The sequence below is a fragment of the Musa acuminata genome, chromosome BXJ2-8 (genome assembly GCF_036884655.1).
Source record: "Musa acuminata AAA Group cultivar baxijiao chromosome BXJ2-8, Cavendish_Baxijiao_AAA, whole genome shotgun sequence".
NCBI lineage: Eukaryota > Viridiplantae > Streptophyta > Magnoliopsida > Zingiberales > Musaceae > Musa > Musa acuminata.
The window spans coordinates 123,140-384,422 of NC_088345.1; the positions used below are offsets into that span (position 1 = coordinate 123,140).

A 261,283-nucleotide genomic window follows, 5' to 3' on the forward strand; every position below is an offset into this window, starting at 1 on the left:
ACAACACACATTACACACACACAACATACACAACACATACTAAGACACAATACACATACACACACACAATAAACATGCACATATAACACAAACAACTCAACAACAAACTACACACACAACTCAACGCACACTATACATACACAACACACACTAGACACACATACACAAGTATAATATACACAATACACATCCAACACATTACACATACAACTCATAACACACACAAACAACATACACTACACACACATAACACACACAGTACACAAACAACATACACACATAACATACACAACACACACATAATACATACTACACATAAACACAAACAACACAATACACATGCACATATAACAACAAACACTAAGACACAATACACATACACACACAACATAACACACACACACAATACACATGCATATATAACACACAACTCAACAACACACTACACACACAACATACACTAGACACACATACACACGTATAATATACACAATACACATACAACTCATAATACACACAAACAACATACACTACACACACATAACACACACAGCACACAAACAACATACACACGTAACATACACAACACACACATAATACATACTACGCATAAACACAAACACATAACACACACACACATACACAACACACACTACACACAACATACACAACACACACACACACAATACACATACACATATAACACACAACACATACATAAAACATATACAATACACATGTACACAACACATATACAACACACAAAACTCAACAACACACACTACACACACATAACATACACAACATACAACTAACTAATAAACAACACACACAACTCATAACACACGCTATACATACACAACTCATAACATACAAAACACACACAACTCACACTACACACACAAACTACACACTACACACATAACACACACTACACACAAACATCACACACTACACACACATAACACACACTGCACACAAACAAGAAACACATACATAACATACACAACATACAATTAATAACACAACACACACTATACACACACAACTCAGAACATACAAAACACACACAACTCACACTACACACATAAATAACACATACTACATAATATACACAATACACATAACACACACTACACACAAACATAAACACACAACTCATAACACACACACACATACACACAATACACACACAACACACATAACATATACAATACAATACACACACAACACGCTCACACTCTTAACAATACACATTACACACAATACACACACAACTCATAACAACACACACTACACACACATCTCATAACAACACACACTACACACATTACACACAATATACACATAACTCATAACAATACACACAACACACACATACACAACTCACAAACACGCACAACATACACACAATACACAACAAATATACATAACACACACATACACTCGAAACTCATTACAATACACACTACATACAACACACACACAATATACACAACACACACATATATACACAACTTATAACAATATACACACATATAACACATACAATACACACACACATACACATAACTCATAACAAACATACAAACAACACACACATAACATACACAGACAACATACAATACACAAAGACACACACATAACATATACAACACACACTACACATAACGCACAAATACATATACACACAACTCATAATAACACACACACCTAACATACACAACACATATACACATAACTCAAAACACACACACACATACATACACAACACACACACACATATACACACTACTCATAACATACATACAAACATACACACACACAACTCAACATACACAGCACACACACATATCATACACAAAACACACACATAAATAATATACACTAAACAAACACACATAACATACACAACACAAACACAAAATATATACAACACACACACAACTCATAACTACACACATTACACACACAACACATATAACATACCCAACACACACAACTCATAATAACACACTACACACACACACAACATATACAACTCATTACATATACAACACACACACATACACACATAACTCATAACATACATACATACACAAACAAACGATACACACAAACAATACACACTATACACACAACTAATAACACAATACGCACACACATACACACACATAATATATGTAATAATGCAGCCTTATATTAAATGCTACAATCTATGGCAGGTCAGTATACAATGGTGATTTTATAAATTAACATTAAATATTTGGTATTTGCTGTTTTTGGATCCTTGTCCAGGGTGTCATTCACAAGTTTTACTGGATCACAAGATTAAAGTTTTTCAAGCATGTTTTGAAATGGATCTGATGATATCCATGTTACATTATATTTTCACCTCTAAATCTTAGCCTGGTTTAGTTAGACAGCTTAAATATGATAAAGCAAATGCTCCTACCTATATCCTATCATACCAAGGTGAAGTATCAAGAAATTAGCCAAATAGAGAAAGAAGACTAAGTATCATTAGCAACAATAAAATTTAACTAGGAACAGAAATGAATTTGATTAAAGTGTTGTGAGAAAATATTGAACTACATGCAGTCTGATCAAAATGCAGAATAAAGTGAATATCATTGTTTTTTTAAATTAGCAAGACTTTGTTAGATTTTTATGAATGGCCATATGGAGGTTTAGAATGTATACATACAAGTCATACAATTTGTCATATTCCATATCCATGTGAGTCATTTGTTCTTGTTTATATATTATATTTACACCTCGGCACAATGGTCCTATCAAATTGTACTAAGATATACCAGATGGTGGTCCATATTTGTATATATCTTTTGCTTCCAAAGTGTTCTGTTTTGTGTTTTGCTATTTCGAAATTTTCTCTGTACTCATGTACATGTGTATAATGCCTTTCATATATATCTGTTATTCTGTCCAACAAAATGACATTGTAAATATATACTTGCATTACAATAGTTGGATGGCCGGCCTATGAGTGGAGACATTGGTAGAGGTGCAACAAAAGAGGCGTAGACTTTGCCGTTCATTTGGCTGCTGCAAGTAACAAGCCTCATGGTAAATATGTAGGATAACACATATGGATTAGGTAAATAGTGATCGACATAAACCTTTGGATCAAAAATTTTACCAAATTTGGCTTCGTGAGGGTTTTATCAGCTGGCTGGTGGAACTAATGCTTTCACCATCAAGAGCTTAAAGAAACAAGGGCTCTTCCGGACAATGACCATTGATGGTACGCTCCTTTGTACTACACACACAACATACTACACACACACAACACACATAACATATACAACACAATACACACACAACACATCCCATTCCTATGTCAAAAGATATCTCTTTCGGCTTCCTAGCTCCTGCAGGTCAAAGATGTGACATTGAACTCTCAGACCACAGAATAGTAACAAATACAAAAACGTGGAATTTAATGGAAAAACTTAATTGAAGAAGATGCAAAGTTAAAACTTTAGATTAAAACCTAAATCTGGTGCTGAAAAATTGGCATACACCAGCAATGGAGGAACCTGGTAGTCAAGAACTACCAGCAATGCAGGAGCTAAGACATTCACTCGATGTGGATGACTCACCTTCTTTACCTAATTCTTTTCTCTAATGTAGCCTTTAATTCCCATGCCTGCAGAAGGATTCCTCCATATTTGAATTAAGAAAAAAAAAGACTAAAGACATAATATAATTGACTATATCTGTGAAGCAAAAAGACCTCGGTCACTAAATATACATGGAAATAAAACTTATGGATGCCCTATGAAACGTAAGAGAGAAATGGTGGAAGAAACATCAAGCATCTCTATCCAAACCCCAGTTTTCCTTTGTATCCGGTAAATATTCTTTATTGTGACTCTCTTCTTTGCTCTCCTTTGGAGTTTGAGAGACTATCATGATGACGAAGTTTCGGGGAAGAGACTCGTGGGCATGCTTCATAAAAAGGTGAGTTCTTAGAGAGTTTTGAGACTCCTTCCTTTTTGTTCTAGCATGAACCAAACGTCGAACAATTAGCCTACAACTACACTTAAGAACTCAAAGAGGACTCGACATCCCACGCGTACCTGCGGTCGCATCCAACGAGCGGACGCCAGCCCCTCCATTGATCCCCTCCGTCATCTTCGAATCAGGAGAGGCCACCTTTTCTCTTCTATTCTCCTCCCCCTCCTCTGTCCTTTCTTTCCCCTTCCTCTTCTTTCGGCGACACCTCGAGAAGAATACCGTACCACCCATTCCGAGCCCCGTCTGTTCGCCACCGCCGTCGGTGGACCGCTTCTGGAACGGAAGAGCCATCTGGGGAGGAACTTCCGCCGGAAAACAGCCCAAGAGGAAAGAGCACAAAGGTCTCGCGTTTGCGGAGCAAAACCGCCCATTTCGCCGTCCAGTACGTGAGGACAGTGAAGGAAATCCAGGATCCACGTCTTCCCCGCCTTCGCTGCCACCAGCACTCGTGGAACGTCACCGGGCGCGAGGCTTCGGCCTCGGGGACTCCACCATGGTCTCGAGTCGGCAGGGCACTCCAAAGGCGGGGAAGCCTTCATCGGAGTACTTATACGTGACAGCGGGCGATGGAGTAGAGCAGAGCATGACAATAAGGAGAGAGAAATGAACGATGGAACGATGGCGCGCACCGTAACAGCGATCCTGACCGTCTATTATTGGGTCTGCGTTCTGATGATGGAATTTGATGATTTTGAAATAGTATTAGGACACACATACACATAACACACAAACAATACACAAACAATACACAAATACACACAACACACATTAAAATAACACATAAAAATAACACAAATACAAACAATACACATATAAACAATACATAACACACACTACACAAACAATACACATACACATAAGACACAATACACTACACCCCACATACAACACATACAAAAATAATACAACAATAAAAACAACACACACAATACAAAATACACACAACACATACTACACGCACTACATACATGCACAATATAAATACACACAACACTTACTACACACACTACATATACACAACACATACTACACACACTACATACACACAACACATACTACACACACTACATATACACAACACATACTACACACACAACACACACACAATATAAATACACACAACACATACTATACACACTACATACACACAACACAATACACATACACACAACAAAACACTACACACACATAACAAAATACACATATACACAACACAGACATATAATATACACACAATAAACAACACATACAAAAATAACACAAACAATACACACAATACATATATACAAACAACACATAACACACATTACACATCCACAATACACATACACAATAAACAATACACACAAAAATAACACAAACCACACACACAATACATATATATACATATAACACATAATACACAATACACACAACACTACAACACACTACACAAACAAATACAATACAACATAAACAACACACATACAATACACATACACACAACACATACTACACACACACTAGTACATACACAAATAGTATACACAACACAAATACAAACACATACACACACAAGTTATAACAATACACACATACATAACATACACAACACACACAATATATATACACACAACAGACACACACAATAAACAACACATACGAAAATAACACAAACAATACACATAACACATAACACACACGACACATACACAATATACAAACACACAACACACAACAAACACTCACAATAAACAACACACACGAAAATTACATAAATAACAAACACAATACATATGCACACACAACACATAACATACACTACATACAAACAATACACATACATACTACACACTACAAACTACACACACAAAAATAATACAATAACATAGACAACACAAACACAATACACATACACACAACACATACTACACACACACATAACATACATAATACAAACACATACACACACAACTTGTAACAACACACACATAATAAACACAACACACACATATACACACAACTCATAACACAAAACATACACAACACACAACTTGTAACAACACACATAACATGCACAACACAAACATATACACACAACTCATAACAACATACTACACACAAACACACACACACACACACAACTCATAACAACATACTACACACAATACACACACACACACACACACACACACACACACACACACACACACACACACACACACACACACACACACACACACACACACACACACACACACACACACACACACACACACACACACACACACACACACACACACACACACAAGCACGCACGCACAACACACACAACTCACAACACACTTTACACAACATATACACACAACACACATATAACTCATATACAACTCACAACACACTTTACACAACATATACACACAACACACATATAACTCATATACAATACACACACATACACACGCATAATACACACAACTCATAACAACACACTTTACACAACATATACACACAACACACATACAACTCATACACATATAACATACACAATACATACACATGCACATACAACTCATAAAAATACACACAGGCATATCGTACACAACACATATACATATAACTCATAACATGCACAACACACACACACGACTGATAACACAAACACATATACCCACATAACTCATAACATGCACAACACACACACACACGACTGATAACACAAACACACATACACACATAACTCATAATATGCACACGTACACACAACTCATAATATATATACAGATGACACAAACATAACACAAACAACTCATAACAAAAAACACTACACACACATAATATACACAATACATACGCATAAGCACACAACACATAACAATACACATACACACAATATACACAACAAACACACATACACAACAAACATGCACACATACTCAAACAACTCATAAAACACACACAAACAACACACATTACATACACACATATAACATACACAATACACACAACTCATAACACATACACAAACAACACACACACACATACAATATATAAACACACACATAACATACACAAAAACCAACACACAACACAAAAGATACACACACACACAACTCATAACAACACATACTACACACAACAAACACACATACACACAGAACTTAAAATAATACACACTATACACATAACATACACAATAAAACAAAACACAACACAAACAACACAAAACACAAAAAAAGCACGACACTTAAAAAGACACAACATACACACATAAAACACAACACACACATAACATACACAATATACACACACTACACACACAACATATGACATACATAACACACATACACACACAACTCTTAACATACACAACACACACACACACAACATACACACACATATACATACACATCTGATATCACACATAACACACGTACATATACACACAATTGATAAAAACACATACTACACACAACACACACAAAACATACACAATACACGTATACACACACGACTCATAACAATGCACACTACATACACACATAACATACACAACACACACACAAATCACACAAAACAAATACGCACATACAAAAAATAAACATACACACACGTAAATGGTACAAATCTACACACACAACTTACAAAACAAACAAACACACATATCACACGACAAACACACACAATACACTCACTTAGAATAAACACACATATACATAACACACACACAACATAGACAACACACACAAGCACAACATACAAAATTAACAAAACGCACACACCACACAGCACACACACACAATATAGAAGATGAAACAAACACAATACAACACACACATACACAACACATAACACAAAACACACACACACAACACAACACACATAATACACATAGACAATACAAACACACACTTCACACACACAACACATGATATACAACATACATAAACACACACATACACACATAACACACAAAAACATACACACACATAAATACAAAACACACACCACACACACACATCACATACTAAATAGAACACACACCCACACTATACATAACACACACGACACACAACTCATAACAACACACACTAAACATATAAACATAACAACACACACACAATACAAATACACATATAACACACACAACACACACACACAACTAATAACAACACACACTACACACACACAACATACACGACACATAACTAATAATAACACACTATACACACACAACTTGTAACATATGCATATATACATACAACTCATAGCATACAAAATACACACATAATATACACAACACACACACAACACAACATATATAACTCATAATATACACTACACACACATAACACACACGGCGCACAAACAACACACTACACACACGTAATATACGCAACACACACTGCACACAAACATAAACATACAACTCATACAAAACACACACACACATACACGTAACATACACAACACAAAATGTCTCAAAAATTCATTCTGAAAACTATAATTTGCAAGTTCCTCTCGCTTCAAAAACTTCATAGCCAACTACCGTAATTAATCCATTACAAAGATTGCAACTAAAATATTGTGGTAATGAATCCATCACCAAAAGGCCGTAATGAAGCCTATTGAATCAAAAAATTCAACAAGGACCTAAACTGTAGCAGTCACGAGGAAGTTTATTCGAGTGGAAACTGAACTTGACACAAGTAGTGGTTAGTAGCTCGGAAAAAAGTATGAAACATCTCAGAAGGATAACTTGGATAATAAAGCTTTAACAAGAGTCTGCCCATAGCTAAATCTGAAACTCCACTCTCCATGGATTTACTAATTAAATGTAAAAAAGTAATTTGAAAGTCTACAAACAGTATTTGTGCTTGGCCAGACATTGAGAATAAGGACCTTCTAGTGCACCACAGCTAAATCTCAAACTGTACATGGATTTACTGATGAAATTACAAGTAACGAGTAATTTGGAAGTCGGACTATTATAATCTACAAATGGTACTTGTGCTTGGCCAGAGGTATTGAAACTTAGGACCACTCAACGACTAGTAGATTCTATTGCACTAGTAAATCTAAAACCTCATCTTACCCATAAATAATTACTTGAATCTGTATCTCGACCTTAGTCTACAATTTTTTATTTCATTAATGTTTGAACATTTTACCTCTTGTTTCAAGACAAATGACATTTCCCATTATAAATGATCAGAAATCTTAATAGTGCAATGCTGCAATGAAACTTGTGAAAAAAAAAAAAAAAAAAGGTTAATCACTGAGCAGTTGACTAACGCAATCAATCAAAGTTGGGTAATCACATTTTTGTCTGTGTTGACTAACACAATAAGAAAAAAAGATGGGTAATCACATTTTTTATCATCTGATTAAAGTTGATTCACCTTTGCAGATTCATATCATCTGATTAAAACTTGCTGCTGTTAGATTGGATGAACAGGGTAATGAAACATCTGATAGTAGTGGTGCTTTCGATAAACTGTGGAAGGTACGCATTATGTTCATGTTCTTTGTGTTTGATCTCTGATATTTGCTGTTAACCATCTTATCGCTGATCAGTACTTAAATATCTTTACAATTAGGGTGTTATCTAGGTTAATTCAGTTCACTTTGTTTCCTTCCTGCAATTAAAATGAATGATTCAGTTTAGATTGATGCATGAAATAAGAAAATGTCTGGATTATGTTGAAGCATCAGATACACAAAATCATTGAATATTTTATAAACATGTTTACATGCTAAAAATGAACTAGCATTATTAGATCTAATCTAATAAAAATCCCAACGATCATTATGAATGAAGTCCACTCGAGAAAATAGAGAAAGCTACCCTAGAAGGAGAAAGAAATGAGAAGGGTTGAAACCAACATGAGCTGTAGGGGTTGCCACTCTTTGTACGCTTGAGCGAATTCTATTGATGAATGGTGGGATGCTGGTGGGAAAGTCGAGGTCTGATAATCAATGGTAGGATATATTCCGATGAAAGGGGAGCTAAGGTGAACATGTCCTTCCATTATAAAAAAATAGTTATTAGTAATGAATTAAAGTTATTTTCAAAAGTTAAAAATTATCATTGATTTTTAATATATTAATAATTTATTATAAGTTAATGTCACGTAAATAGATTTTGACGAGAGGTTTATATGTTATGTTTTAAAAAGTATAAAAATTATTTTAGATACGAGTAAATCATAACGGAAGGGCTTAAGTGGTCTATAATTAAAATCATAAGGTATAAAATAAATCTTAATTTTTTAAAAAAATTTAAATTATATATAATTATATTAATAATTTATTATGAATCGGTTTGTGATTTAAGTAAATCATAATAATTTATTATGAATTATCCATAATTAAAATCATATTAGGTAAAATATATTTTAACCCTATAAGTAATTATATATATTTGGATTTGGTTGAAATTGATAGGTACTTGTTTGGTCATTTTTAAACAAAAATTTAGTAAACCATTCTCATTGTAAGTAATAATAAATATCATAATGTTTTAATCATTTGGATATGACAATAATTATTTTTAAAAAAATTAAAAAATAATTTGATATGTTTTGAGACATAATTAGGTGGTTGGGGTTGGAAATAAAATCTGACCATTTCAAAAGGATTAGAACAAAGTAAGTTGACCTTATCAACTACGTTGGATTCAGAGGACTTTTAGGGGTGGTTAAAGGAAAATCTATGTCATAATGTCTTAATTTTTCATCCATCATTGTGTGGAAGTCGAAATTGTGTTCGATCGGAAGATATGCTACCAAAACTAACCCGAGTTTAACCCACATGATTAAATTCGTTTTAATCTCTTAACAAAAACAATTTACCAAACTGATGGGAAGGTCACGACTAGTGTCGAGATAGGGGATTGAATAGAAATTTATAGCAAATCTCGTATAATTTTACCATGACTTAATGTACCTTATTTGGATCATCCTAATGTAGTCTATATTTATGCAGATCTAAAATAATTGACATAGGAAGGTCACACGTCAAATGTTTTACCCAAATTGCATGCAAAAAGACCTACTGGTTCAGAAGATCATCTTCTGCATCGGATGGATCTATTGGATGGGGACAAGTTGTGGTTCCTCCGCCCCCCTCCACCCACCAACACATCAATTAAGATATTTTCTTTTGGGAATATTGTTTCTTTTGGTTTGGTTTGGTTTTGTCTTGTCTTTCTGTAGCATACCCAACCTGTTGACAAGTGCACTGTAAAATCTCATTGCATCTCTCTTAGCTTAAACTGTTGAAATCTGAAATATTATTTCATGAGCTGGCGTCTGTGCCCACAGTTGTCGAGACCTCATTATATCCCACGCCTGGAAACCTCAGGATTTTCGTGAGTGCGTATTATCAGTAACCACTTAACGAGCTTCCTTGTGATGGCAATATTCACTTCACGGCTGCAACATGCTGCTCTCCTGTTCGTGGAAGACTAAATAACAGGAGAGAGGACACCATTTTTAGTCAACTGTACGTGTACTGTGTACGTGTTCAATACACATCACTATAATACTGATAATAATAATATTATTATTATTACACAATTTTTTAGCGAAATGTACTCACGTGAGTTGCAGCGTAATTTTTTGATACGAGATACGACGAGCGATACTTTCCTCGTACCAGTCTTATGTGTCCGCTACGTGTCCAATGATTGGCGGTGATAGCAGCGGTTGCTTCCAATCACGACGAACGCAACTGACGGCGGTTTAGAGGGCGACAATGACCCACGTAGAAAGAATAATTTTGATAAGGCGGGTCGTTGTGCTACCGACCGTAAGAAATAGCACATACGTCGCGTTGTAGCATCATACCGTCCCCCGTCTACGGTAGGACACCGCGGGGCCCAGTCACTTTGTGGGAAGTCGAAGCTGTTTCCTCACTTGTCACGCGCACCGGATCTCCGCCTACCTGCAGTCACCCGAGGTTTTTGGTCGAAGCAGCGCGACTGCGGTTCTGCGAAGAGAGAGAAAAGAGGGGAGCTCACTCACTCTCTCTTGACCGTCTCTCTTCGGATCCCCATCCTAGTATCTTCAAGCTCTTTGTTCTTTGTTCTTCTCTTCCAGATCCAATCGCGACCCTCCGATCATCCATCTCCCTCGGTATCCACGCCTCCGTGACTTCTTTTCCGTGTTTCTTTCTTTCTTTCTTTCTTTCTTTATTCGTGCGATTCCTTTTTTTGTGTTTCTTTTGCATTTTATGAGTCTGATTTCGCTAGGGTTTTGGTCGGGAATGTGATCCTCTTTATCAATCTGGCCCGATTCATGATGGGAGGATTATTTGGCTTGTGGTTGTGGGGATCAGGTTCCACTACTGTTGGATTCGGTGAAATCGGTCCTCAAGTCTGATCATTACTTTGGGTTTCTTGTGCTCTGGGTTCGCGTCAACGTGAGGATTGAATGGACCAGGTGAGCGCTGTTGTGCCGCTCGTAGATGATGGTTTTGAATGGTTTTTCGGTTGGTAAAATGAGAGGCTTTTGGTTGCAGTACGAGAAGGTGGAGAAAATTGGAGAAGGAACTTATGGGGTTGTGTACAAGGCCCGGGATCGTCTCACCAATGAGACGATAGCTCTGAAGAAGATCCGGCTGGAGAATGAGGACGAGGGGGTTCCGAGCACTGCCATCAGAGAGATCTCTCTCCTGAAGGAAATGCAGCACAACAACATTGTCAGGTCGCTGCCTCTGTTCCTTCCTTTCTTCTCCTTTCCCATTTTGTTAAGTTTATTTTGTTTCTGAATCGTGCCAATGTAACATCGCTTACTTTTGCCTTTTGTGTATACGCTCCCAGTGTGTCGAAAAGAACGAATTCGTTTATAATTTTGCAGTTTTGGATGTATCGCTTTTTTTCACGGTTCGTCATTATCATATCATATTGCTTAGATACTAAGAAGTGCTTAAAATTTATCAGCACTTATTATTCCACGGCAATGTTGTCGAAGACAAGTACATGGGCTTGGAGGAACTATCTTAATATTAACCATGGAATCAGATCTTTCTAAAATGCCACCAAAGTTTGCAGATATTTGTCCACAATCAGGCTAAAATCAGTGAGATCGACTGCAATCTTGTATCATGAGATTGGCCAATTTCATATGGTCCTGGTGCCGCGAACCAGATTAGCATAAAGCATTTGGGATAATTGAAACCGAGAGCATTGATTCCACAAAACGTGCACCAAGATATAAGTTTATAATAAAAAATAACATTTAATGTTCAGCTTGGATATGGTTTTTTAAAAGGATGGTTTTGAGCAAGATTTTAAATACCGTACCGTGCCAGTGTACCGATCAGCTGTCAGTACAGTATGTATCAAATTGTATCGAGCATATCGACACACAGGACACTAAAGTGTACCGATATACCGCCCGTACCGAGTTGTCATAGACTTAGCTATAATTGTATAAGTCGTGAAACACCCTTGCGTCAAAGTCACAGACTTAGCTAGAGTTACCCAAGTCGTAAAGCACCTTTACGTTAACTTCTCGGGCTTAGCTGGGATTAACTAAGTCATGACGTGCCCTTGCGATATGCGTCCGCAAATGGTCAACCAATTTGCAACCTCGCTCAAGTCCTGTAAGACCTGTAAAAAGAGCAAGTTGATTAATTCGAAAGCGAGCAGTGGACAAGTTCCGACGTCTCGCGAAAAGGGAAGCTTTACAAGCAATTCAGCAAACACTTTGCGTGCAAGAGAGAAAAGAGAGGAAGGAGAAAATAAGGACTTTAGAAGGAAATACGAACAGTCGCAAGTCCACAAACAACTGCTCACCAGGTGTCGGGCGCGATGGCAAGTTTCCGTCAAGTTAACGTTCGAACTTGTGTATATCGATCAACGCCCAACACTACCCCGAAGCCTCATCCACCCCTGTGCCATCCATGGATTTTCAAAGGTATGAGATGGCTGATGTTTTGCGTGCGGCTATGGTCTACAAAAAACAGGTTGTGGCACGTGAAAATAGAGCCATTTTAGAGCAGTTTTGCCCAGCATGGTGAGCAGTGCTGCGAACTGTTCTTGCTTATTACATTTTTTCAACAAAAACACATAAAACCAGGGCAAAATATGCTGCCAAGCATCTGTACAAGCATGCAAAAGCGATGAATGGTTCGTTGAGCAAAAATATTGCGGGTGCACAATGACCATTCATGACAGAGCGGTATGGTATGGTATTACAAACCATGGTTTTGAGTCTTTTGACTGCTATTACAAATGATGTATGGGCATATGATAAGGGAAGAATTCTTTGTTTGTTGTTGCATTATCTGATTTTGGTTGTGTCTTTGTCAATGCTGTAATTGTAACTGCTTAAACTTTCATGCAAGTATTGTCCTAATCACTTGATTTTACAGACTAACTATTTAAAGGCACTAAATCTTTGGCATATGCTACTGTTTAAATTATGCACTTATGAAGGCCTGTATTAAAGCTTGAAAATAAACCTTTGTATATAAGAACAATTTGTTGTTTTTACTTCTGTTGCTTCTTCTTACCTGTGATTATGATGATAAAAAGCTTTTTGTAATTGTTCCTGGCATTGAATTCAAAATAGCTTCAGTGTTTGGTGATTTTAATCGTTCTATTTGCATAACAGGTTGCAGGATGTAGTCCACAGTGAGAAAAGGATTTATTTAGTATTCGAATATCTTGACTTAGACTTGAAGAAGCACATGGATTCTTGTCCTGAACTTGTTAAAGATCCACGACTAGTTAAAGTGAGCTAGTTTTTTCTCTATATTATCTTAGTTTGTGTCATCTGTTACCTGTAAGAGTACATGCTTTCAAAGAGGTATCGCGATGGACATTAGTTGTACAAAAGCATATTGGTGAAAGTTAGATGAATCTAATTTTGCTGAAAAAAATCAAGGTTTTGTCTTAGTACTAATGCAGAATATGGTAATCTTGTGGATTGGTTTTTTTGGAGTTTGTCTCCTAACATAGGAATGTCTTCTGCACTCAGTAAATTCTGGATGCAGAAAAGAATATTGACTCGGCCTTCATTTACTACTGCCATTCTGGAAATAAGTGTTTTATCTTTTGGGGTATCATATTTTTAAAAATTGTAGTTACGATGCAGAAAAAGTTCTTCGCTGTTTGCAGTCTCATACTGCCTAGTTGCTTTTGATGATGGTGTTATACTGGGGATATTAGAAATGTGTTTCTGATTTATGATAGTTGTATCTTGGAAACTTATCTCTCGCTTTCTTTTGCGTTTTCAGACGTACTTATATCAGATACTTCGTGGCATTGCCTATTGTCATTCTCATAGGGTTCTTCATCGAGATCTAAAGCCTCAAAATCTGTTGATTGATCGGCAAACTAATGTGCTGAAGCTTGCAGACTTTGGGCTTGCTAGAGCTTTTGGCATTCCTGTTCGGACATTTACACATGAGGTGCTACTATGAGTTATATCAAATTTAACATGACATTTCGATATATAGTCAAAACTTATGTGTATAAGCTATTGATGTGTTGATTACAAATTTCTTTTGAAGAAATCAAGCTCATTTAGATCAAAATTTATCATAGTGTACTAGGTATTGTTATTACTTCAAAGCTATCTGGTAGTTCTTTTACATGTGGCCATTGCTGTCATAAAGAGTTCAGCTTCTTCCCACAAACATTCTTTTAGATATTTGTACTAAATCAGATAATTTTCAGACTAAGGCAAGCCTTATAGTGCTGCCAAGCACCCCTATTCTGATTGGTGGCTGGTATACTACATGCCACCAGTGCAGCATAACTAAATGCCATGCTGTCATACTGGTGCCATCTGCTGGATAGAGGCACCAGGTGCTTTGTTTCCTGCCTTTCTCTTGAGTGCGATTATGCATGGTGAAGTGCGACTGGAAAGCATTAATAATTCCAGGGGTTTAAAGCTTTTCAAGCCTTAGAACATATGCTCCAACCCATCTTAGAAGAGTAATCTGAACCAAATTTTACCCTGATATGGGCCAGCTCAAGTCAGACCTAAGATTATGGCAGAAAATGATATGTATAGTTTAGTGCAAACCACTGCTAGACCACTCTTATTGGTCTCAGAACCTTGTGCTGGCTCTAGTAGTTTTGGGCTTTACTTAACTTGCCGATACTCAAATCTCCTACAACTAAAGAACTTTCAAACTCTCATCTGTCTCTCCTGTGATTTTATCTAATACCTCAGGTAGTCACACTCTGGTATAGAGCACCAGAAATCCTCCTCGGATCCCGACATTACTCTACTCCTGTTGATGTGTGGTCCATCGGCTGTATTTTTGCTGAAATGGTGAATCAGCGACCATTGTTCCCTGGAGACTCTGAGATTGATGAATTATTTAAGATATTCAGGTTTGTTTGTTTCATGAGTGCTGAAAATGCTTTCCTTGTATTTGGTAGTTGTAACTTGAGCCTAATTTCTATGAAACTATTTTATCTTCAGAGTCTTGGGTACCCCAAATGAAGAAACTTGGCCTGGAGTTACTTCCTTACCTGACTTCAAATCTGCTTTCCCCAAGTGGCTTCCCAAGGTATGAGTGAAGAATAAATTTATTTGCTTTCACACATTGGTTGTGGGAAGGCTGTATGAAAAAGTTCAATTATACGGTTGACTTAAATGCATATAGAACTTCCTGAACCCAATTTTTAGTACAAATGAGAAGAACGAAAGTTGTTTGATTGTCACAATGATTTTCGCAAGTCCATTATTAGGATGCTGGACTCATCAATGAGGTGTTCTCTGTATTGTTGCGACACCTGTGTTATGTGATAAAGGATTCTTTCCCCTCTTTCCCCTGTTCTCCTTTTACCTGTGCAAGGCATATGGCACTATCTTTTGGATATTCATTCAAAATGCTAACAACCCCACATATTTGAGGGCTCAGATTTTTTTCTGCCTTTGTGACACAATTGGCTGTTCTTCCCCACTTTATCTCTCTAATTCCTTTGGTTCTCTCTTGAAGGTCTGTAATTGGATTTCTGTTGTGCAGGATCTGGCAACAGCAGTTCCAAATCTTGAAGCTACAGGAATTGATCTTCTCTCTGTAAGTGCCAATAATTTTGATATATGCATATGTGAAAGAAAACATTGCTTTTATAATGTGAAATTCAAGACAAGCTCAATAGTTTTGTTATTTGAATTATACTTTTATGAAAAAAAAAAAATCTACAAACACGCTGGACACTATATGCAACAATGTGCATTTCACTTGGATCGCAGTATGATAGCACCCCAGTTATCTCTAGTTCTGAAAGCTACTTTTCTGATTTTTCTAGTTGTTGGACCATTTTGAGAACATAATTATTTAGCCCTTAAATGATGAAATATCCATGATCATAGCTACAATTTGCATGGAAAAAAATAAATGTTATGTTTCAGCAAAATGGATTACATTTCTTTCACTGCTTATCCTGGCCAAATGGCCAATTAAAGTCCCTTGTCGCTAATTGTCCAATTAAAACATTGGTTATCAGAAAATGCTCCGCTTGGACCCTAGTAAAAGAGTCACCGCTCGACAGGCTCTGGAGCACGAGTATTTCAAGGATTTCAGATTGGTGCCATGACTATTATTCTCATGACACTTTCTGGATCATTTGCTAGTATAACAAAGTGTAGCAGCTCATCTCTGTGTCTCTGCTACCGCTATTACTTCTGTCACGGTTGCCTTCATTATGATCAGATGTTGCTTTACTTGGATTTCATTGACATTCATGTCGACAGGATCTGAATCCTGAGTGCTGAAGGATCTTGGTACTCGCAGTTCACCTATATCAGGCAGTACAAAGAGTGTCACAACTCCTATGTTTGTACGTGTGAGACTAGTTTTCCTTCTTTTGAACCCATATCTGGCAATATGGTTTACTTCTATAGGTAGCATTAAGTATCATGTGTATGGTTGAGATATTTGTATTGCTGTTTAGGTTGCAAGAATCTTCCAGGTATTCATTGCAACGACGAAGGATGGTTCCTTTGTGAAAATTACCTGCTAGATTTTCTCTTCTGCTGGTGCTGAACCCAAGGCATTGCTTATTCCATCTAGTTGTAGTCACATTTATTGTGGGGCAATTTGTTGACGGTGTTTAAAGCAAAAGCATTGTTTGACGAAAATGTTTTCTCATTATGGCCTTGATTTAGTGGGTAATACTTAACTTTGTTTTAGTGTTCAAATGCTGCAACCTACGTATTAGTAACCAGGTCAGATCATTTAGCATGGTCCAAGTGCCTATGGGATCTTATTGGTCTAAGGTGCCACATCAGTTGGTCCCTCCAATGGGGAAAGATATATTCCATTGCTAGATCTTGCAATAACAATAAGTTGGAATGTCTCAATTATTTAACTCGGGTAAACTAAGAGAATCTTTGGGTTTTCAAGTATTTAATCATTGCATACACATGCATTCTTTATCTTCTCTTTCCGAATGCCCTGCAATAGCAGTCCGTTAAATACCAGTTTTCTCTCTTTGTTGACTCGAGACTGCGATCGACAGGCCCTAACGATCAGCTCAGAGGCGCTTGGTTCATATGGGTGGCCCGGACAGCTCAACTTTCATCAATTTTGTATATAAGGTGGAAAAAAAGATAGACGTCAAATATATTATTCATGAACATAATATAAGATTAATAATAATTTCAATTACATTTCATTTGATCTGTTATAAATGAGCATATAGTCCTTTATCTAAGAATCTATAGATTTTCAATGATCCAATCTAAATTAAGTCAAATTCAACTGAAATTGTAACTGAAAGAAACAAAATTCAATAATAAAATAATCATGTCTTAAACCATGGCTATAACACCACAAGTAAACAGTTGAATTCATGTACAAATAAAATACCATGGTACACAACATAAATCTCATGATATTTATACTTAGTAGATTTCATAAAATAGAGTTTAATTGAAAAAAACATATACTTTTAACAGATTTTTAGGAAATCTAAATTTCCTGAAAGATAACTCAAATAGATAAAATCCTGATATTTCCCCCTTACTTATTTACTTTGACTTATGTTATTGATAGAAATATCATATTCTAATCTATGCGTTGAGAGAGGATAAGATTCTGAATTTGTAGTGTTATAAAGGATGTCTTCAATTAGGATATCGATTCAGAGGTGATACATATCCATTATGAAGACGTACTTATCCAAGAGTCATACCTTTGATCATTAATAGATATGACAATTCAAAATAAATTTATTTTTCTCATTAACCAATAAGATTTAAATTATTTATTAAATCATCATTAATATCACAGGAATAAAAAAGTCATATGGCCCACATTAATTTTAACATTCCAAGGCTGGTTGGAGTAGGATCCATAATGGTATATTCTTAAGCGGAATTCTATTCGATGGTATGAAGACAGAGTAGATTCAGATGTTGGATACTGCTAGTTGATTATCATTTAATTAATTGTTTAGTTAAAAAAAAATATTTATAAAATATATTATAGAATGTATTTATAGAGAAGACAGAGATGGTTGTACAATACAATGTATTAAACATATTTTGTATTTAATTATAGTTTAATATAATATATTTTATGGTGATGTTGATCATTTACCGAGAAGGAAAAGTAAGAGTCCAACTCATACCAGTCCTTTTTAAATTTTTGCTTCGTGAGGAGGAATAATGAATGGCATGAATGTTTGATGGCCACCAAGGAAGTTGAGCAGTCATCAGAGAAATTGGCCAACTGGGTATCCTCCTTGTAGTAAAGCTTATTTATATCATCTCATTACTCTCGGTTCAACTGCAGCAGCAGCAGCAGCACATGTCAAAGGTTTAGGTGTGAAGCACTAAATATTCACCTTCCTCTCTCCTCTCTCCTCTCTGTCTCGGTAATGAATTTACTACACCAGTATTCTTCATGGTGCCAAAACCAAAAGAAGCAGTTTGATGTGATGTTGAGCGATTCCTAGTTTTGCTAATTCTTGGTCCCATTGCTTGCGGCATTTCCACAGAGTTCAAGAGCTAAATCTTTATATGACCATGGTCTTCACGGGGTGGTTGAATAAAATTAATTAGGAAGCATCGACCTGCGAGATCTCGGAGCCCATCTTTGCACTTCTTCAGTGATTTCGTCGGAGAAGCTGACACCTCAACTGTGTAGATTAAAGATAAAGATACAAGCACAACTATATATATGATATGAATACATTGACACTGAATTCTCTTCGCTTCTGTTGCGTTTCTTCTCCTCTCGGTCTGTACATGCATGCATGGCTTTTGGCCATAGGCGATCATTGCTACCGGTCTTCTTTCTCTGCTGCCTTCGAATCTGCTACACGGAGCATGGTAACTCCCACCCAGTCTGATCTTTATATGTTAAGGCATAGAGCAAGACTATGATGTGAACTGTTATCAATCCTCAGCATCAACCTACACCTTCGTGAAGCACGCAGTGCAGGCACCGCCGGTGTCGTACTATGACTACATCATAGTCGGCGGTGGGACGGCAGGCTGCCCACTGGCCGCAACCCTGTCGGAGAAGCACAGCGTGCTGCTGCTGGAGAGAGGTGGCTCGCCTTACGGAAACAGAAACATAACAGAGCTGGCATACTTCAGTCAGAACCTGGCCGACACCTCGCCGGCCTCGCCCTCCCAACGCTTCCTCTCCGAGGACGGGGTCATCAACGCGCGCGCTCGGGTACTCGGGGGAGGGAGCTGCCTCAACGCAGGGTTCTACACGCGCGCCAGCCCCGAGTACGTGAGGGACGTCGGCTGGGACGGGGCGTTGGTGAACCAGTCCTACCAGTGGGTGGAGAAGATGGTAGCCTTCGAGCCGCCGATGCTTCAGTGGCAGTCGGCGGTCAGGGACGGGCTTCTGGAGGCTGGCATTACGCCCTACAACGGCTTCACGTACGACCACATGTACGGGACAAAGATCGGGGGAACCATTTTTGACAGAGACGGGCACCGGCACACCGCTGCCGATCTGCTCCAGTACGCGAATCCCGACGGACTGATGGTTCTTCTGCATGCCACGGTAGGAAGGATCTTGTTCCGGCAAACAGGTAATGGTGAAACATGGTGAGGAAGGAAAGAAATTAGAATGTGTGAAACGAAGAAGAGAAAGAAAGGAAAGCTGGAATAAATCTTGCTTCGTACGTAAGTGCAGGAGGAGCGGCAAGACCGGTAGCTCATGGAGTTGTGTTCCACGACGCGGCGGGCGTGAGGCACAGGGCGTACTTGAACAATGGTGCGAAGAATGAGATCGTAGTGTGCGCGGGGGCAGTGGGGAGCCCTCAGCTACTCATGCTGAGTGGCGTCGGCCCGAGGGATCACCTCGAGTCACTGGCCATCGACGTCGTGGTGGACCAGCCCATGGTGGGGCAGAGCATGTCGGACAATCCAATGAACGCCATCTTTGTTCCTTCTCCAACGCCGGTGGAGGTCTCCCTCATACAAGTCGTCGGCATCACCAGGTTTGGGAGCTTCATCGAGGGGGCCAGCGGATCCAACTTCGCTTCACACTACTCCCAAATCACTCACGAACTCAGATTTGGCATGTTTTCTGCTCAGGTACCTACTTAAAGCTGATCTGAAACTTGTACGTGCGTACCAGTACATCAGTCTCAGATGATGTACGAACACATTGAGCATATGTTTCCGCTGCAGACTGGCCAAATATTCACGATCAATGACATGAACGACCTTCCTGCTGCGTCGTCCTCCATGAGAGGAGGGTTCATACTAGAGAAGATCATGGGCCCCCTCTCCACAGGTCATCTTGATCTAAAGAACAAGAACCCGGATGACAACCCCTCTGTCACCTTCAACTACTTCAAGGAACCCGAGGATCTACAAAGGTGCGTCAAAGGCATAGAGACGATCGAGAAGGTGATACAGTCGAAAGCCTTCTCTAGGTTCAGGTTCCAGTATATATCGACGGAAGAGCTACTCAGAATGGCCTTAAACTTCCCCATGAACTTACTGCCGAAGCATGACAACGCCTCCAAGTCCTTGGAGCAGTTCTGCAAGGACACAGTGATGACCATATGGCACTACCATGGAGGTTGCCAAGTCGGCCAAGTGGTCGACAAGGATTACAAAGTTGTCGGCGTGGATGCACTCCGAGTAGTGGATGGATCCACGTTCAACTTCTCCCCTGGCACAAATCCTCAGGCCACAGTCATGATGCTTGGCAGGTTTTTAATCTTACTTCCATGCTTGAGAATTATTATTTTAATTTTTAATCTTACATATGATCTCAGTGAAGAATTAATATTACCAAGAAAATTTTGATCGTCCTCCTTGCCATCCCTTTCTTTATATGTTTCTGTGATATATATATATATATATATATATATATATATATATATATATATATATATATATATATATATAATCAGAAAATAATTTCGGCGGAGTTTAATAACCCGTATGTCATATTCTCAAAATGTCCCATCTGCAAACAAACACTAAAATGCGTAGAGGTCATTTGATTGCTTGACGTGTTGAATTTTGTTTTTTTCTATTACATGCATATAGGTACATGGGGATCAAAATCCAAACTGAGAGACGGGAAACAGATGATGAAGTACGGAGGAAATCCTGATGTGTGGACCAGGGAAAGCAGGGGGTGTTCGTGTAACTGTGCTGTTCATTTTGCCTTAATCCATTATCATCATTTAATGAATGCATCCAAAATATGCCCATTTTCCCACCTTGCAGTAGAAAAGGATAGAATTTTCAAATGTTTCCCCTGATGTTAAAAAGTAGCGGGGTCCACAGATGGGTCCCACGCTGGGAGCCAGACCCGACGGACGAAAAAATCCGGTGGAAGTTGCTCCAAACGATCTCGAGATTCGTGAATTTCCATCTCGAATCAACGGGAAAGCACGTGTCCATTCTCTTACGGTCAGCCCCAGCTGTTCCAACTTCTAACAATTTGGTGGTCTCGCTCCCTGTTGTCTCCAGCTGGCGCAACCCGGTCGGACATCTAATTAATAAACATCACCTTTTACCTCTTTCTGTTTACCCAGCTTGCGTGTCGTTGAGGCTATTGGAGAAGCTTCGTAGGCCCACGTCACATGTCAGTATGCTAAAGAACTTCAAGGTACGTGAAGGCGGGTGGACACACAATTAATAGGTACCTTCCCGCTCAAATTTAGAATTGCACAATTACCCATCCTAAAGTGGGTCCGGGTTCTGTGCCGCTGCGTGACCAACCAATATCCTAGGCTTCACATTTTCAGAAAAGAAAAGAAAATAAAATAAAATCCAACGAACGACCGAAACGTTTACACCAGTGTCGTTGGGCTCCACGCCTTGTCACCACACCTCCACCCATCGGCATGATGCTTAGTGTGGGGACCACGACGGCTGGGGCTGCGTACCCATCGCGACGAACCGACGCCACTAACGCACCGACGAGACCACTTGCCTGCGTTGCGGGGCCCGAGAGTTTGGCCGCCAACCGAGAACAACCACCCACGTGGGTACCACTCCCCCACGCCGGAGGGCCGCCCCACTGGGTTGGTTCCCCATCACGTCCCCCTTATCCGAGTTCGTTTTCGCTACGGAAGCATCCAGGACCCACGTCGTGTAGTGGTGAGCCCCGCCTACAAGTAAAGTGACTTGACAAAGGGGAGAACGCCAAGTAACATGGACCCTACAGTTGGTGCCCTACTTTGGTGTGCCATAAAAGAATGAGAAAATACGGGTGTATCCTCGCAGGAAAAGTTCGAGGAAGTTTCTCTTGGTAGAGCAAAAGTACTCTAGTCATGCGTCAATGAATTACGCCACGACGTACCTCATCTTTATTGGGAGTTATCGGTGGAGCCCACAAGTGTCCCGTATCCGAAACTAGCTAAGTGAGTTGGATGAGTCCGACGCGGGTAGGAATAGATGGGTATCGCGGCATGGGAGTCTTTGTCCGCACGCCGACCCCGGCTTTGGCTTCCGAAAATTAATCAGGATACCGGGGTTCACCAAATTCCCCGAATCAACCCTCTCTGTCACCCTTAATCTTGACCAAAGTGGACCCGTCCAATTCGACCCCTGTCTTACCCTTGGTCGTGACCCCGGTGGACCCTACTCGGCATCCGACGGCTGGTACAGCGTGGACAAGGGTCCCACTTTAGAACAACGGTCGACGTGCCGTAGGATGAAGATAAAAGAACAGGGGTTGAGCTTTTAGGGTTTCGATCCATCTCGTCTTTTGGTGCGTGGGAAGTGTGGGTGCGATCTCTTATTTTTGAGGGAAAGAGAAAAGTTGTGAGCTTTTTCGAAGAAGCGAAGGCGGAGACATGGAATCCCAGACGCACGGCGACGAGGACCGACGGCGGAAGACTGACCTAGGAGCAGGAGGGGGAGGAGGAGCTGTCCCGACGCCCGCGGTCATACCGGTCCACCGATTCATCGTCCCCAAACCAGAGCCGATGGAGATGTTGGGGATGAGGGCATTCCAGATAATGCGGAGGCCAGCGAGCCGAACCAAGGATCGGCACACGAAGGTGGAAGGCCGAGGAAGGAGGATCCGAATGCCGGCGGCGTGCGCCGCCCGCATCTTCCAGCTCACGCGTGAGCTTGGCCATAAGTCGGATGGCGAGACCATACAGTGGCTTCTGGAGCACGCCGAACCAGCGATAATTGCCGCCACAGGCACCGGGACCGTCCCCGCCATCGCTACTAACATCGGCGGTACCCTCAAGATTCCCACCGAGGCCCCGACATCCGCTCCGGTAACCTCCACATCCACCCCCTCGGCCGCGGACGACGCAGCGTCGGCTGACGATGAAGGAGCGGGCAAGAAACGGAGGAAGAAGCTCCAGCCGTCGCGGACAGGCGGCGGCACAGTGATCGCCGGTTACTACCCCGTCCAAGACCCGTTACTTCCGGTGGGGGGTGCGATCTCCATGTCCTCGGGCCTGGCGCCGACCGCGGGAGGGGCGCAGGGAATGGTCCCTGTGTGGGCGCTCGGAGGCGGCGCAGCTGCGGCTAGCGTAATACCGCCGGGGGCGCTGTGGGTACTGCCGCCGCCGTCCGCCACGGCGGGCACGTCGAGCCAGTCCCAGGCTTGGACGTTTCCTCAGGCGCCCCAAATCGTCAATCTTGCGACGTCCCGACCGATCTCCACCGACGCGCTATTCTCCGGCGGAGCACCCGGCGTCAACGTTGCCACCACGGCAGGAGGGAAGCATGAGCTGCAACTGATGTCTGCTTCCGGTGAGCCACTACGCGGTCAAGCACATGAGCTAGACGTGGACGACGAAGACGAGGAGATCGAAGAGGACAGCAGCGAAGAAGATTAAAATTGGATGTAGGATTTTTACGAGGAGAGGGCTTCTTCTCCCTCCTCTACTTTTTCCGTACTTTTTTTTTTTTTCTTTTCTTTTCCATCTCTTGTTCCCTCATGTTTCTACCTCCTCGTCCCCATCCATTTGTTGCTGGTACTCGATGTATCGTTCCATTCAGTTGCATAACAAAGCACAGTCGCCTGCAGCCATGATAAACCATTCTTCGTGCGAGTGTAGTGCTGCTTCGATGCAGGTGGCGGCGAGGGACCGGGTCCGTTGCAGGGGAGGAGACGACGTGGTGCGAGGCTGCGCCTCTAGGTAGGACGCGGGACCCACTCCTCCTTTTTCTCTTCCTTATCCAAAACCGTGGACGGGGCACTGTTCCGCACGCGCGCACTGGCGTGGGATCACCACGCATTTTTGTTTGGTGCCTTCCGTTCCGCCGACCAATTAAACTAGGCAGGATGGGGGCCATTCAAGGTGGGCGGGGGCATCCATCACTTTGTCGCCTTCAGATTTGCACCACATGTGGTGGTTACGTTAACCGGATCTTCCCGTGAAATCAACTACCAGCCGGCCGTATTGTGAGTTAAGCTTTTGTCTTGTTTGTTCTGTAACCTGCTTATCGTCGAGTCGACGGGCATCCATGGATTCGTCCCTGCAGCAGGATCTGGATTATCCCCACCCAGTTACTGATATGGTATCTAACGCTGAGTGGAATTACAGCAAATTGCAAAAGTTTTATTTGGATCTTTCCCATGCAATAGGATGACGAGGAGGGTTCCACGCACTGAGGACAGACACTTGGGGTTTGGGAGGCATGATGAACGTGATAGAGCAACTGCGAGGTCAGTTTACAGGCTCCTTCTCCTCGATCTTTATTTAGTTTGAAATGGGTGATAATGTCTTTGATAGTTTTAATCACACCTATAATGAAGTTGTTGGGTTTGTAAGTTGCTACGCTGCCATCTTTCAACTTTTGACTGCTTGAAAAAAGGCTAGGGATGTATAATAAAAAAAAGATGTGGCTCTTCTTATTATTATCTTGGGACAAAGTTGCTTTTCCGTGTGACCTCTCTACTAAGTTTTGGAGGCTTATTCAAGATCGAATGAATATTAAATTTTAATTCTTTATATACCAACGTAGGGATGCTTAGGTTAAAGAGGGCTCTGATGTGTTCTTGTTACAGCTATTGATTGTCGTAGGCTTCTTGGGTCGTCTGCTCATATGACAAGTGATGGGATGAAGATGTCTTTTAAATACAATCCTAACCCTAATGCAGGTGCTAGAAGAGAGGACAAAAAATAGTTGTTATAAGCTATGGAGAAAATTAGAGGACTTCATACGAGAAGAAAAAAGGTTCGATGATTGGATAGTCTCGATTTGTATATTGGTTAAGAACATGTTGAGTTGATATGAAAAGATAAAACCAATATGATTGAGTTTATAAATGACTTTCAAGATCTTCTGAATTAGTTGAAATTAAAACTTTATTGATAGATGAGTTGGTGGATTTGTATTCTCCTTGGCACCTTTGCTTGATAGTTGGAGAATTTTAATAGGAGCTCTTGATAATTATAATCTTAATAATAAGTTTTCTATGAGTGCAATGAAAAAACATAAGAAAAGAGTTGTTATAGAAAGGAGTAAGAGACACTATGAGAAGCCCTAAAAATTTTAAAATCATGATATATCAAGATGAAGGCTCAAATCCAAATCAAAAATGAAATATATCATTATGTAAATTAAGCTCAATGAATCTACCGGTGATATGGTCTAGTGAGATAATAAACCTACTAACTTTGTTAAGCTTGAACCAATAGTATAAAATTCTTAAGCCTATATTAGTAGATATATACATGTTAGACTCTAAGTCGATGGAATAATCTTAAAATATCAATGTTTTAATTAGCTATGAATATCTTGTTTTGTTCATTAGAAAAATATGAATTTAAGAAAATCTCAACTTATGATAACTACACGTGAAAATGAGTTCAAGTAGCTACAACTATGAATCATTTATTTTATTTGTTTTATAAAGAAAATAAATTTAAAAAAATATGTTTATGAGACTAAATATAAAATATGAGAGACATTTAGACTCACACATAGAATGCTACTTCTCATTATACCTTTTACTATGTTAACTCTCATACCAGTTATTAGCGTCAATGGATTAAAATTATTTAATAAAAATTACTCTATAATTGAATTGACAAGTAAAATCACTTACAAAAAGTTGGGATCTAGAAATGATTATAATTCAATAAGTCAAAGATATAAGTGATCTTACACTTGAAGAACTCAAAAGAGCTATTGATATTATCCATCGGACCCATATAAATCAGTCCAAATTCTTATTCGCTTTTGATGTAAGACTAAATGGGAGTGTTACATGTATATTAAATTTATAGATATTATCAATGGATTAAAATTGTTTGATAAAAATTACTCTATCATTGAATTGGCAAGGAAAGCCACTTACAAAATATTAGGATCTAGAGATGATTGCAATTTAGGAAGTAGTTAAAGATACAAGTGATCTTCCAATTGAAAAACTCAGAGTTATTGATGACGAAGAAGAAGAAAGCTTACTCAATTAAAAGAAGAAAGGGACATTTAAGGCAATATGAAATAAATCTAGTGAATCAAAAGTAGAAGAATGATCCATTAGATTAGTGACAAAGTACCTTTATAACCTTTGAAAATAAGATAAGTGACCAATCTGAAATTTCTTTATCACATACAAGCATTTTATAAAATATATAATGAGCTAAAAATAGTTTGTTTAAAAATATAGTCATGATAAATAAACTCTAGACCTTGATAAATCTAAGTCTACATATTGTAAACATGCATTAATTATCTTTGATACCTTTTTGTTTTACTTGATTGGCTTATTGTTCACTTTAAGAGTCTATTAACCATCTCTATCAACTCGACTACCTTAAAACCAAGTCTTGTTTATATAATTAACAAATTATTAAGGTGAAAAGAATTATAATAAGTAAAAAATGATAGTAAGAAAAGAGAAAAAAGAAAGAAAAAAAGAGGTGACTTACCATCATCTAGTGCCTCAAGACGATGTTGGATCCCAAGTTCTTGATCTTGAGTATTTTCTTTGGAAGCACTCATTAATCTATTGAGTATCTTCATAAGATAAGATTGAAAAATAAATTAAATCAATTCTATTAGAAATAGGAAAGATACTACAAGGTAAACTTAAATTACTTGAACCAACCAAGCCTCATCCATTCCTTGAATTATCGAGAAAATTTTTAGAATTTTAACAAGCTTCTCAACTTGCTCATAGTTGATTAGCCCTGTAGCTCTTTAAGGAGTATAGAGGCTATCAATATTGTCTATGGGTGAGTCCTAACATGTTTGAGAATGCACTTTTTTTTTTTAACTTTTATAATGCTTAAGGCTCCTCGAAGCCTAAAATAAGATAGAGCCATGACCAACTAAATCTTGGTTGACTAGCACATTTTCTAATAGTATTAAAAGATAGTATAAAAAAAATGACACACCTAAATAGGAATTTGATGCAAACTAAATAGGCGCTATTCATGAATAATGAAGCATTTCACCCTAAAAGGAATGTGTAAAAGTCAAAACCCGATATTAAATATATTCAAGGCTATATTGGCTCATATGCATGTTGCTTGACAAGAGAGCTACTAACTAGTATATGAGAGTAATTAGATACTTCTCTTGGTAGGTGTTTGTATCAACCTCCTAAATCTTGGAGCCTTAAATCGTCCCATCTTATAAATGTACATGTTGATCTTCTCTATGCCTATATTTTATAGAGAAAACGAAGTTACAACATCTTAGTCTTTTGACATGGAGGACAGTTAACACCTTTGAGCGGGATAATTCAAATCCGACTCTTTTAGGTGAAGTTATGAGGATCAATGTCCTAAACCCTTAGATATATAAGACATTAGAATTTCGTAAAGATAGACTCATACTAAAGTAGCCAATGCTTTTACAGTTTAGCTTCTCATTGATAATAGACTTTGCTAGCATAGTAAAATCATTACAAGGTCACGATTCAAAGGATACAAAACTATTTTGATACCATATCACTCTCAAATCATAATTGCATGTTCGATATCAAAATAAAAAATATTCTTTATAATCATATAGATTCAAGGGCTCTTTTATAATGATATATTATCCTTTTCATTTGCTTTTCTTTGATATGTTATTATTCTCTTCACACTACATAAAATTCTCTCCTTATAAAGGGAGATAAAGATAAGTTTGTACTATCCTATATTTAAGACTTAAGAATCGAAGAAGAATTACTCGAGAAGCTTCTACTAGCTTTTGTTTTATAATTTCTCTTGTATTATATGATGCTCATTTTCTTTTACATTATGCCAATAACCCTAGATAAGATCCTATCGTAACTTGTTTGGTGGTGTCCATTGATACACTTGAGAAAATGAATAAGGTTGATTCCACTAATGCTCCATTGGATGAATAATCAAATTTTGACTATATCAATTGAGTTATATCAGCTCCGATTCAATCTATCCGTTGAAAACTAGATGAGTGGACAAAGGATGGGAAGATCAAACCACTATAAATTAATTTGCATTCATTCTCTTGCTTGTGACTTTTATTTATGATTGTTTATTTATTATTTACTTTACTGGTATTTTTTACTCGCACTCAATATTTGGATAATTGTGTTGTTAATACAAATTTTTTGATCAAGTATTAAAGTTAGTTAAAATTTACTATAATACTAATTCACCCCCTTGCCCCCTTAGTGTTATTAAGATCTTAACAATAAAAACTTAAACAAGAGCTCAAACAACCCCTGCCTTAGATGCTCAATCTACAAAGAAGAGCTCAAACAAGACTTTAAACTATCCCTACTTCATAAACTCTATCTATAAGAATAAGAGCTCGAACAAGAGCAAAAAGACCTAAACTTTGTTGAGAAGTGGAATATAAATGGTTGAAGTTTTATTGATCATTTCATATATTTTATAATGAGTTCTACATCATGGTCTATAAGGAAAATAGAATTGTTGACATTAAAGAATGTACATTAAGACATGATAATGTTGGCTCTATTTTTCTATTTCATTTAGAATCTAGATATCTCATGTATTTTGGAGTGTTCTATGAGCATGTTTTTTTGTTTGCCCCAATTTCTCCAAATGCTTATTCATGCTTGTTTTGATGGGCTTTTCATTCATATCATATAGAGAATAAGATGTTATTAAAGATACTCTTGACAATGTTGTGCACTTTATTCAACTTTATGTGTTTATAACCTTGTGTCATAGATTATTGTTCAATTGTATGATGGATGAGAAGGCTACAAGTGTTGATGTTGATGAGACTATGATTGTAGATGAGAATGAGATAGTGAAAATGGGCAATTTTAGAGGTCGATAGGATTGTAGGTATTGTCTATTGAGGAATGTGTGTACAGACTATGATAAAAAGGCTCACCATATAACTTAATTTATATTATTAATAGAGAATTAGGGCTATAAAAGTATATAATATAGATAACCAACAAATAATATTATTATTTTTAATAAAGTCCCATGGTCAAAGGACGATTGATCCCACCATAAGAAGAAAAAATCTTATGGCTTCAACAATAAAATAGTTATATCAAAGTCCCTATCTTCTAACGAAAAGAAAGTAGAATATAGTTGGAAAAAAAAAACAACAAAAAGACCAATAGTATTGATGAGTAACAATATGATAAGAACAATAAATGATGCAATTAGATAAATTGATAATATGGATGAAGAAGACTAGCTACGGCTTGATAAAGCCAAGAGAGATGCGATAGTGAAGTATACCGACATATATATTTGTATATGTTTCTTTTATTTCGTATGCAACTTATTAATAGATGCTTCTCTTCAAATATACAAGAAGAACGAGGCTATTAAAGATAAGGAAGCCATCAACAATAATAAGGTCATAAATCTTAATTATTTGGAATCGACTACATGATTTTTTTTTGTTGCCATTAAGATATGTAAAAAGTCATACGGTTAAAAATGAGAAAGCTATGAATATAATATTCAATATGAAGTATTTATCATGAGTTTCATTTTTAAAGTTTTTTGAGTTATTTGTGATTGCCACGTATTCTAGCATCATTGCATCAAAGGTTGCCAAGTCTAATGCATCAATTATTTTTAGCATTATTATGTACACATATTTTTGGGTAATATCTTTTTATTGCCTGATATTAAATTATATATTTCTAATATTATTTAACTAATTTAATTATTATATTTCAATATAAAAATATTATCATTAAGTAGGGACTTCGATATTCAACCTAAACTATCAAATAAAGTATGATGGACAGTCAATTTTATGTTCATGCCCTTGAACACATATTTCCATTGGCACCTCATGGCTTAAAAAAAAAAGTATTATAATTCATCTTGGATTATAAAAAAGTATCGAATGACATTTAAGGCAATGGTAAATGAACTTTTCATGTGTTGTGGGTGAAATTTTATTTTTTTAGCTTCTGACTTTAATATTGTGATGCTAATAGAAAAAACTATCACAGAGACTGCTATGGATCAATTAGGGTGTCTCAATAAGTATATTGCTGAACATCAACTACAGAGATAAAATATCCAAAGTGAGTCTTTATAACTTTTATTTAAACTATGTATGTTTCATATCACTAAGATGATTTATTATCTTATTTTGTAGCAATGATAATAGTATTTTTGTTATCGAGTTCAACAATGCCCTGATCTATAATTGACCCTTGGATATGTGATAAGTAAACATATGCCGATATCGATTGGATATTGTGCAATTAACTATTGAAGATGATGGCAGCGAAATTAATTTCTCTCTATCATGATATACTTTATTGTTGGGAACATAGGTTGTTAATTTCATAAAAGAAGCTTTGATATAAATTTTCTTAGGATGAATTATCGGTGATGTGGTTGTTTATGGCTATGATGGTTTTTGAGTTGCATTGGAATTGATTTATAGTGTTTTAGAATATGCGGTACAATGTTTCAATCATTTGTACAGTTATGTTAGGTTATAGTATTATAGTTTTTATTATATGTGTTAAAGAGTTTGGTTGCTATATGTGATAGATTTTTGATAAATTATGACAGTTGTCTTTTATAGTGTTTTAGTATATGTGATATACTAGTATGTTAAATGTATGTTTTGGATAGTGAGCTTCTATAGTGTTTTAGTATATGTGATATAGTATTTTGTTAAATGAGTGTTCTCAATAGTAAGCTTGTACAGTGATTTTAATATATGTGATATGGTGTTTTGTTAAATGTATGTTTTGGACAGTAAACTTTTATAGTGTTTTATGATATCATTATAATATTTTATTAAATCAATGATATGAACAAAACCACGGTAAGGTTTTAGGATTGAATCAACACTAAGAGGGAGAGGTGAATTAGTGTTATTAGAAAACTTTCGATGATTCAAAAGATTTTATTCGATAAAAATTGATATCTAGTGAGCTTGACTTAAAATACGTGTAAAGTGGAGTGAGCAATAAAATCAGTAAACAATAAATATAAACAGTAAAGGAAAAGAGCACACCGAATTTATAGTTGTTCGATCGTCGTGACATACGTTCCCTCTCGATTCCTCTTCACTCGAGGTCATCGGTTTTTATTACTGATCTTCTTTCAATAGACGAAGATCAACTACCCTATTACAATTATTTTTTCTTTCCATATGCTCAGAAGAGAACCTTTACACTCCTGTTTTACAAGTATTCCCTTACACACCTCCCTTAGGACTATTTCTAAACTTTAAGAGGAGAGACACTAAACTTTAAAAGAGATTATAATTTTTTTTCTTAAGGATTCTTTCCCTCTTACTATTTAGTTTCTCTTATAAACCGAGCAGGGATGAGTAAGGTATTTATGGGCCCCAAATGGATTCAAATTTGGAGTCAAAACAGTCTCATCTCGGGTTTTCAGGGTACTGGCGATACCATCGCTTACCAATTTGACATTGGGTGGTACCACCGCCTAGTCTGGCGGTATCACTGCTTGACACACTAACACTAGGCGGTACCATCGCTCAGTCTGGTGGTACCACTGCCTGACAGTCTCAGAGATTAGACTTTTGACTTTTTCAACTCATAGGCGATTCCACTGTCAGTTTAGTGGTGTCACCGCCTGACCCAACTTTTGGATTAATAAATGGGCCTTCCTCCATCCAAAACAGCCCCAACTCTGGCCTAGTGGGCCTCTATTTGAGTTATCTTAGTTACACCCAAAACTAACTCAATTAGACCTAAACTAGCTCGATCTAGATATAATTGATTACAAGCATGAATCCTATATTGTTCGGCATGTCATTGGTTCATCCAGTGCTTCGTTTGATCCTTCAGTGCTTCATCCAATCTTTCAACGTATTATTCAATCGGCATATTGACCTTATGCAATTTTCGATATCCTTAGTGCAATATCTGATCCTTCGGCCCGATGCCCGAACTCATGGTACTAAGTCTTTTTGTCATGTCGACCATTCCTCTAGCCCGACGTCCAATCTTCTGACATATTTTACTTCGGCCCAACATCTGATTCTTCCTACTTTAATCGAATTATCTTTCCTTGATCGAGGTTAGTTCTGCGTTACTCAAACACATATTAGATTATAATTTCATCGATTGATTTCATCGTTAAAATTCGATATTCAAGGCTACTATAAAAACACTATATCCAAAGGAACTCAATTGATGCTTGTCATTTTGTTTCAAAAAAACTACATTGACAGTTGGCAGGTTATTGGTCACATTTAAATTGATTTGTTGTACTTGGTGATATTAATCAACCTTACACGATATGTCTTAGTATTACCTTATACTACGATACCAGCCAACAAATAGTGTAATGTGAATCGACAATGGTATCTACAAAATTACATATCCTAAAGCATCACAATTTCTTTAATCCGGCAACAATACGTAAGAATGATGAGAGCCTAACTGTTTGCATACTAACATATCTTTTTTAACTCATGCCTTTTGTTGTTGATGAAAGAAGAGAAGTTGTGACTTATGCATCAACAGCAACAGGAAGAATTATGATTTCTTGCTTATAAACTTTTTTGTTATTATATTACACATATTTGATTCATAAAAATGATTAATTTACTGGTATCTTTTGATTGACATTATACATTGATAATGGTTGAAATTTGAAACTTTGAAATGATTATGATTATAAATTGAAATTTAAAACTTAATTGAACAATGATTTTTAGGCTTAAATGATTGAATTATAATATTGACAAGATCAAATTTCTTTTAACTTAAATTCAATATAAGCATATAAAAAATATATGATCATTTGAGTTCAAGTTTTGTCATAACTTATTATGACATATAGACAAGAAGTCTTATTAAAATCCTATCATCAATTGGTTATCACCATCAATAAGGGAGAGATTATTAAATCTTGAATCTTAATGATGAAATCAATTGATGAGTTTATTAAACTATTATACTTTTGAAATAAGTGACATAGAAAATATTTCGATCATGAACATAAACCACCGAAGGATCAACTATCGAGTATGAGAGTTGGACATTGCGCTGACAAATTTTCATGTCAAAAATTGAATGTCAAGCTAAAAGATTAGTCGACGTGTCAAAGATGAGAATTATTGCTATAGATTCGAGCATTATGCTGGAAGAATTAGATATTATGTTAGAAGATTGGATATCGTAAAAAATTCGACATGCTAGTAGAATGGGCGATATGTAGAAGGAATGGGCAATATGCTAAGGATTCAAACAAAGTGCTAAAAAATTGAATGATATATCGGAAGAGCGTATAATGTAACAAAAGCTTTATAAATATATCGAATATAGTTGATTTATCAAAGTCATTATTGAGATCATTTTGAGTCAACTTGAGTTGGTATTGGATTGAAACAATGCCAACTTATCAAGAAATCATTAGGTTTGAAAGTGGGCTAAATTGGTCCTGTTAAAAGTCAAAACTGATGGCCTAAACTATGCCTAGGTGGTGGTACCGTTAGCCCTAGGCGATATTACCGCTTGAGTCAACCAATAAGCATTATTTGTGCTTGTTAGTTTTTCCAGTGGTAGTACTACCTAAGGCAATGATAATACCACCTAGAACTAAACTTTACGGTCGTAGTACCATTGAAGTCTAGAATTACGATGTCAAAAGTTATGGTGGTGATACCACCTAATGCCAATGGTAGTATAGTTTGTACTCAAAATTTTAGATATTTAAATTTTGTCTCAATTCTTAAAGCCTTTGGGGGCCTATAAATACCCGACTTAGGCTTGGTTGATAGAGCATTCATTCTTGAGTTTGTGAAGTGTTATATTCCTCTCTTTGAGAATTGTTTGATGCTCTTACTCCCTCTTGAATTTAGTCATGATACTAAGTTGTAGGAGGTGCAAGATCTATTATAAAAATGTGTATGAAGGTTTTCTTCTTATAAAAAGGAGAAGAGTTATAGCAAAGGTAGTTGATCTTTGTCCAATAGAAAGAAGATTTGTAGTGAAAGTCGATAACCTCAAGGGAAGAAGAATCATAAGTGGATGCAGGTCGGAAAGATCGAACCACTATAAATTAGGTTCTCTTGCTTATGACTTTTATTTGTGATTGCTTACTTATTATTTACTTTACTGGCATTCCTTACTCGTACTTAATATTTGATTAATCATATTTTCAATATAAATTCTTTGATCAAACTTTAAAATTGATTAAAATTTATTATAATACTAATTCATCCCCCTAGTACCATTAAGATCCTAAAAATAAGAACTTAAACAAGAGCTCAAATAACCCTCGCCTTATATGCTCCATCTATAAGAATAAGAGCTCAAGCAAAAGTTAAAAGACCTTCTGAGTTTTTTCATTCATGTAGAAATGGAATATAAATGGTCAAAGTTTTATCGATCATTTCATATATTTTATAAGAAATTATACATCACAAGGAAAATAGAGTTATTGACATTAAAGAATGCACATTAAGATATGATAAAATTGACTCTATTTTTCTATTTTATTTAGATATTAGATATCTTATTCTCCCATAGTATATTTACATGTATTATGGACTGTTGGGATTACGAGAAGGTATTTATTATTAATGAGATTTATCTGAGATTATGATGTCACCTTATTGATGTAGCCTACCCAACGAGGGAGAAATATTAAATTTGAAGACAGAGTCATCGAGGTACATATATGATAAGTAATTTTCAAGGCAACCACCTACTAGGAATTGGCTACATACTGTCAAGGACATTGATTTAATAAATGGTTTTTTATCATTTGTATATTTTATATTTTTTTGTATTTATTTTGTCAATCTAATTATGTCTTGCATTATTCATTGTTTAGTAATATATATATATATATATATATATATGTGTGTGTGTGTGTGTGTGTGTGTGTGCGCGCGCGCGTGTGTGTGCGCGCGTGTGTGCGCGCGCGCGTGCGCGTGCTATTGACTTCTTGGTTTGAGCATGTTTTTTTGTTTTCCTCAAATTTTTCAAATGGTTGTTTACGCATGTTTGAATGGGTTATTCATTCATGTCATATAGGGACTATCAATAAGATATTATTAAAGGTGCTCTTGACAGATGTAAGGATTATTGATTAATTTTTTTTTTACACTTTATTTGTTTGTAACCTTGTGTCATAGATTATTATTCAATGGATGGGAAGGCTACAAGTGTTGATGTTGATGAGACTATGATTATAGATGAGAATGAGATTTTAATATTGTCTACAAGTGTTTGGGTAATATCTTTTTATTGTCTCATATTAAATTATATAATTTTAATATTGGTTAACTAATTCAATTATTATATTTAAATGTAAAAATATTATCAGCAAGTAAGGACTTTGCTATCAAATAAATTATGATGGACCAGTCGATTTTATGTTCATACAAGCGAACATATATTTTCATTGACACCTCATGGTGTTAGACTTTAAGAAAAATATTTTTATGTATTATAATTCATTTCGGATAATGAAGTATATGATGACATATAAATGAACTTTTCATGTGTTGTAAGAGAAATTTTAATTTTTCAGCTCCTAACTTTAATATTGTGATGCTAATAGAAAAAAACGATAACAGATATTACTATGGATCAACTAGGGTGCTTCAACAAGTATATCGTCAAACATCACCCATTTGTCAGATGGAAAATAAAAGAGTTAAAATATCCAAAGCAATATGTATAGTGAGTCTTTACGGTTTTTGTTTAAACTACTTTGCATGTTTTGTATCACTGAGATGATCTCTAGTCTTATTTGGTAGGAATAATTATAGTGTTTTTGTTATTGAATTCATCAATGCCCTGATCTATGATTGGCCTTTGGATGTGTGATAAGTAGACATATGCCAATATCGACAGGATATTGTGCAATCAACTATTGAAGATGATGGCAGCTAAGTTCCTTTCTCTCTATCATGATCTACTTTATTATTGGGGTACATACATTGTTAATTTAATAGAAGAAGCACTGGTATAAATTTTCTTAGAATGAATTATTGGTGATGTGGTTGTTTATGACTATGATGGTTTTTATGTTGGATTGGAATTGATTTATAGTGTTTTAGAATATGTGATACAATGTTTCAATCATTTGTGCAATTATGTTAGGTTATAGTATTATAGTTTTTATTATGTGTTAAAGAGTTTGGTTGCTATATGTGATATAGATTTTCGATAAATTATGATAGTTGTCTTTTTACAGTGTTTTAGTATATGTGATATACTAGTTTGTTAAATGTGTGTTTTGGATAGTGAGCTTTTATAGTGTTTTAGTATATGTGATAAATGAGTGTTCTCGATAGTAAAATGAGTGTTTTTAATATATGTGTGATATGGTGTTTTGTGAAATGTGTGTTTTGGACAGTAAACTTTTATAGTGTTTTATGATATCATTATAATGTTTTGTTAAATCAGTGATATGGACAAACACATTGTAAGGCTACTTCAAAAATAATATTATCTAGAGGAACTCAATCGATGCTTGTCATTTTATTCCGACAACCCACATTGATAGTTGGGAGGTTATTGGTCACATTTAAATTGATTTGCTAGACTAAAGGATATGGATCAACCTTACAAAATATGTCTTATTGATATTACCTTATACTACAATACAAGCCACGAGTTTTCTTCTTATCATCTCTATTAACAAATATATCGGTAAACTACAAATAATCTTAAGCATGGAATTTATACTTTTCGATCCATTCATAGTCAACATTGAATATCTACGTCCTAGGAAATAAGCATTAGCTCACCTCTCATTTTCAATTTAGTGAATCCAAAGATAACTATTAATGTGATATTCTCTTCCTTTGTATATATTCATTAAATTTATAAATGTTTGTAGCTCTGTTGTTAGCCCAAAATAATTTTGCCACTTCATGATCCCAAATGTCACTCATAAAATTCTTTGACATATGTACCATCAATATCCAGATGATTTTCTGAGAATTTTCTAGTCAAATAATGATAAATAATGATTCAACTATCCTGATACAACTTCATAATTCTACTAGAAACCATTATTAAGAATCTTTATTTTCAATCTCAATCATATCAAATGCAAATGAGAATAGTTTGTTTGCACCATCCACTTGTTGTAGCCATCAATCAATAAAGCACCAAAGATAGGTCTTCTATTAATCCTAAAATTCTTAATACAAATAAGTGATTAGAGCATATAGTTATGGTGCTTTTATAAAGTTTCAGTCTTCTTCATTTGTATTTCTAAACCACTATAAAGATAATATAAAAAAAAATATTGTAAAGGATACATTTTTATAATTCTTTTATTTATTACATCATATTCCATATACACAATTGCACTAGGGCATCATTTTCATCATAAAGTCCAAAAAATAAATCAAAAGATAGCATCTCATTGTTTTTATGAAGTGTTTATAATGTTTTCATTCGTATTTATAAAATAACATAAAAACACTGTAAATGATATATTTTAGTAATTCTTCCATTCATTACAGTACATTATATATACACAATTATACTAGGACATCATTTGTATCATGAAATCAAAACAAGTGATGAAAATATATCATTTCAGTGTTTTTATGAAGTATTTACAATATTTTCACTCATATTTTTAAAACACTGTAACATAACATAAAAAAAACTATAAAGGTAACATTTTCATAATTCTTTCATTTATTACATCATATACCTATAAATAATTGAACTAGGATTTCATTTGCTAATATTATGGAGTCCAAAAAAAGGGCATAAGATATCACTATAGTGTTTTTAGGAAATGTTTATAGTATTTTCATTCATATTTATAAAATATTATAAATATACCATAAATACATTGTAAAGATAATATTTTCATAATTCTTCTAATAATTACTGTTAGGATCATAATTACACTACTACGGGATGAATTAGTATTTTCAAAATAAAATTTTGATTTAAAAGTTTGATCGAAAATACGTTTAAACTCCACAAATTTAAGACCAGGAACCTTAGTCCATCGATACAAGCTAATTGCCTTCACGTCACTATTAATAACGTACCAACGACATTTTCAAATGACATTACTATAATTTTAGTTCCAATGTCTACAATTTTTCTTTAGATCCGAACCCAATTCCAACCAATCAAGTGGATATCCTTCAAAATTTTCTATATTCCCATCTGAATGATTCGAGCTGATCAAAGAAGCATTTTGATGAACTCGAATGTGTTTCATAACTAGCAAATTCAAGATCGATCGATCGATCGATCGATCGATCATTTAAATATATACGATGCGGAGACTTAATTACTTCAATTCAGACTGAATTCGATTTAAAGATATATCAAGCAAATCAAATATTGCGTATTATTGAGAGAGAGAGAGAGAGAGAGAGAGAGAGAGAGAGAGTAAAAGAGAGGGTCGAGCCGACAAAGCGCGGTATCCCGGGTGATGGCGCTCACGTGATGAGCATCCGACGATCGCCAAATCAACGTCCGGTCGTGGACGACAGGCGCATCAACGGCCAAGATCGGCCCCACGCAAACCGGAGCGCGGGCCTCATCAAGGCCAAATGATTGGGGTTGGCCTTCGTAGCTTTGACTGATACAAGCAACCCAAACCGAATGCTAAATAAAGAACGAGAGAGAAGACAAAAGAGAAGCGAGGCGGAGGAAAGAAAAAGAGAGGGAGGACAAGAAAAAAGAAAAAGCGAGAGGAGGGGGGGAGAAGAAAGGAAGCAATTGTCGACATCGTCGGCGTTGCAATCCGTTCGTTTTCCCGATCCGATCCGATCCAACCTTCTCCTTCCCGTCCTTCTCTCTCCTCTCTTCTTCGTGGTGCCGCTGCGCTGGAAGGCAAGAGAGGGGGGAGGGTTTCTCTTTGAGGGAGGCCGATAGATTAAGACAGAGAAGGGAAGAGCGGGGGAGGGAACAATGCATATGATGCGGCGGCTGAAGAGCATTACGTCGGGGCGGCCATCGTCCTCGGACCCTGTGAGCTTTAATCCCTTTCTCATCCTCCCCTTTCATGTGGAATTCTCATGGAGCGAAGCGTTCTTTTTCTTTCCTCGTTGTTGTTTCTCTTGCATGTTCTAGTTTAACGGTGCTTTTGATTGGTATTGCCGGCGGCTTAGGAAGTTCTAATTTTCTGATTTATGGAAGGTAGTGCGGTGTGGTCTTTAATTAGCAAAATAATTCAGATTAGCTAAAGGATTTGATGCGATGTAGGCTGTTTGTTTGTAGTAACAAGTGTACTATGGTAGAGTTGCTTAATTTGTTGCGAATTTCTCTCTAAAACAAAACAAAACAATTCTTTTCTCAACTTTGGAGCAAGTTATGGAAAGGAAACTGTATATTTGTTTCAGGAAAATATCATGACGTGATGGCCATGATGATTAAATAGCTGCGTTGCCAACGTTGAATGTTTTTATGCATGTGGCTTTACCCGGTCAAGGACAAGTATCTGTTTCTGGGCTAAATTGGAACACGTTGGTTGGGTTCAATGTGACATTTTGAAATCCTTAATTGTAACTCAAGACCTTCTGTTTGTCAAGATTGGCAGAGTGAATGCAAATGTTTCTGTTGTTGAGGTGGTTTCCTCTGCTTATTGATGTTGGGTTAGTTATTCCTCTATCACATTGATTGTGTGATTCTTATAAAGCATGAAGTGATAATTATGATGACTTTCTTGTCAGTTTCTTCCACTTGAAAGGCTTTATTTTCTGGCTGGCATTAAGGATCTACTTCTTGGGCATTAGTGCAAAATCAGTCCCCCTTGTAAAAGCATACGTGGTGACGTACAAATACAAATTCTACACAGCATTGCGAAGAAAGAAAAAGGGAAGATTGTTATGAAGGTTTCTTGATATCTGTTTATGAACCCCCAAGTGGAAGGCTGGGTATACAATTGTGTGGTTGTATATATAATGACTTAGCTAATATACAAAATGGAAGTCATATAGAAGAATAGATCTAAATGATCAGTTAAAGCTGATGAGTAGTGATACAACTTGCACGAATTTTGTCAATTTTTAGACAAAGTACTGATAGAAATACTGCCCTCTGTGTATATATAAATTGTCAATTGTAAGGAAAGAGCTATTACTGTTTAGGCTTTTCTGTGGGAAGTGCAAATAGAGAGAATCTGTTTTACTTTCTCTAGGACCTCTTATGGGAAGGTTGCGGTCCCTCTCTTATTGGCATTGATTTTTTTAATTTTAATTTGATCAAAGAAAGATCAAGCTTCACCGATAATATAGAGTCCACCATTATTAACGATATAGAAAGGAAAGAGGATGAATTTTTAGGACAATATAGCAAGCTGGAAGTTATAATTAATTGCAGTTTTCATTATGATCATGGACTCAAGTACTGCTCTACACTGACCACACTGACTAGTATTTACTGATCTGACACCATACCAATGTGCTGTATCCAACCGTTCAAAATATACTGAAGCTAGAAAGCATTCCTTTAATATTTTTCCCAGCAGTATGAGTAGGATATACCTTTCTGGACCAACACTGTACTTGTACATGACCAGATCAGTATTAATATATTTATAAATCATATTTTTATATATTTTGACTCTCGTTGTGTTATTCACTTTTTGTCTTAATGGACATTTTGCACCTTCACTAAGGGCGGGGACTATGGAACCAAAAAGACAAAGGTTGATCAAGATGGAGGAGGCAAAATCCTCGTGGAACCACATATGAGTGAAAAAAAATCTATTGAATTAGATCATTGTTCAGCTTTGAATCAAATGAATTTTGATGCAAGCTCATCGAGTTCTGATCCTCCTGTGAAAATTCAAGAAGCAACTGTTGATCAGCTCCCAAAGGAAATGAATGATATGACAATCAAAGTTGATAAAGTTAATGACCATGATGAGAAGGTTTGTCATCTTGTTTTGGTTTCTATCTCCATTATCTAAGAATTATCTGTCCATTTTACTGTTTCTTATTATAGACCTCAACTCATGATGGTGGATTTTACAGGAAAATGATGGGATTATGGTAAATGGAAATGGAACTGAGACTGGTCAGACAATTGTAATAACAATTGGTGGTCGAAATGGTCAGCCAAAACAGGTAAATATTATTTTCCTGAAATCTGAATCTTTTACATCGTTACAGATTAAGAACTGCTCTTTCACATGCACTGTTCTCTGAGCTTATGGGTTTGTTGGCATTGAACTTATCTTTTTGTTGTTTATTTGGTCAGAGACACTAAGGATATGTGGTGTTGTCTAAGATTATCAGCGGATTTTGACCTTAGTTAGCCAAATGCCTGAAGGGATCTATTTGTGTGACCCAAAATTAGTTGTGAAGACTTGTCATTGATGTTGTTTGTATAAGTTTAGGGCTGATATTTAACTTTGGAAGTTGTCGTTTTTTTTCTATAGGGTGGGCTTGGTAACATGGTAAGTTCTCATTTTTGCAATTCAGGTGACCAAGGTTCTGCGATTGGAATAGAACCTCTCCTTGCAGCAGCAAGGCTGCACATCTTGACTTCTTAGACTAGAAGCCTTTCCCAATGGGGTGTTCTTTTCTTTTGGCATTCTTGTTCTACCTGTAACATTGGTTTTCTTGGATCTAATTATACATAATTGTAAATTGAAAATATTAGTTCACTTGTTCTAATCTTGGGTTGCTATTCATTTATTTTATAAGTTTGCCTCAGTTTTTGGATATGCAATGAATAATCCATTAAATAGGAACCAAGAACCCAGATAATTATTTTTTTGCCATTTTGATGCCAGACAATATCATACATGGCAGAGCGTGTGGTTGGCACTGGTTCGTTTGGTATGGTTTTTCAGGTACCTAAAACTAATTCCCTCTTGGTAGACCTCGGATTTATTTACAGTGCCATATCATGATTGATGGAAGTCCAATAGTGCTTTTTCTTGCATCAGGCTAAGCTTGTGGAAACAGGGGAAGCAGTTGCAATTAAGAAGGTTCTACAGGATAAAAGATACAAGAACAGGGAACTCCAAATTATGCAAATACTTAAACATCCAAATGTAGTTGAGCTGAAGCACCATTTCTTTTCAACCACTGACAAAGATGAGCTATACCTCAACCTTGTACTTGAATATGTTCCTGAAACAGTTTATCGTGTTGCAAAGTATTATAGCCGGATGAACCATCATATGCCTCTTATTTTTGTTCAATTGTATACCTACCAGGTGAACAGAGAGAAAAGCAATATGTTTTATTTCTTTTGGCTGTCTGCAATAATATTTTTATTTCAAAAGTTCTGTATCTTTAATCTTTTCTTGACCAAGTATTAAGGATTGCATGTTTATTGGTGTAGATTTGTCGTGCTCTTTCTTATATCCATCGTGTCCTAGCGGTGTGCCATCGTGACATAAAGCCACAAAATATACTGGTAAGAATGAGATATATATACTTTGGTCTGGTGAGGTCCTATCAAATTTCATTTGTTTCCTTAGCCAGATTTATCTTTTGTTTTTCTTCTTGAACTTCTGATTGGAGATCAAAATTATTGCTCTCTGTTGTCAAACCTGATGAATTCTATATATTAAAAGTGTCATGTTAAATGCATTTTCCAAATAACCTGTTTTCTATTTTGGATAATTTTGCAGGTGAATCCTCATACTCATCAAGTAAAGCTTTGTGATTTTGGTAGTGCCAAGAAGTTGGTATGTTGGCTAGCTTGTGTTTTGTAATGCAATCTTTTTGTTTTCCTCATAATGTTTTTGTAGCTTTGGTAACCAAACATCTGATTTCAGGTTCCAGGGGAGCCTAACATATCTTACATTTGTTCACGGTACTATAGAGCTCCCGAGCTTATTTTTGGAGCTACAGAATACACCACTGCTATTGACATGTGGTCTACTGGTTGTGTTTTAGCCGAGTTTCTCATAGGGAAGGTAAATGTTTTTATTAGTTGATACACTCGTGCAATCTTTTAAAGTATCCTGTATTAGATGCTTCAGTTGATTTCTTCTAGTCTTCAATGCCATATGATTTTAGCTAGAGTACAATCTTGAAATTCCTTTTTTGTGATGATTTGAATGGTGCAATATGCATCTTCACTTACTGATGTTTTTAAAGCACTAACATCTTTCAGACGTCTGATTTATATACTTCTAATCAAATGATATCTGCAACTTTCCTTTTCTTACTCAATAACTCTGATTTTCTATGTCCTGAGCTATACATTTAGAGAAAATAGTGACTGCATTGGAATGGACCACAAATTCTCCTTTTTTTTGTCTCATTTTTCCTTATTTGCCAATGAAAGAGTATCAAGAATAAAAAAATATGTTAACATCCAATATGGAGCACAACTTTGTGTTTCAACGGTGACAATAGCACCCATCATGGCTGTGGCTGGCAGCCTGCATGGTGCTTCATGACTGCCATGGCAACTACTATGATTCTGATGCTTTAAGTCATCATAGCCCATAGATTATTGATTACTAATCCGAGTCTCAAAATGAGGCTCCATGCTCCTGCCCTGGCCTTCATCAGAATATAGTCAATTATGCTATTCCTCAATTTATATTTTAACGAGATTTTTATGTTCATTGGAGACGTGGTATGTCAATGAAGTATATTTACTATGAAGGCATAAACTAATTGTTACACCTTGGAAACAGTTGAAATGTGTTTGCATATGAAAAGTTGCCAACCAAAATTTCCAACCTGATCTATATAAATGTAGTCCTAAAAATCGTCACATATCATGCTATAAGTTTGTTAGTACCTTTTGACTTCGAACAATTTGCATAAGTTCTCCCAAAAATATTGGTAATTGGAATTGAGATCTTTCTTTCCCAAGATCTTGGGATAATATTTGACTTACAATTGGCAATTACTGGCTTCTAAGTAAAACTTTCTGTTTTGTACATATCATGGGATGCTAAATCCCTAATAACCACCTTTCACATGTAACTAAACCAGCCAAGAGATGCCATTCTAGTTTTACATTATTTAGACTGGAACAGTCTGCAGAAAGTTTTATATCAATATGTTACAACTTACGAGAACTTGAATGTTCAGCAATTATGCTTCCGATTGTGCCTCCATTTTGGTATTTAGAATGTTTATGAAAAGACTACAATCATTTTAATCTATTATAACCCCATGTGCCAACAAGCTTTTAGGGGATTCTTCGTGGCTTGACATACTTAAGTTTTGGTAAAATTTTAGTTCTTTTAAGGTTCCAAATTCTTATTGATTAGTGTAAGTTAAATGGAGTTACCGGTGATTCTTGAACATCACTGACATTAGAAGATATATAGGCTCTCTTTTAGTGAGGGCAAAATGAAAGGGAGAAGGGGAGCTATGATGCAGCTTTTTTTTTTTTAATCAAAATTACTATATGACATATAGCAATTAATTACCACAAGTGAGAATTGGCTCTTTAATTTGTTATATTTCATGTTCATCTCATTTTTCCTCTTTGATATTGCCTTATCAAGTTACAACATCACTTTGGTATAAAATTGCCACATTTGTTTTCTCCACTTTCGATTTTATCTCTGCAGCTTTGTGCTACTCAATTTTTTTACTTCAACAAGAACTTATTTTTGCAGCCTCTGTTTCCTGGGGAAAGCGGTGCCAATCAACTTGTGGAGATTCTCAAGGTTTTATATTCTGGATTCCCTGGTTGATATGTGTGCATGTTTGATCTATCAGAGATTATTCTTTCAGCGATCTCATCTTTAACATGTTGTTATATAGGTATTAGGTACCCCGACACGAGAAGAAATTAAGTGCATGAATCCAAGTTATACTGAGTTTAAATTTCCCCAGATAAAAGCCCATCCATGGCACAAGGTCAGTAGATGGATCTTCTTATAATGAAGTGAACAATTGGTTCTTGATGGTTAAATGATTGAGTTCATATGCAGCTTTTTCATAAACGAATGCCCCCTGAAGCTGTTGATCTTGTGTCAAGGTTACTCCAGTATTCACCAAATTTGCGCTGCACTGCTGTAAGATAATCTTAACCAGTTGCCTGTGCTGATTGAATCTCTTTTGTCGTATCAATTACAGCTTTTATGTTCTTTTTCTATATATGATTGTTGTATCATCTAACATCACCTGAACATCGATTTGGCATAACTTTTTTCACTTTTATGAAGCTATTTCCTGTAAAGCTGTTCTTCCTCACCTGACAAGTGGTTTTAGGTGGCATAGGCATGCCTGATTGTTTGTTGTTGAAGTTGCTTGAATCTTATTAAAAGTGTTGTGCTATGGTAAACTATGTATATTTTTTACTTCCTAAGGGTAAAAAAGGGGATTTTCTGTGTTACGGTAAACTGACAAGACTTTTAACAGAAAGCTGAATGTAACATTTGCTTAGCTATCTAGGTTAGAACAGCATGGTCTATGGATACCTTTGCAATCTTATGTTGGTCCATATTCTTGTGTTATTTTCATCTTGGTGCACACATACTCTGTTTTCCACTGAACAACTCAGGGAAGGCCTTTGCCTAACAGTTGATCCTTTTTTTGTGCTGTGACCTCAATTAACTCCCTTCACACTTATGTCAAGAGAAGATCTACACGTTTTATCTGTGTTTGCTATCTGTAAAACTTGGATTTTGTTTCTTCTGGTGAACAGCTGTGTCAGATTCCATGTTTTCTCTCTATATCATCCTTGGCTTGGTTAAACATGGACTGGATCAAAAACAATTCTTTCAATTAGCTTGATTCTTATTGGAATTATGCATAGGAATATGAAAATAATATTTATCTGGTCAGTCATCAGTTGTTGAGATGTATGTTTCAAATCATCTCATGGAATTAAGAATGCACTTTCTTTTATATGAGAAACAAATGTAAAAGATGTTTATTTCCATGGATTATGCAGTTGGAGGCATGTGCCCACCCATTTTTTGATGAGTTGAGGGACCCTAATGCACGTCTGCCAAATGGGCAGCCGCTTCCTCCTCTGTTTAATTTCACAGCTCAAGGTTATACGGCATAGCTGATTTTTTTATGGATCATCTACAAAGTTGTGTACAACTCATTTGGATGTGTTTGATGCAGAGATTGAAGGTGTTTCTCCTGAACTAATTCACCGCCTCCTCCCTGTGCACATCAAGAGAATGATGTAGACTGGAAGCTAAGTCTTGTAGACGTTAAGCATTTGTACAAGAAAAAGGGCATAGTTGAAGAGAAATCAAGAAATTTGGTAGTGAATATCAAAATGGCTTCAATGACAAGAATTTTGTATTCTCTATTGTACATCAAATGTTTCATATGGAAGCCACGCATCAGCCCGTTCTGGCTTATCGTCATACAAGGTTTCTTTTGATGCTAGTCTGCAGTTGAAAATTTGTTTGTATGTAGTAGCAAATAATTCTCATGATGATTTCTCAAGTAAAGATCATTTTTTTCCTACTCTCTTGATTGTCAAATGGAATGATGAGACACATGATGATGGCAATTAAAAAAAAAAAAAAAAAGTAGGGAAAGTTCATTCATTTACCTTTAATGAAATGAAGGTAATTAACATTCAAAATTGGAGTGGCATTTTCCTAATTGTGATATTCAATGCTATCATAGGTATTTAGGGTGTCTTTTTTGGAAATTTTTTTTGGGTGTCTAAATCCTTGCTCATTATAATAACGCTAATAAAGCCTGTGATAATGGATTTTTGTAAGTCTAAAAAATATTACTTGATGTGAGCAAATAAACTGATTTCCGAATAAATTGCCAGATGTGAATGAAGTCAAGAAGTAGGCAGGATGTTAACTTGACAGTGTCTATTATAGTTCATCATGTCATCACCAAATAGAAATGAAAAAAGTCTGTATCAAAACAGAATAATTTTCTATAAATTATCGATTTCGGAATAATTTTTCCCTAGTAGTTCCGTTGTTATAGTTTCTTTGAAATCGAATTCTGGTTTGCACACACCGCCAGTAGCACAAACAAGGACAAATCAGTAAGTTCAGTGCATTCCTCGGTTAATTTGTGAGCACATGGTGGCTATTAGGAGTTCTCTTCGGTTGGGATAGCACAAATATCTGATCAAATTGTTCGAAGAGAATGGGATAGCACAACCAGAGGAACTTGTGACAGGACGTCACCGGCCAAGAAATTTGTCTCCCAGATCAGGATCCCCTCTCTGCATTCATACGCATGAACGATGAATGCATATCTATGATGCAGTGTAACATCCCCTTCCAATCCCCTTTAATTCTTTATCTCCAGGTAAAAAATCGGTACAAAAGATATGATTATTTAATGTGACATAATTCGATCCGATATCTATTATACGTTTTTATTTGTCAGGGACGAGAAAAAAAATTAAAACAAAAAAAAATTCATAGATTAATAATAAAATATATTAAAATATTAATATAAACTTAATATTTTATATTAATTTTCATAGAAAAATAATAAAATTTTTATCATGTAAAAACTAGGACAGAATAACAAAATTTTCATTTGTTATTCTCAGCCACCCATAATTCTGCTATTATATCCGTTGGTTAATTTTTTTTAACATGTGTATACAATGTAATATATCATGAGTCATTCAATAGGCGTTATGAGTATCTCAATGTAATATATTATTCTTAGACAATGCTTTTCACATCCTTAGTATCTCAATGACCTGGGTCCGCCACCCGAGGGTGATGTGAAAGGCATAAGCATTTTTATAGATCACGAACACAATGCAAAAGGATGTCACTAGCGTCGAATCAAAAGACTCATACAAGGAGATACTTGTGAAGGCCTTTCCGGGGTCGATCCCCCTTGCCCCTACGAACCAACGAAAGGGTGGATCGATGTCATCGTCTAGGGCCCTACCATGGAAATGAAGAACATCCCAACATATGCAATGTTAAGAGAAAAGCACTCGAGAATGAAGGGGATGTTTGTCATAGGTATCCTATAAGCCAATTACATAAGTAATGACATGATATACACTCTTTTTATTTATTATTTATTTATTTTTTGATATTTTTCTCACTTTATATTACTCGTTATATATATATATATATATATATATATATATATATATATATATATATATATATATATATATATATATATATATATATATTGTGATGTCAATGGATTTGTGTAGTGAAAATTGGATCATGATGAGATCATGATAATGAGACCAATTCGCTATTAAACATAGACCTCAAATAATTTCGATCGTAGGTTACTCGAGATAATTAGATAATACACTAGTATACTATATACCCATCCATATGATGGAGACGATTGGTCTCATAGTTGCTCGTGTGGGAACACTAAGAATACAGATGCTTATTGGATAATGAATTCACTTATGATCCGCTCACGAAATGTTGGATAATTGATGATATCCTATTATCAAACAATAATTTTATTATCCCAATAGTTATCTAGTCCTTAGACTTGAGACACTAAGGATGTCATGTATGAGTACTTCATTCTTTGATATCAGACTTATAGGCATGAAAATTCCAAATCTAGTACAATCGGTCATCGGGAGTGACAACCAACCTTACAAGAAAAATTGAGTATTGATAGAGGATTATCCTCTCTCAGTGTGTCATGAAAGAAATATCCAATATGTTGTTGCTCAAGCAAATCCCTAGAAATTCATATCCATTTGGTTAAAATGAATGGAATTCGTGAGGGCGGGATCAAGAAGCAGCTGGTTGATGGGAAAGTTGCAATGCTAAGATCATTGTATCAAACAAGTCATGAATTGATGGAAATTTTACCCTCGGGGAATCTGCCAAATCAATCATGTTGGAATCTGCACTTTCTTTCATGTTCTTCTCTTGGATGTGAATTTTTAAAGCTTCACAAATTAGATTCTGGTGAAGTTTTGTGTTTATACTCGTACATTACGCCAAACTGCCCTGATATAATTGAACTAATTTGGATTGTGTAGGAATCCCATCTGGGATAAATAACCAGATGTTTTCTATTGCGTTTATTATTGATTATTGATGATCATCTATAAATTTGTATTAAGATTATTTGGAGTACATCAGAGTTGACCTCAGATTGATGTTTTCCTAAGAGTTACTACACCAGAGTTGTGTGCTGCACTTATTATGTCTTTGCACTTTGAAAACTGTATCTGAATGAAGCACTTGACATCATGCTTTTGTCGTTTTGAATTTGCAAGGAGTTGACGACTTTATTCATATTCCGATGTTTGGTGCCAAGTGATCACTGCTTCGATGCTTGGATGCTTATACTGAAGCTCTTTTAACAGTCTAAGCAATTTATCTTCTACACACATCAGCTCTCTTTATGTTTAGCGAAAAATTCAATTGCTACAAGAACTTCTCCAGGCCATAGATCAAGTTCTGCAACAAAGACCTTGTGGTTAGATAGATGATCCATCTGTGTGCTCATATAAGCTATAGAGTTGCTTTTTCCCAAATACCTTCAAGCGAACCACCTTTCTGATGGCCAAGATGAGGCCTGGCATAAGACACTGAACATTTGTGATATCATGTCTCACAGAGTAAACCTGCAGAAACCATTTGGATTTCTTTTGCTGCTGATACACTATAAAAGAAATTTGTGTGTGGAAAGAACACCAGCATACCTCCCCAGGACCCGAGAAGTGTACTGTTGTGGTAGAAGTTAGACCCGGTAAAACCATGCTGTGGACACGCACTCCATCTTCACCCAGAACCTGACCCCTTGCCTTATTAACAGAAATCACACTTGAGATTCGTCAGAGCATTTCTCTGTGCAAGACACGAAAACTATGTACATCTGTTGATATGAATGCCATGCCTGCTATGAGTACTCACATTTGATTCCACGGTAGTTATCAGAACTCCATCTTTGCTGGTGTTATCTTAATTCCTCCATATGTTTTCAGTTATAATTTGGAAGCCCAGTTTGGGAGAACAACAAGAACTTGAGCATTTATTCTTTTTAACTTGTTTGTCAGATTCCACAGAGCAAAAGAAGGTTGCTGTGTTAATATTAGGTTTTTGGTGAATGATATACTATTGCGTCGACAGGATGAGCTAAGAATTACCGATGCATAATAAAAATTAAAGAGTTCCATAATGCTCAAGCGGAATCAATATATTGTCGGTACTTACTGGATTGTCTGTTGAGATGTCTTCCCGATTGTATCTTTGGCCAAGATCTGTGAGATTATTAGCAATTTGGACTGCTTCTGTTGATGGTAGATCCTGTCCAAATCAAGCAAGTCAATGCAGATGCTTATCGAGTAGCCCAAAGATGTTACGATTCAAACAACTTTGGTTAACTTAGATGGACAGAAAACTTTGTTTGGTTTGACAATGGGGCGACTAACTTTTATATGCAGAGGGTCACAATCGATTTGTTGAACTCAAGACCGTGTGAATTCGCAGCTATCACTTGTAATATTAGACAGAAATGAATCGTTTGATGTGTCTCATAATATTATTTATTGGTCGATTGAGCACTGCGTTGCTATATATGTTGCAGTAAAGTTGCTTACGGATGGATCAGGTCTCGATTCAACAATCTCTACATTGTTGTAGTGGAAGGAAGCTTGGAGTGCTGCTTGCTGGAGGAGAAGAGAGCCGATGGACAGTGTTGGAGCAACAAGACAACCCTCGTAAGAATAACAGGAGACAGACATGTCAGAACCCTCCCTCCGGTAATCTTAAGAAGCATCAAACTGGCGAATGCTAGCTACTACGTAAGATTACTACTTCATGCTGTACGAGCTCACCATGCTAGCCTTGTCGCAGAATACAGAGAGTGCAGTTACCGTCTCTAATTCTATATTTGGGACGTATACAACGCTCCTCAAGCCGAAGGCTGCTGCCTGCAGTTACCGGGAAGACAACTCGAGGGTGGCCATTCCAAGTGTCAGAACAAGATTCCAGGTTAATACTGTTTGTAGGTGATGGATTACCTGTTTGACATTGTCGTAGACGCTTCCAGGGTGTGTGAAATCGACAACGACTCCATTTGCCTTGGTCTAAAAAGCAAATGAAATGAAAGGGTACTACTCTATCAGAGAAGAAGAAAGATGATTTGAAGACAAATGCAGATGATGAGATACCATCACAGAGATAAAAGAAGTAAATACCTGGGCAATGGACCCTGAAATCATGGTCAGATCATTAAGAATTGGAATCTCCAAAGGCTCTTCCATGCCACATAACTGAAACAACTATCCATTGTAATCAAGGGGAAGACAGAGCACAACACCAGTACTCAAGAGAGAGAGAGAGAGAGAGAGAGAGCACCTTTCCTGCATCGTGTCCTACTAAATTGGTATCCACGGCACCGGCAATCTCCATTCCTCTGGCTTTCGTCACGGCGACGATGGCAGCTTTCCCAATCTCCTTTGTCGCACCATTGATCACCACCTGTTCCCATCAAACACGAGCTCTTAATTTGCTGCAAACTTGGCCGAGACTGAGGCTGGAGGACAACAACAGAGGGACATGGGTACCTTTATGTTGTTGGTGGAGGGCTGCATCGAGCAACAGAAGGTGGCGGCCGCATTAATGATTCTTGAGGTCTTGTTACAGCTTCTTGGATAGACCGGATGCTTCAAGGCGGTCATCTTCGCTGCAGCTGAACAATAGCGGGTGGGATGGTCGCTGTGCTTTCTTCCCATCCACTTTAGATAACGTGTGCCGCGGATGCCTCATCTTCTCGAGCAGGTGGGCCTAACGTTGCCAAATGTGTGGACTCCCACCATTTTCACACGCTTTCTGCTGCACGTGTGTCCACTGGGGCTTTGCGATTTAGATTGACCAGACGAAACCAGAGTGCACCAAGTATCTGTCATCTTCTCTGATGAACTAATAATGCTCTTGCATTTAAATATCTCTCAAGTAGGCAGCACCCAAGACGGAGTCCACGAGTCCAAATCCGAACTAGAATTCCCCCCAGAGATACTACTACAGATCACATCATGATTTGAGCTGCAGAGCTTTGCAGCTGGATCCTGTGCATCGCACGCTCCCTCTCGCCCTCAGTCGAACACGCTACCGCTTCCCGAGCTCACCTCACCTCACACCACAACACAACACAACACAACACAACATACTGCTCAGCAGTGGCGGCAGCAGCAGCAGCAGCAGCCGGAGGAGGCGATGGACCGGGAATGGAGGAGGGCTTTAGCATCGACTTGTAGGAGTCGACGTTGGTCCGGCGGTCGGCGGTGTTGGAGATCTCCTTGGCGACGGTGTCATCGGCACCGCCTAAACTGCATGAGGAGCGCACCAAGTACAGTACCACGAGGTGTAAAGGGGGTGAGGCATTGTTGAGAAATGATTCATCGCTATGGATTAAAATACGGATGGATGTCAAATAAGCAGCCTTTTTCTTATGTGCCAAGACGAACAGCATTTTTAGGGTTTCCAAGCACGCATATGACTTTTAATGTCAACTTGAATAAGTTTAGTCACAAGACGACCTAACCATATCTCAGACGGTTTGCATGATAGATATATAGTCTTGTTCAGCAGAAACTGAGGTTTCAGCTACTCGGAACACACACACACTTGGGGAAGAACGTAGATAGAAGAGGTGTTGGTTGACTTTTAATGTCAACACCTTCTTCTTGGTCAACAGTAGCACAAGTCAGTGACAATTTGTCTTGTTCAACAATACCAGAACGTGGTAACGATTTCCATTTTCCATAAAAAAAAAATTGGTGGCTGTTTTTGTTTAGTTCGATGCCAGTGGGAACTTATCGTTGCTACAATTTCCGAGGCAAACTATTATAAGCTAAAACAAAAGAAAAACATTCCTTTGCAAAATTCAACTTATGAAAACAATTCAAACTGTAGAAGATCAACATCTTTCATGTGCAATCTCTTTTTTCAGAGACTTAGACCAGAATGGCTTCACATTTACTAGCGACTGAAATTAAAAAGTATCAAGGGAGACGAATAAGAGGGAGGAGAAAATGCATTTTCTTTTGCATTTACAATGCAGAATATTAGCAAGCTCACTAATAATGATTTACATTCCTCAAGCTCAAACCCACTCTATCTTTCCACACAGGAAAACTGAAGCAGAAAAAACTAAAAGTAAAAAATGGACAACAAACGACTTCGCTTTGTATCCAGACCCTCCAATATTTTTTGGGGCTAAAAATAAAATTTACTGACATTTACAAATTAATAGATTAAGTTAGAACTTTGTCATCGCTTTGACTTGGCTCAAATTCAGAAGCAAATATTATTTTAGTCAATCTTAATCAGATCTTTTACTATTTCCGACACTTGGGGCGGACCTGTTAACCGTTCGCACACTGTATTGCTCATATACCCTAGCCCGGTTCTCAGCCCACCATTGTTCTGCTTGCTTCTCACTGAACCGCTTGCGACTGTATAAGAAGCAATGCGAAAATGCTTTTAAAACCATCAAAAGTTGTAACTGGATTTGTACATAATTGTTTATAACAGTAATATATGAAGCAAAGTCTCTAACAAGCATTTGTAAGCCACACTTTTGACCAATGAAAGATAATTGATGTCACATTGGTTATTGGCAAGCATGTAGACATATATCTTAAATGCTCTGTTCTGATGTCATACTTGCAACTTAGCATCTGCAAGAAGAACTTAACTAATGCCAACTTGCAATTGTTTGGGCTTGTCACTACACCAACAGTAGCAAACTCTATGTCCTTCAGATGTAGTGAGAGATTTTTAGTATTATCTGCTTTTGACAGAAATTGAAAAGACAAGATAGACATACCTAAACCGAACCCGTTTTAGGTCTCTCGCACCTTCAGGCAAAGAAGTAAGGGTGATGTAGACACCTGGCTCATCTTGCTCAACCCATTCTGTTTCATGATTGGGATCAGCATCGATCACTTTACTTCCATTCCTTGATACTGGGGTACCTAGATTATTGTGACTACCAATGGTACTTTGTCCATTGGAACCTAGCACTTCACTGGAACCATTTGCATCTTTTTCACGAGAGGTCAACAGGCTGCTTAATTTCTCAGCAGTTGCATCTGAAAAACTACTTGAGTCGAGACTAGTGTTGAAGGATGCCGAGGAAGAAAGTTCACTGTTTTCAGCTGCTCCCACTGGCAATCTTTCAGCCATGTCCTTTAACTATTGCAAACATGTCAGAAACAGATGGAAGATGTAAGACCATAATCAAACAGTGCAAGATGCAAATGACTAGAATTACTAAATGACATTCCTGTGGACAAAATTTCCAGAATCAGTCATGTAATCTCTTCAATAGTGTGAATTATATTACAGAATATTTATTTGGTCAGGAAATGCAACGAGTATAAAAAACTTATGGATGCTGGCATCACAATTACATTGTTTCGCAGCTAGTTCTCAATCATCATAGTGAAACGGATGCCTGTTGTAAGAAACCATTTGGATGTCACTCTATGAGCTGCGCGTAATAGCTCAAGACAGCCGTATCATCCTCTACTGGAAACCTAACTTAAAACCTCTTTTGATGATTGAATGTTTGGCATGTGGTTTTTAGATGAATCCAAGAAAGACTTGCATATAATTTTTACAGATTTACAAACAAGCTATAATAGCTCTTCAATAGATTTATTATGGTAGATCTTCGAAAAGAAAGTTTGTAACTACTAACTATATTGATGTTATAAAAGATAAATATGATAGTACGGTTATTAGTATAAATTAACCTTAGGGAGTCCTTATCTTGTTTCTTTTTTTGGTAAAGAACAAACTTAATAGTTATATACAAAGTTCGCCTTACCGGTCCATACCGATATACTATGCGTTGGTATAGCAAGGCATACCGATGACACAAAAAATGACCAAAAATAGCTCCAAAAATTTCTAAAAAATACAAAAACAAGTTAGATTAGGGTTTCTAAGTTAGAAATAAATATAATTTATATATAATTTTAGTAAAAATAATTTAAATTAGGAAAGATTAGTGGCACATATATTTTTCAGGCTTTGAGGAGTAGCTTTGTGGTATGTTTCGGATTGTCCTTCCGTTAATATTGAATTATCCAAAAAGAAATTATTTGAATTGTTAGATTATTTGTTAAACAACTTAAATATTAAGGTTCAAATGAATCAGGTAATCGATTGATAAATATACTTGGTTCTACCACCAAAAAGAATGATGAGACTCTCTGGGCGATGGATCGAGGTCCTCGATATTATGTATCTGTATTTCAATTTAATATGTTTGTCGGACCTAATCCTGAAATTGATCCCATGACATATTATACTGATATACCGTATGTTATTCATGCATCAATATGGTGATAATCGTAGTTTGATCGTTGTGAACCACATGTGTCCGATGCGGCTCCTAAGGTAAGTACGATTATGATATATATTGGTGTAGAGGTTGGAGAATGCCAGAACTTCTACTTTTGCCATTGATTTGGTCCTCCATATCATAAGATCGATCACCGTATTGCTATTAGTCGTAAGATTCTTCATAATATGATAACGGTGAAAACGACAAGCTTTGCTAAGTGTCTACGTCGTGTAGGCTATATCGTATCTGCTCAAAATCCTCCACTGTCATCCCCTTCCCCTTCCGTATATAAACTTGACCAGTACCTCGTTTAACTCCATGATATGAATCTTGGATGGCATGCATAAAATACTACTCCTCGATCCATGCACCACCCTCAAATTGTGTAGACGGGACTATCGACTCCCCAACGTCGCCGCCATCATTGGTCGAGGCACTGCTGTCCATGTTGCTGCCATGTCTCCGGACCGAGCGGGTTACTAAATGCAATTGAGAAGATGTCTCGTTGCCTTATTCGATTCTTTCCAACGGTGTAACTGATGCTACTTTCTTTCCCTTTGCCTTTGCCTTTACACACTGGGCGAACGACTGTGATAGTTAGGTGTCTCTAGTTCGTCGAGTAGTCTAACTCAATGTGAGTGAGACTACTTAAGCTTTGTAGAGTTCAAGAGAGTGCAAATGAGAGTATGAGAGAAATATGTGAATGAGAAAGTAATTGAGAGAGTAGATGAGTTAGAGAAAGTGAAATGGGAAAAATGAGGGGGAAGAAAGGGTTTAAAAACCCTTATATTTAGTTCAAATGATCAAATGGATCGTTTGAATTCAATAAATCCCAACCATTGATCAATATCAATCGAAATCCGATTGTTACTGATTGGTACAGGTTAGGAACAATCGGATTTCGATCATTCTGACCAGTACAAACCTCGTATCGAGCGATATAGGGTCCCTAGTTATTGGCAGCCTGGTACAAGGTGGTCCACGTGCTGGTCTCCTATCGGACTAGTACATATCGCCCAATATAGGTCAGCATAGCAAATCTTCATGATGTATTTTATTTGCTAATAATTTATTTTAATTAATAAGAATTTAAATAAAATTCATTCTACCTAATCTAATTCTAAACTAAAGGTTTTAAATATGTAAAATTAAGGTTGAGTATATGAGATATAATTTTAGTAATATTAAGGGAAGAACTAAGGATGGAAAAGATGTTTCAATAAGTTTTAGGTACCTTTAGATCTATTACTAAAGATTGGGAGATAGATATTGTTAATAGAGTTAAAACTTAGTGGTTAAAGTAAAGAGAGATGTTATAAGTTTTATATAATTGTCAAAATACCTTTAAGACCAAAAAATAAATATAAAAGATAATTGTTAGACTAATGTGCTTCATGGACTTGACTTATGGGTGGTTAGCAAGCAACTTATATCAAAAGTTTCTATCACCGAGATAAATTATTTTTGAATACTTAAGTATGTATCCAAATAAAATGAGGAAGAATCGCTTAAAACGATATAGACATGAGGGAAACATCAAAAAAATTTACTAGAAACTATAAATAAAAATATAAATTAATTCATTTAGGGATATTGCTTTATATAGAACTTTTTTAAGCTCTGCATGATATTTCTGCAAATCAATTCTGTACTAAAATAATAATTTAAGTACATGTTTGCCATTCAAAGCAAGTACCCTTACTTGAGCAGTGAGTGACTTGACTACTTCTTTGGCCGCTTTGCATTTTGCAGCTTCTTCTCCAGCAACTGAAATAGCTTCCTTCAATTGTTTAGTTGTTCTCTCTAACTCAACCTCTTGAAGCTGAGCTTTATAAGTAAGATTTGCCACCTACAAATATGTTGCTAGAGATGAATGAACTACAACCGCTATGTTTATATAACCATATAGAAATCATTCTTTGACTAGCTCTGTGAGAAACTACAGTTACCTCATGATATCTCTACCTGATATAAGAACCTATAGATAACTAAACAAGATACTCAACAGCAGATTTAATTTCTTTATCCAGTTGGCAGCATTCACCCACATGAAAAAAAAACAATTTCCAAATGCAAAATACCATGTTTAAACCAAGAAATTTTCAGCATGTTAAAATAGCATACTTTATCAGTCCTATTATTGGCATGCAGGTAAAGTCGCCATATGAAACAAGTTAAAATTGAAATCAGTTTGACTTTCATAAAGTAATTTTTTGAGTGATTACTTGTGTGTTCAGTATTTAAATGCACCATTCATGTTAATTGGCAAGAGATCTGGTTCAATGGACAGTCAAATTAGAGTTTAATGGTTCTATCTCTCTGATGATGTCAGAATGGCATCTTCCCTTAGCAATCACTTCAGTAACCACCACAAGTCCCTGCGACATTAACTAGGCATCTTTAATTGGATGTTCTCAGCACAGAAGCTATCTATACCATCTGAATTAACTGGAAGCTGAGTTTCTTGAAGGAAATAGGCATTGCATCTTGAACTGGAAGTAATCCCTGGACCTTTGGTTTCTGTTACGCTCTTCTTAAAAATTACAGGTTCTGTTTTTTATCTTTAACAATTTCCACTCTGGATCTCTCAAATTCCAACGCATAGTAGTGTTGTCTAATTAACAAATCGGAGGTTGTGAATAAACTAATTCCTTAATGCAGGATATTTTGATTTATTTTTCTTTTAAATACATCTTGTTAGTTTAGGGGTTGCAAATTTCAGAAGTCAAATAGCACTTCTTCTATGATCTCACATTACTTACCTATACTGCCTAGGGTAAAAAAAAGGAAATTTAAAAAAGATAAATTTAGTGATTAATTGATCATTTCAGGGCTAATTTGGAAATCTCATCTCAATAAGAAAGTTTAGGTTTGATTGGAGGAAAATACCAATCAAATATATTGTGAAAAGGAAAGAATATCTTCTAAAACAAATTTGGAAGGATATCTTCCCTAAAGAAAAATTAGTATGATAATTGATAAGTCTTGTATAAATAGATGAAATTTTCTTTTCTTTTGTAATTTTTCATTTTTCCTTGTACTTGGGGTCTATAAAGAGGGAAGAGTGTTGTAATCTTAATGATGGCTAGATGAATAGAATTTTTTGCATACAACATGTACGATTGGTGTGTGATAATATTTTAAGCGTACTTTGTATTTTCGCCCGAACTATCGACCGATATTTATTGGTCTGAGCGTGAATCATTACATGGACCATCCCTTTTTGGGTGGTCCCATCCAATCTAATTAAAAATCTAGGTTGCTGGTTCAATTAGGGCTCATGATCACGAGCCCTCTTCTCCATCTCGTGCGAAGCGTTATGCCTGCTATCATCCTCTTCTACCTATCCACTTGCTGCCCTATCACGGATTTAGCTGGTTTTGCCTAAGTTGTGTGGCACCCTTGCGTGTCTATCCTCAAGGGATCAGCCTCCCCAAAACCTTTTATGGTCCCTTAAGGACCTACAAAAGAAAAGATGAGTTACAAAAAGTGTTTAACTCGAGATCCACAAGCAGTCATTTCAGCAAACACTTGATAGACAATACAAGTTACAAACATGGACTTCGCAAGCTCTGAATGGTCGCACGACAAAGGGTCTAAGGTGGTCCGCCACAGCCCCACAAGTGCCCATATGACACTACTACAAAACAAGGTAGTAAATCAACCCTAAACACTACCCCAAATGCCCATCCAGCCATGTGTCACCTGAGTAACTCCTAGGTGTTGTATTGGTTGATACTCGGCGCTACTCTACGGAGCAAGAAAACCTCCAAAATGATTGCTTAGATGACCATTTTCTAGGCAGTTTTGCCTCTGCATGATGACTATACAACCTACGTTTACAAGCCTGAAATGACCACCAAAGCCAACTAAAATGAAGCTGTCAAACGTATTACAAGCCCTCTACATGTTGTGCAAAGTATGAACAAAACCAAAAGACACGAACATACATGAGCATTACATTAAACATCCCGTTTATAGCTTTGTTCATGACATTCTCTCCCATTTATCCCTTCGACATCCTCGTCGAAGCCTTTACAAACGCTGTATCTCCTCGCCTTTGTTGAATCTTCAATCTTCTGCTCTAGCTGCAACGCGTCTCTTGGCTCCCAGTTGCACTCCACCACTATTTTTGAGTAGTCGAACTTTAATCCGCCACACTGCTTCAACTCGTAAATGACTATGAATTTGGTGTAGGGTCAATCGAGTTGTGTTGATCCTTGTTGGTTCCTACGGATACTTCAGATGAAGGAAAAAACGTTCCTTGTTATGCGTCAATCTCTCAAACATCTCATGTTGCTTGAACTAAGTGGATTCTATTGAAGCTTTAACGAACATGACCTTGTAGACTTTGAAGTTTTTTGGGTCTTTTCTCCCGCAATATTTGCCCATCGATTTCTATTCTACTCAATTGTTGTCTCCAAGTAGGTTCACATCATTTTTACTTTCAATTGGTATTCTATTGGGAAATAAAACGGACAATCTACTCTCGATAGCACCGATCACCATTAGTAAGGATTTGACAACTATTGTCTTCTACTAAGTTTCTTTGAGAGGTCTTTGAACCTGTGCAAAACTCCTTTGCTGGATAAATAAGAGAACTGGGGTACTCAGTTTCACCCATTCTCTTAAAAGTTTATAAGACAAAGGTTATTCGACTTCGCCCGCCTCCTTAAGGATTGTGCTCCATGCATCGAGCTAGTTACTAGTCTTCACCTATTCTTTGCTCACACTTCCGAAGCACCCGAAGTGTTTGTACTCCTTGCGTTGAGTTAGCTATTGTGATTAGCCTTCTCATTGCAATTGAACTTTTGGACTGCAAGAAGTTTTGCCCGTAAAGAGTAAAATTTCACCCTGACTTGAAGCAAGTCTTCAATAGTTTTGATCGTCTTTGGGATTGTATCGTCTTCTCCATCATCTCTGCAGCCTACTCCTCTGAGTAGAAAAAGTACAACACCACGTACTGCCTATTTCATTCCTTAATCAAGCACTCCTACATCAGCCCGAAGTTCTCCACTTTCGGTTATTTTGATGAGAAGCCCATTAACACCGATCTTACAAAGTTCCCTAGTCTCTACCCTTCAGCCTTGTTTGCCCTTCAGCCTTATCTCGATACTTGGAGTTTGCCTCTGCATTCTCTACCTCCTCGGACCCCTTTCACGACCACACGCTCTCCGTCCATGAGTGCAAGGGATCGATGACTCCATGGAAGTCCCGCCTCTACGATACCATAGCGTTGTCATGCCTATGGCTATACTATCTGTTGTCTCGTATCAGTGTCCCTTTCTTCGTGATCGATAGATCCACCTCTACGACATTATGAAACTCCTCCGAGTCCACCTCCTCTCTAACCGACGCTCAATTTTGGGTAGCTGAGTTCCTTTGGACTCGTCGTCACTTCCTCGCCCCTTTTGAACCTCTGCTTTAACACCTCTATGTTCTCTTAGCAATTCCCCTTGGTCGATGGAAAGACAGACTACAACTCTCATACATGGCCCCCGCCATCATGTTACAGGGCCCACATTGATTATGTTCTCCTTAGCTTCCTTAGTTGCAATGTTTGCTTATTCGGCCTTGTCCTCTAACTTGTCGGACTCCCTTAAGCGAATATAAGATCTAGAGCAGTCTGACTCTCCAGCCGCTTTGATCATACCTTTGTATGATCAAGTCCCCCTCATGGGACTCACTAGTACATGCACTTGGAATTCCCTCTCGGTGGTACATAACCCCCATATGCTGATGATCAAGGCTTTTATCCGATGCAAAATTCAATGCACGCACAAAAGACCTACCTCTACGATACCATGACATTCACTCCTTGAATCCATAACCCTTCTTGTTGTCATGTTGTTCACCAAAGTGGAGCTCCCAGTAGCTCCCGATCATACCTCTGCATGATCAAGTCCCTTGCAGGACTTCTCCCGTGTGTGTCGCATCGCGTCGAACTATTCACCACGATCCGTTGCACCATGTCATCTCCTAATGATATCTCCATTACATTCTGATCTTTATGGGATGAACTCAGACTGTGATCTCCCTATGTGTGACCTCTACTAGCATATTGCAAGGCCTCCACCACCTTCAATTGTGTTCACTCCTTTGGCAATCGACCTTCGTCCACCCGCTCTCGGGCCACACCCAAACGAAGCACAGCTCTAGGACAGTCCATCATGTGCCTAGCAACTCCTGAAGTCTACCGACTTCGTTGAAGTTGGTGCGCCATTGTCTAGATCCTGGGCCTTTGCCCCCCAACACAATCTCCGCTACGCATCGTTTCCTTCGCGACAACTCAAAAGGCAGCATTGCGGTATATTCTTCAAGAGTACTCGCCTTCGTGTCCTCTTACCTCGTTCCAAGGCCTTTTGACCCCAACTTTGCCTCCGTAAATTAAGTCGTCTTAGTTCCTCTGTCAACTTCTTCACCAAGATAAGGTGTATGTGTCTTAAAGCTCTCTTCAACTTTAGCACCATGCAAGTTGAGTCCGATCTTCATATTGACTCTACGTGTGCCTTCGTTTAGTGTTGCCTTGAGTCGCTCCGCCCCTTGATCTCGCAATGTGTCTACCAACACATTATCTCATGTGAGATCATGCGATGACTCCTCGTTGCTCGCTCAGTCCATTGAGCTTTGTGGAGTTATTATCTTAAGGTACACTTCAACATATGCAATCCGTTGCACATGATTCTCCCTCTGGAGAACTAGGACTTATCTCTCCTGGATATCTGTCCCGTTGGAGAAACTTCTCTCTTCGCATTCTTCCCTTTGGAAGTTTCGGAGACCATCATTCTCTTGGACTATTCCGCCTTACTGAATAAACTATGCACTATTCAATGCACTTGCTATATTATGACTCTTCACCAATACAACCCTTAGTGTGCCCCTCAAGGCCTAGCAATATGCTGAACTCGCTGCACACTTCAATCTCCTACAGATATTTTCTTCCCATGTCGAAAAGAAAGTTATAATGCTTCATGGCATTGAGTTTCGGTCTTCTTGGGATGGCCATGGGTAACCCATCGTCCGCATACAAGCCCTTGCATGAGTACCAAATGCTGAAGTAGGTGTGGAAGTACTCAGTAGTTCAAACATACCCAGTGTAATTGGACGCTGGATCAGAAAGCAACATAAATATATCCTTACGGATGCTTGACATTGTAAATTTACCTGAGCCCTTAACTTCAGAACCTCTTGGCTTATGCTGGCAGTTGCACTCTTTGAACTATCAAGAATGGTTCTCAGAGAAGTAAGTCCCTGAAGAGTTGGGTTTGGTGTGGTAGAACGAGGGGGACTGGCCCTTCTAGAAACAGGTGATGTTGCTCTGGAAACAATTCTTGAGCCAGGAACAGAAGCTGAAAAGAACTTTTTCGATGTTCCAGATGCTGGATTAAAAGATTTTGAAATGTTAAGGACACCCCACCATGCAGTTCCATTTGGGATTGGAGAAATGCGACTGCTAATAAATTCAAATTTCTTGTTCCTTTTAGAAAATCCACTTTCCATTTGCTTAAAGGACTCCATTGAAGAAAATCTATGGATTTGCACATTTGATCTTGGATTCAATTTATCCTCCTCGATCATGTCACTGAACCCCTGAATCATATTTCCTCGTTTACTAGCTGCAGAATGAGATGATGAGTCAGTTTCCAAGGGCTTGCTTAACTTGATAAAGCAGTTGTCACATACACGATATGGTTTATGAGGATTTGGTGCCATAGAAGCCCTAAGAGATTTCTTATTGCTGCACGAATGGCAAAAAACAAGTGCACAATTATAGCAGTTATGACGCTTTCTCTTAAAATTAAAAGGCAGACGGCAGCCAGAGCACATAGACTGATCAACTCCAGACACCCATTTATGGATACAAATTGCCGCAGTAAAATTAGTGCCACAAACTACATTTCTAACTTGTTTATCCTTTAAAGCTTCAACTAACGTAGGGGAATTTCGGTCATCAGTATCACGATGTCCTAATCGACCATTTGCTCCTTTACCCCATGTGTAAACTTCAGTTCTTGAAGTTAAGACAGCAACATGATAAGCACCACATGAAATCTCCTCGACAAAGTTCTTAAGGAGCTTCCCTTCAACACGCACAGGGAGCTTTCCATCTGATTGAGGGTTTCCAAGTTGACCATAAACTGCACTGCCCATTGTGTAAACATGGCCTGAGGTAGTAAGTGACACTGTTAGGCTATGCCCACAAGCAACTTGACAAAAGTTTGGTTCAACCAACGCAGCTACACATGTAGGCACTAGTCTATTTTCTTTGTCACCATGTCCAAGTCGTCCTTTGTCACCATCCCCCCATGTAAATAGCTTCCCAGAAGAACAGTTGCTAGAACTTGAATTTCCAGAAATAACTTCTACAACCGCAGCAGTATGCCAAACACCACAAGCAGCTCGAACTGTGCGCAATCCCCTAAGGGATCCTACTTCCCGAGGTACTGAAATACTTCTGCGATCTCCATGACCTAGGACACCAAACGTTCCATCTCCAAAGGTGAACAGTTGCCCTGAAGAGGTTACAACAGCTGTATGCCAAGGTCCACAAGAAACTGATGAAACATGTATACCCTCCAAGGGTCCACTAACCATTTTTGGAAGCCAGTGGCTCATTTCATTTCCATTCCCAAGGAGCCCTAGTGTAGAAGTACCATCACCCCAGGTGTAAAGGTCACCAGACAATGTAACAGCACATGTATGATGCTCTCCACAGGCTACAAGTTCAATATTCATATTTACAAGAGCATCAACTAATCTTGGTTGAGAGACATCGGTCTTTACTCCATGCCCAAGCCTACCTCCTGACTCCTCGCCCCAAGTATAAATCTCTCCTTGCTTGGTGACAAGAGCAGCATGTTTCCCACCACAAGATACATTTTGCACATCTAGTATTACAGCAGATTCTAAGGCTTTTGGCACAAGAGAGTCCATTTTAATAACTGAATAGCTACCAAGTCCCAGATTTCCACCACCTAGAAACCCATTTCCGGTCCCTTCACCCCATATGAATACATCCCCTAATGCGTCTCCATCATCATGACCTGAACCTTGACTGGATGAGCTTACAGCACTTGACAGACTGACCCTAAATACATCTGTCGCAATAACCCTTGTATGCCCATTTATACTGTCTGAGCATCCAGAAGATAATGAGTGGAGTGACTCAGTAACAGAATCTGAAGGAAAGAAAGACTTTGGAGGTACTTCATATGAAACAACCTCAGAAAATGACTTGTCCAACCCATTTTTTGTGGGGCTTTCATATGGACTTCGAAGTCGAAGAGTATCACTGCCATCCTGGATTAAATATGACTCAGCAATTTTCTTACATAATAGCAAAGTTAGAGAAGATAAAATGATGAACATAGAGGACCTTCTGCATGCTATAACTGCCACCAAAGGGAGAGTTTAAAGGAGAACTTCTACGGGTGTATGTTCTTGGACTATTTGTACCAGATGACACTCCATCACTTCTGGATTCTGTTCTCCATCTTCGATAATGGCTGCGTGATATCAATGTTTTTAGACCAGAAAACCAGACTTCAGCTTCATCTTTATCCTTACATATCTTGCATAGAGAAAATTGAAAATAGAAAAAGCAACATGGATGCTTAAATGTTAAGAATTACTAAAGGACAAGTTAAGAAAATTATCAAAGTCTTGACTACACTTACAAGATCTAGTGATCTCTCATTATATATGAGAGAAAATGACTGGCGCTCCTTCTCAGGTTGCCGGTATCTCTGAAAAATTGCCTGACAAACAGAAATGTATTAGGAGTCGATCTTTCTAGAAAAATACTTTTTTTTTTTCTTTCAGTGGATTATTCATTTTCACTTCCATTTGGTTAAGTCATTAAGAAATTACTATTCAAGACTATTTGCTTCAAAATATTACCACTTCACACCTGTCTTTGTCAGATCACCTTGTTGTCTCATCCATTTTTGCCAGCATAATATCTCATTAACTGATTAGGCAGGGTCCTAGATTCATCAGACCATCATGCATTGGTGGGAGCATAGAGCACTGGGTTCACCTTTTCTTTGGATCTTCTGGTTTTTTTCATTGTTTGACATACAATTAGTCCATGACATGATCAAACCTTTATTGGGGATTAGGTTTGTAGTGAAAATTTATCAGCTTGCTAGTTTTTAGTGGTTATTCCACAGTCTGCATAGTGAAAAATTAATTCTCTAAGAAAAATAAGATTTGATGGGTGTATTTTAGAATCTAGATAAAACAAATAGAGAGATAAAGTGGATTCTAATAACTAATCATAAAGAAATAGGGAACTCTGAAATTGCAAAAATTTATTATAGCAAAACATATTTTAGGAGAAGTTCAGTGTAATCTGTAATGTAAGGTAAATCTCAATAAGTGATCAAGAAACAATGTAGGAACAATAGATACATAGGGCTTTCAAAAGGGTCTCTAATTAAGAAATAGAATATAAATAAATAAACATAATACATATAGGTAAATAATTCAGGAATTGCTAATAAGGCCCAAGAATCAAATAAATAAACATAATACAACCAGGATGGCATTCCTCAGCATGTTAATGGCTTTTCATGATGAGAAACAGAAACTACCTATGATATTTTTCATAATATTCTACTTCTGTTTACATAAATGAATGGATAAACATCCATTGATATCCAAAAGTTATATAAAGTGGAAATGAGAAGCATCAAATTTTCGCTTTAAGGATTTAAACAATAATAGAACTCCAACAGGACAAATGAACCACCCCTATGAAATACCCTTATGATGAACTAGAGTTCCAACCTTTTACGTTTTGTTGTACGTTCATGATGAACAGAATCCAATACCTTTAATGATACAAGTACCATGTGAGGTGATCCATTGACAAAGAAAGAAGACATGGTAGGTGAAAAGACAACAGTGACAACTATACAGCAGATATGTTACTGGTACCACAGTGAACAGACAGTATAAAAAAGGTGGTCAGGAAACAGCAGAAAGGGTCCTTTCTAAAACAGAATAGTTTTTATACTGATATTCTGTTACTATCAGTAAAATAGCTATAAATCAATGATCTTCAAGAATGAAGAATGATAAAAGAGAAAAAAAGTAATGAAAGAAAGGAGTTTTATGGCTAGAAGAATATTCAAAGTCTACTAGTTGCAAATTTCACCAATTCTCAAAAATAGTAGGATAGGTCATGCATATGCATAAACATGTATTGGCTTCCCCTAAGATTCCTTGGTCTCTAAAACATATGCACAAACCTGTTAGAAAAAGATTCAGCAGACAAACATAGTAAGAAGCAGTTATCCATGGTGACACTTGAGATGGGAGTAACTGGCGAAAACATATTACTTCCAAGGATGACATTCTGTCAGCAAAATAAGATATAAAGTGGATGATGTTGGCATCCATCCACTGACTTGATATATGCATAGGATTAGAAGAAGACACATTTGGTTTCAAGAGTAGATATTTTGACATACAACAACTGAACAAAGTGACAAGTTCAATCAATTTCTGAAATAATCTAGCTAAACAAATATCTCTGGCAAGATTCGTCGTACCGTACCGCACCGGCGTTTCGACCCGGGCTTGGTACGGTACGGTACCGGTGTATCGGGCGGTACATCAGGCGTACCGAGCGGTACACCCTGGTGTACCGAATAATTTTATACCTTTCATACTGTAGCAGTGCTATAGTATAGTATTGTAGCACTGTAGCGATACCGGGCGGTCCGCGTACCGATAACCTGTCGGACTAGTACGTACCGCCCGATATGGGCGGTACGCTTCGGTATGGCAGACCTTAATCTCTGGAAGGTAGCAGCATATTTTGCTGTCTCCTTATGAAATATGTATCATCCAGAAATGCAATGTCAACTTTTTTGCGACTAAAGCTTATTTATAGTTTCAAGAATGAGACTATTTAATGTGATCAAATGGATTTTCACCTTGGCTCCAAGTATACTTCTCAAAAGAATAGTAACTCATATTTTTGCAAAAGAAAAAAGTTATTAGTCCATAACTTATGCAACAATTCTTAATTGGTGAAACTTCGAGGCTCTGAAGGCTTGTGCTATCACAAAAAAGGAACTTACAGTGCGTTGTCCAGGCATGATTCTGGCTACATTGCTTAGTTTGACATGTTTCTCCTCTTTGCCCGAGAACCATATTAGTACAGACTCATCCTGAAAATACCAAAAATTCCATAAATGAACAACCAATCAATAAACAGTAATAAACAATACATGCTGACAGCTGACAGTAGTATCAAACAAGTAATTTCCAAGAACTCTTTATAGGTGCACATGTTCATCTACCAAATATTTTCTCAAATTCAAGGAAGATAGGAGGTCCCTAAAAAAGAGCAAAGAGGAAAACTGTTATTGCGTTTACGGGTTAAAAATAATAACAAAACTCAAGCATAACCTCATGGGCTTATACCCCTTATAATGTAGTTACGAAGCATCATGGAAGAAAGCTTTTCTTTCTTCACAACTCCTCATCCTCAAAATTCATCTGAACATATCCCTCGAACTCTTCAAATACAGCTCCTATGGCTTAATTTCCCTATCCTATTCAATGTCAGCCACAGTAGGTCTCATATCTTTAGAGCAAATGCGGGAGTATATAAATTTCCTAAAATTTCTACTAAGATTAGCAATGAAAACAGTGTTGTCATGAGGTGTTGAAGTGCTCATCTAGACGCTCAGGGAAGGCGAGGTGAGGCCACGGCACCTGAAGAGAACCTAGGCAAGGCACCTTCAACTAGGCACCATCTAGGCAAGGGCCTTCAACCAGCCATCATGTAGGCAAGAGCCTTAGTTGAGGCATTGGGTGACTAGGAGCTTGCCTAATACTAACCTAAGCTTCTGACCCAATAAGCTTTTACCCTGCCTCCCACACACAATTTGTTTTGTATGTTCCATATATACCACTTTGATCTTGAATTCATGCAACAAATTTATATAAAGAAGATAAACCAGCTGAAATATCAAACATTATATAATCTAGTGTAGATTAAGTACAAAGTAAGCACTTTAAGACACATCTTGATTTGTGGAATGTCATTGATCCTATTTCTCTAAATAAAATTGATGATTTAAATGAATGATTAGTTGAGAGATAGATGCTAACACGTCAAATGCAGAAGATGATTTAGTTTTTAATTATCACACTTTGACATGATGTGATATACCAAGGGCAGCTGTGGTTAGGAGAACAAGGACATCTGAAAGACAACAAGCAACAACATAGACGAGAGAAACAACATCAAGTTAAAGATAGTACATGTTGAAAAGAAGGAACTTGATTATGATAAAATAGAGGAATGATTGAATGATAAAAAATAAGTGGTAAAATAGATAAGCACATGGATGATATCGATGATGATGATGTGGTGGACCTTGATGATCATTAGAATTCTCGAATTAATAGATATTTGACTTTTGTGTTTTCTATTTAGACATGAAGTAATTTAGTTACCATTTTGATGATCAAATACTCTCTACTTATGTAATTTGGTGCTTTAATAATAATGGTCTTAAAAAGAAGTTAGGTGAGGATGATGTGGTGCAACACTATTTATCAGATATTTCTTCTATTAGTGAGGTTCAAATCCTATCTCAAGCCATACTTGATTGACGTGTTATGACACGTTATAGATATCCTGTCACTAAGGTGCTTGTTCAATGAGCCAACTTACCAATTGAAGATGCTACTCAGCCTTAAGGACAAGGCTGTTTTGGAGAGGTGGGAAATGTTAAGATTCCTTAGATTTAGGAGTCCTTAATTTTAGGGATTTGATATTAATCTTTATTTTCCTATTTAGTTTTTCCTAAATCCTAATTATGGTAGGAATTTTTGAGTTTTTCCTATTATGTTAGGAGTCCTTTAATGTAGCAAATTAGGAATTGCTATTTTTATTTTTGTTAGAAATCCTAGTCCTAGTTGACTAAGGATTAAATAACTCTATATATATGTAATGTCTTTGGTTATTTTTCTCAAATAATCAAATAAAACTCAAAGCCTTTGACCAACTTGGAGGTTGATCCCCTCGAAGAGATCGAAAGGAGATTAATCCCCTTGAAGTGACCAAATCCCTATATATTTTCTTAGATAAAGCCCTAGGGTTTTATCACATGAGTATCAGTGTCAAAGGATTCAAATAATTAAAAGAAGAGTATACACCCCCATTACTTATTCCATATTCACCATGGCAAGATGTGAGTTCAAAGATTTTTTTTCCTTGTATCTCCCAAAACAGCCCGTGGCCATGACTCTATTCTGGTTATGTTGTTAATCGATTTTCAAAAATGACTCATTTTATCCCATGTAACAAGACCAACAATGCTTCACACATTGCTAAATTGTTTTTTCGATAAATGGTTAAGTCACACAGTTTACCCTCAACTATGATATTTAATAGGGATGTGAAAATTGTTTGGCACAACATTGAAGTTCTCTTTAGCCTTTCACCCTCAAAAAGATGGTCAAATTGAGATTATTAATCATTCCTTGGGAAATCTTCTTAGATATTTAGTTTGGGAGAAACTAGGAAATTTGGTCTTAACAATACCCATGATAGAGTTTGCATACTATAACTCAGTCAACCGCTCCACTGAAAAAAGTCTATTTGAAGTTGTCCTCGACCATACTCCTCGTACACGCATTGACCTTGCACCACTTATATTTGACTATCGTGCCTCAGAACCAGCTCACTTTTTCGCTCAACATATTCATGATTTGCATGCTGGGATTCGACATAAACTTGCCCTAAGTAATAAAAGTTACAAACTTCTTACTAATGCACATCGTATAAGTCAAGAGTTTCAAGTTGATGATTATGTCTTTATTCGCATTTGCCTTGAGAGATTCCCCAAAAACTCATTCAAGAAGTTGTATGCCCAAGCCATTGGTCCTTTTCCCATTATCCAAAAATTTGGATCTAAAGCATATATACTGGATTTGCCTTCTGACTTAAATATTAATCCGGATTTAACTCCATATCATGATACTTTTGAGCAAGGATTTTAATTTCGAATGATACCATCTGTACCGGGCGATACGTACCAGTCCGCCAGCAAACCGGTACGCGGACCGCCCGCTACCGGATGGTACGATCGATTGGGGTTGTTTTCGCCCTAATCGGTCGGTAATGGTCGATTTTGACCATTGTCGCCCGCTACCGGGCAGTATTAGCCGAGAGAGAAGGAAGAAGAGGGAGAAGGAAAGGGAGAACTGGAGATCCGGCGTCGCTCTCCCTCGACGATCCCGATCCGTCGCCGCCCTCCCTCGTCGGACGCCGCAGATGAGATGTCGCCTCCTCCTCGTCTAAGGCGACGATGCCTCGACGTCGTAGGTGACTTCTCCTCATCTGCGCGAGAAGCAGAAGCCTCGGTGGGGAGAAGAAACCGTTCCCCATATGGGGAGAAGAAACCATGCGTGGGAGAAAAAACCGCCTCTTTCGCCCCGCGGTTTCTTCTCCGTACGTGAGGAGAAGAAACGAGACGACGTCGCCTCTTTTTTTTTTAACTTATATATATATATATATATATATATATATATATATATATATATATATATATATATATATATATATATATATATATATATATATATCTCGAGCGGTACGCTTGTACCGTACCATACCGAGCTGAGATCAAAACTCTGGTACGGTACGAAATTGCAATCCTTGCTTTTGAGTCTCCTTATATGGCTACTAGTGTCCCTCCAAGTGACAATCCTACCAAAGCACCTACTCTCTCACAGCACAGGGTTGACTTAACATCATTCTTGATAACCACCTTCTTATGTCTGATACTAACATCACTTTATACTTTCTTATCAAGTGTCATGATCGTCCAGTTTCCGATGCTACTTAAATTACTTTTGAGGAACTTCATGACTTTACACCAGACTTAATGGACCATACCTTACAAATCACTCTCCGGGGTCGAATTCTTTCACTAGGGGAGAATGATGGGGCATCATCTAGCTTTATAAAGAATTTGAAAAAAGTTTATTCTAGACAGAAATCAGCAAAAAGTCATCAATTAGTTAGCCTAGAAACTCTTAAGAGTTTTATGAAAAATTGTAAGTGCTAACCTTAGGACTCTACTTTTATATTAAATGCACTCTTTTATTAAGTGCACGAAGTTGTTTCAAAACTGTTTGGGTCTCATAGAATTCACATTTTGGGTTTCTAAAAGACAAACAAATTCCCTAGGAGGGAATCATTGCCTACATTGATTGTCGTTAGACTCCTAAACCCCTATAAATAGTAAGGCATGTCAATGGATGAAACACTTCATATTTGAATAAAAAGAATTACATCTTCTCTTCTAGTATCTTACACTCCTCTCTATTCTCACACTTTTCTTTCTCTCTTTCCCTCTCTTTTTCTCTACTTTTCTACTTTATTTTATATCACCCATTCCTCCTCTTCTTCTCTTTCTCCTCTTTTCCTCCTCCCCTCTTCTTTCTCTCTCTTTGGCATCGTTTAAAAATCTTAGATACCAAACCAGTACTAGTTGCTGGCCAGACCAGTATGGATCTAGTATGTACTTTATGTATCAACACACAGTATGCTAGCATACCAGTCACATCAAGAAGGATGGAAAAGGAGGAGGAGGAGGAGAAGAGGAGGCAAGGGGCAGAGTAAGAGGATGAGAAAGAAGAGAGGAGAAGAAAAAGAAGAGGAAAAGAAGTATTGGGTGACGAGTAGTGGGCGATACTTGCGCTAAGGATAAAGACTCTCCTAATTCAAGAGAGAGACAAAATAAATACAACCAAATATATGAAAAAAAGGAACCCGTGTTAGCTTACTACCTAGTTCAAGCATGTTATCAGGCCTAAACTAGGAGGTAAGTCCGATACTAGAGGTTACCGAGAGGTGAACTGAACCCAAACCATCCAAATTGGACTAATCTGCATCTTGATTCACTGTTGGATTGACATCCATCTAGTATATAAAGGTTTCAGTGGTTTAGATAGATCATGCTCTTTGGTCTAGGTGATACCAGCTGATATCGACCCATACCAAATGTCAGTACATCACCTCATACAAGTACCATAATGATCTGGTCATTGGTCTGCATCGGTACTAGAACCAACTTTTAATTCATCAAGCTCAATATTGCTTGGCATATGATTTTTTTTCCAATTTTACTAAATGGTGCTAGTCACTAGATTCCTTGATACCTTGGTTATATATGTCTGATAATTACCAAAATTGGCTTCTATCCATTAATCAGGTATCACGATCAATCTCAATCCTAATATCTAGAGTCAACGGTCAACAGAACTTGATCCAAGTCCTTTAAATCTTGGATTAAATGAGGTGATGTGAGCTCCACTTGTTAAGGCTCTCACGAATAATTTTCTTACAGGCAAACAAGATTAAACATGAGATATCATAATTGAACCATTCACATGTAAAAAAATCAATATCAATTACCAACTATTATATAAAGTGAATACAGTGTGTTTTTTTTCTCGGGCAAATAAAAGACCATATGCAAAAGCTTTCATAAAAAATGATCATATATTGTATAGTCTTTAGCTGTCAGCAAAACAGAATTGCACAGTAACTAAGGATATTGTTTTTTATTTACATGACATAAAGGCAAAAGAGAAAAGACAAACAAAGACTTGTAAGTAAAACTGGAAAATATATTAGCAATCTTGAAATGTGAGAATCTGAATTCCTGGACAAATATACAAAGCTTACATTGGATAATCTAAATGGGCAAAACTTGGGTTTTCCTCTGCATCCATACTTTAGCAAGTATGCTCCTTTCTTCAGAGCAGTAATAGCCTGTGAGAGATGAAAAAGAAAATCATGTTGTTTGTTCTGCAAGACAAGTTCGACTGTTCTGAAACATAGCCAGATTAGAGCATGTCCACTAGGAAAACAATGAAGTTTAGGCATATTATTATTTAGATAATATTTGTCCACAGAAAAGATAAGAGAATGTCCATTAAGATAAACAGCATAGTTTAGGCATATTACTATGTAGATAATATCTGTGCATAAAAATGGTAAGAGAATATGGCCAATAAGATATTACCATTTGAAGTTTCAAAAAAGTTGTAGTATTTTTCAATTGGCTGCTGAGGTCAGTGTCCACTCTCTAATAAAATTGACTCTAGTACCACTGCAAAATGTTTTCTTTGCTTTTTACTAAAAATTTATTTATTGAAATCCCATGACAGCCTTTCAATTTTTAACTAAAACATTAAGTTGGGGGTTACTAGAATCCGTAGTCTGGCTCTAGAAACAGTCCAACAGAGCATCAGCAAACTGAAAGTTTAAATTTGAATCATATATATTTAATATCTCAGACATTTCCTCAGGAAAAAAAAAATCTCAGCCATAATATGACACAGAAAACAGAAAATTATCATGAAAATTAGACATATGCTTAAGACATATTTCAATGGAAAACAACTGGCACCAAGCAACAAAAATTATCCAACAAAAAAGCTAAGTATATGTATTTCTTTTTCTGACTTGTTATATTTTTATCTATTAGCTCTCTGTATATATAATTTGCTTAACATTTAACACTGCATATTTGACTAAAATGTATGGAACAAGAAAAAGGAGGCAGCAAATAGACAAAATAACATAACGGACAAACTTTTGGACTCTTAAAACCATATATATATATATATATATATATATATATATATATATATATGTGTGTGTGTGTGTGTGTGTGTGTGTGTGTGTGTGTGTGTGTGTGTGAGTGTGTGTGTGTGTGTATACCATGGATAGAATACCATTATGGTAAAAAAGGGAGACCAGAAGGAACTTATCAAGGATAAAGTTCAAAGTGAACTTCATCTTATTACTTTAGAGGGACGTAATCTAGATAAACAGCCGACCAGAATCTATATCTTCTATTATAAAGGCCTGTCATGGTCAGAATTCAGCAGTAATGCACAACTGAAAGATAATAGATGGTGGGCCAAGATATCAGAAGAGAAGATCTGGGTTATTTAGAATTTTAGAGTGCCTAAAAACAGAAGAATAGCAGCTTATTTTATTGAAGAGAGAAAGCATGTTCATAGTAGAGATAACAGAGAGGAAAAGGTACAAAAGTAGTGAAAAATACAGGAAAACAGATGAGAAGAGAGATAAGGGCCTTTCAAACCCTGAGAAAGCTTTGGTATATCAAGGACCAGCTGAACAACAATATCATATTCTCTCACCAACTAGGACTCATGAATATGTATAAAACTGAAGCTACCAGGCAGCCAAATTTTTTTTCCATGTCAGCTAAATTGAATATAATAGAACTATAAAAAGAAATATTTATTGGCTTATGTAAAAACCAGTTGTGTCCCTTCTAGGAGGCACTCCAATTCAATAGGACTCTGAACATATTTCTCTTGTTTGAGGATAAAAATAGTTAAAATCCTGAAAATATTGACCTAAAGTAGACCTAATGACCTATGATACAACATACACATAGGCTTCACCCAAATTGATCCTAAGATAAAATATTGGGCACACCAAGAGAATAATTCCAAAATAGGCACAATATGCCAACAACAAGACTAGGGAAATTAAAACAAAAGTAAGGCTTAAGGGGCTCTGTAGATGCCACACTATGATACATCATGACCAATCTGTTTGATAAATGCAGATTTTATATTTTTAAGAAATAAATGAAGCTAAATTCTCCAACTATATAAACAGTAATAGAACCAAAATAAGTTTTCAGTTGTATCACAGACCTAACATGTTCAGTGGAGCAATGTTTATATAGTGCTGCGGCCATTTCCTCCTCTGGTCAAATCAACGAAGATAAATATATGGCTAATAAGTTGAAGCTAAATTCTCCAACTATGTGAACAGTAATGGGACCAAGATCAGTTTTCAGCTGTATTGCAGAAATCAGTTTCCTCCTTTACCCAAGTGTTGTCCACCCAAATCACCAAATACATACCATATGATAGGTAGTCAAGAAATTTAAGGACTTGCTAGTGAGTTTTATTGGCACCGTCTGAAACAATTAATAGGCCTCCTCTCCCTCTCCAAATGAAAAACAAGGACTCTTCATGTGATCATACCAAACTCTGAAAACCAAACGATAGAAAACTAAAAACACCAAACAGAAGTTATGGACACTGCTCCACACGAAATTGGATGAAAGAGAACCAAAACCCATAAAAGCAGCATCACTTTTTCGTTCTTGTCAGGATAAAAATTGGTTAGGGAAAAATCTTATAAAATGCACAATTTCTAGAATGGCCTAGTTACCTTCATAAAGGGTTCTTATTAGATAAGAATATTTACACTTTGCATTTATGCTTTAACAATATAAATGCCTGGAACAACTCTCTCACGACCTCAGCCAGTGGTTCTTTAGTGCAAAGAAAACTTAGCAATAAGACATAACCTACTGCAGTAATCAATGAGAAGAGGAAAGCAATATTGACATGCACATAGCAGTTTTAGATGTATATTTCATGCGCATGTAGCTGAACAAATATAAGAAATTCTCACTCCTACTTCTTTTGGTTCATCTGATTTTCTACCTAGTCTTTCTAGTCTTATGTTTTTTATTCAATGATAGGAATCTCACTGTCCTCTGTTTTCCCCCTAACGTCCCTTAAGTACTCACCAGAAAAGCAAACTCATCAGGAATGAGTAAGTTAGGGAGCAACTAACACAAATAGCAGTCAACATTCTGGTTAGGGCTTCAAAAATACCATAAACACTTATGAATCTAAGAGTGGTCGACTGTCGTTACAAGAATTTAATCACTTTCCAGAGGAGCATTTAGTTTTTAATGTACCCTCGTAAAAATAAAAAATAAAACAAAGTTCAATTTGCAAAAAACTGTGAGAATACTTCAACTAATATATATGGGAGCTGTAACCGAAAACTGAATACTCCAACCCTGAGACTAGTACGACAGCTAGTAATTTGTACTAGGACACACACCAAAGTCTACAAATGCAAGCAAAACTAGCATTTTAGAGAATAACAACGAAAGCTAGCAATATGGACGACTGTGATCGCCGTGGCAACAACAACAGCAATATGGACTCCCAACTTTTTTCCAGTTCAATTACACAAACCAAAGAAAAATATTTCACGGGGTATCCGTAAACTTTACCTGCTCGATGTCCCTCTCCACGTGGCCCGCCCTGCCGCGATCCGCCGCCGCCATAACCGCAGCCGCAACCGACCATCAAGCTTCAATCTTTCTGCTCCTCACAAGAGAAATCAAAACCCCCCCGCGGCTGTGTCACAAACGAGGCCTCCAAATCGTTAATCCAATGAAAATCACTTCGAAATGCTCCAAATGCATCCTTGATCCATCAAAACCCAGCCTCGATTCCGATTAGTAGAAAAAAATCCTGTTTCGGAGCACTTGTCCGGATCTTAACAGAGGGAAGAGGAAAGAGATGGGATTTGAAAAGCGCTCCCCTTGCTGGCTTCGCTTAGCTGTAATTTTTCCTTGTAGCTATTGATCTAGCAAGTTGATCCATTTAGGAAATCTGATTCACGATTAGGACCTCGTACAAAAGATATTTATGAACAGAGATGACTGCTCCCCGCCCCCCCCTTCCCCCTTCCTCGCTTGGCTTGATTTTTTGATTATAGGTTTTAGGAAGTCCATTTTTACGAATAGTTGCTAATACGAATACAAAATTAAAAATTAATATGACCCTCAATTAATCAAAGCTTCGCTCTTATTCTTACAGAAACAAACAGTCCATCGCGTCTAACTCGTGCGGTCAGTTATCAACTTTTACTTGCGCAATAGTCCCATAACTTTAATCTGTTTCAGAAAGAGCCCTCGCGTCTAACTTGTGTGGTTCGGTCCTCCGCTTCGATGCAGGGTCATCTCACCGTCGGTGTGACGGTGATCGCTTGGGATTTGGTGGTGGCCAGAAGCTTACGATAATAATAATGGCGTTGTTCTTTTTAAGCGTGAGTTGGCGAGGGACGTGGGCCCGGTTGATAACTAGCAGTCAAGGGATGGGTGTTGTAAATAAAGATAGTAATCATTGCTTTGCCATAAGGTTTAATGGTAAATTAATTATTCAGGGCCTCCATGGAGGGAGGAATGTATGTCATCACGACCGAACGAAAGTACTTTTTTTTTCTCAAATTATTAGCTTCCATTACTCGAAAATTTGAGTTTCCATTATTAGCGTCGATGTCAAGTAAGCATTTAAAGAATCAGTATTTGTGAGGTCTTCTAACGGGCAGATGATTTAAAGAATCAGTATTTTTGAGGTCGTGTAAATTATAGTGACCACACTATAGACTATAGATTATAATATTATTGAAAATAATAAATGATAAGAATAATTATTGAATAAATTTTATTGAAGTAACTTTAACTTTAATATATTAACATGTTCCTTTCCTATTTATACAGAGATTTCCTCGTATAGTTGAGAAAATCTTATTTCTATCAAATATAGGATAGAAGATTGAATATTAAAAGATGAGACATGATACTATAGTGGTGGGTCTTCTGACAGAACTTGTGCTTTGGAGGGGGTAGCATAATTTTGGTCGTAAATGAAGTATGAATGATCCCAAAACGTAACCAAATCTATCAGATAAGTGCTCTACAAAAGCATAACCCAACTCATGTTTGAGCAAGACTTCTATACTCTTGAAGTGTAACGGTGATAGAGTGAATTTAAGTGAATCCAATCAAAGTAACCCAACTCTTTATCAGCTCTGCATCAATTGAGAGTCCTTTTAAAGTACTTAAAATTCAGCAACCAACAACTTCTCACCTTTGGGTGATCGACTACATAAGAAATAGTAGTATGTCAATACACTATCCTCTCATCAAGTTACCTTAGCAATGGGAGATAATGTGGACCTACTTGGAGGAGAGGGTGAAGGATTAGAAGATGAAGGGGCAAACTTCACGAGAGAAGGCCACATACTCTCCAAATTTTATAACATGGCACTGTAAAAAGCTCCAATCAATAATAATCAAACTCTTGTAAGGTGACACCTTATAACCTATTGCAACGTAGGATGCTACAATATTATGAAAATATAAAACAAAAGTTCTAAAAAAAAAAAATCCTTACCGTGAATAAAATATAAAAAGAACATCTAAGATGATTTCAACATATCAAAAGGATACTGTTATTCTAATTGATTTAAACATACCACAAACATTTATATAATGTAGTGATCTAATACAAAACTGAAATATGATTCATATTCCATATCAAAAGAGAGCAAAATCAACTTAAACCCATAAAATAAAAAAAAAAGTAGAGAATAGTAAGACGTAGGGGGAAAAAACGGAAAAAGAGAACATTGATTACACATTATAAGATGCAATGTAATGACACTCAAAACTACATAATTATAATAACACCCTGGATAGAGCTTAATGCTAGAAATGGTTCCGTCTGGCTCACAATATCCAAGTCCAAGATTGTTGTGCTTTTAGGTGTCTGTACATGTACCATACTTGCAGCCTTGCGTTACTGCTGATGATGCAGCACCTCGAGAGGTAACTTTTTTAACCATCTTACCCATAAACAGTATCCACCGAATACTTGTCAAGACATAGATCTCATGCAACTCTCCACATACATCTCTTATTCGTTAGCATACATTATAGCAATTAACATTTACAGTCTGCTTCATGAGTCCGCACTGCCTACCAGTGCAAGCAAGAAACTCTTGTAATATCCAGAAGTGTCACCGATAACATCATCATTCAGAGTGGTTCGGTATCTCTTCTTATACTCCTCTTTTATCTTTTTCATATCGATCTCAGCTCGACTTACTATAGATCTTGTAAGAGAGGCCTCATCTGTTCCAAGTCCTAAGATTGAAGATCTTATCACCTAGAACAACAAGTATTTTAAATAACAAAACAATATAGAAAAACACATTTTTGTTACAGTTCTTGTGATATTACCTCCGCAAAGTGTCTCTCAGGGGAAGTCAGGCACCAAACAATAGCCTTAAGCATTGAGAACAATTGGCTGCTGCCTTGATTGCTGATGTCCTGTTCGAATTATTAAGAATGTTGACTATGAATCTTTTAGCTCACTAAACATCGAGAAACATTTGAAAGAGAGAATAACAGCAAACAATTCAACCGAATACTTGAAGCAAGCAGAAGTTTTTGGATGTTGTTTTTAGGTTTCAGCATAATTGTCACCTATAGAACTACTAATCTGGATCTTATTTGTTGAAATCTATTATTCATGAATTTCTAAACCTAGATAGAAAATCAGATGGTTAGAAATGAAAAATATAGCTTTGTGTATTTTGTAATTCCTTTTCTCATTGCTCTAAGCACCTCATCAATGGCTTTTCCAAAATTTTGCTCATAATGCTTGAAAGTTTCTTTGAGTTGAACTTTGTTCCTTGTGCTTAGTATGCGAATAACTTCCGCATGGCAGGGTTGGCTTTTTCTAATGGCATCATGGAGCTCAGCTGCCTCAGATTTTGCTATCTCCTCGTCCACATGCTCGCCATCATACCTATATGAGCTCACTAGTTGAACCAACAACTGCGCAGAAGCGAAATGGCATGAACTGTTCCTGTCAAATACTCCACCAGCTTGCGATATTAAAGTAAGCGAGTACATATATATTAAAATTATGCATCTCAACTACCTGTCTGAGAGGGTTTGTTTCAGAGAACTTGAAAGCTACGTCTTCTTCAATAGATGATAAGAAAAGGGAATGATATGCCTTTCTGACAGCCATCAGATGATCTGAACATGATGCACAGGCAACTTCTATGATCACCCAAACATGACGATCATCTTTCTTTTTCAATGCTTTGTGTGCAAGCTTGGCATCTCGTTCTGCAGGGTCTGCCGTCCACAACATCACGGCACCCTATACCACAAGACAAATACATTCTGGGTTTACTTCAAGATGTAAGAAAATATGAGATGGCTTTCTTATTACCAGATTTGGTCCAACAACAAATAACTGTAAGCTCAGACTTGCCATCCAATACCTGTACGTTTGTTAAATGTGTCCTGTAACTGGTGATACCCAAGAACAAATATCCTACTCAAAATTGATAACCTTCAATGCTGAACTTGTCCTGCATGACTTTTACAATTTGTATATATTGAAACAATCATAGTCCGTGACCACTAAATCAGCAATTGATACTTTCCTGTAGCTAAGTTTTTCATCTATGCACTTTCTTTAATCATGAGAATTAGGAACAGCACTAGAGTTCACAACTGAACAGAGAAACAAAAGAACTTGTCAGTTCCTAAAACATCGGTTACATTTTTCTTTTTCAACTGATCCAAGTTATAGCACATCAGAATGAAGTTCCCAAATGCGAATCTAGAGAAAGAAAAAAATTGATGTCACAGAACTGCCAAACAATTTTCCAGAGTAGAACTGGACATCTTGAAACTTTGAGTAAAGAGAAAGATCAGAGGCTCCAAGAAGTTGAAACAATGAAATTTGATTTCTTCTCCACCTTCATTCTTCAATTTGATTGATCCGGATGGTCATATAGCATTCTAATTCTCCTAGCAACCACATACTTTATCAATAAAGAAAGCCCAAACTCCAGCGAAAAGCAAAAGCATCTCCGACTACTAATGTGCAAAGGCTTAAACACCACAATTTCCACAAATCTCACATGATGATGTAACATTAAAACTACATGTTCACGCAGATCATGGTATAAATTATTGTTTCTTCCGACCATAAGTTAATAGATTATGAACATTGTAGTGGTCAAGGTTCTCGATAGTTATTGAAGATAATAATGTCACCGCGCTCCTCCAAAGCCACCTAATTTATCCTATACAATACTGAATTCAACTCCAATCTTGAAACAGTATTGGAGTTTATAAAATAGTTCTAAATAATATTAAATAAAAAAATGCACAAGCAAGTGAATTGCCCCATACGGTACATAGTAAAAAAAAATATAAAAATCCAGTCCAAAATTGCAATCAAGACCACAAAAGATTCACAATTCTTCAAGTTGGAAGGCATAACTAGAAATTACCCTGAAGTCGCCGGAGAGCTCCGAGTGGAGGCGTCGGAGGAGTGATTCATTGTACAAGCGATCATAAGTCTCAGAGATCGCAGCACGCTGCGCCGCTTTCCGGTGGCACAAAATCCCGATGATGGCCTGCTCGTCCGTTCCCCACCCTTGGCATACATCGTGTAAGATCTGTGTCAGTGGCCTTAAGAATAATGATACACGCCGCCCAACATCAAGCTGTAGTACATCGCATGGTTACCTTGGAAGGCTTTCCTTAGATTCTGGGCGTCTTGCTCGGGAGATGGAAGGGGGTTTGGGACTGTGATGGACGCCATGATCCCCTCCTCTGCCGGTGCGAACAGGTGGAAGACTTTAGGCTTCCACCTCTTGTGTGACAGCTGTGGAATAATTGAAAGGCAGTTGGATGAAAATGACATTTCCCTTTTAATCTGGGGTGTCTTTGGGCCCACATGAGCACCTAACGGTTTAATGTAATCGCGTGGATCACATGTCGCAACGCAACTATTTCAGGTTCTGCTTGCGGGTATTACTGGCTCGCGTTACCGTTTAATTTAACTAGCATTTGAATGCACCAAATAAGAATTAATAAATATTATTAACAAAAGTTTGAATATAATGAAGATGTCATTCACGTATAATATCAATCAAGAAAGTAATAACACTCTCACTTACTTTCTTACGCACAAGGTTTATTTTCATTTTTAACAAAGTCATAAAATCTGATATCTCATAAAATCTTATATTCTAATTTTGAAAAGTTTGCTTTAATCTATATATAAACCTAAAAAATCTACGTATCTTATTTGGACTCTCCTTGATACGAATCTCTTAGGTTATATCATATACACCTCTTCCTAGGAGTTACCATTAAGGAACACGATTTTCACGTCTATTTATCAAATCTCATAATCATAATATACTATAATAGCCAATAAAATTTGGATAGATTTTATCATGGCTACAGTTGAGAATGTTTCATCATAGTCAACATTTTGTTTTTGACGATACGCATTAGCCATTAACCTTGCTTTATAAGTCTCCACCTTTCATCTACCCCAATCTTCTTTTGAAGATTCATTTGCAACCAATGGGTACGATACTCTCATGTGCATCAACTAGGTATCAAGATCTCTTTTATTTTTTGAGTTTGTTAAGAGTCGAATAAGAGCTTATTTGATATTTATTTATTTATTAGGAGTCCAAGTATTAATGGACTCGGGGGTGGAACTCTATAAATATAGATACATCTATTTCTTTTCATCATCTACGAAATATTATTCTAGTATTTCAGTAAATCCTAAGAGGTCGATCCTCTCAAAGTGATCATCTGTTCCCATTGTAATTCCTTACATCACATTTCCACCGCAAACATCATCAAATCTTTTCCTCAAAACAGCAACTAGCATCAGCGCCACATTCCGCTCAAGCGAGAAACGACTACCATTGCAAGTCCACTACTGACCACCCTCATGCCAATCATCGTTGTTTCCCAACTGTGGTCCTCGGCATCTCTACAGTGACTCCTCTTCTTTTGCAATTCCTCATCCCTCGCAGCGATAGAAATAGGGCAACTTCCTCCATATCTCATCCCACCTTCCACTGTAGCCGTCGATCACCATTGTTTCCTTCTTCTTCACCACCGACATCGATAGCAGCAGCCTCAACCCTCGACTGCTCACGACCCCTCGGTGCTGCTAGCGTCTCATTCCATACAGTGACAGAAATAGGGCAACCCCCCACGCCTTATCCCACCTTCCGTCGTAGCCGCTGATCGCCACTGTTTCCTTCTTCTTCACCACTAGCATCGACAACAACAATTGTCGGCTCAACCCTTAGTCGCTCATGACCCCTCAGTGCCGCCAATGTCTCATTCCATGTGGCAACAAAAATAGGACAACCCCCCCATGCCTCATTCCACCTTCCGCCATAGCCACCTTTTGTTGTTGTTTCCTTCTTCTTTGCCACTAGCATCAATAGCAGCAATCATGGCCTCAACCCTTGGTCATGTGCAATCCCTCAGCATCACCAGCGTCTCATCCCACAGTGCGATAGAAATAGAGCAATCCCATGTCAATCGTCGTTGTTTCCCAACCCTTAGCGATGATGTTCCCAGTCGAGTCACCATTGATGCCTCCCAGCCACACCCTCAATGCTGCCTCAAGCCGATGTCAGCCTCCCAGCCTTGGCAGCAGCCCTTGATAAAGATGTTCTCAGTCGCAACACCCTCCAGCCTTGCCCTCAACGTTGCCTAAGGCCGACGTCACTAAAAGTTGTACTAAATAGGGCAATGTTAATGTCCTTGACTAGACATCAGAAATAAGAATGGAGATTATAAATCTGTAATCTTATGCAATAACTACCGATAACTCAATGAAAGCCTAATTAGAAGTCTTGGAAACCAAAATTGAGAACCGACTACAAGAAACCCTTAACGATTTCAAAAAAGCCTATTGGAGAACTTTAGCAAGTTTCAACAATATGAAAATTCAAATCCTACATTAAACCGATCTAGAGATACAGGAAAAGGGCCTCAAGAACATAATACAAGCTACCCATGCATGAAGGTGAAATTTGTAAGATAGAAAGATGGGGATCCGACCAATTGGGAGAAAGACGTGTATAAGAAATATTAGTGTGCAAAAACATACGAAATTAAAAACTACGCGTATAAGAAAGATATGTTACCTAAGGAGATCATATAACCCTGAAAACCTACAGGTCTATGGGAGAGGATGAAGGAGGTCAACTGTCCTCCTCTCTAGTAGTGATCCACATGATAGGGGCTGTGAAGACGCTCCTCAAATCATTGTCTAAATCTTTTCCTCGCGCGTACCACACAATCAAGAAGGGGCTGCCCCTTCTTGCTATCCATGTTGAATCTTGAATTTTGATGATAAAATCAATTGATGAAGTTATGATCTAATTAGCATTTGAGTGATGTAGGACTAACTTCGATCATGGAAAGACAAATTGATTGAAGCAAGAGAATCAAAAGTTAGGCCGGAGAGCATCATTTCATAAGATTAGGCGTCGGTTCGGAGGACTGGTTGACATGTTGGCAGAAGGACTTTATGCCATGAGTTCGGGCATCAGGCCAGAAGGATCGAACATTGCTCCAAAAAGATCAAATATTGTGGGAGGTCAACATGTCGATGGTTGGGCAATATATTGAAGGAGAGAATGATGTGCCAAAGATTCGAACGAAGCACCAGATGAACCAATGACATTCTGGACAATATAGGATTAGTTTTTGTAATCGATCGTGTCTTTATCGAAGTAGGTTAGATCATAATTAAGTTAGTTTTGGGTATAACCATGCTAACTCAATTAGGGGTCCATTAAGCCTGATCTAGTGCTGAGTTGGGCTCATTGGGATGCTTATTCAGTGCCCCAAAGTTAGGTCAAGAAGTGCCACCACCAAAATAGGCGATGGAACTACTTGTGAGCTAGAAAAGTATGAAATATACTTCTTCCAAAAAATCCGGTAGTGGTACCGCCTAGTGTCAGTGTTGCAAGCAGTGGTACCACCCAACAAAGACGGTGATATCACCAGTATCCTAGAGACCCGGGATGAGACTTTTTTTTACTCTATTTTTGAAGTTATTTGGGGTCTATAAATATCCCACTAATTCCTGCTCGGGTAAACAAGAAAGAGAGTAGAAATAGGAAAGAATACTTGAGTAAAAAGATGTTATAATCTCTCTTGAAGTATAGAGTCTCTTCCTCCTAGTGTTTAGAAGTATTTCTAAGGGAGGAGTGAGGTCTTAGTATAAAAGAGATATGTAAAAGTTCTCTTCTGAGCATCTGAAAAAGAGAAAGAGTTATAAAAAGGCTAGTTGATCTTCGCTCATTAAAAGAATATCAAAAGAGGAATTGAGAGTGGACATAGGTCGAGATGATCGAACCACTATAAAATTAGTTTATATTTCTATCCCCGCGCACCTCCCCTCCCACCCCACCCCCCCCCCCCCTCCTCTCCCTTAGTGTCGTTTACGGTCCTAACAGTCCACATGCCCTAAATAGAGGCTATTGGTTGAGGATGAGAGAGAGAGAGAAGAATATGAAGTGGCAGCAAAAAATCCTAGCTCATTGCCCTTTGATTCCCTCCTATTTATAGAGGCCCTCTATCAACTTAACCCTAATAGATCTTATCATATTGGGTAATGGATCTTCATCCAACTACTCAAGCTTCTTAGATAAGTGGGTCTCTACTTAATAATCTCTCATTGGCTCTTATTGGATCTCATCTATATGATCCAATAATTCAATGACTTATTGGATATCGAATAAGATATGAGCTCCCGCGGATATCTCATATTCAAACATCTACTCGTCGTAACTCCTATCATATGTATGACTCTCTAGGCCCAATATCAAGTTGGTCATGAGTTATACTTATTAGAACTCCTTCTGGCTCAGTGGATTATTATCTATATAATTCACTTGACTCATCGATTACGGACATACTATGCCACTACGCCGTAGTCCCCAAATGATATAGGGGAATTCAATCCATTAGACATGTCTATCCTCAGTTATCATGTATCTATAATCCCTTGTCTGTCTAATACCCTAGAGACCATATACCGAGCATGGTGCTATCAGGCCCATACGGTTTCTACTCAAGTCTCACTCTAATCAGATTCTCCTATAGAACTCTTTCTCTCTCAATCCAAATAACCTTGGTTAGGGATTTGCTGAAGCAAAAATATATAGGATATTCCTCTCATAACACCAAAATGAATGATCCTCTATCGACACTCAGTAGCCCTCGTAAGGTTGGTTGCCACTCTTGATTACCAATTGTGCTAAATTTGGAAGTTCCAGACTTATAAGTCCAGTATCAAAGAGTGGAGTATTCATATAGAACATCATTGGTGTCTCAAGTCTAAGAACCAGATATACTATTGGGACGATGGAATCGCTATTGACAATAAGGCATCATCAACTATCCAGCATTCCGTGAGCGGATTAATCAGTGAACTCATTCTCCAATGAGCACATGCATCGTATCCCTAGTGTCCCCACACGAGCAACTAAGAGACTAATCGTCTCCATCATATGGACATGTGTACAATATACTAGTATATCCAGTCATCTCGATGTCCCTCTCGAGTGACTTATGACCAGGATTATTTATGATCTATGTTTAAAGGCGAATCGATCTTATTATCATGCTCTCATCACGATCTGATTCTCATTGCACAGAATCACGAACATCACAATATATGCAGCATGTAAGATAAAGTGATAAAATATAAAATAATATAATAAGTAAAAAAGAATGTGTATCATGTCACACGTGTCATCATTTATATGATTGGCTTGCAAGACATCTATGACTAGTAATCTCTCACTTGACCTAAAGTCAATCATATACGTGTCTGATCTCAATCAGACCCTTGTGACGTTTAAAAAAAATCTAAGATATTATCTTCAGATGACTTTGTCGATGGATCTACGATGTTATCATCGAATGAAACTCTTTCCGTCACAATATCTCCTCGAAACCACGTAAAGCAATCACCTCGTTCAAATACAAGCGAATCAACCCCTCGTGACACCTCAAAACCACTCGCCCACGGTAACACGTACGTAGGCCATCGAGCGCCGCTTGCCCACCAAAAGAAACCCTCGAGACCTCTAACGATCCAACATACAAACAAGTCTTGTTTAATTAGCTTGACTGATGTCTGGGAATGAATTAATTAGTTACTCACGTGCACAGCAAAGCACACACCCATTCAAAGGTCAAAATAAAAGAATGTAAAATTTAAATGTATATCCTTATATGTATACAATTAATCTCTACCTATTGACTAGTGGAAATAATAATAAAATTAAAAATCAGATTTATGTTGATATTTTATTTTTTAAAAATATCAAATAATTATAGCACTAGTAATAAAAATAAGTTTTTTAGTAGCAGGAATATTTCTTAGTTATTAATCAGAGTATTTATATGTGAACGATTTAAGGATTTGAAGGGATATACATGAGAAATGTAAAATTTTTGGAAACACATATATAATATTCAAATATAAAGAGGAAATATGTTATGTCGATGTAGATAAAACATCAAAGAACACCATTATTTCACATCAATGCCATTGAAAAGCATGCCAAATCAATGCGACAATTCCAACGACGAAGCTTCCTCGAAGCTCACTGCCGTCTCCCACTCTTCTCTCTCCTCATCCCTGTTTTAACTCTTTCCTCTCCCCTTCTCTACCTTCCCCACCCAAATCTCTCTCTCTCTCTCTCTCTTCCTTCTTCTTCTTCTTCGTGTTCTTCTTCTTCTTCCACGCCTCGAAATGAAGCTAAGTGTGGATTCCTTCTTGAGCTCTTTCAAGAAGTACGCCGCCGCCGCAAAGAACAAGAAGGGCAGGCGCGCCATCGCTCGAGCCGACGCTTTGAACGCGTCTTCTTCTTCTTCTTCCGCTTCTTCTTATTCGGAAGAGTACTCGACGGCAACTGGCCTCCAAACAACGCCGAGATCCGTCCTCCAAGCGGCCCACGGAAAGGCGCCGCTTTTTCTCTTCACTGATGAGGTCTCCTTGCTTGACCTGTTCAACATGTTCGACTGCGACGGGGACGGCAAGATCACGAAGCGGGAGCTGGAGGCGGTGCTGCGGCGGCTCGTCCCGGACGCGCCCACCGCAGAGGAGGTGGCGTCCATGGTGGCGGAGATGGACCGCGACGGCGACGGGTGTCTCAGCCTGGACGAGTTCGCCGCCCTCGGACCCGCGCTGGCCGCCAGCTCCGGCGGCGGAGAGTCCGAGCTCCGTGAGGCGTTCGCGGTATTTGACGCTGACGGGGACGGCAAGATCTCGGCGGAGGAGTTGCTGGGCGTGTTCGCTACGCTGGGCGACTGCGGGTGCACGCTCGAGGACTGCCGCCGTATGATCGGCGGCGTCGACGCCGACGGCGACGGCTTCGTGGGCTTCGAGGACTTCGTGCGCATGATGGACGGCCAGATACGTCGATGACCAAAATGGATGGCGGTGATGGGCGGAAGGATGGTTTTGTGAAACGAAATGTGAAAAAGACCAAAGGGTTGGGTGCGGATCAATCAACCCGATGGAATCAAAGAAAAACGTTAGGTTTGTGGCTTCTTCGTGTACAAATATCTTTAAGAATTACTCAGAGGTTTGTTTCTTGGCTTTATTTCTCCATCAGTTGTTATTGGTATGATGAGCAAATATGGAGAAGGAACAGCCATGTTGAACGAATATGACGAGGATGATGATGGCTCACACAAGGTTTTAGCCTTCAAGTTTCCACATTGGGCCCATACTTATCATTATCCAAAGTGATAATGATGAGGGTTAATATTATCACTTGTAATTAATTATCATTAGCATCTCGTTCCTTATATTTTTAAAAATTATATTGGGATCTCTATATTTATGAAAGTAAAATATTTAATTTTATTTCTCCTCATCGACTTTACTGATAAAAAAATTATACGTGGTAAACCAAGGTAAAGCAAAGTCATCACGTGCTCAGTGATCAATTTTGTTGTAGTATTTTGATCAACAGAATCGATGACGTAAGGAAAAACAAGATTAAATGCTTCACTTTATAAGTATAGAGATCATAATTTAACTTATGTAGATGCAAACTTAGACATGCATCAAATGAAAATGCAAGAAATATATCTGTTTTTTTTTATATTGGCTATAAGAAAAGATTTAATGTTGTATATTTCTTATCACTTATTTGTTTGTAACAAATGCCAATTTCATAAGTATTAGTTATTTTAGATACTTTTGTTAAATTATTTATTGTATTAATAATGTAATTCTGTCACTTTTTATACAAAAATAATTGTAAGATCTTCGTAATTAACACATGGATGCATTTTAATAAAGCCATATGTTGGCAAATAAACGAGTCTTCATGTATTAATCATTCATGTGTGTCAGACGTGGTATTCATGCGTGCTAACAATTGATGTTTGAAATATCGATACTTTGATATTGTTCATGATACTCTCTATCAATCTTGTGTTGTTTGATTTGGTGTATGACTTATGTTACCCAGATGTTAGTGTAAACAACTTTAAGCTGTGGCCTCAAGGCTGACGCGACTTGGTTCGGGTCCGAATAAAGGGGATTTTTCTGGGACGACCCTTGAGACCGCTAAGGTGGCCGACTGCGGTGGTCCGATCACGAAAGGGTCATCGTTTCCTCCGGGAGAGGGCTCCTCGCTTGGGCGTTTAGTGGGAGGCCTCCGTCTTCGCACCTGCACATAGGTCGGGTCGGGAGAGCTCAGCCCGACCCCTCCGACAATCAAGTTAGTTGATAGTCACAGGGGGTTTTTGTCTTTCTTTTCCCCTTTTTTCTACTCTGATAAACGCGAGGGTATTTATACGGGAGGTTACCGTTGCCTGATGTGCCCGCTTGTAGGGGGCAGGATCGTACTCCTGGTAGCGTCTGACACCAGTTGACGTGGCGTGTAGGACCGGACTCGCGCAAGATGTTAATGTGCCTCGGTCGACGTTCCGATCCGTGTTGACCAGGTGTTATCAGGTTAACAGAGTCGCATATTTCTAGGGCAGCTGTCGTCAACCCGAGTCTAATCGTCATTATTACCCTCATCACCGTATGTTGTATATCTAGCACCCTCATCACCATATGTTGTATATCTAGCAAGATATGATGACTCTTTACAACCAGGTATCATCAGTGTAATAGAGTGCAATACTTAATCCAATGAGAAGTTAGCCATCGTGGAGCCTTTCCACGATATATACTCCAAAGGGGAAGGGTCAATTTACATGCCTTGTCACTGGGAGGAAGCTAATATCTTAGCAGATCGATAAGACTTTTATGCTTCCTACTGCAACACGACACGCATTGATCCTCTTTCGTATTACTATAATGGAAGTACAACTGGTGGAAAGCGACAACTCCCTCCACACAATATCCCGAGTTCATGACCGACAAAGGATCAGAAGCTTAAATAGCCAAAAACCTGGAAGGATTATTTACACTGCTGCACTTCGGTGCAAATTTTGCAGCATTTCCCAACGTTCTTAGTGCAGGTTTTAATTTCGCACCCCAAAAAATAAGAGGAGACAGCAAAAATAAAATCACTACGACTCTTGAGCACCTTTAATTTCAGTATACAATGTCTCTGTACATAGCCAGTTCCATGTAATATGGAGACCGGCAAATGCCGGACTGATCCTCCTGGCATGTGTAGATAACTCCGCACTGCTTCCCCATAGCTTCAGAACACTGAGCAATGTCCGCTGGAGCTTAGCATTGCTTTTCCAACTCGGACAAGTAGAGAGCCAGGTCTGGTTGCACTAAATTTTTCCCATCATTGTGCTTTCAGAAACCTTAGGCTGCCCAAGAGATCTCATAAGATGGTTTAGGTCCTCCTCTTTAACTCTTATGCAACCGGAGCTTGAGATGGCAAGGCATCCTGTGAACCAGACCCGTAGACACCAGATTTATAGTCATATGAAGTCGGCTGGTCTTCGGAAGAGTTCATAATGGGCATGTTGTCTGCAGAGTTGAATGCAGGTTCAAGATTCTCATTGATGCTCTTTGTTGGCCTTCTTAATCTTTTTGACCTTTCTTGGACAATATGATCTTCCTCATACCCACTTGGACTGGGTTCATCAGTTTCAAGTAGCAGATCCATGTCCTCTGCAGTTCTCTGAGGGTTCTGCAACTGTAAAGGATTATCCTTCTGGGATTTTGCTTTCCTCTGCACAACGGATGTAAAGATCCATCAAAACCAAAGTAAAGACAAATAAATCTACAACAATTTTATTGGATGATCAAAGTGCAGATGACCATCTGCTTGTGTTAGTTCTTAAAGGAGAACTGTAACAAATGACTATTTCCATGCATACTCACTAAATATAAAATCCTCTGAATTTCTCAAAAGAAAATTTGAGTTATTTTCTCTAACCAATTATCATCCAAAATTACACTAAATTAAATTAAAATAAACTAGCAGTTCATTGATTTAAGATTTAATTTGAAAAATATTCACCAGCTAACTAAAGATATAATTAAGAATTCAAATAAATAACACTATGCATTTGAAGTTCTGAAGGCATAGGTGCTGCTCTGCGGCTGTTGAATTTTTAATAAATCCATTCTACATGAAAATATACCCATGTTCATACACTCCAAAATTTTTGTCACCATCAAATAATTTTTCTAGTTCTATCAACTCAAGAGTGTTTTTTAAAAATCGGTAAGTCGATGCAGTTTGTCCAAATTCAACGTATTTGTCACTAGCCAATTGTTGAGAACGGTGAACTTATGACAGTCAACATTAGAAATTAGGCATCACTTAACAAATAGCATGATAACACGAGAATAAGAAAAAATTTGCATCCAGATGTAACAAAAGAAAATATTTGATGTAAGTGCAAAAGAAAACACCATAATCCATTATTTAAAATTTTCATCATAAAATTCAGTTATGCAAATTATGAACCGTGAAGCAACTTTATTTTAGCCAAGAATACCTTTTTCCTATGTGCATTCTCTTTCTCCAACTCGTTTTCTGCAGAACCACTGTTTGTGAAGTCCTCCAGAGATACATCCCCCTCCTCATCTACTCGTATTCCCTTTAACCGCTTTTTCTTCTGTCGATCCTTTGGCTGCTAAAGAAAGATGACGGTAACTATAATCAGCCATAAGTGAAGTAGAACTTAAATTGTTTGATATATTTAACAAGAAACTCCAATTATCATAACTACATAAACATTGTTCTACGCTGCAAAACCAGATAAAAGATATTCATCCAAAATACTAAATTATGAAACTCAGAGCTATTTTGACCAAGGTTTTAAATATCAATCCTTTACCAATTTTGGTAATCTATCAGACCATGTATGCCAAAATACTATTCAATACACACCATATGAATTGATATTTGGAACCATGACTCTGACATACCATGGTGAGACAAACCATATCTAGATAACCACTATAGCTTCGGAGGTTGAGTGGAAAACAAAGAAATGTTGGGTGTTAAGGGATAGCCACCTGTAACGGTATTTCTCTCAATTTCTGCTCCAACTGAGCATCATCAAGGAGTAAAGAAACAACATCCTCAGGCTTCAAGAGATCACCCTGAACATGACCACCTGTCATGACAAGCTGCTGCACGGTATTCTTCTGGCTTGCCCGTTGCAAAATCTTTTCTTCAACTGTTTCTTTGCAAATGAGTCTATAAACGGTAACCTGAAGAGTAATATGACATATCATCAATGAAGGCATCTCAGTACACATCAATACACTGAAGTTGAATTAAAAATAAAGGTTGCAAATGCAACAGTTTCTGTCTATGTCAGGCAGACAGACAGAAACTGTCCAACCGGAAAAAGAAAAATGCAGACATCCAGGCATATCTATGACGTGCATAAACCAGTGGTATTTTTTCCACATGGGCTTTAAGTTCTCTTACAAGTTTGAATTAGATCCAACTGGATAAGTCCATACAACCTTGCACGAAAAATGAAGTGCTATTTAAAAAGGTAAAAAAAGATGTTACAGAAGTTCATTCATGATTTTCAAGTTCAGCTACAGATGATGTGAATATGAACTGATAATTCCATGGAAAGACTCTCTAGAATTACTCCTTTTGCTAAAATGGAAATAGTTTCTCTTTTAAGAAATTAATGAAGGTTATTATTTGCTGTAGAAAGACAGGAATAAGCAACAATTCTTAATATCCATATAAAAAAAACTATACTAGGTCATTCCATAAGGAAAATGTTGTCTGAGATGCTTCAAATTCACATTAATAAATGTTAAATATGGTACAGTAATCACAAATATGAGAAAGGATTATAGTTGTTCCAGGTTATGAAAATTTCAAAACAAGTGATATAAAGAAAATATACACAAAAAAGAAATCCAAATATGCTAAGAAACAAGAATTTAATATAAAACTATTCATGAAAAATCTATTTATTTTTACTCTGTAATCCATGCAATGATAGAACAAATTACAAGTTCTAAAATCAACCATCCATCTTGCCCAACATACACAGTCAATTGAAGAAGGGCTTGCTGCATGGTCCAAGGGCTAGAAACCTAAATCCTAAAACTGACCCCACTTCCCCATGCCTCCTGCAATCCCACCCCCTGCAATTCTCACAGATGCCCTGCATGCTGCCACTCACCTCCCACCACACAGTGGTACTCCTATCCTCATCCTCCTCCTCAGCCACCAACTTATCCTCCTCAACCGCCACCGACTTATCCTCCTCCCCTCTTCTTCTCCACCTCCTCACCCTTCCCTCCTCTTCTTCCTCCATATGTTGGTATGCAGGAACGGACTGGACCCATAAGTTCTGACCAAGAACCCACATGAATCCAGTAGTCAAAATTGAGAACCTTACTTAAATACACTTCAAAAGTTCACAGAAGCCTACAGAAGGCTGATCACATGCTTTGAGTTTCAAAAAGCAAAGGGGGACCACAAAGTTTTTTCTTCGCAGGTCTCTCCATTCTAACAGAATTTCAATTGCATCAACCATTTTGCCAGAAAATATTGCTCACCATTCGCAACAAAATTCATATATTCTCCTTTACATGGTAATAATTTATAAAAAAAAATGTATCAAGAGAACATGGCTCCGGTGATGTCAAAGATTAAATTGCCCAGTATCTCATGCCAGGCTATGCAAATAGAAACCAGCATCGGTTACAAATACTTCAATGAATATATAATTGGTTGTTTAATTATTATGTACATTACACTACGTCAGAATTAGAATAATAGGTGATTATAACAATAACTAAGCAATGTATACCCTTGTGCAAATATAAGGTAGACGTCTTTACACCCGTAAGTATAGTTTCGTTATTTAATTATTATGTTCATTACACTTCCTCACAATCAGAATATAGGTGATTATAACAATAACTAAGCAATGTGCAAATATAAGGTAGACATCTTTACACCCTCAAGTATTGTTTCATAGATTTAGACAGCAAGACTATTAAAAACCTTGGAGTATGCAAAACTTGACAATGTTTGCATGTGATCTAAACTGAACATTATTAATTTCACTGACCTCCTTTGTCTGACCCAATCGATGTGCCCTATCCATTGCCTGTAAGTCTAAAGTTGGATTCCAGTCACTCTCATAGAAGATGACAGTATCAGCAGCAGTCAAATTAATACCAAGCCCTCCAGCTCTTGTACTCAGCAAGAAAACAAAAATATCATTCCTGCACAGAAACAAAATCCTAGGTCAACTAAAGCAAAGTATTAAATAGCTTAATCATCAAATATCTTAGTTATAGGACCCCTGTACCAATTTAATTCACATACTTCTAAGATATTACTATAAAGAAGACTGCTTACCTGCGCTGGAAGTCTCTGACCATGTCACGACGGTCCATAATAGTAGATGATCCATCTAGTCGAAAATACTTGTACTTCCTATAGTTCATATAGTCCTGCAAAATATTTTAGTGTTCTCATCTGGAAGAAGTTGCTAGTTCGTAGTAAAAAAAGTATGTCACTACCATTGATAGATATAAATACATCACAATGGAACCTCTGAATACTGAAGGAAAAGAAAACTTGTTTCCTTTGAACCAAGGTAACAAAATAGAGGCATGGGCTTTTAAGTTCTAAATGTTAAGAAACTGTCCTTTCTGTTAAATCCTTTTATATGTCTAATATCATCGAAGAAATGAAGCCCTTTCAGCATGAGGATTCGTACCCATCAAAAACAAACTGCAATTCCCTAACAGACAGCAAACTTTTTAAGGTTAATTTAAGTTAAGAAAAGTTGCAGAAACTAGCCATGCTATTCAAGAACTAGAATTCCATAACCAATAACACTCTTTAATGCAAGAATCTAAGAACATCATTAGACTTCTGTACTCCATGTTCACTAGAAATCCTCTCCATCAAAGTGGAGGCTATCAGATAATCAGAGCCACGTTTCTTACTAGATAATAGTAGCTAACACCACAGTTAAACACTACACAATCTTTTCCAGGAAAATAAAAAAATGTTATCTGATAAGATGATCCAGCATATGTTAGCACGTATGTTGTTTCAGACTAGATGATCCAGAGCATTCTAAAGTAGAAGTCTGTTAAATCATTGTTGAAGCTTAAAAGACAGACCAACACTCTAAACTGGAACACAGTAAACTTTTCATTTACTATCCCACTCTTAGCAATTAAATTTTTTGAAGAAACTAATTGACCCACACTCTAAAGCCAAGTTCTCATCACTTAGTTGACATTGCTGAGAAGTTTTGAGGGGAAAAAAGATATAAAGGCTGTCAGTAGAAATTACAAATACCTCAAGAATATTCAACATTTTTGTCATCTGTGCAAATAAAAGCACACGATGATTTTCAGCCCGGAGACGTTTCAGTAGTATATCCAGTGTTTTAAGCTTCCCAGAATCCTACAAAAAAGATTTGCAGATTAGTGGCTACATCCAATGACAATTTAACAGCATCACACCTAAAATAGCTGAAAAAGCATGACCACCAACAGATTCCACAGAATAGCCTGGAGGTTATCTCACATTTCAATTGTTCTATAAATCAAAAATCAGTACCGTGAGCATTTTAGCAGGATCAAAGCTTTGCATGGGTGGTGAAGAACCAAAAATCCTGTATGGAAGCTGAAAAATGGGCTCAATCGCATATGACTGAGAAATCTCTTCGATCAAGTGATGATGATGCATAGGCCTTCTAGGACCATTAAACTCAGAGGTGCGTGCAAATCCAAGAAACAATTTCTTCATCCAAGGATGATGAAGTTCCTCATTTATTTGGTAGGCAAAGCTCCTGTCAGGACACTGAGCATGTATCTGTGAACCAGAATATAAAAATTAATGCCAAAAAGAGATTGCCTGAGTATAATTCAAAACCATTGATAATTGTGCAAATAAGTAGGGTTTGTCGTACCGAGCCGTACCGCCCGATACGGGCGGTACGTACCGGTCCGACAAGTTGTCGGTACGCGGACCGCCCTGTACCGGTCCGCACTGTAGCAGTGCTACAGTGCTCGGTACACCCATACCGTACCGTACCGAGCACGAGTCGAAACGCCGGTACGGTACGGTACGGCGAACCTTATAAATAACACACTGAGCTACATTTTTGAAAAGACTATCTTCTCTGTATATAGCAAGTGAAAATCTGATATCAGCAATAGTGAAAGAAAGATAAACAATTGAACTTACTGGTGGAGCTCTGGCTCGTGGAATGAATGCATACATTGCACGCAAAAGCCTGATGTTCGATGTATACCTATCATTATGAGAGGTAACCAAAGCCTCATATGGGGCATCACCAAGACCAGTTGCAAGCCTTCTTCTAAGCAAGCTTGCTTCAGACCTTGTTGGCAACAGCAACATCCGTGCAATAGTTCTAGTAGTTTGTCTATCCAAATGACTGTTTTCAAGATCATCACCTTCTGTCTCCATAAACAGGTCCAAGGTTTCATCAATGAGTTGTCTATTCCACCTTAAGACAGAAAAGAACAGCCTCTCAAGTAGCACACACTTGGCTAAAAATGAGACTTCTATAGGTGATAAATCCATCAGACGAGTAAATCCAAATGTTCCACTAACTTCAGAAGAGTTTACTAGGCATTTATACTTTGGCAATTCAGACTCATAAATGTTGCCTGGTGAAAATATATCAAAAAGCCTCTCAAAATATTCACAGTGAACACCACGTCGAGGAACAGAAAAAGGTACTTCAGTGCTTCGAATAATTTCTTGATGGATCAGCTTTGGCACCTGAAATTTGAAAAAAAAATACTACAATAAAGGAAAAGAAGAAATTCATGGACATAGTAAACTGAAAGGCCAATCCCATGGAAGCGCATAATCAATTGATAAATGAAAAGGGAATATGGAAAAAGCACCTTATATGTTATTGGATTCCTATTTCCTGCATAATTAACATCTACTCCCTCCAATGGAGATGGAAGAAGAGAATTTGGGATCTCCGCAAAGTAAAAATATGAGCTTCCTTCATTACGCTCAAACAACTCTGGATGATTGCACACCTAAAATATAAAGAAACATTCTCAGATAATAGACCTCACCATTAGAATATCACACATTTACAAGATAACCTAGAGTGTACTGAATATACTACAGGATGAACAAGGATTAAAAGTATTTATAAAGACTACAATTTTTAAAGTTTACATAAAAAGGTGTACCTTCCTTAATTGTATGACAATATTCATCAAGTTAACTATTTTCTTCTCATTCATATGGCCACGGCTACCATCAAAAAGCTCGGCAAGGGATATCTTGTTCTTTATAGCACGATAAAAAGCCTGCTGTCGAGAACTCAAGTTACAATGAACTGTGATTTCTGTTTTCCCTGTCATCTCTGATATGACATCTTTCTTAACTCGCCTCAGCATGAAAGGCTTCAATACTGCATGCTACAAGAATAAGAAGAAAATCACATACCCCTAGAATGAAACACCTATCCTTATATAATTAACAACTCGAATATGACCTTTGGGATTGGCATAACATATATAGATAACATTTTCTTTACTCATGACAATAGAATTATGGATCCTTAATCAGATATAGGCACTTGATCAATCCAAATCATCATGTAGTGATACTTCAAGAACAGTTCAGTATAGCAATGATAGAGGAAAGAGAAGATTATTCTCAGAGAAGAGACAGTAGCTGGGAGACCAAAGTTGTCATATAGATAAGGTGACCTATGCAATAAACTTGTCATAGAGCCCATCGAATATCTTAGGCACCTCACCGATAATCCAGCTAACAAGCTTTAGAAAAGGTCAATTCATTCTTTTCTTTTCCATTATATAGATACCATTACTGGAAAGTTAACTAGCAAAGACCTTAAAATACTTATCAATACATGAAAATGCATAACCTGTTGCAAAGAAAATAGACTACGAAAAGGAATATGCTAATGAGTATTTATGAATATTATCTCAAGTAAAAAAATCTATAAAGTGAATATGTTGCTTATATATCGTATATGATTTTGTACATACATGTCCTGTGGTCTATTTACCCTTGACCACATCAAGTCAGGTTAAGTTTTTCCTCTCTATTCCAAGTAAATATTTCAAGAAAGAAGATGTGATGCAATGTTGGCAAACTATGCTTTTCATTTTCAGTCAAGCAGAGAGCTATCAGATATAGTTAATGTACTCATGCCACATAACAATTACACTCACCAGTCTATTGAGCTGATGTTCATTTAAGGTGCCTCCATGTTCTGCATGACTCTCAATACTGACAATAAAAAAGGAATTTAGCAAGAAATGCATTGAAACAAAACTTGAACAAGAAAGAATCCTACAAAGCCATACCCTTTGGAAAACCACTCATCAAACTGCTCATGACTGTCAAACAAGGTTGGCATAATAAAATGAAGAAGGGCCCACAACTCGGCCATATTGTTTTGTATTGGAGTTCCAGTCAGAAGCAAGCGATTTCTACAGTTAAAGCTGAGCAACGTCTTCCATCGTATACTACAATATATAAATAAAACAGGCTGCACATGTGAGTTATAAAGAAAAGCATCCTTCTATAACAAGGATGTTAGTTGAGATGGAGACCTATATATTGGCTGCAAAGTAGCTTTAAGAAATTCAGAATAAATAAAGTTTTTTAAAGTTTCTATCAATAAATATGTAAAAAAATCACAGAATAAAACAACCACCTGCTTGAACTTTTTATAGCTTGGGCTTCGTCTAAAACCATATATTGCCATTTTAGCCGTCGTAAGTACTTCTCGTCAGTCACAATCAACTGGTAGCTTGTAATTAGTATGTGAAATCTAGCATCCCTATAAAGAAAGAAGCTATTAGTGATCACAACAATACAAAATGGGAGTTACAGTTTACCAATACAAGATCAAAAGAAGAATAGCATGTTCATAGCCACACACAACTTACCTTTTATAAAGACGCTTTGCATTAATGTTTTTCCTGAGTACTGTTCTTTCATTTAACCCACCCCAGTATGGAAGTGTTCTGAAATCAGGGCAGAACCGACTGACTTCATCAGCCCAATTATTCAAGACAGAAGATGGTGCAACAACCAGAAATGGACCCCAAATATTCTTTTCCTGCTCACATAATTATCAAATGTAAAGGAACATGCAAGAGTTGTAGTTGTTGAAAGCTGAAACAGATCTTTAAAAACTTGGTATGCCAAACTGTAAACCGAAAATAGCTCTAATCCACCAACAAAAACATAAAATGTGAACTAAATTCTAGACAAGAACATTCGTGGTGGTCAACATAACTGGACTAAATTACATAATTTGCTAACTTTAAACAAGTTTTTTCTTGCTTATCTAGCTAACTATGTAATCTGGACCAACAAGAAAATCAATTGCAAATGTTATATTAACCCACCCTTTAGGTGGGTTGCTTTATCTTGGGTTATTCAGTCAGAACTCTTTTGAATGGTAATTTGATCATTCTCAACTCTAACCAGTTTATCAAAATGCCTGAACCAGAGATAACCTAAGTCACAACAGATATATGGAAACTAACATGTGGCATTCAAACACAGTTCTGAAGATCACTTAATAATCAGTCACCAACCTCAGCCAAATGAGCCAAGAAGGCCATAGCTTGGATTGTCTTTCCAAGGCCCATTTCATCAGCAAGAATTCCATTCAAACCCTGTACAAAAACAGAAGTGAAAAAAGAAGTAAACCAAGAAGCCCCAAGAAAGGCTTGAAAAGCCGAGTGATATCCAATTGTGGCAAGAATTTTTGCAAAGAGAATCCAAATGATTACCTGTTCATAACAGTTAACTAGCCATTGTAATCCTTTCAGCTGATATTCTTTAAGATGCCCTTTAAACATCTCCGGTGTTTGTACAGTTGATGTTACAGGCATTGTGGAGCTGAAGATACATATCATGATATAGTTAACGTTAGACTATAACAAGCAATAGCTATTCCTTTCTTGTTTTGGTCAATGGATGGTGCTTAGTATGAGTAAACTTACGGGTTTAGAAGGTCTATGTCATTTGACCCTCCAGCTGAGTCATTTGCCTGATCCTTGGTTTCAGCTACTTGTCGCAGCTTTAAACATGCATAATCAAATTCATTTGTAATCTTTTTCTGCTGAGAAACAGCTTGTTTGGCGGCCCTGTGAGCTTCCTTCTTAAGTTCAACTTCTTCTGGATCCTCTTCATCCTCTGATTTAGAATCAAGAGGCAATGATTCCTCTTCTGGAAGTTTAGCTTCACCTTCTACCACCAATAAGTTCTCCACAGGTTGTGCTGAAGACTTGTTCCCCATGAAATGACTGTACAGCTCCGTCTGTGATATGAGAAAGTTAAGTCTCTGCTGTTGTCTCTTAGCTTCACGTAATTCTTCCTCACGCTTCAAAGCTTCAGCTGCATCCCTTTCTTCTTTCTTCCTCAGTTCAGCCTAAAACCACATTTTCAGTTCTTTCAAATAGCATATACTCACTTAAGGATGCTTCAAGAAGAAATTGATATTCCCAATTGATTTACCAATGTCCTGGAATATATATTTAAGAACCAAAAAATGTATAGAGACAAAATAGCTTTTTTGATAAAGCAATAAGCAAACACCGTCAGAACTTATTTTATCCAATTCACCAGTTTTTAAGTTAAAGATCACAATTACAGAAAATTCCTTGCATGGACCATATGATATATTGTAAAAGCTACAAAGAATACTGAGGAATGTTTATTTCACACATCTACCACTTTTCAAACTGTTCTACATGCTTTAAGGTACAATATTTAAAGATTGATATTGAATCAAAATCCATGTTTCACCACATGATCCAATACATTTCAAGAAGGGAAATAATTTCTGCAGCAAAGAATCCAGCTCTAAAAAAGACCTATTGCTTAGTCAATTTATCACATTTTATTCTGGAGCTATTGGAACTGCTCCACTAGCACCTTAAATCAAGGATTAGGGTGCTTGATACCGATCCAATTGCAATTCAACGCCAATCTAACATATTAAAGTTCTATGCAGTTCCATACTGCCACAATCTCAAATGTGCACCACTAGACATATGGAATTACATGAAAAATACGTGGCAAAAACTCCAACATATACAACAATGAGCTTTATAGCTATTTCATAGCATTTTACTCATTTTATGACCAAATTTTAGCTTCTGCAGATGGCAAACCTTCCAATCTTTAGTGCATGAGGACTTGGGATTTCTAGATGCCTAGAAATGATAAAAGAAATAAAAAACTTCATTATGAAGTTTCTTGTGTTCTTGCATGGAATGATGTGCAGCGGATGGATATATCCTAACATATCCAAAGAACATATATAAACTATTTTTAAAAAGTTGTCAATCTTCAAGCCTCTATTTAAACCGGGAAGAAAAAAATACATGACAGGATTAAACACAAAGAAAGAGAAGGTACTACAAACAGTTCCTCTTGCTAACAATTTTTTCAACTATTTAACAGAAGAAAACATGGTTCTCATCTCATCCATGGTTATGCATACCAACAGAATTTTCATATGAAGAATGTGACCAAAACATGTAGCAAGTTGAATGTTAGTGAAATAACTTTGTCAGAACAACATTATTGAACTGCAAGACTGCATATGAAAAAATAGAGTAACATGGAAAGAAAGTGAATCCAACCACTCTGCAAAAATAGTTATAACACCATAGTCAAATGGAAATAACTAAAACATTTATAGTGTGGAAAAGAAAAGCTCAACTACCTGCTCCTTGTCTACTTTCTTCCAGAATATCAACATGTCTCTAGCTAGCCTTCTAGTTCGAACCGCAGCACTTCTCATCAGTCTTAGTGACCTACTCACCTTCAACTTTACCTGCAAATTTTATGTATATATACAATCAACTAGAATGGAAACAGAAAAATATAATCAACAATCAAATCTCGCCAAGTAGCAGTATGATGCATTCCAGAAACATGGTTAATACCTCTCTTTGACAAGTCTCCGAAAAACGTTTAGCATCTGTGAGTTGTTTCTTGTGAAAGTTAGTAAATATCTTATGATGCTTCGGAATATCCCTTCTTACAATATTAAACCAGACTTTCCCTATCTTCTCTATCTCTTCCTTCTCAATCTCAGAAGGATCTTTCTTCACTATTTGCTTCTTTGGTAAGCTCCGTTCAATAATCTGTAATCAAATCAAAGATAATTCAAATTAAAAGGGCCAAATAAGATTCCAATGCTTAATTTTATCCTACTCATATAATCAATTTCTTTTTGCCAAAAACTGACCTCATAAGTGTCCCCTTTCTCCAAGACTTTGACATAATAAACCTGTAGAGTACCAGAATCTGACATGATTAACCGTCGGATCCTACCAGCTGCACCTTCCGGAATTGAAAATGGATCCAGACCAATGTCGCATACTTGAAGTGTAAATTTTTTATCAGAATTACCAAATGAGAGTGCCTTTAACCTAGCCTGAAGTGATTCATACTGGGGCTGAGGCTCATTCAATCCACCTTGATTGAGCGTGTCAAACCTTCTATCAGTAGCAATCATGGCAGCCAGAGACCGCAAATCTAAAGAACCATTTAGGAAATTTTCCTCGACTATAATGTCAGCAATACTTGGTAAGTTCAGCGAAGCCACAAGCTTATCATAAGTTGGAGGTATTTGGTATGTGATACCCTCACCAATGTCCAAGTAAGTAGAATCCATGGACAAAGTGTACCTATTACCCCCATCGTAATCCACATCCAAATCAGCTTCGTAGTATCCAGGTGATATTTCCATCTTACGCGATGTTGTTTCCCCCTTAGCAGAAACTAGAGGCTCACCAGTGAACTTCCTAGTTTTACTCCCATGACTTCGCTTTGTACCTGACATTGCTATCCGAGAGGAAGCCAATCCTGACAACGATTCTTTGGACTTCACTTTCCTATATTTTTGCACATGATCACTGAGCATTGCACGGTATTGTTCCTCGGATATTCCGTTTTCATATTCTTCATCGACCTCATCATTACTGTCAGTATCATTCCTCAAGGATGAGTTTGCAACAGCCTCAGACTCGACACCATGCCTCCTCCTCCTCCGGATCAACTCTGGAGATATTTCACCATTGCACCGCTCAAAAAGAACCCCCTGACCTGTTTCACAAACAACCATGAAGAAAGAAACAATGCATACAGATCACGATTAGAGCAATGAGTACCCGAATGCTAAGTATCACACTAAAAGATATATATTTTTTGGGCAGTAAAAGCATTAACAGGCAACGGGTCTCTAGAGTGTAATCTGTAGTCACGATACCATGTACTATAAATATAAAAAGGAGAAAAGAATAGAAGAAAGAAACTAAACAAAGAACATAAAGGCGAGTACCTTGGCTGCTTCTATTCTCGTCCTGACTACTATCCTCATAATTATGAAATTCATCATCTGGTTGTGGTACTTGAAAGCTCATTAACGGCTACATGCAAACCAACAACATCAAGAACAATACATTAGAATGGAAATATAAATACAGTAGACCCTCATATAAGAAAGAAAGAAAAGCAAAAATGCGTACTTTAACAACAAATAGCAACAGGAATCAAGAAACACCGAAGGAGCAAACAAAACAATCATCATAATTGATGGTAATGCTCGCGGTACAATCATATAATAATATATTTTAAAAAAAAAAAGCTTTAGAAAACGAAAAACCAACTAGAGTGCTAAGAACAACAACGGCCTAAAACCAAACGAAAGCTGAATCTAACTCTGCACAGCCAATCACGAGAACCAATGCCACCAAGTTGAGGCAGTCGAGAGAAAGTCCCCATCAAGAATACTACAGAGAAGGCCAACCATTGTACGAAAAGGAATTACCTCGGGGATGGACGAGAATCTCGACAAAAAAATCAGAAGAAAGAGGCGAAGAGGAACGAGAAGGAATTAGTGAGAATTACCTCGAGGTTGAAGAGATTGGAGTAGGAGAGGCCGTTCTTCGAGTGGTGCCGCCGCGGCTCCATCGAGGAACGGCGATCGACGTAGCGGCGGGAAGGATGGGGAGGGGGGCGAGAGAGGCGACGTTCGGCAAAACCCTAGTTTCTCCTTGGTAGAATAATAAGCGGAGGAGACGAATCGGCACGTGGGCGGGGAGTGCGGGGGCCGATGACGAGAGGAAGAGGGAGGAGAGGGTTGGGAAAAGAGGCAATGGCGAGCGTGCGGAGGAGGAGGGGGAGAAAGCTAACGTGGACCGGGGGAATCGGTTCGGATCAATGCGCGAGTCGATTTTGGAGTTGGGTTTTTGATGGACCGCCGGTTTTAGATTTATTTGGGTTCGGTCTGAACTTGACGGTTCTGTTAACGTTAGGCTTGTAAGAAAATATATAGTAAAGCCATAACCAAATGAAATGACGGGGTGAAGTCATTTTGGAGAACTATAGACAATTAATTCTTGGGGAAATTATCCACCTTTTTTTTTTTTTTATCTGGCCTAGCTTTCCTGGCAGCACATTTCTCTAAAGCAATGTAAGTTGTAGCAATAGCTGTTTAATGTCAGTAATCAAATGCTTTATTTATGATCCATGGACTTGGGAAATAAATGTGTTTGCTAAAGTGAATCCATCTCACTTTGGACGATGATAAATCCGACTGCCTTTGCTCCACGTATTCGTGTAGATACATCTGGCCAGCTGCTTGACATATGCTTTCCTCATCACGAACGATGTCGGTAGCTCCACCCTCATGTAAACAAGTAGAATAATATGTATTACTCGTATAGAATTAAGGTTCATCTTATCCATTTTGATTATGAACCTCCCGAGTTTTCGTAGTTTATTTACATCTAAAATAATTTTTATATTTTAAAAAATATTTCCGTCAAATATAAGTTAACAAAGGTTAAATAGTCTTTATGGAAACTTAGGACGACGATGAGGAGACAAAGGATGTGGAACCAACGACAGACAAGTTTTATAGGCTCCTTATGCATGATCTACTAGTTGTATTGATGGAGGAGTCTCTCATCGACCGACACTAAGGTCCAAGGCTGGTAGCATTCTTGTGAGCATGATGTCGCAGGTGACCCTGCTCTTGGAAGCATAGAAGCACCGAAACTACATGGTGGCTCTCGAGGTGATAGCGCCACCGATAGGATTCTTCACCCCGATTGATTTGATGACGGTGCTGGATATGAGCCAAGGTATGATAGGGAAGAAGCTCCGGATGCTAAAGTGTATAATGCGATTAATTGTTTCCTCTTTGGGCCCAGGGGACCAACTCTACATTATGACCTTCTCGGTCATCACAAGTACTAAAATGCTCCTTCCTCTACGATGAATGTCAGGGCAAGGCTAATGCACTGCTTACCGGATCGTGGAAAAACTTGTTTTGAAGGAAATTGATTAAGCCATGGATCCGTGTTTTTAAATCCACCTATTATTTTTCTTAAACTTAAATCATATGCTATTATATTAATGGTTTATTGTAGGCTAACGTATCACGTAAGCATATTCTTTCATCTGTTAATTCAAACTTGACGAGAAGAGCTTATATGCTATATTTTTTTTAAATGTAGGGATTATTTTATATACTAATAAAACATAAGGGTGTAAGAGGTCCATGGTCAAAACCAAATGGGTTAAAATGGACATTAACTCTTTATTATGAGTCAACATGGTATATAAATAACTATAACATCTGTTAATTCAAACTTGATGGAAGATACTTATATGCTACGTTTTTTTAAAATATAATGATTATTTTAGATAGAATAAACCATAAAAGCTTAAGAAGTCTTCGGTCAAAATTACATGCGCTAAAATAGAGCTTAACCTAATCTTATACTACCCACCTACGGTTGATTTATACTACTTCAGCTACTGCTGAGGAACAGTCCTCAATTTATTTCCTTCAATGTGAGCCAAAGTTTAAGCTACAACCCACTTAATGAAATGAGATAAGCTATTATTTTTTGTCATACTTAATCCCCCAATTAGGTAATTCACATCATGTTAAATCTCACTTTAAGGCTTTTTCTTTTTCTATTTATAGGTTGGAGGGGTTTTACCTTGATTCATCGATGTGGTCGACATCATCGTGTGTCTATGAGCAACATTTAAATGAGGTTCTCCTTATTGTTAGTCATCGTTGACTCAAAAAGCTTTCTTGTTCTTCTCATGGCTTTGAAGTAGCAACATTTAAGCTACTACCTCGTTTGATTTCTCCTCCTCTTCTCTCTTGCTAGAGGTACACTTTAGTTCCTTGTATATTGAAGTAAGAGCCACTTGGGTAAATATAAACCATACTTTTTGCTTGGTCGGATATCAAGTCTTTCGTCGAACCAATTAGATATTGGGTGAAAAGAAACTTCTTTCTATCATTTTGGAATTGATATTTCTTAGCATATATCAAGTAGAGCCACCTTGCATGTAATCTTGTCGATGAATTCCTTTATGATTGTGAAGCTTATTTTGTATTATTAGTCAATCTTTTATCTAAAAGGATATGGATATAAATGTAGTGTCATCTAGCTTTTTGACCAAGCTTAAGGTTCTTTTACTAGTCGATGGTGAAACACTGAATCTTTATGGTGAACCTCTATGCATGGCATTTGTCTTAGTTGTTGTCAAGTGCTTAAAAATTACCCAAAATATTCTTGGAAAATGCAATCAATTTTTTTTTACCACTTTTTGCATTGATCCTTACATTTTAGATGAAAAATTATTGCATTTACTTGTTCTATTTCAATTCAAAGATGAGATCGCATTTCAAATCATATAAAAAAGAATATTCTTCCTAGAGCTATGAAACTCATGAATCATGTTAGGATCATTTCATTTTAAATCATATCATCCATATTTAAGGAAACAAATGATATTCTCTTTACCTCAACATGTATAACCAAAATGCCAAAATATATATATATATATATATATATATATATATATATATATATTGGCTAATAAATTATTTTGAGTTGCAACCAAGAATATTCAACTCATCATGTTTTATCTAGCAATTGTTGAATCGCCTCATGATCTATGTTTTCTTCTACTTGTAATAATTTTCAATTTGCTTGACTTTGTACTTCCCAATATCATCATCTTGCTTTATTTTTTTTCTTATAAAGATAATTTACACCAATAGACTTGTCCTATATAGGTAAGTCAACCATCTTCCAAGAATGATTCTTCTTTGTCCTTGCATTTTTTGACTGATTAGGGATCTAAATCCCATGATTGGAACTCTCCACATACCTTAGAGAAGTCATTTGCTTCTGAAAATAAGTCAACCACTAATTCACACAGATGGCGCAAAATAAATAATTTATCTGACAACATAGATGTAAATGTTTTACATGAGCTTGACATCCTTTCAGTTTACTCCATCTTTCTTACTCTCAGAATCAGGTAAGACATTATTTTCCAGATTGATAGTCACTTGCAATATCATTAGCAATACTTTGTGCATCCTCCCCAGAGCCATAAATCCCTCTTCTTGCAAGCCCAGCACAGTAAATTCTGTTCTTCCCTTTCCAATGGTTGGGGAACATTTGCTTGGCCATTCCATCTTCTCCAATGAGACAAGCATCATTCTGCAAACATCCACTATTCATTTGTGATTCAAGTTTGGTATTTCTTTCTGCATTACAAACTGAATTGGCGATGGAAAAAGAAGCGTGAAATGAAAGCTCGTATTACCTTGAGCCATTTTTTCACTGAGCTTCTGTAGCCTGTGGCAAGAACTATGGCATCAAAGTTCTGAAACCTTCCATCAGAAAATGTCACATGGTTGTCTTTAATACTCTTTATTGAAGGTACAACCTGCCATTAATCCAATTATCAAACTAAGATTTGCTTAATTAACACACTATATGCATATTTTAAAGACAATAACATAGAAAACCTAAAGCAATTAAGCTTGTAAAGCTGATGATTCACTGTTCCAAAAAAAATGAGAGTAAAAGAAGATATGGAAACAGAATTTATAATGCATTCGGAGTAATCTCATAATTTTCCTCCTTTTGATACTTATGAAAGAGTGCGGATTAGTACATTCAAGTACAAAAAGCATATATTTCCCTTCTATGTTCATTTTGTAATGCATCTTATTTGAGCTAGGCTTGTCCAATCCAAATATTCTTGTGATTGACGCAAATATTTTTGTTTGCAAATACTTTCTATATTTACTTCAGAACAGAATGTGTGCTCAAAATTTTCATAGCATATTAAGATCTTACAAAGTCTATGTAAGTATCAAATCATTTGAAACTTAAATTTGGTAACAAATTTTCTATTCCTGAAATTTCTAACATCCTTTCGCTAATGCTATATTGTATCAAAATCAGTCATATGAGTGTAAATTAGCCTGTGCAATCAACACAATAACAACACATTGCGTACTATAGACATATATGTAAAAGCTTCATTTGTGGAATTACATACTACAGAATTGTGATTCTCAGGTTGAAGAGATTCTGAGACTTGGTTTCAATAAATCACTTAATAGGGCATCGTTTTGCACAGATAAGAATCACAATAACATAAAAAATTCAACACTCGCCTAGAAAGAGATAAACATCCCATAATGCATCACAAGAAAATTAAAATGCAAGACAGCGTAGTAGGTACCTGGATTTCTCCAGACTTGATCTTCGTTACTGTGCCAATGTCCACAACAGGGTATATAGGGGTGTATTTCTTCAAATACATTGGTCCCTTTGTCGGTCTGTGTAAGCCATACTTTGACAAATTGCCAAATTTGAAGTAGCATAACCAGAGAATAAGAGCATCCAGTAGACGACATGGCAAAAATTTCATCAGAAACATTGCCACGAACCATATCTCCCTCGATACAATGTGAAGCTGCATAAGGAAGCAATGAACCATGAGCACCATTTCAATTGAGTTTTTGTTTATGCTGGTGTGGTGAAATGTATAGAGAAGAAGATAAATTTATACGTGCAAACAGGTTTTCCTAATTACTATATTGTGACTGTGAAAGTTGGTAAAATTGTCAAATTAATGCAAATTTGAACACAGTCTATTGGTTTGTATGAAATGACTCATTTGCCATCCATGATACGGTTAGATTAGCTAATTGATGATTAGTGACTTGTAGATCAACATTGATTGATTGGTCAATTTATGAACCAAAACAATTTTGTTATTATCTTCACACAGAACACAATTTCAGATGTTGATACGATGGTAAGCCAAGATGTAAAACAGGATCAAATTTCATACCAGTGATTTATTTTTTAACAAAATAAAATGTGGATCAAAGTGAACTTATCAAAATCAATATTCAAATCAGACTCTGTTCTGTATCTGGACAATCTTAATTCAATTCAAGCGCACACCTGATGTTTAACATCAACAATATAATGCAGTAACAGAGGAACTAAGCATTAGATTTATCAGTTCAAAGTAGGAATGCACATAAAAAGTTCAAAGAAGCTGCACATCCAAAATTTTCAGGAAAAACGAAAAAGAGAGAGAGAGAGAGAGAGAGAGAGAGAGAGAGAGAGAGAGAGAGAGAGAGAGCTTCAAATCCTGTTTCCTAACAAACGAAAGGCATGATCTAGCAAGGAAAGAAACCTTAGAAAAAAAAAGTATCAAAAGCATAAACTTAATCATCAACCTTGTGGATTTAATTTTGGACACTAGTTTTCCTATCTGTTTTCCCCCAATCTTTGTTATCCTTGCAAGCTGAAAGGTAGATCATAATAATTTCTCACTGCCATCACTCATTACCAGCATTTATGAATGCCTAATTGGATACAGCTGAAGAGATCAAGCATGAAGAAAGAGACCCTGATGTTTTGGTTGGCCTACCTGGCTCCTCACCACAATAAAGGTCCGGGCGCCGTGCTCGGCCAGATCGAGCGCCACCTCCATGCCGGAGTTCCCGCAACCGACCACCAGCACGGCATTGCCTTGATACCCCGAACCCGACCGGTACTGGCTCGAGTGCACCACCGGGCCGCGGAAGCCCTCCAGCCCCGGAATCTCCGGCACCGCCGCCTCGTCGTTCTCCCCACTCGCCACCACCAGGTACCTCGCGGCGTACTCCTCCACGGCGCCGTCCTCTGCGTTCCTCGCCACGACCCGCCACCTCCGGGCCGCCTCGTCGTACTCCGCCGACTCCACGTTGCGGCGCAGGCTGACCCGGAGGCGGAACCGCGCCGCGTAGTCGTCCAGGTAGCGTATGAAGTCCCGCTTCGGCAGGTACGTCGGGGCCGACGGCGGGTGCGGCGCGTGCGGCAGCTCGCTGTACTGCTTGGCGAGGTGGAGAGCGACGCGGTCGTAACAGCGGTTGCGCCACATGGAGCCGACGCAGTCGTCGCGCTCGAGGATGAGGCACGGCACCGACAGCGCCGTAAGGCACGCCGCCGTCGCCAAGCCGGACTGCCCAGCTCCCACTATCACCACCACCTCTTCCCTCATCTCGATCTCTCTCTCTCTCTCTCTCTTTTACACGCAGAGAGTCAAATCTCCTTCCTATTCTGTGAATGGACTTGAAGGAGGAGGAATGGAGATTACTTCTTTATATTGTTTCTCTCTCTCTCTCTCTCTCGCTACAGTTGGTATGTACGGCTTGCAATGCTAATGATTGCGAGAGATGGGACAGGTGTCGGAGAGCACATGGTTGTTGGCCTTGGAGTTCACTTGTGTTACCAGCAAAGGCGGTATAGAAAACATGGTTACCGACTTGTAAGAGGGAAAGGAGTTTTTGGGTTCAGTGGAAATCTTACATCCCTCGAATGCAAAGCAAATGAATACTTCATTTCATTTCATTTCATTTTTTATATCTTTTCTCATGTTAATTAAATTATTATTTTTTATTTTTATTTATCCAACGTGTATGAGAGTTGAATTTTCTAAAATAGATTGTCCTTTCCATTTTTATTTTTCTCAAATGTTGTTGTTACAGTATTTTGGTCTATTATAGTATTTTAATTTATTATAATATTTTGATCATCACAATAAGAATACTATAAAGTCTGCTCGAAAGCATTATAAACGATACAAATAGATCCATAACATCAACCAAATCAACTTCAAGCCTCAAAATTTAGTATCATAATGGTCAATGGGCAATGACAAATAGAGAGCAATAATATGATATCACTTACAATATTTTTCAATATTTTTAGTACTTCAACAAAAATATTATAAAAAAATATAAGTGAAGAAATAATTTAATATATGATTCAAATAAATATTTATAATAGTTTAGGAATAACATCACCCAAATAGGGATAAAAAATTAGTTTGTTACATTATTTTAGCCACCGCAATAAAAATATTATAAAATCTACTTAAAATTAGTATAAATAATAAAAATAAACTTCTAACCTCAACCGAACCAATTATAAGATTAAAAATATGACATTGTAACGATCTACGAGCGATGACAACCAAAAAAAGCATAATACGATATCACTTATAATGTCTTTAAATAGTTTTATAATAATTTTAGGACCTTACTAAAAATACTATAAATGAGTAAAATAAAAACACTGTAATAATTTATAATTGATGAAAAAATAATGAAAAAGTACCATTGGGGTTGGTAAGAGATATTTTAGATATTATTTAAATTAGGAGGAGGACACTATTTTATTTGAGTAAAAGTAAGGTAGGTAATGCTTCTTAAGAAAAAAGAAAAAAAGACTTTTTTTTTTAAGGAAAAGTATCCAATTCTCTTAATTCCATCTTTTTGTTGCCCATAATAACCTTTTGTCCATAAATGATATAATTATACTTTTTAGGATTTTTCTCTCTCTAGCTTAATTGGTTTAGCCCTCTAATTTAACTCGATTAATTGAAGCTAAATTAAAGAATAGGTTAGCCATATTTGTTTGGTTAGAATGGGTGAGTAATTTTGCCTTTCTCTTTAGCAAAGAGAAATGCATGGAAAATAAAGAATTCAAGTATGAAAAAAAATTAAGATTAACTTATAGGAGAGAATACAGAGAATAAACTTAAGCATTATTAGAGGTGTATAACTCGTGTATTTTATTCTCAATAGAAGAAAGATTTGGATATTTTACCATCAACATACATTGTATAAGGAGTGTCGTTAATGTTTTTATTATTAATTTTACATCTTGTATTTTGGTATGAAAATCTTCTTCTCGGAATGGCTTATTACAACACCCACAATAATATGGAATTAGCTAACTATTTTCGACTTGATCTGATCCTTTGGATCAAGAATACATTAGGCCTTAGTTGCACCTTCTATGGTTAATATGGCACATCAACCTCATAGGCCTTAGGACTGGATGTATTCCAACTGAATCAACCTTCTCTCATATGGTTAATATGGCACATCAGGCTTTAGTTGCACCTTCTCTCATTTGAACATAAGTGCATGGGTAGATTCTCCTCCTATGCCAACACAATGCCAACCCTTAAATGCCTGACAGAGTCTCTATCTCCTCATTTATTTCTAATTTATTCTGAGGAGCCAACAACATAGCTTTGCCAATTACTACATGTTATGGTTGTGTGTAGCCGAAGCACTACTGGATGCTGGGATTGCACTTCCTTCTCTTTTCTGCTGTAACTGGTGATCCTTGCAAGCCAAGGAGTTGTGCCCCCCTAAGGAAAGAGAACTCTCTCTCTCTCTCTCTCTCTCTCTCTCTCTCTCTTCATCCTGTTTCTGAAACTTCTGAGACAGACAACAGGAGGAGCAAAATGAGAGATCCAGCTTTTGCTCCAAAACCATGCATCGGTGTGTCGCCAAAAGAAGCCGCATGCACTCACCAACGAAGAGGACTTTTTCATCATGAGTTCCAGACCAATCAAGACAATGATTCTGAGTAGCTCACACATGCAGGAACAAGAACAAACGTAGAAGCTACTGCATCGACAGCTAAGCTGCAGGTGACCGCTTGAGAAAGAGAAAGGTGATGATTCCAAGTCAAGCCTCAGCTGTTCCTTTGCCTTACAATTTGCCTTTCTTGAAGCAGCAGGCAGCATATAATGGCAGCTCGATGTTGCTTCAACTACATTGCATGGGAGCATTATATTGCCGCGTCGGAAGAGTGCAGCTTTTGCAGGGAAGAACATGGCTTGTGTCTCTCGAACACGACAAGTGCTATCATTGCCCTCTTCCTCAGACATTTCCTTCCTCGCGTTGAAGCGTGCATGCAGAAACAGTTCCATGTCAATTCCACTTCTTCAAAAAGGACAGACTTCCATGCTGTGCAATAATAATACATTGCTGACCCAAAATTATTAGTCCTCTTCACGTCGAAATGGGTTTATATTATATATATAAATATTGAGATTTTTTTTTAGTTTCTAAAAAAGATTATGGTACTAGTAACTTATTATGATATTTGAGTTAGGTGGAATAGATATGAAAATAATATTTCTAAGTAAGAATTTAGATTCGAATGATTCATATTGAAAAAGGAAAGTTGAGCTTCCAAACCTCAAAAATATATTTATGTTTTTAAACAAGCTTTCGGACAATAGTATATAAAGGTTTATAATATGTATTTTTTGTATTTAAAAAAAGATTGATTAGTGTATATATTTAAATATTAATAAGAGTAAATTTATTATATTGATCTTATATATAGATGGTATTTTGCTTGTAAATAGTTATCTTAATTTATTATATGATACCAAAATATTTCTCATCAAGAATTTTAATATATTTGATATAAATGAGGTATCTAATGTTATTAATATTGAGATATTTAGAATAAATCTTAATGATTGTTATGACTATCTCAGAAAGAATATATCAAACAAATCTTGAAGAAATGTATATGTAACTTTATTTAACTAATGATACACCTATTACTAGAGGTGAAAAATTAAATCAGTGTCCTAAGAATGATTTAGAAAGAAATCGAATGAAGGATATCCTTTATGCATAGTTGAAAGTGTATTATATGCTATAAAGAAATATCTTTATATTGAAAAGTTATAAAGAAAGTAATAGATATAAAGAAAGCTATTATATTGAAAAGCTATACATAGTTGAAAGTCTATTATATTGTAAAACTATAAATAAAGTAATAGATATCTACAAGGAATAAAAACTACATGCTAACAGGTTAGACCATTTTAAGTGACGAGATATTAAGATGATAAGAATGATGAAGCTTACAGCGACGTCGAGGAGATGAAAGACGTGAAATGAGAGGATAAGTTCTATGGGCTCCTTGTGGCCCCTTGCGCTCAATCTACTAACCGCACTGACAGAGGAGTTCTTCGTCGACCAACATCGAGGTTTAGGGTTGGTGGCGGCCTTGTGAGCGTAATGTCGTAGGCAGCCCTACTCTCAGAAAAGTGAATGCACCAAAGCTACGTGGTGGCTCTTAAGGTAAAAACACCACCGATAGAATTCTTCATCCTTCTCTGTACCCCGATTGATATGGTGATGATGTTAAACATGAGTTAAGGCATAACATGGGAGAAGCTTCGGATGCTAAAGCATGTAATACAGTTAGTGATTTCCTCTTTAGGCCTAGGAGATCGACTCTCCATTGTGGTCTTCTCAGCCACTGCAGGTGCTAAAAGGCTCCTCCCTCTATGACGAATGTCGAGGCAAGGCCAGCAATGTTGCTTTCCAGATTGTGGAAAGGCTCGTTTCGAAGGAAATTGATTAGACAACTGAACAATATTTTCAAATCCACATATTATTATTATTTTTAAAACTTAAATTACTTGTGTCATTATATTAATGATTTATTGTGAATCAACATGTAAGCATATTCTTATGTTTGTTAACTTAGACTTGATGGAAGGGACTTATATGCTATATTTTTTAAAATATAGAGATTATTTTAGATAGAATAAATATTAATAACTTAAAAATTTTATGATCAAAATTACATGGACTAAAATACACCTTAACCCTACCCGTATTCATCCCAAAATGGATTGATGTCTACGTGGGTCAAAATCCGACCCGTTTTGAGTCGAGCAATGTGAACAAAAAAAAGCGTCCCCAATTTAGGCTCAGATCAGTGTGGCCCATACGGAGCCCATTTCCAGCCCTCAGAAGTCAACGCCCATCTCTCCCTCGATACTTCACTTCCTCTGCTCAGATCGGTGTGGCCCATCTGGAGCCCATTTCCAGCCCTTCGAAGTTGGCACCCGTCTCGCCCCCTATACTTCCACTTCCTCGGTCCCTATTTTGGAGGAATACGAGTGCTGAACGCCATCCTTATACTGCCGCAGTGCGATCCGGAAGCCAATCTGCCATCACGAGTAGTTCCCGTTGCCATTAATTCCTTTTCCTTTCTCTCTTACCTCTCCGATCTTGGATCTTGGTCTTGGCACTTGTTGTGGATTCATCTGGACTTGAGGACGAAGAAAGCGCGATGGGGGCGGGTGACGGGCTCGTGGAAATCCAGCCTGAAGAACTTAGATTTACATGTAAGTTGCTTCATGTTCTCGATTGGTAGATTTTGCTCGTTCGTTAAGGACAAGGGACACTATAGTCGCGCTGTGTGATGAGCTCGATTATGTAACGAGTGGATCGGGTAGAAAACCATCGAGTCCTGTAAACATTTTCTTAATGTCAGCTGTTCTGCTGTCCAAAGAAGTTTTTTTTTTCTCATTTAAAGGGACGAATTATGTGTCTTCATCGACTGCGTATGATGGGTTGTTTCATGATCTGATAGTCTTCTGGGAAATTGTCTTGATGTAAGTGTATATCGTGATGCTTTTAGCCTGTCTAAAGTTTCTTCAGCATGAAATGTTGTTTACTGGAATGAGAAAAGATGATGCATAAGCATGGCAATTTGATTTGTTAAGTTTAGAGCAAGGATTTTTAAGTTTCTGGCTTATGCATTTCCTGTTTGGGTTGTTGATTCATGGTTTCATTGCCAAGTTGATGAATGTTGAGACTGTAGGGTACATGCGGCCTTTTGTATATTTTGAAGATTTCTTTTGAAATTTTAGCTGTGGGATTTAAGCACAATTGATATTTGTTCTCTATTCATCATCTTCTTTATCATGGACGAGACTGAACCTGGAAAAACACAACTGATAGATGTATGGATTACAAATGGCTGGAGTTCAAGGCTTCTACTTTAAACAATGGGGCTGTGAAAGAGGAGCCAATTCATGAAAAGCCTATGTCTAAAGAGACTGACATTTCAAGTGACCAAGCACTGAGTGGACTAGCGGATTACAACTCAACTCATGTAAATAAATTTTCTACTGTGATTAATGTTTCTGTTGCTGTTTTTCCTTCAAAATGATCTTACTTTTGATTATATAAATATTTGCAGTTTTTACACAAATTACTATAGTTTGGATATACCAAATAATTTTGAATTTGTAAACAGATGTTCTATCATGTTTTGCTTTTTAAGATTATAATGTCATTTGGTTTATGCTATGATCATTCTTAAAGCTATTTGCCTTGTCAATGTTGAAATGGTCTCTTTATACATGATACTGCACTTCTCACGTTCCCCTTTTCTGATTGAGCTGGTTAATCTGGTTGATGTTTGTCCAGGTTGCTAAAGATATTGATGAGTTTAAACTGAAGCTCAACAGCCTTGAAGTGAAGCTAAATGATGTTTGTTAGTTTTAGTATGCTGGTTATATTAATCTGGTGCCTTTGTTTAGTGTTATTTATAATGTTTCTTATTGCATCATGTAGCTATACTTTGGTTTTAGCATCTATCTCCTAAGTTTTACTTTTCCCACCTGTTTCCTGTGGTTAAGCCACACCAGATGGCATGCTATTGGATGGAGCATGGCAAGGTATCACTCTTGTGGCCCATGCTACTGCCCTTCCTCTCCAATCACCTTTTCATTCCATCTATCTTGGAATGGGTAAGTCATGTGTTTTACTATCTCTTGTGCACGATGCTTAACCTCACTTTTGTCCCATGGCATGATAGAGTGGAAATTTGTTGTGTACTATAAGGTTTAAATATTGGTTAGATCGATGTGTATTGCCCGATATTTACAGGTCCAATTAGCAAATGATAATGGTACATATACATTGTTAGTATTTCGGTATTTATGTTTTCATTATTTTTTAATGACATTGTGTCATGACCCAACCTAATGGGATAACTGACCTGTTAACTTCGTTGAGCTTGAACCATTGATCTAAAATACTTAAGCTAAAATTATCGGTAGTACACCGATTACTTTCTATATGAAACTAATCGGGATGTTATAATCTTCCCCACTTAAGGGCTTAACATCCTCGTCTAGGCTAAATCAAGCCTAAGCATAGCCCAAATCAAACCCTAGAATGATGCATGTGAAGCATAACCCAGTGGTGGCTCTATGCCATGATGTGTCCTCTGACCTTGTCCATAGGTAGCTTGTCTTACTCGAGCCCCTCACCATGCTCCAATGCTAGGTTGGCTCTGATATCAATTGTCACGACTTGATCTGATGGAATAATTGGCTTGTTAACTTCGTTGAGCCTGAATCACTGGCTCAAAATGCTTAAGCTGAAGTTACTAGTGGTATATCTATTGGATCCTTATAAGTCAAGTCTTAGCCCATTTCCGATGTGAGACTAATCGGATTGTTACATATTGGATTGTAGATGCCGGTATAGCATATGTTATACTAGTATCTGACTGATCTTATAGCCGCCTATCTGAACTGGTGTTTAGACCATTGGTGTGCACTGTGCAGAACTATTTAAGACCATGAACAGTTGTGGTCATCATTTCATCATTTAAGGTTCTTCTAGTAAATGTCTTTGAGGTACAGCCATAAATAATGTTCAGAAACTGACTATGTTTACTGCATACATCATGCTCATTTCTAACTAAAATGTGATTTTGTATTTCCTTAATTTAAACAGTCATATATTAAAGTTAAGTTGCTCTTGTTCTACATCCTGTATCCTGTTTCTGCTTGTATTTGTAATATTGGAATTGATAGTAATATATTTTGGGAAATGATGCTAAATTCCATCTTCTTTTAAGAAAGACAATAATTTTGTTGTCTAAGAGACAAACTTTTGCAGGCTGAGAAGACAATAACAAACCTGAGGGGAGAGAATAGTGCAGCCAATCTATTGAGAGAGAAATTTCTACATGAAATTGTGAGTTCATTTCTTTTGAAAGCAAATTTATGACCCTTATGCTCTTAAATCTTATGTGGCAGGGATATGAAGCCTAAAAATGTTGGCCTGATTGCTTAGTATATGCAGTAAAGCTAATTAATGTCTTTTAGTGCTGGAAAACTTTGCCATAAATTAGAGCTCTGCGTAGATGTGTGGTTGGTTTGGCTCTTATCTTTTACTAACCATGCCTTTTAAGAATCAGTTGAGGGTTAAAACAAAGAATCTTTCATCTGAAGGGTTTTTCCTCATCTTTTTAATGGATAACTTTTGCAATTTGGAGCTGCTTCCCAACCTAATTGACACTGGGTGAACAAATTCCATTAGAGGATGCATATTAGGCTGTGGCATCCTTCCATCTGAATCTGATGATGATGATGAGATGCTTATCAGTTTGAAATTGGTTGCTTCATGAGCTATATACAATTTCAACATGCATGGTATTATTCCCATTCTTGGAGAGATCTTAGAGTCAGAGTTTCTAGAAGGGCTACTAATCAGCACGACGAGTAGTTCTTTTGGTAGATCACATGTTTTTGGATAGAATGTCGTTGTTGCAAGTTTCTAATCTTCTTAGTGGTGCATTTTTCTCCTTTCAGGCTGTGGTGAGAAGGAAGCGTGCATCTAGAGTTGAGGTTGGTTTTTCTATCTTGTCTGTGGTCTGCGTGGCACTCGTTGGTACGTCACTCGGATATCTTTCGCGCTCATTGGGTCCATCGGGAAACTCGAGTATGGATTAGTAGCATTAGAGTTAGACACTTTTTAATTTGTTTCGATGGTCTCTCCATTGTGAAGCGTAAAAAATTTCCTGTACAACTCGGTAATTTAACCTCTCTCCATGTGGATGACCCATGTATGTGCATGTAAAAGGCAAATCTTGTTATTACATGTGTGGGGTTGGACGGTATGTATGTATGTCTTGATACATTTTTTTGCAAATCTATCTTTGCTGGATCGTTGGACTACTTACGATTTCTGCTATGGATTAGCATTCTTGCTAAGAGGGTAGCTGATGCAAGCACAAAATAGGAAAAACAAGATTTGTCATGCTGCCTAGTTGTTGTTGGTCTCGGAATGCCTAAAGGTGAATGGATCAGCCCAAACAACCAAGTTCTGGAATTAATCTGAGAGGATGCCAACGTTTGGAATTTGGATGATGCATCAGGTTATAATCTGAGATCCACTGGGCTTGTTGAAATTGATATGCTTGGTTAAATTTGCAGTAATCAATCTGCTTCCTAATTTGTTATTATACCTTCGTGCTGATTGCCAATACTATTCTGCTGCACAAACAATCAAGAGTGCGCTGCTCCGAAGAGAGAGAGAGAGAGAGAGAGAGAGAGAGAGAGAGAGAGAGAGATGTTGATCTATGGTGGTGAGACCGAGCATGATCCCTATTTAACCAAAAGCCAACTTATCCAATCACCCAAATTTGGATACTTCCCACAAAAGAGAGGGAATTTTATTGGATAAATTATCCTACAATATATAAAAATTCATAGACATGTCCATCGCATATTATAACGGGTAGCCTTGTGGGGAGGAACTGTTTGAGTAAGAAGGAGCTTCACGGTCCCACCTATTACATGGTAGCCTGAGCAATGCTGATACGGAAAGCGGGGGAAAGGCAGCTCACTGCCGTGCGATTCATGCTCCTTCTTCCTCCTCGCGCCGCCGGACGTTGATGGGATAGCTCTTGAGAGTCCTTGTGGTGGGGAAGAACACCAGCCTATCTTTCTCCGCCTCCTCCCAACTGTGGCCCCATTTGGGTACAAAGGTCAAGGATTTCAATGTCAATATGTGATGGTAAGACTACATACACCATGCATGCTCATACCCACGTACTTGAATCGAGTGACGAGGTAATGGAGGAAGACGGATATGACCACCCGAGCGAGCTCATAGCCGGGGCACAGCCGGGACCCCCCGCCGAAGGGGGTGTAAACAGTGGCCCCCCCGACCTGCTGCGCCGCTGCATTCTTCTGCACAAAAGCCCGACACCAAACAAGTGAGTGAGTTCAGCCATCGAACACCTCGAGCCTCATCGGCATATCTCATCGCCGAAAGGCGCGCGGTGCCTATACCTGCCATCTCCAGGGGTTGAAGGTCCGGGCGTCATCGAAGTACTCGGTGTCGAGGTGGACAGCACGGAAGGAGAGGAAGACCTTGCACCCCTCGGGAATCGTGTACCCTGCAAAGAGAACTTGAGCGACGTGGAGAAACGAGCAGAGATCGGAGTAGATAAGGCTTGGGCTTGTCTACCTTTGAAATGGAGGTCTGTCTTGGCTCGCCGGAACACTCCGCCGATGATGTTGACCACTCGAAGGGTCTCGTTGATCACCTGCAATCAAAGTTATCTGTTAGCTTTAGAAGACGAACCTTTGTCCGAAAAAACATTGATCTTTTATAACCTTTCAAGTAAGAAAACTGAGAGGATAGTTTTATAGAGTTAAGAATAGAAAGGATCAGATTATAAATATCGAGTTCAAATTTTAAAATTTTGGATCGAATTGATTTCCAATCGGATGTACATTCAAGCTATCTTACAGTGTCAAATTTGATTCACTAATTAGATCAAGTCACTAACTCTTTATTTGTTATAAAGAATTACATTTAAATATGTTTTTATTTGAGGATAAAACAAAATAAGTTAAATCATTACTTTCTACTCTCTTATTGCTATCATCCTCTTTTTATTTATAATAAAATTAATTAATTATATATATTTATATATCATGTAATCATATTTGATTTTAAAAAAATAATTAAGCCTATAGGCAGACAAGTTAATTCATTTGATATAATTAATTAATATCGAGACTTGAGCGGATGGATGTTTCGATATAAATGGCTATTTTGTGAGCTATAGTAGGAAAGTTTGAATTTGGATATGAGTTAGATTTGCATAAATACACATGTTATTTATTTATTTATTTCTAAGGGTAAATACGAGTTTTTCTGCTTAATATAATTAAAAGTCTGCTGATTTCAGTGGACAAACAAACGACACGTAACACAGTGCAACTTGGATCCCAATCAACGAAGAGGTAAACCAGACGATAGAAGAAAGAGACTTACGCACTGTGTGAAGGGCATGGACTTGTATTCATCCCAGTCCAAGGCCGCCTCCTCGTCTTTCTTCTGCTTCCTTATCCCTTCCTGCTCTTCCTGCAACAAAGTAATGCTGTGTTCAGTAGATATGAAGCAAACAGCAGCAGCAGAATGGAGCAAGACGCCTTACCCTGAGCTGCGCGAGGGCTCGGGGGTGGTCGGTGAGGAACTTGACGGCCAGGGTCATGATGGTGGACGTGGTCTCGTATCCCGCCACCAACAACGACAGCAGGAAGTCCACTATCGCCTCGTCCGTCATCCCTTCCGCTTCTCCCTCCAACAGCTCCTCCAGCATGTCTTTTTTCTTCGTGTTATTCTGGCTTTCCTTGACGTCGACGTCGATTCCTGTCGGCTTCTTCTCCAGCTTTCTCTTTCTTATCACCTCCTTCAGCGCCTCCTCCACCTTCTTCCTAGCCTGTTCCTTTTATGAGCATCGATATAGACACGAAGATACGATATATATATATATAGAGTTTTACCTTCAGGGCACGACCGTAGGTGGTGAAGGAGAGGAAGGAAGGGAAGGGGATGGAGAAGAAGCCATTGATGAGGAGGAGGTACTCGTGGCGGAGGGACTCGATCCACTTGTGCTGGTCGTAGCTGACCAGCTGCTTCACGGTAAGCTCGAAGGTGATCTTCTTGGCCTCGTCGAGGAGGAGGACCGGGGAGGAGGAGGGCCAGGAGTCGAGGGTGCGGCGGACGAGGCGGTCGATATGGAGAAGGAGTTTGGCCTCACGGATAGCGGCGGGGGAGGTGAGGCGGGCGAGGGTGAGGGAGTGCATGCGCTTGTGGCGGGCGCCTTTCATCACGACGAGGGAGTGGGTGCCCAGCAGCGTGGAGAGGGACGACGGATAGCTGCCCTCCACGGTGCGGTCCTCCGCCCCCAGCACCATCCGGTTGAACTCCGGGTCCGCCGAGAACACGGTGCGCTCCCCGAAAACGTGCGTGGTGAACAGCCGCCCATGCCGCCGTACCCGCTCGTCCATGAACGGCTCCGGGTTCTCCGATTTGTACGCCGCGATCAGCTGCAGGGTCTCCCCTACCACCGGCAGCCCCTCGCTCCCCGGCGGCAACCGCCCCGTCGCCCAACCCCTCCTCCTCCTCCTCTCCAATTTCCAGACCACCACCGCTGCGATCGCAAACAACACCACATCAATCAGCGAGGGAGACCACACGCCTAAGGCCATGCTTCCCCACACCAGCAACCGACCGTTCGAACCAACGCCTCGGCAACAAGCAGGAAAAGAATATAAGGAGGGAACAGTGTGTGACTGGTGGCGGATCGTTTTACCAAATACCCAGAAATCAGATCAGCGTACGACGTGGTGAAGGGAGACGGACGGGGGCAGTTGGGTGGGCTCCACCATTCAATGCACTGACTCTAACGATATACGAATCTCCATTTCCCCAATTCTCTCTTCTCTGGCGGGGCCAAGAATTGACCATCCTTCCTGGTAGGTTTTCGCATGGAGGGCTGGAGGGGGCTGATGTGAAAATCCCTTCGACTTGAGGTAAACTCTCCATCCTGCTTCGAATCATCGCTACTTCTTCGTCCGATCTATCTTCTTCTTTCACATCAATGGTCGATGTTTTCAGGAATCTTGTCGGGAGGGGATGTCCCTTTTGCTAACGATACCTTCTCCAACTGTGTCCTCCCTTCCATTCTAATCTTCTTTGGGTATCATATCGTGGAGGAGTTCAATGATTCTAAAGAAAAGTTCTTTTGTCTCTCTGCGACTGTGTATCTAATTACATCGCCGTATATCTCTGCTTATTCCTTTTGGATTAACAATGCTATCCGTTGTACTCTTTTTGTTTCTCCACATCCTATCTGGAAATCATACAGGTTGAGACCTAAATGATTTTGAAAACACGACCATCTATCCAGTGGTGCTTTGTGTTCTTCAGTTTTTACATGTCTTCTCAAAATTCATAGTTCAATTTTTGTTGATCACTCGAGTCTTGATCGAGTTGGTCTTGGAGACGACCGTTTGTTATGAATCATATTCTTCTTCTTGCAATACGTTCGCCGAATTCGTTAAGGCTGTTAATGTATCCTATTTGCTGAGCCGACAATATGAATGGTCCTCACTTGATTATGTTAGTATGGGCTATATAATTTGTGTAAGATAGATGATATTGTATGTGGGGGGGGGGGGGTTAGTGCAACGGTAAAGTACGATAAACTTTCGATGATTTAAACACTTTCGGAAACTTTATACGATAAAAGCAATATTTCGTTTGAAACCGTTTCGATTGCGTTTTAACTTGATGGTAGTAAGCTATTGAAGGGGTTTGCAATAAGGTAATAGCAGGAAGTAAATGCAAACCAGAGAAGACGCTAGTTTATAGTGGTTCGGTCAATCGTGACCTACATCCACTCCTTCGATTCCTCTTTCGTCGAGGCCACCGGCATCCACTAATGATCTTCCTTTACTAGGCGAAGATCAACCTCCTTCTTACACCCCTCTTACAATCTCTTACAAGTGGTTCACCCTTTTACAAAGATTTCAATGAAAAGAAAGGAGGTGAACACTCAAGCTATTGAAAACAAGACTTTTCCTAAAGCTTTTCTCAACTTCTAGCTTCTCAAAAGGTTATCTTCTCTACTGAGAAATGAGGGTTATTTATAGGCCTCAAGAGGATTCAAATTTGGGCTCCAAAATTTGAATTCTCTTGGGTTTCCGAGGCCGACCGTGCCACCGCCTGTCAGTATCTGACACTGATAGTGGACTAGCGGCGCCACCACCCAGTCAAGCGGTGCCACCGCCTAGGCCAATTCAGCTCACTGGTTGGGCTCCAAACTTGGCCCAAACCAGTCCGAACTTGGGCCCAATTGGCCCCTACTTGGGTTATAGGATTAACACCTAATCCTAACCCTAATTAACATGCTAACTATGAATTTAAAGACATTTTCTAAGCTATTACAAAGTCCGTAAGTCAAGACTTCTTCCGGCGAGCTTTCGGCGAACTTCCGACGGTCTTCCGATAAACTCTCGGAAACCATTCTGCGGACTCCCAGCAAGCTCTTAAACTTCACGATTTGATCTTGGCGAGTTCCAACGAGCTTCTTCGGCAAGCCCCGATCTTTCTCGGCGAGATCCACGAACTTCCAACGAACCTTCTGGCGAGCTTACGAAAAACTCTTCGGCAAGCTTACTCATTCTCGGCTAGTTCCGGCAGCATTCCCGATGAACCTTCGGATTTCCGTCGAACTCTCGAACTCGCAACAAATCCTTCGCGCTTGACTCCAACACTTTGTTTCGCTTTATATCTTCGTCGTTATCGTAGTTAATCCTGTACACACAAGCTAAAACTCTACTCCGATCTAGACAATTATTACAACGCGAATTGACATTCTGTTGCTCGGCACGTCATTGGTTGACGCTTCGTCCGATTCTTCAGCGCATCGTCCTCTCTTGTGGCTTGTTGCCCAATCGACGGTTGACCTTCGCAACCCCGATATCCTTGGTGCAATTCCGCTCTACTTGGCCCGATGCCCGACGTCCGAAGCCTTCTGCCGTCCAATATCCTGACGTGATCTCCTCCGGGGCAACGTCAATTCCTCTTGCATTAACTGTCTAATCCTGATCGAGTAGACCTGCATCACTCAAAATATAATTTAAATTATAAACACATATCAAGTGATTTCATCATCAAAATACGAGATTCAACAGTACGGTGGCGTGAAGCCATACGCATCATAAGGGGAAAATATTTACCAATCTCGAAGATAGATAATTTCCTGGAAATGCCTTTGCCTGATTCTGCTTTGTTAAGTTTTACTTGCATCTGTGTCTCTTCTACAATAGTTGCAAGGTGCTAAGATGCTGCAGCATACGAGAATAGTCCAAAACCAGCCATGGTTTGGCTGCAGAATGGTGCAATAGTGAGTGAGGCTCCTTCCTTCCTCCAAGTGACGAGAGGGAGTGTTTTAGGCTCAACATATTAGTCATGTTTTATCAACACCCATCGCCTCTATCATGGAATCATCATCATCTAGACTCAACATATTAGTCAACCTGCCATTTAGTCAATCAAGCAAACATGAGTAACAAAAGCATAATTCAAAAACTAACTCTTCTTACCTTTAAAAGATGTATCATTACCTTTAAAGATTATAAAGGATATCTTTATCACCATCCATCACAACATCACAACAGAGAACTCATCAATCCCTTTTTTTTTTTTTTTTCTCGGATAATTTTATTTGATATATATGTACTATTTACATCTATAACACTGAACATCATTAAAAAAAAGACCTGACTCTTGACCTACCATGTTGAGATCTACCCCTATCAAATTATCCTCTTCGTCAATCTCCATTATGAGTAGCTAATGTCTCATCATCTATTTTCTCTTAATTATAAAATCTTGAATTATCCCCACTTGGCTTCCTTACATATCTTTTTAAATAAATTTTGAAGAATTTATATTATTTTCTCTCACCCTCTCTTGAAATCTTAAAGAGTATCCTTTCTAGGCACTTTAGAGGGAAATCTAAAAACTGAGAAGCATCAAAATCTAGACATTTATGAGATATTTATTTAAAAAATAAAAATATATTTTTATTAAAAAAAATAATTTAATTAAGAATCTATCAATTAATATAATATAATATAAATATAATATAAAATATAAAAATAATATAATTAAGATTTCTAAAATTACTTACCAACCTTCACGATAAGCTATCATTGTGAAATGCACACAACTGTGTAGACCTTTGACACCATGACAACATCGCCGTAGTACGAGAGCTTACCAGCAAAGAGAAGAAAGTAGCTGCGTCGGCTTAGTTGTCGTAGTTAGTGTTCATGCTAGAATCAGCTTGACGACGATTGCACAACTGCCAAAACCAAAGGAGTCACATCCACAAACAACATCGAACGACCTTCTCTGAGGTAGAGATCACGTCTTCGATGTCCATGTTCGATGTATCACGACCAGGTGACCACTCTCTTCTCCTCCTCGCCTCCAATTCCATGGTAATTCTATGTCTTCTCTCTTGGCATATTATCGGAAGGATGAATGTCGTCGTGAATCGGTGGGAGCCTTTCTTGCTTGCTTCTTGCTGGCTTGGAGAAAGAAAACTTGTGATTTTTCTATCCATAATTTATTAATATTGTCGTGTAACATAAAACAATTATTTTATGTTTGTTCTCACAAGTGAAACTAATTCTTCTACAAACAGAATTCGGTGGAGTTGGTCCTTTCATTAATATCATTCAAGTGTTCATCTTCTAACATCCTTCGTCGTTAATCCTCTCAGTGTTCCGAGATTAAGATCTTACTCGACAAATCGTTGTTCGGTTGGCTCAATTAGAGCTATAATTAAATTAATCAAACCAAACTCCATACAGTAAGATATTGGCTTTTTTTTTTTTTTTTTTACCTATTTATCATTCTAAAGTTTGAAAATAACATATTTGTATTTATAAATTTTCATATAACAAACATATGTATCCCGTCAAATATTAAAATCTTTCAAAGAAACGCTTAGTCTAGCCATGATTTAAAAAAGCTGATATTAGCTAAGGTTGAATTGGAAAAAGAAAACCTATTAAAATTTTAAAGAAGGATTAATGTCATTTAGAGTTTCACCAAATGATCATTATTAATTGATGGAGATCGAAGATGATGACATGTATATGTATTATAAACTTAAATACATGTGAAATTCTGCCTGAAACCCTATTTTCTCACTTTGGTAGACTGAATTAGATGGTCAGACAATAAGCAGCAAAAAGGTTGATGCATGTTTGATATACTCGCTTATGAACAATGGAAACAGACTTCATGAGATACATAATAATCACACATTCCAGTGAGCAAGAGTCTGCTAAATTATTGGCAGGGCCAAGTGCAGCAGCTCTCTTATGTTTCCAAATGCATGACAAAAATACAAGGAAAGATGCCTACGAGGAATAGGCATATCAAAGAGATATCCAAAAGCAAACTCATATATATATATTTTATGGACAAAAAACTAATGAAATTTTCATGTATTTTAGACCAATAAAGGCCCTACATCGAATATGCACCAACTCAACCACATAGTAATGTATGCATTCCGAAATGCAACTCTTTTAACACTTTTTGGACCTTTTTCTTCTTTTATCTTTCTTTGACTGCCAGCTTCAATGTCGAATGACAAGGCCTCCGTGAGACACATAACCTTGCATGAAAAGATACCACAGTCCACGGCAGTTTGAGAAGTGAGCGGTGACACCACAAAAGTTGGATTATTCACAAAGAATAATGGTACCGTGAAAGCTGCGATGTCGTGCCTACTGACCAGTTGTTGAATTCCAACCTACATCCTCCTTTACATGAAGGCAAAACATGCAAAAGTACCATCCAAATGAATGGATCTGGAAGGACCTCTACTCGTGTGTACTTTCAAAGCTATCTGGTGCATTTCTCCGCTGTCTCTCTCTCCATTTCTCACCCCATAATTTGGCCTCTGCAACAGCATGCTCTCTGACAAGATCACGGTTCTTCGGGGAGTCTCTTGCTCCCTCAATGTGGACTGGGCTATCCATCTGAGACTCTTGTGTCTCAGACTCCTCCAAGCCCCACTTCTGCCCGGATCCACAACCAGAACCACCTCTGCCAACTTTTGCACCTTTGCTTAGTCCCTTCACTGGATCCCTTTGCCTGAGATCTGGAGAATTTCGCTGTGGTGACTGGACAGCATGTTGATGGTCCTTTCCACTTCTCGATCTTGGGGTAGATGGGCAAAACCTAGTACTCTGACCAGTAGCTGAATTCGGATCATAAGTTTGTGAAGCTAAATATGAAAGTGCTGTCACAACATCCCCTATGAGTGGACGAGTAGCTGCTTGCTCCTGCAAGCACATTGCTGCAACAGCCAATGCCTGATATAAGCCTCTTGCAGGATAATGGCCTTGTAGCAACGGATCAGCCATCTGAGGGAACTTTCTTCGATCTTTAAATAACGGACGAGCCTGTACATGAGATTCACAGGATCATAATTTTAAGCAAAATCTGAACTGATATTTGAAAGGTCAACATATAACCTAGTTTTTTTTACTTTTATATTCCCAAAATGTAATATTTAATTTTGGAATCTAGAGCTGGGATCAAGACTTTGAATCATCATACTAGTAAATGGTGCACCTTCACTTGAATCCTACAACTAAGCCAGAAGAGATAGGATGGAGCAGTTCAAAAAAAGAAAAAGAACAACATACCCATGCAACTAGATTTTGTTCTCCAGCAGGTCGTGTGTTGTCAATTGCTTTACGCCCAGTAATCAGTTCGAGAAAGACAACACCAAAACTATAAACATCAGATTTCACAGTTAACTGCCCTGTCATAGCATACTCGGGAGCACAGTAACCATATGTGCCCATCACTCTTGTTGAAACATGAGTCTTATCACCAACTGGACCAAGTTTTGCAAGCCCAAAATCTGACAACTTTGGATGATAACCTTCACCAAGAAGTATGTTCGATGATTTGAAGTCACGGTAAATAACTGGAGGGTTCGCCTTATCATGAAGGTATTCCAAGCCTTTAGCTGCACCAGCTGCTATCTTCATCCGCGTGTTCCAGTCTAGTGGCTCCTTATCAGCTGGGATATCTATTGAAAACCAAATAGAAATTAATTTACAATCAAGTCAACTCATAAGAAACTCCACAATAGCCTTAAGGTAATTTGTTTTACTCCAGGTTGGAAAGAAAAAGAGGCATGTCAAAGGGTTAATTTTCCAAAACTAATGAAAGACACTGATAAACGAACTTGAGAGCATTTGCAACTACCCTTGTTCATAATGAAATTCTTAAACTAAACATCAACCAATCTCACAACAAAATAAATACAAGAATTTTGTTTAATTTTCAGAATGACATCAATTCAGATGAAAGCACTACAGAATAGAATGGAAGCAAAAGAAGGGGTTTCTGTTGAAATTCAGCCTCTTTGAACCATGAATTCTTGTTTTAATTAATAAATGGAATGTCTCATAATGAATTAGTGAGAGAATCAATCACAGTTACTTTGTGACCCAGGTGACCAGAATTAGTAATGGAATATTGAGAGGAGTGCATTGTTTTGGACCATCCGTTTTTGTCTCATCATGAATTGCCAAGGAGGATTGCCAAAGATATTGAGTCTAGTATGATCCAATTGCTAAAGTATATTGAGTCGATACTGTGACCCAATTGAATCAACTATGACCTATTTCTTCTCCACTGATATGTTCCCCAAGAATATCATGTTTCTGTGACAAACAGCAGCATGGAGGACATCCACCAAATGAGCTGTCGTAGTATCTACAACATTAACCTGATGTAGAGACTTTTTGAGAAAGACATGAATCTCAACAAGATTTATGGAGTATCTTTCATACATTGATGAAAATTTATCTAGATGAAGATTTAAGGAGCGTCCATCAACAAGTTTCATGGATTATATATGCAACTACTTCCAGAGATAACAGCCTGATCCCAGTAAAAAAGTCAAGCAACCTTTGAAAAAAACATATGCCATGCATCCAAACTCCAACAATATCTAGCATTTAAAGAACGACCATGGCTGAATCTTCCAAATACAACAGATCCAGAACACTAATGATTAGGTCATGGTCTGTTGAGCTGTCTTTTGACAAACTTTGTCTAGATCAGAAGGCAAAATTTTCTCTTCTGGCAAAGAATTTCAAGTTAAATACAACATACAAACTGCTTACAATGAGGCTCAATTTAAATTCCTTCTTGCACTAATATAAGCACCACATTTATTTACGGCGATTACATAACAGTTCAGAGTTAAAGAGTACCTAGTCTAATCATGTATCAGTCTAACTGGTATGTAGCTTATTCTCAATGACTAAATGACCTAGTTTCCTTTTGAGAAAATCTATTCCAACAATCAACTGATAGTTGTGCTTACATATAAATGAATGGATACTAAAGATGAAATTGTTCTAAGAATGTGGATTCAAAATATTTTTAAACACATGAATAATCATAGATATTATGTTTGATAACTATAAACCAGTGCGACTGCTGGCAATGAGTCCTTGATTGATTCATTAAATACATGCGATCATCTTTGGTGATGCATGTGATCTATGTGACTATCTTTAGAGGGAAATTGATTGATTTATGCATTTTCATTCAAGAAAAGACAGCTGACATGGTTTTATGGGATCAAACATTTGTCTAGGAGAAAATATCATATATGAACAAGAATGTCCAAAATTATAGAAAGCCCACCTCAAATGGGAAAACCGCAGAATGGAGATTGAAATTGCAAAAGTATCATACAAATCTGGAATACCCAAACTTCGCTTCCAATCCTGATCAACAAATCAGTCCATGTATATTATAATAGTTAGCTGTGATCAAATTGATGCTCACATATAATGCCCTGCAAGATGGTACATGGCATGACATGCAGCATACACTTTCTTTCAATAGGATGATCCTATCGAAATATAACTTGTACTAAGAGCATGAAACTACTGTAAGCAAAGTTTAGTTCAGCTTAGGTTTCATACGATATTATGAAGACTTAGTTTAGTTCTGCTTAGATTCCATAGGATGATATGAATGTGCTCCTTTTGCTTTCTTTAATCTAATTCTGAATTTAATATGATGTTAAGCATGTTCGTGTTAACAAAGAGACAGAAGTGTCCATGTATATCACTTGAAAATTCTTTCATACTGCATAAATTGAAACCCCAAACCCCCCGCCCCCCCACCCCCCCACCCCCCCACCCCCCAGACCCGCATTGGTGAGATCCTCGTGCATTGGGTACACCTTTTATAATGCATTTTATGTGCTAGTTTATTACTCAAGAGCTTGATAGCATTTATCTTTTAACTTAAGTTGTACATTTGATATGGTTACCTTTTCTGATTTATTGTTGAAGATCATGATAACAATTATGTTACTAAATCATACACTAAATGTTCAAAATTAATTTAGCTTGATGGTGAATGCAATAAAAAATTACAATAATCAAGGACCATAAGTCATTGACCTATCACTGCAGAATTAGAATAATGTATTGGAAATAAATGCTAAAGCATCTTGCTCTCTAATATTTTGCCATGTTAGTGTGCTCTTACTTCATGATACCAGTAGGCATCTTGTCATCTGAATCTTTTGTCATCTTAAGAGCACTGCTACATTATAAAAGTCATAATCCTCTTGTATGGTTTAATTTTATGACAGTATATTCTTATACATATGCTCAAATTTGTACAATAGATCTAAAAATATGAGGGTATTTTTTTTCGTGTTAGGCATATTTTCAGAATAATCTGTTTTCTCATCTTGCAATGGATAGATTGAACAAAACCAAGTAATTAAATCGGGTTTAATTATGGACCACATGTGCAAAAGTTGTAAATGCCATCCCGCTCCTAAAGGATTAAATTTTGGATGTTCTGATAATTCCTATTTTGTTATATGCAACATTCATAACATACATGGTTTCTTTGTTAAGTTATATATCTCTTACAATCCTTGTGTGATAATTACTTAATCTTAATGATGCATGATTTGCGAGTAGTAATTATATCACATATATGTAGGGGATAAGTTATATATCTCTTATATATCACTTAATTTTAATGATGCATAATTACTTAATTTTGGTTGGAAAGTAGGGGTTTAAATAGGCGCCCGAGCACTCGTCTAGGAGCTCAGGTGAGGCAAGGTGAGGCCCGAGCACCTCAAGCCTTAATTAGGCAGCGCACTTTAGTGAAGCACCGCTTGGGCGCTCGTGTGAACCCAAGCGCCAAGTGCCTCGGGCGAGCGCCCAATTGAAACGAAGCATTTGGTTGAACATTAGCTTCGCTGGTTCTATTGAACCAACTAAGCTATATAATGTTACTAAACATGCGCACACAAACCCTGCCCCCCGCGCGACCCCAAGCCATAAACCCTACTTCGTGTGCAGCCACTGCCTTCGCCATCATCGCTTCCTCTACTGCTGCCTCCGTCGTCAATGCACAAGACTGACGTTTCCTCTACTGTTGACGGACGGGTCTGAAGGTCTAGCTTCCATGTGCAGTTCCCTCCGCCGTCGTTGCTTCCGTGTGCAGCTCCTTCCACCGTCGAGGGAGAGGACCACAACTTCCTCTGCCATCAATGGATGCATCTGAAGCTTCCTCCGCCCACGATGTCATTATCCACAACTTTTGCCGTCGCAACTATCACCATCTAAAGCTTTCTTTGTCCCTGCTACTGTCGTCCGCAGCTTCCTCCACTGCCGCAGTTGTCCTCCGAAGCTTCCTCCACCACTGCTGTTGCAATTCGTAGCTTCATCCACTGTTGTTACTACTGTCATCCGTAGCTTCCTTCATCATGGCCATCGTCCTCCGAAAGTTCCTTCGTCACCGTCACCCTCTCCTTCCCCACTTTCCACCATCAGTGACTCTTTTCTCCCCTCTAACTACTGGTAACAGTAAATTAAATATTTCTAACAATAGATTTTTAACTATTGTTATCATATAATAGTCCCTATTTAGACTTTAACACTGTTAATCTCTATTTATTAATTATATTTTATATATTTTATATTTTAATATTTCAAAGTGTCTTCCTTCGCTTAAGTCGGCACCTAGGCGAGCACTTAGCGCCTCGGGCATTTTCGAACCTTGGCGCCTAACGCTTTTCAAATCACTATTGGAAAGTTCATGAAAATGTCATGCAAATGTATGATAACTAGCAAAATGTTCTCAATATACTAAAATCTTCACGACATGAAATGATTATTTGTATGTTCATGAAATCATAATTTCAACATGTCAAATTAGAATTGGGGACATGTTGTCTACTTATAATTGCATATATGTCTAAGACTTAGATAAGATTATTGTCCTAATGTCATTGAGAGGATGAAAATTAGCCTACAGTAGGTATTCTAGTTGTGAGAACCTAATCTCTATGATAGGTGATCCTTTTTGAGGAATAACAAACTGATTGGTTAATTAAGAATCACACTAGTGAACACTTTAATACAATTATATAGGACGAATATCACTCCAATCCCATCCTTATCATGATCGGTCTCATCTACATAGTTATAAAGAGAGCATAGATATCCCTAATAATGTATGCAATATCCCTAATAAATGGAAAAGAAAAACCCAAGATAATTTTTTTTTTATAAGACATGACTCTATGAATATCCCTAACAAAGTATGCTATATATAAGCATAATCCATAAACAACTCTAGCTAGGGATCTAAACAATCCTTAGAATATCTCGTAAATGAAGATACTCACACACAATAATCATTGCAGAAACCATCAACAATGTATTCCACAATTTGCAAGTTACTATCATCCGAGTCAAAGAAACATAGCTCAATAATTGATTCTAGTTTTGTTCCCTTCAAATGGATGGTTCAAGTCTTTCGATGGCATCTCATTATCCACATGGTATATGTACTGTTGGAATTTTTTTTGTGAGGGACTATAAAAGAATTCAAAATTTTCCTTATTTAAGGTATTTATTTTAATAGTTGTATTTAGTTTCCTAGGAACATAGAGATCTGTTATACGTTGTTTCTTCTCACTTTCTCATGATCTACATCTCATAAACCCGTTGAATCATTTGATAGAAATCTACATTATTTATATGTTGACAAATTGAGAAATTTTCAATTGTATAGATGTACATTGCATGTAACTTGATTAAAGTCAATATGGTAATGTGGGTCCAAATTGAGAGATTTTCATGAGGGACCTTAAAGCTCCATGCCAAAAGTTATGGTTCATATAGGATCCATATGGAAAATCAGCTCTAATATTTACAAACTTGATCTTTCACTGAATTGTGGCATCAGCTGTTCCATTAACCACGAGGGCCTCACATCATGAAATGGGCTATGATATGATGTTCCAACCCTCTACACCCATTCCATCACTTCCACATCCTTTATTTCCTTATATTTACCATCATATGATAAAAGAGAATCCAAATTGGCAGATTTTCATAAGAGACCTTAAATAAGTCACACACTAGAGATTTTCGTTCATATAGGACTCAACTGATGGTTTAACCATCTTTTTTTTCCCTACCAATTCCTTCACTTTCACATCCTTTATTTCCTTATGTTTACCATCACATGAAATAACAGAAAGTAGAAAATATCTTGAATGAACAATAGGTTACTGCTGACAGTAATGCATAAGAATAAGTTTTTTATCAAATGGAAAGGACAATCATATTGAAATTGAACTTTGATCATTAAGGGTTTGTAGCAACTCAACTCAAAACATAATGATAATTGTTGTAGCATCCATTCACCAAAATATGATTATTTTTAAGCCTAAGATATTGTTGGAGACCATGGTGCTTTTTTATTCTATACTAGGCATAGAAAGATAAAAGGTCAATTGAATCCCTTAGAATATCTTATGAGTTTATAGATACAAACATTAAACTTATTATTCATTTTCAATAATCCTATTCTTATTTCTTTGGAATATTTTTTAAATCAGGGTATTAGCAAATGTAATGTCTCTACATGTTCTACCAAAGTTAATCAACAGATAAAAAGGGAAATTATCTATAAAATTTAAAAAAAGAATTATAAGCTGCATTGAGTTTTAAAGAAAGAAGTCAATGCCAATAAAAAATTATGTAAAAACGAAATATTATTTTTCAAACAAACCTGGAAGCGTATCTTTTTTCAGTATGAACTAAGTGTTGTTTGTCATAAACTCAAGAATAAGTTTTATTTAGGTAACTTTAATTTTGCTTTTCCTTCATGTAGTTGGTTCTATTTAAAGGTGACAAGGTTCTAAGCAAAAGATGGTGTTGTAAATGAAGTTTAAACTAATAAAAGAAAGTTATTCCTCACTAAAATGTGTTCATCGTTCATATATGAGACTTCGGAAGGTATAAGGCCTTCATCCACAAGAATAATTCCAGGAGCCTTTTCTCTATCTATATCATCTAATATGTTGCTCTTCTCATATACTTATCCTAGTGAATCCTACTTTCATAAAATCATTTGTTAGAAAATTTTGCAATCTGTTACTTTATTCGTAGCCAAATTAAATTCATTCATCTCCATTGAAATCTTCTTGCAATGCATTTTCTTGTGAACCACTGTTATTTTCTTCTATTGTCTCCTATTTGGACTATGACTTCTCTAAGAATTAATGCAAGCACTATTCATCATTGATAAGTTCTTACCAAAAAAGTAGTAAGTTCTAAGTGGTGCATGAATGTTTTGCAAGCTAAAAGAACAAATCTAAACTAAAAGCTTAGCCAAGACAATAAAATAGGACTGGTTTGGTAAAAGAACAAATACATGGGGTTTGGTTTGGTAATTTGTTGCTGGATATTGGTTTCTAGATCCATTATGGGCAACTTAAAAAATCCAGCTCTGGCATATGCACCCATGTAAAATCATAGGACTACTCACAAGCAATGGCAGAAGTTATTGGTACTCAAGTCTACATGAAGAGGACATCATTTAATTCCTTTCTAAAAAGTCCTAGTATCCCTCCACAACAACCTTGTATTTGTTGTTTCTTATTAGTCGATGCAAGTCATGTAAAATGTTAACAACTCCAAAGCAAATGCCTGAAAAAAAAAAGAAAAAAAAAAGGTGAACCAGAAGGTACAAGTCACAATTGTTTCGAACTTCCCACTAATGTGCTGACTCCTGATTGTTATACTACAATGAAGCCCGTGGTACATAGATGCATTTCTCCTAGGCTATATACTATTACTGATGCTGGATGTGGCATGCCCATCAACACCCATGTCATGATGGAAAATCGCCTTAGGCGTGTGCCTTAGCTCAAAAATTAGTCATTCCTCTTTATTACAAACTTAGGGGGTGGGATAGTTTGTTGCCATGGGCATATCATCTGACCTAAATATAAGACCAACCTTGGATGGAGTTGGGATGAGATTAAAAAGAACGGTAAAAAGTAGACAAAAGGAACATGGGAAAAACAAATGGCATTTAAAAGAAAATCGGAAACCATAAACATTACAATCTAGTTATCCTATCCAAACACAACAAAAAGAGTCGGGTATGTATTTGCATAATAATGTCAACAGAAGTTTAGAATTTCCAAAGGCTAGTGTAACTTGGAACTATGCAAGACTAAATTTAGCGTACTCATAGCACCCTACACTTTTAAGCATTTATGCAAGTAAAAAAAAGCAGGTGGATCCTAATAGATCATGACTAATAATGAACTAATAACTATTTTATAAATCATCCTTATCATTTATAACTAGTTAATATCGGTTTGTATATCTAACCGAATTGGAACCATAGGAATTAAGAAAAAATAAGATCAAAATAACCAAATCAGAAGTATAAGACAACAAAGAAATCTCTAACCATGCAAATGATCTTCTAATGATCCCAATGGCATGAACTCATAGACAAGCAATCGTTGATCACCATCAGCACAATAACCGATCAGATTGACAAGATGAGGGTGATGTAGGAGGCTAAGCATGAGGACTTCAACCAGAAATTCTCTGTTCCCCTGAAGGCCATTTCTGTCAAGTTGCTTAACAGCAACAACCTGCAAAGATTTGTGTCCGCAGTAAGCTCAATGGCTTTTATACTCTATAATGCATAAACAAAATTTAGCTGATAATTGAAGGTATTTTTTTTTATTTTAGATCAGTTTCACAAAAGTGATGAAGACCATTGTTGATAGGTAAAACACGCAAAGAAAATACCGATAAATCGACTCTGAAACATAAAGAAACCAACCTGTCCATTTTCCAACCTTCCTTTATAAACACGGCCAAAACCACCTTCACCCAAAAGGCAATCTTGTCTAAAGTTCTGAGTGGCAGCAGCAAGTTCACGGAAAGTGAACGTCTTTGCTGCAATATGATCAGCATTGCATTCTTTGGGAGTTGATGCTTTTTTACTGGTGTCTGAACCCATCCGCGACTTCGATTTATCTAGCACCACAAGAAATCAACGAGGGTGAACAAGAAACTAGATATTCTGCTTCCAGAATTTAATAACCATGTGATATTAACTTTGAAGGCATAGTTAGACACGTCAAGTGAAGGACAACTTTTTGAATTCCATAATTATGAGTAAAGTTTGTTCAATCCAAACACGACTAATTGGTCAATGACATTGATCAGACCATAGTATCACAGAGGCATGGTGAATTTCATGCATTAGCTTCCAATTCGTCATAACAAATCCAAATTGTTTAATGACCAAACAGACACGCAAATTTATTTCAAAGAAAAAAAATACATCTTTCTCCCTTGCGAAGGAGAAATTCATGCATATGACAAAAAAATTATATTCCTAAATGCAGGAGTCTGATTCCCAAATTCTGAAAGATTTTCTATCAGGAACACCACAAGTAGTTCCAAAAATCATTATTTTTCTATTCTATTTCTCATACAGTATTCAATTGACACTTATCCAAAAGAGATCGATAAGTGTCCCAATGCCCACAGATCAGACAAAATAAAAAGATCAAAAACTAAATAAACAAAATACTCCCTCCAAAGAAGCAAAGCGATCCCATAGGATCCACATGTTCGCACAAAATACCAATTTTTAGCATCAAAGTTGGGACTTTCTTACCAATACTGCCATGATTAGACGCCGTGGCGGCGGAAGAATCCTTATGGGAAGCCCCACCCGCTTTACCCTCATTCTTCTTCTTCACTTCCTCCTCTTCCCTCTGACTGGCCGATCCAAAACACGGAAAGCAACCCATCTAATAAGTCAGAAGTACCAAGAAAAATCCACAGATTACAGCTCCTCCTCGATTCTCCGATCGATCGCGACCCCAGCTACACGAAGTCTCGCCGGCGGTGCACCAGATCGGATCAAAACAATTTGTGCTTTTTCGATACAAATGGAATAGAACTCAGAGAAGAGGGGCGGAACCATACGGAGAAGTCTGGGGTTAAATCGTGCGTGAGAGAGAGAGAGAGAGAGAGAGAGAGATCAGCAGCTTCTGTGACTCAAGGAAACGGACAGTACCGCATATGGTAAGAGAGGATTGTGGGTAAAATTTCTTTTTCGACAAAATCGTGTGACGACCCTATTCTTACCCTTTCACATAGTTATATATGGCCCCCACAGAAGCGCATTCGTTGGAGACGGTAAAGCGGCAGGTAACAAATCAACGAGTGAGGTATTATTTTTTCCCTATGAAAAAGTAATTGAGCAATTAACGAGACATTAAAATTCTGATTTCATTTTTGGGAAGGGTTTCGGCATCATATTGCAACTTTTGGTGAGATAAGTACCGGCAAGTTATTCTTTTTAATTAGAATATATTTTTTAAATATTTAAATTTAAATTTAAATTTAAATTGTTATTCATTTTAATTAAAATATTTTTTAAAACATTTAAATTTAAATTTAGGAACTAACTTTGGGTGATTTTTAGGGAAAAGCCCAAGTTTGAATGTTTGTGGGAGATAGGTAGATAGTACCCCTTATTTCCAAAAATATCTAAATTGAGCTTTTATTTTATAAATAACAAAAAAATATCTTGGCTAACAACTAACAATTTTAATTTTGTTTTTATGTTTTTCCCGTTATAATTTCTTTTTCAACCGAGTCTATATTTTTTGATAAGATTATAGTTTTCTTTTTGTTTTTGTTATTGAACTAAAACACACAATTTCCTTGTTAACGTATTAAAAAAACATTGAAGCTGAATCTTAATTAACTCAATCTTATTACATTTATTAAAGTTGCATAAAATATTTTATTTTGGAGTTCTTAAGTGATTTTAAGTGAAAATTAAAAATATTTTGACATATTTCCAAATAAAGCATGAGAAGTTTATATTTTTGAATAAACTTAACTTAAGGGTTTATTTTTTTTAGAAATTATTATAATTTTTTATTATATATTTAAAAATAATTAAAACTGTTCTTAATTAGAATGTCTTTAATAGATTTATAATATTTTCGTCATTGAATCAAAATATTATAACTCGGTGTTACTTATTTGAAGTTTTTCCTAACAATAAATATCAACTTTACTATAGGTTTTAAGGTATTATAAAACTATTAAAATAAGAATTCAAATGATTTTGGATGAAAATTATGAAGGCTTTTATATATTTCAAAATAAATCATGATAAAAATTCTTTTTTTTTTTTAATTTTTTAAAAATAATATTTTATAATCATTTTATTATAAAGAAATAATAATACATTATCTAGTTATAATGTTTTTGGTTCAGTAATCAAAGACACCATCACTCTATTCAAAATACTCTAAATAAAAAATATTATAACTACATTCAGAAATATTGTAACTGGTTCATCAAACTTGCAGGAGTCATTAAGCATTTTGGTTTCTCCAGAGGGGAGTGGCTCTCTCATCTTTCGTTAATAATACATTCACATATTTCGAATAAATTTTATACACGTGATAGTATAAAGAAGAAACCTTTTTAGTTTTGATTTATAAAATATTGGTCCACTTTTTAGTTTTGTATATATATAAATACACACACACACACACACACACACTCAGATTTCACTCCCAACTATGACCAAAAAATGTATTCAAACAATTATACATCTTTCTATTATACAAATGATAAAAAATAGCTACATTGTTTCTTCTTTGATCCCTTTGAATTTCTTATGGGATTAAATCCCGATTCATTGCAAAGTTTAAAAGAACAATGAGATTATGGAAGCCAATATTCTCACATTTATTTGCCATCATTTTCACTGCAAAACAAAGGCACAAAGAACATAATGCTTTAAACCAGAGATATTGTACATTGGCTTAACTTAGATGCCATAACTAAGCTGTACTAACTATGAACTCACAAGGAGAGATAGCTGCTTCATAGACAAAATACCGAAAAAGAAACTTAGTAAGTCAATCAACTCAGGGCAACCAAAAATAGAAACACCAAAAAAAAAAAATCCAACATTAGTACAAGAAAGAATAGAGAAGAAACGAAATGTAGCATTTTATGCTGAATGGCTCCATTCACTTAGAGGCCTTTCAGCTGGCCAACTAAGCCAGCAAATCCTACCCATTTCTCCAATGCACTTGCAGATGATACAAATGCCAATTTGGAAGACTCAATGTCACGATCACCAACTGCAAGAAGAGAGTATATGTAGAGAGGTACAAGTGGCACATGAAGATAAGCATTTGGACACAAGTTGGTCTACTGTTGCATAAACTTCATACCTGATGTAAACAAGGAAGTTAAAGAAGAATTGAAGTTGTCCACCTCAGTTTTCTCTTCAGGGCTAGTGCTTAGCTGCCAAACCAATAAAAATGACAGCATTAAAGCAATCATAATGGTGAAATTCTGAAAAAAAGATTTAGAATCAAGATAATAAATCTCGACCCGATACTGGTTTCAATAATTTATAACACTGGTACGGTGCTTGTATACTGAGCAGTATACCGATCTATACCATCGGTATCAACCAAAATAAATAAATAATTAATGCCAACTAGTATATGGTCCGATACTAATCCTTTGCTCGAACCAGTAAATACTAGTTGGTACAAGTTGTACCAATCCATATTTAAAACCATGCTTCGTATACATAATGCTAAGTATAAATAGAGTGGCAACCTTAGCAAAAGCTGCATTGACATTTTTAACCCAGTCAGCATTGGTGCTTGGCCCTAGAAGAGAACTTGCTGCAGTGAGATCAGCATTCTCAAGAGCTTGGCCCACTTTGCTTAACTTGTAGATTACTTCTTGCAGATAACCTGTAATAAGTGCCATTAATTAATAGGCAGAAAGAGATGTAACCACTAGCTCCTACTTCACATGAGAAAATGCAGAATGCAAATATTATGAAGGATGTGTCTCTAATGAAGAGAAGACAAGTAAATAATTATGGATTTTCTATGGTTCATAAGCAAGATAGCCAACTAATGGATTCACCAAGAAAGAAAGATTAGAAGCATTCCAAGTAACATATGTTGTAACAAGTTAAATTTGGCTTCATGGCACATTCTAACGCTGCATGAAACGTAAAGCAGGTTCTGATACCCGCATGAACTGTGTCAATCTAACATTTAGTACTTTAATTGGATCATAACAAAAATGGAGATGAATTGTTTCTCATCTACCTCATACATTATCCAGCTTCCCTCAAAAGGAAAAAATTAACAGAGAGTGTTGCAATGAATTTGAAAACATGCTCAGGAAAGAATCAGAAAAGAACTCAACACAATTTGAACAAATTTTATTCTTTTGATTCTAAGCATATCAATGATGCAAGACAAGATTTTATTAAACATTGCTCATGGATGTGAATGCCACTCATTGCATGTAAAAGATTGGGCCAAGGGTTATCACCAAGGCAAAAAATTAGATGATATCTTGCATCATTTATAGCATTGCTCAAAAACTCAGTCCATGTTTTTCATCTTATGGAAAAACACAATTAGATTGATTGAAAAACTCAAAACCTTCAGTTAGGTCAGACTTACTGCCTAAATTGATTCTCCCTAACTTCACATTGGTGGGATCAACATTTATTCACACCCTACATTTACTTATAATATTTACTTATAATAGAAGATAAGATTTCCCCAACTATATGAGGAAATCTCTCTATTCTGTTTATTCTGTTAAGGGAAATCCTTCCTCCTAATCTGTATAAATAGGAGAGAGAACATGTTAATATATTTAAGCTAAAGCTACTTCAATTCTACAATAAAGCTTCTTCAATTATTGTTCTTATCTTCTATTCTTTCTATCATGGTATCAGAGCAGTGAGAAAAGCGAAGCTTCGCTCTTGCCTTTGGCTAGCGACCAACGCCGCTGAGAAAAGCGAAGCTTCGCCTTTGCCTTCGGCCAGCGACCAACGCCGCTGCAGCCACATTCCTGAGAGGTTTCACGGCCAATCCTCAATCTTCCTCACCGCGGTAGTCTTCGCTGATCTGCCAACAGTCGGCGGACTTAAGGAGAACGAAGGGAACGCCTGTGCCCTCACAACAACAGCCAATAATAGCGATCTGCTCTTGCTTTGCTCAAAGAGCCTCTCGCTTTAAACCATTCTTTGCATCGACCCAAGATTGGTATCGGAGCACCATCTTGCGGACCCCAACTTGATAGAAGATAAGATTTCCCCAACTATATGAGGAAATCTCTCTATTCTGTTTATTCTGTTGAGGGAAATCCTTCCCTGTATAAATAAGAGAGGGAACATGTTAATATATTCAAGCAAAAGCTATTTCATTTCTACAATAAAGCTTCTTCAATTATTGTTCTTATCTTCTATTCTTTTTATCATGATAGAAGATAAGATTTCCCCAACTTGATAGAAGATAAGATTTTCCCAACTATATGAGGAAATCTCTCTATTCTGTTTATTCTGTTGAGGGAAATCCTTCCTCCTAATCTGTATAAATAGGAGAGGGAACATGTTAATATATTCAAGAAAAAGCTATTTCATTTCTAGAATAAAGTTTCTTCAATTATTGTTCTTATCTTCTATTCTTTTTATCATGGTATCAGAGCGCTGAGAAAAGCGAAGCTTCGCTCTTGCCTTTGGCCAGCGACCAACGCCGCTGAGAAAAGCGAAGCTTCGCTCTTGCCTTTGGCCAGCGACCAACACCGCTGAGAAAAGCGAAGCTTCGCTCTTGCCTTTGGCCAGCGACCAACGCCGCTGAGAAAAGCGAAGCTTCGCCCTTGCCTTCGGCCAGCGACCAACGTTGCTGTAGTCACATTCCTGAGAGGCTCCACGACCAATCATCATCTTTCTCACCGCGGTAGTCTTCGCTGATCTGCCAACAGTCGGTGGACTTAAGGTGCCGACTTAAGGAGAACGAAGGGCGGACGTAAGGAGAACGAAGGGAACGCCTGTGCCCTCACAAGAATAGCAATCGCAGCAACAATAGCGATCTGCTCTTGCTCTACTCATGAAGCCTCTCGCTTTAAACCATTCTTTGCATCGATCCAAGATTTGTATCCTTGTCAGGAGCACCATCTTGCGGGGGAAGATAAGATTTCCCCAATTTGATAGAAGATAAGATTTTCTCAACTATATGAGGAAATCTCTCTATTCTGTTTATTCTGTTGAGGGAAATCCTTCCTCCTAATCTGTATAAATAGGAGATGGAACGTGTTAATATATTTAAGCTAAAGCTACTTCAATTCTACAATAAAGCTTCTTCAATTATTGTTCTTATCTTCTATTCTTTCTATCAACTTAGACCCTACATTTTTGTGTCCCGATATGTTTTGATGGGATGAATGACCTTCTGAACTTGAATCACCAATCTAAAATACTTAAAGTCTAAGTTTATGATAGTAGCGTCATCTAGCTCTGCTCCACTAAAGGGATTCATATCCTTGTTAAGGACCCAATGATCCATGCCTGATATTAAGTTTAGCAGTCACCATGTCTGATATTAAGTCAACTTTGATACCATTTGTCACGACCCAGCTCAAGACAATAACTAATCTACCCACCTTGTTTCGTCTGAACCAAAGATCCAAAATGCTCAAGCCCAATCTGATAATGGTAGATTTATCTGATCCTTATAAATGTTTTCAAGCTATCAATCACTTGTAATATGAGACTAAACCGAGATATTATATGTATATTTGAGTATTTTCAACTAACAAATCAATAAATTACCACAAGCATGCATACAAACTCTTTCTTTGGATAGTATTCTACACCAAATATACACGAAACCAAACTTTAGAATGATCTGAATCAAAATCTCATTGGAGGAAAAGGCAATTAAGCACAGAAGAAGAGTAGAATAAGAATCAGTTCAGAAACTACCATGATGAACATGGGGGTCTGAACAGTTAGCATTAAAAGAACAAGAACTGGTTTCTTGGAGTTGATCCTAATTTAGGGCAACATTAGCTGACCTTTTTCCTTGTCGGAGGAGCTGATGACGCCCTGTCTCTGCAGTCTTTTCTTCCGATCCTGCTTCACCCGTTCCAAGAGCTCCTCGTCGTCGTCCGCCTCCAGTATGGCGGCGGAGGCGGGTCTAGCGAGGGAGAGAGTGAGGGCGGCGAAGCATGCGGCTGCCAGGCCTTCCCGCCTCCCCAGAGTGGCCGACGCGCGCTTGGACGGCGGTGGCACCACGACGAGCGTGGCAGTCGTGGGAACAGTGGCGCGCACCGCAGCGAGCGCGAGGGTGGAAGGAGGGCATGTGGCTATGAGCCTCGCGAGGGGAGGAGGCAGTGGCGGAGTCATCACTGCTTACACCGTGAAGGATGGGATGGGATGGAAGATGAAGTGCTGCTTGCTGTCGGTGGAAGGCGAGAACTCAAATCGATTCCTTATCCCGACTTGACACGGGGAATCCGAGCTGGAGGCCACCTTGCGTACCATTTCAATTCCGTTTCATATACCTATTTTTCATTTACATTTGCAAAAAAATAAAAACAAAAATAAAAATAAACTTGGGTCTATTCGATGGATGTGAGTGGAGGAGGGTACTATTGAAGATTTAAACGTATAAAATAATATATATATATATATATATATGTATATATGTAAAATCTAAGTCTTTATGGGTTATATGTGCAATGCCAAAATCTGAAGATAATTTAGCATATTTTAACGTTATGCTGTTAAAATATGTAATATGTAATAATGCTATTAAGACGACAATGAGGATATTAAAATAACTAAAATGGCTATTCCTTAAAGGATTGACGTGGAAAACCAATTAAAATTGTTAGGGGGCAAATACACTATTTATTGAAACAGGAAAGGATAGAAATGTAATAGTGCCTTGTTACAACATCAGATAAGCACGGCGAATAGTTGCCCTCACTCGCGATTCAATGGGCTCGAAGCAGAGGGGACAAAGACTCGAAGCCCTTCACTTCTCTTGTTTCCTCCTCTTTTTTTATATGCTTCCGTGGAAGTCTTAGCGACGCATCATATTCCCCTCCTCCTTTCTCTCTCTCTCTCTCTCTCTCTCTCCTTTCGCCTCTCCTCGCGCCCGTACTTGCAATCACCAAATTTGCTACTATTTGCTCCCCCCCCCTTTGTTTCCGCTCCCCGCTTCCCGCTCCTATGGGTTCCGATTTGAAGGAGGAGGCGATCAAGGTGCGGTTTTGATGTCCTATTCTGGGTTTTATTGCTGTCCGTTCTTTCGTTTGCTCTTTTAGGGCATTTGGAGTTGAAAAGGTAAGTGAAGATGAAGAGGCTATTTTTTACTTGGTTGCAGCGAGCTAAGGTGCTGATGGTGGGCGCGGGCGGCATTGGCTGTGAGTTACTGAAGACCCTCGCGCTCTCGGGCTTCCAGGATGTTCACATCGTAATCACGCGTCCATGAGCTCAACTTTTTTCGCTTTTCTGAACTTTTACTTCTACTTCGAGATTTTCATGCGACGGTTTCTCGACGTTGTGGAATTTTAGGGTTTGGTGAAGGATAATCTGTTTTGGGCAACCAAAACCACCACCACTTCCGTGTCTATTACTGATTAATTAGCGTGTGATAAAAAAGTCGGTGATAAGTTTTTTTTTTTTTTTTAATGCATTTGTCATAGTGTACAAAGGTGTTTGTTTTCAAATTAAACGAAATAGAACTTTATGAGACTATAGGAGGAATTACTGTTGGATGGTCGCTAAACTTATAAAAGCAGCTTCTTTGGTGCAAATTGCAGTCAGTGAACAGGTTGTTTGGTGAGCTAATGTTTGGAGGAAATAAGTCTTTAGGTGACTATATGAAGCATTTGTTGTTGGATAGTAGCTAAAGTGACAAAAATAGCTTCTCCGATGCAAATTGCAGTCGGTGAATAGGTGCTATTTGTCTTCAGAGGAGAGTAGATGAGACAAAGTTTCTTTAGCAAAAGTAATTACCGCTGCCAAGTTGCTTCAGTTATCATATTAAAATGCAATTCAGATATTTATTTCTTGGGGAAGGTTGAATCTTGCTATCGTCCATGAAATGCCTATGTTTCTCATGTAGAAGGACAACTACAGAGTTTTCATTGTATCTTACCAAAATATTGTAGTTTAAAATGGAGAAAAGTCTAAGGACAACCCAGGATGGGATGAACTGGTCACACACACACAAAAAAAAAAAGAAGAGAAAATGCTAGCTTTTTGGTGAAAGGATTCACAAGTCTATAAGTAATTTAAATCGTATGTAGCATGTACACAGTGGCAATTGCACATAGTGAATAGTTGGTGCTGTAGTGGATTCTACAGGCCCAAAGCAAACCATCAATATGAACTTAATCTTTTGTTAATAGATAATTATTCATTATCTTTGCTTCATCATATTATCTACGTTAAAATAGAGTTTAAAATTTTATTTTTAATTTTTATATCGAAACTCCATTGGGTGCTTTTCTGTTGGAGGAAAACCTAATAGTTACAACTTGGACTGGCTCAACCAATATAAAATGGATCTGATGAATGGACCAATTTTATTTGGAAGGATCTCCTTTGCCCAGAATATTTTTTTGGGGTTTGCACAATCAATGTGGATCAAAACCAGGTAGTCATCCTACATTTTAATTTGAGAGAGGTGGGTAAGGCTATTCCAATTTAAGATTGTCAATCTATTATCTATTGTTGCAAGTGTGGATGTCATCCAATATATATTATAAATTATGTTTTAGATATTGCTTTTTGAGATTAAAAAAGGGGCTATAGTTTCAAGTCCAACTATGTAATATATTTGTTAGGAACTAATAGTATAGGTTTGATTATTTGTACTCGCCAATCGATATACCTTTTGTATGAAACTACTTTTCTTTTAGAATTCTTAAATGGTTCCAAATTTATTTTTGTAATATAACAATTTTGTCCTCTAGAATTCGTGCTAATTCACTTGCTGATTATGGGACACATTGGATCCATTTTAGTAGATGTAGACAGTGCAATATCATGTGTATTTTTGTAACAATTATATGTTCAGGTTGCAAAACCAATTATCTCATCAAAATTTTCATCTCTGGGAAGTTGTTGTAGTTTTATTTTGTGCTGTAAGTTTGATGTTTATATTAAATAGTATTGTATATGTCTCAGTATTATTTGACTTGTGCAGATCGACATGGACACTATTGAAGTCAGTAACCTGAACAGACAATTTTTATTTCGGCAAAGTCATGTGGGGCAGTCTAAGGCTAAAGTATGAAACAGATATAGTTCTTTCTTTTGTCTTGGAAAATTACAGTAGATGCCTCTAAAGTTTCTCATGTTTATCTGTGGTTTTCAATATTTCAAAGAACATTGTTGTTTGTGTCAGGTTGCTCGAGATGCTGTCTTAAAGTTTATGCCTCAAATTAATATAACACCATACCATGCAAATGTGAAGGATCCTGGGTTCAATGTGGATTTTTTTAAGCAATTTAATGTGGTACTGAATGGTCTTGATAACTTGGATGCTAGACGACATGTTAACCGTCTTTGCCTGGCTGCTGAAGTCCCTTTGATTGAAAGTGGAACCACAGGGTTTCTGGGGCAGGTAGGACTCTGCTTGATTCTATTAATTTTTTTTACAATCTTGCCAATATGTTAGTAAATCTGTGCTCAAACTGCTCGTCATTTGCAGAGATTCTATCATTGTCAGATTTTCTTTTCTGCTCCTTTTTTTTTGTGCATAGTTATGAAAAGTTGATGCCTAGTTCATTCTTTGTTGGAGAAAAAAATTAAATCTTTTTAGTGATGCTTTTCCTAGCAATAAACTCGATTATGGCTTTCAAGCATGCTGCTGAGCTTAACTACAGCATACTGTTTGTAGAATGATCTATATTGTTCAGCTACTAGTTGTGCTTGCTATTTGGTGATATATTTCTGCAGAACATTTGATACTTGATGCAAAACTTAATTTGTCAAGCCAGGAAATTATCCAATTTACAAATCACCAAGTTGATAATATTGCCTATGTCCGTGGCTTCATTATTGCTGAATTAACTAGGTTCCTGAAGATTTTGTTAGTTTCCTTTCAAATTTTTTTATTGCATTTACTTCAGGACCATGAATCAGTTTATTATGCCTGAATTAGACTACTATCTCTTTGTGTCTTCAGTTGATACATATCTTTGTCGCTTCATGATGAGCAGGTTACTGTCCATATTAAGGGCAGAACTGAATGTTACGAGTGCCAACCCAAACCGACTCCAAAGACCTATCCTGTCTGCACTATCACCAGCACTCCATCAAAGGTTAAAACTTAAAACTCTGTCAATGGTGATTACCGTCATAATTCACAATTTCATTGCTTTATGTAATTTATTGTAGGTGAGCCAATTCCAGCAGATGTTTCTGCTAGGTGGAATGTCTTTTTTTCATGAGATTTCTGCTTTGTATATTTGGTCTTGTGCATTGCAGTGTTTTCATTATATACTTTCATTGAACAAACAATATGGTAAGTTATGAAGGGGTGGTCATTGGGTAAAGATAACCTTTTGAATTGAATCAGTCCAAAGAAGGCAGTAGAGGCTGCAAACCTCATAACAAAAACCTCTACCTATGTTGGTGGAAGGGACCTGGGGCAAGAGAGATTGTGACGAGTACGACCTTCTAGAATGGAGTACAATAGATTTATGACTCTTGTCACTAATCACTATACTGTTGTTATGTGTTACAAGATGTATCTGGCTGAAAGAAAATGAAGAATTTTCACCATACATCTATTAGTCATGAGATCCACCATAGTAGGAAGGTTGTAAATGTAATGAACTTTTATCGATCTTGATACCATACAAGATCCTGTACAGGTTCTATCTCATTTTACTTGTAATCAAGTGCATTACCCTTTCTCATCTTTGTGGCTATAACTGGTTGCATGGGTTCTCATGTTCCAGATGCACATCCTGGATGACATGAGCAAAATATTCCTCCTCAGTCTATGTGCCACTTGCTTGAGTTTGATCAGCGGGAATATGAGATTGGTCATCCTGGTCACTAACATCAGTGGCATACTGCTATTCACATCACTACTATATCCACAGACCTTACGAAGCATGCAATTTGAGGGAGAAGGTGTCGCATCACCCCATTGAACCTATTGCTTGTTGATTGTGTCGAACGGATTAATCCACTATAAAGCTTGGTCCTTTTCCTTACCATGATAGTTGCAAGTCTCAATCTGTTGTGTTTTACTACGGTTCCCATTATACAGACGGCTTGAAATTTGGCCATGTTGTTCCTTTTCTTATCAATCTACATCTTGTGACAAATGTCATTCCTGTTCCTCATGTACTTCCTCAAATATTAAGCAAGATGGACGAGAGGGTCTCTTAATTCATCCTGTAGAGGATCAACTAAGTTCTTTATTGCACAGACCCAATTGAGCATCAGATCTAAATTATCATGATAGAACTGAATGCTGAATGGATCAATCTTGAGTTCCTTTGTTTTCTTTTCTATGTCAGCACAGAGTGATCCTCGAACACCTGTTGTGGTGGATGTACGCCAACTTCTTCAACTGTGTGTATGAGAGACAACTGTGAACTTTCATATGAATTAAAACAAACAGTGTCTAATTATGTTCGCAGCCGTCTCTCATACGCATGATTGGTCAGCTTTTTATAAATTTGGTGTCCTTTTGAGTGGTGGTTCCGAAATGTAATCATCACTCAACTACATTGTATACTAGACAAACAACTTAATTAAATTATAAGTCAAATTGTAGGTGTTAATCGTATAATCAGGATTCATATGAAATTGGTATGATATTGCATTTTTTTTATGAACATGTTGGAAGCTTCCCAAAACAATTGTCTTTATATTAATAAGGATAAATAATTAACAGATAGTTGATTATTCTTTAATGTAAACCATCGTCAATTTAGATAAGTGATCTACTATACCACCATTACAGCATTGATTATCTTGTCGTTTTGTGGTTCATATCTATACATCAGATTGCGATGAGCTACAAACAACTCTGATTTGATGATGAGGTTATATCGATATTAGTATGCCAATTTAAGATGATATGTTGCATAATGAACACTATGAATTGCAATTTCGGGCATTGGTCTTGTACCAGTCTAGGCTCGGACAGGTATGTACCTATTTATACTGGTGTATCAACACTTAGTAAATGGTAAAAGTTGGCTTTAGAAAAAAGAAGGTTGAAAAATCAACCAAAAAATGGTAAAAAGACCCTAATTCGTGGTGTTTCTGCCTCTTATCATAGATTATACAATCAATTTAAATAACAATAAGATAAATCTAATATATAACGATAGAACACGAAGTCAAAATGTATAGTTGTTAATGATGCAGAAATATTTATCTTTATGGATCCGTTGAAGAACTCTGTTGTATATTTTTCTCTTGCTTCTCTATGGAGTAAGGTTTGGGCTCATTTTCCTAAAAAAAGAAAACTTGTACAAATTAATAATCCTACCAAGATTAAGATTTCATCTGAATGGATGTTGGCTAGAACCTTTCAAGGTTTGGGCTCATTTTCCTTGAAAAAGAAAACTTGTACAAATTAATAATCTTACCAAGATTAAGACTTCATCTGAATGGATGTTGTTTAGAACCGAAAGTATCCATCCAAGATTCTTTTGGAGCCCTTAATTAGTTCAAGTCTAATTTGTCCTCATTAGGTGTACATGAAATAGTAAGCCCTTAGTTTGGTGAACATTATTACATGGTCTGATTGGGCCTTAGTTCAAATGGACAAATTAATTAGTCCTAAAAGTCCTAATCATGGAAAAATATGCATTTTCTTTAAGCTAATTAAATAAGATTAACTTAAAGTTTAGGTATGAGAGATTACCTTGATTGCTAGAGAAGTTGGATCGGATTAGGAAATTTACTCCCTCTTCTTATTCAAATCAATCTTTCCCAATCAGTTTGGGTGGTAATTAGGGAGCTTAAGCATGTTTAGACAAAAAAAAAACCAAGAGAATGAGCATGAGAAAAAAAAAAGAGTCGTCTTAAATAAGCCCAAAAGTGAGCCAATGGTCAAATTTGACCTTGGAAACCTTCTAAAGATCGAATTTTGATTGTTACCGATCAGTATTGGTCGGAAACAGTTGAAAGTCGACTGTGCACAGTATTGAGGGTGTGGTGGTCCATACATGTATTAGTCGAATTGTACCTGGTTCATGAATCAAGTAGTAGATTGATCATTGTTAATACCAGTCATACCATACTTTTTCAGCCAAAATTGTTGTCCTTGATGAACACAACACTTTAAAATTATGCATATTTTAAATGTATATTCAACAATTTTAAAATGAATTCAAATTCCATTATAAATATCTCAGGACATCTGGCTATCCCATCCATGGTCTGTGATATCGATACACGTAGATGACTTGAAATTACCTTCAAGTGTCCTTCCTGATTGTACATGATGGATCAAGTAGTTCTTTTCCTTATCACAACTTTTGGTTGGAGGTATGTACAGTGACTCTATAACTGTCCTGATCTTGACCACTGTATCCCAAAATCTGAAGTCAAGGATATACTTTTTTGATTTCTTTCCCTCCAACAAACTAACATATCAGGGACCCATTCGGTTGATGTGAATGTCACCTTTAGTTCAATCTTTGCTATTGAATAAGCGTCAAGAAGATGAAGTTATTGATCCACTAGATCTTAGAAAAATATTTTTTAAATCTGAATGGATCTAATCTAAATCTAGACTAGATCTGCAAGTATTCATCCTTGATCCACACGGTTCTAGCTTAGATCGAAAAGAACCATGCTTGACATTTGTAGATTAAACCTTAAATTAGGTATACATGTAAGAGATATAATCTAATATTTATCCAAATCAAGTACAAATGGAAGAACTCTTGGCTTATATTGGATTATATGACAAACTGAACCTAATTGCATGAAAGATTAGGAGCCTAACTAAGAGACTACATTTGGATTTACTTTGATTTTGAAGAGTAATCGGATGGGATGTAGATCTTAAGCCTTTTCATTTAGCAAATGGGCTTCCTGTTGATGTGTTAGGTTGACTTTGTAAGAGAACTGAGAGAGCTTTTCAAGAGGTTTAAGAAGATTTTGAAGGTAGATGAGTGAATGAGAGTGTGTGAAGGAAGAGTATAATGGGAGCAAAGAAGTTGTTTAAAGTTCAATGGATCTCATTGGTTAAACTGACTGCCGGGTAGCCTGTGCAATATGTATGGTTCACAAGGGTTGTTGAGTAGCATTTCATTTTTCTACCCTGGACTGCCCGAAATGGGGCGTTTGAAGTCTCAGTTTTCTCCATGACCGGTAAATATCAGCTGGTGTTTACTGGTCCGAGGAAAACTGCATTCCATGCTTAAATTATTAATTTTTGCTAGTCGATCTTTGATAGTTGAAACTCATATGGTCCTAGTTCTTTAATTTATCAGTTAATAGGGAGTAGGAATTAAGACATCACTGCATAAAATTTTTATTGTAGAGAATGTACTCCAATGAGGCATTGCCATCTTACTTCGTTTTAGAACTCTAACCTATTCAAGTGTTCCAGAGCTCGAAATCTTGTGGAGAATGTAAGACTGATACACAAGCCAGTGCTACATGTTAACTGAATCATACTGAACTCTGTGCGAATTTGTTGTGTGCAATACAGTTAGTGACACTATTTTCTACCCTGGGTGTTGTATTATTAGTGATTTTGCTACTGATTTAAATCAATTTTTTGTTTCCATACGTGTTGCAGGTTTTCCATTGCATTTAAATTATGCCTATTTTGGAATAAGTGGCTGATATGTTAAGTAGTAATATTTGGAAATTTTTCCAAATATTATTGAAGTAACATTTACTAAATTAAATATCCCATGCATGAAAATGTTTTTTTGTCGGATGATACTACAAGATACTGCAGGCACTTTTCCTTTTTTCCTGTGCATTTTTATGGTTTTGTAATATTTTGATCTTCTGTTTATTTGTTACAGTTTGTTCACTGCATAGTTTGGGCAAAGGACCTGCTTTTTGCGAAGTTGTTTGGTGACAAAAAACAGGAGAACGATCTCTTTGTCAGTGCTGGTGATGGATCTGATTCAGAAAAACCTACAGATATATTTGAGCGAGGCTCAGATGAGGATCATGAGCAGTATGGTAGAAAGATCTACAACCATGTTTTTGGATATAGCATTGAAGTTGCCTTGGCTAATGAAGAAACATGGAAGAGCAGAAGAAGACCTAACCCCATCTTTCTTAAAGATGTGTTGCCAGAAAGACTTATCCTGCAAAATGGAAACCTTGAAAAGAACTTCCTGACCGAGGATTTACCATTGTCTGCTATGTCCTCTGTTGGTCTCAGTAACCCACAGGATGTCTGGAGTCTTGCTGATAACTCACGCATATTTTTGGAGGCATTGAGATTATTTTTTGGGAGGCGAGAGAAGGTCATTAATTCTTGTATATTTCAGTATGTTTTCTTGATATTAATCTTCATGTTACATGATTCTTTTTTTTTCCCCCTCCATTCTCCTATTTGACTTTCAGGAGATTGGGAACCTGACTTTTGACAAAGATGATCAATTGGCTGTGGAATTTGTGACTTCTGCGGCAAATATTAGGGCATCTTCTTTTGGAATATCTTTACATAGCCTCTTTGATGCCAAAGGAATTGCTGGCAACATTGTGCATGCTGTTGCAACAACCAATGCTATTATTGCTGGGTTAATAGTGATTGAAGCAATCAAGGTGCTTCAAGCTGATTTTCAGAACTGTAGGTAGGTCCTGTATCTTCTCCAGCACTTTGTTTCTTTATCTTTTAATCCTAAAATGTAGTGCATTGGTAATATCTGTTTTCTGGAGTTGATACTTATCCTCGCATGAGAATTAAACTTTTGAAGGTGGCATTTGTATTAGGGTTAAGGATGGTCGAGGTGGTGGTTATTGGTTTACGAGTCAAAACACACTTGAATTGGAATAATCTGATCAAAGAAGTTAACCTACCAAATTGGGCCCATCTAAAATTTTGGATTAATTTGACCCTTTCTTATTTTGTTGTCAACCCAGATAACACAGACAGCTAGTTTAACAACTTGAAAAAAAATTAACTAATGAAGGACAATTTAACTCGGCTATTATGAATTTAAAACATATCCAGCCTAATAGTTCGCAATAACTATCTGGATGTGCTAGGCATTTTTGTAATTGCCATTTGAATTTTAAAATGATGTTTAGCGGCATGAGTGCATATCGATTATGACTGGCACATGCATTCCATGTACCCTGACCCTTCATCACCTACCTTGTGATTCTCAGGACACCTTGACACGGTGATTTAAAAAGCGCTAGGCGCCAAAAGGCGCCAAGGTCCAAAAACGCCCGAGGCGCTAAGCGCTCGCCCGAGCGAAGCGAGATGCTAAAATATAAAAATATATAATATAATTAATAAAAATTAATAATATTAAAATTAAAATAATATATTATTAATCTATTAACAATATTGAAAATTAATCATTTCAAATAAACTTAATAATATTAACATTTCACAGTATACAGTATACGTATACTGTTAAAGGGAAGTGTAAAGGGGTGCTGAGCCTGCTGACTGAGAAAAGAGGAAGCGGCAACGGCGAGCAGCGGGAGCAGGAGCATGAGTGGGAGCAGGAGCGGCAAGCAGCGGGAGGCGCGAGCGGCGATAGCGGCAGCGTTTGCGAGCAGCGACAACAACGAGCAGCGGGAGCGGGAGCAGGAGCGGCGAGAGGCGCGAGCGGCGACAGCGGCAGCGTTTGCAAGCGGCGACAATGACGAGCAGCGGGATCGGGATCGAGATCGGGATCGGTAGCAGCGAGGGTTAGGGTTCGTTTGTCACTTATATCAGTTTTAGTTGGTTCGATTGAACCAACTAACCATCATAGACCGAACCAGGACTAAACCAAACCTAAAATCTTGGTTCGGTCGCCTTAGTTAACCCAGACGCTCGCCCGAAGCGCCCAGCGCCTGGGCTCGGGCGAGCGCCCAGGTGGCGCTTGTTTGAAGTGCGCCGCCTGGGAGATTAGCGAGGCGCTCGGGCCTCGCCTCGCCTTGCCCGAGCGCCTTTTTAAATTGCTGCCTTGACATGCAGTACATTTGGTCTGCTTTGACCAATTTATTTTGATTAGATTGGAATTAATTTTCTGGGATTACTAGTATTTATGTTACATCTACAAGTCAAAAAGACAAGGGGAAAAAAAAAAAAGAATAGAGAGAAGAGAAGGGTCTGGGAGGGGGGGAAGATAAAGGCCAGTAGGCCAACACAACTCACAATTTTATTAATATACCATCTTAACATTGTCAAACTCTCATCTAAAGTTCCTTTCTTGATTAGTAAGTTCATCAAATAAGGAAAGAAAATCATTACCTGCAACTAACTACTCCCAGTTTATCTTCTAAATCAGCTGAAATTTGTTTAACCTTGACAGGTAACAAAATAAACCGAGAGCTAAAACCTTGTCAAGGTTTGAGACCTGGTTTCATCATATGAGCAGATGGAACATAACATTTTGGGAAAAAACAGTAAATAAAAGAGGGTGGATCATCCACCAGGATGAGGTCTTAGATTTCTTTGCCAGCATTGCCTAGGTGTAAAAGTTACCATAAACATGTCTTATGATGGCGAGTGGATTCATAGGAAGTTCTGGTTGCTCATTCTTTAGGAAAAAATGAACTGTTTCCCTCTCACAGTTGCTTTGGTGTTATATTAATAGATTTAATAATTTCTGCAATAGGGAGGCAATGGAGACCCTAGAGCCATAACATTGGTCACAGGTGGGTCGATGAGAATGGTGAGGTGGCTGACACAGGCTGAAAAGGGAAATGAAAAAGAAATTGTGGTCAGTGCCTGACTGATATGACCAAAATGCTCCAGTTTCTTATCGACACATAATTAATGTTTTTTGCTTGGTACTTGATGATAATGAACAACAATAGTACTTTGCTTTCTTGCAGGTATTTTTATTAAAAACATTCTTTCGTGTGTGAACACTTTGCATCACTAGTGTAGTGATGCTGTTTGATTCTTTGTTTTACTTAGCTAGGTACCTTTTTATTAGTTGTTGTTACATGCAATAGTGGTAATTGAACTATTTCCTACTACAGCAGTTCTAATAAATGGACATTTTTGCATATTCAGGATGACCTATTGTCTTGAACATCCAGCTAGAAAGATGCTTCTGATGCCAGTAGAGCCATTTGAGGCCAACAAATCTTGTTATGTCTGTTCGGAGGTCAGTTTGTTGGTTCATTAGGTATGAGTCATGACCTTTTATGTCATTTCATTAAGTTCCTTTCTTTAATAATTTTTATTGTATAATCAGACACCCTTGCTTCTGGAGGTGAACACTCGAACCTCAACATTGCGGGACTTCGTTGACAGGATAGTAAAAAACAAACTGGGCATGAGCTTTCCTTTGATAATGCAAGGTGCAACCCTTATCTTTGAGGTGGGTGATGATTTGGAGGAAGATGTTGCTGCAAATTATGCCTTAAACCTTGACAAGGTTTGTGGCCTCTCTGTTTTCTTATCGGTCTTTTCTAGTCTTTCTCTTAACTTTTTCCAGACATTATTACTTTCTTTTCAACATGGTGAATGCAAATATGTTAAATATCCTTATATTGCAGGTCTTAGTGGAACTTCCTACACCAGTTTCCAGTGGGACCATGCTTACAGTTGAGGATCTTCAGCAGGAATTATCATGCCATATAAACATTAAACACAGGTATTTTTTTATACTTGCTTCCATATGCTTTAGTACCCAGAATGTGGCCTTTTGTCATCTCTGCAGGGAGATTTTTTTTTTTTTTCTATGAATTGTCTTTGGAGAACATATTTATTGGACGTCAATGTAGGATTTATCTGTCTTTCATTTTTTGTCATTTAAAATCCATTTGTTTACATGCATCAATTCCTGATTTGAATATGCTATGCAAAGAGAATTAGTTACATGCATCCATTTGTTTAGTCGAGGATAGATTTTATTGGTCGTCCTTAAAGTGAGATGTTGCTTGAGTAGTGTCACGGTGTTAAGCTTGTCACATTGCCAATACTCGCAAACACAATATTGGCCTATACACCCCAGTATCTATTCCGTATTCACTTGGCAAGATGTGAGTTTAGATTTTGCACTTGGACTTTCCAAAATAGATTGTGAACCTTGACTCTATTTTGGTTGTTGTTGATTAATTTTCAAAAATGGCTCGCTTTATCCCATGTAACAAGACTAATGATGCCTCACATATTGCTAAATTGTTCTTTCGAGAAGTAATTAAATTACGTGGCTTGCTCTCAACTATGGTGTTCGATAGAGATATGAAATTTGTTAGCTACTTTTGGAAAAACTTTGTAACAAGTATTCGACACAACATTGAAGTTCTCTTCAGTCTTTCACCCCCAGATTGATGGTCAAACTAAGGTTGTTAACCATTCCTTGTAAAATTTTCTTAGATGTTTAGTTGGGGAGAAACAAGAAAACGAGGGCTTAACCTTACCCACGGTAGAGTTTGTATATAATATCTCAATCAATCGCTCGACCGGAAAAAGCCATTCGATGTTGTGCTTGTTTATACTCCTCGCACACCCATTGACCTTGCACCTCTTCCACTTGACTATCGTGCCTTAGAACCAGCCCACTCCATTGCTCAACATATTCATAATTTGCACGTTGAGATTCGACGTAAAATTATCTCAAGTAATGAAAGTTACAAACTTGCTGCTAATGCACATTATAGAAGTCGAGTTTCAAGTTGGTGATTATGTCTTGGTTCGCGTTCGCCTTGAGAGATTCCCTAAAAATTCATTCTGAAAGTTGCATGCCCGAGCCATTGGTGCTTTCCCTATCATTCAAAAAATTAGGATCTAATGCATATATGCTTGCCTTCTAACTTAAAAATTAGTTCAGTTTTCAATGTGGAGGATTTAACTCTATATCATGGTCCTTTTGTTCCTTCGTTGTTTATTGGTGTTTCTATAGGTGACAATCCTCCCAAAGAACCAATTCTCTCACAACACAGGGATGATGCAGAGACTATTTTTGATAACTGCCTTGTTACATCTATTATTAGCATTACTCAACACTTTCTTATTAAGTGGGAACGTCCGACTTTCGATGCTACTTTGATTACTTTGGATTTTGGAGGAACTTTGTGACTTTGCACTAGACTTGTTGGACCAGTAACTTGCAAATCACTCTTCGGGGTCAAGTTCTCTTCCACAGTGGGAGAATGATGGAGAATCATCTAGCTTTATAAAGGATTTTAGAAAAAGTTTATTCTAGGTAAAGAAATCAACAAAAAGTCATAATTAGTTGACTTAGAAATTCTAAGAGTTGTGTTGAAAATTAAAATTTTTTTTAGTCTTTCAGGACTCCTTTTGTATTAAGTACATTATTGTATTAAGTGTACTCATTTATTATTTAAATATCCTAAAAGTTACAATTTGAATTTCTAGGAGGCATACTAATTCCCTAGGAGATTACTTTTGGGAATCATTGTATTCATTGATTGTACTAAGGCTCCTAAACTCCTATAAATAGTGGAGCTTGTCAATGGATCAAAACACTTCAGATTTGAATGAAAAGCAGTGTATATTTTCGAGTCTCATACTCTCCTATTTTATCTCACACTTCTTTTTGTTTCTCTTCCCCTCTCTTCCTTTCTACTTCCCTATTCTGTTCTACCTCAATGAATGACAAAGATGTAATCTTTTTTAGAGATCAAATGGAGAAAGGAGGTATAAATTTTGAACGGACAAGATGCAATATGTGGATTTTGATGGCTGCTAAGATCAGGAACATGATGAAAGCGATTCTTGGAAAATTTTAAAGTAGATGTGCAGGTTTAAGTGAGTTGGTGGTCTGTAGATTAAGAAAATTAGAAACATAGGGGAATCTTAGAAGATATATAACTACTAAAAAAAGGAAAAACAATAAGTATGACAATTTTTTTAATAAGTTCGGTCTAAGGGTGGGAAAAGAATATTTTTCAAATTGCTAAAGCTAAAGATAAAAAAGGGTAAAGATTTTGGTAATATTAGGTATGTAAAGTATATAAAGATGAAGACTTGCAGATTTTTTTAATGATGTGATCAATGGAAGTTGGAGAAGACATTTTTATAAATTATTAAATATATATTCTACAGAAAACTTAGTTTTAGAAATAGACAATAATGGTGAGTTTAGTGACCATGGAATTATTCAATAAGTTAAAGAAGCTTTTAAAAGGATGAAATAGGTGATGTTCATAGATGAGGTACTTTTACACCTGAAATCATTCATGCTCACAATTGCTTTTTGCTATATGCAGGGAGGAGTTTGACGAGGATAAGGAACCTGACAAGATGGTCCTGTTGGGGTGGACCGCTCGTGAGAAAGAATCTCAGGTTGTAAGCAACGGAAATAGCACATCTGCTGCCGTTCCAGCAGCAGCTGAAGCAACAATGAAGTCTGAAGAGGCTGAGGTAAATGCAGAAATTTCTGGGACGAAGAGAAAGTTGTCAGAAATCTTGGAAGCAACAGAGAACCAGGAAGCTTCTCAGATTCTCTCAAGGCCTGATGCTGACAATTTTAAGAATTCTCATGAACTTGAGGATGATGACGACGATCTTGTTGTGCTTGATAATTATCCTGAAACAAGCAAGAAGCAGAGGTTGCATTAAGTTTGAGAATTTTTTACATGGTAAAGGTTCTTGCCCCAGCCCCAGATTGAGTAACTTTTGTCATTGCGTAACTGCTTTTGATTTGGTATGAAGCTAATATAATCAACTAACAAATTGTACTTGGTTGAACTTCACTCTAAATTATCGCTTGAACATAGTTCAAGGAGATGGAGTTCCGGATAGGAAGCATCTTGATCACTGATGCTCAATCCATCTGCATCTGCTAGTCAGGGTTGAAGGTTTTGAAACTTCTGTAACCGTGGGTGTCGGATCTAGTCATATTTACTTTCCGAAAAACATTGTAGCTTATGGTTTTGTGTTCTTTGAGAATCGTAGATAGATCTGCCCATGACGTGTCACCGTATTTAGCTTTGTAACACATTTGATAAACAAATTGCTTAGCCAGTCATGAATTTGTCTTGTTATTCTGTTTAGAAACATCAGATTTTCAGAAAGTTACTTACCCTGCCTGTCTCTTGTTACCTGCTTTATTTTCCAGTTTTGTGACTGGATAGGCAACATGGAACCTTGTACATGATGATCAACCTGTGAAGTTGGCAGGTGGGTGGAAGTTCATCTTCTAATTTGTATACATGGGGGGATGCATCATCTCAGCAGCAGCTACACCAAGCATATGGGATAATGGATTTTTATTTATTTATTGTTGGCAAGTAGTAGTAGTTTGGATCCATGGACAATGGTCCAGATACTGAAAGCTATTGACAGGTAAGTGTAGCAGAAAAATAAGAAACATCATCCAAAATTCTGATGGCAACCACTGTTACATGTGAAGGTTCCGCATTCCTTCACCACGCTCCCAAGTAGGAGATCAGATTGGTGTCTACTACTGTAAGTAATGCTTCTACTTGAAGATTATGATGTGTCTGCGTAATTTTCTTCAAAATTGATATGCATTTCTTGTCGCCTCTGCAAATATGGACTTTGGATTTACGAATGTGATGATTTGTATACCTTTGGCATCATGATGAACTGTTTCTTTGCCTTGTTTTGGATTTTTAGATGACAGCTTGTGGTATGGTTATGTGGTTTTCAATAGTGTAACTCTATTCAAAATTAATTTAATTTAGATACTAATTTTATCCAAAATAAAATTAGTATGAAAATAGTATAATATTTTCACCCAAAATAAATATTCAATATTTATTGGTTTACTGAATAATTTTATAAATTATTATTATTATTATTATTATTATTATTATTATTATTATTATTATTATTATTATTATTATTATTTGTCCTCATATCCATAAAATCACCATGAGAGAGAGAGAGAGAGAGAGGACAATTTGGGTCAGAAAAAAGATGGGAGAACATAGCAAAGGTGAGAAAGAAGTAAAAGCAAATAAAGAGAGAGAGAGAGAGAGAGAGAGAGAGAGGCATGAACAACTTGGTTTCCAAAAGGCAGAGGATCTTTTCAAGGCCTGCAACCATGGCAATCAATTAAAGCAATACAATACATCCCATCACATACTTGGTTCGAATTCATCCGATGCACGTTTCTTATTCCACGCGACGGAAATGTGATCGATCTCACCGGCAAAACAGGATGAATTTTTGGAAGAATATTTTGAGTAATCGCCGGAATGATTAATCAACCTTAACCCAACCCTATCAGGAATTCCATCATATCGTCGCATCATAAGAAAGCTCCAAAGCAACACAACTCTTTCAACCTTGATTGATACAACAGCATTTATAGTCTTTTAGCTTCCCAGATAACAAAAAGGAAAATTATGTTATGTAGTAGATCTCACCCATGTTTCTTGTAGGGAACTCGAGCAAGCGCAAGAGGTTGAAGGTCGATTAACGCTTATCACATGATCGAGCAGCTGCTGCTGGTGTTCTCATCGCTGAACAAGGTGGTGTAGGGGTCGCTCTGGTGCGGCAGCAACGACGGCGGGGGTGGCGGCACGTTGTACATCGGCAACGGCGGCCGAGCGTAGCCCACCGCCGGCTGCAAGACGCTGTCCTGCCCGTTCATCATCATCATCATCATCATCCTCTGCTGTTGTGGCTTCTGCATCATGGCAGCCATGTACTGCTGCTGGTACGGGTTGGCGGTGGCGACCACCTCGGGCGGCTGCGGCGGCGCCATCGTTTGGTGGTAGTACCCAGACTGTGGAACTCCCGCCGGCAGTCCTTGCACCACTGCTGCCGCCGCCGGGATGTTTCCCATCATGCCACGGCTGAGCATGGGATGATGACCCCCACCACCCGTTTCTTTCTTGCCATGACCTTTGCTTGGATTACTGTTGACATTTGTGTTCCCATTGTTAGCGCCATTGTTCTTCCGACCATGCTTGGTGGCAGATCCACCACCACCACCACCTTTTCTACCACCTCCGCCAGCGTCATTCCCTTGCATGGCGTTGCCTTTGTTCTGCACTGGCACTTCACCTTTCTCGGCACCGCTGCCACCGCCACCCTTCTTATTGCTCATGGCGTTGCCTTTGGACGCCGCGACCGCGGGCTTGATCTTGATGTTCTCCAAGTCACCATCGAATTCGGCGTCGAAGCAGTCAAACTCGTCCGTCTCGTCGTCCTCACCGCCAAACTCATCGTCAAGATCGTCTTCGTCGTCGTAGTCATCGAAGCCTCTGGGAGGAAAGGTAGATTTGGGATACTTCTCGGGTGGGAGATTCAAGTCCTTCAGCTGCGGCAGCTGCAGGTCTTTGGCCCCCTTCATTTGCTGCAGTTGTTGAAGCAGCTGTTGTGTTGGTTTTGGGTGCTGACCTTTTCGGTCTTTCCCACCACCACCACCACCGTTTCCACCCTTTGGTTGCTTCCCGTTGTCCTGCTGCTGCGCTTAGCCATGTCGTGGCTGTGGCTTCTGGCCCTGGTTGATGATGATGTTGCCATTTTTGGGAACCAACAGCTCCGCATGTTTGCCAGCCTTGGAGAGCTTCTTGATGAGGGTGGCAGGATCAACATCACCTGAGACGACGGTCACCCTCCCTTGCTCTGCATCTATGCTGGTTGTATACACTCCTGATCACGGTATCAATTTGAAGCAGAAACAACAAAACAAAAGGAAACAAGCAGCTATAAGAAATGATAGAAAGGTAACGAAGATGGGTGCTCAAAGATAACAATGCTGCAGTTGAAGTACCATCAACTTTCTGGAGCAGGTTCTTGACCTTCTTCTTGCATCCATTACAGTGTATGCTGACTTTGAGAATGCATGTCTGCATGGTGAAGAGATTGTTCAAGGCACAGATGGAGATCAAGAAATGGCCTTGCACAAGATCTTGGGTCTACAAGAAGCAAAGACAGAGAGAAGAAAAGGAGCAAAAAGTAAAGGTGAACTGTTTACCTGTATCTTTAGGAACTTGATGTCTTCTTTCTTACTCATCCCTTTCACCAGACACAAGAAACAGAATGTTTTGTGTACCTCAAAGCAAATGCAACAAGGAAAAGATCAAGAGAAACCCACACAGAGGAACTGTTCTCTCTGAGAACTTCGTTACTCCAAAGGCAAGCTGTAGAGGAGAGAGGGATTGGTGCAGAATTCTCTCAGAAAAGATGAAGGCTTGGGGATTTATAGAGAGTGTGGATCGTGCATAACTTGACCATTGGAATGGCCAGTGCTGCCTCTCTCTCTCTCTCTCTCTCTCTCTCTATATATATATATATATATATATATATATATATATAGATGATTTGACGTTCAATATACTCTTTATGATTGATAGATAATATATTTTATATTAATTTTAAAACATCAAGTATAATAGACTTTTTTCTATTTTAATGTTCGGAAAAACATCTCATATTTATTATAAATTCTTATGGATCAATAAGCATTTAAAGATAGATATTTATTAGTTCTTAGGTAAAGATCACCGTGGTGGATACATCTCTCATCCATCCAACTCACCAAACTCGTCCCTTTTCTACGTATTCGAGAATGCTGCTGAAGATGAAATCAAAGTTTGCCCCAACCAAACAAATGCAAACGATTATTGTTTATAGTTTATGTGGTGACAGGATGGAGGTGGAGTCCATCAACTACTGCAATGCAAATGGAAAGCAGAGCAGAGTAATGGGTTGGATCACCTAAACCTCGTCCTACTTCGTTTTGTAGTGTTCCCCATGCACGCCGGTCAACTCAGACCTTGGACTGAGTCTCTTTCTCTCCGTCTCGTGGAGCAGAGCGATGGAGAGAGAGAGAGAGAGAGAGAGAGAGAGGGAGCAAAAAATCAAATAGAATATTGATAAAATCATAGTTTGACCTATTCTCGTAGAGAAATAAAATGGATTAAAATATAGAGGAGATTAAAAATGAATAAGTTGGATTAATCAATTGAATTGTGCCTATGATTTAGTAGTAACTATCACCAAGACTCTATGGATTTAGAATTCTTAAGAATGAGTCCAGTAATCTATTTCTACCTTTTGGATTACAACTCCTGGAGTTTGCAGTGGATTGTCATCGACCGACTATTAAGTTAGTGGCCGACAACAACACTAATGACATCCAAAACATATGGTGGTGGAGTAGAGGAAGATGAGCAATGACCATGAGAACATGGAAGCAGAAACCGAGGCAGGAACGATGAAGGAGGTCAGCAGATGAATGTGTTGTTGCAGCAGATGCCGGTTGAGATAGCGCTGCAGTGCTGCGTGCATAATATAATATAATATACTACTACTGAAACCCTGCAACAGTGCAGAAGGGTTGAGGATGGGTTGGTGTTTGAAACGAGGAGAAGGAGAAGGATGGCAGTGAGGAGGAAGAAGAATCATCTGCTCAAAGCTTTGCTCGAGTCATCCTCGAATAATTTTTTGTCCTAATCCATCATAGACTTTCTTGAAGTTTAGTTTAAGTAGATAGAATGAAAGGTTGTTTATTACGAGTGTTAGCTATCATGTAGACGGATTCATTAGAAATGGCTACACCGTCATCATGTAGGTTGCGGCCAAGAATGAATATAGAGTGAATAAGAGGCCGGAGGAGTTACAACAAGGATTTAACAAAACTTTCTTTATAACGTGATCACAAAATGGAAATTACTAAACCATGCAAATGTAAAGATGGTAACGAAATAAAATAATTTATGACTATTTGAATGAATGGATTTGAGAGGTAAAGATTGAACTATAGTTTCATGTTATTAAAAAATGATAAAAGTTGGGTTTTATATATATATATATATATATATATATATATATATATATAGATTTTGACTTATAGCTTGGGTTGAATTGATGTCAAATCTAATAAATGTTAAATCGATCAGTTTGGCTCAAACTAGGATAATATGCTCTATTGACTTTGTTGAAATTGGTATGTCATGGTTTGGATACTGAGCCTCCACCCCAGCATAATCTTTGTTGCTCACAGTTTCTTCGTGATAACTCGAATAGAAGTATTATAGTATATTCTTCAAGAATACACGTCATTGTATCCTCTTATCCCATGTCAAAGCCTTCTGACATTTACTTCATATCTGTCAAATGTTTCGCTGAGATAAGATGCTTATGCCTTGAAGGTCTGTTCGTTTTTGGCAACATGCAGGATAAGTCCACTCCATCAGAATAAGAGACACATAGAATAACATTATCCCACTCTTGCTTTTGCAAAAGTTCATGTTCTTGATCTTTGTCCAAAAAAAACTTTGTGCATTCACTCCATATTTCATCTTATACGTCGACTCCTTTCATGCGACTTAGGCACTTCACTAAGTACCACCTAAGTTGTTTTTTTACCCCATAGTTTTCATTGAGTTGATGGTGGTCCTTACGTGCACCATTCCACGAGTCAACCCTCCATTGAGTCCGATCTTCATATCAAGTGTGCCTTCATTTAGTATCGTCTTGGGTTGTTCTCTCACTTGATCTCTTAATGCATCCACCAATGCATTATCTCATGTAAGATCATGTGACGATTTTTCAACGTTTGCTCGGTCTGTTGAGCTTTATGAAGTTATTGTCTTGAGATACTCCTCCTAAGCATATGCGGTCGATTATACATGGTTCTCCCTCTAGAGAACAAAGATTTATCTCTCTAAATATCTATCTCGTTGGAGCAACTTCTCTCTTCGCATCCTTCCCTCTAAAAGTTTTGAAGACCACCATCCCCATGGACTACTCCATATTGCTGAACAAACTATACATTGTTCTATCCCAGCGAATGCACTTGTTAGATTACGACTCCTTGCCAATACAGCTTCCGATTGCATCGCTCAAGGTCTTGATACACACTTCAGCCTCTTACGGACATATCCTTCCTATGCCAAAGAGAAAGTTTCAATGCTCCAAGGTGTTGAGTTTCGATCGCCTTGGGATACCCATGGATAACCTATCGTCCGCATACAAGACCTTGCATGAGTACTAAATTCTTCGAGTTAGCAATTTTCCTCACCTTTGTGAGCTTTGCATAACTCGTTTGATCGCTGAGTAATACATCCCACCTTGTATGGTCTCATCCTTCACCGAGCACCCAACCTACCTTGAGCATCGTCAAGTTTGATTGCCAACGTTGAGTCATAATTGAACTCAACCATCCCAACCTTTGTGCGCTATATATTCTTCTCAATTCGCTTACTCGGAATGTCAATTTCGAATGTCTGCTCCTCTAAACGACTCTTTTCCCTATATCTCAATGCTCGTTTCCTACAAACAATCGTATACACTCGTTGCCCTCAACGTAACCCCATTGAATCCCTCATGTTTCTATGCCAAGTGTTCATAGTGTACTTGTCTAGCTCTGATACCAACTGTCACAGACTTAAATGATTTTGTCTAAATTATACGATACCCTTGTGTGTCTGTCTGCAAGGGGTTAACCTCTCTATCTTCTCTTTGGTAGGTTCTTGAGGGATAATAAGAGGTTTCAAGGAGGTTCATCCTTTATGGATAGACACGTAAGGACGTTGCACGACTCGATCAAAATCAGTTAAGTCCGTAACAACATGTCGATCATATATCGATCACACGTTCGACATGTGTTGACTATATATGACATTGATATATCAATAATGTGAAATACTATGTGACGATCACATATCACCGGTGGTAGCCATATGGCATTGATATATTATTCATGCGATACTATATGTATTATTCACATGGTTCTGCTGCTGCTTGCTGTGGTATCCATGTTAATTTTTTTCCATAATACTCTAATTTCTAGAATAGATATGATCCTAATCATCTAATCGTATATTTTTGGTAATAGTCATCCAAATTATTTTTTGGAGAATCACGAGATTTATGACGTCATGGATCTGGTGGTCTAGAAGATGATTAAACAGGCTGATCAAACGATGAGTTCCAGATTCCAATCAGACGATAATATTGTTGATAATTGGATGCCACTTGTTATTGTGGGTACGTCCACTGGCTGCTAATGCTAATGGTTGTCAACTCCAAGTCTTGTGCAATCAACTTCTCCGGTGGATATACATAGATTTGATAGAAGAAGGAAAGAGACGGTGAGAAACAAAATGAGCGAACCTCGGCACATCATTCCCAACTGGATAACAAGAGAAAAATCATAATCGCTGACATCACAAACATAACTCCAAGTAAAGAACAAAAACACACAAAAGCATGGGAGAGAGAAGGTCGCCTAATGGGATATAGTCAAAAACACAAAATAAAAAAATAAAAATAAAAATCTAATAAATAATGTTGGGACAGGTAAAAGTCAATACAAGAAATTTGCAGTGCTTCCGGAGCAAGTAAAAAAACTCCAGCCATCTCCCCCGCTGGTGTTCCTTTTAGGTATTGTAAGTCTTCCACAATACTCCCACCTGTCCAAACCTGACCCTCTCAGGAGTCACTTCACTTGGTTAAAGAAAGATGTGATGCACTGAAGCTTCCATATCCCATCTCCCGGTTCATGAACCTCATCACGAACAGTCACATCACCCCTCACTTCGAACGAACTGCCAATCCATCCTTTGAAGCAAAAGATTATCATAAAAAAGGTCGGTTTGGTAGATACAAAGGAAGAAAGTGGCTGATAAGGAAGTCTATGGAGTTCGCATCCATTATCTACTCCTATCTAATGTTCTCTATACAAAGAAAAAGGCCGATAAACCATCGAACACAGGTAAGACAAGACACGGAGCAGTAACACGGGATTGAAACAGAGCACGGGCAAGAGAAGAAGAGACTTAGAGCGCAACATTCACATCGTCGTCTTCCTCCTCCTCCTCCTCCTCCTCGTCCTCGTCGGTCGACAAATGCGCCAACCAGCAGTAGCCATGCAGGTGGCCGTTAACGCATACGAAGTAGTCCAAGCTGCCTTCGTGGGAGCCCAGCCTCCGGGAGGCGCTCCGGGGCACGAGGCCTGCGGCCGTCATGCTCCACACGCGGGCGCCGCAGTAGGGGCAGCGCACCCCGGCCTCCAGCTCCGCCTGCTTCCCGATCAGCCACGCCCGCGTCCGAGACCGCATGAACCCCCGGAACACCCCCCGGTAAGCGCCGAGGTCCTCGTCGCCGCCGCGGCTGGACTCCCGGTGCTCGCAGGGGTCGCTGACGAATAGCAGGTCGCCCCAGCAGCGGCGGGCGAGGAAGGATCGGCCGGAGGTCTTGGAGAAGCGGGAGGCGGGGACGAAGTGGCCCGGGGCGGGGCGATCGAGGGTGAAGAAGCGGGTGGGCGCGGCGCAGCCGCAGCAGAAGAAGAGGAGCTTGGCCAGGGCGTGCCACCCGCCACCTAGCCTGCCACCTGGCGCGGCACCCACCGAGGTCAGCGCCGCGACCATGCGCGGGGCCCGGGCGAAGCAGAGCTCCCGGAAGAGCACCCGGCCGGCGACGGCGCGGAGGCGGCGGCTCACGCAGGCCGCCACGCAGATGACGTGCGGGTCCCAATCCATGCTGCGGAACACCAGCATCAGCACCCTCTCGTCCAGTATCCCCCTGTTCGCGTCGCTGCTGCTGCTGCTGTCGCCGCCGCCACCGCAGCCGCCACTATTTCTATCTTCCGCGGTGGCAGTGCGCGTCGATGGGTTGGAGCAAGCGTTGCGATTCCGATTCTTTCTGCTTCGCTCCATTATCTCGTCCCTGGACACCAATCAGATGCCAACTGCGGCACGGATCGACATGGGTTGGATCTCCAGACGGCTCGCGTGGAGTTCAGTATAGATCAAGGGAGAAGGTTGGATTTGGTCGGTTAAAATGTCGGGAATCAGACGGGCTCCAAATCGCTGCTCTCGGCTAATCTCTTGGGTAAATGCGAGCTATATTAATAAGCAAAGGACACACTGGTCGATGTAGGCAAGTATGCACTGTATCGAGTTAGGCTCGAGAATTTAGGAACAAATTGGTGGGTCTAAATCGGCATGAAGCGGGTTCGGGATGTCTTTCGGGACCGATATGTCTTTGGTGAGGAAGGGGTGGGGGTCGGGGGGGTTTTACGAAGGAAGCGACGGCCGAACGCGTGTCGCCCAAGGAGTCACAGACGCGGTAAGGGTGCGTTTGATTTGCTGCAGCGTCGTCACGTGGCCGTTCGCGGGGATCCGACCGCGTGGATTCGACGGGTCGCGTGCTTTAAGATGACCGAAGTGCAGGACACGTGGAGGCGGGAGGGCAGGGATTCTCTTATATCTTTTCCGTGGCCCAAAAAATATCTGCGTCCGCACGCGCCCTCTCCCGGATCGGGTGGAGGCGACGTGTCGAGAGGAGCGGCCCCCGCGGAGGGTTCGTAGCACAACGCGGGCGCGATCGTAGCCGTACACGTTCTGATGTTTCTAAGACGTGTAATCTTTTGACGCGGTGTGGTCGCCACGTGTACGAGAAAAAAGGTGGGTGCAAAATAGAATAAAATTATTTTTTAAAAAATATGTTTACCCCTCTACTCGAAGCTTTTAAAATTATTCTAAACATGGAACATATTGATCTTTCCAACCTCATTGAAAAAATTAAAGAAGACAAATATGATATTATCACATGGTCAAATGTGCTTGAGAGATTGACCATCGAAGATCAAATTAATCACACAGAGTAAGTCAACGTGAGCATATGGTGTCACGAACGTCACTCCAAGATTATCTCAAAGCATAATACGTTCCGCTCCGATCATCGATAATCTTGAACGTAACTATCCTTAGGGTCACTTATAAAAAGAGAATTTCAAGTATGCTCTCCGACACACAATTCACTTTAGTACTGATTAACTAGCATTTCAGTATTGATTAACTAGTCTGATCAAACTAAACCCTAAAACTAATATGATTGTTGGAGGGGTATTTGTTGGAAACACCCCCTGATTTAGTTTTTGTCTGTTTGACACTTTGCAAACTATAACTTAGACTTAGATTGAGTTAGAACGGATCTTGGTTGAATCTAAATCATTGTCCCAACTTGAACAATTATAATATGTACTAGTAGATTTGTATTGGTGTTGAAAAATCTGGGGCAACATTACATGTGCAACGGAAGAACAAAAAGATAAAATCCTAAAATTCCCGTAAAAAAGAAGGTTTCATTGTCGTGCAAAAGTTGATGCGCAAAAACCCGCAAAACCGAAAAACTACGCATAAGAGAATTACCTAGGGAGATCGTATATCCCTGAAAACTTGTAAATATGTGAGAGAAAAAAGGTGGCCCAAAAAATATCTGCGTCCGCACGTGCCCTCTCCCGGATCGGGTGGAGGCGACGTGTCGAGAGGAGCGGCCCCCGCGGAGGGTTCGTAGCACAACGCGGGCGCGATCGTAGCCGTACACGTTCTGATGTTTCTTAAGACGTGTAATCTTTTGACGCGGTGTGGTCGCCACGTGTACGGGAAAAAAAGCTGGGTGCAAAATAGAATAAAATTATTTTTTAAAAAATATGTTTACCCCTCTACTCGAAGCTTTTAAAATTATTCTAAACATGGAACATATTTATCTTTCCAACCTCGTCGAAAAAAAGAAGATAAATATGGTATTATCACATGATCAAATGAGCTTGAGAGATTGACCATCGAATATCAAATTAATCACACGTGATGATCAAATCGAATGACATATAAGCATCACGTGATGAAACATGATTGATCAATCAACCATTCGAACCTCATGATTGATGTTGTCTAGATTGAGTTAGTTAACGTGAGCATCAGGTGTTACGGACGTCACTCTAAGATTATCTCAAAGCATAATACGTTTCCATGCAATCATCGATAATCTTGAATGTAACTATCCTTAGCGTCACTTATAAAAAAGACTTTCGGGTATACTCTTAGACACACAATTCACTTCAATATTGATTAACTAGTCTGACCAGACTAAACCCCAAAACTAACATGATTGTTGGAGGTGTATTTGTTGGGAAGACCCCCTAATTTAGTTTTTATATGTTTGACACTTTGCAAACTATAACTTAGACTTAGATTAACTTAGAACGGATCTTGATTGAATCTAAATCATTATCCCAACTTGACCAATTATAATATGTACTAGCAGATTTGTGTTGGTGTTGAAAAATCTGGGGCAACATTACATGCACAATGGAAGAACAAAAAGATAAAATCCTAAAATTCCCGTAGAAAAGAAGGTTTCATCGTCGTGCAAAAGTTGATGCGCAAAAACCCACGAAACCGAAAAACTATGCATAAGATAATTATCTAGGGAGATCGTATATCCCTGAAAACCTACAGATCTATGAGAGAAGATAAAGGAGGTCAACTGTACTCCTCTCTAGCAGTGATTCACATGGTAGGGGTGCGAAGATGCTCCTCAAATCATTGTCCAAAACTCTTCCTCGCGCGCACCACGCAATCAAGAAGGGGATGCCCCTTCTTGTTGTCCACACACGCCCCAAATAGGAGCTGCAGTATGAGAAGGAGATGGAGAGAGGAGAATAGAATGAGGCAGCAAAAAAAGAACCTCTGGCCTATGGGTCTTTGGTTCCCTTCTATTTATAAAGATCCATTATCAACTTAACACTAATGGATCATGCCATATTGGGTATTGGATCTCCATCAAACTACCCAAGCCTCTTAGATTAGTGGGTCTCTACCCAATAATATCTTATTAGCTCTTATTGGATCTCATCCATATGATCCAATAATTTAGGGGCTTATTGGATATTCAATTTGTTAGGGCTCCGATGGATATCTCATATCTGAACCTCTACTCATCGCAACACTTACCATATATGTGTGACTCTCTGGGCCTAATATCGAGTTGGTCGTGAGTCATACATGTCAGAACTCATTTTGACTTAGTAAATTATTATCTACATAATAATTCATTCGACTCATGGACGAGTATATAGCACACCAGTCTGTTTGATTATCTCGATGTCCCTCTCGAGTAACCTATGACCGAGATTATTTAGAATATGTATTTAAAGGTAAATCAGTCTCATTATTGTGATCTCATTACGATCCAATTCCTATTGCATAGATCCATGGGCATCACAATATATTCATACAACAAACAATATAAAGTGATAAAATACCAAATAATAATAATAAGCAAAAAGACTACGTGTCAAGTCACACATGTCATCACTCACGTGATTGGCTTACATGACACCTATGACTAGCAGTTAGAAAGAGAGCTACTTAGATGTCTTAGGGGCACTTTACGGGACCATCTAAGCTTAATCCCGAAGAGCTTAATGGGCCGAATGACCCCAGTGGGTTGAATGACCCTAATTAGCCGAATGGACAAGGGGGTAAAGCCCGATTGTGTCGAATGTCTCGTTGCCGAACCCATCCATCTTAATCTTCCCAAGGCCAGCTTAGCTCAAACTCTCAGCCAAACCCACTCCCCCCCACATTCCAATTACCTGATCTTTAACTTTTTTTATCAATTATTCTAAGACTAAACGATCAATCCATCGTCATTTGTCTAACCTTCGGTTTAATCAACCCAAACCATGACTATACCTGTTGAAACTTTCAACAACCTAACCCAGTAAATTCAATACCTTATGGGAGTATTCCAGACAGTGACCCCTTACCTTCTCTTGTTATCCAATTACCACAACAAGGGCCACACCCCACTCCACTCACTCCTCATTTCCCAACTCTAATTCTATCATCATATGTAGTCCCCAACTTAATGGTAAAACTGTGCCCTCTTGTTGTTGATTTGCCTACATAAAATAAGTATTCAAATCTATGCCCTCATAGTCCACTTAACAATCCTTCTCAATAGATAGAGGGACCAAAGGAGTCGGTAACTCAGTCAGCTAAGCTCCCTCCCAATATGCAAGTCCAGCTCAGCTCATTGAGATGGACCAATGGTTAAAGCATATAGAAAAAGAGACAATACAAGAAAAGCAATCCGAAATTGATCTATATCTAAGGTCTCCCTTTGTCAAGAATATCATGGAGGAGTTTATCTCAAAGGGATTCAGAATGCTAACCTAAGAGCTACATGAAGGGAGCTCTGATTGTATAAATTATCATATGCATAATATAATTTGAAAAGCATGTTTCGATGGATATAATCGTCATTATGACGTGTGGTTTGAGAGTGCACGTATTTTCTATGACATGTAATTGGAAGTGCATAAATATATTATAATGTGTAATACATATATATGCTATAACTTGTATTGTAGGAATGCACATATATATTATAACATGCGGTATAGGAGTGCACGTATGTATTATGATGTACGGTATGAGAGAGCACATATATATTATGACGTACGATGTGAGAGTACACGTATATATATTAAGATGTGTGGTGTAGGAGTGTATATATATATTATGACGTTCGATGTAGAAATGCATATATATATTACGATGACATACAGTGTGAGAGTGCATGTACATGTTATTCTATATGGTGTAAAAATCTATGAATTTATTATGTTTCCTATATGTACATATAAATATTTGAATTATTTTGATGTAAAATTTTATCTTTATATTATATATATTATTTTAGGGTTATGCTTACTAAAGAAATCATGAGGTGTTAACTATTAAATATCTTATGTTAAAGATTTTAAAATATTATATACATGATACGATGTAGATCAATACAAATCCAATAAAAGGAATAGGAAAAATAAATTGGAATACTGATCACGAGAGCAGTTAGATAACGTTAGGAATTTGGCAATCTCGAGGTAGGAGAAAATTTTTAAAAAGTTATAAAAAAAAGGACGGAGAGATGATTCGAACCTTTACCTAAAAGACATAAAAGGGAAATACAAAAGAAATAATTAAACAACACATAGGATCGATCACTAGGTCGAGGAGGAGCGATCGGCTCGAACTCGGAGGGTTGTTGGGGGCAGCGATTGCAGGCAGCAAGGGCGGAGGTGCGGCAGAGGAACGAGGTAAACAATCTTATCATTACGAAGATGGGAATTTTCGAAAGTTAAAGAGTGCTCAGAGTTAAAATTCCCCCAATTTATTTATATAAGTTTGCTTTTTTTTTTAAAAAAAAAATATATATATATCAAATAGAAGCGGCTCCGAATTCGAGTTCATCCCCAACACTAGCTGTATCCGCCTCTACTATTTAACACTCGCACACGCCCGATTACGACGCCGTCTCTCTCGCTCCCGCTCCCTCCTTCCTTCCGTCTTTTCCCCTAGCTAGGGTTTCTGTTTGCCGTTCTCCCTCTCCCTCTTCTTGCGATGGCGCGATACCGGAGTCGGAGCAGAAGCTTCAGCCCGCGGCGCGACAGCCGGAGCCCCCCTCGTCGCAAGTACTACGACGACCTCCGCGACCGCCGCGGCGGAGGAGGTCGGGACTACAGGGACCGGCGCTCCTCCGCCCCCTCGGGCCTCCTCATCCGCAACATCGCCCTTGACGCCAGGTCCATCGCTCCCCCTTGTTCTCTTCTCTCACTTTTTTTATTTCTTGATTCTCTACGGTTTGCTTTTCTTTAGTCCTTGTTCTGTTTATTGCTTCCGTACCTGAAGTTTCAGTTTAAGGATAATATCTTTTTTTTTTTATTGTGCTGCTTATGGTACTATCAAGTTAAATATTTGAGGCACGTATAGGTGAATGCTGTATCCCCTCGTAGGACTTCACAATATTCTGGTAATATCGATGTAAAGAAGACATGGAAGTTGAGCATACTTCATTTTGCCGGAGCTAAAAATGTCATTGCTAGTGATAATTGAAACAGACCTAGTTCTGAAAGAATTGTGGCCATGCATAAGACATTGAATTATAAAATTTTAACGGTTGGTCTAGGTCTCCAAGGGTGTTGGTTGTTTCTTGCGTTTTGGAAATATGCAGCTTGACTTCATTATTACATATGTTTGTAGTTTAACTAACTGGGTTTTACGTAGGTAGTAGATGAACATTTGGGTTCTTTGTTGGATTACTAGATTATAATTTTGTAATGTTTTTTATATTAGACACATTAAATCTGGCATGCTTCATAGTGGCTAATAACCTGTGTACAAGGCTCCTTTGAGGGTCGGTCTATTTAAGTAACAAACTTCACTTTACAAGCTTTGGCAATCTTATTTTCAAATTGCATTTGATTCATGCTAATCCCAATGATCTTATAATGTAGCAGCATGGCCTTCCAATCTTATATAATTATCATGTACGGAATCCATTTTGAGCAACGATGTTGAGAACTTATCCATGTTCATGTTTTCACATCCTTCCAAGTCCGAAAATAGATTTGAACAATGCTTTATTAAGTATGTGGAAGCTTGCTATTCACTGCACTCTCCTCCTTCATTTGTTATTGCCATCAAATCAAACAAGTAGTGGGAAGGAGGCTGGAATAATTAAGTGAAAAGGAAAAAAACAGTTGGTTTTACTCCTAAATCTCCAAGTAAGTTTGGTGAAAACATGAGATGTTATACAATTTATTATTTAAGCACTAAATAAGTGTGAGCTATTGATCCACCCAATGCAGTCCTTGTTTGATATTGGTTCTCTGTGAACATCATCCAACTGACAACCCATATAATTTGCAATTTGATTATTGTTGTGTAAAACATCGCTGAGATAGGCAAGAGTTTAATTGAAAATGAAAACTAGGGTGAGATGTGATTGCAAACTAAAAGGCAACTAACATCACCATTTCCAGGCTAGCATTTGCTTTTGGAAAGTCCATAAAATTTTTTTATTGGGTTTTTACTATTGCGATTGAAATGGTTTGTTGAGTTGGTAATTAGGTCGGAGAAAAGCAAACATGGTTTTCTTTTAAATTAGCCAATGATATCATGCATGGTTGATAAGAATTGTAATTTTAGAATTTATAAAAATACTAAATTTGAGGTGTTTCAGCTTGAAAATTGATGCTTATAAAAATGCTAACTTTCCATCAATTTAAATTAGAGATTTAAAAGTGTGATAAACATAGATGGTTAATAAATTTCAAAATTTCTAGTTTCATTTCATAGTTCTATTTTTGCTTCTTTTTAATTTTTTTAGAACTATTCAAAATTTTATGATTTTGAATTCTTTTTTGGACTGATCTGTAGAACTAGCATATTATAATCTTGCTTCTGTTTCTGATCTCCAAGCCATTGTGTGCTATACAAAAATGTATTTAATTTATGATTATCTTGATATTTTATCAGTTCATGCAATTGTCTATGAGATCGAGTGTTTCTGGTTTCTGTTGGTTTTAGATGCAAATGAAGACCAGTGCTACCACGTTCCTTACTGTAGCTTCTACGTTAGTGGTGTATTTGCAAACTTTATTTTCTTTGTTTCTAGATGTATGATGGTCATGCTTATTATGCAATAAAATTTGCTTATTTGTTAATCTCTTGTGAGTTTGATAATAAATGATGTTTCTGTTATATGCAGGCCAGAAGATCTTCGCATTCCATTTGAGCGTTTTGGTCCTGTGAAGGATGTCTACCTGCCAAAGAATTACTATACTGGGTATATTTTGTTGTTGCCTGTAACCAAATTGTTTTTTCCTACTCTTATTATTGGCAAAGATTAGCTATGTAGCAGTTTGGCTTGTATGTCGCTATTTAATTTCTGATCTAATGGCCAGCTATGCACATGCTGTTCTTGTGCGGATCCACTGTTTGAGAACCTCAGAGTTAAGTGCAAATTTAAGCCATGATAACTGCATGTATGGGGAAAAAGACATGTAGTTACTATTTCAAAGTTCAAATGGCCACAGTTATGTTTTTTTTTATGAGATGGTTGGTTACTTTCTCAAATTTCTGCTACAAGTGAATAACATAAAGCAAAAAAAATTCAGCTTCTAAAATTGTCAGTTTTTTTCTTAGTTCAGCTACTTCTATTCACATGCCAGAAATATTTTGTTAAATAGATTTAGGTCCCTACCACTTAAATTATTTTTATTGTTTGTTATATTTTAATTGATGGTGAGAATTACTAGATAGGTGAGATAGTGAACTTTAAGATGATGAACATATAAAGATCCCTTTACGTGGATGAGGCATTTGATGGAAATCCTAGTGATTTTTTTTTTAATCAGAAGATTGCCTGAGACATCTTTGTGGGTTAATGTGATGCTGACAAGAAGTACAACTGGCATTATTCTGTTTTAGAATTGTATTTCAAGTTCCTTCTTGCATACTGTAGTTTGTTACTGCCATGAAGATGATAAGGTCCACACTAGTGTGTGAGGTCTCTGTGCTGCAAGGAATTGTTTGCGTTGGTGTGAACTGTGCATGATTTTGCCCTTTTATTTTTAGCAATTTAAGATAACATCTTGCATCCATAAAGGTTGGCAAAGGATATCCCAGATGGAGTGATTTATTAAGGCAAGTTATTTATGAGGGTTTTGTGCAAGAATCATAATCTGGTTTGTAATCTATGGAAGTATGGCATTCTACTATAACCTGCCTGTTCTTTATTTTGTTTTCTTGGAGATGCCCACAGGTCTTGCTGCTAGCTTAACCACTTTAATAGGTTCTCATGTACATTGGAGGATTTAACTCCACACTGATTTGTTACCACAGTAGTCCTCTTCCTCCAATAATACAAATTTTTTTCATTACCACATTTCTTGGGCATTGGTCCTCTTTGTTAGTAAACTCTTTAACTGATGATAGATCACCATAATTCAAGTTTGTAGTTATGCTCATGACATGATGGGCATGTGGATGGTACCAATTATATGCTGTAATAATTGGGCTTTAGTAGAAGCCTTTTATTTGATAATCTTAACCCCTTTTTGTTTGTCTACTCCAGTTGGCACCAAAACAAAGTATGAGTGGTGATAGGTGATGAAAATGGAGCTAAGGGAGCTTATGAGAAGGGAGTAGCGGAGATATTTGTCATGGACAATTAGTTGTGGCCAAAATTAAGATCCTCAGTGGTGATGTCCAAAGCTTAGTGTGTACTATCTGCCTAGGAGTTGGCATTTAGAATTATATCTTTCCAACCATACCCTGGCCATCAAGGAAAATTCTATCCATGTACTTTTGATCTTTAATGTAGTTGCTCTTCACAAGACCTGTCTGATGATCCTTTAATTTTTTCCTTTTTTATGATTACTTTAATGTACCAAATAGAGGTCCGTTTACTTTAATGCCATAGGAAGGTGCAAATTATGTTAGTCGAAGAAGCTGAGCATTGGTGATGTAGTGATAACGTAAGGAGGTGGATGTCATTTTTGTAAAATCAGAGATATGGCATTTCATGGATTCTAATGGACATGTTAGTGGTGTATGATTGGAAGGTTGTGGTGTTTTGGGAGAAGGCTTATCGGAGGAGAATTTTACAAGGATGAGAGAATAATTGAAGACCGAAGAGTGTTTGCAGGATTTGGTGATCCACGCCTGTTGCTGTTGAGGCTTACAGAGAAGTTGACTTTAATGAACTCAATGGTGGCAAGAGATCAAGCTGCTAAAAATAGAAAAGAATAGACACATTGCTACCATCTGGATCTTGTAATTCACATGGGAGAAGACAATTCTATTTGATTTTCTTTTCCTTAATAAGAGAACATTGACAATATTGAGTCATTGCATTTAAAAGCTAAGTGCTTGCCATTTGTTCAGTTAGGTGGTTTTGTTGTCTACTCATTTAAAATGCATCATGGATATAATTTGAATTGAAAACACATATTTGGTGCTGTATTGTTGATAGAAACTTCTTATGTATGACAAGGGTTCACTCTTCTTAATAAGGATGATATGGAACCACTTTGACTTTGTACGTTGATCATGTTCATCTTTATTACCACGTGTTATATTATTTGTTTGATGTCTTTTTATCATTTTTTAATGTCAAGCCTTTAGAATTTCATATTTGGATGTCATGGTTGTTTCATGAAATTGGTGATTGGAGAACCTGTTTTGTTATTAAGTATCTTGTTTCAACACTTGGAAACATGCTTAGAGTTTGAAGGAGCTTGTGGAGTATTGGACTTGATGCACTATGCTGGCATGGTATTAGCATGGGGATTCTTGCGTTGCTGGTTAAGTCCGATACTATGAAGGTCTCCTAACATGTTATGAAGTTCATCAATATGTTTTATATGAATTTCAATGTGAAGAGCTGGAGTGTAAAGTGTGGGGCTCTCTTAACATGTCATCAGGAGACCAGAGTGCCAGGAGTTTTTGAAAAAAGAAGGCCTTTGTTCAAAATATAGGTAATCATGAAGATTCTAAAAAAAGTAGGCTAGGATTAGAATGCTATGTAAATGAAATAATTGTCTTGCTAAACTCTCAAGACCTTTTATTTGAGAAAATTAGGTTGTTTGCGTGGACTTTATTGTATAGTGTCAATGATGATCTGCACATTGGTCACATTCTTTTTTTCCTAAGGATAGAAAATGGTTATCACTTGTTCTATTAAGGGTAGGAAATAAAAGGTATAAGATCAGGGAGAAAGCAAAAAAAGAAGAAATACAGATATCTACTCAGGATCCTAACAAAACCTGCAACACATGCTTGCCATGGACCTCTAAGTAGAGACTGTGCCTTCTATTGCAATTGGATTAATTTCCTTGCCAAAAATTGATTTGCGGTTCCAGAAGGCTCCAAATGGTATTAAGTTTTAGGTTATATTTTGTCAAGTATCACTCTTTAACTATATATTGTAAATATCAAGTGAGAGAGGTTACGTTTTATTGAACCATCCTGTAAAGATTTTGCATTAACAGAAAGGACGTTAGTTTGGGGGCCTTGGCAATGATTTGAAGCCTACCAGATACCACATTGTTAACCATAGGATTTTTGGAGGCGACTATCTTGATCTTTTTCCCTTCTTGTTTATACTCTTTGTCTCTCTATATTTTTCTTTGCTTTGTTTTGCCTCTCGTGTAGGCATGCTTGTGTTGGCACAGCTGCTAATGGAAATGGGCATGCATGATACCAGTATTTAAGAGTAATAATAGTCAATTACTGAATCTTTAATATATCTGCTCTATTTTATGGCCACTTGTTTAGATTAATCTCGTATGTAAATCCACACTGCTGAAAGATACTCAATATGTGTGCAAACTTTTGGAGGCTTTTTATGGATAAAGATGTTTCAAGTCTTGGGCATTGATTGAGGCACAAATTTTCTTAGGAATGCATTATAAGCAAACGCTGGACATCTATAGTTATGCACTGCACCATTGAAGCTTTATACCATTTGAGGACATTGCAAAGACGAAGTGGCATGTGATAGAAAACACAAGAAACCAATGGTTTTTTTCCTAAAAAGATTAGCAGCTGACTAGCATGTTCGTTATTTGCTTATATGCCAGAACTCCTGACAAATCTTATGCCCCTTCAACGAAGACCTGAAAGTATGAAAAAGAAGTAACTTTAAAGAGAAAGCTTAACAAAAGAATGTGGTTGTTTATCCTCATGACAACCAATAGATGGTTGACCATAGAAAACATAAACATCACTCTATTTGGTTTGGCTTCTTTGTCATAGAGGGTTGTTATGCACCCGCAACACCTTCGTCGATGGATCGTTCGCCACTTTTGCTTGCTTGTACATATGTTTGGCAACGTGTTTTGTTTTTTTTTTTTTTGTGTTTTTGCTTAAAAACTGAGCAGGAACAATTTATAGGGTTGCAGAGCGATCGTTCACCAGTATGGGCAAAATTGCTGTAGAATGGCCTTGTTTTGTGTGTCATGACCTGTTTTCCACAAGCTGTGTTGTGGCAAAACATCGACCATCTCAGTACTTCAGAACCCCCCAGGTGGTATAGGGTTGGATGGGGGTTTGGGGTAGTGTTGGGTGTTGATTGGATTTACAAGTTTGCACGTTTAGTTTATGGGAACTTGCCAACGTGCCCAACACTCAGTGATCGGTCTTTTGCAGACTTGCGACTATTCGTTTGTCTTCTAAAGTCCTTGTTTTTTTTTTGTTCTCTTGCACACCAAGTGTTTGTTGAATTGGTTGTAAAATTATCCTTTTCGTGAGATGTCGGGACTTGTCCGTCGTTCATTTTTGAATTAATCAATTTGTATTTTTATAGGTTCTTCGGGACCTAAGCGAGGTTGCAACTAGGTTGATCCCTTGCGGATGGATAACACAAGGGTGTCTCATGACTTAGGCAATTTTAGCTAAGTCAATGACAGTTTGGTAAATTTCTTTATGTTATGCTGCATGCTGATGTGTGTTGACACTGTGTAAGGCTGTAAGTAGGTAATTTGGTGAAAGCTTTCCATCATGTGAATGAAATGGTGAAAATGATCTTTTTGCACTATGGATTGACAAGTTACTTTCCTCTATTATTGCATACTTTGAAATTCGTAAGGAGCTTTTATTTCTCATATACCAAGTAACCTAAGGAAACCAAAAATGGATCTGTTTCAATATTAATGTTGCTGCTGTTAACAAAGTCTCATATGTGGACACTGCAATTGCAGGGAGCCCCGGGGTTTTGGATTTGTCAAGTTTCGCTATGCAGAAGATGCTGCAGTGGCTAAGCAACATATGAACCATCAGATTTTAGGTGGACGTGAGATCTCAATTGTCTATGCTGAAGAAAATAGGAAAACTCCACAAGAAATGCGTATGACAACAAGGATTAGGTGTGCTTCATGTTTTTCTTTCATGACATCATCATCTATATCCTAGATGCTATGCAAATGGTTGCAAACTGTGTTGGTCTATAATCCCATCGAATATCATGATATTACTTTTTATTTGAGGAGGCCATACATTTGGATTAAATTAATTTTTTTCAAGGAATTCAGATAGCACTCACATTTATGCTGGTGCAGTGAAAGATACATGGAAGGAAGATACAGCAGGTGTTCTTTATCCAGATCTCCTAGACGTCAATATTGCTGTGAGTATTCAGAAGTTAGCCATGTATACTGAGTAAATAATACTGTGAATGCTCTTTATTGTCTTCAAATAAACTTATGATATATCATTCTCTTTTGGCAGCATATTCACGTTCCCCCACTCCACCCAGACATGAATCAAGGTCAGACTTATTTTTCTGCTTCAATATATATGTATTGGTCACCTTATTTCTCCTGTGCTGTTTAGAATGAATTTATTAGTAATGGTATCATTTCTTCTTGCTTCCTGCTTGTTGATCTTGCTTGGAGTTTGTGGTGGTGTAGATTTGCTTTAATTCATCTTGGATTTAGAATTATTCTTCTAGCTGTCCGTTAGGATTAATTACTGGTTCTTTGATGTGCACATGCACTGAAATTTCTGTCTACTTATATTTTTCAAAAACTAGCTTAATATTGTTATTTTGCTGCTAGTTAAATTTTATTTAGTTCATTATAAGAAATGATTTACTGTATTCTATCATATTGGAGACAGATTTTTGGTATGTCCATTCTATACACCATAATATTTGGATTGTGTTGCAATTTGCGACTAACAGATTTTTGCGATCTCCAATCTATCCACCACAATATTTGGATTGGGTTGCAATTTGTGACATTGGTTTCACAGCCTAGGTTATGGTATGTTTGTAATCTAGAACAAAAAAAAATCAAAATATGAAAACCCTAAAAGGAAACAACAAAAAACATAATTTCTCAGTTGTAAACCAAAGAAACCAATAACAAATTGTAATTTCTCAATCGTATGGGATTAGCTTGACGAATCTTTTCCTATCAGACGATGACAACACTAATCCATAAATCTCAACTATTTGAAATCTGTTACATGGATCTTTTGCCACTGATGAGATGGATAAAAAATCATATATTTAATTAAGTTAAGAGTACCTAAATCTGTATTTATAGTTTCTACTAAAATCTTTTTAGTTTTGCTCTACCTCTCCTTATATCACTAATGGAAACTATTTCACGTCTCACTTCTGTGCATCTCTTGAGCATATGTCCATGTCCATAAGTAATTGTTCACAGATAAAAATATTTTTTGTCCATGTCCATACCTAATTGGTCACGAGTAAATGTATTTCTTTTCCAATCTTTCGTAGCAACTTTATATATCCACCTTAATATTTTCATCTCAGTAACATTGACTTGTTTGTATATGTTATTTTTTAAATGCTCACACTCCCAAAAACCATTATTGGTCTAATAATTGTATTATAAATTTTTCTTTAATCTTAAAGTTAAGATATTCGATAATCACACAACTCTTAAAGCCCTTCATCATTTTAACAATTCTGTTTTTACTATATGAATATCATCGATCAAAGTAGGAGCAAACTAAGAAAATAAAAAGCAAGAGAGCAAACATTCATTATTATACTGTTTATTGATTAACCTTATGCTTTCATTACATGTTTGTATATACACGCATGCGCATACAAGAACAACAATAATAATAAGGTTGTAAAGTCCCAACTAAGTTAAGGTCTTGATCTTGTGCCCCTATTGAACTATATAAAAATTATATTCTTAGTTAAATTAAAAGTATTTATAGTTTCTAATAATATCTTTTTAGGTCTTCCTCTATCCTTCCTCGTAACTCATATATATATTATCTTAAATGATTCTCCCTCTTTGTATACTCTATCAAAGCTACAATAATTCACAAATAAAAATATTTTTATTTCTTTTCTTGTTCTTTTTTGTAACTCCGCACATCCAATATTCTCATTTTGACCACACTCTTTCTATATGTTATTAATTGCCTAATACACATCCATGAAGTATTGGTGATCTAACGATAGTCTTAATAAAATTTTTATTTTATTTTTATTTCAATCTAAGAGGTATCTGATGATCAATAACCCTTGGTATCCTTTTCCATTTTGATCATCTAGTTTTTACAATATGAATAATAACAATCTTTGATCCAAGATAGTCTAAAACTTTCAATAGAGCTTCTTGTTCATCCAATTTAATTATATCCTTATGTTTACTATTTCTCGTATTAGTAACATATCTCATTTATTCAATCTTAGTCCTACTCAATTTAAAATTGTCTCTACAACTTAAGTGTAGAATAAAATTCAACTGCAATAATATCGTTAACAAATAAAATATAATAAAATATACCAAGGAGCTCTATTAAGCTTTCTCTAAATCAACAAAAACCATATATAAATTTTTTTGTTCTTTCTATACTTTTTCATTAATTGCCTCAAAAATAGGTATCTTCTCAGTAGGTTTCTATGTATAAAACCAAATTGATTTTCGATAATAATTATTTTATATCTTATTTGATTTTCAGTCACTCATTCTCGAAATTTCATAGTGTCACACATAATCTTAGTTCCTCTATAATTAGATTAGCCTTGGTATCACCCTTGTTCTTATAAATTGGTACTAAGAAGCTTTTCCACCATTTCTAAGTTTTTATTTTTCTAAATTTCAAGATTTTGTTCAATAAATTAGTCAACCAAACTATTCCTCAATCTCCTAAGCTCATCCAAACCTCAATAGGGATGATCTTATACTTTTAACATATTTTCATCTTTTTTAAAGCTTTCTTAAACTCACTTGCTCTAATATTATGAACAATTTTATGATTATTAAACCTAACACTATCCTCTATATTTAAGCTAAGTTATTTGTAAAATATTCATTAAGTAATTTATAAAAATAGTTTTTTCATCTTTCCTTAATTTCATTATCATTAATAAGTGTTTTTGACTTCATTCTTAATGCATCTAATATTACCTAAACCTTTACTGTCTCTTTCCCTAGCTTCAGCAATTCGATCTAATTCCTTTCTCATCCTTCGCTGGAAAAAAACACTTTTAAGACTTTTCATGGTTTAGATTGATACATCCAGCTATCTTTGAAAGTCGGTTGGATCTTGGAATTCAGATGGTTTGGATCACTACATGACACCAAAGACATTGGTGCATTTAGTTTCTGATATCTCAGATATTGTAATGGATGTTCTTGCAACTTGATATATGAAATTATGTAATCATGGCGATGTTTTGACTTTTGAGTTATATAAGACATGTCGATATGGTAAGTAGTTGCACAATGTCGATGGTTTCCTTTAGGATGATATTACTGAAGCTGATGAAGTTTCAAACGAAGCTGCATTTTCCTCTGGCTTTGCTTTCTTTCTTCAGTGCCTTTGGAAGATGAGTTAATTCTGGAGGCAAGATAGTACTGTAACTAAAAGTAAAAAGTAACCTTTTTTTTGTAGCTTTTATGACTAGAAGTAAAAAAGTAACTCTTAAAGTGCTTGTAGAATCTCCAAGTCTAATTACCAGTTACATGGACATGCAGCCATTTCTTTGATATTTGATAATTATTGATAGATTGCTTCATGTTCTTCAGAAAATATGAAATGATTTTTTATGTTGCTCATGCAGATCATAAAAGTGAAATGGGATTGTAAAGAATCAAAGATTATTTAAAAAGAAAAGAGTGTGACTCTAAAGTTGTTGGCTAGTTGATTGACTTGTTTGAAAGCTATTGAAGAAGTTTCAGTTCCAATTTTCAACAACAGTGGTTACAGATTGCAGAGTTTGGTAGAGATACTACAACACTTAAGAACTTCCTTTTCCCCTTTCAGAAAGAACTTTCAGTTTCATGTTTTGCATTCTAAAGATGATGTTTGCTTTTGTATACTATCCAGTTACAAAAGAAACTATAGTTAAAGGTTCAAGAGAGACAACCATGGCCTCCAGTGAATAAAGCCGAAAGACAAACTAGGATGATCTCCAGAGAATGGAAGCCCTTCGAGATAGCATAATTCTTGATGGTGGTCATATCTGAGTTGAAAGTTAACAGAGTGATCAATAAGCAAGTACACTGTTTAGGAGAATAACCAACACATGCTTGGATCAAAGTTGCATATCTCTGTTCAGGAGTCCCTGTGATATGTGGTAGGGAAATCAATGTCGAATACTTAATCCCGTTTGGAGAGAGACTTTTAGTCGATGTTATGGCACAGTTAAACTACCATATATATTTGAACACACCTGCTTTAGATTAGGCTATTCTTCCTTATAGTAAGATTGGCGAGAAGTTGCCCTTCCATTGCAGATAATTTTGTGTCATGATATATTTAGTTGCCATCCATAGAGATACACTGGCTGATTGTTTTTTGCTTATATATCATGCTGCGAATTTCGTTATTAAGTGATGCTTATGGATGAATGCAGGGATAATGGCCGGAGCAGTAAGGATAATTATTACTCTCCACCGAGATCCATCTCCCCATCTCCACAGAATGATAGGGATTATAGGTCGCATGATAGGAGGGATGATGATAGGGAATACAGGTCCCATGATGATGAAAGGGATTACAGGTCGCATCATCAATCTCCAAGTCCTGCAGGAAATGGCCGGAGCCCATCAAGGTCATGATCCTACAGGTGAGGGTGATCTTCTCTCTCATTGTTGGCTACTGAAGAAGTTCTCACTGTTGACTCAACTCATGCAGCCCACAGTGAGCGCTGGAGGAGGCATTGCAGCTGCATCTAGAGATGGCATTATGAAGCCTGGTGATACATTAGAAATAGGCAAATCTGTATGCAGAAGACATGGATAATCCTGGAATTTCAAGTTTTCCTTAACTTGATGTTAGCAATTCAGATTTACCCCTGCCCAATATCCATTCCCGGAAGCATGGACTTGGTACCTTGAATCTTTATCTTATTTCCTTGCGAGCAAATGTTGCATTTCAGATAATGATCATACCCTGTCTCGTGCTTCGTTCAACGCCCAAATGGTTGTTACATGTGGGATATTTTACTTTAGGGAAAGTGCAAGTGATGTCTCAGAGTTCTTTGATGCTTAAGATTTGTGTGCTCTCTATATTTACATCGTAATTTCTCAGAAACACCTACCGGTCGTGTATGTTATTAGCAGTTCATAACTTGGCTGGCCAATCGAATTGTTCAGATCAGAAACTCTTCTTCGAGGTATGGTATTAATTTCAGATATTTGCAGAATTTTCTTTTGACTTGGTTGGAAGTTTTCATTTCTGGCAAGCTTAGCTTGCTCGTTCCTTTTTTTTTTTTTTAAGAGTCATATGAAGAAATTTGTGAAAATAGAAACAAATAATATATAAAAATGCAATGCCTAGAATTGGACCTATAAAAAAACATTGGTTTGGTGTGATATTGATGAATCGTTTTTACAAAATCTACTAATTTACACGAGCAAAGCTCTCTACTTGCATCTCCTATAATTGGAAGTGATATCTTCAATTAGTAAGTAATAATCCGAAGTAATATATTCAATTAGTAAGTAAACACATCGATCAAATACGGCTTGAGGTAGAATTTAAACCTCATCGATAGAAGAAATATTTGACAAATGATATTGCACTACATTATCCTCACCTAACTTCTTTTTAAAACAAGAAATATGAAGAATTGGATGTATCTTAAAGCTTGTTGGTAAATCCAAGCGATATAAGGCTCAAAGAATCGAAGAGATAGCTTCGTAGAAGATCGAACATTTATAGAAGTTTGTTTATAAGGTTAAAATCAAAGGAAAACCCAATGGCATATTGTAAACTTTCGCTTGTTGAATCTTGGATTTTGATGATGAAATCAATTGGTAAATTATTTGTTCTAATACATGTGTTGAGATAAATATGCAGGATTAACTACGATAGTAGTAAGGCGTAAAGCAGATGATGGGCCGGAGTCGAAGACTCAGACGATATACCGGGAGCTGGCCAAGAGTTCATCGTGAGATCACCGGAAGCACGTTGGAAGACTCACCGAAAGCTCGTCGGAAGATCGCCGGAAGACTAGCCGAGAGTTGGTCGGGAGTTCGTCGAAAGCTCACCGGAAGACTCACCGAAAAGTTCACCGGAAGATCGCCGAGTGAAAAATCGACGAACCATGCTTGCCTTAATCGTAGTTAGAACGATAATTAGAGTTGATTTGGGAGGTAATCCCATCAACTCTATTAGGGGCCAACTGGGCTCGGAGTTGGGCTGGTTTGGGCCGGAGTCAAGGCCCAACCAGGATACTGAATTCTTGGCTGGCGATGGTATCGCTTGGAAAATAGCACCCCATGTGGTCTGGGCGGTGGCAATGCCGGCAGTTATTACTACCAACGGTGGTACCGCCCCTGTCAGGCGGTGGTACCGCCAGAGCTCGGTCTCCTAGTTCTGTCAGACGGTGGTACTGCCCAAATTGAGCGATAGTACTGCGTAGTGTCAGATGTCAAGCGGTAGTACCACCCAGTAATAGCGGTGGTACCGCCAGTACCCCGAAAATCCGGGATGAGACACTTTTTGGCTCCATTTTTTAAAGTCATTGGGGCCTATAAATACCTCACCATTTTCAGCATGAAAAGGCACCGAAGTGTGTTATAATCTTGAGTTATTGGGGTGTACAAGTGTTGTAAACAAGTGCTAGAGTTCTCCTCCTCCCTTTCTAAGTTTTGAGATCATTGAAGAGAGGTGTGAGACTTGTAAAGGTTCTATCCTAAACCCGTGAAAAGGAGAAAGCGCTGTAAAAGGTAGTTGGTCTTCACCTATTGAATGAAGGCCTTTAGTGGACGTCGGAGACCTCATCGGAGGAGGAATCCGATAATGGATGTAGGTCACATTGACCTAACCACTCTAAATATGGTTTCCATTTCGTCTTAAGCAATTTTCTTTAACTGCAAATCATTTCTTAGCAAAATGCTTCTTCTCTCATCTTGCTTTCACTACACTTATACTCTCTAACGTTTTAAAGTTAATATCTTTCCAAATCAATTTCCTTCGAACATACGAAATATTTTCTGAAATCGCGTTGCACTAATTCACCCCTCCCACCCCCCTCCCCCCCCCCTTCCCTCTTAGTGCAGCTCTTGATCCTAACATTGCTCACTCTAGGAAGTTTGCTTCATTCTAGCTAGTGAGAATACGAGATTATCTCTTAGAAGTTGAATAATCTTATCCCTATCAAAGAATTCCTTATCTACTTAATTAATCTTAAAAGAACTATTTTGTAATCATGAGAGAAGATCGATCATAAACCATTTCAAAAGGAATTGTTTTAATAAAAGAATGATATATGGTATTATTCTACCATTCTGCCAAGGAAATTGTTTTATCCACTAGTTTGATTTATTCATCACTTCTAAGATAGTTTTCTAGACATCTATTCATCACTTCTAACGAAAAAAATAAATAAAAACAATAATCCCTAATTGGCTACATCAAAGGATTCTTTTCACAATTAAAAAATTAAACTCAAAACTAAATAAAAAATAAAGATTAATATTAAATTCTTAAATTAAGGAATCCTAACACTGTAAACTTATGTTTTCTCCTTCTGTCTGAAGAAGTGCCAACACTAACAACCAGCCAAGAAAATTTGGTGAATACAAATCATCTCCTCACTCATCATTCTTGGCTCTCTTTAATTTTCACCTTCACACAAAAGCTTACCTGGCTGTGGGCTACTGAAAGAAAAATCATTAAACAAAATCCAAGTAAATTGTCTTGTACATTATCAAAATACTTTCCGAAATCTTTTGATTCAAGAAAGGTATTTGTACAAAAAAAAAAAAAAGACTCGAAGAATTCTGGATCACTAATGAGGCCTGGCTTTATATGGGACTGAAAAATAGTCTAATTTATACTGGAGCTCAATCTGAGAAAGAATACATTATATATGAATGTATATAACTTATATATACTATTTTTATTTGTTCTCTAACCTCCTACTTGAGTAGTCTGGAAGTTTTGGGGGGAGTAATTGGCTGCTTTCACTGTGCAATGCCGGTGTCCTTCTAAACATGTGCTTTCTGCACCGCTGAAATATGCCATCATACATGAGATCAAATTGTGCTCCTGCTCTCTCCCGATTCAAGATAAAAAAGATGTGATCGGCTTCAATGATCTTATAGTACCTGAAAGAACATCAAAAGAATTTTTCGCTTGATACATGAATCCATGACATTAATTGTCCATATAACAATAACAAGGAGGACATACAATCTTGACTATTTTGAGTCAATCCTATGTATCTTTTGCCATCATTGTGTTCCGTAGAAAATTATATCTTTAGTTAAATTGAGAATATTTAAATATTTATCTATAGTTCTTAGTAAAATTTTTTAGATATCCTTCTACCTCTCGTCGTACTATTGATAGTAATTTTTTTTTTTAACTACAACATCTATGGGTATCTTTAATATATGCCTATATCATTTTAAATATTTTTTTTTATTTTACTCACCATGAATGGTTCACTTAATTGTCAATGAAAGAAAGAAAATATTTTTTCCTAATTTTTCTTATATCTCAACACATTCATCTCAATAATACAAACTATATATATAGATTTTTAATTACTCCACGTTTAGATTTACAAAATATTGCATGTCTAACAATTGATTAATAAAATTTTTCTCTTACTTACTGATCCATGTTGGTACAGAAAGGAGGAGGATATTTTTGGAAAAGATCACTTTTTTGTCACCATATAAAGAAGATCTACAAAATGAAAGCTAAATAGCTGATAAAAAGAAAAGGAAAACTGAACACATGATTCTTCACTTAAAAAGCAGTAACATCAAGCACTGAATAGCATGCACTTTTCTCTTCTTTTTTATTTTTATTTTGTGTAATATACACACCTGCACAACTTCTCTCTGAGACATAGTCTGCAAACGATATTACTTACATAAAAAGAATATATATCATACAAATTCTAGCCTAGGTCACTGTCATGGCTGGTTCAAAATATCAGGTTGGTGACTTCAAGTTCCAATTACCTCTTTTAATTTAAAAGAAGAAAATAAAAACATGAAGTGCTTAACGCCACCTCAAAACATTGATTGTCAACATATGATTTGATGTCAAATCTGATCTGAGTAACCCTATTATTACTTGCAATCTGTTGGTTTTTAATTCTAATTTTCTTTTTCAGGTTCATCAGCTTCTGCTAGAAAAATGGGCACAGCATGGTAACTTAGTCACTGTGAATACCTTTATTTAAAATGCTAATTATCCAATAACAATCCTTTAACACTGTGAAAATGTTGTGATGCAATGTTTTGTTCTCCGTACAAAGGGAAAAAAAATAAATGAAAACTATAGACTGATGCAATGCTGCTATCAACTAAGCAAGCTTAAAATACACAATTTTAATACATACAAGACATGAAGAATGAAATATATGAAGTAGGAAGTGCTCTATATACTTTTTTAAGGACTACAAAATGTACGTATGCTGAAATGTAATGCTATCACATGAGATAAAGAAGCAGAGTTAGAGTACAAACCAGATTCCTGGCTGCAAAGGAAGGCATGTCGAGTCATCCACAACAAGAAGGCTCGGGTGCTCTACAGGAAGGCGAGGATGAGTCATGGATATTGTGTTGAGAGCTCCATCATTGTCTTCCCAATCTTCGTCTCTGTGCCAACTCCACCAGATCTCAGCTTAGAACTCAAAAGAACATTAGCTTGCATTGGTCAATCGCTCACTCACCTGTAGCCTTTGTAAGGCAATGATGCATTGCGAGGGAAACGCCACCTGCACATCTGCAACACCCGAAGGAAGAGCAATGGATGGACGCCCAAAATGGTGGAGGGAACCGTGAGCCCAAATATCTTCCTCGTCCTCTTGGTTGCGTAGCTGAAGTAGAAGGTGTTGGGGAAGGTGCGGAGTCCCGAGTTGAGCTTGATGGAGCCTTCAATGGTGAGGTCCGGTAGGATCCAGTCGCCGGTGGCGAACGGCCCGGTGTTGCCTAAGAGCAGCTCAGCCAGACCTGAGACGCCGGTCTTCCTCCATCCCATCTCGAAATGATCGAACCCGAAGTTGTAGTAGTTCTTGAGCCATGCAATGTCAAACCAGTCGAAGAGTGTGACCCCAATGCGACAGAGCTGAAGCAGACATATCGACTTCATCGTCCTCCCATTTCCTGGTCTGCAACAGAAGAAACCCGACATGAAGTCATCCATCCATCAAGAACTTGCTGGAGGAATCCTGATGACTCACCGCATGCCGTCGTAATATGTTCGGATGGTTCCGTTGATTGCGCCGGAGAGGGAGGTGATGCTCAGCACCCAGTCCTCGGAAGTGTCGTAGCCGCTGAATGCCTGCAACAAGGAACATGTTTGATTCAGGGAAGTGGAGGAGGAGGAGGAGGAGGAAGAGGGAGGAAATGGAGGCACCTTCTCGGCAAGCATCTGCTGCAGCACCCTCGCAACCTGCACGCCTGCGGAGTGCCCGACGAAATGGACGGGGTGGTGCTCATCCCATGAAGGGTGATGCCCTAAGTCGCGGGGCAAGAAATGGATGAGCTGCAATCTAATCCGGCAGGGGCGGGAAGTGATCGGTTTCTGCCTTACCTCGTTCGTAGATCTTCCCGAGCTGTGCGTGACCAAAGTTCCTGCTGTGTTCTTCTCCGTAGTCCACTTGCCCTCCCTTCAGATAGTAGAACAGTTCCCTTGCCCTGGAATCATGGAGCACAAAGGTCTCATTTTTCTTTCCCCTTTACATGAAAACCCCTTCCAATTGACCTCAAAAATGTGATCTTTGGGTAGACCTACCTGTCGTGGATGCTGGTTAGGGATCCTAAATCCGGCACCAGAACGTGGTCGTCCTTCTTCTCTGCCCCTGCGAAGTACGACAACCCTCCGAGCTTCTGCAACCCGATGAGAGACAGAGAGAGGATTCAGTACCAAATCAAGAAAAGAGAAGATAGGCTTAAGCATCGTTGACGAGGAAAGCAGACCCCTTTGCCGAAGCCGAAGATGCCGTGCACCAGAACGATCGGCGGCTGCGGCAGCTGCGGCGGAGACCCGTCGAGAGCCGCTGCCTGGCGCTTGCCCCCTTCGTCCGGGTCTCCGGTGGCCAGGTTGAGGACGTTGGGGCGGAAGCAGTCCGTCAAAGCCTGAGAAAGATCCGACGCCACCGCGGTGCTGAATATGTAGAAGCCGAAGAGCAGGTGCACCGCCGCGCTGACGAGGAGCTCCGTCAGGCCGAGGATTCCGATCGACAGCCTCGCCATTTCTCGTCGCTCTCTCTCAGAGACACCACACACCAACACTTGCTGCTCGTCTTCCAACAAGGACAGCAGAGACGAACAGGTTGTGGAGACGAAGGGAAGAGAGAAGGCAAATGGACCTCTTCCTCACCCCTCCTCCTCTTCGTCCCTATCTCTCGCTTTCACATCAGCATTTTGACGAAGGAAGAAGCGAGGAAAAGATGACTCCTTCCTTCCACTTGTAATACCACACAACCTTCCGAGTAAGAAAGAAGAGAGGTGGGTGGGAGTTGGGAACGGGCACTCACTGCCCCATTCATCTTTGAATCCCCAATTTGTTTTCTCGGTTTCCGCTCCTCTCATTCCCACTCATGCTTTGCTCATTGGTTGGCTGCCGCTGCCAGTGTCAGGCTCACCTCTCGATCTCCTCTCGATCGACAAACAGGGATTTAGGGACCTAATGATAGACCGGTCGTCGAAAGAGGCGTGGGATTCTAATCCATCCACCTCAGCCTGTCGATGAAAACGGTTATAAAACTTGGATCATATCAACGAATGATTTGATGAGTTGATGATGTCGAATCCAATTTTAGTGAAGAGAGGACAACAGATGTCTTTGACTGGAGATGGGGGTTCGTTTAATTATATAGCAATATCTTTTATGATTGGATGAATGCATAAAATAAATTGTTGTTTGCTTTCCTCTTGTGTCTAATGGTGAGAGAACATTGCAGATAACTTCTTCTCTTTGAAGGTTGCAAATGGTAGATTTATATGGATAATGATATGTATTGTTTATTTTCCTCTAGTCTGTCTGCTGTAACATGAAGTAAAAAAATAAAAAGGTCAACGATTGATTGATTGATTCTATTGGATGTATAGAGAGAGGGATGGAGAACGATAGATAGATAGATAATCAACAATAAAAACCAGTGAATCAAGTTTTTATCGTCTTTTGACTTACAGCCGCGCCGCTTGGAAACGATGGAGCAGATTCACTACGCGAAACAAGGGGATGGAAACAAGCCCCTTGGTTGGCCCATTAGAATCAACACCGAGAACCTCTGACTTCGGCTTGGTCAACTAGGTAGGGCGGCAGTCCATGATTGACCGTGGAATAATAATAGTCCAACTTACAAGGCGGTTGTTTCTTAAGAGGAGCTAGCTAGCTCATGAGCAAGAATGTGGATCGATCTGTGCATTGACAACGACCCAAGGACCTCAAATAATACCACAAACGCATGGTATGGTGTTCATAACCATAACCTGGACGGATTGATTGGAGAACAATATTGTCATGCACCGTGAGCTATGTATGCATTACTTCATCCTTCTCATCTCAACATGTCATAGAGATACCAACCCATTGGAACCAACCAAGAAAGCGATGCAACTTTTTTCAACCAGGAGCATCAAGAGCCAGCAGCTGCTGCTGCTGCAAATCAAACCATGTCCATTTTCCTCAACATCTTACAGCTAAACTTCCTAGAGGGAAGAAGAATTAGTGACGAACCGTCTTGGAACACTGAACAGATCCCTCCCTGCAAAAGGGGATGACCACTCGAGTGATCCAGACAAGTACGAGGCGTCCGTTGAGAGGCCGTCATCGTGCATCCCTGGTACGTAGATGCCACCTGTGGCGTCCATGCCTGGCCTCGCAGCTCTGCCACCCATAAACATGGTAGACCACGTAGCAGATAGACGATCGCTCTTCGTTGATGGCCTCAACAGAGTTGTATCCAAGCTCCAGTCTATAGAGGTGTAGTCACATGGTGTCGATCCACCAGAACTCCAGTCTGCTGGTGATGAAAAAGAGGAACCAGATGAACCCCACCCGGTGAAGATTCCAAGTGAGGGTGGCACCACAAGCGACGATGACGACGATGATGAAGAACCAGCAGCGTTCCATGAACCATCGAAGCCAGAAGAAGTTTGGAAATGACTCTGGGGAACCAATTGCTGGGCACTGGAACCATTCAAACCCAAATAGTGTGGACCATGGCCCAGACCCCCATTTGCCACCATCATCTCCATGCTAGAAATACCATTTGAATACCATCCTGTGGAAGCTGGTGGTGATACACTAATGCTGGGGCTTGTGGACGTGACATTGTGCTTGGCATTGATGGACTGGGGACGCTGCATTACACTGACCGGTTCCCTCAGTTTTATCGATGGCATGTTGGCCCTAGATTCACTGGTTGCCATCACAGACCGAGTGGTTGGAGATGCAGCTACCTGCAAGGATGACAAAGAGTATGAAATGGATGGTGTAGGACTAAAATTTGACCACTTTTTCTCCACAGGAGCAGCCACTTGTGTTCTTCCCCAATCTGGCTTAGACTGTTCTCTTCTCAAAGATTGCAAATTCCTACTTGTGGACTCTACATCTCCATTTGTCACAGTTTTGAGGTAGTTTGGATCCCGTTCATCTCTTCTCTGCTGCTGAGTGCCAACTGACGCCAGCCCCTTCTGTTGATGTCTTGAAGTTGCATTCTGAATAGGTATTGCAATCTTATTGTCCAGATCACTTGCAGTGGCAGAGTCACCTGTTTCTTCCGATTTCAATGGAGAAGATTTTGGCTCTTGCTTCTGGGCCTTTAAAGTCTCTTCGGCCTTTTCTAGGTCACCCTCACAAGCAACTACAGCTCTTTCAACCTCCTGCTTAGTGCACTTGAACTTCACCACCATGTCTGAAATCTCTGCAAGCTCTGCGGTGATGTCTATTTTCAAGTTAACACTACTGTCTATGTTTGCGGCAATCTGCTGTTTGCTTTCTTCATTCCCTTCAAGGAGCCAAGCAATGGATTCTTCGACACGCCCTTCATTTTGTATAAGAGCCATTGTTGCCTGTTCTGAAGAGAAACCCATTGCTACAAGTTTCTGGGAGAGCATCTCTAGTTTCCTAGACATGAGGTACCCACAACAACGCTCATGTAGTTCCTGTGCTCGCCTCTCCTTCTGGCGTTGATGCTTCTTCTCATTTTTCTGCCGAATCTTCTCGCGCTTGTCGGTATCACAACCAGGTACAGATTCAACGCGAATTGCATTATTAGTTGTACTTTTCTCCTTCTGATCCTCGGACTCACCAGAGTAGCCATTATGGTTAGACATCGAATCAAACTCACCTGTTGTACCAAGTGAACTACTACCAGAATGCTCCTCCATTTCATCTATGGTTCCAAAATGACCATTCAATTGGCCTGCCGGCAATGAACCAGAGGCCGTTGTATCAAAGGTGTGGAATGTCCCTGAATCTGGATTGTATGCGTTTGAAGAAGAACCATTCCCATAGCTAGGAGCCAGAGAAGGTTTCGAAGAGACTTTGGCTTGTTCCTTGGCAGCCTTTGCAGCCAATTTATCCTTCGACTTAGATTTGGACGCTGGAGACATTTCTAATGATTTTATTACAGTAATTTTCCTGCAAAAGATCGTATTGCAAATTTGATTAATCAGACTGTCATCAAACGATTCACTCAAATAGTATTATGAGGCCTGCCAGAACAAAAAATAACAGACATGAACAGCAGCTTCAACCAGGAATCTCAACTCACTTCAGAAAGGAATATGGAAGAAATAGAAACAGAACCAAGGACAACAAACCAACACTTACAATCACAAGTTACAACGTCCTGACTAATTAAAGTTGACCACATAGATCTTTTCCCACTATATGATATTTTCTATAGGGCATATCCCTAGTTAAATCAGTGGTATTCACTTTTTTTTATATCATTTCTATAAAGTATTTTTAGGTCTTCCTCTTATCTCCCATGGACCTGTTAATCCTAATCAAATCAGTTCATCTAATCATGGCATACGTAGATCTTAGTAAGATGTCTACACAATCTTAAAACAATTTTCACTTTATCCTTTGTCAAGACACGTAATTGCACACGTATAAAATGTTTCTATTTTATTTTTTCTAATACCTCCACACATCCATGTCAACATTCTTATTTTGAGTGCATTAACATTACGTATTGTTTCTTAACTTTCTAAGATCGAACACAGAGCATGATTCATCTTATAACTATATTATAAAAAAAATTTATCTATTGGGTACACAACAATCACACAAAAAAAAAATTCTAACACACCTCGACTTCATATCACGTTTTCATTTTATTAACAATATCTTCATCAATCCTTTTCTCCCAGTAAACAATAGATCCAAGATGACTAATATTCTTAACATTTGTCCATCCATCTTAATTATAACCTTGATTGTCATACTATTACTGAGATAATAATTACATACACCAAGTATAAGTCCTACTTAATCAAAGTCCTCTAGTTAATAAACATGGTCTCAAAAACTCAAATTAATCCCAATTAACCTTTCATCAATTGAATCAAGGAATGAACTAAGTGCATCCAAATGAAAAATGCAACATAAAAATGAATATACAAGTCTCCATCCACCCTCTCACCACAATCATAAGGAATTACTGTTGACTTCATTCCGTTCAAGCACATAGTGAATAACAGCAAGAGACAAGACAACACAACTTGCATATATACCTAGTATCAGAAGAAACCACGAGTTCCTGTTGCAAGTATAACTTCCTCAATATTACTAGCTTTATCTACCTAACACGTTGTTTTTAATGATAATACAGGTAAATTACAAATAATTTGTACTAGTCCATCTTCAAACGTCAATTTTTTGTTTGGTGTAACATCAAGATTGAGATAATAATCAAATAAAAGTACCCAGGGATTATACATCGACCAGTGTTCCTAAAGCCAGTCCTAAGTCAAATAATTTGTACGGTTAAACCCAAAACAACCCATGTTAATGTTGAACCTAGAAGTAGCAAATAACAAAGTCTTTCTTGGGAACATATCCACAAAGAAAAATTACAACAAAGAAATTACTGATTCCACAGAAGCATTAGTGATCGATCCCAAGAATGATGAAATATGCTTTAAAACGTATAGATAAACTAAGCATTTTTAACTTACGGTCATACCATGCTCAATTATGAAAATAAGAGAAAAGACAAGAAGAGAAATATGAAACTTCAAGAAACAATTACTTGCATAATAAAACATAGAGATTTCCACAATTATCTCCTGGTAATGGTCCAACCATGCAAAGGACTGAAAACAAACTGCCCACAAAAATAAATTATTGCAACAAAAATATGGAAACTCTAAGTTTGGTCATGCTGAATATAAAAAGTGAACAGCTCGACAAATGGGGCGACAATGAAGATATCATTGTATTCCAATTCCAATATGGTATGCTCCCATAGCAGTATTATCCAAAGCTGATTAGATTCAGGCTGATTTTCGGCCTTATAGTTAGAATTTAAAAAATGGTCAAAATTGGATTGAATCAACCATATTCAGCCATAGTTTGCAGATTTTAACCAATTTTAGCTGATTCAACAGACATAATAAAAAACAAAGAAGGGAGGAAAAAGAGGGGAGAAAAAGAGAGAAGTTGGAATATCTTCGATGAAATCGTCAATGAGACATGAACAAAATGCTGAGAATATCTTAAGCACCCATTTTCTCAAGGTTATAATATCGTTCATTGCCACAGTTCTTTCGTGTTTTTTTACTGTTGATTTGACTTCCAAACAAACAATACTTGAAAGTGACATTTGTTGAAAGGGAATCCTTAAAACATCTCCCAGTGGTTGAATTTATTGTTACGTTAGATAAAACATCAACCAAGATTCTGGTTGTACAACAATGACATTCTACGTCAACCCTATGCCAGTAGTGAACTTACATTGTATGTGGCATGTAATGCTGGGTTACAACACAAGGACTTGCATATCCACCAGCTAATGGCATGTTATAGTGCATCATTTGTGGTATGCTGTTGTGGATTGCAGAATAGCAGGCTGGCACTAGCAAGATGCATGGCTCCTTGCTGTTGGTATAGGACAACTTGATTATGAAAATAAATGAAAGTTTGACGTAACACTATTTGAACTAAATAAACTAAATTGTGGAAGGATTTTATAGATGTACAATATTTGGTCATTGGTAAGATTGCATAAATTTGATCCACCCAAGATCCTACATTCCTGGGAACCTGATACACTGTACCATGTTTTGCATCTTTAACTATCCTTTGTCACCTATGTTTCTGGTGTTTATGCTGATCATTGATTTTTTTTGTTTTTTGCAAATACATTTGCATCGTTGGTACAGAAAGAAATTCGTCTTTTCCTAGGGATTTATTCATTAACATGATTATGGAATATCTTAAATTCATTGTTCCTTGTAATTGTTGACAGACTGCAAAGTTAGTGGATAAAGGACTTTGAGGTCATTGTTTAGCTTTAAGCAACATCCTGTCGTATAGGCTGGTTAGCTTGTTCATTGGAACATTCGAATACATCTGTTTTCTTTCACCAATACAAAGCTAACCTATGCTGTCACTTGTTTACTCAATTCTGAATACAAACAGGAAAGCATTCACAAGAATATAATTAATCTATTAAAAATCGGAAGCCTATGGATCCACACACTACTCCAATAGCTGAAGACATTTTTGTTAGAAAGTCAAATTTATAACTCCCACATTGAAAAATAAAATTAATAAAAAAACAGTGTGCCAGCACAAAAAGGATCTAAAAAGCTTTTTAGACTTTAAATAGTAAAAATCTAGCAAAAATCTCATAATTTTTTGCTGGTTTAGATGGATTATTTTGACAAAATATGGCATAACCTTCTAACTCATTACAAACTTATATCCTTATGTCCAAACATCCAAACTTCTATTGATCAATCCATTAAAGATGTCAGCTTATTATAGTGTTTGGTTGATGCCATCATGAATGTAAGGTGCATTTTGCATTGCATGCATGAGATCTGTGCATCTGAATGCCAAGTCCATAAAAACAAAATAGAACTCTATTCCAATTTCAGATTGATACTCCTGGTCAAATAGTTGTATATAATCTGAATGGAAATATGTGGGTCGACAAAATTTGATAATACCTATGGCATCAATCGTATCCAATGAAATCTTTGTAGAACTTGCTGTGTTTATATGTGGATAAAATAATTTGACAAGCTCATAAAATAAATAAATAGGTAGACCATATGCCACTTGACTTGTCTAAACAAAAAAAAAAAGGTAGAGGATAAAGAACAGTACATATCCTAGTTATATGTTAATAAAAATGCTAGAAACACACAAATTATGTTACAAACTAACGCCAGAAAGGTTTAAAAACAGTTGCATCAAAATATCAGGTCGATAAATCATAAGATGTGACTCAAACAGCCATCATCAACTTAGAGAAGGTAAGAAAAATAGTGGTACGCTACTTAAATTAGATTATGAGACATATATAACCAGCTCGAAAATTTGTGTATAGGATCCAGATATAGCATAAATAAAAGAATTCTTAAATAAGATTTTATTTATACTCCAAGTTAATAACGTGACACAAATATATGACAATAATATGAACAAAAACATCAACGAACAAACAACTGAAACTGCATCCGACAACCATTTCCGAAAGAACTATGGAGTATATGCATACCCCAGTTACACAAATCTTACCATCATTGTGACTCAAGAAAACAAAAAAAATATCACAACAAAGGACTCAACAGAGCCTGAGCCCTACATTACGTCCCTAGACCCAGGCGCATCAGTAGCTTAATCCTCTGACGAAGAAAACCACCAATCAACGGATCCACAACTATATAAAGAACAATCCACGAAAGAGATTATATTCGTCAAACACGCGTCGGAATTCGCAAACGGCTCAAAGATTCAAAACCGACAAAATCAGAATACCGAAGATCCAAACCCTAGCTCAAGTCCCCTCTAAAAGATCCGCCCCCAACGAATCGCCAAGAAACAAGAAGAACTCGTGCAATCCAATCCTCTTGTAAAGAAACGACCAACCGAACCGGAAACGTATGCGAAACAATCGTAATTCCCTGGTTTGACCAACCAAGATCCAGAAAGCACTAAAACAAATAAAGCAAAAGCAGATCGAGATATCGGAGAGAGGAGGGGGGGGGGGGGGGGGGGGGGGCTGATTGAAAGCGTGGACTAACCTGAGGGACAAGGCAATCTATCTGAGGGCGGGGGCGGCAGCGAAGGGGAGGTCGGAAGACGTGATCGATCGTTGTCGGAACAAAAACTAGGGTTTCGAAGGAATGGGAGTTGGAGAACGAGCGAAACCCCTCTCTCTCCCTCTCTCTCTTTCTTTCTCTCTCCTAATTTGCGATTGGCTGTGGACGGGCGTAAGGAGGTTATTAAATGGGAATGACGAGGAGAAGATTTGGGATCCGGAATTTTGCCGTGTGTAAATAGCTCGCCGCCTCATGGATCCGTTTCGACTTTCTGACGCGGCAATTGACTTGCCTAAGCCGAGGATTGTGTCACGATTCAACTCCTACGGATCGGATTGGTGGTGTCAGATTTACCGAAACTACGACGAATTCGGTCCAGCTTTCGACTCGCCTGGCTCGAGGATTGGATCAACGTTCCGCCCCGCCCCCAAATTCGAATCGGATTGGTCTCAATTTGCGAGTCCGAGCTTGACAGAGAATTGAAGGAATACATATCACCTATCGAGTGTAGGATTAAAACACGCGACATCTTTATCAATTTTTTCTACGATCGAAATAATTTGATTTAAATCAATATATAATTATGATGAATATAATGACATACATGGATCTCATATATAAAGATAGATATATTGATAAAATACTTGATATTGATTATCATGAATTAACATTATTTTGTAATTATTAATGAAAATGATTATGCATGTATAGGTTACAAATTGACATACTCCAAAGTTATAGTTGGTTCATTTATAACCAAATTGAGAAGCATATATCCAACAAAATAGTGTGTAGTTGGATGAACTTATGCCTTACCTTTCTCAAACTGTTTATTTGATAACTTGGTTGAGCTCAACTGTAAGTGGGTAACCAACAAAATGTAAATCCACATAGGCTCCAAATTTATGAATCTTCAATTTTGATAAAAGTTCAAACCTAAACTAAGTAAATGAATTTTCCAATTCAATTCGATTTCTTTTTCAACCTAGATTCGTTAAAAACAATATATAATTTAATTTTGATATGAAAGAAGAAATTGATTTAATTTAGGAGTTTGTCTTTAATACTTTTGAGGATGTGATGCTTTTCCATTATTATGATGGTTTTGAGGAAGCATCGTCAGCTACCAATGGAACAGCATCAAGTGGGAATTTTCTTTCAGCTTTATATATTTATTTTTTAAACAGAAACAACAGCCTTTCAGAAAAAAATATATATCTTCTTCAAGAAAAAGTTTGATAAATGTGGGCCTAAAGAATAATTTAAGTTCGTCACATGATTACTCGAAATATCCAAATAATGCATATACAAGTACAAACTTCACATGCGAGCGAGCATTAACGAATCTTAATTTGAAAGGGATTTCAAATGTCTAACTATTCCACAAAGCTCTAATAATTCTGGAAAAAAGTTTTTAAAAATCATACTTAACAATTTTCCTATAAGAAAAGCATCAAAACGAAAAGTCTTAGACAACATTATAGTGTTGCAATCAGTAATCATATCAATCATTCCTCAAAACAAAAAAAAATTTAAAGAAAACACAAAAGAGACTACCAGCAAAATGACAGAATATAAGCCTTAATCATGTGGATCATCCCCAGATTAACAAATGACACAGTAAGCCTTAAACAAGCTAATTTGATTCATACATAAACAAAATTGTTGCTGAAGCACCATCCGAAATACAGTTATATTATCCGCCAAACAGAGATACAATTCAATTGCGTAGTCAGATATGCCACAAGATTTGTGCTAGTGCCTTGCAGCGGTACCCTTTAGTTGTTCATGCTATAGTGATACAGTTTCCTTGACATTGAGAATATTACTTCTGAATCTTCCTGACTTCCTCATGTATAGAGTGAAAAAGAACTGTGGAGATGTACCTTTCACCAAAGCTCGGAAAAATAACCTGTATTTGTGGTTTATAGCATGAATGGACATTGTGTCGATGTCTGTCATTGTAGCATAGAAAATCTAAAAGAGAAAATGCACAATTCAAGTTGAATGCATAACAAAAAAGCATCTGCCTGGATTTTTTTTGTTGAGGATTTGAAGATCAATTTTCACATGTTATACCAAATTTATAGTAAATATATTAATTATGATTATCTTCATCCTGTCTTCTTATGTTGGATGAAGATAGTGCCCTTGAAGGTAGAGTGAAAAGAAGCAAAACGGAGAGAAGAGATTTGAGTATAGGTATAGGAAAGATAGAAGGGACAATAGTAAACAGGAACTCTAAATGAGGAGATTGCATTTGGAAGAATAATTTAATTCTGTATCTCAAGGGCTACGTAACTTGCCTATGGGAACTCTACTCCCAGGCATATACAATACCTGACATTCTCCCGAGTTTCAATGGAACTAGAAAAAGGAAATGTATTAAGTCGTTGGCTGTTTGTCAACGGTCCCAGCTCTCAGCCACACCATCAATAAACCAAACTTCTAGCAAATTTCCTTTACGTTTATCCCCTACTCCACCTAGCCGCGTTTGGTCCTGTTAGGACATTCCTAATGGATATTCAATCTAGAATGGTGCAGCTCTGGTCTGATTAGGAGTAGTAGCTGACCCATCAAACTTGGTGGTGTGTTAGCTAAGACGCTGTTTAAGGCCTCAAGTGATCTCTGACTATTGATTTGGCACTTGGGACCCTTACTGGACCATCCATGTGACTGGGACCTTAAGTATGTTATACTCCTATTGTGAAGGGTTGTTTTGAACTCTCTCTTAGCCCACGCTGGAAAAGACTTTGGCCGGCCCAAACATGACAAGAAAGAGATATATTCTCTTGCTTCTCACTGCTAACACTGAGGAAGAGGCTTGGAGCATTTCAAAATTTGCACCACAACCTTTTCACCAAGAGCAGACTGATTCTGCAAATAGCATATTTAGAAGAATTCTTTTTTTCTTTTCATGCGTGGAAATCTTAGAAAGAATCTTCATCATTTTATAGGATATCCGACCATCTAGCTTTCTGCAACAATACCTGGAAGTCTTGCATAGATGCATTTTTGTCGATATTTATTTTATGATCTTGTTGATTCTTTTAACCTACTTACTGATAGCATCCCAGATCAATTTAAAAATTCCATGCTAAAGTTGCCCATCTTTAGGCTGCTACCTGTAGCAGATGAACATTGTCATATGCCAGCTTAAACTCAGGTTTGTTTTCAGTCTACTAAAGCCTTCCACTGAGCAAGTACCAAGTATATTCATTTTAATAGATTATTGTGCAATTTGTTAGTCACTTTTTATAATTATGTTTTACCAGTGGTGGCTCCCTGTGCAGCCAACTAAAGCCTTTCTATAAGAAACTACCAAGTTAATTCATTTTAATAGACTATTGTACATCAATTTGTGAATCACTTTTTATAAGAAACATTCCTTAGAAAAAGCAGAAGGTTTTGTCCTTTTTCCAAGGAACACTCAAGTTTCATATTTTCTGGTGGAGCACCACTATATTTTAAAATCCCAACATTACCCTCTATTTTCCCTTCCGTCCCTTTACAAATAATTCTTTCCTAATACGATCCAATGAATTAAAAGTTGATAGGCAATTTATCCAAAAATCCCTTCACTATTGGCTTTTTAACAGACAGCTCCTTTTTACCTTGGGGGGTGCCCCTATTTTCCCATTTGAACGAAAATGCCCTCACTCTTTAGGTCAAATGACATCGGCACCAATGCAGAATTCATGATACCATTCTTTTCTGTTGAACCAGTTTGGTTCGATTCTTTTCTGTTCAGTCAATCCGATCTGCACATATATTCCAGATTTAACCCCGCCTCGATCGCCTCCTCTGACATAGGAGTGTCTTCAGAATTTAAATTCAGAGAAGTCAATATAATCACACTAATTGTTTAGTTTTTAATAAATCAAGAATACTCATTTCACACTAATTCTGAGATGATTTCTAATATATATATATATATATATATATATATATATATATATATATATATATATATATATATATATATATATATATATATATATATATAACATGAATTATACATCATTGGAAAGCTTATTGAGTCAGGAATCAAAGGCATCTTACAGAATTCGATTTGATTCTTGAAAAAGTTACCTAATGGGTGCTCTAGAAGAAAGTTTTCACAAATTGAAGTCCCTAGATGACACTGCATAGTCATGCTTGTTGCCATAAAATAGAAAAGGCATACATCTTTATGATGGGAAAATCTCAAAAGAAGAGAACATGAACGTAAAAGGATCTTATTTAATATGGGAGAAAAGGAAGAGGGAACTTTAGAAGAAACATGTTCCTAACAACTATAGGCAAGATGTTTTTCTTAAGTTTGATAACTTCAAACAAAAGGATCTTTCTATAGAAGAGTACACATCCTCCGCGTTCGAGTGGGATAGAGAACCAGAAACTTGGGTGGTCCAGCACTTCAATTTCAATCTTTGAATCTCGATAAAAGAAGCATACCATTTTCTCTAGTGCTCTATTGCCTGAAGAGACCACTTCAACCTCCACATCCTCCAAAAAGGATGAACTAGCCCCAAGCTATTAAGGCGGAAGAAGTCAGTGTCGAAAGATTGAATGATCAAACTAGTGACGTCTTCAATCTCAGAGTATAAGATGGACATGGGAAGGAACTTATTTTCACAACCTAGTGATGCTTAAGGATTGTTCTTTTTTGACGTGTTTAGGTATTATGATACAGTTCAGAGGCTAAAGCTTGATTTCTTAGAAGTCAAGGTCGTCGAGGTAAAAAGTTTGCCTTCTATAGAGGCTGAACGACCCTTGGCCTTCACCCACATTTTATGATTTCTTGTTGTTTTGAGTGATGGCACGCATGGTGACTCCTCATTGGTTCAGGTAAACTAGGCGCTAGAGGGAATCATCCTAGCACTAAAAATTGAAGCGAATCAATTTGGTAGATGGACAATTTATGGCTGCAATTGATGCACAGCAAAAAAGTGATCATGCCTCCAACATGAAGCAACCATGCTCAAGATGTAATCAAGTCATGCCTAAAGAAAAAGAAAACAATTTACTGGTTTGCCTTCTATAGAAGAAAAGGTCGCCGTGGTAAAAAGTTTGCCATCTATAGAGGCCGAGCGACTGTTAGCCTTCACCCACATGCTCTGATTTCTTGTTATTTCTAGTGATGGCACACATGGTGACTCCTCATGCCAATACACAAGGGTGCCATGAAGAAAAAGATAGCAATTTACCTGTTTTGATACCATTTGATTATTGATCTAATCTAATCACGGCTCAAATCTTTCTGCAAAATAGTTATAAAGAGGGAACTGAGAAAGGTGGGGGAAGGAATGACCAACGACTATAGAGGAAGGTGGGGCAAGGAGAGGGTGGCAGACGAAACTACAACTGCGAACTGATGAAGCTATAGCGGCGAACGAAGGCAGCAGACAACGTTGTCGATGACGGCGAACGGAGCTACAATGTCAGACAAAGCGAATGAAGGCAATAGAAGAGGTTGCCAACAGCAGTGGACAAAGCTACAACGACGGATGAGGTTTAGGGTTTAGATAAGCTATAGCAGCGGATGAGCTGCAGAGACGAACAAACTGCAACGGCGAACAAGCTGCAACAACGGACGAGCTGCAGTGGTGACGAATGAGATCAGACGAGGTTTCCGATGGCTACGGTTGAAGCGAACAAAGGCGAGGACGTAGGGTTTCACTTTCACCTCTACTTTCTTCCACAAGGTCAGGCAAGGGAGGGGGTTGGGGGGTGTCAGGTCACTACGTTAGTTGGTTCGATTGAACCAAGTTTAAATCAAACCACCTGACAAAGTACATCGATAAAGCACTGCTCCTGAGGGTTTTGCGAGGCGCTCGGGCCTAGCCTCACATCGTCCGAGCACCTTTTGAAATCACTGGTTACACGATAGTGGTTCATTCTTAAAACTTCTCGTCCAACCATTCCATAATTATAATTCTCCTATAAGAACCCTACCATTATGAAATGCTCTCTAGGTTTTACAAGTAGAAATTTTCACTCCATACTCTTTGAATCTACCACTTGAAATTAACTTAAGCATCAAAGAGTCCAATGACAAGAACAACCCGAGGTTGGACTCCCTTCTTAAGAGAGAACCCTCAATTCAATTCTTCTCTTTAATGTGATCCTCTACATATGAGCCAGGTTGAACTCGCTTCATTAAATATAAGCAAGCAGCCAAGAACAACCTTAACACGACCATTTGAAGAAAAGCAAAACTTCCTCTCAAGAAATTTGCCCATGAGAGAAAGGCTCCAAGTCTAAACAATTTTAGAAAATTGTTGCAAAAGGGGGCAATTGGAGAAGAAATGAAGAGAAAGATGGAAAGGGGCTGCTAGTAGAGAAGAAATAAGAGGAAACAAGGAATCAAGTGAGGAAAAGAAAATCAAGATGAGACTGATATTGGCGTTGGTCAGAAGGTTCACACATAGGTACTCACATTGGTGGCATTACAAGTAAGCACAATGAAAATATATGCAAGGCTTGCTATATCGCTCGAGTCGGTATGGTATGAGCAGTATGTATCGATCTGACTCGCCACCGAGACATAGCTCACCCGAGCCCACCCTAACAGACCATATGTTGATACACCGGTACAGATCAATACATATCGTACTGACAAATCTCTAAGATGGGTCTAGTACCCAAAATGGTCAAATTATCATAAATGTACTAGTTATGTTATGTACTTGGACCAAGCAAAATTGCTTTATCTACATGTCAATTCGAGGTTGGACAATATAAACTTCTCGGTATGGACTAGTCCAACTATACCAATATTCTTGGTCCTAAATAGTAAATACCAATAACTTTGCATGCATTTATAGTCACAAAAAGGAAAACTTCGCTTTTTACATATTATTAACATAAGAAGCTTGTCTTTTGAAAGAATTTTCCTGCCAAATTTTTTTTTATTTTTGGATGACATTTATCATTATATTTAATTTCCAAAAGTAATTTTCACATTTGACTTGGGATCAAGAATACATTTCGAGAAATGTCCAACATGCATCACACTAGTACATACCATGATATGAAGAAGACAAGCGGAGAGGATGAGGAGAGAAAGACGAGGGAAGGATGCGGCAAAGTAAACGAAGAGGAGAGGAGGCAATGGCAATGATTGAAGTGGTCGATGAGGAGAGGAGCATTGATTCTACCAAATGGGTTGATGGATGATGGGAGTTTAGGATTTTTATTAGGGTAAAAAAATTGAGAAAAGGAACCAGACAATAAGCTCAGTTTACAAGCTCATTGCGAAGTAAGCCTTTTATCACATGTGGATTGATGGTCGTATTCAGTTCATGGGCGAACCGGTATGTAGCCACTAATTGTTCTTCCAAGGGGTCACACAACAAACGCCAATTTTCATGCAGGGACCATTATGTGAGAATGGAATATGTGTAATAACTTACAAACTAGATTTTCTCACATGCATCACATTATACCCTCCTAATTGCGGTATTAATTAATAAGGGCTTTCTGCTTTCTATGTTTTTCCAAGCTTGTTCTCCCAGCATAAGACAACGTCCTTTGGACACAAAAAGTAGACTACAAAATGTGCATTACATGAGTTGCAGAAAATTTGAAAAGCATGCTTATCTTTTAGGAAACCCATTAACTTTATGCTATATTGGAAGAAAAGCAATGTGAAGAGGGAAGATGTGTTTCATTACCGCAATCAACTTTCCAGCATTTTCAGGTCTTTTAGCCACATGGATGGCAGCAGCAGCAGCAGCTCCTGAAGATATACCAATCTGAAAATGATATTATTATGAATATTTCGATGACTTGCACAAAGTAAAATTGCTAGAATCAGCAAAAACTAGTATGCTTCTTATTCTTGTAAGATATGGATCGTCCATAAAGAAATTAATCTTCAAACAATTAGAGACCAGACATAATTACCAGTAAACCTTCCTCCAATGCCAACATCCTTGCAACTTCAATGGCTTCAGTAGTTGTAACCTAGGATTAAAGAAACAACTCGATTGGTGCTAAGATGTCATAAAGTTAAATAGGAAAGAAATAGAATAGAACCAACTTCACCTAGAACATCAAGACTAAATAGAAACCAGCTCTTTCATCTTGTGCCAGTGCCACAACAAGAATATGCAAGTCCAGGAATATGAATTACAAAGGATTCTATTTAAATTATTTACATAGTGCAGAAAATCTAAAATTAGTGACAAATGGAGAGTAATTTTTGGGTTCCCTAATCGGAAGATATGTTAACAAAAAAAGAAAGTTCATGTTATCAGTGTAAAAGCAAATAAAATGATGATTTACACAACCACTATGTTGTACAAATTGAAAATATTTTGCAGATTTTGCCTTTTCTGTACTTGATCAATACAAATATCACATTTTTTTATAAAAAAAGAAAATTATGCCTACTTCAAATGTTGAAAATAATCATTTCAATGTCTTAAATCAAGCTAGACCATTCTGACACAAAAAATGTGGATCATCTGTTTGGAAGTTTTACCCAGAGAAAAGAACGTTTTCTGGAAATTGACAGAATCTTCAATTCAAGAAAATTCTATGTATGGCAGTCAACACAAACCGTTGATGAGCTGCTTGTTATACATCAAGGGCATAGGCAGACATAAACATGACACCATAGAGACATGTGGGCATGACAAATCTTGTCAAAGTATTTTTATCTTTTGTGCAAAGGTAAATTGTAAAGACAAAACTCAATTGACCTTGCTATTAATAGTCAAGGTCTTCGACAACTAAACAAGCTGACATCTTTAGAAATTTGTCCAATTGAGACTTCAGACCTCTAGTACACAACCACAAGGCCTCGCTCGCTATCTTGTAGAAGTAGGATAGAACACAACATAGATATGACAATTGATAAAATATACAATTTCTTTTTATTGTTATAGACTTGTACCTTGTAAAATTTAAGCAATCTATGATCATCATATATAATTCAATCCATCTATCAAGTCAAAAATTCACAAAAATACCTTAAATCTATATAAAAACATTGATTCAATCAAAAGCTTGATTTAAAAATCCAAGCATACTGGTCAGTCCAAACTGGTATTTGTCAGTCCAACAACCATAGTCTTGACTACTGTAATCCTAGTCTGGCTGGTACTAGGAGATCATCTTATTAACCCACTAAACCATATCCATACATGGTCAAACTTGGTGGTGGCCTAACTAAGATGATATATGCACTAAATAATCTGATCCTTTGCAGTGGGACATAAACCCTACTTTGAGCTGCCTATATATGGTAGGGATGCCTGAATTTTGACTCTCCATTTGAAAGGTTGTGGTTAAACTCTTTAACTCCCGTTGCCAAGACCAGAGTCAGCCCAAATAGGACTAGAGTGTGGTCACTGGCCTTTTTTTCTCAAATTAGTTCAGATGATACCAACCAGCATGAATCAATCCGCCCAGCAACCAATATGGCCGGTCGGAGGAGATGGCCTCCGGAACTTCCAACTCAATTCAAACTCCAAATCACACTTGCAGAAAATTCCAGAGAAGAGAAGGTTTCCTAGAAGTTTAGGTCTTAATGGGTCATGGATGAGTAATGGGAGCATGAATAAGATTGGGCAACCAATTAACATACGACTTTTCTTTTTCTAGTCCGATTAGCTGTCAAGAATGGATTAGCTAAAACTATATAGAAGCTTGAATGAAAACGTCAGTACTATATTAGGTGAGGGGAATTTGCGAAAAGGTGTGCTACGTAGCCCATAAGACATAAAACAGAAGTATCTTGCAAGAAAATTTCCTCTTCAAAATTCCTCTGTACTCGCTCCTAGAACCTTTCATCTCCATTCTCAACGTGTTCTCTTTTTTCTCCCACTTTTATCTTGATTCTCTATCTTCGAAGAATATTTTCTTTCCTCGAAGCAAGAAAACACTTGATTGAAGGCAAATATCCTAATAATCCTTGGTCTAGAGTAAAGAAAAAATTAACAAAAGCTTGAGGTCAAATAGCATAGATTAAGAAAGGCAAAGTTCCTCTAAAATAAAATATTGAGCCTAGGTTAAAAAGACAAGAAAGGCTCAACTTAGTTGACCAACTCATGTCTGAGTACGATTGGTCTCAATGGATGCAATTAAGAATTAGGCAAAAGCAACCACCTCGATGCATTTATAGTCGCCCACAATATCAATCATTATGGTGCTAACACACACACACCAGTCCCCTTTTTAATACTCCATTGCAGCATTCATAGGCAAAAAAAATCAGCCCTACTGCCTTTTAGAAGAATGAATCTAAGTGCACTTAAATACAGTTTTTGCCAACATTAATAACTTGTGAATTAGAGTTAAACAAGCATCTATTTTCTTACAAGCCAAACCTGATTCTAGAAAATAAAATAAAAAAATTAAAGAACTTATTTATAATTTATAATTTATTTATAAAAGTATTATTATAATTTATAATAAGTAATTTGGATCTGAAATCAATCAGCTGGGACAAATTACAGGTGAACGCATATGTTCACCTATTTTCTTAGAAGATTCTTCAACCAAGGTCAATCCTAGAGTCAAATCCAACTGTAAAACCATAGTTGGAGTTGCCTCTGATTGACCCACACAGTAATTATCAAAATAATTCCAAAGTAGAATTCAATTGTCAACAAAAGTGTTGGACATTTACCAAGTGAGCGAAGATTAATGCTTTAGAAGATCTAACAATGTACATTGGGGAGAATATCATGTAATGTGAGTTAAAATAAGACTTCCTAACCTTTATGACCTCATCAAGTAACGTAACGTCCAAGATACTTGGTACATAACCTGCTTTAAATTATCAGAAACAATCAGTGAGCACATGAAGAAAATACCAGAAAAGAAACCACATTTTCTATAGGCAATATCATTTAGCATTTACCTGGATTGTCCCCACAAATAACACTAGTTTCAGCAGGTTCTACTCCAATTACCTAGATTAAATTTTCCAGAAACATTAGTGCAACAATGCAATGTCCTTAAGAAGCAGAGAAATAACATAAAACCTTGCATAATGCAAAACTCATTTTCAAGCAACACGCAAGATATTAGGCAATGCTACTGAAAAATTTCACATTATACATGGTTAAACAAACCATATAAAAGGTGAATATAAAGAATAAAACCTGAAAGCAAATTATGTTGGACAGCCACATGGGTTTGTGATGTCAAATATCGTTATGCAAAAGTTAAATTGCCAGTGTCTCCCTGCATCAATGAAGTCACTGATGCTGGATAGTGATTTGTGAAAATACTTTCAAGGTGGCTCAAAGAAAGAAACCACCTCTAATTAACTGAATATAGTGGATACCAAAGCTGTTAAAGTGATAACAAGTTGTTTGAGTGGTGATGTTCAATTCACGTCAAGTATATAAAAAGAATTATTAGCAAAACTTTAATGAATGTCAAAGCTATAACAAATATCATGCAAAAAGTTGATAAAATCAGAACTGCAGAACTACAATACATTGCTAGAACCTACAACATAAAACTAAACATGTTAACAACATCTCAAAAAATTATTTTGAATGAAAATGGTCAAAATTTGGGTTTTCTTAGAGTCTAAGCAATGATATATGTCTCAAGGGAAGCATTGGCATACAACCACAAGAACACAAATCCACGAAGCCAAAAGCTAATATTAACAAGGATCCAGGCATATCTTAAAGCCAAGATGTGGCAAGATTTATAAAGATCACAGTAGTATTCTAAAATGTGACAAAGGCATATATGCATATGCGAGCATAAGACGAGCAGCATGTACCGATCCGAGCCTGAACCCATGTGCAAACTGCCCTCATTTCGACCAGTCCAATCTAACCCATTAAAAATAGAAAAAACACCTATTTAACTCATCAACCGCTGGTTTACATGAGCCATTTTTGTCGTGCACACCCTGCAAGTCGCCTACTATCTCCCATCGAAATCATGTATGCTTCCTCCTCTTCATCCCCACTTTCTCTTCTTTATTCATCTTCCTCCTTCCAATTCCTCTATCGCCTCAGCCAGACCCATCTTCTCTAGCATCCAATGAGAACTGAGGAAATGAATTTATTCTAAAGATTATGTTCCCAACGTATAACAGTGACCATTTATAACACGAAATACAAATTTGTAAACCTCTTATTCCTCTTTCATCCTCCTTCCAGCCAGAATTTGGATATTTATCGACTCTAAGAATGAGGTTTGGCAGTAACTTCATGGAATATAAAGAAAAACCACCATGAAATCTTTTAGCAGTGAATTAGCCATCAATTGACCCAATGCAAAATACAAACTATTTCATTTATAAGGACCAAGGGACTTAAACCACAGGTAATTAAATTGCTCAGACTTACCTCTAAATAGTACATAAAATCAAATTTTAATATGGCCGAGTTAGACCAAACTAATTCAATCAACGTAGACCTGAATTAGAATCTGTTAGACTAGCATAGACTAAATAAAATATGTGCACCAGTGCTAATCATAGATTCATTTGTCGGTGAATTGAAATATGAAGATCACATGTATCAACCTTCACCACATGTTCTTAAAAACATGTATTTGATACTTAAGCTTTCAACATTTAACAAAGTTTATTTAATTTGCAGATAATTTTTCTTTACAATATTGATTTGTATGTGATAGTGCATTACATAAATGCAAGGTTTGCTCATTATAAAAAAAGTAGCTAGTGCCATCATATATAGTTGAGCTCCAACTTATATTCAATTAATGATAAAATATGCAGCTTGCACTTTCTTGGATTTACCAGGTATCAATACATGTTAAAACGTTTTCCCTCTTCATTTTCTTTTTTTTTTTTACAAAAATACTAAAAGAATCATTAACCAATATCAAGTATACAATAGAGAACCTCTTAGGCTCCTAGAGGAAAAAAAACGGGGAACTATTATTGCTTCTTGAACCAGGATAATGTCAACAAACTATCAAAAAGATCATGTCAATGAAGAAGCGATTATCCCATATTGCATATTCTACTCTTGTTAACAACTCAAAAAGATGGCATATAGTTGTTACAGTTGGACCCTAAAGTTAACAGGAAGCATTATCTAGCAAGATCTTTACTTTCCTATGAAATATTCTTAAAGGACAAATTGACTGCACTGTGACAGATTATTGGTTTCCGCATGCGAAGAGTGGATAAAGAATAAAACATAAGATTCGGCCAAGAGTATTTCAGACCTTGATATGCTTGTTCATCATTTTAAGATAACGTCCTGCACCTGTGATAGTACCACCTGTTCCAATGCTCGCAATAAATATGTCAACACCACCCATAGTGTCCTCCCATATCTCTGGGCCTGTGGTTTCAAAGTGGATCTGTATATTAAAAGCTATGTATGAATTATAATAAAAGCCACTCGTCTACATATAATATACTTCAAACATCATAATAAAGAAAAGGAAAATCAATCCATCTGAGTCAAGAACCTTTGTATTAACTGGATTGTCAAACTGCCGAAACATGTATGCATTTGGTGTCCTGCTAACTATTTCTTCAGCTTTGTCCACTGCTCCTTTAATCCCTTTATCAGGATCTGTTAGAACAATATCTGCTCCAAATGAACGAAGGAGTACACGTCTCTCCAGATTAATTGATGCAGGCATAGTTGCTATAAGCTTATATCCCCTAGCAGCAGCTGCAAATGCAATACCAACTCCAGTATTTCCACTAGTCGGTTCAACTAAAATGCTCTGCAAAGGATAACATATACACCATCTTTAAAGGAATTCATAGTTTTAGGTAAAACAAGCAAATAAAAAATACCTTCCTCGGAAAAATTAGCCCCCTTTCTTCGGCATCATTTATCATGCTATATCCAATCCTAAGGGATAAAATGATAAGAACTAAGTTAATCAGAAGCATCAGCTGAAAAGAGCTAAAGTGCAAAAGCAAGTTACCTGTCTTTGACACTTCGACAAGGTTCCATGGACTCAAGTTTCGCGGCAATGTTAGCAACACAACCTTCAACGACTTTGTTAAGATAAATCATAGGCGTCTTCCCAATTAACTGATAGCAAGTATAAATAAAAGATATGAGGTCACAGAGGCTTAGGCACCGAACAGAAACTTCAGCAATTCCATCACTTTTTTATGTCATTTCTTTATTACAAAAATATGTTTCAACAATCTTTAGTACACCACTGAGGCTATCTGAAGTCATGACCAAAGAGTTCATATCGCTATATTGTTAAGCATGATGCAGTAATTAGGAAGGTCACTTCCAAATACTTGGATCTTCCTTCATTCCTTTTAGAACTATATTCAGCCAAAGCCACTTGACATAATAACAGAATGGCACTCAAAACCCCAACAAACCAGACAATTGTAATTAGATAGGTGAATCAAGTTGAAATTTTTTTTTTGTTAATCCCAACAAGATTTTCCATGAGTTCTGTAATCAAAGAAATCTTTGTAAACGAAGGGCGACGATCCACAAGGAGTGCGGGCTAGGGGATGGTCATCAGCAATAATCACAAGCTGGGGGGGCAACGGTCGATGATAGGGAGCTGGGGAGCATTTATAGTGGTAGGGTGCGTAGGTGATGATCGTAGGGTATGTGGAGAAGGGAAAAAAAGAAAGGGTAAATTCAAAATTAGAGGGTTATAAATACTAAAATATTATTTTACTAGTTTTTTAAGGGATTGCGAATAGTAAGGAGGTTGTCAATACTAAAAAAGGGGCTCCAAATATTAAGCTCCTAAGTAATTGACATTAGAGTTTATAGTCCTTTATAATAGAACAATATACAATATACAGGTTCGTTTTGTTTGAGATCTAGTGATATTTGAGATACTCTATTCAGACAAAATTATCATATCACCTTGTTTGTTAGCTCACAAAATTTTTTTGATAGCTCAAATACTGCAAAAAAAAATTTAGCAAATTTAACTCCTATTAAGTAGGTTTCATTCAAAATTCATCATCAACCACCTCATTCCATACTTCTATCAATTATCTTCAGTTTTCAACAAGCAGGCAAGAGCATACGAAAGCTAGCAGTGAGCAAGATTCAATGTTTGTATGGACTCGAAGATAAAGTAGATGACAAACCAAGTAACATTGAGTCAAGGCATTGTCCCTATGTGAATTTCTACATCAAATACATGCACACAATGATAATTATAAATGAAACTGACGATGCTTTATACCTTTGTTATTGTCCTCTTCGCCATTGGGAATATCATCTACATCCTTTATCATGAGATATGGCTACACATGAATTCAAAATATATGAACTCTACCATCCATCAATTGTTTTCAAGCCTTCTTAAAGATAACATCATTGTCAGTAATTGTCTGCACTACAAACTTGGGTTCAATCTCATCTACCACAACCTCCATAGACCCTAGATGTACCATGTATTGTATCTAATTTGATGCATCAATTGATTTCTGAGAAACCATTTTTTTGTTATAGCATACCAAAAGGTTTATGATACTCATCTTGGTAGGGTCAGACCAATTGTTGCATATACATATCACAACATATAGGTCTCATTGCTTCTTAAAAGAACAATTCAGTCCATGATCTCATCGATCTTCTTATCAAGATATACGCCGAGGATCTCATTTGGTGGGGACTATACTCTAGAACCATACTTTAAATGATGGACGTCATGGATTGATGGTAAGGTCCTCGAACTACATTTAGCAGGGATGTAATTAAATTGGATAATTTTACAATTACCCATCCAATATTATTGTTTTTTCTCCCTCATATGCATTAATGATCTTGGTGGCTAATTTTGCAATCTAAGGTGGTAAAGTTTTGAGATCTAGATCCATAATATCAAGATATCAAGAGCTGGCCTCCTATTAATTTTGGATGAAAATGAATCATATACCACCTACTTGGGGACACCTCATATTAGTTGTGATGCCCAGGAACCAACGAGCTGCCTTAGGCTAGCAATTTTGTTTAACCTTTATGCATTACTACCTTGATGTGAACAATAATTTTTCCGGATCTTGAGATTGAATCCTCTTCTTGTGCCAAACAACCATAATGACCCTTGATGAGTTTAGAAGGGAGCTAAGAGTGAATTTGATGTGTTTTGAGAGAAATTTTAAAGAGAATAAGAGTGACAAAGAGGGATCGAGAGAGAGAGAGAGAGACAGAGAGGAGAAGAAAGGGACTTGTAGGGGGGCTATTCATAACCACCCAAAACAGTCTCTCTCTCTCTCTCTCTCTCTCTCTCTCTCTCTCTCTCTCTCTCGGTAATAGATCAGTGCATATAGTTTGACGTCAGTTTAAACATTTTAAGATGTCTCATCAAGATATCTTGTTTCCATTTCTTTAAGAAAATATGAAAATTCATTAGCTTCCCTCTAAGGGGTGATAAAAAAAGAACAGGAAACATCAGAGTAGGAGCTTCAGCTCCCCACTTCAAAATGTTACCCATCCTATGAGCAAAATTCATTATCCTTCTATAAGTTGCTCCTTTTTCCTATGCAAGAATTCTACTACAACTTGTTTTTGTCCAACATAGTCTTGGCTACACAAGGCACCAAACCAAAGTTGGGCTGATTGTACCCCAGGAACATGCTCACAGATCAAGAACGAGAAGGCTTCAATTATGCATTTAGGATACTGCTACTTAAACCTCCATCTCTGAGCATATTTTTCTTTGTTTCACTTTTTTTTTTTTTCCTAAAGGTTTTGCATGGACCTTGGAAATATTTCTGTATTCAAAAGCACTGTACCAATATTTTCTAGCAGTAAAAGCTTCCAAATCAAATAGCAGTCTTAGATTGCTGGTTAGCACATGAATACTCTTTTTATTTCTGTAACATTATGACTCGGACAAAGCCTACAAAAGAAATGCTTACTTTCCTAGCTTATTCTAATAATATATGTAGAGCTCATTAAACAATGAAGCTGAATGTGACCTGGGTGACGTCCTCGGCGATGTTGACGGTCTCAACCTCCGCCGTCGAGCGAAGAGAGACGGCTATGGCGGAGCCGGCGACGGGCTTATTCTCGATGATGCCATCGAACGAGACACGGCCGGAGAGAGAGGGTCTGGAGGGGAAAAAGCGAGAGCGGTGGGGGGAGGAGAGGGGAAGGATCGAGGCGGAGAGGAACGCCATAAGCGCGGCGTTTATGGAAGGGTTTTGAGAAGACGGGAGAGTTTTATCGCTTCGAGGTAGAGACTTGTGGATAGAGAACCGCCCGAAGGCGGTGCCCGTGCGGTTTATATCGCTTGCACAATAATATATCTCAGCATTTCGTTCGAAACGGGTATTTATCGCTTTTTTTTTTATTTATTTCAAAATCCCTCTATCATTTTATAAATCCAAAAAATATTTCTTATAAGACTCGACATAATTTTTTCACACAAATACCCTAATATTATTATACAATCAGTTACAGTATTTTAAATACTATAATTAAGAAATTAAATCGGTTCACCCTATTTACTTTATCCAAAATCGGGTTCGCAAACACACGAGTGAACCTATTGTGGAACGCCATTGTGATCTATCTTATACCATGAATTACAAATAATTTATCGTGGGATCAAACTTTGTGAGCTGATACTAGTGATTTTTGAGTGAAGTAGTTTTGGTTGTAATTCATGAGATCTAATACGGCATATTTGGACCCCCAAGATACGTAATGTCAGAATCCGTATTAAGGCATTGCTCGACCTCGAGAATCCCGAGACGACGACGCCCCCAAGACACGCTATGTCAAAATACGTATTAAGGCATTGCTCGACCTCGGAAATCCCGAAACGACGTCGCCCCCAAGACACGCCAAGTTAGAATCCATGCTAAGGCACTGCTCGGCACATCCACCATGCCAATCTACGTATGACCGACCCACGTACAGTAATATAAAGACCTACAGCCAGCATCCGGCAAAAAAGAAAAAAAATTAATTGATCACTCAACTGACTTGCTCGTCGGAGGGGTCTCGTCGGGTGATTCCGACGGGGGCCATTTTTGTAGGAAAATACAATCACCTCACGAAGACGAGCTGCCAACCACCCCAAAGAATGAGAGACGCAGTTCGGCATACACGGCGTCCGGATCGACGCACCAAGGAACACTGATTAACACCCTGTCGCGAGGGCCCGATCGACCTCGGCACCCAGCTTAGCCGCACAGAAGACTTCCGACATCAACCCGTGAACCAGGCTGTACTGACTCATCAACCACGACACATTTGTTCACTAACAAGATCTAATATGGTCGAAAAGTTTGAAAACAATATTGGAATGTAATTCATGAGATAACGAGAGTTGCAATTGTTTTGGATCTAAAACTAAAAAAGATTTAGAAGCTGAAACCATTATTTAATGGTTAATAGGTTTTGATGGCAATGAGTCCATTCCTCTTACAACTTACGTCCGTGAGGATACAGCTCGCGACCATGGAGTTAATAGGTTTCACATGTCTTGGACATTATTTAATATATAATCATTACAATCCCCACCAACATATCATTATAAGAATGATGGTACGTGTTGATGCATTATCTATTAAATCAGTACCATGTTGACATTAACTAATATGCTACGGAAGTCGACGTCCATAGATATCTTGACTTTAGGTTTTTAGGTGTCCTGAACATGATTTTAAAGACTAATTAGTTTTTATCCCATGGATATAGAATGACACATGTCGGTATATTATTTATTATATTAGTATCATATTTGCATCTACTAATATAGGGGTAAGGAAGTAACCGATACGTAAGTACTATATAATCGATACCTTAATGTCACGCGATCGATACCACAATGTCTTATATGATCTTGGTCAATATTTTAGCATGAGATCGAATTAACCAAACGTTATAATATCTTAGATTTGGTGCATCATGATCTCGATTAAGTTTGAAAGAAATGCATCACCCTCTTCGTAATTAATGTTGATCACCAGAGTAATGATAGTAAAAGTTTACTAAAAAAAAAAGGCTCTCCAAGTATACCCCTTTGGATACATCTGATAATATAGTATAAAACCTAAGATGAATCCTTCAAATTCCCAACTAATTTAAGCATTAAAAAAATATTCTCATTGTCGATTGAAATCAACCTGAGACAACGTTAATATTTAAGTTCGACAAATTCTCAAGAAAAATATTCACTAGAGTGTTCTTATGAGTTTTTTTTTTAATATTTTTTCTCCGATTCAAACATTCTAAACCAACAACCAATATTTTTGTATAAGATTATAATGTATATTTGGAGGTATAAAAAATACTATAGCTAATATAAAAAAGTATGATTTGTTTACATATTTTTATTCCCAAACCAATAAGAAAATTAATTTGTATTATGTTTTGAGTCATCATATATTTATAAAAAAATACTAATAACTTTATGCAAAAAAATATAATAATTGGATCACACCCGTGGAGTAGTCAAAAGAAAAGAAAAGAAAAAGCTACGATGAATATTCAATAATAAAAGTATTTTTGGATCAAGAGAAAGAATGTTGGAGAGAAAATAAAAAAGGAAAGATACCTTTCAAGAAAAACCTAACAAGTCGATGGGATTTTCGTGGGAATCGGCTCATTGGATTTAAAAGTTGCAATTTCTTAATTTTTTGCTGAGAAAAAAACACAAAAAGAAAACTCAAAAGAATTTAGAGAGAGAGAGAGAGACGGTACAGATATGTTGGATCTACAAAACCTTTTCCCCAACACCCGAATCAACTGTGCAAACCATTTGTGCCCACAGGCGTACAATTTGCTCGAGAGCGGTACTTTTTTTTGTCCTTCCTGCCTTTGTAATTGGAGGGACCCTTGATAGATATAGGAGGCGTTCACAACACAAAATAAACAGGTCTACATAGCTTTTTATCGATGAATTATAAGTATATGAATCTATTATAACATTTCAAATGAGTTTAATATGAAAATAGGTATTTGAATCTAGATTAACTATGGTTACCATGGTTTTTTTCTTTTTTGTTTGTTCGCTTGTGTGATGCCAAACTAGGTCATGTTAGCGAACCCTTACAACATGATCGAGGTGTCAGCATGGCTCAATCTAATCGCGGATGCACAAAGACGTCGGAGCGGGTAGTTGATTGTTTGAAATGTCTATCGGGTCGGGTCGAGGTTGAGAATGTCTCCAAACGTGGTCCTTCTTATCGGTCAGGGATCTGCTTCATTGTTGTCGGGTTCCTACACACAAGTCGAAGTCAGGAGAGGGTTTTCCCGACTCGACTCCTCCGAAGGTCAAGTAAGTATTGAGTGAAGTATAGGAAATTTTCCTCTCCCTAATGTCGATAAGGGGGTTGGCTTTTATACTTGCGAGCGAGGGTCAGTCGTACGCGATCCTAATGATGACATTCAACTCATCAGGCGACCGACTTGTACCTCCGTACAAGCGCTAATCGACCCGCACGAATCTGCGTCAGGCGACATCATTCCAAGTTTTCCAAAGAGAATCTGTACTGTATGGTATTGTCTGTATGATTTCGGATGACGTCAGACAGGATGATCACCCACCCGAGTCTAAGATGCCATGTTGATATGACGCACTATCTCAATCTCGAGGCTCCACATCCGTGCTAATATATTTGCTGATTGTCACCCCTACCAAAATATGTCATATCAAGTCCAACCAGAATCCAAGCACTCAACCTACGCCATAATATATGTAGAGTTCAACTTTAGAAGGAACAAGTTGTCGATGGATTTGGGAACAAACTATCATACTTTTAGTAAATTTAGACACTCATAAATGAAGAATTTTTACATTATCATATATTTTTTTCCAAGACATGATTGGAAAAATAAGAAAAAATTATTAACCACATATATTTTACTATTTGGAATCCTTATTTTACTATTTATAATCTTCATTTTTAAAAAATTAATATTTCTAAATATTCTTTTCTTCTTCTTCCTCCTCAACTTCGTTAGAGGATGTCATTAAGAATTGACATCACTTCTTCGTTATGACTATGTTTATAACGAGCGACGTTGGCGAGGATTGACATCGCTTTTGACTATTTTTACGAGGAGCGCTAATGGGCCAGTAACAACTAGATAGAAGAAAAAAAGGAGAAATCAAGATGAAAGAAGGGAAAGAAATAAGTGAGTGCACAAGCTCAAGCATCTCACGGTAGCTTTTTTTTAAAGGGGTAAAATCAATAATTGAGAGAAAAATTAAAATAATATTTTATCAAAATTTATAAGTGTTGTTAATAATAAGAGAGTTAACAATAAAAAAAAGGAACCGTAAGTAGTAAAGCTTCTCAACCGAGTTACCTTGAGATTAACCTATCTGAAAAACATACAAATTGCTACTCATTATTTATTTCCTAACATAAAAAATAATCTATCCTAAAGTTAGAATAAATATATACTTAGGTTTTATATTGAATCACATCATAGTGGATAGTTTATGAATGATTTTATCTTAATTTTTAAATTAAATTTTGACGGATCTTGTGTAACACCCATGATTAGTCTCACATTCGAAGTGAACAAGGTTAAGATTGACTTATGAGGATTTAATGAATATATTACTAAAAACTTCAGCTTAAATATTTTGGTGCTCGTAAAGCCTCAAGCCATGAGATTTTATGATCAGAAATAATTTATGTTCTATATTTTATCATTTTACATATTTATTTACAGTTTAGTTTTGTGAAATTATAATCACATGCTTTTGTAAAGGCTACAAAGTAGATACAAACTTACCTCTATCATATACATCTATATTTTTAGTTATTTGGACAGTGTTTTGGGTGAATATTCAGAGAAACTCCTTTTTTTTTTTTTTGAACTTTTTGCTTAAATGTCTTCTTGATAAGACAATTGGAACTATTTAGTTACACTTATGGATCGATTTAATCTCCATATATAAGATTTACATGATTAGTTGTAATATTTTTTTAATAGTTTATATTTTTTTTTATGTATTTATAGAATTTTTCTAATAAATTTATTTTTGACACAATATCCAATTTAGTTACAGGATTTTTAATAGGTGTGTTTTATCAAAAATAATTTTTGCAAAGATAGGAAAAGGAACATTAATTATCCTAATGTTCCTAAAATATATTAAAAAAATGTTTTGCAAATGCAAAACATTATCTTTTTATATTTAAGAATGAACAGGCAATTAATTTCTTTTTTTAATCTATTTATTTATTTCCTTTTTAATTCCCATGCACGCTGTCCTTGCTGTCTTTACACCCGATCAGTTCACCAGAGGCCAGGAGAGTGCAAGCATGTGAAATCAAGGGTGTGTATATATCAATCAATCGTGCTTTCCGTGATCACAGGGATAAGGCCTCATGATTACCGATACGACAGCGGAGGACGAAGTCGCGTTCCCCCAAATGACGCAGGCCAACCGCGGTGGCATTCTCGTAGTTACGGACGAGGACGAGGGCCAGTTCCGTACCGCCACCGCCAACGGTCGTGCTCCAAGACGAGACACGTTTCGATTGCTGACTCGTCCGGACACGGTGTCCGGTCCTACCGAGCCCGACACCGCATCACCGCCCAAATTCTCTATGAACCCAAACACCTACGATCGTCACCCACACGCGTACCTCTTCCTCCTCCTCCCCCCCACCCCCCAACCGTGGGTCCCGCAGAGGACGACGACGTCCGACCTCCACCGTTCTGCTGTCGGTTATGTTATTGATGATTATTATATATCTATATTTACCGTCTCCGTATAACTCCGCTCGTTAAATGGGAGGCGAAGCCCTCTCCATCCTTTTTGTCTTATCATCATCGGCTGCTCTTTGATTCGATCTATCCTTTTATTCTCGTGTTCTCGGCTATTTTTCCGTGAGATTGTAGTTCGATTTTGATCTGCGATCATTCTAGTTCTTCGGTTTCTGCTTCGGACCAAGAATTTCCCCATTTTTTGAGGGTTTCGATCGTCTCCCGCTGGATCCGGCGGTTGAATGATCGATTCCGGATTTTGATGCCGCCTTCTGAAGGTTGCATGCGTGGTTGACAACGAGAGAGAGCACGCCGGTCCGCAATCATGCGGGCGGCCATGGTTGTGTGTACCAGTGTGCTCTTTCTCGTCGTCACCTGGCTCGCTCGCCCTCGCGACGAAGCGTGTTCTGTGCCTAGAAGCCCTCTAGGTTCGTTCTCGTCACTTCGATCCTTGGTTGTTCACTAGAATCGATTTGCTTTCGGTTTGATTTAAGTGAACTTGAGAACTTTCATGCTACTGTTTTATGCTTCTTCTTATCCTCGCATACATTCTATGTTGAAGCTAGTAGACATCTTGATGAATCGTTTGAGCTGCATTCTTTCTCTAGAAAAGGTGCCATTGTCTTCGCTCTATTACAAGTGAATGCTCTACTTTATAGTTCTATAAATATAATATAGCTGAATGAAAGCACGATTAACTGACCTGGTGCCCAACGATGTTGATGCTTATTTCCAATTAGTGTACAAGTTGTAGCGAAGATCCATCTGTCATGTTTCCCTTTTAGGAACCAAGCGAAGATATGCAAGTGAATTGGATGAGGTGAACATAGCGTGAGGAATATCCGAGGCACATAAACTTATCAATAAAATTTCGAATACTATGTCTTTTACATACAGGAGAATCCCCATCTTTACCAGCTTTTTAATTGTGCTGCACTCTAATGGTGTTTGTACTAGGAACGGATTAATGACACTGCAGTAGCGGAATAGTCTCCAATTCATGTTGTTGTGTTATAGCTGGTAATACTGTTGCGCTAGTTTGGGTTTAAAAGATTGTATTGGCAATTTTAATGTTTCTTTGATTAGATTTCACGGTAATGAAGTGTCTTCCTGCCTAGTATTTCTTCTTGAATTTGAAGTCAAATGAGTTTCTTTTGGTTCTAGATTTGTCTGAGATTCTTCCCTATTGAGTACAACAACTGTGAACCATCTATATGCCTCTTTTCCTGTTGGATGAATAAGCCTGAAGGCATTGTGCTTGCAACTTGTCTTGTGTATACACATCACAGGAAGGATGTAATTTTTATTCTGCAAAAACGTACACACAGCTTGAAACTTCCAAGGATCGAGGCTATTTTGAATTTGTATTTTTGTCACATAGTTCAATTATATAATTTGGATATTTCATTTTTCTGATTCATTTCTTAGCCTTTTTAAACTATGCTTTGTCTGTTTATTTTAGTGTGTTCAAGAGGTAAGTCAGAATGTCACTTACACATGGTAGTAAAATGGTACACTGTCGGCATCATTATTTAGCCAACTTTTTGTGTCTTGGCTTTTTATTCGTAAGCTGATCTCTTGTGGCTTGGCTTCTTCTCTACAAGCTGGACTTTTTCTCCACTATAATGTGATCACTGCTGTTGGTTTGAGTCGGTTCATTTTCTTTTCAAGGGAAAAATTGTTTATTCCGGATGGAATGTGTGGATCATCTTATTTGTTAGATGAACTATGTTTATAAAGTTACTTTTGGAGGATTGTAGAGAATAAGATATCACCTGACATATATGGTTGCCTGTACTTTATTCTATGTATCTGTCTCATACAATTGATATTTCTCTGAAGGACTACATTGTTTGATTTAGACACTGTAGCAGTAAAAATTTAGTCTCTAGATACACCTTAATGGCTGATACCTAAGTATATGTTATTGTTGCTGAATTAAGCAAGTATGCTCGACTGATTTGAATTGTAAATTCTGTCTGTAGTAATTATATTAACTTGAAATAAGCATGCAATGATGCAGTACCAAATAACAAGGAAAAAAAATCACTGAGACGGATGTACAACTGACTAATAAAAGGTTCTGTAAATTAAATAAGATTAAGACATTCTAGACTAATATGGGTTACCTGTGAAACAACTCAGCCTGTTATATAATCATAGCAGCTTTGAGTACATGTTTCAAGAATAAGAGTATATCTGCTTATGGTATTAAAAAGTTGTTGATCTTTACCATGTATGATAATGAAATACTATAGTTTGTTTTGAATAATACCTGACTGCTCAACATGGACTTATTTTTATCTTTACATAATAAAGAAATGGAGAAGCAAATAAAATGTTCAATCCAATGAAGCAAGTTGAGATTTATAGGCAAAAAAAATTAACATCCCTATTATAGTTGGTTATCTTTGTAAATATTGGAACTTAATAGACGTGGAGGATTTAAATTTGGATAAATTGATGGTTAATTTGCAATCCAATTTATTAAGAGCGGTGGTAAATATTATATTAAGTTAGACTTTCATGGTTATGATTTTATGATAAAGGGTGTATCCAGCGCACGAGACTCCCGCCAATGCGGGGTCTGGAGAAGGTCAATGTATGCAGCCTTATCTTTAAATATTTAAAAAAAATATTTTTGTGACTCGAACCCTAGTCTCCCAGGTAAAGGAGCAACCTTACCTTATGTCTAGGGAGGGCTATAATTTTATGATAATAGTAAAATTATTCTTTTTGGATGAGATAATAAATTACATGTGAGTACAGTAAGATGTTTTAACATAGCCTCTTGGATGGATAAGTGAAATTTGGAAGACTTACGTAGTTAAATGTGTAGAACCAGTTGCATGTTTAAAAGTATAATAATCATGCAAAACCTTCAAGAACATAAGGTGAATTCTACCAAAAATACATGTTCTAGAAATAAAAGGTATCCATTAAATAGTATTATCATCCATCAGTGAGTCTTAATGTCCATTAAATGCAACAGGAGGCACCAAATAAAATCCACATTCTGTATTTATGTTATGTTTTGTGATAGAGGTTTGAGATAATTGTTGCTTTCATGTGGCTTGTTTTTTGTTTGTAATTACCAAAGATTGATATACGATTGTTTTATAGTCTCTGAGTTAAAGATCAAAATGCTAAAAGTAGTCATTATTATCATAGACAGTTGAAGTTCTAGTTTCTGAAGTAAATTATCTTCAAAGAAACATCCTCAATGGATGACATTGGTTAACATGAATTTTCCTTGACCTGAAACTCCTAATACTAAAACTACATAGCAGGGAGATGATGTTATATTTTCATTGAGATAGAATTTAATCTGATGATAAGTTTGCTTGTGAGGTTGGATGTGTTGATGTTCATTCGATGTATGTGGCATTGGCAACAATAAATGCAGTGGTTACTTATGTTGAAAAGAAAGTATGATTTCAAAATGTGTCATGCAAATGCAGAATATGATTAAGTGAGATATCAAAAGTGGATTTCTTCATGGAATTCTTAATTTTGTTATTTACAAGGTTCTCAAAATTTCTGAGGTGGGTATCTTCATAATAATATCCTCTTGTATGTTAAAAAATAGAGTTAATGCATGCAACTTCTACATGACAAAAATATGAATCTTGCTCCTTTTCCATGTATAGATTGAAGGAAAGAAGAGAGAGTTGTATTAAATCTATCATGCCAGTAGAATGCAATCAATAAATTTTCATCTTCTGGGCAAGCCAGCACATTGTCTTGCTACCTGGGCAAGAACTTCATCTTCTGACTGTTTTCGGGAAATAGGTTTGCCTCTGATCTTGACTTTTTGGTTCACTGTGATGTGAACGGGATTGGATGTAATCTCTCTTTTTTATCATCTTAATATAATTTTCGCCTTTATGGAAAAAAATCAATAAATTTTTAAAACATGAAAAAAGGGTGAACAAGAAATTATATCATATTTACAAGAAAACAAATAAGTTTTCATGTGGGAAATGAATGTAAAATATGATGTAATTATGTAATAATGAGAGGCAGGTGTTTGGACCATGTTTCTTTGCCCATACTCTCTTCTCATATCTTTCTCTTATTGTTGTCCCAGTGTGATTTCTTGTGACCAGATGATTTGTATAACCTTTTCTTTTACAGGTTATAACCTGAACTTTGCACAGGACCAATTCTAATGATTCTTGATCCATTGTTTGTAGAGAAGAAAACATCATAATTAGTGATACCTTATTTTTGTCCTCTTTCATGTTCCAAACATGAGCATGAATCATTTGTCTGTTAACCACATCACTGGTAACTGAGAATGTTAGAGATGTTGCAGGATTTAGAGATGAGACAACCTATCACGAGTCCTTGTAAAGAAGGTGGTCTTTATTTATTTGACACTGGACAAAGTGCCATATTTGATTCTCAACTTAGGATCCAAATCTGAATATAATAAGGCTTAAGTATTTAAATGAGGATTCAGATAACATGCATTAAAATAAAACTACTTTTGAAACAACAAGGTTGGATGTTGGATTTTTAAGTTTATATATCCAGTTACTAACTGATGTTTATATTTGTGAAAATTCAATAATTTATGGATGAAATAGAAATTTTATTTATGAAATAACTTATAGATTTAAACTATCTTTATTGTGTCACATAGTAACATTATTTGTTGATTGAATAAACTCTGTTAAGACTGCAAGTGTTAGAACTTGAAAAGGTATATTCACATGAACAGTAATGAGCTTTAGGATTAGATAGGGGAAAGGGTTTAAGGAGTTTCAATCGTTGGCATGTCATAAATAGTAATGAACAAAGGTGGGAGATTGTTAGGATTAGATATGTGAAGCAACCTGTGTCGATATTCACGTAAGTGATCTTTTGTAATTACATAAGTTGTACACGGAAGTTGATATTTTTCAACAAGTATTTGTAAGTACATAAAAAAATGAATTTTTCAGTTACAATGGAGGTACTGCTTTGTGTTGTTTTGATCCACCTCATACATTTGTCACCAAGACTTAGTTAATGTTGATGATCAAGTTCCTATGGATGCCTCTTTCTTAACTGGAGAATAGAACTTAATGGAACATTTGATCTTTGCTACTGAAAAATCTGCCTTACCATGAATCTTTTGTCACTAGCTATCATGATCCTTATTTACTAGCACGTGGTACATGACTTTGTTTATGCATGTGAAGATATGTTTATCCCTCTTTTGTTTGGTTTTTACTTTTTAGTACTATCGACGAAAGAATTTGCAGATGACAGGTTGATTACTAAACTTCATACTAATAATTTTGATGACATTTATTTTAGTCACTTTAATTGCCAATTGTAGTGAAAGAATCAGAAATTGATGTGTAAAAATTACTTATTTGCTACTTCCTACTTGTTTGTTATAGAGCTATGTTGAAAGAAGATTGACAGCAACAATTTAGGTTGCATAAAATTACATGATAACACAGAAAATTAGTGTACAGCCAAACAAAGAGGAAATTTTTTGTCGTTTGTTTAATACACAATGTCTAACCTATAAATATATAGGCAGACTCTACAAGCAGAAACGAAGTTGATAGATTTCTGAAATGCAATTTTTGAAGTTTGAACAATGTCTACATTTTACATTTGGTGGTGACTCTTAAATGGAAAACCATCAAACACAAATTTCAATGGCCTGTGTGGTTTAAGTTGTGAACTAAATGTGTCCATGGTCAACTTAGCCTACACAAGTTCCTTATATTGTCGTCTTATCTAGCCTTGAGGTCTTTTTTTTTTGTGTACATACAATGGGTCAGCTTGTATTTTGATTTGGAAGCTTCATGTTGAAAAATGTCTTAATACTTTATTCGATGCATGATATTTTGGTTTTCTCATCACTCATGGAAGTATATTAACTTCACCCACCATATATCTTTCTCAAAAAACGTGACTATGGATCCTGCTAGATGTGAAATTTGATACTTTCACTTACCCACATGCACGTGTGATTCCAGTCAGGTTTTAGGTTTCAGGCGTGGATTCCAACTTTGTTTTTTCCAACTAATACAAGCTTTAGACGGAAGTAATAAAGAATCTTTGTAATAGTTTCAAGAATTTATAATGCATGATTTTTCAAAAGCTTTTTATTCAATGTGTATGTACCTTGTAGAGTGATCAACAAGTTTTGTAGGTAGCACAGCTCTGAATTGTGCTCTGTGCTTGTGCATTTTGCATGATGTACATGTTTTCTGGTTAGCTACAGATGCACCGATACAGTCTGATTGATGCACACCATCAGGTACCTACTTGCCCTAACATGTGATTGATTGGTCGAAGTACATCAATGGCAGGATACCATGTGAGACAGAGATTGACGCAGTCATAGCAATTGGTACTATGAACTGTATTTGGTCACATAACTGATCTTTCTCATGATGTTGATAGTTTTGAACGAGTATTTTTAAGTATATAGAAATGGATCCATGCTTGGTTTAGTTTGAAATTAAAACTTAATTTGCTTTATTAATGTCTACTTTAAAACTTATTGTTATGTTTTTAACTGAAGTTTAAAATGCTAAATGAAAACTTTTAACAAAAATCATACCTTAGTTGCAGATAGATCAGAGTGAAAGAGAGCTCTAATTGAGAGGAAAGATGCAGCCTCGTCAGATCACTGAATGAGAGAGAAAGAAAAAGAAAGAGAGAGGAATCGAAGAGATGGCATGAAAGAGACATTTTAAGCACCATGACATGATAACTTCGGTTAGGGGCCTTAAATTCCTCGTTTTGTTCTTATTCCATTATTTGTTCCCCTGTCTTGTTCACTATTCTGTATAGCAATTACATGTAAATGCATCTAGAAACAAGTCTTTAAGACTCTGGAATGATGTGATAGAATCCAGTATGAAGACTAGTTAATCTTTGAATTGGCGAACTATATTGGTGGACTTCCACAAAATGCTGGTTACATATGACTCAACTGGTGAAAAGCCAGTTCTGATGTACATTTGTGATGATTGTGACCTTTATTTATACGATGCTTTGATTATGATTTGGACTTGGTTTTGTTGTTGTAGTTGCTGCTTGGATTATGATCTGTTACTTTTTAAACTTACACTTGTTGTAACAGTAGCTATAACATAAAATTATCTTAGTTTTTGTTAATTCTTAGATGTGCTTGCAAGTTATAGATAATTCCGATGAGATTTAGGAGACCAAGGATATTTACTGCAAGATTCGTAAATATGCTGTGATTTAATGGTTTTTGGAGACATGCTTCTGTAGATCATAGTTTTATTATAGAGTGTGTTAATCCTTTCACAGTTTCTGTTATTTGTTGTGGAAGGACTTTCCCATGCCTAGCTTAATTGCCATCTGTCTGACACCTGATTGGAAACATACTCTTAGCTCTTGTAATTTTATTATTGGCTAATCCTTCGCAAAATTTTGCCTGTAAATGTATGGGGTTATTATGTTTATGATTTAAGCTTTATTTTTTTATCCATCAGCAGTAAAATATATTCTCATCAATTCCTTGCATGTTTTTTTTCTGAGCTTTTTGCATTCAACTGTGAATGTTTATCGTCTTTAGCTGTTATCATTTGACTGAATTATAGTTTTGTGATCTAATTCTCGTGCTACTCAAAGATAATAAATAGTACCAAGTGATGATTTTCTGTCTGCCAGTATAAGTTGTTGATGAGGCTGCAGAAAGTAATTTGTTGCTATTAAGATGCAGGCCCTACCTCTGTCATCAATGAATACTAGTCATGAGTCATTGTTTGTTCTATCGATTTACTGTTTAACTATTATTGATTTTGGACCTGCTATAATTTCTTTTCTTTATCATTAGAAAAATGAAAAGAAAGCTAGATGGCTTGGCTTCCATGCTTTTGAGGGCTTCAGTGGATCGAGTTGGTGCATAATCCAGGACTTGGTTTCAGTCTACTTGTTTGATCTCCAGCGATAACCCGGTTCTGGTGCATGAAAGGAGGTAAATCACCTTTTACAGTCACCAGATAATGAGCATAGACTGGAATGAGGTACATAATCTTGGCCTTTGTTATTTATACTTTGTAACTGGTAGCTAACTAGAATCTTTGTTGTAAATACCATGAGAAATTGATGAGGCAATTAGAGTTGCAACTGCTTGGTGTATGGATTTCCCATTAGAGCTTATTTTTAACTTTTGCAAATAATTGATTGATTTCCTTGTCACTTTTCATATATTTTCTTTTCAAGGTTAGCCCTACACATTTTAAGAGTATATATATCTCTCTCTAAATATTTAGAACCTCCACATATCACTCCCACTACCATTTATTTAGAACTACCCCATTAGAGTTTTAAATATAAAAATATCAAAAGCATGCTTTCTATTCTAAGTGATTGCTTTATATCTGCCTTGTTCATTTTCTTGCAGGTCGATAAGGATTACATCATTGAAGAAGAATAATGATCATAAATAAGCCATCCAATCAAATATGCATTTGTATGATGATAAGGTATTCTATAATAGAGTTTCAAAGTTTAACAGTTAATGCATATGAACTACAATGATGATAGTAAGTTTTGAGATGTGTATATATGTGTGTGTGTGTGTGTGTTAAATTTAAATTTTAAGGGGTAAACATCACGAGTTCCAGTAATGTTCTCATGAGCCGAACACTGTACACTAAAATCTGATTTCAGGATGGAAACATCAAATGGCCAAAGATCTGAAGGATGCAAATATGATTTCCATCGCAAAACAAAGATGCAAATGCCTACAGAAAAACATGTTCAGGGGATTCATTGGCTGCCACTATATCAGAGTTTCCAGCCACAAACTCCTCAAGGGTCAGAGCAGGGAGGGAGAGAAACTCCGGAGCTCCATCCCGGTTGTGCAATGTGATAATCGTCCTCGATCCATCGCATCCAATGTGAGTCACATGCTGCACATCCGTTGGGAATCCAATCTCCATCTCCACCTCTTCATCTTCCTCCCTCTGCAGTGCAAACAACTGAGCCATGCTCTTGATCAGTCGCTGCAGCGCTGCAGATATGTTGTGCCTCGGAAGAGGAGGAAACCCCAGCGATCTCTTCATCTCCAACCTCGGTAAGCTCTCTTGTACACCTTTTGATAACAAAAAGAAGTTTCTCCTGGTATCATTTACTGAAAGGAACACAGAATGGCATTGAGAGAAAGAATGAGAAGTTTACTTTGCGATGATTGAGTGATTCTGTCGGGGCTTTCTTGTGCTGCTTTCTATCAACCGAAATATCTCATTGCGTATTAATGGAGATGGAAAGGGCACAATGGAGTGCAACAGAAGAAAGAAGGGACCTGCAGACAGAATGGCTTATCATGACATGGGGAAGTGTTTGTTGAAATCTTTGACGATGGATGTCATTGACTTGGTCAGCAAGTTAGCAGATCTCCATAGTCTATAGCAGGGCATAGACGTGTGGTTGGTTGCTACTTTACTCGTCGCTGGTTGCAGTGCCGCCTGTAGTCCTGTCTTGTGTTTCTGAGAAGCCTCCTATGGTGTGGCAAATATGTGTAGCTATTCTGTTGTGTCACTCACTGCCTCTCCCTTTTGATCACTCAAAATCTTATCAAGAGTGCAATCCAAGCAATTCATCCAATCATCCAGAACTGATGCCATCATTTAGAAACAAGATCAAGAACCTCCGAGTCAGTCAGGCGGTCACAGGAAAAAAGAAAAGAAAAAGGAAGAGATATGGGAGACTCCACTGTCGCTTTCTTTTGTTTGGAATATTGAATGCTCTGGAGTGGACAATGATCAAGTACAAGTCACCATCGGAATCTATATCCAAGGATGCTGCAGTCCTTTTGCTGGCCTTAAAAAGCAAATGGAGTTTTGAGGGCTCCAGTTAATTCTTTTGGAGTATGTAACTTCAATTCTTCTCTCCAACAAATAATCATCCCATCCCATGGAAATTTTATTGTGCGAGTTCCCAACACTCGAATGTATCTGGTAATCATCTGTGACCTATTCTGTAATCTTCACTCGGAAGCCATCTGCTGCCATCAGCCCCCATCACTGTTCAGGTATCAGTCACTGTCATCTTCACTTCTGTTTTTTTCCTTACCGATTTGAGACAGAGCTTTCAATTTGAGTTGGATTAAACATGGTTCAATATGTAGTTAAACTGTCCAATTGTAAGTTGACACATAATTTTTTTTTTTTTGGACAGACTTATCTTACCCTAAATCCAATCTGTTGTTAGCCAACTTTATAAAATAATATATGGCGTCTTAAGCACTTTTTAAATAATTTTCAACCTCGTCAGAGTTTTGGTAGTTGAATTTATAGTGTTAATTTATAAGGGCGTTTCTCGATTGTTTGATTCTTTGTCCTTTTTGCAAAGGGTGTTTAATGCATGTTTTTTACTGGTTTATTTTTTAAAAAATATCTCCATCTTGCATTCTATGATTGAAACCATTTATTTAACCTTTGCGCAAGTGTTAAGTCTTTGCCCTTACCTTGTTAAATGGGAAAACAAACAACTGGTTGGATCGGTTCTTGGAATCATGAGTGTGTGATAGTGATTTGAGAATTGTGAATGCTGTTGGAGATATTTTTCACCTGATGTCTGTTATAGATGATTATAAAAATTTGTCTATATCTTATGAAAAAAATCCTGTAGCTAACTAATTAATCATTCATGCTCGTTCAGTATTTTTTGTTTTTTTTTTTTTTTATCTTCGTAGTGAATTCTTTCCGTTCTTAGATAGATCTCTTAGTTTGCGCTGACGCCAATGAGATTGTTTCCTTTCATCAATAACTTTTCCTTCTTGAAAAATAAAACTACTATTTAGACTACTAAGAGGGGGACAAAATTAAATTTGATCGTTAAACTTAAATGCATATATATAAGATCTTTAGCAAACAATTCATTATATATATATATATATATATATATATGAATTAATTATAAATTATTTTTTATAATTAATTATTTTCAGTATTTTGATTTTTATATTTTTAAAAATTATATTTGGATCCTTATACTTTTAATATTTTTTCTTACGTCATCATCGACTCATGAAAATATTATGATATTTTTATTAATAAAATCGATGATAGAGAAAAAAAAATAAGATTAAATATTTTAATTTTATAAATATAAATATTTTAATATAATTTTTAAAATTAAAAAGATTGAAATGTTAAAGATAATTAATTATAGAAGATAATATATAATTAGTCATATATATATAATTGAAAATTTTATTTTTTTTTTCTAAAACTTCTATTATTGATGAACTCAGTTGAATTATAGATATAAATTTAGACAGAGGAGAGAGATGAGAGAATGAATTTGAGTTCGTTCGGAGGATTGGGTGAACGGCGAGAAGGGTGGACACGATGATGCGCTCCTTCCCGCCGTCCGACGCCTGCCGCCCCTGTGGACGGCATATCCCGCTTTGTGGCCGCACCCGCCGACTCGGGGATAGCAAGCAGGCCGTTTGCGTCAACGGGGAGGAGGAACCAAAGGACCCGATACATGCGACATAGCGGACGAGATAATATCATAGTATAACGGCCCTTACCAACTCGGACGTGTCGGCTAATTTTACGAATCCGAAACGATCTTAAAAAATCCAATTAAATCTCAATATTTCCTTAAAAATTCCATCGACCAAACCATAAAACACTAAAGATAAAGAAAGAAAGACGCCCACCACAGTCTCTCGATGTCCTCCGTCTCCGGCCTCGCATACGCCTCCTGGGGGAACAACGTCTTCGACGCCTTCTCCATCGAACCGTGGGATCCCTTCGACGGCCTCCCCTTCCGCTCCTCTTCCTCCGGCCCCCGCTCCTTCTCCTTCGTCGGCGCCCGCGTCGACTGGAAAGAGACGCCGGAGGTGCACGTGTTCAGGGCCAACCTCTGGGGGCTGAAGCAGGAGGAGGTGAGGGTGGAGGTGGAGGACGGGCGGATCCTCCGCATCAGCGCCGAAAGGAGCCGGCGGGCCGACAACGCCTGGCACCGCGTGGGGCGGAGCGGCGGCAGGTTCCTGAGGAGGTTCCGGCTGCCGGAGAACGCCAGGATGGAGCAGGTGAGGACGGCAATGGAGAACGGCGTGCTCACCGTCACAGTTCACAAGGGGGTCTTGAAAGGGCGTCTCTCGTGATCTCGGCACAGAGAGTCTTGTTTTGGATGGTAAGTAAGCGTCTTATGGACGTGTTGATGCGTGGTTGGGCTTTCGTACGCGTGGTGTTTGCTATCGTTCACCAGTGCGGTGGAATGGTGCAACAAACAATAACTAGGAAAAAGTGAATGAAAAGAACGGACACTTATGTTTCCCTGAGATCACAGGAATAGGTAATGGCTTATGTTCTCAGTATAACAGGGGATAAGTTTTCATCAGTACAAAAAGCATGGAGACAGAGTGCCATCTTCGCTGTGCTTAACGATTACGGTTGGAGATTGTTATTCACTTATTTTTCTATTAATAATTCCTTATTTCATACAATCATCTAAAATATAATTTTATTAAATATAATCTTTTAATTATCCATCAATAATCTCACAAACTCTTAGTTATTATTACTTCATAAAACGCATTTCATCCATCAGTCGGTCATTTTAGTTTTTATTGCTTTAAATATTGAAACCTTCCACAAATATTTTTGTCATGATTGCATTAGTTTATTTGAGTTAAAAGATTATTATTATTATTATTATTATTATTATTATTATTATTATTATTATTATTATTATTATTATATTTATATATATATATATATATCTCAAAAGCTTTCACATAAGCATGTGATGGAAACTATTAATTGTTGCTTAACCATCCTAAAGGCAATTTAATTGTAATTATAGCATAATAACTACTTCGATTTCTTCTTCGTTAAGAACATAAGCTACATATTTAAGCACATCTTTTTCATCAACATCTTTAAAAAAGGGAAAGGATAAAGAAATTATGTTGATCATCGCATTACCAACCACAAAATCAACAACTTAGCTGTCCTGACACGATCCATAAGGTAATATATAGTCTATGAATTTGAGAAGGTAGAAGATGACTAAGGCATCATAACGTTAGAGATCTCTTAAAGGAAGCATTTTGATGATTACAAAATGGCAATAGCTCGCCCTAATAGGGGCCTTTATACAGAGCAAATTAATGAGAAATAAAGCTAAGCTATGAATTATGGATATGTAAAAGCTTTAGCCTCAATAATAAAAATTATGAGAACTTGCACCTGGATTCCTTGTATCATCATAATGATCACAAGACTGATGTATCGGCGTCAACATCTTCTTCATCGTCCTCGGACATGGATGAAGCAGGGGTGCCATCCTCCTTTTCCCAGTTGTTGGAAATCTGAGTCTCGGATTTGTTTCGCCTCCGTGCACCAAGCTTTCTTTGGTGCTCTAGAGAACAAAAACAATAGAAATGAGCATGGCAGAGCTATGTTGGGAAAGCACATAATTAACAGATATTAGCTTCAATTTACTCTTGTTGTTGATTGCACTGCGGGTCATCGCCAAGAACTCTTCCCAGTTGTACTGTCTTAGTTCCTGTTTCTCCTCCTCCGTGAGCTCAAAATTGGGTTCTCTCCCACACATGAAAGCTGCTCTGTAGGCAAAAATGAACAGTTCGAATAAGCAAGAAATAATGAGTCATCCCAACAAAATTACTTACAACATATATAATCTGTAGCAATAAGTCAATACCTTCACTCATTAGCTGGACAATTGCCTAATAAATTTATTCCCTCCATGCACATAAAACGATCTCATGCTTTTATGTGAAATGTGCGGTGTTTCCACTGGAAAACCATGCAAAACATATTTGTTTCCAATTTGGAATTGTTATGATCATTATGTAGGTTCTGAACCTACATGACCTTACTTGCAACTCCTCTGACCTACCCTATAAACATAAGATTTCAAATATTTGATGTTTAAGATTTATGAAATTTAAAATGCTACATATCATACTCAATAGAGGATTCAATTTAAATAATTTGTGCAAGTTCTACTTCCATTTCAGATTGGTCCTGGTGACCAACTCAAAAACATTCTCAGATCCTCTAGTAAAGTAATCTGAACGGCGCAACAATAGAGAGTCGAAGATGCATATAAGTATACAATTGCATTTGAAGTAATACTTAGCGAACAAGATTATAGTAAAATAATTGACGGACCTAAGATAAAATAGGTAAAATATTTCTATTGTTTATTAAAAAAATAAGATCAGAATCTCAAACTTCTTATAACTTATAAAAACATCTTTGAAATGAGACCATTGTGAAAAGAGTAAAATGTGAAATATGAAAGGAAGGTTAGCAATTATATCTAGAAACAGGAAACAAAAGACAGCTAAGAAACTTCTTATGCAATATGCATGGATTGTTATGCTGATCGAACCAATTTGTGTTGTTTGTGTTTTAACGGACACGGAATCAGCACCAGTAACAGCTTCCCACTATATCAAGGTTATTGTCAACATAAACTTCACAAAGCTTCCTTTGTGCCTTTGGCAGCAGAATTTGGTGTTATCATGAGTTTCAGTTTCATGCCATTTCACTGACACAATGAAGTCTATCACACTGAGAGCTTTTCAGCTGAAAACAGCTTTTCAGTTATTTTCAAGTTTTTACCAGTTGTGTCAGGTGATCTTATCAATGTGTTAGACTTAGATTGGCCATATCAGGCAAGCAACATTATGTAATTAAACAACCAGCTTGTTTCAAAATATCTGATCCATTATATCTTAAGGAGCAGAGGGGAATTATCACTTGGGAGTTGGGAGTACCATTGCCTTTAAAGGGAAGATGCTCCAGCCCACAAATGTTACTTGATCACCGGGCAGAATAGAGAAACATAAGGCTAGAAGAGAGGTTATACCATAGGATAGGTATGCAAGTATTACTACTATGTGTTATTTTACTCTAGTGAAAGCTTTTTTTTTTTTCTTTTGTTTCTCTTTTCTTTGAAAGATTTGACAAGCTGCCACATGCCATCCTGACAGCCAATCAAAGTGTTTTTCACTACTGTAACATAAAACCTTGCATGTATTAATTCTCTAAGGTGGAGGTGAGTCCCCTGCTCTCTCACTCCCTCACAGTTTTGAAATTTCTAATTCTTTGCCAATATGCCTTATGGTACATGCCATCAGACAATCAGCACGGTGACTCATATCATGGTCTGCAAGCCAAGTCCAAATTTTTGGAATTGGCTATATTGGGAGCTATCACCAATTCTTTTCCTAAGCACTCCAAATTCTTCTTCAAACTTATGAATCACTTTTCTTTAGCATTCTTCTAGTGTTTACACTAGTTTGTGAACATTTTATTAGTCAAAAGTTTAAAGGATAAAAGAAAATCAGAAGAAGATTAAGATCTTGGGAACTAAGACATTCAGAAATCTTTGGTGACACCAAGAGGGGGCAATAATTAAAGGAATATACTAACAGTATATTCCTTACTTATGGTGTAGAGTCAATAGTGAATTCAAAGAATAACCAAGAGAGAAAATGATGCTATTGCAAAACCTAGAAACCTTGTGACATAAATAAAGATTACAATCCAAGTTAACTGCATCTAATAGCTCACTACCTGTCATACAATCGAGCAGCGTCTTCCTGAGATCCAACAGTCCCCAAGTGAATCTGTTTCTTGTCAACTTTTATTGCTGCCTGCCATTTCATATTTTTGAAATAAACCCCCCTCATTATACATGGTTCCTGGTCTTCGTAGTGCTTCCTCCTGTGTCGCTTTCTGCGTTTTATTTCTTTACCTATAAATAAAAGCCAGAGGCGAGCCAGTTAAGACTTCCTTGAAATAGTTATCATTATGTCAGATACTTCAATGAAAGTTTCGTAATTCATGCCATCATGAAGAAGAAACTCTTTTAACTTCTTTTGTTACGGCAAATATGGCAAGCATAATGTTTTAATATACATGTATATGTGTTTTACTCTTCAAACTTGATACTACAAGAAATAATCTACTTGTGAGTAAAATACTTAGGAAATAATCTACTTGTGATTACTCAAGATATCTGAGCCTTCTATATGTAGCATGTGGCAAATTTTTGCAAAATAAATGAACTGAAATTTTCCCTTATTATAGCAAATATGGTTCATACAAAAAACATTTGACTTATATGGACAATATAATGACAGTCACACTTCAAGAACTTACAATGTATAAATTTCATGAATTGGACCATTCTTTCCATTGAGATGTAAATCTTGTCCAACAAAATGTTTCTATCTCTTAGTGACTTGTTTTCTTGTTTTTATAAGCAAATTTAAGAATTTTTTACCATTAGAAATAATTATTTATACACAAGGATATTCCTCATTCGATGAGATAAATATATTACGTTATCAAGACATATAATATCAAGTAAATCCAGCAGAAAGAACAAACCAGGGTAATAATGGTTTGGCTCCTCCTTGGATGTGATCAAGCCAGATGCACTTGAGGATCCAGGATATGTTTCAGACTTAGCTACCTGCAAAACAACATAATATGCAAGGAAAGTTTTAAGCATAATATTACAGTTAATGATGTTTATAATAGGTCTCAAGAAAAATATGTCACAATAAGATATTAAAATAGAGTTGATGTAGATACAAGCAAGGGCCCTTGTTTAGAAGGTAAGCCACAAACATCATAGAATAGCAGAGTTATTTTGTTCTTGGGCTTCTTTTTCTGAATTTCATGAAAAACAGAACAAGTTGATGCACAAATTTTACAAATTTTACCTTACTCATATAAGCAGAGATGGTGGTTCTGTGACCAAAATCCTTATCACCTAAAACAACCTTTCCCAAATCCAATGTACCCAAAAGAAATATGGTATAGAGGGGGTATACAGATTTGCAGAAATAATAGCACTTATAGTTAAACTTATTGTACTATGGTAGTACAAATAAATCATAGGATCCAGAAAGGATATTAATCAGAACAAAGAATAATGCACCACTAATATTTCAAGATAAATGCATCCTATTTGTCCTAAATGTCTAAGAAAACAACTTATAAATATAAGACCTTTTAGCCAATCGTTAGGCCATTGCAAAGCTTCAATTAATAGCACATAAAAGATTCATAAAAGAAACATAAGGCACGAATGTAGATGGAGAAAAACAAACCAATGGTACTATAGATAAATATTACCAGTTTTTTAAGGCTTGTATCAACTAAGCGCATGGGATGCACACTGACTGGCTTGACTTGTTGAGTAGGACTTTCCACAGCATTGCCATTCTCGATCGGCCTAGGGAGCACAACAGGAAAGGAACTTTTTCCTGCAATATCATGTAAAACTCTTCACTAAAATTACAAGCCCAATAAACGTGTTCTTATCTCATTCAATTATCAAAATGAAGCATCATAGTTCCACTTCAAGATGTCTAAAGTAAGAATATCATAAACATAAGTTAAAAATCACCCATGTCCACAAGAACTGAGTTGACTATGTTTTGAGTTTTTTACTTTACTGAAAGTAATAATCCTTCCCTTATCAAACAATGTAACTACCCTTCAGCCATTTACGACAATTGAAAGCTTGAAAGATCATGAGAGAGAGAGAGAGAGAGAGAGAGAGAGAATTTGTCTCCCAGAAAGATTTAGAAAAAATACAAAGTGAAGTAGATCAAATAGTAAGATTATCTACCATCACAAAGAAATCGCTTAGGATATCACGTGTTCATATGCTAAATAAAAATTCACAAAGAAGCACCAAATCATTAATCCTAATTCTGAAAATTGAAGGGAAAATATTCATTTGCTTCATCCACAGAGTGAATTTATTTCGAGATCAACAAAGAGCATTACCAGAACAGAGCCCCAGATATCTTCTTCGCCGTATGCTAACCATCGCTGACTGCTCTGATGTGACTGGAAATATATATATATATATATATTAGTGAAGAAAACATTATTTAAATACTGTTAGAAAATGCACAAAAAAGTAAATGGTTAATGGGATTTCCAGTTGGAACAATCATCAGTGTTGTATAAATAGTTTCAACTAACTTGGCCTAGTTAAAGGACTGGAAATTAATCAGGCAGTAGATCAAACAATTAACAGGCCTACTTTTTTTTTTTTTTAAATTGGAAGAAATTTCCATTACATTACATTAGAAGGCCTACTTAATTACATATAACTGGTCAAGTTATGACTAAACTTAAAATCTGTTATATGACAAATAGCCTTTTATTCGAACCATGCTTAAAAAACAATTGGACTTTTAGACTTTTGACATGCTTGGTGTGAAGCAACTCGGCTATTAAAAAAGTTCTTCACGAATCTACATTATAGAAGTCCTTAATATAGGAAAAAGAAAAATTGTTTTTCACCTTGTCTTGGAGTTTTTGGCAATTAATCCTTTTACTTTTAGTTGTGGGCTTAGCAATTCCTTTAAGCATAAGCCGATAGCTTCTCTGAAAAACTACTCACTAAATCAATGTACAAAAAAATTGATAGATGCCTAATATAGCTACATATGAAGAGGTAGATGTTATCGATATCTATAACATAAATTACCTTAGGAAAGCCAAGGATATTGGATCTCAGCCAGTCAACTTCAATCCTTGATTGATTTAACATTTCAATATAAACACTAGATCTCCCACGTATACATGGTCAATGCATCAAACTCCCATGGAAACATAAAAGAAATTAAATGTAGCAAAATTCACCGATTGGTTCTTATCAGTAACCAGAGTCTTAAAGTAAAGAAAGTTGACTGGATCTGGGATATGTTCCCCCCATATAAGAACAAATCGTGGTTTTCAAAGTAAAAGGGATTTCACAAAGATGTGATAGTATCATTTGATACCACTCCAAATTATAGGAGCTGTTCCACTTTGACAATGAAACTTTAATCATTTTCACAAGTGATGGCTTGAACATTTTCTAATTGCTTCAATCAAGTCCGAGCATCCAATGTCTGCCAAGAAAAGTTGACAGAAGTATGGTGTGTCCAGAGTCAGTCAGTGTTACATGGTTCTCATTAAAGGCATAACTTATCTGGAGTTGAACTCCCTCTTCTATTGTCTTATAGTCCTACAGGACAAACCATGAACTCAGCATTTGAATTACCATGGAACAACTTGACTTCAAACCCAATCCATACACCAGCATCTTCCACTAGATGGTCAAGTGTTGTGCGACTATCACCCTTCTGCAGCCTATCAACCAGTTTGATTGGAACATGACTATAATGCTCAACAAGATTCGCTGATAATAGAGCTCCGTCTTTGATCACCTTTCCATCACTGGATTCCAACCTAGCTTGCCACAAGTCAAAGGGTAACATTTTAAGACTATCTATCAGCATGTCAATCCTGAGGAGGAATTGATGGAGATCCACCAGAAATATGAGAAGGGACCAGGGCAGTCTAGTAGATCTCCACTGCCATAATATTATTTAACTTGAATGATGTTCAAGTAGATGATCAAACTATACTGCATTCCAAATGAAAACCACAAATTCTTTTCACAATTCTGTCTGTTTCTTGAGATTTTTCTTTAGAAAGATATGATGATTTGCATGGATGAAATCCAGAATCATCGTTCCTTCAAAGAATAGAAGGCTTCCAATCGATGATCCAATGAAGAGAAACAACCTATTAATTGCCCCTCACATCATGAAGACAACAACCATGGATACCAATGATAATAATGTGAAAGCTGTGAGCAAAATAACAGAATCTACCCTCAATATATCCAAAATAATAAAAATATAAAGAAACCCATAAAATTGAAACATTGAATCGCTTGATAGATATCAATAAAGAAAACTAAAAGAATGTTAAGCTAGGCAAGTATCCTGTACTTAAGTAATAGGTAGAACTCAGGGTATTTCTCTGTAGGGTAGATCATGCAAGTGAGGAAGAAAACTAAAAAGTGCTGATAAATGCATGAGGACAAGAAAAATATAAAATGTTTGATAACAACAAGAAGACAGGAAAGAGACCAACCCGCTAGAGGCTAAAGTTTGATCTCAGGGACAATGGAAAAGAATAAGATTTAAAAGGTGGAGATCCTTTACTAATTCCATACTAGATTGGCTGAACTGTTGGAAAGTGCAAACAAGCTATGTTTGCTTCCCCCTAAATTCCAAAAGATATCAGTTAACAGAAACCAGTCTTACATGAAACACCAGATTTTGGAGAACCAGCATGAGAGACAGCACCAAGTGATTGTTCATTCAGATGGTATTCCCCAGCCAAATCAAGTTTGTCTTGCCAACGCATACTGTAATAAGCTACTGAACATAAACGAGAACTAGCAAAAATACTAATCAGACAGTAAGTGGGTGAGATTAGTCAGTGGAAAGATTCTCACTAAGCACATAAATAGACAAAAATTTCAATTAATCATAAACAATTTCTTTGAAGCAAATTCTCCCGCACATCAATTGCCTGGATGTTCTGATCCCATCGACACCAAAATACCACCCCCTTGCTCTCGAGAACATGAACTAGTCATCAGCAAACACTATCATCATTCATCCAAACACAATTGATCATATTGCGCAGAGCAGATAGAAAGCAACGACAACCAACACAGTTCACTAGAACAGCAATCCCTCGGACAGAAATTTAACAGGGTGGCCTGACCCCGAGCTCCACCAGCACTACGAGATCAACAACCAAACCCATCAAGAACCTCTTCTACTCACCAGATGAATCTCCATCGGACATCGACGACACAATCTACGATCAATTTCCCTCGATACATCGACTATCTGAAAGCTGAAACTACCAACTCAACAGAGCTCTTGGGAAATCCGATTGCCCGACCTCCATCCACCCATCTTACACGCCCCCCATAAACCCAGATGACAGAAAACCACCGACGAGGTCCAAAACCGTGTGCCGAGGTGGCCGCTAACCTCCGCTCGCCCCACGACGTACAACATGATAACAAACATCGGCATCTCGGAAGAGCAAAAGAAGCACAAGCAAGAACCCGAGAAAGAACTGCTGACGGTTCCGTACCGGGTTGACGCCGGCCGCGGGCGCCGATGCAGGAGGAGAAGACGACGGCTCGAGGGAGGGGGAGGACGGGAAGGTGGCGGAGGGGCGAGGCGCTCACATCCACCACCTTTCTTCGCCACGATTAGTAGTTTCCGTCCTTCCTTTCTTCCTCCTCTATTAATCTATTCTTTTTCTTGCCTTTGGGTCTCCTCGGCGCTTTTCTCCTCCCGTTTGTTGTATCTGTGGGGTTGAAGGCATCGATGGGGATGGGGGAACGTAGGCTTTGTGTCTCCTCCGACTCTCCCTACTAAATGACCAAACAACCCCTAATCATTGGGTAGATTCGGACCTTCAAATTGATGAGTTTCTAATTAGCAATCAATTATATTTTTAAATTATTTAACCAACCTATTAGGAGTTGTTTGATTACATTCCACTTTACCAATAATTTCATTATTCATCTATGCACATGAGGAAAAAATATTATAAATAATTTCATTTGATTCAGCATACAAATCTAATTTTTTTACATATATTAGATTAAAAATTAATATAATCTAATCATTTTTATTTTATTTTTCTTGATCCATAAAATCCATGATATGAAAAATAAAAAAAATATGATAAAAAAATCATTCATTTCACTTTTATATCTTATTGTTATATCTAATTTGTTATTTCTACTTTACTTCTCCTCACTCATTTGAGAGTGTAAGGTAAAATTTTTATATATTATGATCATTTTCATATAAATATATTTCATTCAATCTTTAAAAAATTAATATCTATTAAAAATTAAATAAATAGAATTTTGCAAAATGAGGAGAACTTAACCTCCAATGGCCACAAGGAGAGCTGAAGGGGGTAAAAATAGGAGTCCGAAAAAGGGCGGGCACGTCTGGGAGGGGTATTTTGGGGATTGTGGGATCGGCTTAGGTTTGGGTGACGGAGGTGAGGGGACGGCGGTAATACCATCAGGCGGCAGGCACCGACGGGGTGGTGGTTGGATTCACAGAGAGAGAGAGAGAGAGAGAAGATTAAGGCTTATATTAACGAACGCAAAAAAATGGTGACCATAAGGAGTGAGGATAACGTCCTGCCCAACTAACTTTTTCTCCCCTCGTGAACCACCTAACCTTATCCTACTCCTCTACCTGGCTCGACCACAGTAAGCCGCCAATAAACCACGCCGGCAAACCCAATGAAGTTAGCACATAGTCGATCGACGTCGTATTTAGGATTCTTAGTCACGGTTTAATCAATGGAATAGGATAAGCTGTTCTGTTGCTGAGGGACGCTATACGTTGTTGCTAATACGGAGATGGAGACTATCCTTATGTGGTTGATGGCAGCAACGACATGGAATCACAGGGGAGGACAAGCACTCGGGGGCGTTGACTTCGTCCTGCTCGCTGATTGGTCCGTCGGATTCATATTATCACTTGTAGGGCAGTAGGTCACTGCAACTTCTTCATTTGCAATTACAGCCTCTCCAAATACATTATCTCAGATATGCCCTTGGATTAGTCCAATTCTCGTTTGCTTATTTTGATTAATTTTACTATAGATAGTAGTTGGGACTGTCTTAGTATACATGATAAGGGGTGGTGTTATTAATAGCATGGAAATGGGCTTATCTTTGGAAGCATATCAGTGTGTCCAATTCAGGAGGATGACATGGGTGTAGACATGGGGGAGGAAAATAAATTTCACCTACTACAAAATAAAAGTAGAAAAGAAACCTTGGAAAGCAGCCGAGTTCTTAAATAGAAGCTACAATAAATTCAATCTTGCTTACCTGTTTGAGCGTATGTCAGTCTTAATAAGCTAAACTATTGGAATAACACATTCCATTGACAGTCAGTAGGCAAGAGCAGAAACATATCATGTAAAACCCTACACTTGATTAATTAATTAACAGCTGAAAGAAAATTCTTTACAAGTTGTTCAGCTTTAATAATATTTAGCTATAGTATAAATTCTAGAGTTTCACATTGCATACATATAAGCATGATAATTGACCATGGAAAATATATCAGTTATAAATATCATGCCAGACTTATTAATTGTTTATACATAAATTTTTCACTAAAATTTATCTCCTATGAATCAATCTTACATGGTTAATTGCCATAATCATTACTTCCAAAGTACATGCTCATACAATATTTATTATCTTCTCCTTCCATGGGCACATCACCTAAGAAGAAAACAACAACCAGTTCAAATGCATAATAAAAAACAAGCAAAACCAACAGCAAAAGAGTCGAAATAGAAGAGATGGTAGAAGATGAGCTACATGACAACTATGGTGTTCTAGTCCTTGATGCAGCTCCTCACTGTCTTTGTTGTTCACCCAGCCCTTGTTGAAGTCTTATGTTGAGGGCATTTGAAAGCCAGGCATGTCAAATGATGCAGCAAACTTTTCAACTGCTGCCTTCAGCTCCTCAATGTCTTTGTTGTTCACCAAGCCCTTGTTGAAGTCCTTCAGAAGCTTCCCATGTTCTTTCTGAATGCACAGGCAAAGGGTCACTGCCTGATGAAGGAACTCTGCTATCTGCTTGAAGTCCTCCTCGACCAAGCCTCGTGATGTCATAGCAGGAGTGCCTGGAAAATGAATCATAAGGATTACTTGAATGACTTCAAGAATGCTTTGCACAAGTATGTACTGACACAGTTGCTATAAGTATGACAGAATTTTAAGCAGAGGCTTCAGACCACCGAGAACTTTTATCAACAGTATAACAAAATCCATCCTCTGAAAATTGAACTTCAGAAATTGTTTCAGAGGTTTCAAACATAAACATCTTTAAGACTAAACAACATGGTACAAGTAGGTCATGCTCCAAATAGAACGTTCTTACCAATTCGGACACCACCAGGAGCCAATGCACTACTGTCACCAAAAACAGCATTCTTGTTAACAGTAATATTGCAAAGATCACAAAGTTTCTCGACCTTGTTTCCTGCAACATTACAAAGTGAATGAAAAAAGATGAATTTGAGGAAAGCTAATTAGCAACAAACTAAATGAAAAGGAGAAACCGCTAGTACCAGTCAATCCAAGAGGTCGAAGATCCCAGAGGACAAGGTGGTTCTCAGTTCCATCGGTCACAAGCTTGTAGCCCTTGCTCATCAGATAATTCCCAAGAGCAACAGCATTGGCTCTCACCTGCTTGGCATATGCCTTGAATCCAGGTGACATGGCCTGCTTCAATGCCACAGCCAGAGCAGCAATCTGGTGATTGTGAGGGCCACCTTGGAGAGCTGGGAACACTGCAAAATTGATTTTGTCTTCAAAATCATAAACAGCATTTTCCGGCTGTCCCTTCTTTGGAGGCTTAGGGCCTTTCCTGTAGAAGATAATGCCAGACCTAGGTCCTCTGAGACTCTTGTGCGTAGTTGTCGTGACCACATCACAGAACTCAAAGGGGTTTGCAGCCTCCTACAACATAGTGAATTAAACATTCTAATCAGTACAACACATCGTTGCACAATTAGACTAAGAGATAAATTTACAAAAAAAGGAAAAAAAAAAACAACTTTGGTATCTCTGACTTCTCTCATAATGAGAAGCAATAGTTGAATGTTAATGGTCAACAATATAATCCAACTACATGCATGACTATATGAAATGACTGAAGCTCTGATCTTCAGTAAAGGTGGAGTCCAAAAAGAAAATAAAGCTAATACTCAAGAAAATGGAAGATCAATCCTTTGCTTCATCTGCAAATAAAGAGAAAAAGTATCCAAAAAAAACCAACTACTAGAACCAAATAAAACGTAAGAAAACACACAAATTCCAGATTGACTTGTATTACCCATTAACTCTAATATAGCTCAAAGAAAATTTAGTAAAATCAATATGTTCCGATATTCTGTCCAAGTTTGAGATGTGTTCTGCTTTGTCATCAATCAACAACAAACCAATTACTGAAACAAATTACTTTTGGCTAAAATCAATCGACAAAGAATCAGGATAAGGCCTCAGTCTGTTCTCTGGAAAAAGATCAGGATATTCAGGTCTAGCAATCAAAAGCAACTATATCTAATGCAATCCAAACTTGCAGATCTATCCCTATCATGCAAGCCATCCAACAAATCTGTCCATTTAATCCAGATCTATATAAATATTCATGGAAACAAAAAAAAAATCCCATAAACCAAATAACCATATACCCATCGTTCACAAGAATATGCAGAAATTAGAAAACAAAAAGTATTTTGAAAGCTAAATTAACATCAAAATATGATTTTTCCGACTGAAACACAGAAGGTTTGAAAAATCATCACCTGAGCGGCCACAAGGCCGCTGATGTGAGCCATGTCGCAGAGCAACAAGGCCCCGCACTTTTCTGCGATGGATCTGAACCTCGCGTAGTCCCAGTCCCTGGGGTAGGCGCTGCCACCGCAGATGATGAGCTTGGGGCGAAAGTCGAGGGCCTTCTCCTCGAGCTTCTCATAGTCGATGTAACCGGTCACAGGGCTGACCTTGTAGGGCAAGCTCTCGAAGTAGATGGAGGTGGCGGAGATCTTCTTGCCACCGGAGGTGTAGTAGCCGTGAGTGAGGTGGCCACCGGAAGGGAGATCGAGGCCCATGATGCGGTCGTGAGGGTTGAGGAGGGCGGTGTAGGCGGCGAAGTTAGCCGGGCTGCCGGAGTACGGCTGGACGTTGACGCCCCACTTGGCGGGGTCGAGGCGGTAGGCGGAGAGGGCACGGGAGCGGCAGAGGTTCTCGATGGCGTCGATGTGCTCGTTGCCGCCGTAGTAGCGGTTGCCGGGCATGCCCTCGGAGTACTTGTTGGTGAGGGCGCTTCCGAGAGCCTCGATGACGGCGAATGAGGTGAAATTCTCGGAGGCAATGAGCTCGATGCCATGCGACTGCCGCCGCTTCTCGTGCTCGATGAGATCGCGGATCTCCGGATCCACGACGGAGAGCGGCGAGAGACCCCACTCGCTCACGGACTCCATGGCGCCGGAAGCCGCCGGAAGGGAGCTGAGGTGGAGTAGGGGGAAAGGAGGAAAAGGCCGACTACGAGGATGCGGGGAGGTGCGGAGTTGACGGTAGTGGAGATGAGGACGATTTATACGAAAGGCGAGGGTTTGCCCACGTGTTGGGTGGATGGTTTGTGGTGGTGGCGGTGATGATATCACTCCTATATATATATATATATATATATATATATATATATATATATATATATATATATATATATATATATATATATATATATATATATATATATATACATGAATAAATTTACACATTCCTGTAGGGAAAATACATATATACAAAAAGGTATACAGTATATGCTTGCAATGTAACACGTGCACTATAAATTTATTCTAATTTGCAATTACGAGGAGAAAGTATTGGAATTGACTGAGTGTCTCTGATAAACCCTTTAATTAATCAAAATTACAAATAAAAATATTCTGAACTTGCAAATTTATTTAATTAAATTCCTCATAAAATGGTTCCAAACAAGTATGTCTCCAATGTCATACATACCATTGGTAATATCCACCTCACATATAAGAAAATTTTCCAATTAAACAAATATCTAATGCTTCATTTATGATGTCACTCAAACATCATCATCATAACACCATATTCTGTATAATTAAAAAAATACTAATAATAAAATGCACACCATATGATCTAAGGATTAATTACAGATTGATCGATATCAGTTTTACCGATCGAAATATTGAAATTAAAAATAAAAAAAGTAATTTTAACGACAGTGGACGGCGTAGGTGGTGGCGGACGTCGCTGCGACATTGCTCCTCCTCCTCCTAGGCTAGCGCTGTGGCGGAGGCGACGGTGGTGACTGTGGATGGGGCTTTTTGATCGAAAGATCTCAGCCTTGTCCGCCCCCCTCCCTGGAACCCCATCTACCGCTCTCCTCCTCGGATGCCGCCGTGGCGATGGCGACGGCGGACTCGGCGGTGATCTAGATCTTGTAGAGGAACTCTGTCGAAGAACACACGTGTCCACCGGAATCGTCTTCGCGTCCAGATACCCAAACCTCTGTCTCTCCCAGCCATCCTACTCTGACCTCCGACGACAAAGATGGACATCATCGTAGCAACGCCACCCATCATTGGCGGCGGCTCCAAATGTCGCTACTTCCGGCCCCAGATCGGCGTAGGAGCTGCTGCTCCGCATCACACGAATGCCCACCGTGTGGGCGGCCTCCACGGGGTACGAGTAGCTAGCCACTGGTGGAGGAATGGCGAACCTGGGCCACTCGTCGTGGGCCTCCTGAAGAGACTTCTCAGCGTCGTCGTCGTCGCCAGAGCGGCGGCCGTAGAGAATGGCGAAGAGGACGAGAAGTAAGTCGAGGGTATCCCATTCGTTCCTTACCACAATGATACGGGAGCCACGGAACGAGGAAGAGAGGGAGTGAGAAAAGCAGAACAAGAACAACCTATAGTCGAATTCCAGCGTCAGCAGCAGAAGCTTCTCTTTCTCTTACCATTTGGGAGTGAGGAAGGACAAAGATAAGCCTTTTTCTTTCTTCTCTTCAATCCTTGCTTTACCATCATCTCTTCTTCTTCACCGGTTACCACCACCGACGCCACGGCGCCGTCGTCCGTCATCATCGAATCACTAAAGAGATGTGTAATTATATCCTTCCCCACCAAAATCTTCACTATTTCCCAATATATATATATATATATATATATATATATATATATATATATATATATATATATATATATATATATATATATATATATATACGTGGGCCCCAAAAATTGCATGCTAATGAAAATATTATTCATTCTCGTATAAAGAAACTCTCCAATATGTAAAATTTAATTTTAAGTTTATTTCATTTGGTTGATTGTTATAATGCTTTTGAATGACCAAATTGATAGCTCTAATTATGTTTTGTGCAGGTTTGTCTTTTTTACGGGGAATCTAACCAGCTATTTTGCAAGGTGCAAACGAGTGATGTATGATTTATAATCTCCATCCTATAATTAATGTTGGATAGTAAGGGTTGCCACATCAACTCATATTATATTATCATGACTGTTTTAAGATATCTATTACCATGTTGATTCCATATTAATGGGAATTTTTTTTCACCTTATTACATGTAAAACCACTATGGCCGATTAATCAAAAATAATATTATAATTGATGATAAATTTGTTAGGATCATAAAGACATTAAAAGGGGTGAATTAGTATTTTTAAAAAGTTAAAAATATTCTAAAATTCATAGGATCTATCATAAATATGTTTAATTTAGAATGTGATTAAAAGTAGTGAATAATTAAATCAATAAACAATAAGAATGAAAAGCACAAAAGAAATGCACACTGGATTTATAGTGGTTTAGTTGTCGCAATCTACGTCTATTCTTGATTCCTTCTTCGTCGAGACTATCGACTTTCACTAATGATTTTTTTTTAATGGGCGAAAGATCAACCACCTTTATTACAATTTTTTTTTTTTTCATTCGCACAAGTTTAGGAGAGAACATTTACAATTCTTTTTTATAAGTAGTCCTCACAATTCTCTTAGAATGACTTAGCAGATTAAAGAAGAAGGAACTCAAGACTTTCAATAGAGTTCACACAATCATAACTTTTTAGTGTTCTTTTCTTGCTATCTAAGTAAGAATGAGTGGAATATCTATATGCCTCAAATGACTTCAGAAATGGAGCAAAAAAGTCTTATCCCCAAATTTTTAGGTATTAGCGATACTACCATTAGTGTTGGGTGGTATCATTGCTTATAGCACTGATCACTAGCAGTAACACGGTCAGGTCTTCCAAAAACGTATATTTCGTACGTTTCAACTCATATGTAGTTTCACTACTTGACTCAACTGTAGGTCATTGAATGAATCTTATAATAGACCTAAATCAACCCTGATTCAGGCTCAATGAGCCTATAATTGAGTTGACATCATTACACCTAAAACTTGGTAGTGTAACCAACTTTAAGTCGTGGCCTCGGGGCCGACGCGACTTGGTTCGGATCCGGATGATGGGGTATCTTCTCAGGATGACCTTTGAGTCCACTGAGGTGGTCGGCTGCGATGGTTTGATCGGAAAGGGGTCGTCGTTACCTCTGGGAGGGGGCTCTTCGCTTGGGCGTTTAGTGGGAGGCCACCGTCTTCGCACCTGCACACAGGTCGGGTCGGGAAGCTTGACCCGACCCCTCCGACGATCAAGTTAGCGGATAGTGGCAAGGGGATTATTTAGCTAAGTTGTGTCTTCTTGTCTGTCTCTCCCTTTTTCTTCTCAGAGCGCGAGGGTTTTTATAGTCAGGATTACCGTTGTTTAATGTGCCTGCCCGCAGAGGGCAGGATCGTACTTTTGGTAGCGTTTGACACCAACGTTGGTGTGGCCTGAGGGATCGAGCTTGAGCAGGGTATTAATGTGTCTCGGTCGGCGTTTCGATCTACATTGACCAGGTGCTGTGAGGCGTTATTTGGGACAGGTGATGTCACGCGAGTCTTATCGCAATTATTATCCTCATCATATTCCCCCCCCGGAAGGAAGCTATGCATCGGTTGCTGTAGTGGGGGTCCAAGGCATGGCTTCGACTTTGAGAAACTGTCCCTGCTAGGCGTTTGTCGATCTGTTGCCAGGGGTGTGGGGATCGTGGAGTTAAGTAAGGAGGGTTGCGTGCGCAGCGGTGACCCCGAGTAGTGTGCGGCCGAGGAGCACAACTCAGTCGAACAGGCCGAGCAGAGGCTATGGTCTCGAGTAGCATGGAACTGAGGAGCACGACTCAAGCGGGCAGGCCACGTAGATGCGGTGGTCTCGGGCAGCATGGAGCCGAGGAGCACGACTCAGGCGGGCAGGCCGCGCAGAGGTGGTGGTCTCAGGCAGCATAGAGCCGAGGAGCATGACTCAAGCGGGCAGGTCGCGCAAAGGTGGTGGTCTCGGGCAGCATGGAGCCAAGGAGCACGACTCAGGCGGGCATGGCGCGTAGAGGTGGTGGTCTCAGGCAGCATGGAGCCGAGGAGCATGACTCAGGTGGGCAGGCCGCGCAGAGGTAGTGGTCTCGGACAGCATGTAGCCGAGGAGCATGGCGCAGGCGAGCTACGGCCGAGGAGTATGGCTTAAGCGGGCAGGCCACGTAGGCGTGGTCTCGGGCAACATGCGGTCGAGGGGCACGGCTAAAGCGGGCAGGCCACGCAGGCGTGGTCTCGGTCAACACGCAGCCAAGGAGCACGACGCAGGCGGGCTACGACCGAGGAGTATGGCTCAGGCGGGCAGGCCGCACAGACGTGGTCTCAGGCAACATGCGGTCGAGGAGCACGGCGCAAGCGAGCAAGCTGCGCAGGCGTGGTCTCGGTCAACACACGGCCGAGGAGCACGGCGCAGGCGGGCTGCGATCGAGGAGTATGGGGAGTATGGCTCAGGTGGGCAGGCTGCGCAGGCTTGGTCTCGGGCAACATGCGGCCGAGGAGCACGGCTCAGGCGGGCAGGCCGTGCAAGTGTGGTCTCGGTCAACACGCGGCCGAGGAGCACGGCGCAGGCGGGCTGCGACCGAGGGGTATGGCTCAGGCGGGCAGGCCGCGCAAACGTATATTTCGTACGTTTCAACTCATATGTAGTTTCACTACTTGACTCAACTGTAGGTCATTGAATGAATCTTATAATAGACCTAAATCAACCCTGATTCAGGCTCAATGAGCCTATAATTGAGTTGACATCATTACACCTAAAACTTGGTAGTGTAACCAACTTTAAGTCGTGGCCTCGGGGCCGACGCGACTTGGTTCGGATCCGGATGATGGGGTATCTTCTCAGGATGACCTTTGAGTCCACTGAGGTGGTCGGCTGCGATGGTTTGATCGGAAAGGGGTCGTCGTTACCTCTGGGAGGGGGCTCTTCGCTTGGGCGTTTAGTGGGAGGCCACCGTCTTCGCACCTGCACACAGGTCGGGTCGGGAAGCTTGACCCGACCCCTCCGACGATCAAGTTAGCGGATAGTGGCAAGGGGATTATTTAGCTAAGTTGTGTCTTCTTGTCTGTCTCTCCCTTTTTCTTCTCAGAGCGCGAGGGTTTTTATAGTCAGGATTACCGTTGTTTAATGTGCCTGCCCGCAGAGGGCAGGATCGTACTTTTGGTAGCGTTTGACACCAACGTTGGTGTGGCCTGAGGGATCGAGCTTGAGCAGGGTATTAATGTGTCTCGGTCGGCGTTTCGATCTACATTGACCAGGTGCTGTGAGGCGTTATTTGGGACAGATGATGTCACGCGAGTCTTATCGCAATTATTATCCTCATCATATTCCCCCCCCGGAAGGAAGCTATGCATCGGTTGCTGTAGTGGGGGTCCAAGGCATGGCTTCGACTTTGAGAAACTGTCCCTGCTAGGCGTTTGTCGATCTGTTGCCAGGGGTGTGGGGATCGTGGAGTTAAGTAAGGAGGGTTGCGTGCGCAGCGGTGACCCCGAGTAGTGTGCGGCCGAGGAGCACAACTCAGTCGAACAGGCCGAGCAGAGGCTATGGTCTCGAGTAGCATGGAACTGAGGAGCACGACTCAAGCGGGCAGGCCACGTAGATGCGGTGGTCTCGGGCAGCATGGAGCCGAGGAGCACGACTCAGGCAGGCAGGCCGCGCAGAGGTGGTGGTCTCAGGCAGCATAGAGCCGAGGAGCATGACTCAAGCGGGCAGGTCGCGCAAAGGTGGTGGTCTCGGGCAGCATGGAGCCAAGGAGCACGACTCAGGCGGGCATGGCGCGTAGAGGTGGTGGTCTCAGGCAACATGGAGCCGAGGAGCATGACTCAGGTGGGCAGGCCGCGCAGAGGTAGTGGTCTCGGACAGCATGTAGCCGAGGAGCATGGCGCAGGCGAGCTACGGCCGAGGAGTATGGCTCAAGCGGGCAGGCCACGTAGGCGTGGTCTCGGGCAACATGCGGTCGAGGGGCACGGCTAAAGCGGGCAGGCCACGCAGGCGTGGTCTCGGTCAACACGCAGCCAAGGAGCACGACGCAGGCGGGCTACGACCGAGGAGTATGGCTCAGGCGGGCAGGCCGCACAGACGTGGTCTCAGGCAACATGCGGTCGAGGAGCACGGCGCAAGCGAGCAAGCTGCGCAGGCGTGGTCTCGGTCAACACACGGCCGAGGAGCACGGCGCAGGCGGGCTGCGATCGAGGAGTATGGGGAGTATGGCTCAGGTGGGCAGGCTGCGCAGGCTTGGTCTCGGGCAACATGCGGCCGAGGAGCACGGCTCAGGCGGGCAGGCCGTGCAAGTGTGGTCTCGGTCAACACGCGGCCGAGGAGCACGGCGCAGGCGGGCTGCGACCGAGGGGTATGGCTCAGGCGGGCAGGCCGCGCAAGCTTTGTCTCGGGCAACATGCGGCCGAGGAGCACGGTGCAGGCGGGCAGGCTGCACAGGCGTGGTCTCGGTCAACACGCGGCCGAGGAGCACAACGCAGGCGGGCTATGGCTCAAGCAGGCAGGCCGTGCAGGTGTGGTCTCGGACAACATGCGATCGAGGAGCACGACGCAGGCGAGCTGCGCGACCGAGGGGTATGGCTCAGGCGGGCAGGCCGCGCAGGCATGGTCTCGGGCAACATGCGGCCGAGGAGCACGACGTAGGCCGCGCAGGCATGGTCTCGGTCAACACGCGGCCGAGGAGCACGACGCAGGCGGGCTGCGGCCGAGGGGTATGGCTCAGGCGGGCAGGTCGCGCAGGCGTGGTCTCGGGCAACATGCGGCCGAGGAGCACGGCACAGGCGGGTAGGCCGTGCATGCATGGTCTCGGTCAACACGCGGCCGAGGAGCATGGCGCAGGCGAGCTGCGGCCGAGGGGTATGGCTTAGGCAGGCAGGTCGCACAGGCGTGGCCGAGGGCAACATGCGGCCGAGGAGCACGGTACAGGTGGGTAGGCCGCGCAAGCGTGGTCTCGGTCAACACGCGGTCGAGGAGCACGGTACAGGTGGGTAGGCCGCGCAAGCGTGGTCTCGGTCAACACGCGGTCGAGGAGCACGGCGCAGGCGGGCTGCGGCCGAGGAGTATGGCTCAGGCGGGCAGGCGGCGTAGGCGTGGTCTTGGGCAACATGCGGCCAAGGAGCGCAGCCGAGGAGCACGGTACAGGTGGGTAGGCCGCGCAAGCGTGGTCTCGGTCAACACGCGGTCGAGGAGCACGGTACAGGTGGGTAGGCCGCGCAAGCGTGGTCTCGGTCAACACGCGGTCGAGGAGCACGGCGCAGGCGGGCTGCGGCCGAGGAGTATGGCTCAGGCGGGCAGGCGGCGTAGGCGTGGTCTTGGGCAACATGCGGCCAAGGAGCGCAGCCGAGGAGCACGGTACAGGTGGGTAGGCCGCGCAAGCGTGGTCTCGGTCAACACGCGGTCGAGGAGCACGGTACAGGTGGGTAGGCCGCGCAAGCGTGGTCTCGGTCAACACGCGGTCGAGGAGCACGGCGCAGGCGGGCTGCGGCCGAGGAGTATGGCTCAGGCGGGCAGGCGTGGTCTTGGGCAACATGCGGCCAAGGAGCACGGCGCAGGCGGGCTGCGGTGTACTGGTTAGCTCGCTGGAGCATCTTTGGCACCGTGATGGGGGGTCGCTCCGCGAGGGACCAGGAAAATCTGGAGGGTCGCGGGCCTATCATAAATGCCTGCATTAATAGAGAGGGATGAGCGTCCAGCAAACCTTGGATTGCGTTGCAAAGCGATCCACAAAATGTGAGAGGGGCTCATCCTCCCTTTGGTTGAGTCCAATGAGCAGTGCAACGGATGGCTTTGGCCGGGCATAGGCTAAGAAGTTAAGCTCAAAGTCCCTGGCGAGCTGGTCAAAGGAGGTGATCATCCCGGTCTTCAGGCCGCTGTACCACTTCCGATGTGGGACTAATGAGATGTTACATTATCCCCAACTTAATTAGCTTGACGTCATTGTCAAGGCCCTAGCATAGTGCATGTGAGGATTAACTCAGTGGTGGCTCCACGTCGCGATGAGTTCTCTGACTCCATCCATGGGTAGCCCTTTCCTACTCGAGCCCTCTCATCTTGCCCTAATGCTAGGTCGGCGCTGTACCACGTGCGGGCCGACCCTCTCAGAGTGGTGGGAAACACCCGAACATCAGAGTATCAGAAGTCACCCGAGTCTGATGAGCTAACTAGCCAATAACTCCATTTTGGTCCATCAATCACAGACCAAAATGCTAATCATACACATTGTCCACTTCCGATGTGGGACTAATGAGATGTTACATTATCCCCAACTTAATTAGCTTGACGTCATTGTCAAGGCCCTAGCATAGTGCATGTGAGGATTAACTCAGTGGTGGCTCCACGCCGCGATGAGTTCTCTGACTCCATCCATGGGTAGCCCTTTCCTACTCGAGCCCTCTCATCTTGCCCTAATGCTAGGTCGGCTCTGATACCAAATGTCACGACCCGAGTCTGATGAGCCAACTGGCCAATAACTCAATTTTGGTCCATCAATCACGGACCAAAATGCTTAAGCGGGAGTTAACGTAGTACACTCATCAGGCCCTTATAAGCTAATCATACACATTGCCCACTTCCGATGTGGGACTAATGGGATGTTACATGTGTCCTCCCTGAGCTCTCCCTTGGACCTGCGAAGCTCATTCTGCACCTCGTCGAGTCGCTGGCTGACGAAGCGCAACTAGGCTCGCAAGGAGTCTGTAGAATCCATAGACAACGCCTCGGGTTCTGGGTGGCCTCTCGGGTTTGCCGTCACTCGATCCCCAAGTGGGGTCGATGGGACCCGAAGCGAAGTGGGGAGCTCCCGAGGTGGTGTGCGAGCTTGAATGGGTGGCTCCTGTTGCCACAGTGGTTGGACGGCCGACAGGTGCAGCGGACGAGAAACAAGTGGAATAATGGATTACACCATAGCGGTCAGAGTTCGGACTTGATGGGTGAGGTCGTGAAAGGCCTAGGACGACATGGGCGACGGGTCGGCGGGGGCGCCATCGGGCGGCGACAAGCCCGGGTCGTTGAATATCCGCCAATATCGCTCTGAGGTCGTGGCGGGGTGTTCGTCATGATGATCTCCGTACGGGAGATGTTCCCTCGAAGCTCCAATCGGGTGTGACCTCTCAGCCACAGGCTCGTCTGAGCCAATCGGGTGATCCCTCGACATCAGGGCCCTCCTTCTAGCGCTAAAATGGTGGTGTAACCAACTTTAAGTCATGGCCTCGGGGCCGACACGACATGGTTCGGGTCCGGATGATGGGGGATCTTCCCGAGACGACCTTTGAGTCCGCTGAGGTGGCCGGCTGCGATGGCCCGATCGGAAAGGGGTCACCGTTTCCTCCGGGAGGGGACTCTTCACCTGGGCGTTTAGTGGGAGGCCACCGTCTTCGCACCTGCACACAGGTCGGATCGGGAAGTTCGACCTGACCCCTCCGATGATCAAGTTAGCGGATAGTGGCAGGGGGATTCTTTAGCTAAGTTGTGTCTTCTTGTCTGTCTCTCCCCTTTTCTTCTCGGAACGCGAGGGTTTTTATAATGAGGATTACCGTTGTTTGATGTGCCTGCCCGCAGAGGGCAGGATCGTACTTCTGGTAGCGTCTGACATCGACGTTGGCGTGGCGTGAGGGATCGACCTTGAGCAGGGTATTAATGTGCCTCGGTCGACGTTCCGATCTGCGTTGACCAAGTGCTGTGAGGCATTATTTGGGACAACTGACGTCACGCGAGTTTTATCGCAATTATTATCCTCATCAAAACTAATTCAGTTAAAACCTAAACTACTTCATTCAAGATACAAACAATTACAAAACATGAATCATATATTATCTAGTATGTCATTGATTCATCCGAACTCTTGGCG

The 261,283-nt window shown here is 38.2% G+C and overlaps 23 protein-coding genes, 1 long non-coding RNA gene and 1 pseudogene across 59 annotated transcripts; 10 read left to right on the forward strand and 15 right to left on the reverse strand.

The window, feature by feature from the left end:
- The first annotated feature begins 11,988 nt into the window (after positions 1–11,988).
- Positions 11,989–17,954, forward strand: LOC135618474 (cell division control protein 2 homolog A). Of its 6 annotated transcripts, none has more exons than XM_065119342.1 (9): positions 11,989–12,158; positions 12,275–12,464; positions 12,544–12,728; positions 14,643–14,763; positions 15,268–15,441; positions 16,212–16,375; positions 16,467–16,554; positions 17,014–17,067; positions 17,498–17,954. In XM_065119342.1, exons 2-9 carry the CDS (start codon positions 12,456–12,458, stop codon positions 17,585–17,587), a joined length of 885 nt encoding a protein of 294 aa, XP_064975414.1. In that variant the 5' UTR covers positions 11,989–12,158; positions 12,275–12,455; the 3' UTR covers positions 17,588–17,954. The 6 variants fall into 6 exon arrangements, with proteins under 6 accessions (XP_064975414.1, XP_064975417.1, XP_064975415.1 ...); XM_065119345.1 differs by having other exon boundaries at positions 17,745–17,954; XM_065119343.1 differs by having other exon boundaries at positions 12,361–12,464.
- Positions 17,955–20,251: 2,297 nt separating this feature from the next.
- LOC103994416 (protein HOTHEAD) lies at positions 20,252–22,590 on the forward strand. The gene is made up of 5 exons (XM_065121276.1): positions 20,252–20,327; positions 20,369–21,046; positions 21,151–21,554; positions 21,651–22,180; positions 22,524–22,590. The coding sequence occupies exons 1-5, from the start codon at positions 20,252–20,254 to the stop codon at positions 22,588–22,590; spliced, it is 1,755 nt and encodes a 584-aa protein (XP_064977348.1).
- A 1,615-nt stretch (positions 22,591–24,205) lies between these two features.
- On the forward strand, positions 24,206–25,492 carry LOC135618476 (transcription factor PCF2-like). Its single transcript, XM_065119346.1, has one exon. The coding sequence runs from the start codon at positions 24,284–24,286 to the stop codon at positions 25,286–25,288; it is 1,005 nt and encodes a 334-aa protein (XP_064975418.1). The 5' UTR covers positions 24,206–24,283; the 3' UTR covers positions 25,289–25,492.
- A 14,973-nt stretch (positions 25,493–40,465) lies between these two features.
- On the forward strand, positions 40,466–48,197 carry LOC103994215 (shaggy-related protein kinase alpha). Of its 4 annotated transcripts, none has more exons than XM_065119349.1 (14): positions 40,466–40,803; positions 41,175–41,426; positions 42,452–42,706; positions 42,810–42,902; positions 43,574–43,633; positions 43,712–44,002; positions 44,131–44,205; positions 44,423–44,479; positions 44,570–44,710; positions 46,382–46,432; positions 46,530–46,625; positions 46,700–46,783; positions 47,665–47,767; positions 47,844–48,197. In XM_065119349.1, exons 3-14 carry the CDS (start codon positions 42,524–42,526, stop codon positions 47,909–47,911), a joined length of 1,302 nt encoding a protein of 433 aa, XP_064975421.1. In that variant the 5' UTR covers positions 40,466–40,803; positions 41,175–41,426; positions 42,452–42,523; the 3' UTR covers positions 47,912–48,197. The 4 variants fall into 4 exon arrangements, with proteins under 4 accessions (XP_064975421.1, XP_009412821.2, XP_018686476.2 ...); XM_018830931.2 differs by having other exon boundaries at positions 40,467–40,803; positions 43,730–44,002; XM_009414546.3 differs by lacking the exon at positions 41,175–41,426.
- A 2,495-nt stretch (positions 48,198–50,692) lies between these two features.
- LOC103994214 (dihydrodipicolinate reductase-like protein CRR1, chloroplastic) lies at positions 50,693–53,418 on the reverse strand. Of its 2 annotated transcripts, XM_009414545.3 has the most exons (10): positions 53,236–53,418; positions 53,027–53,149; positions 52,867–52,941; positions 52,690–52,755; positions 52,504–52,599; positions 52,267–52,383; positions 51,881–51,973; positions 51,370–51,471; positions 51,205–51,291; positions 50,693–51,124 (listed from the first exon to the last, which is right to left on the reverse strand). In XM_009414545.3, exons 1-10 carry the CDS (start codon positions 53,401–53,403, stop codon positions 51,092–51,094), a joined length of 960 nt encoding a protein of 319 aa, XP_009412820.2. In that variant the 5' UTR covers positions 53,404–53,418; the 3' UTR covers positions 50,693–51,091. The 2 variants fall into 2 exon arrangements, with proteins under 2 accessions (XP_009412820.2, XP_064975419.1); XM_065119347.1 differs by lacking the exons at positions 50,693–51,124; positions 51,205–51,291; positions 51,370–51,471 and adding an exon at positions 51,478–51,711.
- A 1,206-nt stretch (positions 53,419–54,624) lies between these two features.
- LOC135618477 (PH, RCC1 and FYVE domains-containing protein 1-like) lies at positions 54,625–78,607 on the reverse strand. Of its 2 annotated transcripts, XM_065119351.1 has the most exons (9): positions 78,155–78,605; positions 74,752–74,838; positions 69,119–69,208; positions 66,704–66,784; positions 66,403–66,597; positions 64,191–66,326; positions 58,729–58,875; positions 55,500–55,867; positions 54,625–55,125 (listed from the first exon to the last, which is right to left on the reverse strand). In XM_065119351.1, exons 1-9 carry the CDS (start codon positions 78,206–78,208, stop codon positions 54,993–54,995), a joined length of 3,291 nt encoding a protein of 1,096 aa, XP_064975423.1. In that variant the 5' UTR covers positions 78,209–78,605; the 3' UTR covers positions 54,625–54,992. The 2 variants fall into 2 exon arrangements, 1 of the variants encoding a protein (XP_064975423.1); XR_010489024.1 differs by lacking the exon at positions 54,625–55,125 and having other exon boundaries at positions 55,728–55,867; positions 64,118–66,326; positions 78,155–78,607.
- A 1,720-nt stretch (positions 78,608–80,327) lies between these two features.
- LOC103994212 (annexin D3) lies at positions 80,328–83,425 on the reverse strand. Of its 2 annotated transcripts, XM_009414544.3 has the most exons (6): positions 83,273–83,425; positions 83,035–83,180; positions 81,660–81,887; positions 81,341–81,553; positions 80,954–81,043; positions 80,328–80,879 (listed from the first exon to the last, which is right to left on the reverse strand). In XM_009414544.3, exons 1-6 carry the CDS (start codon positions 83,346–83,348, stop codon positions 80,673–80,675), a joined length of 960 nt encoding a protein of 319 aa, XP_009412819.2. In that variant the 5' UTR covers positions 83,349–83,425; the 3' UTR covers positions 80,328–80,672. The 2 variants fall into 2 exon arrangements, with proteins under 2 accessions (XP_009412819.2, XP_064975424.1); XM_065119352.1 differs by lacking the exon at positions 81,341–81,553 and having other exon boundaries at positions 83,273–83,413.
- Positions 83,426–89,225: 5,800 nt separating this feature from the next.
- Positions 89,226–90,201, forward strand: LOC135618480 (calmodulin-like protein 2). Its single transcript, XM_065119355.1, has one exon. The coding sequence runs from the start codon at positions 89,349–89,351 to the stop codon at positions 90,021–90,023; it is 675 nt and encodes a 224-aa protein (XP_064975427.1). The 5' UTR covers positions 89,226–89,348; the 3' UTR covers positions 90,024–90,201.
- Positions 90,202–92,126: 1,925 nt separating this feature from the next.
- Positions 92,127–106,239, reverse strand: LOC135618478 (chromatin-remodeling ATPase INO80-like). Of its 2 annotated transcripts, none has more exons than XM_065119354.1 (22): positions 105,958–106,239; positions 105,389–105,476; positions 104,294–105,153; positions 103,989–104,189; positions 103,766–103,876; positions 102,036–102,463; positions 101,823–101,931; positions 101,625–101,705; positions 100,968–101,140; positions 100,733–100,858; positions 100,380–100,541; positions 100,245–100,302; positions 99,231–99,461; positions 98,928–99,071; positions 98,239–98,799; positions 97,609–97,863; positions 97,345–97,452; positions 96,388–96,482; positions 96,095–96,251; positions 94,056–94,253; positions 93,533–93,667; positions 92,127–92,757 (listed from the first exon to the last, which is right to left on the reverse strand). In XM_065119354.1, exons 1-22 carry the CDS (start codon positions 106,018–106,020, stop codon positions 92,437–92,439), a joined length of 4,665 nt encoding a protein of 1,554 aa, XP_064975426.1. In that variant the 5' UTR covers positions 106,021–106,239; the 3' UTR covers positions 92,127–92,436. The 2 variants fall into 2 exon arrangements, with proteins under 2 accessions (XP_064975426.1, XP_064975425.1); XM_065119353.1 differs by having other exon boundaries at positions 93,533–93,670.
- A 3,064-nt stretch (positions 106,240–109,303) lies between these two features.
- On the reverse strand, positions 109,304–112,522 carry LOC103994209 (probable indole-3-pyruvate monooxygenase YUCCA5). 2 transcript variants are annotated; one of them, XM_009414540.3, is made up of 4 exons: positions 111,832–112,522; positions 110,626–110,859; positions 109,696–109,818; positions 109,304–109,589 (listed from the first exon to the last, which is right to left on the reverse strand). In XM_009414540.3, exons 1-4 carry the CDS (start codon positions 112,441–112,443, stop codon positions 109,413–109,415), a joined length of 1,146 nt encoding a protein of 381 aa, XP_009412815.2. In that variant the 5' UTR covers positions 112,444–112,522; the 3' UTR covers positions 109,304–109,412. The 2 variants fall into 2 exon arrangements, with proteins under 2 accessions (XP_009412815.2, XP_064975428.1); XM_065119356.1 differs by having other exon boundaries at positions 109,466–109,602.
- Positions 112,523–117,099: 4,577 nt separating this feature from the next.
- LOC135618481 (uncharacterized) lies at positions 117,100–121,041 on the forward strand. Of its 5 annotated transcripts, none has more exons than XM_065119357.1 (6): positions 117,100–117,405; positions 117,597–117,675; positions 118,025–118,178; positions 118,708–118,818; positions 119,981–120,058; positions 120,676–121,041. In XM_065119357.1, the coding sequence occupies exons 1-6, from the start codon at positions 117,351–117,353 to the stop codon at positions 120,814–120,816; spliced, it is 618 nt and encodes a 205-aa protein (XP_064975429.1). In that variant the 5' UTR covers positions 117,100–117,350; the 3' UTR covers positions 120,817–121,041. The 5 variants fall into 5 exon arrangements, 2 of the variants coding, with proteins under 2 accessions (XP_064975429.1, XP_064975430.1); XR_010489027.1 differs by having other exon boundaries at positions 117,109–117,405; positions 118,496–118,818; XR_010489026.1 differs by having other exon boundaries at positions 117,109–117,405; positions 118,496–120,058.
- A 581-nt stretch (positions 121,042–121,622) lies between these two features.
- Positions 121,623–124,376, reverse strand: LOC135619355 (3beta,22alpha-dihydroxysteroid 3-dehydrogenase-like). Its single transcript, XM_065121280.1, has 6 exons — positions 123,667–124,376; positions 123,318–123,602; positions 123,155–123,244; positions 122,339–122,417; positions 121,922–122,267; positions 121,623–121,829 (listed from the first exon to the last, which is right to left on the reverse strand). The coding sequence occupies exons 1-5, from the start codon at positions 124,372–124,374 to the stop codon at positions 122,155–122,157; spliced, it is 1,275 nt and encodes a 424-aa protein (XP_064977352.1). The 5' UTR covers positions 124,375–124,376; the 3' UTR covers positions 121,623–121,829; positions 121,922–122,154.
- Positions 124,377–129,135: 4,759 nt separating this feature from the next.
- On the reverse strand, positions 129,136–140,152 carry LOC103994206 (receptor-like cytoplasmic kinase 185). Its single transcript, XM_009414537.3, has 5 exons — positions 139,778–140,152; positions 138,932–139,128; positions 138,548–138,737; positions 130,408–130,799; positions 129,136–130,161 (listed from the first exon to the last, which is right to left on the reverse strand). Exons 1-5 carry the CDS (start codon positions 139,911–139,913, stop codon positions 129,577–129,579), a joined length of 1,500 nt encoding a protein of 499 aa, XP_009412812.2. The 5' UTR covers positions 139,914–140,152; the 3' UTR covers positions 129,136–129,576.
- A 1,758-nt stretch (positions 140,153–141,910) lies between these two features.
- Positions 141,911–146,418, reverse strand: LOC135618483 (thylakoid lumenal 16.5 kDa protein, chloroplastic-like). The gene is made up of 4 exons (XM_065119359.1): positions 146,041–146,418; positions 142,771–142,910; positions 142,374–142,446; positions 141,911–142,280 (listed from the first exon to the last, which is right to left on the reverse strand). The coding sequence occupies exons 1-4, from the start codon at positions 146,369–146,371 to the stop codon at positions 142,171–142,173; spliced, it is 654 nt and encodes a 217-aa protein (XP_064975431.1). The 5' UTR covers positions 146,372–146,418; the 3' UTR covers positions 141,911–142,170.
- Positions 146,419–146,989: 571 nt separating this feature from the next.
- Positions 146,990–162,682, forward strand: LOC135618484 (SUMO-activating enzyme subunit 2-like). Of its 5 annotated transcripts, none has more exons than XM_065119361.1 (12): positions 146,990–147,235; positions 147,357–147,446; positions 149,187–149,270; positions 149,388–149,606; positions 150,205–150,306; positions 155,005–155,457; positions 155,558–155,787; positions 158,178–158,271; positions 158,362–158,544; positions 158,666–158,763; positions 161,345–161,716; positions 162,196–162,682. In XM_065119361.1, exons 1-11 carry the CDS (start codon positions 147,203–147,205, stop codon positions 161,694–161,696), a joined length of 1,938 nt encoding a protein of 645 aa, XP_064975433.1. In that variant the 5' UTR covers positions 146,990–147,202; the 3' UTR covers positions 161,697–161,716; positions 162,196–162,682. The 5 variants fall into 5 exon arrangements, with proteins under 5 accessions (XP_064975433.1, XP_064975435.1, XP_064975437.1 ...); XM_065119363.1 differs by having other exon boundaries at positions 162,251–162,682; XM_065119365.1 differs by having other exon boundaries at positions 162,258–162,682.
- A 705-nt stretch (positions 162,683–163,387) lies between these two features.
- LOC135618178 (heavy metal-associated isoprenylated plant protein 32-like) lies at positions 163,388–165,211 on the reverse strand (annotated as a pseudogene).
- Positions 165,212–169,319: 4,108 nt separating this feature from the next.
- Positions 169,320–171,047, reverse strand: LOC103994202 (EID1-like F-box protein 3). The gene has a single exon (XM_009414532.3). It carries the CDS (start codon positions 170,717–170,719, stop codon positions 169,841–169,843), a length of 879 nt encoding a protein of 292 aa, XP_009412807.2. The 5' UTR covers positions 170,720–171,047; the 3' UTR covers positions 169,320–169,840.
- A 4,762-nt stretch (positions 171,048–175,809) lies between these two features.
- LOC103994201 (serine/arginine-rich SC35-like splicing factor SCL28) lies at positions 175,810–188,689 on the forward strand. 2 transcript variants are annotated; one of them, XM_009414529.3, is made up of 8 exons: positions 175,810–175,953; positions 176,084–176,439; positions 178,407–178,484; positions 183,403–183,567; positions 183,760–183,827; positions 183,929–183,968; positions 188,052–188,264; positions 188,333–188,689. In XM_009414529.3, the coding sequence occupies exons 2-7, from the start codon at positions 176,258–176,260 to the stop codon at positions 188,254–188,256; spliced, it is 738 nt and encodes a 245-aa protein (XP_009412804.2). In that variant the 5' UTR covers positions 175,810–175,953; positions 176,084–176,257; the 3' UTR covers positions 188,257–188,264; positions 188,333–188,689. The 2 variants fall into 2 exon arrangements, with proteins under 2 accessions (XP_009412804.2, XP_009412805.2); XM_009414530.3 differs by having other exon boundaries at positions 175,861–175,953; positions 176,087–176,439.
- A 2,616-nt stretch (positions 188,690–191,305) lies between these two features.
- Positions 191,306–195,255, reverse strand: LOC135618486 (uncharacterized). Its single transcript, XM_065119367.1, has 8 exons — positions 194,587–195,255; positions 194,402–194,496; positions 194,201–194,304; positions 194,024–194,124; positions 193,848–193,948; positions 193,338–193,775; positions 193,132–193,263; positions 191,306–191,754 (listed from the first exon to the last, which is right to left on the reverse strand). Exons 1-8 carry the CDS (start codon positions 194,860–194,862, stop codon positions 191,547–191,549), a joined length of 1,455 nt encoding a protein of 484 aa, XP_064975439.1. The 5' UTR covers positions 194,863–195,255; the 3' UTR covers positions 191,306–191,546.
- A 949-nt stretch (positions 195,256–196,204) lies between these two features.
- On the reverse strand, positions 196,205–203,058 carry LOC135618485 (uncharacterized). The gene is made up of 2 exons (XM_065119366.1): positions 202,885–203,058; positions 196,205–198,259 (listed from the first exon to the last, which is right to left on the reverse strand). Exon 2 carries the CDS (start codon positions 198,229–198,231, stop codon positions 196,324–196,326), a length of 1,908 nt encoding a protein of 635 aa, XP_064975438.1. The 5' UTR covers positions 198,232–198,259; positions 202,885–203,058; the 3' UTR covers positions 196,205–196,323.
- Positions 203,059–204,467: 1,409 nt separating this feature from the next.
- Positions 204,468–220,088, reverse strand: LOC103994197 (putative inactive cysteine synthase 2). 4 transcript variants are annotated; one of them, XM_065119368.1, is made up of 10 exons: positions 219,794–220,088; positions 216,802–216,911; positions 216,668–216,725; positions 216,331–216,594; positions 216,082–216,219; positions 213,776–213,827; positions 213,632–213,684; positions 210,811–210,870; positions 210,579–210,659; positions 204,468–204,814 (listed from the first exon to the last, which is right to left on the reverse strand). In XM_065119368.1, the coding sequence occupies exons 1-10, from the start codon at positions 219,992–219,994 to the stop codon at positions 204,728–204,730; spliced, it is 1,104 nt and encodes a 367-aa protein (XP_064975440.1). In that variant the 5' UTR covers positions 219,995–220,088; the 3' UTR covers positions 204,468–204,727. The 4 variants fall into 4 exon arrangements, with proteins under 4 accessions (XP_064975440.1, XP_009412800.1, XP_018685065.1 ...); XM_009414525.3 differs by having other exon boundaries at positions 213,632–213,681; positions 219,794–220,087; XM_018829520.2 differs by having other exon boundaries at positions 204,676–204,814; positions 210,579–210,643; positions 213,632–213,681.
- Positions 220,089–225,579: 5,491 nt separating this feature from the next.
- LOC135618488 (uncharacterized) lies at positions 225,580–235,584 on the forward strand. Of its 7 annotated transcripts, XR_010489030.1 has the most exons (7): positions 225,580–225,982; positions 229,205–229,346; positions 231,823–232,286; positions 233,377–233,566; positions 233,947–234,028; positions 234,216–234,445; positions 234,518–235,584. It is a non-coding gene; the product is annotated as an uncharacterized LOC135618488 (long non-coding RNA). The 7 variants fall into 7 exon arrangements; XR_010489029.1 differs by having other exon boundaries at positions 234,216–235,584; XR_010489031.1 differs by having other exon boundaries at positions 232,134–232,286; positions 234,216–235,584.
- A 1,637-nt stretch (positions 235,585–237,221) lies between these two features.
- Positions 237,222–237,843, forward strand: LOC135618169 (17.4 kDa class I heat shock protein-like). The gene has a single exon (XM_065119028.1). It carries the CDS (start codon positions 237,229–237,231, stop codon positions 237,664–237,666), a length of 438 nt encoding a protein of 145 aa, XP_064975100.1. The 5' UTR covers positions 237,222–237,228; the 3' UTR covers positions 237,667–237,843.
- A 731-nt stretch (positions 237,844–238,574) lies between these two features.
- LOC103994194 (ethylene-responsive transcription factor-like protein At4g13040) lies at positions 238,575–246,756 on the reverse strand. 4 transcript variants are annotated; one of them, XM_065119371.1, is made up of 8 exons: positions 246,521–246,756; positions 245,671–245,774; positions 243,347–243,409; positions 242,687–242,817; positions 241,934–242,018; positions 241,115–241,295; positions 239,009–239,130; positions 238,575–238,925 (listed from the first exon to the last, which is right to left on the reverse strand). In XM_065119371.1, the coding sequence occupies exons 2-8, from the start codon at positions 245,771–245,773 to the stop codon at positions 238,780–238,782; spliced, it is 831 nt and encodes a 276-aa protein (XP_064975443.1). In that variant the 5' UTR covers position 245,774; positions 246,521–246,756; the 3' UTR covers positions 238,575–238,779. The 4 variants fall into 4 exon arrangements, with proteins under 4 accessions (XP_064975443.1, XP_018686174.2, XP_018686173.2 ...); XM_018830629.2 differs by having other exon boundaries at positions 245,671–245,787; XM_018830628.2 differs by having other exon boundaries at positions 245,671–245,804.
- Positions 246,757–248,619: 1,863 nt separating this feature from the next.
- Positions 248,620–251,620, reverse strand: LOC135580810 (serine hydroxymethyltransferase 4-like). Of its 2 annotated transcripts, XR_010489036.1 has the most exons (5): positions 250,793–251,612; positions 249,554–249,944; positions 249,364–249,465; positions 248,799–249,106; positions 248,620–248,699 (listed from the first exon to the last, which is right to left on the reverse strand). XR_010489036.1 is itself a non-coding variant. In XM_065119372.1 (4 exons), the coding sequence occupies exons 1-4, from the start codon at positions 251,468–251,470 to the stop codon at positions 248,874–248,876; spliced, it is 1,404 nt and encodes a 467-aa protein (XP_064975444.1). In that variant the 5' UTR covers positions 251,471–251,620; the 3' UTR covers positions 248,620–248,873. The 2 variants fall into 2 exon arrangements, 1 of the variants encoding a protein (XP_064975444.1); XM_065119372.1 differs by having other exon boundaries at positions 248,620–249,106; positions 250,793–251,620.
- Between the last annotated feature and the right edge of the window lie 9,663 nt (positions 251,621–261,283).

Excerpts from the sequence above, each read along its gene's own strand:
- LOC135618474 (XM_065119341.1), top strand. Across the intron at positions 14,764-15,267 it reads AAGATCCACGACTAGTTAAA|ACGTACTTATATCAGATACT; the intron begins GTGAGCTAGTTT and ends TTGCGTTTTCAG. Across the intron at positions 15,442-16,211 it reads TTCGGACATTTACACATGAG|GTAGTCACACTCTGGTATAG; the intron begins GTGCTACTATGA and ends CTAATACCTCAG.
- LOC103994416 (XM_065121276.1), top strand. The coding sequence starts at position 20,252 with ATGGCTTTTGGCCATAGGCGATCATTGCTACCGGTCTTCTTTCTCTGC. Across the intron at positions 20,328-20,368 it reads AATCTGCTACACGGAGCATG|AGCAAGACTATGATGTGAAC; the intron begins GTAACTCCCACC and ends GTTAAGGCATAG. Across the intron at positions 21,047-21,150 it reads GATCTTGTTCCGGCAAACAG|GAGGAGCGGCAAGACCGGTA; the intron begins GTAATGGTGAAA and ends ACGTAAGTGCAG.
- LOC135618476 (XM_065119346.1), top strand. The coding sequence starts at position 24,284 with ATGGAATCCCAGACGCACGGCGACGAGGACCGACGGCGGAAGACTGAC.
- LOC103994215 (XM_009414546.3), top strand. The coding sequence starts at position 40,744 with ATGCATATGATGCGGCGGCTGAAGAGCATTACGTCGGGGCGGCCATCG. Across the intron at positions 44,480-44,569 it reads TTGGTAGTGCCAAGAAGTTG|GTTCCAGGGGAGCCTAACAT; the intron begins GTATGTTGGCTA and ends ATCTGATTTCAG. Across the intron at positions 46,626-46,699 it reads AAGCCCATCCATGGCACAAG|CTTTTTCATAAACGAATGCC; the intron begins GTCAGTAGATGG and ends GTTCATATGCAG.
- LOC103994214 (XM_009414545.3), bottom strand. The coding sequence starts at position 53,403 with ATGGGAAGAAAGCACAGCGACCATCCCACCCGCTATTGTTCAGCTGCA. Across the intron at positions 52,942-53,026 it reads TAGGACACGATGCAGGAAAG|TTATGTGGCATGGAAGAGCC; the intron begins GTGCTCTCTCTC and ends TAGTTGTTTCAG. Across the intron at positions 51,974-52,266 it reads AATCGAGACCTGATCCATCC|GATCTACCATCAACAGAAGC; the intron begins GTAAGCAACTTT and ends TGATTTGGACAG.
- LOC135618477 (XM_065119351.1), bottom strand. The coding sequence starts at position 78,208 with ATGGCGGCGGCGGATCGCGGCAGGGCGGGCCACGTGGAGAGGGACATC. Across the intron at positions 74,839-78,154 it reads TGGAGAGGGACATCGAGCAG|GCTATTACTGCTCTGAAGAA; the intron begins GTAAAGTTTACG and ends CATCTCTCACAG. Across the intron at positions 66,327-66,402 it reads GCAGTTATAGCATGCAGAAG|GATGGCAGTGATACTCTTCG; the intron begins GTCCTCTATGTT and ends TATTTAATCCAG.
- LOC103994212 (XM_009414544.3), bottom strand. The coding sequence starts at position 83,348 with ATGGCGTCCATCACAGTCCCAAACCCCCTTCCATCTCCCGAGCAAGAC. Across the intron at positions 83,181-83,272 it reads TCTAAGGAAAGCCTTCCAAG|GGTGGGGAACGGACGAGCAG; the intron begins GTAACCATGCGA and ends ATGTATGCCAAG. Across the intron at positions 81,044-81,340 it reads TTGGAAAAGCCATTGATGAG|GACATCAGCAATCAAGGCAG; the intron begins GTGCTTAGAGCA and ends TAATTCGAACAG.
- LOC135618480 (XM_065119355.1), top strand. The coding sequence starts at position 89,349 with ATGAAGCTAAGTGTGGATTCCTTCTTGAGCTCTTTCAAGAAGTACGCC.
- LOC135618478 (XM_065119353.1), bottom strand. The coding sequence starts at position 106,020 with ATGGAGCCGCGGCGGCACCACTCGAAGAACGGCCTCTCCTACTCCAAT. Across the intron at positions 101,141-101,624 it reads TCTTGGCTCATTTGGCTGAG|GAAAAGAATATTTGGGGTCC; the intron begins GTTGGTGACTGA and ends TTATGTGAGCAG. Across the intron at positions 92,758-93,532 it reads AGAATGCACATAGGAAAAAG|AGGAAAGCAAAATCCCAGAA; the intron begins GTATTCTTGGCT and ends TCCGTTGTGCAG.
- LOC103994209 (XM_009414540.3), bottom strand. The coding sequence starts at position 112,443 with ATGAGGGAAGAGGTGGTGGTGATAGTGGGAGCTGGGCAGTCCGGCTTG. Across the intron at positions 110,860-111,831 it reads TTATTGTGGTGAGGAGCCAG|CTTCACATTGTATCGAGGGA; the intron begins GTAGGCCAACCA and ends TTCCTTATGCAG. Across the intron at positions 109,819-110,625 it reads TCAAGTCTGGAGAAATCCAG|GTTGTACCTTCAATAAAGAG; the intron begins GTACCTACTACG and ends GATTAATGGCAG.
- LOC135618481 (XM_065119357.1), top strand. The coding sequence starts at position 117,351 with ATGGGGGCGGGTGACGGGCTCGTGGAAATCCAGCCTGAAGAACTTAGA. Across the intron at positions 117,406-117,596 it reads TGAAGAACTTAGATTTACAT|GGACGAATTATGTGTCTTCA; the intron begins GTAAGTTGCTTC and ends TCTCATTTAAAG. Across the intron at positions 118,819-119,980 it reads TTCCATCTATCTTGGAATGG|GCTGAGAAGACAATAACAAA; the intron begins GTAAGTCATGTG and ends AAACTTTTGCAG.
- LOC135619355 (XM_065121280.1), bottom strand. The coding sequence starts at position 124,374 with ATGGCCTTAGGCGTGTGGTCTCCCTCGCTGATTGATGTGGTGTTGTTT. Across the intron at positions 123,603-123,666 it reads CCTACGGTCGTGCCCTGAAG|GCTAGGAAGAAGGTGGAGGA; the intron begins GTAAAACTCTAT and ends TAAAAGGAACAG. Across the intron at positions 123,245-123,317 it reads GAGCCCTCGCGCAGCTCAGG|GAAGAGCAGGAAGGGATAAG; the intron begins GTAAGGCGTCTT and ends ACTTTGTTGCAG.
- LOC103994206 (XM_009414537.3), bottom strand. The coding sequence starts at position 139,913 with ATGGGTTGCTTTCCGTGTTTTGGATCGGCCAGTCAGAGGGAAGAGGAG. Across the intron at positions 139,129-139,777 it reads GTCTAATCATGGCAGTATTG|ATAAATCGAAGTCGCGGATG; the intron begins GTAAGAAAGTCC and ends TTGTGGTGCTAG. Across the intron at positions 130,800-138,547 it reads ATTAGAAGATCATTTGCATG|ATATCCCAGCTGATAAGGAG; the intron begins GTTAGAGATTTC and ends GGTTTTCAATAG.
- LOC135618483 (XM_065119359.1), bottom strand. The coding sequence starts at position 146,371 with ATGACTCCGCCACTGCCTCCTCCCCTCGCGAGGCTCATAGCCACATGC. Across the intron at positions 142,447-142,770 it reads TCAATGCAGCTTTTGCTAAG|CTAAGCACTAGCCCTGAAGA; the intron begins GTTGCCACTCTA and ends TTGGTTTGGCAG. Across the intron at positions 142,281-142,373 it reads AACTTCCTTGTTTACATCAG|TTGGTGATCGTGACATTGAG; the intron begins GTATGAAGTTTA and ends CTCTTCTTGCAG.
- LOC135618484 (XM_065119361.1), top strand. The coding sequence starts at position 147,203 with ATGGGTTCCGATTTGAAGGAGGAGGCGATCAAG. Across the intron at positions 147,236-147,356 it reads TGAAGGAGGAGGCGATCAAG|CGAGCTAAGGTGCTGATGGT; the intron begins GTGCGGTTTTGA and ends ACTTGGTTGCAG. Across the intron at positions 155,458-155,557 it reads TTTTTGGGAGGCGAGAGAAG|GAGATTGGGAACCTGACTTT; the intron begins GTCATTAATTCT and ends TTTGACTTTCAG.
- LOC103994202 (XM_009414532.3), bottom strand. The coding sequence starts at position 170,719 with ATGGAGCGAAGCAGAAAGAATCGGAATCGCAACGCTTGCTCCAACCCA.
- LOC103994201 (XM_009414529.3), top strand. The coding sequence starts at position 176,258 with ATGGCGCGATACCGGAGTCGGAGCAGAAGCTTCAGCCCGCGGCGCGAC. Across the intron at positions 176,440-178,406 it reads AACATCGCCCTTGACGCCAG|GCCAGAAGATCTTCGCATTC; the intron begins GTCCATCGCTCC and ends TGTTATATGCAG. Across the intron at positions 183,969-188,051 it reads CCACCCAGACATGAATCAAG|GGATAATGGCCGGAGCAGTA; the intron begins GTCAGACTTATT and ends GGATGAATGCAG.
- LOC135618486 (XM_065119367.1), bottom strand. The coding sequence starts at position 194,862 with ATGGCGAGGCTGTCGATCGGAATCCTCGGCCTGACGGAGCTCCTCGTC. Across the intron at positions 194,125-194,200 it reads CGGGAAGATCTACGAACGAG|GGCATCACCCTTCATGGGAT; the intron begins GTAAGGCAGAAA and ends CCCGCGACTTAG. Across the intron at positions 193,264-193,337 it reads TTGCCTTACAAAGGCTACAG|AGACGAAGATTGGGAAGACA; the intron begins GTGAGTGAGCGA and ends GAGTTGGCACAG.
- LOC135618485 (XM_065119366.1), bottom strand. The coding sequence starts at position 198,231 with ATGTCTCCAGCGTCCAAATCTAAGTCGAAGGATAAATTGGCTGCAAAG.
- LOC103994197 (XM_065119368.1), bottom strand. The coding sequence starts at position 219,994 with ATGGCGTTCCTCTCCGCCTCGATCCTTCCCCTCTCCTCCCCCCACCGC. Across the intron at positions 213,828-216,081 it reads TGATGAACAAGCATATCAAG|GTAATTGGAGTAGAACCTGC; the intron begins GTCTGAAATACT and ends AATTTAATCTAG. Across the intron at positions 213,685-213,775 it reads TATTTGTGGGGACAATCCAG|CAGGTTATGTACCAAGTATC; the intron begins GTAAATGCTAAA and ends GATAATTTAAAG.
- LOC135618169 (XM_065119028.1), top strand. The coding sequence starts at position 237,229 with ATGTCCTCCGTCTCCGGCCTCGCATACGCCTCCTGGGGGAACAACGTC.
- LOC103994194 (XM_065119371.1), bottom strand. The coding sequence starts at position 245,773 with ATGCGTTGGCAAGACAAACTTGATTTGGCTGGGGAATACCATCTGAAT. Across the intron at positions 243,410-245,670 it reads TCCAAAATCTGGTGTTTCAT|TCACATCAGAGCAGTCAGCG; the intron begins GTAAGACTGGTT and ends ATATATTTCCAG. Across the intron at positions 242,019-242,686 it reads ATACAAGCCTTAAAAAACTG|GTAGCTAAGTCTGAAACATA; the intron begins GTAATATTTATC and ends GTTGTTTTGCAG.
- LOC135580810 (XM_065119372.1), bottom strand. The coding sequence starts at position 251,470 with ATGGAGTCCGTGAGCGAGTGGGGTCTCTCGCCGCTCTCCGTCGTGGAT. Across the intron at positions 249,466-249,553 it reads TCGACCTCTTGGATTGACTG|GAAACAAGGTCGAGAAACTT; the intron begins GTACTAGCGGTT and ends GTAATGTTGCAG. Across the intron at positions 249,107-249,363 it reads TCCTGGTGGTGTCCGAATTG|GCACTCCTGCTATGACATCA; the intron begins GTAAGAACGTTC and ends TTCATTTTCCAG.